The sequence below is a fragment of the Rana temporaria genome, chromosome 3 (genome assembly GCF_905171775.1).
Source record: "Rana temporaria chromosome 3, aRanTem1.1, whole genome shotgun sequence".
Lineage (NCBI taxonomy): Eukaryota > Metazoa > Chordata > Amphibia > Anura > Ranidae > Rana > Rana temporaria.
The window spans coordinates 185,500,864-185,789,221 of record NC_053491.1 but is presented as its reverse complement, the minus strand read 5'-3'; the positions used below and the strand labels follow the sequence as shown (position 1 = coordinate 185,789,221).

The following is a 288,358-nucleotide window of genomic DNA, read 5'->3' as shown; positions in this document are numbered from 1 at the left end:
GAGGGAGGGCATGTGATAACACCAAACAGTACTAAAAACACAAGTGTAAGTAAACCCTCCTATCGTTTTCAGCCAAGGAAGCTGCCATCTTTGCCTGTGTATAATCTACAACTGCCATGAGCAGCACATGTGATCAGTTATGACACCAGTCATTGGATGGTTTGACAGTTTGGTTGAGAGCACAACCAATGGGAGTGTTACATTTCCAGCACGTGCTGGAAATGAAACTGTTTTATGGAGGGGGTTTACTTCCGCTTTAAAGGTTGTGAAAAAAGCTTAAATAAGGGATGGGGTGCATCTCAAACCCAAGGTGGGCTATAAAGAAAATCTCCCTCTCCCACATACGGCACCTACATGTTTATAAGTAAAACCGGCTGTACACAGAGTAGGGCTGCGGAAAAAATTGATTTGAATCGAGTTGCAAGGGGAAATCAATTCAGATTTTGACCATCGTTTTTTTTTTTCCTTTCGATTTTTTTTTATTTCTCCAAAGGACCGGCGCTCCGCGGACTAGGCCGAAGCCTCGCCTACAAAAATCCTGCCCACCGCGATCCTGGGAAAAGACCACAAGGTTGGACGCTGCTCGCAGCCTTTTGCCAGGATCGTGGCGAGCTGCGGGCAGGATTTTTGAGGCGAGGCCGCGGCTTTGGCCTAGTCTGCTGCCTTTACCCAGGATCGCAGCGGACTAGGCAGAAGCCACGGCCTCGCCTAAAAACTTAGGACCGGGGCGGTGTCCATCAGGGAAAATAAATAAATAACTAAAAAAAACAACACTTAATTTGAATCGTGAATTGAGGTTTTTTTTGTTTTTTTTATCTCAGATTTTTTGGGGGGCCAAAAATGCCCGGCTCTAACACAGAGCAAATTTCTTCCCTGCAACCACAAAGTTGCAGGAAAGAAATGAGCTTGATTCCCCCACCAGAGTGTGTTGATGCCGGAATCCCTCCTGCCGGCCATTGTCCTCTCCAGGTGGGGGAAGCCATCCCCGCCGGGAGAAGACGGCGATTATTGCTAGTGGCTATAACAGCCGCTAGCTATAACCACAAGAGAATCCGACAGGCTGGTTGTACCAAAGTTGATCAACTTGGTACATTCAGCCTGCACATTAACAGTTCAAATCTCATCCATTTCCTGCTGAACCGGACGAGATTTGAACCGTGTATGGCCGACCTACTGTTCTAAAATGCCAAACAATACAATTACAATTATTTCTAAATTGTACATTGAAAAACGTATCTACACAGAAATCGGTCACTTACCTGGCAAGACCTACATGCAGTAGATGGAGTACGGGAAAGAAAGCTTTCCCTTTCGTATGTCATGAGTCATACATTCCTGTACCTGCAACAAAAAAGGGAACATATAATGTTCACAACACTAATAATTAATTTTCCTTTAATCCACAAGCAATAAATAAATGCAATATTATAAGCAATTTCCTCTAAGGTGTTAAAACTTCACATAAAAAGGGTACATTCAGGCAGGCACTGAATGCAGAAGACCACCCAATGATGAGCACAAATGAAGTCAAAGATTTAGCATGGTCCTGACTTGGCATACAAATTTAAGATTGCTGTAAAATAGATTTTTCTTACTGTAAAATATTTTTCTAGGAGGGACACCAAGGTACGCAGGGTCAGAAAAAAATCAGAGATGTATGGATTATACTGCTGCCTAAAAGGCAGATACATGGGATCTGTGTCTCCTACTGAAATCCAAGTAAAGGATTTTATGGTAAGTCAAACCTATGGTCTTAAAAGTGGTTGTAAACCCTTACAGACCACTTTTATCTACAGGTAAGCCTAGATTAAGGCTTACCTGTAGATACAAGAAATGTCTCCTAAACCTACACGGTTTAGGAAATATTTGCAGAAAAGAATGCACAGATGTCTACGGCGCATGCGCGCCATAGACAATGGCACAGGCGCACTGAGCGCGGGTTAGTGAAGGCAATCATGCAGTTGCTGATGGCTCCTACGCACATGCGCGGGAGTGAAGTCATCGCGACTCCGGCTAATCACAGCACCGGAGCCGCGATACCCAGAAGTAACTCTGGGAGTAATGGCGGCTACAGAGGAGGCGAACGAGGTCCGCTGAGGGGGCTTCGATCTCAGGTAAGGTAAGCCTTGGTCTTGCAGGGTTTATTTATTTGTATTTCTTTCAGGAGGCTTTACTTTCTCTTTAATCCTCATTAAGGGACACAAGCGGAAAAAAAAAAAAAAAAACATTCTAAGATGTTTAAGAGCTCCAAACACAGTCTAACAAGACAAAGAAAAAAGTTAAAAGCCACCACACCAACCAAGTGAAATAAATTGGAAGCATTTTAGTGTATTAAGTAGGGCCGAAACAACTAATCGATTAATCGACAACCAATCGATTATGAAAATAAAAGATTACAATTTTTCATAATCGATTAATCGGCCAGTAACATAATGGGGTTAAAAAAACTAAAATTAGTCCTTTATAGTACAAAAAAAGCAAATGGCTACTGTAAATATTACTTTCACTGTCCCAAAAGTAAAAAAATGAACCCCTTACAGTAGCGATTATTTGCTCTTTTTGTACTTATTTTTGTTTTTTTAACCCCATTATGTTACTAAACATCTCAGGCCTGGGTCACACCTTTGTTTTTTGGTGCTTTTTGCAGAAACACACTACAGTTCATTTACATGGTTTCCTATGGGACACGTTCATATCCATGATTTTTTTTCAGCTGCTGCGAATTTGGAAAGGGTCAAGGACTTTTTAAACGCAAAAGGTGCTATTTTTTTTTTTTTTTTCAATATACTTCAATGGAGAAGCTGCAGAAAAGCATGTAATGTGTTTTTGCGGCAATTTGCGTTTTGTAATCTGCCCAACAACAAATCGGCCCAAAAAAAATTAAAAATGCAATTTTTTTTTTTTTAAGGCGATTATCTGATTAATCGAAACAATAAAATCGGCCAACTAATGGATTATGAAAATAATCGTTAGTTGCAGCCCTAGTATTAGGCGTAGTCAACCCTTCCCGGTGTCCTGCGAAACTACTCAACCACCCCCCCCCCCCCCCCTCTCTCTCAGATCTTCACAACATAATGCCTAATGATTCTGTAGTCCAAGATAAAAAATTTGAAGGGCTCTTTGAGATAACATAGGAAGTATGCAGCGCACACGTGATAGCTCTGAATTTCTGACAAGATAAACATTATTTAGCTCTTGTCAAACAAATAAAAGAAATGCATTTTAAAGCCGGCCATACATTATACAAAATTCTCTTATTCAATTTGTTTTAGATTTACCTTTAACAATGTCGTGGAATGGCCTGTCTGATTGCATACAAATTGAAAGTGCTTAGGTATGACCTCATGTATACGGTTTTGGTAAAACGAAAAAAAAAAAAAATGTATAATGTATGGCCAGCTTTACTATTTTCTCCATGTACACTGGGCGATTAACCCGATTCGTGGGGCTCAGGTATTTAGCTTTGGGTGAAGGGCACAGGTGTCGTGTCCAGTCCAGCCCTGCTGCCAGCAACCTGTCGGCTCCGAGTCCGACAGCTGGTGTGGCTGGAAAGTGCACTTAGCTGTACTTACATTTAGGACCGTATGTGCTCAGGGATGAAAAACAAAAAATGCAGCCTTCACCCTGTGCCAAACGCTAGAGCCCCATGTACAGGGTTCAATGCCCAATGTGCATGATGTCTAAGAATAGCTGTGGGGGAGAAAAAAAATGGGTCAAAACCAATTTACCGTACTTTAATAATTAAACACAGATTTCACATAAAATTATGGTAGCTAAATCGATTTCCAGAAAACTGCAGAAGAACCACAAACCATTTCTAAATATAAGACCTGATGTTCATATTTTTTACCTTGTGCATTTGTTGAACTCAGTTTTTTTTTTTTATAAAATACTAAAGCAAGTAAATTCTTTATTTTAGACCACAAGAAACAAATTGGAACTTTTAAGGTGCTAGTAAACCGACTTACAAACTAGAACATTATATATTAAAAAAAATAAATAAAAAAAGGGGAGTACAAATAGTTTATTGGGTTAGACAACTAAAAAAAAAAATCCTTGCTAAAAACATAACATGGTCTTGTAATCCTCATTTATTGCAGCAGTGGTAAAGTTGGTACTCGCAGCATGTTTCACCCATTGGGCTACTTCACAGGGAACAGCCGCTAGTACTTTAGAACTGTATTAAAGTGGTTGTTAACCCACTTTTGTTACATGCTGCCATCCTTTCTGCACCATAATAGTTGCCCCTGTGTTCTGTAAAAAACCTGCAGGATTGTACCTGTATGAGCTCCGCTCTCGGCACGCAGCTGATTTCTCTCCTGCCTTGTCTCTCCATATGCAGCTGTAGTGGGCAGGGCCAAGCCCTCCCGCTCATGTCAGCTGGGGAGAGAGGAGAGGCAGAGCTCAGAGCCGCCAATAATGAGCTTAGCGACGGGAGCAGAGCTTATACAGGTACAAACCGTGCAGTTTTTACAGAACCCAGGCACCATTATTATAAAAGGTGCAGAGAGGATGGGAGCATGCAATATGTGAAATGAGAGCAGGAGGAGCAGGGGGGGGGGGGGGGGGGGGGGGGGGGTTTGGGGTGCACTGGTAGAACAGAGAGAGGCGGGGAGGGAAGGACACAGGAGATAAATGGCTGGCTGCGGCCGAAGGAGTCACACTCACAGACCACAATGTCAGGGCTCAGCAGCCATGATTATACATTGCACAGCCTTTCACTGGGAAGCTCAGTGTGCTGCTGCTGCCCCCCCCCCCCAGCTCTTATGCAGCTAGGAATCGAGGAAACAAAGGGAATGTACTCACTTAAAAAAACATCATCATCTTTTTTTATTTTTTTCCTTTTTTATAACATCTATACACAAATATGTTGCCTTTTATTTCTATTAAACTGAATGGTTTTACAAGGTGATGGTTTACAATCACTTTAATACCGATTGGTAAATATTGGGGTAAGCGTGGTCTGGCCAAGACGGCAAACTTTGATTTCTAAAAATGTATGATTATTATACTGATATTTGTTATCATTCTGGTTTAGAATTTGTTTACCTCAAAACAATTTAAAAATTACCAATGGCTGTTCTCCCTGAAAAAGCCCAAAGGGCAAAACATGTTGGCAGTACCAACTTTAGCACAGCTGCAATAAATGAGGATAACAAGACTATTTTATTACAATGTATTTAGCATGGATTTGTTAAATTGTGTAACCCAATAAACGTTGTACTTTTTTAACCAAGTTCTAATTTGTAAGTTCCTTTACTAGCACCTTTAAAAGTGCCAATTTATTTATTTGTGGGCTAAAATGCTTTACATGGGGATGTGGTGCTATTAGTTTCTTAGAAATTACCCACACCATTGGCTAAAACAAGATAAAGCAAGTGAATGTCTGGGCAAATCATTGACAATGGCTGCATATAAATCTTATGTGAATACTGATCCATCTAGATCTACAAGCAAACGCCAAGCAGGTAACCTTCAGACAGCAGCAGAAATAGCGCGTTGGCAGATAGGTGGTCTATTGTAATACTGTACTTGTAAAAAGGAGACCAAAATAATCCTGTTCATTTAGAGAATATTCAGGACAATGACTCAGAGCGACAGTATTTACACACATAATCTCAAGAGCCGCTCCAAATGTGAGAAAGAAAAAAAAAAAAAAAAAAGATTTTTGGATGAACACCAGATAAAATATATTTCAGCAATGTTTGCAGACTTTCCAGTGCTGCCAGGATTCATAAAAGGAAGTATAAAAAGCGAAAAAGCATAAAAAAAAAAAAAAAAAAAGCCTGATACAAAACCAGAGTTACAAAGAGATAAAAATCACATTATCACAGTTGGCCTAAAGTGGAACTCTAGGCAGATATAAAAGACACAAATGACTGCAGCTTTGTAATTAAGGCTCCATTCACACGTAGGCGATTTGACCCGCGGCAAAACGTGGGGCACGTTTGCAATGCCATTATTTCTCAATGCACCCTAAATGCGTTGCGATTTTGCCTCGATTGTCACTGTTACTTTTCCTTTCACAGTCCAGTCCCAAGCTAACACGTGTCCAGGATAGTCTTGGCTCAGAGGAAGTGAGAAGAATGATGCTGGTAATCAAATTGGATACATCTTGTGGTGGAAAAGAAGTACTGTGGGGGGATGTTCTAATCCAAGTGTCAAGTCCCTTTGTCAAAAAAAAAAGGAACAAATCTAGGAAATCCAAGGGCAAAATGCAGAGAATGCATTAAAGTTGTGGTAAAATCATATTAAAAAAACCCTACAAGACAAAAAAGACATAATGAGCTAGTGTGCATCACATACTAGCTCATTATGAAATACTTACCTTAGATCGAAGCTGTTACAGCGGTCACTGTACACCACTGTGACTGGTAACATGTCTCACAGTTATGTCTGGGTTCGCGGACTCCAGCGCTGTGATTGGCCAGAGCCGCAATGATGTCAGTCCCACGCATGCACAGGGTAGCCCCCGGTCACGACAGATGCACTTTAGAAACGGCACAATCGAGCCGTTTCTTCAGTACGCATGCGCTGATGACGTCGGCCAAGTGTACAGTGGGGATCGAAAGTTTGGGCACCCCAGGTAAAAATGTGTATTAATGTGCATAACGAAGCCAAGGAAAGATGGAAAAATCTCCAAAAGGCATCAAATTACAGATTAGACATTCTTATAATATGTCAAAAAAAGTTTGATTTCCATCATTTACACTTTCAAAATTACAGAAAACAAAAAAATGGCGTCTGCAAAAGTTTGGGCACCCTGCAGAGTTAATATCTTGTACTGCCATTATGCCGCGTACACACGATCAAAAATTCTGACAACAAATTAAATGTTGTCGGAAATTCTGATCGTCAAGAACACCACTACGACACGCCGAAAAAAAAATTAAGTTTAATGATTCCGAGCATGTGTCAAATTGATTCAGAGCATGCATACAGACGATCGGAATTACCGACAAGAACTTTTGCCGTCTGAAAATTTGAGAACCAGCTCTCCAGAAAATGTCCGATGGGGACTACACATGGTCGGAATTTCCAACTAAAAGCTCACATCGAACTTTTCTTGCCGGAAACTGCGATCGTGTGTACGCGGCATTGGATTGATCTTCCCAGTGAACGGCTGTACAGGGGGGCGTGTCAGCACAGGTCGGACTATTGGAGGACAGGCAAGCTGTTCTCCCAGCACAGCCAGAAAAATGACCACACTGGGATGGGTGTGTTCTCATGTCTAGCCTGGTCAGATTAAAATAGGAAAACAAGGGGACCGGCAGGATGACTGGCAGTATTTCAGACAATGAAACAAAATACAGAGAAATGAGGATACTTTTTAACACTAAAACATGGTACAACATACACAGATTAGAATATGAAATGCTGGGGTAACACAAGTTTTAAAGTTTTATGAATTCATAAAAAATAGAGTAGTTTAGAAGTTTAAAATCACAGTATATAAATATTTATTTCCTATGATCATCTGCTCATTTTAGTAGCCGTAATGCAGTATTTTCCTGCCTCACTCTATTCCAGTGGTTCTCAACCTTTCTAATGCAGTGACCACTTAATAAAATTTCCCAAGTTGTGGGGACCCTTAACAGTAAAAAAAAAAAAAAATTTTGGGTACCTGGAGTCGGAGTCGTCAAACAATGCACCGACTCCGACTCCTACTAAATTTAGATTGGAATAAAAAAAAAAAAAAAGCAAGTTTATATGTCCCAATTCACAAAAAGTTATAATTAATGACTTCTCTATGTAAGAATAAAGACCAATGCATGCAGTGCCTCACGTAACCGCAAAACGAACACGTTAAATGACCATGAAGAAGCATGCTTTTCATGTGCTTCACTATATGGCACGCAACGCACAGTTAGGAGCTGCAATACTTATACTTTCCATAGTGTTGTGTTCTGCTTTTACAGGGATCGCATGTTAGAGAACCAGTAAGTGTCCAAATAAAAAAATTCCAACAGGAGTTTTATAAAGCACTAAAAGAAGTTGAAAAGTATGATCGCTCATCAAAACTTACTGTTGAAGAAGCCATCCTTGTTTATCCAGAGATCGTTAGTGATGTGGCCAGAATAGTTACTGCAATGCCACCCACCCAAGTCAGTGTCGAAAGATTATTTTCAGCCCTAAAAATAATAAAGTCTGACTTAAGAGCCTCTATGAAAGAGGATCTGGCAGAGGCAATTCTCTTCCTTAGAACTCTACATTGAATTGATTTGCATTTGCTAAGCCTATAACTACATTTCAAGATTAATATAAACCATTTCTAGGTTTTACAGATTTTGTTTTTGGTTCATTATAGATAAGCTTTGTTTTTGTTCCAAAAACAACCAAATAATGTGGTTTGTATTTTTGAACTGGTAAAGATCCTGTTCCTGATGTTTATGCCTGCTGCTTCTATCCAGCCACTTGATTGTTCTCATTGTGTTTGTCTTTTGCTTAAACTGTGCAATACAGTAGACTGTTGGCTTCCCAGCCAGTAGTCCTGTGGTATGTTGCGTTTCTTTCCCTCAAGGAATGTATAAAATACATTCGCATATTAATACAGAGGAGTCGGAGAGTCGGAAGTACATAAAACTGAGGAGTCGGAACATTTATCAACCGACTCCACAGCCCTGAAGGAAAGACAGGTAATTTGCACCCCTAACCCCCGAATATTTGGCGCTCCCCGAGTCCCTTCCACTCATACAGTATAAAAAAAAAACCTTATGGTACATTTTAGGATGTACCACTCTTTCTCTTTGTTCTCCTTTCTTTGCATTTTATCTCTCTCTATTCGAATTGTTCTCCCCATCCATCTCTCTAGCCTTTTTTCTTGTTCTTTCTTATTCTCTCTCTCCCTTTTTCTTTCATCCCCCTCTTTTCCTCTCCCTTCCATGTATTCTCTATATTTATTCCTCATCTTACTCCTTGGTTGGGGGAGTTGGAATGAGTGGCAGTGCTGGTGGGGGCGTGGGATGAGTGGCAGTGCTGGTGGGTGTTCTGATCAGTCAACTTAGGTGCTCTTGATGAAGGTCAGCTGCCCATCTGAGAACTGTAGTGGGGACTTTTAATGGCAACTCTAATCACAGGTTGTGTTACTCACTGTGTCTCTGACTTTGTGGTGTCTTATAGCAGTGACAACTATGCCGAAATCAGGAGATAGGGTCTCTTCCAACCCCTCCCACTTAACATTCCTCACCAGTCAGCTGACCTCTAGTCTCTGCCCCCCCACCTATGCTGTGATTTGAATGGTCGGCTGAGTGGGCGGCCGGGGGCTTTAGAAACAGCCCAGCTGGGCAGCCACAGGCTCCAGGGACAGACCTGCTGGGTGACCACGAAAAGGCTGGGGGAGTGATGTGGGATTCAGGAACAGCCCAGGATTTGGGGACCCCTGGCAAATCGTCATTCGACCCCCAGGTTGAGAACCACTGCTCTATTCTGAATTAATGCCATTCAACCAAGAGAGAAAATAACCTAATAACATTAATTTTGGCCCCATTTACACAAGGCAAATGTGCATGCAGTAATAAACGAGTGATCTTGCGCAGTAATACATTTTCACAACGAATATAAAATGTGTAAAACATGTGTGCTAAATCAAGTCCAAAAACATCAAATCCACCTGGTTCTTCATGCTGGTGGTGTCTCCAATATATATTTGTTTTGTGCCTTCACACAACTGCTATGTGCTCTCAGAACTCTCACCTTAAATGTGAATATCCAGCTTTCAAATATAACACTCCGGGATCCTCTCACTGATATATACACGGCTACCAAATCTCTATAAGCTCCAGTTGAATAGGAATCAAAAAGAAAAAAAATGCCCTCCATAGTGTAGTCAATTTAAATAGAGGGATATTTATTGTAAACAAATGGACCCTTACATAAAATAAGCTTTAAAATGTGCATTGAAAAAAAAAAAAAGTGTTTGAGCACCTTCTCAGGTCACTTCTGGTCCGCGTCTGTTTCCGGCCAAGCCCTACGCGTTACGTCACGACACGCGACTTCATCAGGGTAACCAGATTGGCCGTTAGATGATTGTATTTATATGTTACTGACAGGAGGTGATATTGCGGCCATTTTCTTGTAGCCTTTACCTACAATGAGGCATCGTGGACATTTTCTTGGTTATGTGTCTGTGTGATCAAAGTGCCTAAATGGACATTTTCTTATGGCCGGTTTCCACGCGTATTACCACGGCCATTTATTACAAGATTTGGTGATCAGTCTAAGACACCAAAGCAGAGAATTAAAAAACAGAGAAGAAATTGAGAAAGGATTGAAATGCTGGTATAATCTCAGGAAGGCGTGTACCAGTTAAAAGGAACTCGGAGTGTTATATTTAAAGGCTGGATATTCCTTTAAATTTTGAATCTGGCTAATCACTGTTTTAGGGCGAGCGTTCTGAGAGCACATAGCAGTTGTGTGAAGGCACGAAACGAATATACATTGGATACACCACCAGTACGAAAAATCAGGTGGATTTGACATTTTTGGACTTGATTTAGCACACTTGTTTTACACATTTATATTGGTTGTGATCATTTATTACTGCGCAAGATCACTCGTTTATTATTTCTATGATTTGTATACGGTGAACATTATAAGTTTTGCAGCTAGTTTGATTCACATTTAGTAGTAATTTTTTTGTTAGCGCGAATGACTTTCACTTGTAATGTGAATGCAGTATCACAAGACAATTAGCTCTTCAAAATTTAAAAAGAAAAGACCTCCCCTAGCGTATTTAAAGTTAAAATCTATCGCACACTTGGAGTCTAGAATGTAGAGCAAGGTCAGAAGCTCATAGCTTTACAACAAATTCCTTGGTTTCCAAATCATCTCAGCTAAAGAAGACTAGGGGAATGAAATTCATGTCTCATTTAAAACGGACATACTTGTACACTCGTGTTCGTCATGGGGGCACAAAGGTATACCATGCATCTGTAGCAGGCAGTTTCATACATGTCAACTGGGACATAGCAGCTGCTCCCAAGCTGACATCCGTATGGGTCCCCAAACACACACTGCCTGCTTTCAGGGACCAGTCCTTTGCCCACATGACTGTCAAACTGGGATACAGACGATGCATCCGAATTGACACAACTAAGGCTGGGTTCACACTACGGTTTTCCCGTCCGTCAGCCGCATACGATTTATATGAAAAAACGTATGCGGCTGAAACGGACGGGAACATATGGCACCGCACATATGTGCGTTTTCCATTAACATTAATGTTAAAGGAAAACGTATGCGGTTGCCATACTGTTTTAAAAACGACCGCAAAACCGTGGTTGAACACGGTTTTGCGTACGTTTAAAAAACGTTTTGCCAGCAAATCGTACGTACCCGGATGCATCCGAGTGCATACGATTTGCAATGCATTGTCTATCTCTACGTTTTCCCGTCCGGGCCCGTACGTTTTCAATACTGAAATCGTATGCGGCTGACGGACGGGAAAACCGTAGTGTGAACCCAGCCTAAGACTGCCTGCAGACAAGCAAATGCTTAAGTATGCCCATGTGAACGAGACCAAAGTTATAAGTGATACTGAAGTCTTATTTTTTGTAACCACATGTTACACTTACCTGCTATGTAATGGTTTTGCACAGAGCAGCCCAGATCCTTCTCTTCACGGGTCCCTTGCCGGCACTCCTAGCCCCTCTCTTCTACAGAGTGCCCCCCCGCAAGCAGCTTGCTATAGGGGCACTTGAGCCGAGCCACTGCTCTGTTTTTTCAATTAGACACAGAGCAGTGGCTCGGTCACATCGCTCTCTCTCTGCTCATTGGCTCACTGACTTTGACTGACAGCAGCGGGCGCCGTGTCTCAACCAATCAAGAGGGAGAGTCTCCGGACTTTGTGGCTCTTGTGCAACATGACTGGATCGAGAGGGAGCTCAGATAAGTATTAGGGTGGCTGCTACACACAAAAGGTGCTTTATATATGCATAGAATGCATTAAGATTAAAAAAAAAAAACACCTTTCCGGCTTTAGAACCACTTTAAGGGAAAGCCGTTTTTCATAAAAAAAATTTAATAAAAAAAAGCGACGTATGGAAATGCTTGTTTATTCAATAATCATACTTGCGTAGGTGGATGCTGCATCTGTCCCCGCCGGCTCCAAGGCCGAGAACCGAGCGATCAGTCAGCGATGATCGCTTGGTTCTTAGGGCTCCCTGAGCAGAGAGTGGCGACAGTCAGTCATTGCTGTCTGCTCTGCCCTTCCAGCGCTCACTGAAGTGCTGGAAGCGGCCAGCTCAGGCTCTCACTGGCTCGCTGAGAGGCTGAGCTGGGTGCAGGTCCAGGGATATGGGCGGATCCAAAGCATATGGTCATGATCTTTCCCGGCTCTGTGATGTCAGCCCACTGTCAGCTGAAAATGGGTCACAGGATTGCAGAACGAACTGCACTCCTGTGATCCACAGGAGTAGTACAGCCAAACAAGCTTTGGCTGTACTTCCCCATTAAACCACTTGCCGGCCGTCAAATGACTGGACGGTGCGGCGCTTGTTCTGGGCAGGCGTCATATGACGTCTGCGCTTTCCCGGCCCACTAAAAGGGTGCGTACGCTGCATCACCGGGGACCCGATGCATGTGCCCGGCCGCCGCAATGTCCGCCGGGCACCCGCGATTGCCCAGTAACAGAGCAGAACCGTGGATCTGTGTGAGTAAACACAAAGATCCTGTCAGGTGAGAGGAGACCGATGGTGTGTTCCTTGTACAGGAGAACAGCGATCAGTCTCCTCCCCTTGCGAGTCCCCTCCCCCTACAGTTAGAATCACTCCCTAGGTAATATATTTAATCCCTTGATCGCCCCCTAGTGTTAACTGTATAAATGTGACTGGCAGAGAAGGGGTTATCAGTGCATTTTTATAGCACGGATCGCTGTATAAAATGTGAATGGTCCCAAAAAAATGTGTCAAAAGTGTCCGAAATGTCCGCCGCAATATCGCAGTCAAGATAAAAAAAAAAAAATATAATAGAATGTTATAAATCTATCTGCCTATTTTGTAGATGCTATAACTTTTGCGCAAACCAATCAATATACGCTTATTGCGATTTTTTTAACCAAAAATATGTAGAATAGTACAGAGCGGCCTAAACTGAGAAAAATAAATTGCTTTAAAAAAAATTCATATGGGTACAGTGTTGCATGACCGCGCAATTCTCAAAGTATGACAGCGCGGAAAGCTAAAAAATGGCCTGGGCAGGAAGGGGGTGAAAGTGCCCGGTATTGAGGTGGTTAAGAAGATTATAACCTGTCATTGTTCTATGTCTCACTGGGGAGATTTAGGACTTCTCCATTGCCAAAACAGGAAGGGAGGAAAAAATGCCTCCAAAGTGCGGGAATCCCTGGTTGTTACATAAGTCACCAACACGATTGTCCCCATTGGATTTTTTTACTTCTAATGCCGTTCTGGTGAAAACCCCAAATCTGGGATTTTCTTTCAATTTTCAATTTTGGGGATTACATTAATCAGGACAACTAGAGAGGATGAACCGCCCTGATGGGGACACGGGTACCAATTTATTTATTTTATCTTGTATGGGGGTGGATAGGATGGTTAAAGCGGGGGTTCATCCGAAAATCTAATTTTTAACATTAGATTGAGGCTAATTACTGGAGGCAGAATCGGGTGTTTTTTTTTAAATCAATGCAGTACTTACCGTTTTAGAGATAGATGTTCTCCGCCACTTCCGGGTATGGTCTTCGGGACTGGATGTTCCTATTTGATTAACAGCCTTCCGACGGTCGCATACAGCGCGCCACGAGTTGCTGAAAGAAGCCGAACGTCGGTGCGGCTCTATACAGGGCCTGCGCACCGACGTTCGGCTACTTTCGGCAACTCGTGACGAGCTGTATGCGACAGTCGGAAGGCTGTCAATCAAATAGGAACGCCCAGTCGGTAAGTACTGCATTGATTTAAAATAAAAAAAAAACGATTGTGCTTCCCGTAATTAGCCTCAATCTAATGTTAAAACATTTTTTTGGGGTGAACCCCCGCTTTAAGCATTTTTGTACTTATCAAGTTACTTAAATCATGTTCAAGTGAAAAAAGTGTAAATTCCGCGCCAAAATCAATATAGAGAAATAGAAATACCTCTATATAACAAACTAAGATAAACAACAACAGCTGCTCCTCAAGACAGTAATCACCATAAATCATGTTCACCAACTATTCATTTTCTCCTTTAACAGCAGAACATGAACTTGTGATCCATTTTGGGTTCATGGAGGAAATACGCACAAGGTTACTGAACTGTCAGCTGGAGTATACAGCGCACTACTATTACACGCAGGCTGAATGAATGCTTTATGATTTGTAGAATGCTTCAACTGATTGTGGCTGCCAAAACTGATCAGAAATCACACACATGCCAGACATAAAAGCTCTGCATGCCTGTTTACCCTTAGTAAATGGAATGAATAGAATATGTTTAAACGTTAACAGAGCCATTGTCTGCTGCAGCTCCAGGTAATGTATCTTTTGTCATTTTTAATGAATGTACCACATTTGTCCAGTGAAGCAACAGCTTGTAAGGTAGCTAATAGTATACCTTAGGCTGCAATATACGATATGCTTGCACACCACAACAATAGGCAATAAAACACTTTTGAGAACTATTTAATCAGCAGCAGATAAACCACACATTTTGTTTAAAGGGTTTTCATACTGTACAAATATCATGGATGTAAAAATGATGCGCCATGTCCTTAAAGCGGGAGTTCACCCATAAAAAATGTTTTACCCTTAGATTTATGCTCATTTTGTCTAGGGGAATCGGCTAGTTATTTTAAAATCGAAGCAGTACTTACCGTTGTAGAGATCGATCTTCTCCGTCGCTTCCGGGTAGGGTCTTCGGGACTGGGCGTTCCTATTTGATTGACAGGCTTCCGAAAGGCTTCCGACGGTTGCATCCATCGCGTCACGAGTAGTTGAAAGAAGCCGAACGTCGGCGCGGCTCTATACGGCGCCTGCGCACCGACGTTCGGCTACTTTTGGAAAATCGTGACGCGATACATGCGACCGTCGGAAGTCTGTCAATCAAGAAGGAACGCCCAGTGCCGAAGACCATACCCGGAAGCGGCGGAGAAGATGTATCTCTAAAACGGTAAGTACTGCTTCGTTTTTAAAAAAACTAGCCGATTCCCCTTGACAAAATGAGCATGAATCTAATCTTAAATTTTTTTTTGAGGGTGAATTACCGCTTTAAGACCAGGATCTGATAATAAAAATAAATAAAAAAAATGTATGCATGTATGTGTGTGTATGTATACACATACATATACACACACACACACACACACACACACACACACACACACACACACACACACGGGACCCCAGAAGAGAATCAGGGCTGCTCTGTGCAAAACCAATCACACAGAGCAGGCAAGTATAAGGCCCCTTTCACACGGGGCGGATCAGCATTCCGCCCTGTGAATCTCCGCTTGCTCAGCAGGGATCGCTCCGTTGTGCCCCGCTGAGCCGGCGGATGACAGGGTGGTCCCCGCACACTGTGCATGGACCGCTCTGTCTTTTCTCCCCTATGGGGGGGATCGGATGAACATGGACCGTCTGTCCGTGTTCACCCGATCCGATAGACGGATGGAAAAGTAGGTTTTTGCTCCGTCACACTTTGGCGGATCGAATGTCAGTGGGCATGTCACCGCTGACATCAGCGGCTCCATAGACCTGCACGGAGTGCCCGTTCAGGTCCACCAAAAAAACTGTCAGGCGGACCTGAAAGACCATGTGATAGAGCCCCAACACTTTTTTTTTTTTTTTTTTTTAAACAACACACTTTAAAAAGACTATAGACTGTGCAGGGACAATCGGCATCTGAACCCAGAGAGGGTAGAGGCCGATAGACTGGAGGTAATAAAAGACATAACAATTACATTTAAAGTAAACTTTTACCAGTATTGTGCATTATATTTAAAATGATCATACCCATGAAGAAAAAAAAAAAAAAAAAAAAAAGTCTCAGCTTTTAGTACTACATTAATATAAACCCCATTTCACACTGGAGCGGTTTGCAGGCGCTATTAATGGCGCCTGCAAACCGACCCTAAACAGCCGCTGCTGTCTCTCTAGTGTGAAAGCCCTCGAGCTTTCACACTGGAGCGATGCGTTAGCAGGACGGTAAAAAAAAACTCCTGCTAGCCGCATCTTTGGAGCGGTGAAGGAGCGGTGTGTATACCGCTCCTGCCCATTGAAATCAATGGGACACTGCGGCTATACCGCCGGCAATGCGCCTCTGCAGAAGCGCATTGCAGGTGGTTTTAACCCTTTCTCGGCCGCTAGCGGGGGCAAAACTGCCCCGCTAGCGGCCGAATAGCATCGCAAATTTGGCGATTAAGCACCGCCAAAAATAGCGGCACTTTACCGCCAACTCTGCTCCCGCCCCAGAGTGAAAGGGGCCTAAAAGATTCCACCCTTCATATAGCTTCATGTCTGACTCCTAGCTAAAAATGACAATATATCCTACTTCTGGGTGCAATATCTATCTATCTATTACAATATATTATTATTTTCACAGTCTGAGTCTGATGATATTTACCAGATTCAGCCTCTATTATATACAGTACATCCCTTCTGTCTGTTATTCCGAGTTGATTAGATATTTTGCTCCCCAACTATATAGTTGGTTATTTATATTTACCATTGCATAGAGATAAAAAAAAAAAAAAAAGAAGGAAACTTGACATATTAACTACAAATTGTACACCACACTTTTAAGGTTATTATCTGATTAATCAAAACAATAAAATAGGTCAACTAATCGATTATTAAATAATCATTAGTTTTAGCCCGACATCAATCCTTTCCCTTTCCTATGCAGTTCCACACTATCTCTTTGGTGTCCTCTGCTGGCCTTTGCTGAAACAGCAACAAAATGCCATCCCCAGGCTATAATAATACCACATGTATTGCACCACCATATAAAAATATATAGGGGGCATCTACTAAGCTGCTGGGAAAAAAAAAAAAAAAAAAAGCTCTCTTTTTTTTTTCTTTCTTAATATTGGTATATTCAGGCAATATGTGCAGAGTTCCTGTCCCACTTCCTCCTTCCGCCGAGAGGCTGGTTAGGCGATTAAGCTTAATCGCCTACAGCAGCCCCTCCCTGTAGGCGATCGCCTAGGACACGTCACAGGTCGTAGGCGATCTCCTGTCCAATCAGACGGCGCAGCGCCGGGCCGCGCTGCATGCGCAGTGGGTGCCCGGCCGTGAAGCCGAAAGCTGTCACGGCCGGGTGCCCACAGTTGAAATGAAGACGCCGGCCGGGGAGGGGGGGGGGGGGAAGAGGAGCGGAGCCCCGGCCGGCGCGTCGCTGGAGCAGGTAAGTGTATGTTTATTAAAAGCCAGCAGCTACACTTTTTGTAGCTGCTGACTTTTAATAAACATAAAAATTGTCTGGAACACCCCTTTAAATAATGCGTTCCAACAATTTAAAACTAAACCCATTACTACTACCAACTAAATGTCCTAGAGACTTTTAGTCGACTAAAAAAAATTTAGATTACTAAAATAGGACTAAAAACTGCAAAATTTCGTCAGAAACCTAAATCAAAATTTGACATCAAAAGTAAACACTGATTAGTAGGAAAACTAATCTAAGCCACCATTTCTAAGGCCCCTTTCAGACTGGGGCGGGAGCCGCGGTGGCGGTATAACGGCGCTATACCGCCGGGATTGCCGCGGGAATCAGCCGCTAGCGGTGCGGTATTAACCCCCGCTAGCGGCCGATAAAGGGTTAATACCGCCCGCAATGCGCCTATAGAGGCGCATTGCGGGCGGTATTGCCACGGTTTCCCATTGTTTTCAATGGGAAGGAGCGGTGAAGGAGCGGTATACATGCCGCTCCTCTCACCGCTCCAAAGATGCTGCTGACAGGAGATTTTTTTGTCTCCCGCCAGCGCATCGCCTCAGTGTGAAAGCCCTCGGGCTTTCACATTGAGTCTGCAGTGAAGGAGTTTTTCAGGCGGGATAGCAGCGCTAAATTTAGCGCTGTACCGCCTGAAAAACTCCTCAACGTGAAAGGGGCCTTACTCACACCCAGATGGACTAGGGGATTATGGTACTTGTAGTATGCATAGTGGCAGTGCAGAGCAAATAATTGCAACTAATGTAAACTGCTCATTCCAAACTAATGAAATTGTGGGGGAAAGGGAGAATTCAGGAGCTCAAGGAGGATGTTACAAGTAGGCAAAAAAACAAAAACAAAAAACACACATGAAGAAGCAAATTTCATGAAAAATAGATTACAGGGCCATTAAGTAACAGAAGTGTATGGATTATATATGGAGAATAAGGCTATTGTTTAATGTCACTTTAAAGTGATACTAAAAAGATATATTTTTTTTGTTAAAAAAATAATAATATATTTGCGGGCTTTAAGCAACAAGATTGCGCAGAAAGTTCCCTTACCTGCAGTTCTGAAAGTCCCCCGCTAAGGCTGTCTGCTTCTCCCACCTCTGGGTGCCTCTTTAGCAAGTCGGGTGTTAAGAAGACACACATGCTCCCGAGCCAGGCTGTGTGCATCCATAGGACACACAGAGCGCCGGAGCAGGAAGACAGCAGAGACCATTCAGATCGCGCAGCGCGACTCACGAATGCGCAGTAGGGAACCAGGAAGTGAATGACTTGCCAATTCCCGTACCGAAGATGGTGGTGGCAGCACCCGAGAGCAGAGGAAAAGATCGGCTGTGGGCGCCCTGGACAGGTAATTGTCCATATTTTAAAATGCAGTATTTGTAGCTGCTGACTTTTAAAAAAAAAAAAAAAAAACATAAATATTTTCGGCGGGATTTCGCTTTAAGTACGTTAACGCTTTTTCCTCCCCTTGAGCATAGATCCCCCAGAAGAAGAAAAAAAAAAGTCCTGTGTGTAGGAGGCCTAAATGGAGTTCACTTGAGGGGAAGATAAATAATCATTTGTGCTGGTCAGTTCATAATCATATTCCCCAACACTTCTGATGACCTGCAGCATTTGACGGTCTAGTTAGCCAAATAACAATGCAAATTACTGTGAATTGAAATCATTGTGTAAATATTCATCTAAGGAAAGCATTTAAGAAGATTACCCTCTCATATAAACATTTTTTTAGTAGAACCAAGAAGACCGTCCGCGTTTCCCTAGCAGCATCTATCCACAGACAACATTTTCATATCTTAGAATTACTGAAGCATTCCCGTTCTTTGAAAATGGCACTGCAAATTCTAATCTGATAGATATGTAAAACTGCTAAACAAAAAATAGGAGAAGAATCAAAAACCACAACCCGACTGAGACAAATGTCAACAGAAGTACGTCTAATGCGCATCCAAGTACAAAATACCAAAGTGCTAAGGAAAAAAGCGAAGATTACTTTGAAAGGGTAATTGTTCATATAAACAAGTCTTAAAATAGAAAGAACAAAACCATTAGCAAAAACCTACAATTACACAAAAGAATAAATTAGGAACTTAAAGCCGAAAAGTAATGTGTGCATAAAATCAATCCCCCCCCCCTCCCCCAAATCAATATGCAATCAAATCACTTTAATCCTGAGTGTGGCTCTGGGTTAATTCTCAGTACCAAAAGCGGTAACCCCAAACCACACTCGGGATTACACTGCAATATCCACGTACAGGTACTTACCTTGTCCCTAAGATCCTGCAATGTACCCCCGCTGTGTCTTCCGGCTGGATCCTCCGCCCGATGCCTCTGTGTTCAGAGTTCCGTTCCCTGCGAGTGTTGCAATGCATGGGGGCAGAACCGGTGGCAAATTCAAAAAGTAAAAAACATAACACACACACACACACACACACACACAATACATTGTAATCTGTTTGTGGGAAATAGTAATCTGCACATTACTGTATCTAATCATTTGACCTCAGTTTGTCACTAATGCTTTGTCCAGTTCCCCACCTACAACTTTTACCATGTTTTCTGCCTGGAAACTTGAGAACATCCATGGCATCCAAAAAGCATCCCTCTACATCAAAAGCGGTTTTAGACCAGCTAGAAAACAGAATTTTCTTTTTTTTTTTAAGTGTATTTTGTGCGTGTACTCGAGAGAGGAGCCGGACTGCAGGAGTTGGGAGTAGGCAGGCCTCCCCCAGAGGCAATCTGCCATCTTTCTCCATGCCTCGGGTGGCAATGGTGGGTGTGTGAGGGGGTCCTCCCACACAGCCCGCCCTACCTGCTCCACTTTGAAGCCCAACGGGGCAGAGGGACTCCCTATAAGGGAGTGAGAGGATCTAGCCCGCTCAACCAGCCCCGTTAGTCCTTCGCCTCTCTTTTTAGAGACCGCGTGGTCAAAGTGCGTGCATGTTAACCCAATTTCGAGTGCGTGTAAGTGTGGTGGTTTTTGTGGGAGGGGGGTGGACGTACTAAGCGCAGGCTTACCTCGCATAGCACACCCACCGGGAGCCGGGCTGAGACCACCAAACTCAGCTCAGATGTAGCCAAGACCGGGATCCGAACCCCTAGCTGCAGAGGTGAATGACTTGTCAGCGCAGTGCCAATCGCGTTGAGCCACCGCAGCTCTAGAAAACAGAATTGAGCGATGATTCGTGGGGGAAATTTGTCATCAGACCCTGAAAGTGACGACAGCGACTAGACTCTGATGTGCAAACTTGGTGCTCTATTGACCGCAGTACGGATCACACAGCGCCCCCAAGATTCCCATTTACTGGAGAATCTGGTATGAAAGTAGACGTTGAAGACAACAACCCCTTGGCATACTTACAACTATTTCTGACCGATGTGGTTATTGAAAAAATAGTTACGGAGACCAAGAGCAACAATTAGCTACTACACATTGGAACTTTCCGTGAAGCAGAAAGTGGGAACCAGTGACCAAAGATGACATGTGGACCTTTCTGGGTGTAATACTTCAGGGAGTGGTGGAGAAACCCCTGCAGAAGTGGTATTGGACAACTAATAAAATACTTGCCCCTCCATTATTTGGCACAGTCATGTACAGATTTTCCCTGATCATTAAATATTTACACTTTGAAAACAATGAAGAATTTGAGGAAATTACTCATCCTGCACCAAAACTAAATAAAATTTGGGAAGTATCCCAAACGGATTCTAAAGAACTTCCAACAGAGCTATGTGCCAGAAAGAGATATCAGCATAGATGAAAGTCTAACGGCCCACAAGGGAAGACTTAGCTGGGTACAATACATTGCATCAAAGAGCACAATTTGGTGTCAAATCCTACATACTATGCGAATCGTCAACTGGCTACATTTGGAATTCAGTCCTATATACAGGAAAATGAACAAAATTCAATCCAAAATACAGCAAATATGGAATGGCAACATCTTCTGTTCTTTCACTCATTGAGTCGTTGCTAAATCAGGGCTATTGCGCAACAACTGACAAGTTTTATACGTCTCCTGAACTTTGAGTTTCTTCTGCAAAACAAAACAGATGCCCATGGAACCGTTAAGGCTAGCTGGTGCGACATGTCGCCAATGTCTGGCAATAAGAAGCTGAGGACTGGAGAAATGGTTGCCTGGCAGGAAGGCAAAAATGATGGCACTGCAATTGCGTGACAAAAAAAAAGGGGGGCCCGACGAGTATAGTTCAGAATACCTCCACTGTCATAGTACGCACAAAAGGTGGGAAAGACATCATGAAGCCACAAGTTATTATAGACAAAAACACCATGGGAGCTGACCAAGCAATGACATTCTACACAGCAATGAGGAAACGGCAAAAGAAGTACTACCAGAAAATCTACAGGCATCTTCTTGAGCAATGCTTGTGGAATGCCTACATTCTGCTTATAAAAAAAAAAAAAAAAAGAAAGAGAAAAAGAGACAAGCCTGCGATTCATTCATTCCGACTTAATTTGAAAAGTTGCCGAAACAGATCTTTGTGAACCACCAAACAACATCAATGGCTGTGAATAGAGCTCGACGTCGTGCTGTTAGCATTGTCAACCCAGAACGCCTGGACTTCATGGACTACATGCCACCAAGCGAGAAAGTCAGCACCCACAAGAACGTGTGTGGTTTGTTACTCGAAGTGTGATGACAGAAAAAAAAATTGAAAGGAAACCAGGTTCCATTGTTCCGATTGTGACGTCGGACTCTGTGCATTCCCACGTTTCAAAATGCATCATACCCGGGATTATTACTAAATCGATATGCAGCGTCTAGTAATATTGCACCCGTTTGGACAAATGTCAGCGTTTTTTAATTTGATTACATTATTGAATAAAATGTATTACAGTATTTTATTATAATTTTGCTTTTCAAACTTTATCATACACGGGATGTCTACTAGACTCTTGTTTGGACAGATTTAAAAGTGAGTTATTCCTAAAAATTACAGGCCTACAATAAATAAATAAATATATATATATATATATATATATATATATATATATATATATATATATATATATATATATAATTTTTATTTTTTTTTATTAAAACACACATTTCCATGCAAGACAATGTACAGCTTTGACATTCAAAAATCAGACCGCCAGGGAGGTTAAAGAGCGTCATATGAAAAAACACATCAATGGGATAGCTTTAGACTTGCATGCTACTCTCAGCTGGCAACCAGAAGGTGCTACAGTCACAAGATGTGCAACCTGCAGATCAGATCTCCAAATAATGGGCCACACGCTGAACATTCAACACCAGGTAACGCCGCTAAATTTTAAATCTATGATTTCCGGGCTGATTATAATATACTATGCATCCTTGAATGCTTTTAAGGGTTAATTTTAGGATGTGGTATTACTATGTCTAATTAAGCACTTACAGTACTTTTCCCCCCTTCGGTAGCCGCTATTCCCATGATTAAGCCCTGCTGTGGGTGAACACACATTGGGGGGTGGCTTTGAATGGGAGTAAGTGGTGTGCCGTCGTTGTGTCCCATTATTTGGATGGCGGAATGCAGTTAGGATAGAGTTGATGCCAAGGCCTTGGCTACTGGCCGACTGGAATTATACAGGATTTATATAGCACCAACAGTTTGCGTTACAAACAATAACCCATAATGACAACGTAAAATAAGTTTGTTTGAAATCTTTGCAAATTTATTACAAAAATAAAATAAAAAAAAAGTCACATGTACATAAGTATTGACAGCCTTTGTCGTGACACTCAAAATTGAGGTACATCTGGTTTCCACTGATCATCCTTGAGTTTCTACAAATAGATTGGAGTCCACCTGTGCTAAATTCAGTGGACACGATTTAAAAAAGGCACACGCCTGTAAGGTCCCAGTTAACAGTGCATGTCAGCTGTCCTGGATGTCCTCGATTCCAGTGGCGCGTCAGGAGGAATCGTCATATGCTTGAGAACAGGGGGTGCAGCTTGATCAGATTCAGAAGGAAATGGACTAGGCTTCCAAACAATAACTGGACTCTTACTATTATTATTATCATCGTTTACTTATCTCATCATTAGCCCCTGCCAACGCTCCATTCAACCCTCCTTATTGCATCGAGGATCTGGGGAAGGGTAAAGAAAAATGTCTGCAGCATTGAAGGTCCCCAATGAGTACAGTTGCCTTAATCATCCGTAAATAGAAGAAATTTGGAACCACCAGGGTTCTTCCTAGAGCGGGCCGCCCGGCCAAAACTGAGCGAACAGGGGAGAAGGGCCTTAGTCAGGGAGGTGACCAAGAACCAGATGTTCACTCTGACAGAGCTCTATCGTTTCTGTGGAGACAGAACCTTCCAGAAAAACCATCTCTGCAGCACTCCACCAATCAGGCCTGTATGGTAGAGTGGCCAGACAAAAGCCACTCCTTAGTAAAAGGCACATAACAGCCCGACAGGAGTTTGCCAAAAGGCACCCAAAGGACTCTCAGACCATGAGAAACAAAATTCTCTGGTCTGATGAAACACAGATTGAACTCTTTGGCCTAAATGGCAAGCGTCATGTCTGGAGGAAACCAGGCACCGCTGATCACTTGGCCAATACCATCCCTACAGTGAAGCATGGTGGTGGCAGAATCATGCTATGGGGATGTTTTGCAGCGGCGGGAACTGTGAGACCAGTCAGGATCCAAGAAAAGATGAATGCAGCAATGTACAGAGACATCCTTGATGAAAACATGTTCCACAGCACTTTGAACCTCAGACTGGAGCAAAGGTTCATTTTCTAACAGGACAACGACCCTAAGCCATGGGACAACTTCGTGAATGTCCTTGAGTGGCCCAGCCAGATCCCAGACTTGAATCTGAGATCTGAAAACCGATGCTCCGCATCCAACCTCATGGAGCTTGAGATGCCCTGCAAAGAAGACTGTGAGAAACTGCCCAAAAATAGGTGTGCCAAGCCTGTAGCATCATACTCAAAAAGACTTGAGGCTGCAATTGGTGCCAAAGGTGCTTCAACAAAGTATTGAGTTTTATTGAGCAAAGGCTGTGAATACTTTATGTACATGGGATCTTTTTCATTTTATTTTTAATAAGTTTGCAAAGATCTCAAAACAACCTTATTTCACGTTGTCATTATGGAGTATTGTTTGTAGAATTTTGAGGAAAATAATGAATTTATTCCATTTTGGAATAAGGCTGTAACATAACAAAATGTGAAAAAAGTTTAGCGCTGTAAATACATTTTTGGATGCACTGTATAAATATACATATAAGACTGCGGTTAGTGTTATAGTGACACATGTCACTATATCTCTGTTCCTATGGCAGGAGATGATCACCAGCTTCTTTGGTATTATTTACACTTGCAAGGCCATTTGTAAAAACTAGCCATTTGCTGTTGGTCAGTAGAAATACTGAGCTATATTTAGGATAATGAGGAGCTGCAGGAAGGTGGTGGAAATAGGCCAAGGGTCTTTTTTTCAAAAGGGATTTAGTGAGTGCCAAGAGCCTATAGCCCTGTACACAAGAGCTGAATGCAGGCCGACATCAGCCAGTTCAATAAAAAAAAAAAATCAAACATTGGGGCCGTGTGTATGCCAGCCGGACTGGCTTCTATTGGATGTCCATGCTGAAAAACCAGCAGTCGTCCAGCTCCCGATCAGCGCTCTCAGCCAATGGCTAAGCGTGTGACTAGAGTGTACTGGCATGGGGGCCACCCCCATGTCAGAACAATAGCTCAGAGGGGGAAGATCGTTGTTCACTGTCAGATTGACCATGGAATGTTTGGTGAATGTTACATTCATTACTTTATAATTCCCCATAGGGTTTTTCAAATTAAAAAGTAAAGATCAAATATTTTTATGTTACTTTCCAAGTCTTGGAGCCCTTCAGATGGTCTCGGAGCGAAAACAAAAGCCTTAGAAACTGCTGTTTATGTTGTTGTAAATGCTGAAGATTTTTTTTATCTTCATGCATTCTATGCATGAAGGTAAATAACCTTCTGTATGCAGCTTCCCCCACAGCTCGCCCAATACATACCTGAGCCTCTTCTCGATCCAGCAATGTGCATGAGAGCAGCGGGTCTCTGCCTCATTGGCTGAGACACAGCAGAGGCAACCATTGTCAATCACAGCCAGTGAGGAGGGAGCTGAGGTGAGCCACGTTCTGTGTGTCCTATGAACACACAGCGGCAGCTCGGGAGCAGGCATACACGAGTGTTCCCATAGCAAGCGGCTTGCTCTCAGGCACTCAGCTGGGGGGTGGGGCAGGAGCACCGGCAAGGGACCCAAGAAGAGGCGGATCGGGGCTGCTCTATGCTAAACAACTGCACAGAACAGGCAAGTAAATGATTATAACTACTATCCCCATCTCGGGTCCTTTAAAGGAGGGTTCCACTGGCATTGTTTTTTTTTTTTGTTTTTTTTTTAAGTCAGCAGCTACAAAACACTCTAGCTGCTGACTTTTAATAAGGACACTTGCCTGTCCTACTCGCCCGTGATGTCAGCCACCCCCCCGTCGGCCGATCCCCCCCCCCCCCCAGCGAGGCCAATCCCTCGATCCTAGCAGCTCCCGGCGCCACCATCCTCAGTAAGGAAAACAGGCAGTGAAGCCGTGCTTCACTGCGCATGCGCGAGCCGCGCGGCTCTTTGTGAATGGGCCGGCTGCTCTCTGGGATACACACAGTTCCCAGAAGGCAGCGTGCCCCATTCACCAGAAGACACCGTGACTAGGACAGAGAAAGAAGACCCAGCGCGGACGATGAAGAGGCAGATTATGGACTTCCGCATAGCAACCGCTATACCTGGTAAGTATAAAAAAAAAAAAAAAAATTCAGGGTGGAACTCCACTTTAACTGGGTCTTAAAATGGAGTTCCACTCAAAAGTGGAAGCTCTGCTCACCAGTCTCCTCCTCCCCTCTGGTGTACATTTGGCACCTTTTGGGGGGAGGGGGGACCTGTATCCAGTTTTAACAGGTACCCGTCCCCACTCCCGAGAGATCTCGCCATGCCAAGATCCCCAAAAGTTCAGCCCCGCTCCTCCTTCCCCCACCGTCGGGCCATTCAGAAAGTGCAGCGCGCTTCTAAGATGCGCAATAGGGAACCGGCTGTGAAGGGTTTCACTGCCGGGGGTTCCCTTACTACAAATGGCGGTGGTGGCACCCAAGATCCGATCGAAACATTGGCTGGGGTGCCGACATCGCTGGATTCCAGGACAGGCAAGTGTCCTAATATTAAAAAAGACAGCAGCTACAGTATTTGTAGCTGCTGTCTTTTAGATTTTGGAGGGGGGGAGCTCCACTTTAATAAAATGATGGTCCTTTATACACAGTATATAATATTTTCTGCTTGAGTATATTAGTAAGTGAGAATAAAAATAAAAATAAAAAGGCAGACACATTTCATTCCTTTAAAATATATATATTACCCCATGTCATCTTATTATCAGAGTAATCGTAAGCATGCACTTTAAAATATATATATATATATATATATATATATATATATATATATATTTTTTTTTTTTAACTATCGCATGGTCAGCTTTATTCATCAACTATATACGTCCGGTCTTAAAAAAGTTTCCAAACTTTTATCGGAAACAGCGAAGGCAGGAGAAGTAGTAATTGGTCTTGTCTGAGTGTCATGTGACTAGTTTATCTGGCAAGCCTGACCTTGCAATTTATTGTCATGCTGTGGTAAAGATGGTTGCATGTCTTATAAAGAAAAAAAAAAAAAAGGAAGAAGAAGTGCGTAAACTTTTTGAAGAACCCTCGTAAAACTGTACCATCTGCATTACAAGATCGAGCCAAATAGCAGTAATTTATTAGGCAATGTATCCAATGTTGCTGCACTTGCATCATTCTTCTATGTAAAAATACCATTATTACTTTCACTTTCATCACTCCTGCCAGTAAATACAATGTAAACAGTTGCAGACCAACTCAACCCAAATGTTATCTTTTAGCTTTGTATGGCTGATGGCAAGTTAAATGGAAAACTGGCTTCTTCATTCTGAAGCTCCAATAATGAACTATTCCCAGCTCCATGCTACTGGCACAGTCCCTGCAGAACCAAAGGATCATGTCATAGTTCCCAGATGGATTATCTGTAATGTGTAATAGAAGACTGTGGAATCCTGCTGGAAGAGAGCAGCACAAATACCCCTGTGGGTAAAGCAGAGCCATATAGTCTCTAACAAGCATGAATTGTGTGATGATTATTCAACCTACTGGTGCCCATTCAAGACTAAAATGTCAGATCTGAGTGGAGTTTCAAACAATAGCTTAAAAAAAAAAAAAAATTATATATTTTTTTTTTTTCCATGCAAAGTCTTCTGCCCGAAAAAAACGTCCTCTTTCCCCCTAGAACAACCTTTCTCAACATTTTTACCCCAAAGTAACCCTTGCAATAATTTTCAGGTCTCAGGGAACACCTGCTAAAAGTAGTCCATTAGTGGTGTTTAGGAATGTGCCCCCTCCGTTGGTGGTGGACAGTGGGAAGAATACTCCCTTTACAGACATGGCTCTGGCTCTGTCAAATGGTGTTGGACCTGGAACTAAGCAGGCACCATCACATGATAGGTCAGTTAGCCGCAGCTCAAGGAACCCTTAGCCACCTCTGGAGGAACCCTGGCCGAGAATGGCTGCCCTAGAATTTGTATTTTCTGCATACACTGTACGATGCATATGCAGCACAGTGTACCCCTATGTGTTCATTTCGGCTATCCGTCAGATACAGAGAATAGAGCCAGGTTCTAGGGATGATGCAACGCCAATGTGCATGTGAACAAGTTACATTATCAGAAGTAGTGGTGGTGAAGATGGCAGCAGGGTACAAAGTGGTGACAGAGCCTGGACCAGTCAGTGCTGGAGAAGGTCATTATCCTAGGTAAGCATGAAAGTATATTATTATTATATAGTAAGAGCTGTGCCATCCAGTGGACTGTACTTCTGATTTAAAGTGTTACTAAACCCAGTACCCTACGTTCCCTATATATGGTCTCCCACAATACACAGAACATGGAAATGCAATTAGTTTAGTAAATATAAACTGCTGAACCCCTTTTCTCATAAGCAGTCTTGTGACTTCTATCAGTGTCTGGTTGAAGCTTGTAGGAGGGAGTTTTCATTATCCCATGATTATCCTATGAGGCTGCAGGTACCCTGACCCCATGTCTGGACAGTGCTGATTGGCCCTGTGCTAATCACATGCATTCTTTAAAGAAAAAAAAACAACACACTCTATAATTACACACCGAACTAAGCATGTGCAGTTTTCCCCCCAAGGCTCTGTTCTACCAGCAGATGGATTGGGAACAGTGGAAGAAGGGGAGGATCACAGAGGACTTGATCAAACTGCCTTTTTTTTTTTTTTTTTACAAAATGCAGAGAATAAACCCCTTAATTTCCACAGGGAGTATACCAAGCATGCTTTACTGCATATACATGTATGTAAGCTGTGTGTATGGCTGTGGTGGCCACCCGTCCTTGTTTAGACTAACGTCTAATTTTACCAGTGCTGTGGAGATACTGGCACTTTTTGTGTTATTTAATGTGTTTTTATGTGGATAATTAATAAATTGCAGTCATATTTATCCGTATTCCTTTCTGACCAATTCTTTCTCTCCCAGGTTTTGATATGCAGTATTAATTCAGAGGAATGCAGAGTAGTATTTAATATTATATCTAGGACTACCATCAAATCGGATAAGATGATTTGGTTAGTGTGACTAATGCAGGATTGCTTTTTGTCACCTACCTCTGACTGCCTTGGATGAGTCACTAATGCCTATATTTTCGTGAATTATTTTGTTTACTGCATACACAGACTGGTATTACTGTTGAGTTTAGTAACACTTTAAGTTTAGAACGTTTGTTACGGAATGTATCAGACAATGATATATGCATTCTAGTTCTGTCGTCCCAGTACTGCAAAGAAATCTCATATATAGCCTGCTGCAGCGGATATATAAAAAAAAGGGTTAAAAAAAGAAAAAAAAAAGAAGAAGAAGTTTGGGATTTGGAAAAAAATAAATCGAATTATACTCACCTAGGTGGATGCAGCAGCGATCCCATGCTGCATCTGTCCCCGCCCCCCCCCCCCCCCCACCATCTACAGTGAGAACTGAGTAATCAAAGACCACTGATCGCTCAGTCCTCTGCATTCTGTGAGCAGAGATCTGGGGAGCTGTCAGTCGGCAACTCTCTGCTCTGTCGCCGCCTCCCCCACCCCCCGGCGGGGAGCAGCTGGCTCAGGCTCCTAGCAGCTCGCTGGGAGACTGAGCCAGATGCCGGTACAGGGTTCTGGGTTGACTTGGCCATATAGTCGGGGTCTCCTCAGAGTCTGGACTGCTCTGTGACTTCAGCCGCACTGGTCATAGGAGTGCGGAACGAACTGCACTCCTATGACCCATAAGAGAAGTACAGACATAGCTACTTTTTTTTTGAAGGGTTCTTTCAATCAGTCTTTCTGATCAGGACTTCATTTTTGTAGACCTAAACATGATGACATATGAGAGGTAGTTTGATATAAATGGATGCAAAAACATTTTCATCCAGTCGCCCATAGATCTAATACCATGCCAGAAAAGTCCACTGCCAAAATGGGAAAAAACTGAATGGGCATGCAGGTAACGTTCATCCTATTCTGCTCTGATTCCGTAGCATTTGTTTACTGGACAGAACTCATGTGAAAGGACCCTGAAGCTTGACAGACAAATTATAAAAACATTGGGGTAGATTCACTAAGGCTCCATTCACATCTAGGCGGACGAAATCGCCGCGTTTTGTCGCCGCAAATCGCGGTACAAATAGCGGCGTTTTGTACCGCGATGTGCGGCGACAAAACGCCGGTATTGTCCGCCTAGATGTGCCCCAGATTGACCCTCTATGGAGATGCTTCCCATCTCCTAGCCGAACGCCGAAAGACGCCTGAAAAAAAGGTCCGGGACCTTTTTTCAGGCGGCAGGCGTCAGGTGTGGAGATGTGAACCATCTCCATAGAGGGAAATGTGTTTCCAGCCCTCTGGCGGCAGGGGCTTAGACTTACGACGGGCGTATCAGTAGATACGCCATCGTAAGTCCGAATCCCTGCCGTTGTATATTTAAGCGTATTCTCAAACTGCTTAAATATACGCTTAAATATTGCTAAGATACGACCGGCGTAAGTCTCCTATGCCGTCGTATCTTAACTGCATATTTACTCTGGCCGCTAGGGGCCTGTACGCCAATTTAAGCCTAGAATATGTAAATCGGCTAGATACGCCTATTCACGAACGTACGCTCGGCCGTCGCAGTAAAGATATGCCGTTTACGTAAGGGGTATTCAGGTGTAAAGATAAACCACCAAAAACATGGCGCAGCCAATGTTAGGTATGGACGTCAGAACCGCGTCAAATTTTTCAAATTTTACGTCGTTTGCGCAACTCGTCCGTGAATGGGGCTGGCCGTAATTCACGTTCACGTCGAAAGCATGACGATTTGCCGACGTCATTTGGAGCATGCGCACTGGGATACGTCCACGGACGGCGCATGCGCCGTTCGATCGAAACGTCATTTACGTGGGGTCACAGTTAATATACATAAAACACGCCCACAGCTTTAACATTTGAATTAGGCGGGCTTACGCCGGCCCTAATACGCTACGCCGCCGTAACTTCGGCCGCAAAATCTTTGAAAATACCAAACTCGCCTCTCAAAGTTACGGCGGCGTAGCGTATAGGAGATACGCTACGCCCGCCTAAAGGTACGTGAATCTACCCCATTGAGTGTGAATAACTAAAAGAACGTGCAAAAACTAATACAGCAAAAAAAAAAAAAAAAAAAGTTACTCAAAGTTACAGCAAAGTACGCGGCGCGGCGCGGAGGTGTGAATGGAGCCTAAGGAGTCGTAAAGGCAGAAGGTTTTTTTATCCTTGTGCATTATAATAAAAAAAAAAAAAAAACTTGTGTGTAGCGCCCCCCTAATTACCTACCAGAGCCCCATCTCTCTCTACAGATGTCCACGATCCCCTCAGCCATCCAGGAAACGCCTCCTGATTGGCTAAGCCAGAGCAGCTGCGCCATTGGCTCCAGCAGCTGTCAAAGTCAGTCAGCCAGCCAATCAGGGGGAGAGAGGAGGCGAGGCCAGGTCGGGGGGTTATGTGTCAGAATGTATAGGGGCTAGGAGCAGCGAAGAGGGACCTGAGAAGAGGAGGATCCGGGCTGCTCTGTGCAAATCCACTGCAAAGAGGTGGAAAGTATAACATGTTTGTTTGTTTTTTTAAATAAAAGAGCCTTTACAAATCACTTTAATGCAGTGTTTCTCAATTCCAGTCCTCAGGCCCCCCCAACAGGTCAGGTTTTCAGGACTTCCCTCAGATGAAAAGGCTGTGGTGATTACTAAGGCAGTGATACTGATCAAATCACCTGTGCAAAATAATGGAAATGCTGAAAACCTGACCTGTTGGGGGGGCCTGAGGACTGGAATTGAGAAACACTGCTTTAATGCGACATACAGAATTTGACAGGTAGAAGGACCACCACAGACACCGGAAGGGACTTTTATTTTTTACACAGAGATCAGCAAACAGATGATCCAGCAGTCACGAAAGCCGGTGTGTAGAACCCTCTGCTGCTATGGCAGCAAAAGGGTTAAGGGCTTCAAGAAAACTTCAAGAAAACTGCTGGTCAAATGCTGTGCAGCTTCTTGCTGAAATGCTTCAGTCATAGGGTAAAATAAGGTAAAAATGAAGGCAAACTGCTAAATTCGGAACCTAAATATGCAAGGATAGTGGATCGTTTTTCAGAGGGTGCCAACAGATGGCGAGGAAGTGATATGTCGCCTCCTCGTGACTTGTTTCAACACCAAAAAGGCAGAAGCCTCCTCCAGTCTCCATTGGGCAGGAAGCTCATACGAAGACAGAATGAGGTATTATTTCATTTAAATATACATTGAAGAATGTTTTGATGCGGACATAACTGGGTGTTTTCCATGTGTACTGTTGCTTTAAACAATAGCCATGTACATGAGGGCCGGGCTCCTGAGCTATTTGTCGGCCTACACTTCTCTATGACAGGGATTTGTTTATGTACACATCCTCTTGTTTATATTAAACAGCACACAGGAAAATGAGGAAATGCAAGGTCCTAGCGTCCTTCTACAAAGCATAGATCACCGACACGCTAGGAGGCTGACGTTTATTTTGCTGCAATTATAAGCAAGAGAAAACATCGATCATCTTTATGAAGGATGAACACCCAGAACACATTACAACTATCGGCAGAAACACAAGCAAAAGCGCCTTAAAGTGCATCTTTACCTAGATGACCGACATTGACGCCGAACTTATGTGCTTACAACATTTTAGAATTTTTATTTTTTTTAATAATGAACATATTATATTGAAACACACAGTGCGGCTCAGCCACAACCCCCCCCCCCCCCCGCTCCCTACTCACAGGAGTAGATTGACAGCAGCAGGAGCCAATGGATCAGTGCCTGTGAGGAGGGGGGGAGGGAGTGTAGTACCGCTGCACCAGGCACAGCGCTAGATTAAGATTGAGCTCAGGAACATATTTAGGCAAGGCTTGACAAATTTGCTTGGAATCTAGGAGCCAGCTAAAAAAGTTAGGAGCCAGAAAATGCGCCACGTCCCGACGAGTTTGCGCGCAGAAGCGAACACATACGTTAGTAGCGCCCGCATATGTAAAACGGTATTCAAACCACAAGTGAGGTATCACCGCTATCGTTAGAGCGAGAGCAATAATTCTAGCCCTAGACCTCCTCGAACTCAAAACATGCAACCTGTAGATTTTTTTCAACGTCGCCTATGGAGATTTTAAAGGGTAAAAGTTTGACGCCATTCCACGAGCGGACGCAATTTTGAAGCATGACATGTTGGGTATCAATTTACTCGGAGTTACATCTTTCACAATATAAAAAAAAAAAATTGGGATAACTTTACTGTTTTATTTTTTAATTAAAAAAAAAATTGTATTTTTTTCTCAAAAAAGTGCGCTTGTAAGACCGCTGCGCGACACAAAGTATTGCAACGATCGCCATTTTATTCTCTAGGGTGTTAGAATAAAAAATATATATAATGTTTGGGGGTTCTAATTATAGGGAAGGAGATGGCAGTGAAAAATTACATTACAATTGCTGTTTAACTTGTAATACCAAACGGCCACCACCAGATGGCGCCAGCTCACAGAAGGAAGAGCTTGGAACTTCACAAGGCCGCGGCCTCAATTACCGTTTGTCGCAGACCCGCGGCGGGGGAAATGGGGGCGCACGGAGACACAGGATCCTGTGCCTTCGTGCTCCCCCGCCGCTCGATCGCGGCTGGCCCGCGGCGGCCCCGCGGCGGCCCGGTAATTGAGGCTGCGGCTTCGCGGACTTGTAGGCCTCAATTACCAGCCGCTGCGGGCGCCAGGTCACAATTTCTGGTCGCAAGTGCGACCTGGCGCCCGGATATTGTCGACCCCTGTATTTAAGGAATGCGTTAAAGCAGAATTCCACCCAAAAACTCCCCCTTCCGTTTTTGACAGGTCCCCTTCCCCACCTCCGGCAGCCTGATCTCCTGGAAGTTCGGCCCCCCTCCTCCTTAGCCAGGCCAAGTAGAAAGTGTAGCACACTTCACGCATTGGCAGTAGGAAACCAGCAATGAAGCCGAAAAGGCTTCACTACCAGGTTCCCTTACCAGGAATGGTGGCGGCGGCATCAGGAATCTATCCGAAGATAGGCTGGGGTGCCGACATTGCGGGCTCCTGTTTATACTGTGATTGGACACAGCTGATCACATAGTAAAGAGCCTCTGTCAGAGGCTCTTTACCTAGTTCAGAGATGCGGTGTTAGACTGACACCCCATTGATCGCCACGGGATCACGGCTTATCCTGCTAGACGTCATATAATGCCCAATAAAGATAACTGAACCACTTCCCGGCCGTCATTCTGCTATAGGCTGGGCGGGAAGTGGTTAAAGTGTTACTAAACCCAGGACCCTGCATTCACTATATCTGGTCTCCCACAGTACACAGAAATGCAATTATTTTACTTCATATAAACCGCTAAAAACCTTTTCTCATCAGCAGTATATACTAGGTTTCCCCAAAAATAAGCCCGGGTCTTATATTAATTTTGGCAACAAAAGGCACAGTAGGGCTTATTTTCAGGGTAGGTCTTACCATGTAATGTGCTGTCCTCTCTCCCTGCCCAACAGAAATCCCCAGTGTGAACCGAGTTAAAATGCTTGTAAAATCCTATAATCTACTCTATTACAGTAGTATATAATGTATAACGTGTGTGCTTCTGTAATAAAATTGTGCCAAATACTTTTATTATAGTTTTGCTTTGTGCTTCTGCGACCCGCCGGAGCTCTCTTCCCTTCATTTATATTACAGAAACACAATGTACAATATATACTACTGTAATAAATTATAGGATTTTACAAGCATTTTAAACTAGGGCTTATTTTTGGGGTAGGGCTTATATTGCAGCCCTCCTGAAAAATAGCACTAGGTCTTATTTTCGGGGGAAGGTCTTATTTTCGGGGAAACACAGTAGCAGTCTTAGAACTTCTATGAGTGTCTAGTTAAAGCTTGTAGGAGGAGTTTTCATTCTCCCCTGATTATCCTACGAGGCTGCAAGACACCTGACCATCTGCCTGGACAGTACAGATTGGCCCTGTGCTGATCACATGCACCCTCCTAAAAGGCTCTGTACTATCAGGAGATAGATTGGGGACATTAAAAGAAGGGAAAAATAATTGATCCTTTCTTCGAACAGCCTTTTTACACAATGCACAGCGTTAACTCCTTAGGTTTCACAGTGAGTATAACAGACATGCTTTACTGCATATACAAACTGATTTTACTAGAGATGTACCGAAACATATTTGCCGAAAATTGTGTTTTCGGGTATTTTGTTAATAGAGAAAAAGGTGCCGATGAATGTGCGATTTTACCGCGATTTAACGGTGCGTTTTGCATAGATCGTGTGACTCGAAACCAGCATCCACAACACAGGTGTATGAATGATGCGTTCTAGCTACATTTTCAATGCATTTTTCTTGCACAAAAAAAAAGTGCAAAAAATAGCCGACAATTAATATTCATTAAAAATTTATGATAGTGATGGCGGGGCTCTGACCTCCCCACTGTGTCCTCCTGGCTGGCCACGATCAACAGAGTGCTCCCACTATATAGGTTGACGTACGAGAGCAGGAATTGTCCAGCAAAATTTGAAAAAATCTGGTCAAAATGGATTGACTCATCTGGTGACTCCTGATAATTCCCTTTATAATGCGTCCTGATCACTGAGGTGCTGTGGGCGGCTGGGGTTTCCCTTCCCCCCCCCCTTTTTTTTCCCCCTTTCTTCCCTCCCCTCCCGCCTTCCATCATGTGGTTTTCCCCCCTCCCTCCCCCCCCCGTTGGGGGGGGGGGGGCCGTGACGGTGCGGGAATGACGACCGAGTGACGCCCTTGTGGTGTCCGCCCCTTGACTGGCGATTTTCTTGTCCGTATTGTGTGTCCCATTGTAGGTATTGCTGACCTAACACCCCACCAGGACTGTGCTATGTCTATGCTGTTTAAGTATGATTCTATGCATTAGTTTTGTCATCTTTGCACTGTCATTATTGTGTGTATGTTGTTGTCGTCTGTCTTCAAAAACTAAAAAACTTTTACTGTAAAAAAAAAAAAAAAAATTTATGATAGTAAAAAGACAAATACACATACGAAAATGTGTAAATAAATATAAAATATAAAATATAAAATAATATATATATATATTATATATATATATATATATATATATATATATATATATATATATATATATATATATATATATATATATTTTTTTAGAAATGCATCCTGAATTTTTGGTTTCGGCACCAAAATTTCAATTGGATTGTGCCTCTAGATTTTACAGTTGCGGATTTAGTAACACTTTATTTCTAAGACATACCTGTAGGTCTTAAGCAGCCTCTCCCCAGTGCGTCTGCAAATCATCTAGAGAAGACCCCCGACACTCCATCAGAGCAATGTACGACAGAGGCAGAGAGCGGCGTTATTGAACGAGCTAGAGTACTTGTTCTTGCTCTTATGGGGACAAACGGACACTAGCACAGGCGTCTATAGTTTATTCATAGACCCAGGAGAAGTAGGATACAGATGAATGTCTAAGAACCACCACCAGGGTAATTACATCAAAGCAACAGCATGACAGCCAGACAACCAATTAAATGGAAGCCCACATATTTCTCTTATGACGGACAAAAGTAATATGGGACAGTCATTCCTCTGCTAAGATTAGTCTATTCACCAATATTCCAATAAGCAGCACTAGTCAGGCTGATGGGCATAGTGCTTTGCCAGGAGATATGTACATTAACATACGAAGCGACATTATGAATTAGTCATTCCGTCTACATAAAGAAAAGCAATCAGAGATAAAAATATTTAAAAGGCTGAGTATAGGAGACCCTTTATAATAAAAAAAGTGCTAAGAGCAGAAAGTTTGGAGGTAAAGTGGTACCCTTTATTGGCTAAACGCAAGTTATTAACCCTTTCACTCTGCCCAATTATTTATTTATTTATTTTTGCACACAATGCAAGTTTTATGCCTAATAATCAGTTTAAAGTGGTGGCAAAAGTAAAACGTTCATTACCTTAAAGTGGAGATGCACTCACCCCCAGCAAAATATTAATACTGCAGCTGACTTTAGATATTAGGACACTTACCAGTCCAGGAATCCAGCAATGTCGGCACCCCAGCTGATGTTTCCATTGGCTCTCGGGTGCCGACGCCACCATTCGTGGCACGGGAAACCGACAGTGAAGCTGACCAGTTCTTTACTGCGCATGAACGAAGCACTTTCTGAATGGTCCGGCAGTGGGAAAAGGAGGAGGGGGCGGAACTTTCGAGTGACTCTCCATCCTCATTGGTGGAGACAGCAGTGCAGTGCAATTGGCTCCCACCGCTCTCAAAGTCAGTAAGCCAATGAACAAAAAGGAGGTGGGGCCAAACTACAGCTCCGTATTTGAGTGGACACATGGCTCGGGTATCCCCATAGCAAACTACTTGCTGTGGGGGCACATAGCAGAAGGAACGCCGGCGAGGGACCCAAGAAGAGAAGGATCTGGGCTGCTCTGTGCAAAACCATTACACAGAGCAGGCAAGTCTAACATGTTTGTTATTTTCAATAGTTGCAGCCACAACCTGTACAAAGCAATGACAGACTGACAGCAGAAAAAGCTGTCTGGAGGTGTTCATCATATTCATTCCAGGTGTGAGAACATCTGAACACCACGGGATGCAAACTACTTGTGTCCAGGGGCAATTACAAAGTATATGTAAACTTTCACCTTGTAAAAGAACCCAATATGAAACAGAAATGAAAAACACACACACACACACACACACACACACTATAAAAAAAAATGTTTCCAGTGATTGCCTCAGTTCTCAGATGCATAAAAGCTGAAAATGAGAACCAGCAGAACATTGATCTTCCCAGTGAATAGCTGTGTAAGAGAACTGTGTCAGGACAAGTCTGGCCATTGGGAGATCAGGCTGAGTTCCCAGTACAGTAAGAAAACTGACCATGCTGAGTTCTCATGCTTAGTGTGGTCAAACAACACAAAAAGAACAGAATACACTCTAAAGAAGTTAGCTGATGGCAGACGAAATCGGTCAGCGTGATGTCACCACGCAACTCTGATGACTAGAGGTCGAACGATATGGGGTTTTCTCTGGCCAATGCCGATATTTAGAAATCGGGGCGGCCGATACATGAGGCCAATGGTACTAATTGGAGGGAGAGGGAGAAAATTCAGCATCATGTCGGAGGTGGGCGGGACCCAGCAGCTATCCAGCCAATGATTGGGCTGTTTAAGAAAGGGGTGGAGACACACATACACGTAGCAGCCAACCCAGATCCCATTGGCTGGTGTTAGATAGCTGGGTCCCGCCCCCGACATCCAACCTCAATTTTGACAGCTCCTCTCTCTCTCTCTCTCTCTCTCTCTCTATACAGTTTCACACACCGCAGCGCTGCGCTGCTCCTCCCTTCTCCAGACTGCTGGCAGATGTGCGTTGTTTGACAACGTTGTCATATTTTTGCATCAGTGGTCGATTTTTTGCACCAATTCTTTTTAACCATATTCAATAAAGTTGATTTATAAGTCCATGGTGTTCCTTTATAAGGTTTCTTGGTGATCTCTAATCCACATTTTTTTCCATTTCCATTTCCATGCAAGTACACGGTACAGCAGTCACATATGGGAAATATGAAGTGTTTGTTTACATATACTTTAAAATACAAGTAAATTGCAATTAAATGCAAGAACCTGCTGACAGCTACAGCCACTGTCAGCCTGTCATTAATTTATATAGGCTAAAATTGGCCATACATTATACAATTTTCCTTTAGATTTACTAAAACCTAATGAGGTAGAGCTGCACGATTCTGGATAAAATGAGATGGGCTAGCTTTACCGTGCTTTAGGAAATACTACTGGGCGGCAGTGCTGGTCACTGTTCGCTGGTGGTTCAAGCAGACCAGATCCAATCCCGCGGTAAACCTTGAAGCTGCCATTATGGGCTCCTACTCTGCTTTTACCAATTTAGTTTACTGAGGAACTAAAGGTGCCCGGCAGATAACTCTTCCAATGCGTACTATGGTCCAGGTTTGGGAGAAAGTCACTGCGGCGGTAAAGGAAGCAACACAAACAGAACAGGATACTTTCTCACACAAGTACATGGTACAGCAGGGACATATCAGGAATATAAAGTGTTGGGGTGACAAAAGCTTTAAGTGGCTACAACTATATGCATTCACCTGTGAACCCAGCCACAGAAATACTCCAGCTTCTTGTCACAGCTGTGAGTCAAAGCCTGTGTGAATGAGGCCTTAATGTTTATACCTCCCAAATCACTTCTGCAGTTTGAAAAGTTACCGTATATACTCGAGTATAAGGCAACCCCAATATAAGCCGAGGCATCTAATTTTACCACAAAAAACTGGGAAAACGTATGGACTCGAGTATAAGCCTAAGGTGTCCATCTGCATGCCTCACTGTGTAACTGACTAGACTGACGTTTAACATGGGAGTCTATGGAAAGGGTGCTCGGCTTTGAAAAAAATAAATAAAAATCGGTGCTCCCCAGCCGTAGGTCCCCCAGACAACACACTTTGCACACTTGTAGACGACCAGCCAGTACCAGGTCCCCAAAAGAGAGAAATTACAGTTTAAAATCTAAGTCTATGGAAGGGGTGCCTGGGTTTAAAAAATTGGTACTCCCTGGCCGTAGGTCCCTTAGACAAAAAAACTTTTGCACACTTGTACAGGAAGAGTGGGGCTACATGTGTGCCAAGTTTGGGTGACTCGAGTATAAGCCGAGAAGGGCATTTTAAGAACACAAATAATTTGCTGAAAAACTCAGCTTATACTCGAGTATATACGGTAAATGTGACAAGGTGAGTGGTGCCTAGGAGATAGGGATCAGTTTAAAAGTGTTAATGGGGCAATTTACTTAAAGATAAGAAGTCAAGAAATAATCGTCACTATCAAGAGGAACTTCACCCTACCTAGGTTTAAAGTGGCAGTAAACTCTGTACTACCACTTTCACTTATAGGTAAGCCTATAATAAGGCTTACCTGTTAGTATAAAGAATATCTCCTAACCCTGTACAGTTTAAGAGATATTCCCCTCGCAATGCGCCGCTGACTGCATCGGCGCATGCGCAGCGGGGATCTTCGGCTAAAGGCCCGGCAGCAGCCAGACAGAAGTCTCCAGCGCGCATGCATGGGAGTGACGTCATCGCCGCTCCAGCCAATCACAGCGCTGGAGCGGCGATACCCGGAAGGCACGCTGAGGCAAGATGACATCTCCCTCGGCGTGGACCAGGTAAGTTCCCCTAACCTCGTTCCAAGTTAAGTATTTCATTATGGATTTTGCTTTACAGGTATGGGGGTGCAGGTCTCTACCCAGTCCCTAATACTTGGAGACCAGTGACATTTTTGTGCATGCACAGAATCTCACGAAAAGTATAAGCCCCTTACTAAAACGGCCTCCTTGGATGTGTGACTTAGACATCAGAGGAGGCAGTGGGGGAGTTGCTACCATATCCTCACCTAAACGAGGAATCAGGAAATGGAGGTCCACAAAAAAATAAAAAAAGGGGAGGAAGAAGAAATGCTTCATAACCACTTGACCACAAGAAGATTTACCCCCCTTCATGACCAGGCCATTTGTTTGCTATACGGCACTGCGTTATTGTACTGACAATTGCGCGGTCGTGCATCTGCTCCAGCCACCGTCTCTCTCCTCATTAACTCCCGCTGCTGTCAATCAAATCCGGTGATGCGGGGTCGAGTCCCTCTGTCTGCGTCAATGGATGCAGCAGCAGGGCTTGGGAGCGAGCCTGCACAGGTGCCCCCAGGGTAATCGGCTTTCTGTGGGGGCAACCAATGAAAAGGAGGGGCCTGGAGCATCGTCAGGAGACCCCAGAAGGAGAGGATTGGGGGTGCTCTGTGAAAAACAATTGCACAGAGCAGGTAAGTACAGGCATGTTTGTTATTCAAAAAAAGAAGAAAAAAAGAAAGGGGGGGGGGGATAAGAGGTGCCTTGCTATTCTATGCTATGGGGTCTGTGTCTTTCTATTTCGTGCAAGAGTGACTCCATAGGATGCTACAGAGAATGGAGCCACCCTGAAATCGGAACCCTCGGGCATTGAGTAATACTAAACCCTCCGTTTTTTAAGCACTTTCAACATCCGATTTAGTCACTAACCTGTATCTTTTAATCCTTGCCCATGTTACAGTTTATACTGGCGTTATGATCAATGCCCGAGGGTTCCGATTTCAGGGTGGCTCCATTCTCTGTAGCACCCTTTGGAGTCACTCTTGCAAGAAATAGAAAGACACAGACCCCATAGCATAGAATAGCAAGGCACCTCCTATCCCCTCTCTCCTCCAAACTTACAGACCGGCTGGCTGTAGACTGCGCTGTCCACTGTTAACTCTTTCCTTTGAAGACAGGAATTTCAGGGAAGGAGCACTAAAGAGAAGGTGTCACCAGCACTGTAAACTGCAAGTGCTGGGGTGAACATTTTAATAAATGATTTACCGAGCTTTGTTTATGATAGTACTCTGTGTGTAAAACTATAAACAGCTGAAGGTTTACTATAACGGAAGTGGTTGTAAGGCATTCTCTGCAATAAGGTAAAAAAAAAAAAAAAACGTTTCTGTGCAGCTCTCCACCCAATATACTTACCCGATGCCTATCTTATTGTGCCACTGCTCTCTCACCTCACTGGATCCAGGGAGAGCAGTGGGAGCTCCTGCTGCTGTCAATCAAATCCAGTGATGACGGAGCAGGGGCGGGGCCATGCTGCACTGTGTGTTTTAATAGACACACACACAGTGTAGCTCGGGACCAAATCTGCATGTGTGCCCCCACAGGAAGCAGCTTTCTATGGTGGTACACAATGAAGAGGAGGGGCGCTGGCGGAGGGACCCCAAAACAGGAGGATCGAGGCTGCTCTGTGCAAAACCATTCAGGTCAATATGAACACGTTTATTTCTTTTTTTAAAAAACCTACACAATCACTTTAAAATGTTACATGCCTGTTAGAATACTGACCCGTGTATACATCAGGTACAATCATTGTGCCCAACATGACTTCCTATTATAACACATGATGTATTAACACTAAAAATTCCTAAATGTATAATAATAATAATACACCTGTTCTTTCTAGTAGCTTCAGCTAACCCAGGGTTCGACAAATCCCAGGTGACTACAAATGGCATCCTGGCACCTGGGCTTTTGTCAGGCCATTCACTGTTGCAGGAATGCACAATTTCTATGGCTGGACATGCAGTTCTGAGCAGGTTGTTTTTTTTTTTTTTTTTTTTTTTTATACACTCGGACCTGAAACGGTGAATGGGCACGCACCGGACCTCCTGCTGCGAACCGCTCCGCACACAGTGTGAACCCAGCCTTAAAGGAGTTGTAAAGTCTTATGGTTTTTCACCTGGGTAAAAAAAAAAAAAAAAAAAAACACTTTTGCTACCGCTGCCCCCAGAGTCCCCCCCCCCTTTTTTTCTTACCTGAACCCATCCGTCCCAGCGATATGCACGAGCTGCTGTCTCTGTCCTCATTGGATAGATTGATAGTAGCAGGAGCTATTGAGCTGTTAGTCAAATCCAGTGACACAAAAGCAGGGGGCAGGAGCCGGAGTCCTGCTGTCTGTGTCAGTAGATGCAGCAGCGGGACTCGGGAGCACGTCCGCACAGGTGCCCCCAGGGTAAGCGGCTTCCCAGGTGCCCCCAGGGTAAGCGGCTCCCCAGGTGCCCCCAGGGTAAGCGGCTCCCCAGGTGCCCCCAGGGTAAGCGGCTCCCCAGGTGCCCCCAGGGTAAGCGGCTCCCCAGGTGCCCCCAGGGTAAGCGGCTCCCCAGGTGCCCCCAGGGTAAGAGGAGGATCGGTGCCGCTCTATGAAAAACATTTGCACAGAGCAGGTCAATATAACATGTTTGTTATTTCTATTTTTAAAAAATGCAAACCTTTACAACCACTATAAAGCGATTGTAAACCCTTACAACACACTTTTTGCTACAGGTAAGCCTATAATAAGGGTTACCTGTAGCTACTCTGGATATCTCCTAAACCTAAACTGTTTAGGAGATATCCCCTGTATTTGCATGTTCAGTGCCGGTGCTTTCAGCGAATGTTGCCGTTACCGATGGCTTCCACGTGCATGCACGTGACGTCATCGCGTCTCCGGCCAATCACAGCCACGATACCCGGAAGTAACTCCGGGACAACATGTCGCCGGCCATGTCGGGCATCGATCCCAGGTGAGCATTACATAGTGAGCTAGTATGCTGTGCGTACTAGCTCATTATGCCTTTGTCTAGCAGGAGTTATTTTTTTTTATTTTTTTTCAAAAAGTGGGTTTACAACCACTTTAAGCCTGGGTTCACACTGCTGCGATCTCAGAGATTGCATGCGATTCAGACCCGCACCGCAGGTGGTGATCACATGCGATCACTGAGTAAGGATGAGCTCTGGCGTGTTCGCATAGAACACGTGCAGAGCCCGCCAGGAAGTGTGCACGGCGCTGTGCTAATAACAGCCAGGGAGACATTTCAGGATCCCTGCAGCCGAGCATCGGGACAATGTCTCCCTGGCTGTGATTAGCACAGCGCCGTGCTCACTTCCTGGCGGGTTCTGCACGTGTTCTATGCGAACACGCCAGAGCTCATCCTTATCACTGAGCAATGCAAGTTCAGCCACACAGTTGTATAGCTGAACTTGCATTTGATTCGCACATAAAATAGTGCAGGGACTTGTTTTTTTTTCCCCCCCAGAATCGGATCGCATGGGAGTTCTCACCTATGCGATTTGGTCCCTATGCAAGTTCGCACTGTGATCGGTGAACAAAACTGGGGGCGTCATTAACTTTGTTAATGACACTCGCAGCCCTGTAATGGCGCTGGTTCCCGCATCGCATCAGTGTGAACCCAGGGTAAGAGAACCTGTCACCTAAAATTATTTAATTGTAAAAAGTAAAGTTACACCCAAGTACATAACCCCCCTCACCATATACAGACGTACAAATGAAAATGTTGGGGCACCTATGAAATAAAACGTCAATTGCGATACACATGTTACAGATCACCACGCAAGCGCACAAACTGGCTTTTAACTTTGTTAGCTGGCTCCTAGAGGCAAAGGAAATTCTTCCGCCCTGAGCCAACTAAATGATGGCACATACACTGCTGTATATTCCTATTAGGAGGAATGCATGTGAATGTGTAATCAGTGGCACGGTGATCATCTGCGGGCACCTCTCTATCCCAGGCAGACAGTATAGATTATTTAATGAGCACTTACTAATCAGACAGCCTGCAATCACAGCTAGTCCATCATCACAAGAAAGCTGCTTGCTGGATGGAGACATTTATTGCTGGATTATTACATATACAGAACACACATCACATGACTGCTCATCCACAATACCAATATAGATGAGATGGTGTGTAGTATACAGTGTAGCCTCTCCTGTCAGTGATGTAAACAAAGCAGTGACAGCTCTGATAGGAGCCCAGATGGATGACAGCCCTATACGATGTACAGGATGTGGAGGACAGCCATGTGATGGTATTAGGAGTCTCACGGTGATGGCTCTTCCCCGATCACACCGTACAGCTCACATTCTATCAGAGGCGCTCTCTTACCGTGCTCCCAGCAAGGATCCTCTGCGCCGTCACACCGGAGGGTACCGGACACACAACATGAGCTCCAACCCCAACAGACACCGCTCTACTCTGCAGCGCGATGTGATAGTGTCATCGCCGCCACGCCCACCGCATCTCACCACTGCCACCTAGCGCCCACTGCGCACTGCGCACAGCAAGCCTGCCACACAGCGCCATCTGGCGATCGGAATATGTAAATGCGAGGGTTTTTACAGTAGTTTTTCCCCCCCGCAGATTGAGGAAGTACTGCTAGTTTATTTTATGCTCACGTGATTCCTACCTAGTTTTTTTAACCACTTAAGACCCGGAGAATTTTGCTGGTCACTTTTTGCGATTCGGCACTGCGTTGCTTCAACTGACAATTGCGCGTGCGTCGTGCGACGTGGCTCCCAAACACAAATAGAGCTTTCTTTTGGTGGTATTTAATCACCTCTGCAGTTTTTATTTTTTGCGCTATAAATAAAAATAGAGCGACAATTTTATATTTCAATATTTTTATTAAAGAAAAGAAGTCCAAAAAAGGACAAAAGTAGTTAGTATACATAGGCCAATATTCAAGCATCGACAATAAGGGCTCTTTCACACGGAGCGGACCGTTTCCGGGTCCGCTCTGTGTGTCCGCCAAAGCTCAGCGGGGATCCCCTGTCTCTGCTCCGCTGTCCCCGTCTGATGCAGACGGACCATCTGTCCGTCTGCATCAGTTCCGCTCCGCCGAACGGAAGAAAAATAGGGTTTCTTCCGTTCAGAAAAGCGGATCCCGACTGACGCGAACGCTAGCGGATGCTCCATCCGCTAACGGACGCGTTCCCATAGGGATTCATTACAAGTCCGTTAACGGACTTGTAATGAGCGGACGAACGGTCCGCTAGTGTGAAAGGACCCTAACAAGGGAATAAAAACAACAAAATATAAAAAATAAAAAAAAAACACCTGTATAGTCTATGAGTACTAGAGAATAATTACAAGTCCCAGGAAACTTTCAGGTAGACTTGTTGAGGATACAACATCAATCAGATAAAATCAAGAAGTAGAATATGTAGATCCGATCCAACAAAAAGCATAGAGCGACAATTTTGAGAAAAAAATCTATATTTTTTACTTTTTGCTATAATAAATATCCCCAAAAAATATCTAAAAAAAATTTTTTTTCCTCAGTTTAGGCCGATACGTATTCTTCTACTTATTTTTGGAAAAAAAAAAAAATCCCAATAAGCGTTTATTGATTTGTTTGCGCAAACGTTATAGCATTTACAAAATAGGGGATAGAATTATGCCATTTTTTATTATTATTATTTTTTTACAAGTAATGGCGGCGATCTGCGATTTTTAACGTTACTGTGACTGTATGGAGGACTCATCGGACACTTTTCACACGTTTTTGGGACCATTGTCATTTTTACAGCGATCAATGCTATAAAAATGCACTGATTACTGTGAAAATGACACTGCCAGTGAAGGGGTTAACCATTAGGTGGCGCTGAAGGGTTAAGGGATGTGTTCTAACTGTAGGGGGGGTGGGCTATGTGTGACACGACAGTGATCACAGCTTCCGATTACAGGAAGCTGTGTACCCTGTCCTGTCACTAGGAAGTCTGGGGAAATGCTTGTTTACATCAGCATTTCCCCCTTCTTCCTTACCGAGACACGATCGCGGGGGCATCGAGTCCGCGGTACCCGCGGTCGGAGTCACGGAGCTTCCGGCGGGCATGCGCGCCCACAATGCCGGCTTCCTAAAGGGGATGTACATATACGTCCTTCTGCCTGTCCGTGCCATGCTGTGGACCTATATAGTCGTGCGCTGGTCGGCAAGCAGTTAATGGTGACATAGGGAAAGATTTAGACAATACAGGTCAGCGCTGTGTGTCTCCATAGACATACACAGCACCTGGAAAGCCAAACCTCTTCTCCACAGCTTCCTTCTCATCCTCCAATAAATATTACCAAGGACAACTGGAGCCTATCGCTCTACTGGCCTCAGTGTCTCCTGTACAAGAGGGAAGTTTGGAGAACAGAGTTGATCGTTCTCAGAGCCGGTGTATTAAGGTGTTTTTTTACCTTACGGATATGAATGCATTAAGATAAACTCTTCCATATACCCAGTGAAGTGACTGGTCTCAAGCGATACATAGAGATGAAACAAATCTCCCTACATAAATGGTATCTGTTAATCTCTAATCTTCTTTTCTCTACATCCATCCATGCTGAAAAAAACAAAAAAAACATTAAAATCAATGTGTCCCGCGCTCTGCATGTAGATTAGGGGCTGGGCGCATGGATTAAGGGGGCTGCACCCCTGCACCCCTCATGGAGCGGCTACCACTGATCTGAAGCCAAGTGGGAGGCCCTCCACTGTCAGAAAAGGCAGTTAGGGAGCTCTGTTGCTTAAGGCTCCATTCACACCTGATCGCGGGCAGAATCACGACAATTTGGCCTGCGATTTCAAATCGCTGTAAAAAGCGGGATGCATTTGCGATGCCATTACTTCTAATGGCACCTTAAAGCGGTTGTAAACCCGCGATTCATTTTTTTTTTTTACACCTGAAAGGCAAAAGCCATAATGAGCTAGTATGCACCGCATATTAGCTCATTATGAAATACTTACCTCGGAACGAGGTGAGAGGAACTTACCTGGTCCACGCCGAGCGAGATGTCATCTTGCTCCGGCGTGTCTTCCGGGTATCGCCGCTCAAGCGCTGTGATTGGCTGGAGCGGCGATGACATCACTCCCGCGCATGCGCGCGGTAGACTTCAATTCGGCAAGGTCCGGCGGCTGCCGGTCCTTTACCCGAGGACCCCCGCTGCGCATGCGCCGCTGCAACGGGGCATTGCGGGGGGAATATCTCCTAAACCGTACAGGTTTAGGAGATATTCTTTATACCTACAGGTAAGCCTTATTATAGGCTTACCTGTAGGTAAAAGTCATAAAGTGGGGTTTACAACCACTTTAATTGTGCCTTGGTAAATCACCCTGCAGTTGCAGCAAATCGCAATGCGTGCTGCTGTCGCCCAAAAGAAGCTCATGTTCTTTTTTGAGCAACAAGCGCCACGAGTTTGCAGAAGGAGCCCAAAGGGTGGTGCTTGAGAAATTAACTTCCTCTTTATACTCTCTTAGTATGTCACTACGTTCGTGTTTGGCAAATGACAATTTGCGGATAGTTAGTATGCCAGACAAAATCCTGGCACACGCCCCTTTTGACTAAAATCAGACGCTTGGTCATCCAACAATCAAACTGTGTGTATGAGGCCTTAGTCTAAAGGCCCGTACACACGATCGGATTTTCCGACGGGAATTGTGTGATGGCAGGCTGTTGTCGGAATGTTGGATAGCATGCTGTGTACAGAAGTTCTTCGGACAAATATCCACAGTACAAACACGCATGCGCAGAAGCAATGCTAACCATAACACAACATTAGCAGAAGTTGCCCAAAGGGTGGTGCTAAAGAGCGAAAAAAACACGTAGTTTTGTGTTTGTTGGCCAACAATTCTTTGCCGTTTGTATGCAAGACAAGTTCATGGCCAACGCCCTTCGGACAAAAGTCCGATCGTGTGTACCAGACTTTATAGTGACTTTGCTGTGCAGGCACATGTTACCCTGACTGAGTTACAGAGAAATTGCTGTAAAGAGTCTATGGGCCAGATTATCGTACATCGGCACATCTTTATGCGGGCGTAGCGCATCTCTGATGCGCTACGCCGTCGTAACTTAGAGAGGCAAGCTCCGTATTCTCGAATCAGAAGCGTTCATTTTTGCGCCAGCGCAGCGCAAATTCGTCGGCGTAAGTGGACGTAAGTGAAAGTAGGAAGGAAGTGGGCGTGATCCATTTAAATGAACCGTGACCTCATGCAAATGAAGGTCTGAACAGACGGCGCATGCGCCGTCACGTGATCGTGTGTCCCCCGCCCCTATGCGCATGCGCAAAACGTGATTGCTGAGTTGCGCCAACCAATTGCTTACGCCCAGTGCATAAATACGCCCAGACATGCGCCCGTCGAGTGCAAAAATACACCTGTTAGTTTTGGTTTGGTGATCTTACTTTTGCTGAGCTTTGAGACATGTCTGCTGAGCGTTCTCGGAGCCGAAAAAAACATTTCTCTGCTGATGAGAGGGCCATCATTCTTGCTGGCATGGAGAGGCACTATATGACCGCCTCCATGGGTCCCGCAGCAAAAACACAAGCAAGGGGAAAAGGGACGAGATCCTTCAGAGGGATCACAGATGAGGTGAATGCTGTGGGCAATGAGGCCCAAAGATATAGCCAAAAAGATCAATGATCTTTGCCGGAGGGTCAAGGACAAGATGGCTCTCATGGCGAGGCATGTCAGGGGCACTGGTGGGGGACCTGCCTCAAGGGTCCGTCTGACACCTGATGAGGAGGTTGTTGCCCGGTGCCTTACCAGGGTGCAAGTGGAGGGAATGCCGGGCTATGATTCTGTTCACCCGCCCTTGAGGACAGGTAAGTGTTTATTTCTACTATCTGGTGTGTAGCATGTGAGGGGGGGAAGGGAATATGTGACAAGTGTGTGGGTCCACCAACATGTGAATGTTTTGTGTCATCCACAGATGTCCAGGATGTAGCTGGTCCGCCTCGTGCCCCTGCCCGTCCCACACCATCCCCTGATGATGATGCCCCTGCCCCGTCCCACACCATCCCCTGATGATGATGCCCCTGCCCGTCCCACACCATCCCCTGATGATGATGCCCCTGCCCGTCCCACACCCTCTTCATCTGATGAAGATGCCCCTGACCCCCAGGGAAGGCAAACGGCATTGGTGGAGGAGAGTGGTGGCCACACCTCCATTGAGGAGGTTCTTCAAGATGCAGAGCATTTGGGGGAGGAGGTGTCACTGACAATCTTCCAGGAGGATTTGTTGACCTTGGCTGGTCCATCCCGGACATCAAGCCCACGATCCACAATTTCCTCTGACTCTATCTTCAACCCACCCACTCCCTCTGTCTCCATCCCCAACCCACCCACTCCCTCTAATCCCTCCCCCTATGCCAGGCCTGAAGCCTCTCGTGGGCCCAGGAAGGCAACGAGGAAAAACAGTGGGGTTTCCGATTTTCTGCCTGTGACCCTGACCACTGCACAGGACAACCAGACCCGCCTTATGGGTGCGATGGCCCAGGACATAAGTCGAGTGGCTGACAGCCTTGGGGAGAGGGGACATGTCACCGATGTTCTGCAGGACGTTGCAGGCAACACCACTGCAACAATATCGTGTTTGCGGGATCTACAAACCACCACAGCAACCCTTGTGGCAGAGGTGTGGAACCTAAATGAGGCAGTCCAGGGCCACACAGCTGCCATTGTGGGAGTACCGACAGAGACCAATAACCTCCTGAGGAGGATAGCGGTGGCATTAGAGGGCAGGCCTCCAGCCCCGGTGGATGCTCCTCCGCCTGATGCAACCCCCCCCCCCCCTCAACCAGGCAGTTGAGGAGCCGCGGCCGTGGCCGTGGCAGCAGCCAGGGCAATTATTTTTTTTTTTTCTTATTGCTCTGGTAAAGAGTGTTTTTTTTATTTTCTTATTGCTCTGGTAAAGAGTGTTTTTTTTATTTTCTTATTGCTCTGGTAAAGAGTGTTTTTTTTATTTTCTTATTGCTCTGGTAAGGAGTGTTTTTTTATTTTCTTATTGCTCTGGTGAAGAGTTTCTTATTATTTTTGCTTCAAAATGCACACAGTGAGGCGTGCAGATTAGTGTGACTGGTGTGTGAATGGGGGGGGGGGGGGTGACACTCCTGCCAGCAAAGGGGTGTCACCCTCTGCCGTGTGAAAGGTGTATGAATGTACAGTGACATAATTGGAGCCTTGGCGTGGCGTTGCTGCTCCCTAGTACCGTGCGGTGTACTTCGGTCTAATCCAATTTGATTAGGATGTGGGGTGTGTGTGCTAGGGACCACAGTGGTGTGCATGCATACATTCTACTTGTGCCATGATTAATGTGTGTGTTTAACGTTCAAAGATACGTTCAACAAACATTTCCTGATTGCTGATCCCTCAGCAGACGGGGTATCCTCGGTCAGGGGGGGATTGTGTGGTTGGGGGGTCAGGTCATCACGTAGCTCAATCTGCAGGCCCCTTCTCTCGGCGAAGTTGTGCAGAATGCAACATGCACCGATGATCTGGCACACAAAGTTTGGGGAATACAACAGAGTACCCCCGGACTTATCCAGGCATCGGAAACGGGACTTCAGGAGGCCAAAGGTGCGTTCCACCACTCCACGGGTACTTATGTGTGCAGCATTGTATCTTTCCTCTCCTGGGGTTTGGGGATTCCGGAATGGAGTCATGAGATGGGGTCCAAGTGCATATGCAGAGTCACCTGGAAGGGAAAAGACAGGAGGATGTTAGTCGTGCATGTGCCCCTCGTGATGTCTGCATCATGGGGGCGGACAGTCATGCCTGACACCCATGTCACTCACCAACCAGCCAGCTGTCCCCATACACGTTCTGTTCGAATTCTGTTGGGATGGTGCTTTGACAGTATATGTAGCTGTCATGGCTGGACCCTGGGTGTTTGGCACGGACGTGCCATATGAGGCCTTGGGCATCGACTATCACCTGTACATTGATTGAATGCCAGTGCTTCCGATTGCGGTATATGTGCTCTGTCTCACGGGGGGGCTGTATTGCCACATGTGTGCAATCAATGGTCCCCACAGTGCGTGGGAATCCTGCAATTCTGACAAAATCTGCCCTTGCCTTATTCCGCTGATGCTCCTGGGTGGGTCTGATGATTTGGTTGGACATGCATCTGAGGATTGCGGGGACAACCTGGTGCACACATCTGCTCATGCTGGTTTGTGACATCCCAGCCACAGATCCACTTGTCCGCTGAAAAGATCCACTGGCGAGGAAATGCAGTGTTGCCAGGACCTTGATCAGTGGCTGCACTGCATGTGAGCGGTGTGTTGGGCTGGTGATGTCATCCTGCAGGATTGTGGTTATTTCCTGGATGGCTTCAGTGTTGAATCTGAAGAGGCGATACACCTCTGATTCCCCGATGGCAAAGACATTTAGTGGCGTTCGGTAAATCCGCTCCCGTGCCCTCCTCCTTCTCCTTCTCCTTCTAAGCGCCTGGGCGCACACTAGTTGTGCTATGACCATGCCTGCCCCTGGCATGTTGGCATACAGAAGTCTTGTCCTGAAAGTGTGGTTGCTCAGCTCGTCCGTAACGGTGCTGCTAAAGCTGCTCTCCAGCTGACCTGCACACGTCTGGTGCAAAGTTGCCCCTGCTTTTATGAGGGGCAAGTTTAAACCGGAAGTACAGCTTACGCGCACCGCACGTAGCCTGCGTCGGGCGGTCGTACGTTCGGGAATCGGCGTATCTCCCTCATTTGCATATTTGATTAGGAAATCAATGGGAGCGCTGGGTGCTCTCGGCGTAAATATGCGCCTACGCTACGCCGGCGTACAAAAGTTGCGCCGATCAGAAGAAGCCTATTTTCAGGCGTATCTGGTTCTGTGGGTACGGCGCATAGATACGACGGCGCATCTGTACACTTACGCCGCGCATCTCCAGATGCGCCGACATAACTCCTTTGAGAATCTGGCCCTATGTTCTTGCAGTTTTCATAATTGCACTATTCTGCCGTGTAGGCATTCTCTTTTCCACCCTGAACCTATTTTGCATTATTGCTTTAAACTTTGTAACACTTGTTTAGCAAACTGCAAGTTACAGTTACCCACTGTCTAATCATTTTGTCAATTATATATCCTGTTAAATTTTGTGGCTACAAACAGAATTGGCCTTGTTGAACAATGGTGATGGGGGTGGCGTGATAGAGGTGTCCAGCAGTACTACTACCACCCCTAAAGAATGACCCCGTTATTCCTGGCAGGTTTTCTGCTGCAAAAATTACCAAGTATACAGGACCAGGTCTGAACTTAGGTGATTGGGCCAAGAGATTGTGGTGCCTGATTTGCATACCTCCCAACTTTTTTAGATAGGAATGAGGGACACCTATCAGCAAAAGTATGCAGGCATAGGACACACCCCTTGCCACGCCCCCTTAAAGGAGAATTGTGCAAAAAAAAAAACAAGATTGGTTAGACCCACAAGTGCTTTTTTTTTTTTTTACCACTGCTATTCCTTTATATTGGCTTTTGGAATTTACAAATGCGGCAATTTAGAAATCAGATGAAAGGTTTAGCACTGGGAAACACTTTTTAATAGATAAAAAGTGCATTTTATATACAACTATATGGATCAGACCAAAATGAGGGACAAATGAGGAGGAATGAGGGACAGAGGGACATTGTTCCAAATCAGGGACAGTCCCTCGAAATCAGGGACAGTTGGGAGCTATGGATTTGGTTATATGGGATCCTACTTTCTCAGAAGCAAGAACTAATGCTAGAAGGGGAAAAAAGCTAATTAATCCTGCCCCTGCCAGGAAAAACAGGATTTCCTTGACAAGATAGTTAACCACTTAGAAGCTGTGTATAGCCAAGTAGTACCATAGTTGACCTAATGCGCACTTCATCAGCAGAAACCGTTAGAATCCATTTTGTAATATGCACTGGAACTGCAAGAAATAGCAGCAGGAATATGTCGTACGGTAAGAGGCTAAGAAGGGCAGTCGAACTGGGGTGATGGCTGAAGGGACAATTTGTAGACAGACTTCTGTTCAATAAGGTCAGAGAAACCTTGCAGGAGAAAGATAGAAGCATCCAGGATTTGAACTTCCACAAACTTTGGAAGTGGCTAGACACTTACAAGCTTGGACGCACCCATGGCCAACATAGGTGGAAAATCAATAGACTCACCTTCAACCGAACAGACAGCTCCATGGGAAGTGACCATCAGGAATTTGACCGATGGGGTGGCTCAGCTCTAGGCAAAGTTAGGCCTCGTACACACAACCGTTTTCCTCGACAGAATCCATCAAGAAACTTGGTGGCAGAGCTTTTTTGCTGAGGAAAACAATCGTGTGTACGTTTTTCATCGAGGAAACTGTCGAGGAACTCGACGAGAAAAAAGAGAACAAGTTCTCTTTTTCCTCGACGGGAGTCTCAATTTCCTCGTCGTGTTCCTCGTCGGGCTGGTTTTCGACGAGATACACGATCGTGTATATGCTAAGAAACCCGCGCATGCTCAGAATAAAGTATGAGACGGGAGCGCACCTTCGGTAAAAGTAGCGTTTGTAATGGAGATAACACATTTTTCACGCTGTAACAGACTGAAAAGCGCGAATCGTCTCTTACCAAACAAGGAACTCGTCGAGGAAAACGATGTGTCTTTTCCTACGAGTTCCTCGGTCGTGTATACGAGGCCTTAGCTGTGTTGAAGCACATACAGGAATACTCTTCTAAAGGCCCATACACACGGTCGGCCAACAAACTTCAAAATGAGCAAGTTTTCAAAATAGTCTGACCGTGTGTACGCTCCATCGGACAAACTTTTTTGGATTTCATCGGACAAAAAGTTTGGTCTGCAAACGGACAAATTTTATGTCAACAAGAGTCCGATGGTGCCTAGTGCGACCGTGTGTACAGCAAGCAATCGGACTTTTGTACAAAGTACAAACGCCAATGCTCAGAAGCAAAGACCATCAGGAAGCGTTCGGTCTGGTAAAACTAGCGTTCGTATTTGAAAGAGCACATTCGTGACGCGGCAAGTTCTGAAATCAAGAAAAGCAGCGCCGCTGTAACCCTGTTTTGTTTTCTCAATAAAACATCTGTGTTAAAAAAAAAAAAAAAAGCAGCGCACATTGGCCCAGATTCAGAAAGGACTTACGATGGCGCAGCGCCATGTACGCCGTAGTAAGTCCTAATCCGAGCCATCGTATCTATGCGCCTGATTCTTAGAATCAGTTATGCATAGATATCCATTAGATCCGACAGGCGTAAGTCTCTTACACCGTCGGATCGTAACTGCATATTTTTTCTGACTGCTAGGTGGCGCTTCCGTCGAATTCCGCGTTGAGTATGCAAATTAGCTAGATACGCAAATTCACGAACGTACGCCCGACCGACGCAGTAAAGTTACGACGTTTACGTTAGGCTTTTTCAGGCGTATAGTTGCCCCTGCTATATGAGGCATAAGTTCGGCGTACAAATGTTAAGTATGGCCGTCTTTCCCGCGTCGAAATTTGAAAAAGTTACGTAGTTTGCGTAAGTCGTCCGTGAATGGGGCTGGACGTCATTTACGTTCACGTCGAAACCAATGACGTTCTTGCGGCGTACTTTGGAGCAATGCACACTGGAAAATTCCACGGACGGCGCATGCGCCGTTCGGCAAAAACGTCAATCACGTCGGGTCACAGTAGATTTACATAAAACACGCCCCCCTGATCCAAATTTGAATTAGGCGGGCTTACGCCGGCCGATTTACGCTATGCCGGCGCAACTTACGGAGTAAGTGCTTTGAGAATACAGCACTTGCCCGTCTAAGTTGCGGAGGCGTAACGTAAAGCGGAATACGTTACGCCCACACAAAATTACGCCGCTGACTGTGAATCTGGCCCATGCTCTTCTTCTTTATAATGTGATAATACTAAAAGCTGCTTTGCTGGTGATACTGACGGAGTAAAAACAAATGTCTTTACTTTGGATTAGTGTATTTTGGTTATATGAATCAAACATATTTCTATATTTTTTTTCTGGGGCAAGTTAGCACAACCCCATTGCGCAACATGTCTGCTTGACGAACAAAATTGCACGAAACTGAAAATCGCGAATGCACACAGACGAAACCTCTACTAACTCTCGATTAGCAGAAGGAGCCCAAAGGGTGACGCCGGAGAATTGAACTTCCTCTTTTAAACTCTCGTCAGTACGTTAAAACGTCACTACGTTCGTGTTTGTTGTCGAAAAAGTCAGAGCGTATGTATGCTATGGGTGTGACCGGACAACTCCCTTCGGACAAAAATCCAAGGGAAAGTTTGTTTGATGTCCGATCGTGTGTATGAGGCTTAAGGGACAAGGAGGGGCTGACCTCATATGAAGAAGGCAAAAACCACTTCAAAGGCAGCCAAGGTGGGCACAGTCATCATCCCTGTGCTGGTCCTGCATCCCTGGGCATGTCATATTATGCCATCTCCAGGGAGACTTCCCCAACCATATACAGAGGAAGCTGTTTAACTAGAATGTTCCACTGCCAGAACTCAAGCAGAGGAGTTGCAAAATAGAAAGACACCCCGTCCAAGAACCAAGGATGTAGTAGTGAACTGTTCTGCTGTGCTTTACATATGTAAATACTCACATTGGGCTCACCTACGCCCCAAAAAAATACAACTTTGGGTATCAACATTTTTCTCCGATGCATGTAATGTTAAAGTATAACTAAAGGCAAAACGTTTTGTTTTTTTGGTTTTAGAGTACAGAGGGATTAGAATGTCTGGCAGTTTTTATTGCTGTCTGTTCCCCCATTAGGGAGATTCACCTTCTCTATTTGTCCTGTTTACCATTATCATTGAAAGTAAAAGTAAAAAAAAGTGTCTCCAGAAAACCTGGGGGTTCCCAAGGGATTCCCTTAATTTTCAGGGATTTCCACTCACTTCCTGTTTGACTATGAAACAGGAAGTGATGGAAAATCTCTGCAATGGGACACAGATGGTGTGTTCTATCCAAAATAAAATGTTGCCTATAGTTCTACTTTAAGGCTTGATGCAACCTTATCTTTTATATTTGACCTACAAATTGTGTAATATATTGTGTTTCTGTGTACTAAAATTACCTATAGTGTATTTTTACTAAAAATATTGGTTTGATAAACCATTACGCGAATATGTAACTTAAAAAAAATACCACATTTTTTTCTCCAGGGTCTATGATTTCAGGAATTACAGTATATACTGTTTGGGGGTTTTAACTAATTTCTAGGCCCAACGTGTGCATTTTAACTCAGCAATGGGGTTTTTTGGCTTTCTTTAAAGCAAGTCATTTTAAGGATTTGTATTTTTTGCCTTGTTAAAAGGACACTCTCCCCCACTGTACAATGTTTTTACATTTTTTATTTTGCTTTATCAAATGTCCCCAAATTTCCCCTACAACTCCTTCCTCCATACCCTGGGTCCCTGGCCAGCCAATAATCAGTAGTAAGCACCACAGGGCTGAGCGGCGAACATATCTTCTGCTCTAGTACATGTTGCTGCTGACACATGATCCACATGCCAACACTGGGACATAAATGAGCTGTAAATGATCCAAGGCCTACATGGCAACCTGCAATAATGACACCAGTTTTCCTTGGTGATTGCAGCAGCTGCCGCTCTGTCATATCCTAGCTGCTCACCTGATTGCTTACTCATTGCTATAAGTATAAATGGAGGACTGGGAGCTACACATAATATGGTACAACATATGGCACCTCCAAACAACAACCATGGATAAGTCCTCAGTCACCCCTATTTTGGGAACAGAATCTTTGAGGATTACTTTGTTGTAACAAAATAGCTGGATACATTCAATGGACAGCAGTGCGTGGGTTGTAATGGATAAATGCCCTATGGCACTTGTAACGCACAAGCAAATTAGATATGTAGCGCCCCTTTGCTTTCAGCATGGGCACTACGCTAAAGTTAGTGGGGAATGGGAGAGAGTTTTTTTGCTCCCATTCACAATTTGTTTAAATTGTGACTTCTGTCATTTCAGAAATGTCCACTGGGTCAGTCTGTATTCCAGGGATGTGATACCATCCCTGGCCGGCAGTTGGCGCCAGAGGGGTTCTGGCAGAGCAAGTTCTCCCCAGCAGCCAATCTTTTCCTCATGCTGGGGAGGGGTATATCTGTGACAGGGGTCATGTGTTCTAAAATCTTCACAGGGTCCCCGTTCCAGGTGCGGCATCCACCTTCAGGGTGCGCGCATCCATGGACCACCTGGCCAAAGTGGCAGACTACTTGGAACCTCATCTGGAGGTACAAGGGGACCCCAGTGACTTACTGGGTTCCCGGTTCTATTAAAAGGATCCCAGTCTGGGTGCCGTTCGATTGGGGAGTCGGTTTGAGGAGGACCCGGAGGCAGGTTGTCCAACAGAGCCTGAACAAACCAATTGGGGATCCGGTGACCAGAGTACTGACAGGTATGCCTGCTGTCATCTGGTAACCAATGCAGAAAACTACTGGGAGGATTCGCTCCATTTATCCATCTAGCTCCGTTATTGTAATTAGCCTGTGGCAGAGGCCCTAGAGCCAGGTCTGTGAGAGAGGCCTGTTCCTCCCAGAAATCCTAAGTGACATCTCAGCTGCCAGGCTCTTGAGAGGGGTCTGTCTGGGGGCACTTTACCCACTCTATTTGGAGTGGCGACGAGTTACAACTTGGTACTATACAGAGCAGTACTGACTGCTACATTCAATATCCAGGCCTGATACTGCAAGGTTCTTTCTCTCTCTCTTCATCAACCTTGTCCTTCCCAATTTATGTTGATGTTGGCCATGTTGGCCTGGAGAATAAAGCATTGGAAAAAAACCTTTATTCACTGTCTGGACATTCGCTCACTGTTCTGACTCACTGCTATCACCCCTAGACATACTGCAGGGTAACTTAATACGCCGATCCCAAAACAAATCAATGGCTCCTGCGGGGGTAGCGCTACAGATACTTTTGAAGAAGTGCCTTTTTTCCAAATACCACTGTTGCTGTTGTATTTGCTTTGTATGTATACCCGGCTTATGTGTACCTGTATAATGATTACAGGCTTTAATGCACTTTGAGATGTGAGTTAGTGCATCTCTTTAGGAACAAAACACAAGAGTTGATAGCATAGATCAGTGGTCTCCGAATTGTGGCCCACATGTGGCTCTTTGATTGCCTTTATGTGGTCCAGTGGCTCCCGCTGCTGTCTCAGCCAATGAGGAAGAAGAGACCTGGAAAAGCCATTGCTCTTGTGCACATCGCTGAATCGAGATGGAGCCCAGGCAAGTATTGGGGGAGGCTGCTACACACACATCGTATCTTAGATCCGTTACGCCGCTGTAACTTTGGGCGCAAGTTCCGTATTCAGAAAGAACTTGCGCCCTAAGTTATGGCGGCGTAACGTATGTGGGCCGACGTAAGCCCGCCTAATTCAATTGGGGATGTTGGGGGCGTGTTTTATATAAATTTGTCTTGACCCGGCGTATTTTACGTTTTTTTTAACGGCGCATGCGCCGTTCGTGAAAACATCCCAGTGCGCATGCTCGAAAATCTGCCGCAAAACGTCATTGCTTTTGACGTGAACGTAAATTACGTCCAGCCATATTCGCGAACGACTTACGCAAACGATGTAAAAATTTCAAAACTTAACATAGGATACGCCACACATACCCCTCATATAGCAGGGGTAACTTTACGCCGGAAAAAGGCGAACGCAGTCGTTCGTTTCTGAATCGACGTAAATAGTAATTTGCATATTCCTCGCGTAAACAAACGGAAGCGCCACCTAGCGGCCAGCCTGAAATTGCAGCAAAAGATACGACGATGTAAGACACTTACACCTGTCGGATCTTAGGGATATCAATGCGTAACTGATTCTCTGAATCAGGCGCATAGATACGACCGAGCGCACTCAGAGATACGCCGTCATATCTCTTTCTGAATCTGGCCCACAAGGTTTTTTACCTTCATGCATAGAATGCTTGAAGGTAAAAAAAACTTGAGCCTTTACAACCAGTTTAAGGCATGACAGTGTAACTAACAAGGCAGTTGAAAGGTGGGGTGCCAATACAGCTGACTTGCCAATATTGGGGAAATTGTAGAGAAAACAACATTGAACCTTAAAGTAGAGCACAATCCTTTTTAATGAACTTTAATGCTATAAAGATAATAAGGATAATTCAACAAATCATAAATTTTACTTTTTTGGCGTCATGGCCCCTTAAACATGGCTTTGCCCTGATTTACTAAAAAACCCTACACCAGTGTTTGTGCAAGTACCAACGCGTTCGCTAGATTCAGGTGGTTCCTAGTACCACCAGTGTTAGAATCTGTCTCTATGGCTATAATTCTAATGCCCCGTACACACGATCGGAAATTCCGACAGCAAGAGTCTGATGTGAGCTTTTGAATGGAAATTACGACCGTGTGTATGCTCCATCGGACTTTTGCTGTCAGAATTTCCGCTAACAAAAGATTGAGAGCTGGTTCTCAAATTTTCGGACGGAAAAAATTCCTATTGGAAAATCCAATCGTCTGTAGCAATTCTGACGCGCAAAATTCTGACGCATGCTTGGAAACAATTCGACGCATGTTCAGAAGCATTGAACTTCATTTTCTCAGCTCGTCAAAGTGTTGTACGTCACTTTTGTGTGACTGTGTGTATGCAAGCCAAGCTTGAGCGGAAGCTTGGATGGTTTTTCCGACTGAAAATTCGATCGTGTGTACGGGGCATTAAGGAATTACTACAAGATCACAGATAAGCAAACTGGAGGGAATTAAAACCAACTCAAAGTTGTGATGTGCATGGAGCAGTTATGTGCTGGGTAAGATCTGAAATAAGACAAATAACAACCAACTGTCATATGCAGTTAACTGACAAGGTCTGCAGGGATGACATATTCTCAGTACAGTTTGTATCTCATTCATTTAAGCTAGCATTAGGCCAGAAATGCGCTGAATTTCAATGGCAACTTGAGTGCCGCACTTTTTATATAATCTTTTAGCTTATTCATCCTCTCACTTCAACAGTTTTTCACATTAAAGCACTGCACTGCCTACTAGATAATAGCCTCCAGTGGATTCTGAGTTTAATTGCTTCTAAAGCATAATTCCTATATTAATTATGTTGATAAGACCATGTAGTGCAAACTGGGGGCTTAAGGCCTCCTCAAAAAGAACATGCTATAAACTAAATGATTCGCTTACTTCTCAAGGATAAAGCGAATACAGCCAGAAGATCACCATTGTATAATAAATGATAAATTCCTGTTATCATGCTAATGTTTGGAACAGGGTTCTACTGAGGAGATGAGCATGCTATAATAACTAAGGTTGTCATTGCTCCTCTGCTATTTCTGTGTATACTAAGGGAACAAAGCACCCACAATGCCCATTAACTTTGTTTTGGGTGGAGTATAAAAAGTTATTTATTATAGTCACATTAAACATTATTAACCTCTTGACCACCGCCCCATGTCCAAAAGACGTCCTGTTTTTAAAGATGGATATCTCGGTAACGGCAGCAGCTGCTGCCACAACCGAGGTATCCATCTTTTCAGTGGGCGGTGGTGTACACGATAACGGCGGTCTCCGCGGCGGATTCGCCGCAAGATCGCTGTTATCGGTGGCGGGAGAGGGCCCCCCCCTCCCGACGCTCTCCCGCGCCCTCCGCCGCTTACCGGAGCCGTCGGTAGCGGCGGAGGCGATCGGGACTGTTCGGCAAGTGACTGGGGTTGCGAGTGAAGGAAAAATTTCCTTCACCCGTCCCCATAGCTCTGCTGGGCGGAAGTGACGTCAAAACGTCAGTCCCGCCCAGCGTCTTAAAGCAACATTTTTTTTTTTGTCATTTGAAAAAATGACAGTTTCAATTTTTTTTTCTTTTTTTGCATTTAAGTCTAAATATGAGATCTGAGGTCTTTTTGACCCCATATCTTATATTTAAGAGGACCTGTCATGCTTTTTTCTATTACAAGGGATGTTTACATTCCTTGTAATAGAAATAAAAGTGATCAATTTTTTTATTTTGTTTTATTTCAGTGTAAAAAATTATTAACTAAATAAAAATAAATAAGAAAACAAAAAATTTTTTTTTTTTAAAGCGCCCCGTCCCGACGAGCTTGCGCACAGAAGCGAACGCATACGTGAGTAGCGCCCGCATATGAAAACGGTGTTCAAACCACACAAGTGAGGTATCGCCGCGATCGTTAGAGCGAGAGCAATAATTCTAGCCCTACAACTTCTCTGTAACTCAAAAAATGCAACCTGTAGAATTTTCTAAACGTCGCCTATCGAGATTTTTAAGGGTAAAAGTTTGACGTCATGCCACGAGCGGGCGCAATTTTTAAGCGTGACATGTTGGGTATCATTTTACTCGGCGTAACATTATCTTGCACAATATGTAAAAAAATTGGGCTAAATGTATTGTTGTCTTATTTTTTAATTCAAAAAAGTGATTTTTTTTTCAAAAAAAGCGCGCAAATACGGTGTGACAAAAAGTATTGCAATGACTGCCATTTTATTCTCTAGGGTGTTAGAAATATATATATATATATATATATATATATATATATATATATATATATATATATATATAATGTTTGGGGGTTTTAAGTAATTTTCTAGCAAAAAAAAATGTTTTAGTCTCGTAAACATCGAATCTGAAAAACAACCCCGGTGGTAAAGAGGTTAAATATGGGATTGTGTACCCTCTGCTTTGGATTATAACGAAATAAGGATTTTCTGGTTTCAGTGGCCATGTTAAGTGCCCATTATCACAGACTATAAATAATAGGCACAGATGAGGACAAATGTAGATTGGAGAAAACTCTCTGGATGCGCCCCAATATAATAAAGTGATAGTAAAGGCTACAATTTTTTTTCATTAATAAAAATATGTAAAACCTGCTCTGTGCAACAATATTGCACATAAAGGTTGCTGTCCTCCTTTTCTGGCAGTCCCTCCACTGGCACTGTCATTTTATTCTCCCTCTGGGTTCCTCCCTAAGGAGGCACCTGTGCGTATATGCTCCTGTGCCAGCATGTGTGCTTCCACAGACACACACAGCGCCGGTAAGCCATGTCCTCACTCCCTCCTCACAGGAGTTTGACTGATGGCAACAGGAGCCTATGGCTCCACTGTCCTCAGTTTCTCCTGTGAAAGCTTGAAGTGAAGGGAGCAGTGTTGGAGCCAGGTAAGTATTTAGGGATGGAAGGACCGGTAGAGTGCTGTTTTTTACCTTAATGCAGAGAACGCATTCAGGTAAAAAAATATTTAGACTTTAGTACCACTTTAGGGCACACCAGGTGCGGTAGCACTGCATGACTAGCTGGGCAGCTATTGCAGCACAGTCTCACCTCCAAACAAAGCAAAATGCCTTGCCTCCTACCTGCCCAGTTTAGACTACTGCGTTGTGGTGGCGTGTGCGCTAAAAAAAGTACAGTATGCAGTCATTTTTTTAAGCACAGTGTAATGCAATCCAAAGTTTTACATTATGTTGCAGCCAATAGAACTTAATGAAATGTCACTTTGTTGACAATAACGCCCACCTAGCATACATATACGTTGCGTCTAGCAAGTGGTATACCAGGATGATAACTGCAGCTACAGGCATCATCCCAGTACTGTTTTTTTTTTAGGAGGCGATCAGCTTTTTTGTAAAAGCCATCCTAGCAGCTAAGTAGCCACTGGATTGCTTTTACAGGCACTGGTCCAAACTATTTTGGTGAAGGGGGGATTATTGTGTGGGGTTGTTTTTCAGGGGTTGGTCTTGGCCGCTTAGTTCCAGGGAAGGTGACAGCATTCCAAGACATTTTGGACACTTTCATGCTCCCAACTTTGTGGGAACAGTTTGGGGATGGCCCCTTCCTGTTCCAACATGACTGCGCACCAGTGCACAAAGCAAGGTTTATAAAGAATGGATGAGCAAGTTTTGGGTGGAGAAACTTGAGTGGCATGCAAAGAGTCCTAACCTAAACTCAATAGAACATCTTTTGGATGAATTAGAGCGGAAACTGTGAGCCAAGCCTTCTTGTCAAACATTCCCATAGGCACACTCCTAAACCTTGTGGACAGCCTTGCCAGAAGAGTTGAAGCTGTTATAGCTGCAAAGGATGGGCCAACTCAATATTGAACCCTACGGACTAAGTCTGGCATGCCATTAAAGTTCACGTGTGTGTAAAGGCGGGCGTCACAATATAGTGTATATATAAAATGTTTGGGGGTTCTAAGTAATTTTATAGCTAAAATATCATATTTTTACATGTGTAGCACTACCCCCGAAGGAGCCGCTGGTTTAATTTGGGCGGCACGTTACCTCTATCTTTCCGCTGTCTAGGATACTGGATGAGAGCTGTAATAAAGGTAATGTCCACATGACAGATGTCTTTTCTGTACTTTATTACCCAGCAGGGTAAAACGGTAAAAGTAGTAATAGGTGAATGGATAGAAGAAATGGAAAATGGCGGATTCAGGGTTAACCGGTTACTGGAAACAGTCCTGCTTCCAACGACAACTTTCTTCGCCACTCCAGCCAGAGTGGGTATGGTGCACCTGAATAGGCCTCTCTCACCACCCTAGTAGCCAGAATGTCACTCGGAAACTTTTGGGTGAAGTCTCTGCCACAGACCCTCCTAAAGGTGGAGATAGTTTCGGTCCAAAATCTGTCTCAACTGGATTCAGCACCCAGATCACCTTCAAACAGCTTTAGTTATGTCAGGAACTGATAGGCGACCATCGTCCAGCCTCGCAGATACGAAGTGTCCTCCGATGAGCAAGTAGTCCTCTCCTGAGACACCAGCCTCGTGCTCGGTATCCCCCAGACAGGTTCTTCATCGGTCGGCTTCCGCCCATGGGACGGACAGCCCAGAACCACTTGCAAATTGCAGACCCAGTCTACCCACCGGGTCTACAGGTAGTTTAGTTGCTCCGGACCAACGTGGTCCCGGAGCCAGGAACACTGCAACACACACATACACCCTGGCCAGGAGGGCCACACACGGGGGTGGTGGGACGATTGCCCAGGCGGATGGCACGGAAACGATGACGCCTCCTAAATACCTCCTCCCAGCATGCACAGCGAGGCGATCAACCCTCCTGATTGGCTGCCAAGGAGAAGCATCCACACTACCCTGACCCCACTGCTGCCACTTGCCATCTGGGGGAGAGAGGTTCCCCAGACAACAGCCATGGGTGCACAGTACAGCCAGAGCTGGAACAGAGGCCCTTAAATTTTGCCAAATAAACATGGTCAGAGGCAACCAACTTTCTGACCCCCTCTAAATTTACAGCAGCACCTGCTATGAAAGTACACATGTAAACAAAAAGTGTCAGAAAAGGCCTGGTCTTAAAGTGGTTAAATAAAAAAAAAACGAGGTAAATAGTGTGATGCGCCATGATCAGCACCACTTTCATCCTACAGGACACCAATGACTGCATTCTAGCACAGCCACTGGTATGAACGAGTCTTAAAGGAAAGAAATACCTGATTGAATACTTAGGTTCTATTATCAGTAAAGAAACTTTAAAAGTAAAAGTAAATGATTGCCCAAAAGCAAATGGTATATTGATTGACATTCTGGAGATTACTGCAACTCTGAATGGAGTTTGAAGTAGTGATGAATGGGACCTGTGTTAACAGTCTGACAGAATTGTTCAGACTGCATAAACTGCACATTCTGACATCAAATATGCTGTTTATACACTTCTAATTTACAGGATCTGTCACATGCAATTCACAGAAGGATGTCACCTATTATAGAAAGAACAGAATATGTACACTGGTACCTAAAGCAGACCTATGGACTTTCCAGTCATATGAGTGATGGGTGTGTGATACGTGTAAAATGAAGACATATGTCCGTTTACATTTGCTTAAATCTGAGTCAGTTTGTGTTCATAGAAAAAAGTGGAATAGGCCTGTGTCCTTTCCTATTTTTGTGGACATAAACAGATGGAAACTCATGGGCCCGGATTCAGATACAAGATACGGCGGCGTATCTCCTGATACGCCGTCGTATCTCTGAGTCCGGCCGTCGTATCTATGCGCCTGATTCATAGAATCAGGTTACGCATAGATATCCCTAAGATCCGACAGGTGTAAGTGACTTACACCGTCGGATCTTAGGCTGCAATTTCACGCTGGCCGCTAGGTGGCGCTTCCGTTTGTTTACGCAAGGAATATGCAAATTAGTATTTACGTCGATTCAGAAACGAACGACCGCCCGGCGCTTTTTTTTTACGTCGTTTGCGTTCAGCTTTTTCCGGCGTAAAGTTACCCCTGCTATATGAGAGGTATGTGCGGCGTATCCTATGTTAAGTATGGCCGTCGTTCCCGCGCCAAGTTTTGACATTTTTACGTCGTTTGCGTAAGTCGTTCGTGAATACAGCTGGACGTAATTTACGTTTACGTCGAAAGCATGACGATTTGCCGACGTCATTTGGAGCATGCACACTGGGATTCAGTCGCGGCCGGCACATGCACAGTTCGTTCGACGCGGGGACGCGCATCATTTAAATGATACACGCCCCCTACCCGCCAAATTTGAATTCCGCTGGGGGATTTACACTACGCCGCCGCAACTTTACAGGCAAGTGCTTTGTGAATAAAGCACTTGCCTAAAAAACTTGCGGCGGCGTAGTGTAAATGAGATACGTTACGCCAGCAGAAAGATCCGCTGATCTTTCTGAATCTGGCCCATGGAAACTAAAGTGAAATGAACTGAAGAAGGATATGCAAAACAGATGAACCTGGATTCAATGGTCTTTTCTTAAAAATAAACGTAACTGAACATCATGATGATGATACCCTTGAAGTGAAACTTTACTCAGAAAATTAAAGGGGTTCTAAAGGTTTTTTTTTTATTTCCTAAATAGGTTCCTATTAAGTTAGTGAATTGTTGGTTCACTTACCTTTTCCTTCGATTTCCCTTCTAAATTTCTCACTTCCTGTTGCTCCTCAGTAAGCTGTTCTGGCTGACTAACCACCGCTCGTATGATGGTGGCAAGCTTACTGAGGAGAAACCGGAAGTGAGAAATTCAGACAAAGAAAAAAACATTTAAAGGGGAAATGGAAGGAAAGGGTAAGTGAACCAACAATGCACTAGCTTAAAGGAACCTATTTAGAAAATAATCTTTACTTAAGTCCTGCTAGATCACTTCAGGCTGGCCCCTTTTGCAGGTATAGCTATGTAAAACATTCAAAATAAGTGCTTATACTGTTTAAAATCCAGTAATAAGCCCTGCACTGCAAATGCTCAGTTTCTCTCTATTCACGACACTGTGCCTAAGACCCCTTTCACACTGAGGAGTTTTTCAGGCAGTACAGCGCCGAGGGCTTTCACATTGAGGCGATGCGCTGGCGGGAGAGAAAAAAATCTCCTGCCAGCAGAATCATTGGAGCGGTGAGAGGAGCGGCGTGTATACCGCTCCTTCACCGCTCCTTCCCATTTAAAACAATGGGAAACCGCTGTAATACCGCCCGCAATGCGCCTCTGCAGAGGCGCATTGCGGGCTATATTAACCCTTTATCGGCCGCTAGCGGGGGTTAAGACCGCACTGCTAGCAGCCCAATCCCGCGGCAATTCCGGTATAGGTACGGTATAGCGCCGCTATTTTCAGCTATACCGCCACCGCGCCTGCCGCCCCAGTGTGAAAGGGGCCTAAATTATTATTTTTTTTTTTTCAATAAATTTTTATTGGGTTATAATAAAACATTTACAATAAGCACATGTATCGATGGAAGTAAGTAGAGATAAGAAACATGTATAAAATTATACAAGATTTTAGCCTGGACAGTAGAGATAAGCTTATAAAAGGATTTGCAAGCGATTAATTAAAAACAAAACTGTCAAGATAAAGAAATACACAACATCACTTCAATTATAACAGGCCCCAAATGTATGTAGTATGAGGCTGGAAAGGAATACAATAAAAATACATTAAACTATCTTAGGTTGCACCTGAGTCGAAAGAGAGATTTAGGGCCTCAGGGTTCTTAAAATAAAGCATAAGCAATAGTGGTATTAAGAAAAGGACAAGTGTCAAAGTTCATATGTTGTTTTCGTACCAATTTTTCCAAGGTGCCCATGACAAAGTATGTGTAGGTAGAGTAAGCAAGGGTACTGCCATCATTCTCTCATATGTGTAGTGTAAATTAGTTAAATCAATAACATCCAGAATACAAGGTGGAAACGGATCTTTCCACTTTCTGGTAATTGAAAGCCTCGCAGCCATAAGGAGATGGACAATGGAATTTCTGAGGTTCAATACAAAGTTTTCAATGCCCAAAGAGAGCAAAGCTAAGGCTGGGTTGGGGGTAATCTGAGTGCCCAATAAAACAGAAATAATTTTAAATACCTCTTTCCAATATTTTGTAAGCAAAGGGCAGCCCCACATAGTATGGAGCAAGTCTCCCTTAAGTCCACACAACCTCCAGCATTTGTCCGAGTGTTTGTCACTAAATTTAGAAACGACATCTGGTGTATAATACCACCGTAAAGTGATTTTAATTGCTAATTCCCATAAGGAAGAACACTTAGTAGATGATTGATTGAATCTGCATGCTGTACGCCATTGGTCATCTGTATATGACTGTTTTAGATCTGTTTCCCACTGTATATGAGATGAGGTTTTTGTAAATTTCTGCTTTCCTTGTAATAAATTATAGAATATGGTGATACCTTTTTTCCTAGGTTCAGGCGAAGAAAGATAAGACCACATTGAAGATTGTATATGCATATTTTCTACGGTCAATTTTTGCAAACAGTTTGTTATGAGAGGGAAGTGATCCAGATAGGATAGCGGCAAATTAAATTCAGATTGTATGGATTGGAACGATTTAATCGCACCCTTATCATCATACAGGTCGTGGATGTACTCAATACCGTGATTTCCCCAAAGATCTAGTGGAACATGTTTTAAAACAAGTCGTAATACATTCAGGGGTATATTAGCTATATGATTGGAGACGGAAGAGTCCACTGATTGTAAAACTGTGAGCCAGGTGGTAATGGATACCTTCATCGTGGGAGGAAGTTGTGCAGGGATTTTGATCCCCAAGTGTGCGCCAAACAACCAAAGATTGGCAGGGCCATGACAGCAATAGGAGGACTCAATTTGACCCCAAGATGTAGTTGGAGAGTGTTGGAACCATTCCTTCATTTGGGATAATATAGAGGAATGAAAGTAATCGCGGAAGTCAACGTAACCCACTCCCCCCCACAACTTATGTTTGATTAACTTATGGTGGGCACATCTTGACTTTTTTCCTTTCCAAATGAACTTAGAAAGGATAGATTGTAGAGATTTGAAGAAGTAGACGGGGATAGGTATAGGCAGACATCTAAACAAGTATAGTACCTGGGGTAAATGCATCATTTTGAAAGCAGACATTCTACCCCACCAGGAAAACTCGTGTTTGTCCAAATTTGATAAATCGATTTGCAATCTTTTTTTAAGGGGAATGTAATTGTGTGTAAAAAGAGATTTAGTGTATCTGGTCAGTTGAATGCCAAGATATGGAATACTGTGTTCCGCCCAAGAATAAGGGAATTGGTGCTGAAGCAGATTGTTCGTCACAGCATCAATACCTATGTCCATGGCGTGGGATTTCTTGTCATTGATTTTATAGAATGAAACTGCTAAACCAGTTCAGAATTTTTCGAACTTCCAAAAGGGAAGAGAAAGGGGATGATAGTAACAATATTATATCGTCTGCAAACAGGCTGATCTTGTGAGTGCGGTTGCCAATAGAAATACCTGAAACTTCCGAACTAGACCTAATATGTTCCGCCAGAGGTTCGATCATTAGGTTAAATACTAAAGGGGATAATGGGCAGCCCTGTCTAGTACCATTGGAGATACGGAAAGGTCTAGATAGCATGTTAGAGTTGAAGACACGTGCTGTAGGGTTTGAGTAAAGGGCTAGAATTGCTTTAAGTATAAATCCATTAAAGCCAAATTTCTGCAAAGTCAGTGATAGGTATGACCAATTGATCCTATCAAACGCCTTCTCCGCGTCTAATGATAGGAGCAGAGAAGGTGTTTTAGATGTATTTGCATGGTGGATGACGTCTATTAATCTTCTAGTCGCGTCAGATGTTTGACGACCTTTGGTGAAGCCTGTCTGATCTATATTGATAAGATTGGGGAGTAAATCAACAATTCTATTAGCTAGGGTTTTAGCATAGATTTTTAAATCAGTGTTTAGGAGAGAGATGGGGCGAAAGTTCTGAGGGCAAGTTGGTTCCTTGCCTGGTTTAGGCAATGTTACTACTATTGCAGATAGCATTTCCTCGGGGAATGAAGATTGAGAAGCAGAGTGGTTAAACATTTCCTGCATGTGAGGTACAAGTAATCGTTTAAAAATTTTAAAATATTCATTGGAGTATCCATCAGGGCCTGGTGTTTTGGCTTTGGGTAAAGAGTCTATAGCTAAAAGAATTTCAGAATTATTAAAAGGACTGTTTAATTTTGTAAGTTGGTCGCGTGTCAAACAAGGCAAATTAACATGTGAAAGAAAAGTCTGAATTTCATTAGTGGTTGGTTGGTGAGTGGTACTGTCGTTTGAGAGATTATATAATCCGTCGTAGTAAGAACTGAAAGAGTCCGCAATGAGTTGGGGATTAATAATTTTGTCTCGTGTAATAGGGTCATATAAATGAGGTATTCTAGTTTTCTGTCTATAGCCCTTAATACGATTAGCTAATAGTTTACCAGCTTTATTATTAGCGATATATGAGCGCGCTTTTAATTTTTTAATTTTGACATCGTAAGATTCCATTAGAATAGATCTCAAGTCGTGTCTCAGTTTATATATTTGGGATTTAAGTGTGGAGGAGGGGTTAATTTTATTTTTTGAATCAGCATCATTTAATTCCTTAGTTAATTCCTCTATCCTAGAATTTTTCAATTTCTTTGCTTTAAAACCAAGCTGTATAAATAGTCCACGTATAACAGCCTTGTGTGCATTCCATACTACATTTGGATCAGTCACTGATCCTTTATTGTCTGAAAAGAAGTCGATCAATTTTTGAGAAATGTATTTTATATTTTCAGGTAGCTGCAATAAAAAATTATTAGTACGCCACAGATAAGATTTGTTGTTGGAGTTCACATTTTTCAATCTAACACTGATAGGGGCATGATCCGACCATGTAGCAGTATGAATTTGAGAGTCTAATACATTCTGTAACAACCACTTGTCAGAAACAAATAGGTCAATACGGGTGTATGTGTTGTGACGGGAGGAATGGAACGTGTAGTCTCTTTCAGATGCGTGGTGACATCTCCATATGTCATATAACCCATTGTCTGACAAAAATGTAGATAGAGGAGAAGCAAACCTTTTGGCACTAGATGATGAATCAATGACAACATCAGGTATTAGATTGAAGTCTCCGCAAATTAATAAATGACCCTTTTGTATGCTTTTAATTATGTTCATTGTAGCTTTATGAAATTTCATTTGTCTGAAATTGGGTGCATATATATTAACCAGTGTGTATATGATATTATCCAGTGAGCACACTAAAATAATATATCTACCTTCTGGGTCTATGCACTTGTCTATAAGTACAAAGTCTATAGTATCGCGAATGGCTATCAACACCCCTCTTTGTTTGCGAATGTAATCCGCCCTAAAGATATGAGGGTAGGAATTGTGGAGACATTGTGGAGCATTATCACAGGTGAAATGTGTTTCTTGTAGGCAAAGAACATCGCATTTAGAGGATAGAGCAGTCTTCCACATTGAGGATCTTTTGGCTGGATGATTTAAACCATTAGTATTGATGGAGAGGATATTGATAGACATGTTTAGGTAGTATATAAATGCGTCACGTATGATACTCACAGATCTGTAGTACCTTCGGGTAGCGTAATATGATACGAAATCGTTGTATGTCCAGAGTATGCACTGTCAGGGAACAAGGAGTCAACCAATCGTTCTTTGACAGCTGCAATTTGAAACTAAAATAAAAACAAAATCAAAACAATAAACAAAACAAAAGAAAACCAAACCGAAACATTTGAAGACAAAACAAAATAAAACTAAGTATCTTAAGTGGTTGGGATGATAACAAACCGTAAATAAGTTCTTATTAGTATCAATAAAGAGAAACTAAATACTATGTAACTGTGGTGAAAAATAAATTCAGCACCAGCAATAAAATGTCATAAAAGTCGGGTGAAGTATTTAACCGACTGAAAGTAGAGGCAATGTTCAACAGATATATAGGTAAAATTAATCAGGATAATATATCAGATACTAGGGGGATGTATAGATAATTAAATATTTCCATAGCAATATATAAGAGGGAGAGAGAGATGGTAAATAATAGATGAAGGAAAAGCATATTAGCAATTCATTTTCCTCTATACATAAGATGATCTGCATGGCGTTGACCGTCAAAGTAAGGTCCTGTTGTTGTGTTTCTTCTGCCTTCAGGAGAGTCAGTCGGGACAATACCCCACGATTGAAGTAGGCGAAGTCCATCTTGAGGATTGAAAATAGTAGTGGTTGTACCATTATTTGTAATCACCAACGTAGCTGGGTGTTTCCATTTATATGGAATCTTATGGTCATAAAGGGCTTTAGTTGTGGTTTTTAGTTGTCTCCTTAAGTTCAAGGTATACTGCGATAAATCTGCATACAGGTGAATGTCATTAAATGGACCAGGGAGCACTGACAGGACTCTAGCTTTAGCCATTAGCTTTTCCTTTGTGGGATAAAAATGAATCTTCATAAGGACATCTCTGGGAATAGAAGCAGCCAGGCTTTTAGGTTTGGGGATACGATGAATCCTGTCAATCATTCTTTCAATCTGTGGCGCATTTGGTAACAGAGCAACAATTAGGTCATCTGCGTATTTTAATAGGCCATCAGGGGGTACAGATTCAGGGACCCCCCTCAATTTAATATTGTTCCTTCTTGAACGGTCCTCAAGGTCCGCGAGTTTGGCTTTTATTTTCAGGTTATCATCAGATAGGTCTTTATATGCGTCCACTAGGTCAGTGACAGTTTCTGTCTGGTCATCCATTTTGTTTTCAATTGTAATCACTTTGTCACCTAGGCCTTTCAATTCACTAGAAAATGAGTTCATCATCGATGAAAAGTTAGACATAAGCGATGTATGCAGCGAAACTAGCATATTTTTCATCGTGGTATCCAGTACTGGCTGACCCATTGTAGGGTAATTATTAATGAGTGATGCGTCACAGGAGTTATTCATGGTGTGCAGCACAGGTGACATACCTTGGATCAAATTACTAGCTGCGTCATCAACCCTCCTTTTAGATTTAGCGGGGCTCTGTGATGAAGGGCTGCGTGAAGGAGAGTTTTCATCGGTGCCGGGAGGTTGATCATCACTCCATAGGACGCAGGTATCATCAGGTAAATCTGAATATGACGTCTGCTGTAACGTTTCGTTACCGGAACCCATGTTAATCGGCATATCCACTATGGCCGGTGTTTCCAAGAATTCATTGAGCTTTTTGATTGGCATCTTGTCTTTTTTCTTCCTCGGCAGCATCTCTCAAGATCCGCGGTTAATTGACGATATTTACCGTCTCTCACTGACAGCTCAAAACGATAATATGTCGCTTTATCCCCGGTTCTCTGACGGAGCTCTGTGCTCAAGCGGCCATTCCGATCGCGTGCAAGCCACGCCCCCCGGGGCCTAAATTATTGATAACGTCCATTAGTGACGAAACGCGTCTGGGAGGCTGCGTCAGTGACGTCACCACGCCAAGGAGGAGGGCTCCTCAAGCCGGCCGGCTTTTACCGATTTGTTTGCTACACGCTGTTTTTATCTGTATCTGTGTAAGTACACTATTGTTTTAATAAATCTTTATACCCTGCGGTATCACACTATTGCGTCCCTCTCTATCTCCCGATATATGTATTGTGGACCGCTTGACTGCTGCCGTTTTGCTGATGGGTTGTAATTACGGGTGAACCGCAATCCTTTTCCACTAACACCTGAGCCTGGGATCCTGCCGTTATTAACGAAGTGTCTTAACCAAGTGTCCAGGGGATTGAAAGGCCGTGGCTGGGCTATAGCCAACTGTGTTAAAGGCTTGCCATCTGGTAAGCTGCTTATGCTTAAGGTGGAGGGATTGCACAGATCGCATGCATGTCACCTGGTGGTTTGAAGTTTTGACCAGCCATTGTCTCAACATATAAATCAACTCTGAATGCTCCACTTGAAATATTTGATTGATGCTACACAGGATCTAATCAGTCCTCCATCTGCTGAATATTATAGACTTTAATTTTGGGCGCGGCTTTTTCTATATTGTAAATTAGGGGCGATAGAGGTGAATCAGCTTAAAGGGTAAGTTCACCTTTACAGAAAAGTCTGTAAGGTGAACTTACACAGGAGCCCCTCCTCACCTGTAACCCCCCCCCCAACCTATACTTGTCTGCTTTGTACAATGGTTTTGCATAGAAAAGCCCCAATCCTCTTTTTTTGGGGTCCCCCGTTTGTGCTGAGGAGGGGCTCCTGTGTAAGTTCACCTTACAGACTTTTCTGTAAGAACTGTTACTGGATCAGGGGTCAAGTCCTGGGGAAAAAAGTGTGGGAACTCCCACCCACTCCCCCACCAGAAAAAAAGAAATGATACGCTCATATGCATAATTACTAAACCGCATTTTTTTTTTAAGGAAGTTCTTTCTAAATCTTGCGATAACTCGCGGCAGACCTCCACAATGTCTCCTGGGAACAATGACAAAAGCTCCCAGGAGACATTGCGGGATTGAGGAAGTGACGGAATACCCGCACACTACCCGATGAATCCATATACAGGAAGCGGCCAGTAACATAAAGGATTACTAAGGTTCGCCTGCCCCTGACAGTGACTCGAGCTGGGCATCGCCGCTTAGTGAAGGATTGGCTCGGGCGGCTCGACTTCTCTCGGCTGCTCTAGTCCTGCAAAGGGAACTGCGTTCCTGCTGTGAAAAAAGTGCAGGAACTCCGTTCCCACGCGTTCCCGCAGGACTTGAGCCCTATACTGGATGGACTTGTGTCTTTTTTCAACCTGACTAACTATGTAACTATGATACTCTGTTACCCTGCTGGACTATTTCCCTCAACATAATAATGTGATTTCAGAGGCTTTATTGAGACCAGGTTATTGAAAGATAGATCCTTCTCTTTTTCCATTAAAGTGGTTGTAAACCAGAAACACCATTCTTTTGTACATTTTAGTAGCTAATGTTGTAATAACCCAATTCATATTGTGTGTACCTCTCAAAAAAAGTCATCCTCAATTGGTTGTAGCCCTCAGAAATCTGCCAATATGTGGGCATCGCATAGCATTAAAGCTAATCGCAGAGTCTCCCTATGTATTCTCTGATGTCTCTCTCCTGCTTTATTCTCTTATGTCTCTCTCCCCCTATCAGAACACAATAGCACAGAAGGGGAGATCGTTGTACTAACATTGAATAGTTGGTACAGTGTCTTCTCCTGAGCTGGGTTGAACGAAAAAATAAAATAGTAGTGTGTACTAGGCTTTACTCTTCCTACTTCCTATTGACATAATATTCCTACTGTTTTTTTTACTAGGATTTCTAATACTACTCCCCTGTGGAGGATTCTTCTCTTTACAGGGCTAAATTTTATGATTTTTACAATCATATTTTTGTAAATGGTTAGGTGGGACCACCTTGCTGATATCACAACCTTACATCATCTTTATGTGTGACTCAGCAGGCCTCTTCCCATGCCTTTTGTCCTGATATCCATGTGTGCTAGTTGCGTTTTGTTGTTCCTTTTCCTTTAACCACCACTCTTTTCCAACAGTTTTCAAGGTTACTACAATTTTATCTTCTTTTCACGCTCATTTACTGCTGTGAGAGTTTTTTAATTTATGCACATCTCCTTCTGGCCTTATGTAATGCTTCCCACAAACCAGTATGAGGGTTGAAGGTGGTGTTACACAGGGGCTGGTGTCATTTTTTTGTTTGCCCCACCCTCATAAAGGCAACTGTATAACCCACATGTCTAAGAATATACACCCATTCCTGTGTCCCTCAATAGACTTCAAGAAAAAGATATTATCACAAGTACAACAAAATCCTATTTTCCTCTTGGTGAGTTTACTGTAAGGGGTTTACCAATCCAGTAGGAGTCTATAAGGTTTGTATTTTACCATGGCAAGGACTATAGATTAGTCTGGGGAAAGGTGAGTTAGGTATCACGGGCCTAATTTAACTAATAATACTAAAGATTGTCATTATTGTCTTAATTTATCTCACTCCGCCACATACAAAAGTCATTATGACCACATTAAGCAAGCCTAATTATTCCAAATGAAAATAATGTGCCAATTTCAGCAGACATACTGCAGTTCCACAGCTTTCCTTGACAATTCATCAGTGGCGGCTGGTGCTCAAAATTTTGGGGGGGGGGGGGGGGTTTGCCACACAAACTAACATCATCCCCTGCTTAGTAGACAGACAGGGGCTTAAGTCTCCCTGGCCAATAGGGGCTTCCTGATTGGCCAGGAGGAGAATGAGGGAGACGATATCGATCATTCATTTGCGATCGTCAAACAAGTGGGTGTGCTTACTACGCCCGAGCCCACACTTTTTGAAGCCTATTAGAGCCTTGGAATCCATGGCCCAGATTCACAAAGCACTTACGCGGACGTATAACACGTTACGCCGACGTAAGTGCCAATATGCGCCGGCGTATGTGTGCGGCAGACCCACGAACCAACATGCGTACGTTATGTTCACGGCGTACGCGGTAATCTGACGTAGCTTAGGCAGTTGTGACGGCGTCCTTGTGAGCAGGCGCATGGGGGTGCTGTGTATGCATCCACGTCATGGCGCATGCGCAGTTCGTCATACGTACCTGTCTGGCACTCGGCCCATCATTTACATGGGGTCACCCCCACTTCCACCTACGCCGGCGTGCGCCTTCGAAACCTACGCCACGCTGGCGCAGCGTTGGGAGCACTGGCTTGCTGAATGGAATGCTTTCCTCTCCGCGCTGCGTTGGCATGGCGTATGGTGTGTGCTCTACGGCGGCATAATGTGCGCTTTGCTCTCTGAATCTGGGCCCATGTGTCTGGCCCCCTGCATGTAGATTAGGGGCCGGACGCATGGATGGAAGGGGGGGTGCCCCTAATGTACGGGCCACCACTGCAATCCTTGTTCACCTTCCTGATATGGAAAAGAAATTGGGAGCAACTGCGCTAATAAAGACCTAATACAATATGGTAGTACTCCTAAAGAATACTAATGTGAAAAAAAGCTGCACCTTACTGTGTACGGTGTAACAGTGATAGCATAGAGAAAAATAACAAGATGCGCTAAATACATACAAAATATAATACCAAAACAACATGTAATAAATCAATATCCATAAGTGAAAGTGAAAAAAATTTGTGAAAAAAGTCCTTAGAGGGACGGCAAAACTTCTATCCACCCGTAGAGTGAAAAAAAGGAGATGAGCCAAATAATCCACAAATAAGTCCAGGGTTAAGAGGTGACTATCCCGAAGCAGTGATCCACCACCAAGAGCAAATATAGCCTCTTACCAGATATCCGGCGGTCTCTTAACTAAAAGAAGACCCCAGAAAGCATATCAAAGATGAACCGTTGAAAATCAAATTGCAGGTGGGCTGAGCTGGAAACCAATCTTTATCTCATTCCAGTGCTTGCGAACTCGATCAACAGGTAACATGAAAAGACATATGGGAACCGCAATAGTGTAATACCATAGGCGTATTTATTTTAAAAGAAGTCAAAAACACACTTACATTAAAACAATGGTAAAAAGGGCATGTCAATTGGAGCTCCGGCCGGAAGCTGACCAAAAAAACCCGTTCAGATGGTGAAGAAGTCGTGCAAGTATGCGGGGGGTAATCCGATGCAGCACTCGTTCCGCCCGACCGGTTTCGCGATAAATCGCTTCCTCTGGGGCACGGGTGACACACCGGATCAACCCCCCTTAAATAACAAACCCAATTATGGGATAGAACAGCGCCACGGGCGCGCATGCGCACTGACAGCGCAGACCAAGCCTCGATCTGGGCCATCAGTGAGACGCAATGATAATTAATACCCCGCGGGCGGATCTTAACAAAAAACCCATGAATACATATGCAGAGCGCCACAGGGTTGGTGGACCAACCGAGAGGCAACACGGGGAATCAATTATGAATCCCCGTGTGCCATCATCCAGGTCTAATGTGTCTCGCCCTGGAACGCACATGCGATACTTCCGCATGACGTCATCGCGCGCGTCGGCGTCACACGTCGGCGCGAGACCACGCCTGCTGGAAGCCAGTAAAATTATGGGCCAATAAAATGCAGACCAGTGCGGGCCAAGCCTCTGTTTGAAATAGAGAGGACATAACCACACACTGGGTGCAAGGATTGGACGAGAGCGCCTCACTACAGGAGGCGCAGAGGCCCAAAAGAAACCAAAAAGAAAAACGTAAAAAATAAATCATATCTGTGTGACATTAAGGGGTGAAACCAGGTGTGAATCCCGGGTCAACCCCCTAAGTCCCCACACTACAGAAATTATTTTAATCTTAAAACAGATGAAGAAAAAAAGATTTGTTATAAAAACAATTCTGCATTAAAAATTCCTTACTGTACGGGCTTATACGTATTTACAACATATAAATTACATTAAGTAACTTAGACTGCACCCTATATTCCCTTTCAAGTTGACATTATATAAATAGATATACATCAAAACTCCTCCTAGTGCAGAAACACTACAATAACTAAATATAGCAGTATATGACTGCAGCATAAAAAGAGTAAAACATAACCGTAAATATTATTGAAATCATATGAATATTTAAATACAAGGAAATGGCGTTTCTTATATTATAAAATATCTTACTCTATCAGAAAAAAGGGGGCAGGGGGCAAAAATTATTAAGAGTTGTTAATAAAAGCATTAATGTCTGTATCGATATTAAGCCCGAACGGCGTGTATGTTTTGACACGGTGAATCCACGCCATTTCTTGTCTGGAGATTTCCCGGACAAGATTACTGCCCCTCCAATGGGGGCGATATTTGTCGATCCCTACAAATAGGGTCTTGGAAGGATCCCTATTGTGCTTCAAATCGAAGTGTCTTGATACCGAGTGCTTATCATACCCACTCCTAATCTTGGAAATGTGTTCATTGAGCCTGACCGATAGTGCCCTCTTAGTGCGGCCAATGTACTGAAGCCCGCAAGGGCACTGGATGAGGTATATAACCCCTTTTGTGGAGCAGGTGATAAGGGGCTCAATGTCAAACCGTTGTTGGGTTGCTGTGGACTGGAAGGAACATAATCTCCTATCCCTACAGCTATTCAGAGAACAGACCTGACAGCGTTTGCACCTATAATAACCTGTCAAATTTTCCAAAAAGGTCCTAGCGGCCTTTGGTGGATCCTGTACACTGGGTGCAATGCGGCTGCCAATCGTGGAAGCACCCTTAAAAATCACACTTGGTTGTGTTGGAAGAATAGGCGCTAAAACTTGGTCTGTTGTTAAAATGTGCCAGTGTTTCTGTATGAGTTTCTTCACACTAAAATGTTGTGCAGAAAAGGTTGTAATGAAAGGTAAGGAGAATCTCTCATTTTGAGCCGCTGGAGTTTTTTCAGCTAATAGGGAGGCCCTTGCGGTATTCCTAGTTCTATCCATGGATTGAGACAAGGAGACCGTATCATAACCCTTCTCCTCAAATCTTTTAGAGAGCACTAAAGCTTGACTCTCAAAGACTTGATTTTTAGTGCAATTCCGTTTGAGACGCATAAATTGACCTAGGGGTACAGATTTTAGCCAAACTGGAAGGTGACAGCTGTCCAAAGGTATAAATGAGTTACGATCCGTAGGTTTGAAAAAGGTGGATGTAACAAATTCCCCATTCTCAATGGTAATCTGAAGGTCCAAGAAATGTATGGAATGTTGACTGGACTCAAAGTTAAATTTGATGCCCCTGGTGTTCAGATTCAACTCGGCCATAAACTTGGCAAGTTCATCGCCACAGCCATCCCATAGGAGGAGGACGTCATCGATATACCTACGCCAGAGGAGAACCTCGGGACGGCGGTGGCAATCGATGACATCCTCCTCCCACTTAGCCATAAAAAGATTGGCCAAGCTTGGAGCGTATTTGGCCCCCATCGCCACGCCCCTGTCTTGTCTGTAAAAGACATTGTCAAATAGGAAATAATTGTGGGTGGCCGCGTACCTCAGCAGATCCATGATGAATTCAATTTGGGGTTTCGGAAGACCAGAATCCCTGTCCAGACATAGCGAGACTGCCTCTAATCCCAATTGATGTGGGATAATCGTGTACAAGGAGGTCACATCAGCTGTGACCATCCATGTACCTGATTTAGGGGAGATACCAGCAAGTGTATTAATCACCTGTTTTGTGTCTCTAATATATGATGGAATTTTCTGGACGAGGGGCTGCAGAAAGAAATCTATAAACTTGCCCACCTGGGACGTGATAGAATCGATACCACTGACGATGGGTCGTCCCGGGGGGCAAGTCAAGCTCTTGTGTATTTTTGGCAAGTAGTAAATGACAGGCGTCCGTGGGGCACTAGGCACCAAGAACAAAGTCTCCTTACTGTTCAAAATGCCACGTTGAGACCCCCGCTTCACTATTACCTCAAGATCCTTTTTGTACCCACTTAGAGGGTCCCTGTTTAAAGGGGTATAGGTGTCAGTGTCATCAACCAGCCGGTGCAGTTCCTTCAGGTAGTCGCACTGGTCAAGGACGACAATCCCCCCACCCTTATCTGCGGGTCTAATGACCAAAGATTTGTTTTGACACAATGACTCTAGTCCTTTTTTCAAATCGTTATTCATGTTAGCCTTGTTAATTTTGAGACGATCAAGGTCTTTCAAAACCACATCCCTAAACACCTTAATGCTGGGGGCTAAGGATCCTGGGGGGTTGAATAGAGAGGCATTAGCCAATGATGTATGCTTAAACTCACTAGTGGTCTGATGACTGGGAGTAGGGTTGGAAAGAAAATGTCGTTTGATACTGAGCCTTCTGGTAAATTTATGAACATCCATGTATGTTTGGAATTTACTCAGGTTTCTGGGTGGGGCATATTTCAGTCCCTTATCCAAAATTTGTTTCTCTGTATCCGACAGCTTTTGTTGGCTGAGATTATAGATGCCAATACCTAAGTTCTCTTTCGTTTTGGCCGACTGGGCCCTCCTCCCCCCTCGGGTGCCTCTCCTCGTTTTATATTGCCGCTCTGGCCAAGGCGGGCCCTGCGAAAATCCCAATTCTGATTGTATGCGTTACCAGGTGGATTAAAATAATTTTGGGTAGGGCCGTATTGGCTACTCGATGCCTCAGGATAACCCAAAGGGTAAACGGGTGGGTTCCTAGATTGGTGAATGAATCCAGAAGCCCCCCTATTAGATAAAGGTCCATTACCATTATCATAGTCAGAAATGGGCATGAACCGATTATGGGTAGGGATGTTGAACCCAAAAGCACTATGGCCAACATCCTGTGGTGGCCCATAGTTGTGGCCCGAGAACCCCATATTGGGGGGTGGAAAGTTACAGTAATCAGGGCCCCTATTCCACATACGGGGAGGTGGGGCCTGCTCATAGCCTGTCTCACCCCTCCCTGAATTGCTAACATAAGGTCGTCCTTTGGAAGAGGTTGCCTTCTGGTTAGGTCCCTTTGTGGGGCCCCTCCCCTTCCTAGTAGTGTTTTTAAACACATAAGTTGGGACGCCTTGATGGGGTGGATGTGATGTTAATACCCGTGGTTGTGAGGTAAAGGGAATAGTTGAGGGGGTGGAACCAACAGGTAGCTGCGATGTGGTATCCATCCCTAGATCACCTTCATTATTAGGGGAAAGCTTTTTTTGCCATAGAAAAACAAGATCAGACTTGTAGTCATCACTATCTCGGATGAATTTCTTTTTCTTTTTGGCCTTCTGTTCCCTTTCCTCTTTGTCAAGAGTTTTAAGTAAGCTAGTGGAATGGTTATTATATTCATCACTGTCTTTGAAGGGAGTAAGTAATTCTTTAACAGATTTAATTTCATCGTCCAGGGTAGCCAACTTATCAATCCTCCTTTGACCGAGGAATCGCAAAAAGGCAACACCTGAATCATTGAAATATTTGTACCACCCAGCTAAATCAGTGTCTCCTTGCTGGGGGGACACTTCCCATCTCAAACTCCTAGGTACCATGGAAGCCTTGACGTAGGTTTCCAAAAATGCGATATCCCATTGGGTATGTATTTCAGCGACCATTAGGTTTTTCAACCGCATGAACAAACCTCCCACATCAGACCCTGGTACACTGGGGGTGGTGTCAAAAACCCCTTCTAGATTAACAACTCGTTTAGAGCGGAAATCAAATATATCCATAATGAAATGGAAAAAAAAAAAGCTGCAATTGTGAACGTAAAAAAAGATATGGAAAAGAAATTGGGAGCAACTGCGCTAATAAAGACCTAATACAATATGGTAGTACTCCTAAAGAATACTAATGTGAAAAAAAGCTGCACCTTACTGTGTACGGTGTAACAGTGATAGCATAGAGAAAAATAACAAGATGCGCTAAATACATACAAAATATAATACCAAAACAACATGTAATAAATCAATATCCATAAGTGAAAGTGAAAAAAATTTGTGAAAAAAGTCCTTAGAGGGACGGCAAAACTTCTATCCACCCGTAGAGTGAAAAAAAGGAGATGAGCCAAATAATCCACAAATAAGTCCAGGGTTAAGAGGTGACTATCCCGAAGCAGTGATCCACCACCAAGAGCAAATATAGCCTCTTACCAGATATCCGGCGGTCTCTTAACTAAAAGAAGACCCCAGAAAGCATATCAAAGATGAACCGTTGAAAATCAAATTGCAGGTGGGCTGAGCTGGAAACCAATCTTTATCTCATTCCAGTGCTTGCGAACTCGATCAACAGGTAACATGAAAAGACATATGGGAACCGCAATAGTGTAATACCATAGGCGTATTTATTTTAAAAGAAGTCAAAAACACACTTACATTAAAACAATGGTAAAAAGGGCATGTCAATTGGAGCTCCGGCCGGAAGCTGACCAAAAAAACCCGTTCAGATGGTGAAGAAGTCGTGCAAGTTATTGTAGTGTTTCTGCACTAGGAGGAGTTTTGATGTATATCTATTTATATAATGTCAACTTGAAAGGGAATATAGGGTGCAGTCTAAGTTACTTAATGTAATTTATATGTTGTAAATACGTATAAGCCCGTACAGTAAGGAATTTTTAATGCAGAATTGTTTTTATAACAAATCTTTTTTTCTTCATCTGTTTTAAGTTTAAAATAATTTCTGTAGTGTGGGGACTTAGGGGGTTGACCCGGGATTCACACCTGGTTTCACCCCTTAATGTCACACAGATATGATTTATTTTTTACGTTTTTCTTTTTGGTTTCTTTTGGGCCTCTGCGCCTCCTGTAGTGAGGCGCTCTCGTCCAATCCTTGCACCCAGTGTGTGGTTATGTCCTCTCTATTTCAAACAGAGGCTTGGCCCGCACTGGTCTGCATTTTATTGGCCCATAATTTTACTGGCTTCCAGCAGGCGTGGTCTCGCGCCGACGCGTGACGCCGACGCGCGCGATGACGTCATGCGGAAGTATCGCATGTGCGTTCCAGGGCGAGACACATTAGACCTGGATGATGGCACACGGGGATTCATAATTGATTCCCCGTGTTGCCTCTCGGTTGGTCCACCAACCCTGTGGCGCTCTGCATATGTATTCATGGGTTTTTTGTTAAGATCCGCCCGCGGGGTATTAATTATCATTGCGTCTCACTGATGGCCCAGATCGAGGCTTGGTCTGCGCTGTCAGTGCGCATGCACGCCCGTGGCGCTGTTCTATCCCATAATTAGGTTTGTTATTTAAGGGGGGTTGATCCGGTGTGTCACCCGTGCCCCAGAGGAAGCGATTTATCGCGAAACCGGTCGGGCGGAACGAGTGCTGCATCGGATTACCCCCCGCATACTTGCACGACTTCTTCACCATCTGAACGGGTTTTTTTTGGTCAGCTTCCGGCCGGAGCTCCAATTGACATGCCCTTTTTACCATTGTTTTAATGTAAGTGTGTTTTTGACTTCTTTTAAAATAAATACGCCTATGGTATTACACTATTGCGGTTCCCATATGTCTTTTCATGTTACCTGTTGATCGGGTTCGCAAGCACTGGAATGAGATAAAGATTGGTTTCCAGCTCAGCCCACCTGCAATTTGATTTTCAACGGTTCATCTTTGATATGCTTTCTGGGGTCTTCTTTTAGTTAAGAGACCGCCGGATATCCGGTAAGAGGCTATATTTGCTCTTGGTGGTGGATCACTGCTTCGGGATAGTCACCTCTTAACCCTGGACTTATTTGTGGATTATTTGGCTCATCTCCTTTTTTTCACTCTACGGGTGGATAGAAGTTTTGCCGTCCCTCTAAGGACTTTTTTCACAATTTTTTTTCACTTTCACTTATGGATATTGATTTATTACATGTTGTTTTGGTATTATATTTTGTATGTATTTAGCGCATCTTGTTATTTTTCTCTACACCTTCCTGATAACCAGCTACGGAGGCACAAAGATCCAAATTCCAACTTTCTAAAGGTTTCCTTCAAGAAGATCAGGCTTACTTGATATATTACTGCAATGAAATAAAAAAGAAGGTCCACGCCCCATCTGTATACAATTTTATTGCAGTGGTAAAAGGAACATCATTCTGTAGCATTATTACATGCTCTTTTCTAAGAAATCACAAAGACAGGAATGACCCATAAATACCTGCAGCAAAGTTGTTTCCACTAAACTCGGGCTGGACTATAAAATTTCAACATGTGACTACAAAGCTAATAAAGATATACTGTATAGTTATTTTGACTTGATAAACAAGCGATGTCTTCATAGAAGAGTAGCGTCACGTCACAACCGAGTATAAAAGAGAAGAGAGGTGCCTCCAAGTGTAGCAATATGGTTATATTTATGAAAGTACAACATTTAGAAACTCACATGGTTGATGAATAAAAGAGGCGCCCCAGCCAGGGGTGAGGAAGACGGTCTATGTAAATCGCTTTACCCCAGATCCCTGCATATTTAGATGTGCCTCATTGACCAGGTGAGTTGCTAAATGTTGTACCTTCATTAAATGTTGCTACACTTAGAGGCGCCTCTCTTCTCTTTTATACTCTGTAGCTCCTGCTGGATTTTGCTTCTAATCCCCTTGTGGAGGCTTCCATTTGTGGATGGACATTTTATGGTTACACAACTTATCACATTACTATAATCTTTTTATATGGACTATAAACTGAAGGACTTATGAATAAATGGTTGTGGAACGAATCATTTGAGTTTCCATTATTTCCTATGGGAAAATTTGCTTTTACAGTGCCCTCATCCACATCCATGTGTGTTTTGTATCACTTTAATCTCTGTCCCCCTGGCAGCAACCCTTGCTCCAGCAGTAAAGTGTCACTTGATGGCCTCACATCCAATGCATGACTATGGACCCTGCATTAGTCTTACTGGCATCAGAGGACCTAAGACAGACAGTGTAAGGGTAGAAGACACTACTGGGACTGGGCTGGCAGCATTGAGGAGCCTGCAGCAGCAGCAGAAGAAGATCAGGTAAGTAAGGGCACTTTTCTTGTTCCCCTAGAACTAAAGGAGCAGTTAAACCTTATAGTTTGAGTGCATCACCACTATATGAAAGGGTTTTCAGCTATAATATCCCACTTGAAATGTAGCCCCCTTGGCAAACACGTATACATGGTCAATATTCACAACACTTCTTATTTTAATGATTTTCTCCTAGAACAATGCCCCCCGTAAACTCTCCAAGTGTCCTGAAGAACAAAATCCTAGGTATTTCCCCCATGAATTGATAAAAAATGCCTGTACACATTTGATGGGTGTGTGTGGTGTCCAGATTGTCAAAGCCATGCAAATACTCTGAAAACTTTTTCTTCAACCAGCAAGTGGTACACTAGGGTTGCCACCTGTACGGGATTCACCCGGACAGTCTAGGTTCTGAATCATCTGTCTGGTTTTCAGACTGCCTGAAACCCGGACAGACCATTCTGGCAGAGGGGGAACTTCATTAGCATACTTGCCACTGTGGTGACAGACAGTCACAGCAGCAATGTAAATTCTTCTCACTAAATACACACACAGTGCTGGTGTGTGTGTTATGAATCTGAAGCTCCTTTCTGTCTCCCCCTCCAGGCTCCTGCAGTCTCTGTTATCTCTGACCCCCCTCTCCAATCACTAGTGCCGTGTTCTGAGAGAAGGGGGGGGGGGGGCGGAGCTGAAGAGATCACTGTAGCTGCTGTCGGGCTGGCCGCTGCTCACTAGGAGGTGAGCTGACTTTTTTGTTTACTAAGGAAAGTTTCCATGGGTGCAAAGTTCCAGGAGGATTTCTTTTGCATTGAAAAGTTAAGATAAGCAGAATCGGAAGAGACAGCGAGCAAGTGTGTGTAGGGAAGAGAGGGGAGTCTGGAGCCCGATCACAGCCGTATCTCCCAAGCAGCACACTTATCTATCTATACAAACATTCCCCTTTCCAGATTATGTGAAGTTCATTTATGACCATTCACTTAAAGCGGATGTCCGCCGAAATTTTTTTTTTTAAAAGCCAGCAGATACTGCAGCTGCTGACTTTTAATATCAGCACACTTACCTGTCCTGGAGTCCAGCGCCGTCCGAAGCAGAGGATGAGCAATCGCTCGTCACTCTGCTGCCCCCACCGCCATCCTCGGTGAGGGAACCAGGAAGTGAAGCGCTCCGGCTTTACTGCCTGCTTCCCTATGGCGCATGCGTGAGTCGCGCTGCGCCGTGCTGACTGGTTCCCGCTGTATTCTCGTGTTTCCCAGAACACAACGGGGGAGGGGGGGACGGGGGGATCTGACGTCCTGCCCGCAGTCTCCCCGCAGACTGTGTTGCCGGAATTGAGTGCAAATACCTGTCTTTAGATAGGTATCTGCACCCCCCTCCCCCCTGAAAGGTGTCAAATGTGACACCGGAGGGGGGAGGGTTAACACCTCTGATTGTCCAGACTCAGAGCCTAGATTACACAGGGTTATATGAATGGTCATCAATTACCTTCACATCATCTGTACATACAGATGCTGGGGGCTGGCATCTTTTAACAGATTGTTTTCATTGAGTAGTATTGTATATTTTAGTAGATGACCACAATAGCTTTTTTTTAATTATAGACATTACTATCTGGCCACTTCTCAGCCCCCAACTCCCCCCAGCTTACACCACCCCCATTCAGACATCGCTCAGAGCTGCTTCCTTACCCCCCCCCCCCCCAGCTGTGGGACATCATTCCATGATCACCCCACAAACACTGCAAGAAATCCCTCCCCACACTGCCCCCATCACACCCTCTGCACTCCTGTTCTGTACATACTTCCCCCATTATACCCTCCACACCCCTCTCCCATACATACTGCCCCCATCATACCCTCCGCACACCCCACAGGGCGAGATCCAGGAAGGTGGTGTGGTTAGCTGTGCCTCACCCCCCCCCCCCCCCCCAGAATTCAGTCATGCCCCCCATTAATGTTGGTATCCAGGGCCGTCTTTACCATAGGGCAAACAGGGGCAGCTGCCCAGGGCCCTGTCACTGTTGGGGGCCCAAAGCAGAGCCGCCCGTTAAGCCCCTGTGCTGCCCACAAATCAGGCTGAAAATCATCAGCGGCACGCAGCCAGTGCCACATCTGCTTCCCTTCCCAGTGTTTTAAAATGTACAGCACCTTCGTACCCCATAGACAGGCCCCAGATCAGACTAGAAGAATTATTGACATCATATCTGCGCTAAACTCGGGCTGGGATGGGGGAGGACAGAGAGGAGCTTTACTACTAGGGCTAGATCTGCAAAAGGCGTTCGACTCCCTATCCTGGGATTACCTTTTTTTTATATTAGAGAGATATGGGTTTGGGTCACATTTCCTGACGACACTTAGAACAATATACAACGCTCCCATGGCCAACTTGGTGGTCAAGGGCTATAAATCTCAAGACATTCCTATACACAGAGGCACCCGACAAGGCTTCCCACTGTCTCCAGTGTTGTTTATCTTGGCTTTGGAGCCCTTGGCGACCAAAATTAGAGAACATCCGGACATACTGGGGGTCAGCTGTGGGGGACGGGAGCATAAATGTGCGCTGTTCGCGGACGATATTTTGTTGCTCCTCTCCTCTCCGGTTACCTCCTTGCCAATTCTGAAGGGGGTACTGGGACATTTTGCGACGTTTACGGGTTTGCGGGTAAATCATTCTAAATCCCAGGCTCTCGGCGTCTCCCTAAAGCCCCACATAGTTCGAGCCTTGCGTGGTCAGTACAATGGTTGTTCTACAATGTACAGTATTTTAAATTAAGGGGGGGTGCTCCCTCTAGTGGCCATATTGCAGATTGCGGGAAAGCTTTATAAATGTTCTGATAAGTGAAAAAATGTTTATTTAAATGTTCATAGAAATTTAAATTTCACTTGTACATGAAAAAAAAATTAACATTTTAAACAATTTAGTCATTACTGTTCTTATTCAAGAATCTGAATATTCACTCACAAATGTTTACAATTATACAGACCTATATGGATAAGATTTATTTTGGCTTACATTTTTAAAGTTGAATTTTTTTTTAGTTTTTTGGATACAGCGGTAGTAAATTGTGCCATTTAGACTGAATAACAAGAGTTGTTTTTATTGATAGCAATGCAGCATAATACTTACATATCAATTCGGTATTACCCTGAGATAAAAAATAAAAAAAAAGTTTATCTAAAGGAATTTGTATAATTGACATCATATCAGTCTTAAATGGACTAATAGCTGCATGTCAGAGCTGGCATTAGTATAGAAGTTTGGTATGAGGGATTGCAAACTTTGTCTGTAGAGTATTAAAATCCAAAAGCTTATGTACAAATCTGAGATCCAACGAGGACCATCATTCTGCACTAGGAACCAAAAGAAGAAGCTCAGGGAAACATGGGTTACCTCAAATTGGATTATTGGGAAAGGTCCACCAAGGTACCCTACATATCGTAGTAGTCATAGGTGTGCGCAGCCTATTGCATTAGGGTGTCCACCCCAAAGCTCCAACACTTATGCATTTGAAATATTTAATGCTCTCCATCCTGAAAGGATGAAGTGGGAGCAAGGGAGCACATGGGGGACCCGGGCAACAGAAGGAAGAGTAACAGGGAAAGGAGGGCTGGCATATATTAGTACCGATCCCCTATATTTTCCTCCTGTAGCAGCTGAATGTTGACAAAAGGGAGGAGAAGCCTACTTTCAGCTGCTCCAGGAGGAAAATACAGATGGGTTCCACTAAATTCTACCCCCCGCCACCTCTCCTGTCCAGGTTCTGAGGGTCAGCAAGGAAGGATTGCAGTATACATGTCACCTGCCCACCATTGACAGGTTGGCAATCCCAGGATTAGGGTGTGCCCAGGCACACCTGGCACACCCCTTGCGCACGCCTATGGTAGTAGTAACATAGCTGACATGTATTCGTCTAGGTTCTGTTTTTATAAGGATAGTTTCTTGAGAATTATCTACCTTATGACAATATGCAGAATTATGTCAGGACTGAAATTAAGTTATAATACAAGGTAACTTCCATTGCTATATAGACATTGTGGAGTTGATTTACTAAAGGCAAATCCACTTTGCACTGCAAGTGCACTTGGAAGTGCAGTCACTGTATATCTGAGGGGAAGATCTGAAATGAGATCTGAAATGAGGGGAAGCTCTGCTGATTTTATCATCCAATCATGATTAAGCTAAAATGCTATTTTTTATTTTCCTTGCATGTCCCCCTCTACAGCGACTGGACTTCCAAGTGCACTTGCAGCGCACTTGTGGTGCAAAGTGGATTTGCCTTTAGTAAATAACCCCCTATCTCCTGTAGGTCTTAGTGAATCATGTATCGTTCTTAGTAAATCTTGTGTAGGGATTAGTTGCACAGCTAACTAATAAAGGTGGAAGTTGTGAAATGTCAATCTAGTGAGCTCAGATGGCATTTGAAAGGTATTGAGAGATGTTTTGGGAGTACCTTGATTCTGTATAAAGGAAGTACAGATTACATTTATTTGTCTAAAGTATTTCTGAGGGATAGCAGCATGGGAGTTGGCTAGAGTAAACAATGGCTTAGATAGGAAATGGGGCCATAGATTTATTTTTTGTCCTGGGGGAGAGGCTTGGCCTCCCAAAGGAGAATAACTAAGAAGCCTGCATGCCATGTTGAACATATTCACTGTATACTCGGCAACATATACTATATTCCTTGCACCTAAAAAAATATGCATTAATCGCTTTGCCACAAGCGAGAATCAAAGAGACCCGTCCAAACCTCAGCACATTCATTTGTAAAATACGAAACTTTACAATTACATAGGCCTTTCTGCTCACAGTCTACGTAGAAGAAAAACTTCTTTAACAGTGACCACTAAGCAACCAGCATCTCTTGTACAATATGGAATACAGTAACTAGTACAGGGGTCAGGTTTATGTCATATACAGTGTAGTGTATGCAGTCCCCTTTAGACCCCTTTCACACTGGGGTGCTTTTCAGGTGTTTTAGCGCTAAAAATAGCGCCTGTAAAGCACCTGAAAAGCGCCTCTCATGCCTCCCCAGTATGGAAGTCTGAGCACTTTCACACTGGGGTAGTGGACTTGTAGGACGGGAAAAAAAGTCCTGCAAGCAGCATGACTAGGGCAGTCAGATAACTAACTATCCCCAACCACACATGCATTTAATCTTACCATTATTATTAAATAATAACACTGACACCTGATGGATTTAAATTGCCTGTTCGGACTTTATTAACAAACCATAATAAAATATAACCATTATTTAACTATTTACATATTCCTGATCAAACTAAATATTTGGTTGTCGGCCCCTGACGACCCCATCTTCAATGATTTGAGTCTGTGATACCTTCTAGTTAGCATCTGTCTCCAGCCGCCAAAAACGCCTTGAGGACACTAACTGACCACAGACCCACCAACTTATTACCCTGTGGTCCAGACTGACACCAGACCAACCGGGAGGACTCCATACCTGAGATGGGTCCCACCGTTTTCTCACATATCTAATTTTTTCATACCCATCGTCAGGGACCCTACCGCAATGACCTACTCCAGCAATCCACCTCCCCAAGAAGGAAACGCCTACATTAGGGCGGGAGGAAGGGACTTTCCACCACGATTCTTCTCCCAGACTGCTTGTCCTCCTCTATCCTGGATTATCTATGTAGCGCTACCCCCGAAGGAGCCGCTGTTTGATTTGGGATCAGCCTATTAAGTTACCCTGGCGTTGTCTAGGGGTGTAATTGTAGAGACAAACAGTGAGCGAAGGTCCAGACAGTGAATAAAGGTTTTTTTCCAATGCTTTATTTTCCAGGTCAACACAGCCAACATCAACATCAATTGGGAAGGACAAAGTTGATGAATAAAGAGAGAGGAAGAACCTTGCAGTATCAGGCCTGGATATTAAATAGAGCAGTCAGTACTGCTCTGCATAGTACCAATTTGTAACTCGTCGCCACTCCAACTGAGTGGGTAAAGTGCCCCCGGACAGACCCCTTTTTACAGGCCTGGCAGCCGAGATGTCACTTAGGATTTCTGGGAGGAACAGGCCTCCCTCACAGACCTGGCTCGGGCCTCTGCCACAGGCCAATTACAATAACTGAGCTAGATAGATAGATGGAGCGAATCCTCCCAGTAGATTTCTGCATCGGTCACCAGATGACAGCGAACATACCTGTCAGTACTCTGGTCACTGGGATCCCCAATTGGTTTGTCCAGGCTCTGTTGGACGACCTGCCTCCGGGTCCTCCTCAAACTGACTCCCCAATCGAACGGCACCCAGCCTGGGATCCTTTCAATAGAATCGGGAACCCGGTCACTGGGGTCCCCTTGTACCTCCGGATGAGGTTCCAAGTAGAGGGGGGCCCAAAAGGTTCCAAGTAGTCTGCAATTATGGCCAGGTGGGCCACGCCGGCGGGGTCCATGGATGCGCGCACCCTGAATGTGGATGCCGCACCTGGAATGGGGACCCCGCAAAGATTTTAGAACACATGACACCTGTCACAGATATACTCCTCTCCAGCACGCCCCGCGAGGGAAAAAGCTCCTCTGATTGGCTGCTGGAGAAACTTACTCTGCCAGAACCCCTCTGGCGCCAACTGCTGGCCAGGGATGACATTGCTTCCCTGGACCACAGACTGACCCAGTGGACATTTCTGGGATGACAGAAGTCCCAAAATTTAGACAAATAGTGAATGGGAGCAAGGTAACTCTCCCATTCCCCACTAACTTTAGCGGAGTGCCCATACTGAAAGTAAGGGGGCGCTACATCTATACCACCCCTCCTTGTCTAATCTTGTACTCCAATCAGGTAAGAACCAGTTCTTTCCTTGATCAACCCCCCTTTTCCTTTACCTATTCCTTCCTGTAAACTCCTTTTCACCCTGTCATGTCTGTCCTGCGCCTCCATTTTACTACGGCTGCATACATGTCTTTACCTCTAACGCTGGCACCACCCCAGTGTGAAAGGGGGTTTAAGCAGAACTCTACTGCCAGCAGCAAATCTCTGTGACAGCACACAAGTTTGGAACAACTAAGGATAGCTGAAGGCCTCCATGGTGATGTCCACTGATGCTGAAGATGTCCTCTTGATATTGATAAATCTCACATACTCTTTTCTAACCAGGTAAGAGGTAGCTAGTAATGCTCTGTGCCACATGCTCAAACCTGGCATGTGCATGTTACTCTGGCTCAGCAGTCCATCCCCTGATAGCCAATCCTGTGGGCTGGATGGAGGTGAAATAGCAGGCCGCCCTACCCCTAAAGCACAGTGAAGAGATTAAAGCCTAACTCCAAGTTTTTGGTGACTTTAACTAGTTAATTTGGATCAAACTGATGCTAATAGGTGTGCTTACTGTCAGCACTGTATAAACAGTATGTAGCATCAGCTACATATAGTACGGTATATATTGCTTTGTTCCAGCAGCGGGACAGAGGTTTTCGATCTGCCACCAGAACAAAATTGAACTGAAGTGATGGTCCAGTAGAGAATGGGTAAATAACATGAATGCGGTAATTCTTAAGGAAAAATCGGTTTGTTTAAAGCAAGGGGCCTTAAAAAAATTATTTAATATCTGGAAACCCTGGTGGGAAGCAAGCAGGATTAACATCTGAATACTAACAGAGTAGAAAGCATTCAAATGATGAGAAGTGACCTAATAGAACCTAGATCAAGAAAAATGAGAATGTAGTAGATTGGAGTGAGTAAATGGGAGGATGAAGAGAGGGAGTACTAAGTGTGAAGTAATGAAGACTTAGGCCCTGTACACACGGCCGGGAATCCCATCAGGAAAAAAACGTAGGTTTTCCTGACGGGATTCCTGGCAAGCTTGTCTTGCAAAGCCGTGCATACAGACGGCCATTCAAAAGAACCTCCATTCTTTTAAATGGCAAGAATGCGGTGACGCCATCGACTACGACTAACCGGCGCTCGTCACATCCGATGCCGTCGCCGCCATCTTGCTACACCCCACACTAAACTTGTATGCTACCGTGCATGCGTCGAACTCTTATCGAGCATGCGTGGGTTTACCTGGGACAGGTAAGCATACAGACGACCGGTTTTCTCGGCAGGAAACACTCTGCTGGGAATCCCGACGGGAAAATAGAGAGCAGGGTTCTCTATTTTCCCGTCGGGATTCTCGGCTGTTTTCCTGACGGGAAAACTGCTAGGGAGCATACATACACGGCCGGGATTTCCCAGCCAAATGCTCTCTTGGCAGTTTTCCTGCTGGGAAAACCAGACGTGAGTACGAGGCTTTAGTTGGAACAATGGACAAGTCCACCTGCATGACTGGGAGATGGGAGGTGGTTTATGCGGGGATGACTGTTGTGTTGTATTTTGTAAAAATAAGAGAAAAAAAAACGAATAAAAATAAAAAGTAAAAATAAAAAGAAGTGATGCTCATTCATTCACAGGAAGCATTGCATTTTATCGGGGAATACAAGGTTTCCTCTGATTTGCTGAGGCAGAGATAAAGATGCTATCCACCCGCCTTAGCAGTGCAGTGTTCATATTCAGAATGCCCCTTCAGTTGTCAAAAAACAAACAAGTATTTAGAAGATGGCAAGTATGTCAGCCACGCTGGCAACAGCCTCTAAAAAAGAATCCACTGCAGATCCCTCTTTAAAAGATGTGGGCTCTTTCACGCGGGCTCCACTTTGCTCATCGGGGCATCGCTCCGCTCTGCTGATCCCTGCTGAGCAGGTGGATGACAGGTCCATCTCCACTCACTGTGCAGAGACGGACCTCTATGGGGAGATCAGATGAAAACGGACCGCCTGTCTGTTTTAATCCAATCCGATCCACCAAACTGACGGAAAATAGGGTCTCCATATGTCTGGTTTGGAACGTCTAGCATCGGATGTTAGCGGTAGGGTTGCCACCTTTTCTTCAAGTCAAACCCGAACACTTTAGCGGCGCACAGCAATCTTTTTTTTATAGTATGAACTATACATATATTTTGCAATTAAATAACATTTCTAATCAAATGAAGGTAATCACAAGAGTCCCCATTTACATCAGAGTCCACAGATTTCCCCTTTTACTTCTGAACTTGCAGAGTTCCTTTACACTGTAAGGGGGGACTCTGCAGACTCTGATGTAACGGAAAACTCTGGGGACTCTAACATAAGGGGTCCTCTTGGAACCCTGATCCAAGGGGGAACTCTGATGTACAGAGAGTACTCTGATGTAAGGGGGTACACTGTGGCCTCTGGTGTAAAGGGGAACTCTGATGTAAGGGGTGCTCTGAGAATCCTGATTTATCTTAATGTACTCACTCAGAGGCAGGAGAGAGAAGGGGGGAGACTTCAGTCACAGACAGGGATGATGGATGGTGAGCTCACTCACCCCTTGGCAGTCAGCACCTCTTATCCAGATGTAGCTGAGGCTGCTGGAGTGTGGGCAGACACAGAGTTGTAGGGACGAGAGGAAGAGAAGTAGATTAAGCCCTTTCTCCTCTCCCATCTGTGTAGGGGAGGGGTAATTGTTAGCGCTGGCTTTGGGCAGTGTGAAAGAGAGTGTAATAGACACAATTAGCTTAGACAACTGCAGCCAGCAACCCTGCTGGGAAGCCATAGCCTGGTCTGAATAATGCGTCCGGGTTTCAGGTGGTCTGAAACCCGAACGCATCATTCCAAACCCAAACTGTCCGGATAAATCCCGGACAGGTGGCAACCCTAGTCAGTGGACATGTCACTGCTGACATTCGCTGCCCCATAGGGGTGAATAGAGTGTCTGATCAGGTCCGCCTGAAAAACTAACAGACAGACCTGATCGCAAAGCCCGTGTGAAAGGGGCCTAAGAGTGCTATAGAAAAAGAAAAACAATAAAACACCAGTAGTAAAAGTAAACAAGTAAACACTTATCCTGACATTTTAACCACTTGACCTCTGGAAAGTTTTACCCCCTTCTTTGTATACGCCGCGTAAGTGCACAGATGCGCTGTCGTATCTACGCCGTTGGAGCCTGGGCGCATATTTACGCTGGCCGCAAGGGGCGCTTCCATTGATTTACGGGTTGAATATGCAAATGAGCGAGATACGCCGATTCATGAACGTACTTACGCCCGTCGCAGAAATCTACGCCGTTTACGTAAGGCGTACGTCCGGCGTAAAGTTACTCCACATAAAGCAGGTGTAAGTCATGTTAGGGTATGGACCAGGGAACAGCCGACATATTTTACGTCGTTTACGTAAGTCGTACGTGAATGGGGCTGGGCGTAGGTTAGGTTCACGTCGTAGGCATTGAGCCGTCGTATCTTAGGGAGTAAATTCGACGTGATTGTAAGCATGCGCGCGCATGCGCCGTTCGTTCGGCCCATCATTTGCATGGGGTCAAGCTTCATTTAAATGGATCACACCCACTTCCTTCCTACTTTGAATTAGGCGGGCTTACGCCGGACAATTGACGTTACGCTGGCGCAACGTTGGGAGCGAGTGCTTTGTGAATACTGTTCTTGTCTCTCAATGTTACGTCGGCGTAGCGCATTTGAGATGCGCTATGCCCGCACAAATATACGCTGATTTACGTGAATCCGGGCCTAAATGTGTACATTTATGCTCCTAGAATGGTGCTACTTGGATTTTGGGCCTCTGTATGTGGCCAGGCTGTGTAAAAGTCTCACACATGTGGTATCGCCATACTCAGGAGGAGTAGCAGAATGTATTTGGGGTGTAATGTTTGCTATGTACATGCTATGTGTTGGAAATATCTTATAAATTGACAACTTTGTGTAAAAAAAAATGAGTTTTAATTTTTTTTCCACATTTTTAAAAAACTTCTGGAAAAAATGAACCATTCAAAAGACTCATTATGCCTCATAGATTATACGTTGGGGTGTTTGCTTTTCAAAATGGGGTCATTTTGTGGGCAATTCCATTGTCCTGGCCAGGGCCTTCAAGGTGGTTGAGAAATGAGGGGCCAGATCCACAAAAGAGATACGACGGAGTAACTGCTGTTACTCCATCGTATCCCTTGTCCTAACTTTGGAACTGATCCACAGAAGCAGTTTTCCAAAGTTAGGCAGAAGATCCGGCATGTGTAATTGAATTACACTGCCGGATCTTAGGATGCAGTACCGCATCCGCCGCTGGGGGCATTTCGAGTCGAAATGCCGCTTCTAGTATGCAAATTAGCACTTAGGGCGATCCACAAAGCTTTTCAGCTTCGTTTTTTCGCCGTAAGTTTTAGTTTGCAAGTGTAAAATTAGGGCTGGTTTTACAAAATGTAAAGTTAGTAACACCTTGTAAAAGCACATTCAAGCGACGGCATTTGGTATGCATTCCTGAGGGAGAACTCCACGGCAATTTGTAAAATCTAAACCGGCATGGGTTCCCCCCCCAGGAGCATACCAGGCCCTTAGGTCTGGTATGGGTTGTAAGGAGACCCCCCCTACGCCGAAAAATCGACGTAGGGGGTCCCCCTACAATCCATACCAGACCCGTATCCAAAGCACGCTACCCGGCCGGCCAGGAATGGGAGTGGGGACGAGCGAGCGCCCCCCCCCCCTCCGGAGCCGTACCAGGCCGCATGCCCTCAACATGGGGGGGTTGGGTGCTCTGGGGCAGGGGGGCGCACTGCGGGCCCTCCCACCCCAGAGCACCCTGTCCCCATGTTGATGAGGACAGGACCTCTTCCCGACAACCTTGGCCGTTGGTTGTCGGGGTCTGCGGGCGGGGGGCTAGATACCGGCCCCCCACCCTAAGTGAATGGATATGGGGTACATCGTACCCCTACCCATTCACCTGGAGGCAAAGTGATAGTTATTAAACACACAACACAAGGGTTTTTAAAATCATTTATTAGTCTGCTCCGGAGGCCCCCCCTGTCTTCTTTAGCTCTAATACCAGGGAGGGCTTCTTCTTCCGCTCTCCGGGGGTCTTCTCCGCTCTCCGGGGGGGGGGGTTTCTTCTTCCGCTCTCGGGGGGGTCTTCTCCGCTCTCCGGGGGTCTTCTTCTATCTTCGCCGCTCTCCGCTGTTGACTCGGCGCACCCCGGTTCTTCTGCAGCTGTCCGGTGCCTTCTCCTTCAGCGCTGGCTGCCTGCTATCTTCGTGTGTTAGCTCAATTACTAGCAGGCAGCCAGTGCGGTCTTCTGTGACGTCATCTTCTTCTCTTCTCTTCTTCTCCCTTCTTCCGATGTTGACACGACGCCTCTTCTTACTGCAATGATGGAAGCGCGCCTTGCATCCCATTTATATAGGCATCGCCGTCCCATCATGCTCCGGTAGGTACCCACGTGGTGGGTGCCTACCCACGTGGGTACCTAACGGAGCATGATGGGACGGTGATGCCTATATAAATGGGATGCAAGGCGCGCTTCCATCATTGCAGTGAGAAGAGGCGTCGTGTCAACATCGGAAGAAGGTAGAAGAAGAGAAGAGAAGAAGATGACGTCACAGAAGACCGCGCTGGCTGCCTGCTAGTAATTGAGCTAACACACGAAGATAGCAGGCAGCCAGCGCTGAAGGAGAAGGCACCGGACAGCTGCAGAAGAACCGGGGTGCGCCGAGTCAACAGCGGAGAGCGGCGAAGATAGAAGAAGACCCCCGGAGAGCGGAGAAGACCCCCCCCCGGAGAGCGGAAGAAGAAACCCCCCCCGGAGAGCGGAGAAGACCCCCGGAGAGCGGAAGAAGAAGCCCTCCCTGGTATTAGAGCTAAAGAAGACAGGGGGGGCCTCCGGAGCAGACTAATAAATGATTTTAAAAACCCTTGTCCATTCACTTAGGGTGGGGGGCTGGTATCTGGGGGCCTCCTTATTTGAGGGGACTCCCAGATTCCGATAAGCCCCCGCCCGCAGACCCCGACAACCAACGGCCAGGGTTGTCGGGAAGAGGTCCTGTCCTCATCAACATGAGGACAGGGTGCTCTGGGGTGGGGGGGCCCGCAGTGCAACTTTTTTAAGCCGGCGTGATCCACAAAACTCGGCGTAACGTAACTTCGCGCATGCGCAGTACGGCCGGCGCGGGAGCGCGCCTCATTTAAATGGGACTCGCCCCATTTGAATAGGAACGCCTTGCGCCGGCCGGATTTAAGTTACACAGCCTGAAATTTCTAGGTAAGTGCTTTGTGGATCGGGCACTTAGGTAGAAATTTTAAGGCAGTGTAACTTAAATGGGATTTTTTTAAGTTGCGCCCGGTTTTTGTGGATCTGGCCCGAGAAGTCTAATTTATGCTCCTAGAACGCCTGAAGGTGCTACTTCAATGTTGGGCCTCTGTATGTGGCCAGGCTGTGTAAAAGTCTCACACATGTGGTATCGCAATACTCAGGAGGAGTAACATAATGTATTTTGGGGTATAATTTTTGCTATGTACATGCTGCACCAGATTTGCACCCGTTTTAGTAAATCAACCCCAATGTGTACGGGACAGACTGAGAATCTGAGATGCCCAATGTTCCCTCTACAGTGAGCAGTGATGTAATTACTTTACAATGTTACAAAGGGATGTTACACAACTGTGTTGCACAGGGGATGTTGCACAACTGGTAACCACCAGAAAAGGAGCATGCATAGTGACTACACAGGAACTAAGGGACACTAATGCAGCGTACACACGATCAGTTCTTTAAACAGGAAAACCGTGTTTTTTTTTTTCCAGCAGGAAAATGGCTCAAACTTGTGTTGCATACACACGGTCACACAAATCTTGTCTGAAATTCCGAACGCCAAGAACGGGGTGACGTACAACACGTAGGACGAGCTGAGATCAATGAAGTTCAATAGGCAGTTTGGCTCTTCTGCTTGATTCTGAGCATGCACGTTTTTTTTGTATCGTAATTGCATACAGACGACCGTAATTCCCGATTGGAGTTTTTCCTGTCACGAAAATTTAGATCCTGCTCTCAATCTTTTCTTTGCGGGAAAGTGTCGGGAAAACTGATCGTGTGTACAAGGCAATAGGCTCTGTTCACACCAATGCGTTTTTTCATGCTTTTTGCAGAAACACAGGACATTATTTTTAATATGGGTTCCTATGGAAAACGTTCACAATTATGCATTTTTGTGCCTTTTTTAAATGCAAAACTGTAATTTTTTTGCTTTTTTGGTTCAATAGATTTCATTTCAGAAGCTGCAGAGTAAAGTGTGTAACAGTGTAGTGAATTTTTACTGCAATTTAGCCGTGATTTGCACTTTGCGTTTTTTAATCTGCCTAACAACAAATTTTCTAAAAAAATTATAAAAAAAGGTGTAAAAAAAGCAAAAATCGCTGCAAAAAAAAGCACTGCAGAAACGCTCAAAAGCAAACTGCATAGGTGTCAGTGGAGCCTTAAAGGGTCACTAAAGGAATTATTTTTTTTAGCTAAATAGCTTCCTTTACCTTACTGCAGTCCTGGTTTCATGTCCTCATTGCTCGTTTTTGCTCTGATGTTGCTGTAATACTACTCTGTTCTGGACACTTTCTGGTTGTCTGGCTCCATATAAAAAAAGTGATGGGAGAGTTTAGTTTCGTTTTCCTAGCCATGACTCTCTATGGCACTGTCCAGCACAGAGGCATAAAATAACATGCAAAGACTAAACTAGTTTCAGTTTCGTTTTTGCATCTAAGAGGCACATTATATGATTGATTTTTATCTATTTTTAATCGTTTTTAAAAGGAATCAGTTAACTATTATGTCTCTATACCCTGTAAACAGTCATTTCAGCAAAAACATTTTTTTCCTTTAGTGATCATGTAACCATTTCAGCACCAGACCATTTTGCTGCCCAAAGACCAGAGCACTTTTTGCAATTTGGCACTGCGTCGCTTTAACTGACAATTGCGTGGTCATGAAACTTGGCTCCCAAACAAAATTGACGTCCTTTTTTTCCCCACAAATAGAGCTTTCTTTTGGTGGTATTTGATCACCTTTGCGGTTTTTATTTTTCGCGCTGTAAACAGAAAACAAGCGACAATTTTGAAAAAAAAAAATTTTTTTTACTTGTTGCTATAATAAATACCCCCCAAAAATATATATTAAAAAAAAAAAACATATTTTTTTCTCAGTTTAGGCCGAAATGAATTCTTCTACATATGTTTGGTAAAAAAAAATTTATGGCATAGTGGCGACAATTGATGGCACAGTGGTGACAATTGGTGGCACAGTGGCTGCGTATGATGGCATGGCACAGTGGTGACAATTGATGGGCACAGTGGCGATAAATGATGGCGCAGTGGCTGCGTTTGATGGCATGGCAAAGTGGCTGCATTTGATGGCATGGCACAGTGACGACAATTGATGGCACAGTGGTGACAATTGATGGCATGGCACAGTGGCGACAATTGATGGCACAGTGGCGACAATTGATTTCATGGCAAAGTGGCAACAATTGATGGCACAGTGGCGACAATTGATGGCATGGCACAGTGGCGACAATTGATGGCACAGTGGCTGCCTTTGATGGCACAGTGGCTGCATTTGATGGCACAGTGGCTGCGTTTGATGGGCTGTGTTTGCGCCCTCCCAAAAATTTTGAGCACCAGCCGCCATGGCTATAAATATTCACTTATTACAGTGTAAATGTGACTGGCAGTGAAGGGGTAACGGGGGGAGCTGAAGGGGTTAAGTATGTCCCAGGGATGTGTTCTAACTGTAGGGGGGATGGGCTATGTGTGACACGACACTGATCACCGCTCCCGATTACAGGGAGCTGTGATCAGTGTCCTGTCACTAGGAAGAATGGGAAAATGCTTGTTTATGTTAGCATTTCCCAGTTCTTCCTCTCCGTGAGACGATCGTGGGTATCCCCGCAGACATCGAGTCTGCAGGAAACACTCCCGGAGCTTGCGGCGTGCGCGCCGCACACAATGCTGCATCTTAAAGGCGACGTATATATACGTCAATCTGCCCAGCCGTGCCATTCTGCCGACGTATATCGGCGTGAGCCGGTCGACAATCGGTTAACAAAGCCTGTCCAAAGCCTTATTTTGAAGCAAGTGTAAACTAGCCGTTAAAGTTAAACCCAACCACACAACTTGCACCTACAGGTAAGCCTAGATTAAGGTTTATCTGTAGGTGCAAGAAATATCTCCTAAACCTGCACGGTTTAGGAGACATTTACAATAATGAGAGGCGCAGGCGCACTGAGCGTGCCGTTTTTCTGAATGGCATAATTTGGGTTAATGCCGTATTCCCGCGCATGCGGCGGCGGGGAATGGGGAGCACTTTGGGGGCTTCGATTTCAGGTAAGTGCCACAGAATGAGCTAGTATGCTATGCATACTAGCTCATTATGCCTTTCTATTGCAGGATTTGTTTTTCCCCGTTTTTCGGGGGGGGGGGGGGGTTTACTTCCTCTTTAATGCGTTTTGAAGCTGAAGCAAGTATAAATGAGCCCTTACTCCCAACTTTTCTTCAGGGTGCATTGCGGTAGTAAATACAGAGGGATTGAAATGTTGAGGTGTGTTATAGCTCATGTATAGGCTGCCTAACTCAATGCTATGAACCTCAACACATGGAAACGAGCTGCTATTGTGTGGCCCTCTGAAAGGGTCATGATGGGGCCCTCTTTAATTTCCACAACTGTAATATATGATGTCCTGCCAACTCTTGTCCTATCCCAGGAAAGTGGCATTCCATCCTACATTAGTAATGGCAGCTGTGGCACATTATTATCATTATACATAATTTATAAGGCTTTACAACATGAGGGCAAACAGTACAGTTACAATACAATTCAATACAGGAGGGATCAGAAGGCCCTGCTCATTAGAGCTTAAAGTCATGAAGGGAGGGTCAAGTGGAACAATGAGTAACAGCTGTGGGGAATGATCAGATGGTGAAAATGAAAATACAGTTGTTAGGTGTGGGGAGGATAGGCTTCTCTGAAGAGGGGGGTTTTCAAAGATTGTCTAAAAGCTAATAGAGGAGGAGATATTTGGACCGTTTGGGGTAAGGAGTTCCAAAGGATTGGAGAGGCTCTGGAAAAGTCCTGGAGGAAAGCATGAGAGAAGGTGATGAGGCAGCTAGAGAGCAGGGGGTCTTGAGAAGAACAAAGAACGATTAGGTTGGTATTTTGAGACTAGGTCAGTGATGTAGCTGGGGGCAGACTTGTGGATGGCTTTTGATGTATTTTGAATTCAATGTGTTGGGTGAGCGGAAGTCAGTGGAGGGATTGACAGAGAGGAGTAGCAGACACGGAGCGATTGGTAAGGTAGATGAGTCTGGAAACAACATTCATGATGGATTGAAGGGGGGGGGGGATAAACTATGTAAAGGTAAGCCAATGAGGAGGGAGTTGCAGTAGTTGAGGCAAGGGATGACCAGAGAGTGAATTAAGAGCGTTGTTTTGTCATTGGTTAGAAAGGGGAGTATTTTGGAGATGTTGCGGTGGTTGAGGCGGCAAGATTTGGACAGTGATTGGACGTAGGGCTTAAAAGGAGAGTTCAGAGTCCAGGATTACACCTTGGCATGCAGGGATGGGCTTTTAGTTGTGCCATTGATTTTGACCGAAAGATCAGGGGAAGAGGTACATGGGTGAGGTTTTGGATAAATTAAATGTGAGGAAGTGGTGTGACATCCAGACTGATATATCGGATAGAAAACGAGTGATACGTGAGGAGACTGAAGTAGTGAGTTGAGGGGCAGAGAAATAGATTTGAGTGTCGTCAGCGTAGAGGTGGTATTGGAAGCCGTGGGAGGCTATCAGCTGACCCAGGGAGGAGGTGTAGATTGAAAATAGGAGAGGTCCAAGAACAGAACCTTGGGGGACCCCAACAGAGAAAGGAAGAGGAGAGGAGGAAGTAGAATTGTAAGTAACGCTTAAGGTGCAGTTGGATAAGTAGGAACCAGCGAAGACTACAGTCACGGAGACCAAAGACGTGGAGATTTTGTGGAGGAGGTGGTGGTCAACTGTATCAAAGGCAGCAGAGAGGTCCAGGAGTAGAAGTACAGAATAGTGTACATTGGTTTGGTCGTTAGTAGATTCTTTGTTTCTATGGAGTGTTGAGGACAAAATCCAGACTGAAGGGGATCAAGAAGGCTATTATCAGCAAGATGGTCGCTCAGTCGGCTGTAGACCAGACATTCAAGGAGTTTGGATAAAAAGGGAAGCAAGGAGATGGGGGGTAGGTTGTTAGGATTGGATGGGTCCAGTGAGGACTTTTTAAGTATAGGGCTGACAAGTGCATGTTTTAGAGAGTTGCGGAAGATGCTAGAAGAGAGGAAGAGATTGGGTTAAAGAGTGTAGACTAGAGCCAGGGGGTGAACGTAACATTTGCGAGTAAACAGGATCCAGGGGGCAGGTGGAAAGATGGGCATTAGCAAGTAGTTCAGCAACCTTGTCTATAGTGGTGGGGTTGATAGAGGGAAGAAATGATTGTACCCATGGGCATGAAGTGTAAAGCGTGGAGGGTATATGAACAATAGAGATCTCCTCACGAATTGTATCAATCTTCTGTTTGAAGTGATTTGCAATCTCCTGGGCAGTGAGTGAGTTGGTGAGTGGAGGACTAAGTAGAGAGTAAGGATGAGCTCCGGAGCCCGCCAGGAAGTCGGCACCCACGCTGCGCTAATCACAGCCAGGCAGACATTTCCCGATCTCTGCAGCCGAGCATCGGGAAATGTCTGCCTGGCTGTGATTAGCGCAGCGCGGGTGCCGACTTCCTGGCGGGATCCACAAGTGTTCTATGCGAACACGCCGGAGCTCATCCTTAGTAGAGAGTTGAAGGTAGAGAAGAGTTGATGGGGACGGGATGATAATACAGAGGGATTGAAATTTTGAGGTGCGTTATATTATAGCTCATATACTCAATGCTATGAACCTCAATGCATGGAAATGATCTGCTATTGTGTGGCCCTCTGGAAGCGCCATGTTGGGGACCTCTCTAATTTCCACAAATGTCACATATGATGTTCTGCCAAGTCTTGTCCTATCCCAGGAAAGTGGCCTTCCATCCTCCATTAGTAATGGCAGCTGTGAGGCACATCGGTGAACGGTTTCACCAAACTTTTTGTCTATTTTCTGCATAAAGTTGGTGAATTGATGTGTGTGTCACCCTCAGGTCACTGTGTACAGCCCAGGCTGCTCTAGTAATGAATGGGAGGATAGTTCAGGCTTCATTCAGACATGTGAGCCGAGCTCAGCACCATCCTGCCCTGTGTGTGTCAGCCTCTCCCTCTGGCTCCTCATTACCCAGCATGCAGTGGGGGATTTAACACCAAGATGGCTGACACTATGGAGGAGTATGAGAAAGACGCTAGCTGCGTCCCGATCCTGCACCCGGAGGTGAGTTGTCTGTCATCGGCGGGCCGGGCACCGAGGTGGCGGGGTGCTGGAAGTCGGGGACAGGGGCCCCCAATAATGGACGGACTGGAGGCGGGGGGCGGTGTGTCCGCTGCTATAGAAGATGCTCAGGGAGGTGCAGGGGAGCATCGCGGCCTGTGTGTATCCCGGGGACACCGGGCATGTTATCAGCCAGTCCCGGGTCACCATAGCTGGCCTCCCATCACTGCATGATCGGGGGTTGTCACTGACTCCCCCGGATGTGTCATGTCCGAACCCCGGGGTCACCGATCTGCCTGACAGCCAGGGGACAGAGACAGGTGTAATCAGAGCATTGTGGTCCCATAGAAGGTGCTGATCACCCCCATCCCATCATGTCCCATCAGCTGACCATCTGTCCCCTCAGAGGAGGGAGAACCAGGAGCACTGTAAATACCGGACAGCTGGGAATGGACTCTGGAGGCCTGAGCATGATCATAGATCTGATTGTATTCTGGAATCTTGTATACATAGATCTGATTGTATACACATTGGAGATCTGTGAGTGTATTCGGGAATCTTGTATACAGTCTGATCTGGATGATGTATACTTAGATCTGATTGTATACACAGCCGAGATCTGTGAGTGTATTCTGGAATCTTGTATACAGTCTGATCTGGATCATATATACATAGATCTGATTGTATACACATTGGAGATGTGTGAGTGTATTCGGGAATCTTGTATACAGTCTGATCTGGATGATGTATACTTAGATCTGATTGTATACACAGCCGAGATCTGTGAGTGTATTCTGGAATCTTGTATACAGTCTGATCTGGATCATATATACATAGATCTGATTGTATACACATTGGAGATGTGTGAGTGTATTCGGGAATCTTGTATACAGTCTGATCTGGATGATGTATACTGTATGTTTGTGTGATAGAGATTATATATATATATGATTGTAGACACACTGGACATCTGAATTCTGTGTACAGGCTAATCTGGATGAAATCTATTTATTTCCATAGATCTGATTGTACACACACAGTGGAGATCTGTGATTGGACTCTGGAGTCCTGGGTACAGTCTGACCTGTCTGCTGACAGCTGATCTATAGATATGGCTGTCCGGGGTCCAAGGTCCCATGCTGCCTATCCATTCTTCAATTTTTGTTATGCTTAATTCTTCTTTATGAAAAACAAAACTGTCACAAGTAAACGTGCCTGGGCCTACGTGTGTTCAGCCCAATTTTTACATGACCTGACCCCTGGAGAAAAGGGGCCACAGGAGGTTAAAGGGATTGTAAACCTCAGACATGAAATATGAACAAAGCATATCGCTCCATAGTGTGTGCTTGTCTCAGTTAAGTGCACAGAGAGTCATTTTTGTCTGCTGCTTTGTTACTCTGCTATCAGCATAATTCACTTCTGACAAGTTTTCTTGACACCAAGAGAAAAAAGGTGACAGGGGAGGGAACTCCAGCAGACTGACATCCTCATCTATCTTCCTGTGTGGGGGTGTCTCTTCTCTCCAATCAGCTCTTAGTTAGAATGCTCCTCACTAAGCTCTGCAGAGTGTAACTTCACCCTTTTTTCTAAACTCTGACAAGCTTTAAAGGCTAAGTTCACCTTCCTTTTCTTTCTAAATTCCAGCTCCCCTATGTACCATTAATGTATCTATTTTTGAAAAATAGAACCGCTTTCCATTAATCCTACACGGGCTTACCTAACTCTTCCCATGGTTGTTTAAACACACTGCTCGATTACTTCCTGGTCATGACACAGGAAGGAGTTGACCAGCTGATCTCATTAGCACACACCCTGCATCATTCACGCACAGCTGGTTAACTCCTTCCTGTGTCATGACCTAAAGTCTGACCAGGAAGTAAGGCAGAACTAATCAAGCAGTGTTTTTGAACAGTTATGAAGAGAGTTGGGTAAGCCTGTGTAGAATTAATAAAAAAATGTTTTTATTTTTGCAAAATAAGTACATTAATGATATATTGGTACATAGGGATTTTTTTTTTAACTTGGCCTTTAAAATTCAACACTTTGAAAGGATGTAGCGAAGACTGCAGTTATACAGGTACAACCTATGTAGGAGGATTTGTTTAATCTCTGTGTATAAGCTGAAGCCAGTCTCTTCACTGGATACATGTAAGGGTTTACAACCACTTTAAATGCTCGGTGCTGTTTTTCAAAATGTTGCTCAGGGTTTGTTCCCGCTCTCCTGCACAATCCAGCTTCCTGTGTGAGTAGTGACTTCTGTTTTTCCATAACGTGATACTTAAGGATTACTTTTTTTTCTTTTTTACGGTAAAAAGAAGATATTATACTTGCCTGCTCTGTGTAACTACATTGCATAGAAAGGTCCCTTTCCTCCTCTTTGGCACTCCCCTGCCTGCGCTGTCGTCTTCTCCCTCCTCCACGTAACTTCCTAACAAGTCGGCACTAAGGAGGCACCCATGCCCGAGCTCCTGAGCCAGACTGTGTGCATCCAAAGACACACACAGCACTGGAAATTAACACCCCACTACTTCCTGACAGGAGTTTGACTGACAGCAGTAGGAGCCTATGACTTCTCTGTCTCATTTGAGACCAGGAAGTGGAGGAGCAGTGCTGCAGCCAGGACGGCCCTGAAGGGGGTGACAGGTAAGTGTTTAGGGAGCCAGGGTCTTGGAGAGATAGTGGAGTGTTTTTCACCTCAAAGCAGAGAATGCATTAAGGTAAAAAACAAACAAAAAAATGTAGACTTAAAACTACTTTAACATTATTAAAGGGACATTCTATGTACGGCAGCTCATCATGGATGTAGAAGCACATGCAGAGATCTGAGGGTCCCATTGTAGTGTGGACAGGGCATGTAGAAAATAAAGCACAGGTATCCACTAAGGTTTAGCTCCGGCGTGTCCGCAAACCCCAGGTGCAGAGCCCGCTAGGAAGTCGGCGCTGCGCTAATCACAGGCAGTGAGACATTGTCCCGATGCGCGGCTACAGAGATGGGGAAATGTCTCGCTGCCTGTGATCAGCGCAGTGCCGACTTCCTGGCGCGCTCTGCACGTGGGGTTTGCGGACACGCCGGAGCTCATCCTTAGTCTCCACACAAGTGTGAATGAGCCCTAAGGGCTGGTTCCCACCAGAGCCTTTGTGCTAGGCAGCGCCACACAATATCAAGGGAAATAACATTGGTGGCAATTAGTGTTGTTCACACCTATGCGCTGCGTTGCCTTGCACTGTGGTAAAATGTTGCACGCATCATTTTTTGCACAACAAATCGCTGTAGCAATGCTATGCAGCGCCTCCCACTGCAATGGAACATGACCAAATGTGATTGCACAATACAAATAAAGTTTAATAAGAAAAATGTGTTTCCCCTTTCTTCACCATCTTATAATGTAAGTGAGCACTTTACCATTAGACCCCTTTCACACTGAGGAGTTTTTTTAGGCAGTATAGCGCCTAAATACCGCCTGGAAAACTCCTGCCCTGCAGTCTCAGTGTGAAAGCCTGTGGGCTTCGTTCTGAGGTAAGTATTTCATAATGAGCTAGTGTGTGCAGCACACTAGTTCATTATGCATTGCAGTTTTTTTTTTTGTGTGCTGGTTTACTTCCGCTTTAACCAAGCCATATAGTCCTATGAGCTCAAGGATACACCAAGGGATGCATTTCACCTTCCAAAGGATCTGAGCATATGAAGTCTCCCATGGTTTGGCCATCTGGCGAGTCTTTATTTCTCCCACACGAGTGAAGGTGAAGCACGGCTCATGAAGAGCACCTGTTATCACAGACTTTTTCTTTGGCGCTTGGTTCCTTTTTGAGGAGTTTTCTTCATTTCATTTTGTATTTGTGTGGTTATTGTTTATGCACTAAATAACTAAGTTATATTTATATAAAAAAAAAAACTAAAAACTGCTCTGTGTATGGGCACCTTCAAACTCCTGTGTTTTCCTATGCCCAGAGAGCGGCAGGTGGCCCATGCAGCATATGTAAACGCTGATATTCCTTGGCACCTAGCACAATGCTGATGCTTTTTTTGCATACAACCACACACATTTGAATAGAGCCATCAAATGAAATGACCTGATAAGTGTGCTAAGAAGTTTAGAATATAACAAGCCCCTAGGTTGCTTTATTGCTGGTTTAAACCATATTTGTGTTTTATGTATTGAGAGTGGTGCACTGCGGGTCAGCGCTGCCCAGTGCACTCCTATGCATGTGGTGTGAATGGACCCTAAAGCCCCTTTCACACTTATACGACTTGTCCCACGATTGGGACTGCAAAGTAGCATGACAAGTCGCCCCCCCCCCCCCCCATGATTTCTATTTACAACCATTCATATAAGTACGACTTGAGTTGGTTAAACTTTTATGTGAGTTACACAGGCATTCCCTGAAATTGCGGTAAAATCGCGCGACTTTGAAGTCCTCAGTAGTGTGAAGGAGACCTAAATGACACCAGAATAAATGTGCGGGGTTGATTTCATTTTCTAATCTCGCACCTAGGGTGGGTCTGATGATTTCTGTGACCTGTGTGTGGAAACGTTTGGTTGTAAATCCAAGGTGTGCTGGTCACTATATACTTATCTGTGTAGTTGAATGCTTGTTGTTGTTGATCTCTTTTGTAGCTGTCTCTTTCTGAACCAGCAGGGTATGTAGATTTAAGGGGCAGATGTCTTCTTTGTTATAGTTGTTGCTATTGATTTCAAGTAAACCTGTCCTATTCAGGAATACGAACACCCATGCTTAAGAGCAAACACCATAAGGCACCCCCCCCCCCCCCGCTTCCCTAATAACCCTCTTTACAAAAAACAACCGCTATTGATTACAGATGCACCTCCTCCCTGACCACTCGCCACAATGCAGGGCTTTAGCATGTTTTGCACGTATGTTTTATTTTGCCAACATTGTGAACTGTAAACCTCTCGCAAACCGAATATGAGATGGTGGAACACAACATTAAAAAGAACTAAAGGCAAGCTTTTTTTGGAGAGAATAAGGGGTGGTGGTATAACACCTATTAGTGTCTGTGGATTTTTTTTTTCTGTGACACCCCCCCTCATTGGGTAAATTTCCTTTCATCTCCTGCCCCATAACCAAAACAGGAAGTTAGAGGGAATCCTTGGTTTTCGCCAGAACGAGTGTCCCCATTGGATCATAAAGCAAATGATTCTGAATGGCTGCACTTCAAAAATCCTCTTTATTGAAGTTTCATGTGACAGGTGGAGCAGGGGACAAAGAGGTAGGCGCGTTTTGCGCAAATGTTAGCGCTTGGGTAACAACTAAGCACTAACATGCACAAAATGCGTCTACCTCTTTGTCCCCTGCTCCATCTGTTATCTGTTAAGAGGATTTTTGGGAGTGCAGACGTCCGGAATCATTTGCTTTGTGACACACATCATGCAAGGTGGGCTAGCACCCGACGTGTGTGTGTGTGTATGTATTAACCAGAGACTCGCTCACCTGGAGCGGCTTTCTTTGTTTCATTGAGGACTGTCCCTATTGGATGTTTTCCCCTCTATTTCTGTTCTGGTGACAACTACACACAAATAGGGGTGTATCTCCCTAATGAAGACGATCTCTGGAAATGAATAGATTTTCGGTTCCATGCACACTTGCTTAAAAATCACAGCTTCTACAGTTTTGTGTTCTGCCTGTAGAAGCTGCTCAGTGTTATCATATGTGTCCATACACATTAGGACGATTTACAGGCATATTTCGAGCTTAGTGTATAGGCTGCATTCGAACTTCAGCATTTTGAATTGCGGGCAGATTTGCAGCGAATCTGCCTGCGATTTGAAAGCACTGATGTGTGAATGATAAATAGCGGTACTCTCATTTAAGATGCCATTCATTTAATTGACACCTCCAATCATGACGCAGGTCTTCCGCAATTGTTTCGCGATAAATGGCACTGCAGTCGCAGCAACACGCATCGCGGGGTCACGGAAAAATTCAATAGCTGCATTCGGGCGACATGCTTCCTGATTTGCAGCTCAATTTATTGCAGAAGGCCAGCGCCACGATTTGAGGTGTCGTTCAAATTAATTGCATCTTAAATGTGAGTCCCACAATTTGCCATTCACACATTAGTGATTTTCATATCGCGGGCAGATTTGCGACGAATCTGCCCGTGATTCAAAACGCTGAAGTGTGAATGCAGCCTTATGCGGGGTACACACAATGAGATTATCGGACGAATGATCGCCTGTTTTTTTTTTTTTTTTTTTTTTTGCACGCTAAGCTTAGATCGAATCTGATGAGTATACTAAAGTCACGAAAATTCACGTATGACAGAATAAATTTAAGGTGATGTCATGTGTTGTATGGCATTTGTATTGCATTTTCGAATGGCAGCTGTACTGATTAAACGAAAATCGAATGATCTGGCTAGTGCCGAAGCAACTAATCGATTATAATTTTCATGATCGATTAATCGGCCAGTAACATAATGGGGTTAAACTAAAATGAGCCCTTTATAGTACAAAAAGGCAAATGGCTACTGTAAATATTACTTTCACTGTCCCACAGTAAAAAAATAAACCCTTACAGTAGCGATTATTTGCTCTTTTTGTATTTATTTTTGTTTTTTTTAACCCCATTATGTTACTAAACATCTCAGGCCTGGGTCACACCTCTGTTTTTTGGTGCTTTTTGCAGAAACACACTACAGTTCATTTACATGTTTTCCTATGGGAAACGTTCACATCCATGATTTTTTTTTAGCTGCTGCATATTTGGAAAGGGACGAGGACTTTTTAACGCAAAACGGTGCTTTTTTTTTTTTTTGGTTCAATATACTTCAATGGAGAAGCTGCAGAAAAGCATTTAATTTGTTTTTGCGGCAATTTGTGTTTTGTAATCTGCCCAACAACAAATTGACCCAAAAAAAAATTAAAAATGCTATATCTTTTTTTTAAGGCTATTATCCAGTTAATCGATTATGAAAATAATCGTTAGTTGCAGCCTGGCATCATATGAAAAAAAAATTGTGCATGTCCGAACAAATAATATCAGATGAACTGTCCTGATTGGCTCTCAAACTCTGTACCAACAATCAAATTATCGTCCGATTGCTTCGAAATCTGTATTTCTCTTTCGTTCATTGACGGACACAATCTTGACCTTAGGGTTATATCGCCACCTTCAGGAGAGGACTAGGCAGAACATGTAAAAACAAAACCAGGGGGCGGTCCTACTGGTTATAACCCCTCACACTGCATCCAGCAGTTTTTTTTCTTCCTAGTGTAGGAGAAGGACCTGGCTTCCGGTGGGGACCATTGGTCCTGGAGATTTTTTATTTATTTTTTTTCTGCTTTTTGATTCCTGTGATCTACTATCAACAGCCAGGCTGGGTGAAAAAAAAACCTTCTGGTTTGCGTTTCTGAGCTTTCTGCCAGAAAAAGCACGAAACTCGCCTAAACTGTACAAAAATGCTCTATATGAGTGTTTTGTTTTTTTTCTACTAGGGGACCTGGCATTTTTTTTTTTTATAAGCCCAGTATGCATGGAGCCTTGGTAAGAAGAGCTGTAATATTGTAACAATTCTAGAAAATGCTGGAGGGTGTTGGTGAATAAATGTAACCATTGTTACTTTGCGATCCCAGTTTATGCAACTTTCCTCCAGAGTTCTTTAGAATGGTTACATAACTCTTCTTACTAAAGTGTATTTATTTCCTATGATCTTGGTTCCTGTAGTGGCCATAATGCCTGCAGGAGGTGGCAGATGAGGAAAGGATTCTGGCTGTGTGGATCAGCACTGTGTTTAACCCTTAAATTACTGCAATGGGGTAAAGCAGCACTGCTTGTAACATGCCCGGTGGGTAGACTTTTTCCCTGACTGTAAGCTCTTGTTTACATTACCGACCCTGAGTCTGCAGACATACAGGGACTCTCCTCATTTCATGATTGGTGTAATCCAGGGATATGCAATTAGCGGACCTCCAGCTGTTGCTGAACTACAATTCCCATGAGGCATAGCAAGACTCTGACAGCCACAAGCATGACACCCAGAGGCAGAGGCATGATGGGACTTGTAGTTTTGCAACAGCTGGAGGTCTGCTAATTGCATATCCCTGGTGTAATCGGTGGCTGACAGGCCACTGATCACCTTCTTTCATGCTGCTGTGGCCACGCTTGCTCTCCCGCCAGTGCTGCTGCTAAGTTGTTTACTTTGCTGGTGGCGAGACCAGCGTTGTCTCTAATTCCTGGTCTCATCGCCAAAGTTTTTTTCTTCAGGGTGGAGAGCGATGAGATTGGTGAACAACAACTTTGATGTTCAGGGATCTCATTCTGAGTGTAACCAAATAGAAGTGTTCATTGGCACGTCCTGAATCAGTGGCAGTCCCAGTGTTAGCTGGCACAGGAGAAAGAGATTGAGGACTCCACATCCTTGATTTATTTAAAAAAAAATTCCAGCAGAATATGGAGACATCAGGGGTTTATTTCCACTTTAAGTGTGGTAAAAAAAAATATTTTTAATATATAATAGTACAGGGCTCGACAAATCCCGGTCGCCATGGCGACTAGAAATGGGGTCCTGGTGACTTGGAAGGGGCTGGCGCCATCTGGTGGCGAGCCATTGGTATTACAAGTTATTACCACCAGATGTGTAAGCTGGCGCCATCTGGTGGTGGCCGTTGGTATTACAAGTTAAGCATTACAAGTTAAACAGCAATTCTAATGTAATTTTTCACTGCCATCTTCTTCCCTCTAATTAGAACCCCCAAACATTATATATCTTTTTTATCCCAACACCCTAGAGAATAAAATGGCGATCGTTGCAATACTTTCTGTCACGCTGTAATTGCGCAGCGGTCTTACAAGCGCAATTTTTTGGGAAAAAATTACACTTTTTTTAATGAAAAAATAAGACAACGGTAAAGTTATCCCCATTTTTTTTAATATTATGAAAGATAATGTTACGCCGAGTAAATTGATACCCAACATGTCACGCTTCAAAATTACATCCACTCGTGGAATGGCGACAAACTTTTACCCTTTAAAATCTCCATAGGCGTTTTTTAAAAAATTCTACTGGTTGCATTTTTTTAGTTACAGCGGCGGTCTAGGGCTATAATTATTGCTCTCGCTCTACCAATCGCGGCGATACCTCACATGTGTGGTTTGAACACCGTTTACATATGCGGGCGCTGCTCACGTATGTATTCGCTTCTGCTCGCAAGCTCGTCGGGACGGGGCGCGTTTTCTGGCTCCTAACTTTTTTAGCTGGCTCCTAGATTCCAAGCAAATTTGTCAACCCCTGTAAAATAGTAAAACCTTGGATTGCGAGCATAATTCGTTCCAGAAACATGCTTGTAATCCAAAGCACTTGTATATCAAAGCAAATTTCCCCATAAAAAAGAATGCAAACTCAAATGATTCATCCACAACTATTTATTCATCTTTCATTTTATAGTCCATATACAAAGTTTACAGTAATGTGATAGGTTGTGTAACCATAAAATGTCCATCCACAAATGGAAGCCTCCACAAGGGGATTAGAAGCAAAATCCAGCAGGAGCTACAGAGTATAAAAGAGAAGAGAGGCGTCGCTAAGTGTAGTAATATGGTTAAATTTAATGAAGGTACAACATTTAGCAACTCGCATGGTTGATGATTAAAAAAGTCAAATCTAAGTATGCAAGGATCCGGGGTAAAGCGATCCACATAGACCATCCTCCTCACTGCCGGCTCTCACTGATGTCAGTCTGCAATCGTGATCTGGAAGACTACCCTGCAGTAGAGCTTTCTGAAAGCCATGCTTGAACCGCTCGTGGAGCGCATTGTGGAAGGGATGACGTAAATGGCGGCGAGAAGGATTGTCTATGTGGACAGCTTTACCCCGGTTGCCTGCATACTAATATGTGCCCATTTTAATCATTAACCATGTGAGTTGCTAAATGTCCTACCTTCATTTAATGTAACCATATTGCTACACTTAGAGGCGCCTCTCTTCTCTTTTGTACTAAGTTGTGACATGACATTCTACTCTTATATCAAGTCAAAATGTATTTAAAAATGTTGCTTGTCTTGCAAACCGCTCTCAAACCAAGGTTTGTGTGTGTATGTAATATAATATTATGTATTGCTCCATTATGATGCACATGTATATACACCCCCCCCCCCTTTTTTATTTTTTTTACTGCACAAATTAAAGCCTTGTATAAAAAATAAAAATACACAGCCTGGATGCTCCTTTTCTCAGGTCCCACATTGGTGCTCCTGGCCCCTCCCTCCTGCTGGGTGCCCCCACAGCAAGCAGCTTTCTAGGGGGGCACCCAAGCATAGGTGCTCCCGAGCCACAGCTTTGTATGTCTTTTCACACACTGAGCCAATCTCCTGATTGGCTCACTGGCTGTGATTGACAGCAGCAACCATGCCAAAAAACAATCGGGAGTGCGAGTCCTTGGAGAGGCAAGGCTCTCATGGACATTGCTGTGCTGGATCGAGAGAGGTTTCAGTTAAGTATTTGGGGGGGCTGCCACACAAGGTTTTTTACTTTTAATGCATAGAATGCATGAAGGTAAAAAAACTTGTGCCTTTTTAAAATCCTTTTAAGGCCCATTCATACAAGAACACACTGTGCTGCAATGTATGTGTTTTCTTCATACATTATAGCATGTTGCAACATGGGCTCAAATTGATTGTGCTGTTTTAGTTTACACAGTGGGAAAGCATTGAAGCGCCAGTTGAGTTTTTACAGCTATTTGGGCCTCTGAGTGATTTAAAGGGGTTGTAAACCCTCAAGTTTTTTCACCTTCATTCATTCTATGCATTAAGGCGAAAGAACTTCTGCGCTGCAGCTGCCCCCCAGAGTCCCCCTTTTTCTTCTTACCTGAACCCAATCGTTCCAGCAACCAGCCCAGCAACTCCAGCTGCAGTCTTCGGTCCTCATAGGGTAGATTTATAGTTGCAGGAGCCATTGGCTCCCGCTGCTGTCAATCAAATCCAGCGACACAGGGGGCGGGGCCGAGTCCTGCAGTCTGTGTCAATGGACACAGCCGCAGGACTCGGGAGCATGCCCACATGGCTGCCCTCATGCAAAGCGTCTTTCCGTGGGGGCATCTGATGAAGAGGAGGGGTCAGGAGCGCCGCCGGGACACCCTAGAAAAGGAGGATCGGCGCCGCTTTGTGCAAAAACCCTTTGCACAGAGCAGGTAAGTACTGTATTTGCCAGCGTATAAGACGACCCCCTAATTTTCCAGCAAAAAAAATGGTTTTGGGATATACTCGCCATAAAAGATGACCCCCTTCCGACACACCTCACTGTGCCCATTGCCTACTTCACTGTGCCGATCTCCAGATCTCCATGCCTTATCCCTGTATGCAGAGTCAGTCAGATTGCAGGCGTCCATTGTTCAAAAGCCGTGCCGCCTCCTCGTCCTGTTCCGTGATAGGTGGAACACTCGGTTTCCCAGCAGAGCCTGTGTTCTGCCTATCACGGAGATCTTCTTGTCCGAGGCCGAGGATGAGAGGACATCCGTGATAGGCGGAACACCGAACACAGGCTCTGCTGGGAAACTGAGTGTTCCGCCTATAACGGAACAGGACGAGGAGGCGGCGTAGCCTTTAAACAATGGACGCCCGCAATCTGACTGACTCTGCATTGCAGGTACCGGGGTATAAGACGACCCCCAACTCTTGGGATATTTTTAAGTACAAAAGGTCGTCTTATCCCGGAAAATACAGTATAACCTTTACAATCACTTGAACCTCACTTTCTGTCCTGCTGACAATGGTTTCCCAAGACAGGAAGTGAGGGAAAATCTGCAATAACGCAGACCAAAACGAAAATCTGACCAGAGTTCTCTTCTACTAAAGATAAACTTTTTCTGGATATGCTACATACATATATAGTTAGTTTGAGTGAAAAATAGACACAAGTTCAACCAAGATGAACTATCCAAACCTCAGCGTTACACCCACTTCCTGTCAGGTAAAATGTTGGTGGCAGGACAAGAAGTGAGGTTATATCTCTCTAGAAAAGCTCTGGATGAATGAACATTTCATGATTATATATATATATATATATATATATATATATATATATATATATATATATATATATATATATATACACATACATACATACATACAGTACAGACCAAAAGTTTGGACACACCTTCTCATTCAAAGAGTTTTCTTTATTTTCATGACTATGAAAATTGTAGATTCACACTGAAGGCATCAAAACTATAAATTAACACATGTGGAATTATATATAACAAAAAAGTGTAAAACAACTGAAAATATATTTCATATTCTAGGTTCTTCAAAGTAGCCACCTTTTGCAGCAGACACATCTCTAGAACTGTTAAGAGGAGACTGTGTGAATCAGGCCTTCATGGTAGAATATCTGCTACCGTGTTTCCCCGAAAATAAGACACCGTCTTATATTTATTTTTCCTCCAGAAATCACACTATGGCTTATTTTCGGGGGACGTCTTTTTTTTTTTACCAGCAAGTATGGTACAACAGTATGGAGCCGACCTTACCGTATTTATGGGGCTGCCGACACCTCTCCGGTCACTTAGAGATACCGTGGAGCAGATAAGAAGGGCTGCACGACTTCTTTACAGCTCCTGAGCTCCGCACCAGTACAGTACGCCCATCACGTCTTGTTTTCCCGCCCGCGCCACTACGCATACGACACACCATCGCTACGTCTTATTTTCGGGGATTCGACACGCCATCGCTACGTCTTATTTTCGGGGGGATGAAATCCCGCTATGGCTTATTTTCGGAGTACGTCTTATTTTCGGGGAAACACGGTAGGAAACCACTGCTAAAGAAAAGCAACAAGCAGAAGAGACTTGTTTGGGCTAAAGAACACAAGGAATGGACATTAGACCAGTGGAAATCTGTGCTTTGGTCTGATGAGTCCAAACTTGAGATCTTTGGTTCCAACCCCCGTGTCTTTGTGCGACGCAGAAAAGGTGAACGGATGGACTCTACATGCCTGGTTCCCACTGTGAAGCATGGAGGAGGAGGTGTGATGGTGTGGGGGTGCTTTGCTGGTGACACTGTTGGGGATTTCATCAAAATTGAAGGCATACTGAACCAGCATGGCTACCACAGCATCTTGCAGCGGCATGCTATTCCATCCGGTTTGCGTTTAGTTGGACCATCATTTATTTTTCAACAGGACAATGACCCCAAACACACCTCCAGGCTGTGTAAGGGCTATTTGACCAAGAAGGAGAGTGATGGGGTGCTACCTCTTGAAGCTCATCAAGAGAATGCCAAGAGTGTGCAAAGCAGTAATCAAAGCAAAAGGTGGCTACTTTGAAGAACCTAGAATATGAAATATATTTTCAGTTGTTTCACACTTTTTTGTTATGTATAATTCCATATGTGTTAATTCATAGTTTTGATGCCTTCAGTGTAAATCTACAATTTTCATAGTCATGAAAATAATGAAAACTCTTTGAATGAGAAGGTGTGTCCAAACTTTTGCTCTGTACTGTGTATATGTATGTATAATAAATATATATATATATATATATATATATATATATATATATATATATATATATATATATATATATATATATATATATATATATATATATATATATATATATATATATATATATATATATATATATATATATTAAAAAAAAATCTAAACCACGTCTCCACAGGGAAAAGGCAAAAAGTTGCTTTCTTTGAGCTACGATTTAAATAAAAAAAAATGTTTTTGCCCGAAGTTCCGCTTTAAACGCCTGTATGTTCCATATAATATTAGGAGCGAGCCTGCATTTTGTTTCGGTGACACCGCGCATACAATATGGTACTGTGTTGGTGGAATATCCATGAAAATAAAAGCTGAATGAATCGGATCACTCGTATGAAATCAAAGTGACCCACATTCTGAAGGCACAGCTCGGGCTAATGCTTTTTGTATAAGCCCTGCTCTTTATTTTATTTCCTCTCTAATCATGTTTGTGCCTGTAAACTGTAACTGTTCATCTCTTTTCTTTTTTTCCACTCTCAAATACAAGGTTTTGCTTCCTATTTTTTTTGGGGGTTAAAGGAGAAAATACCTGGTTTATATTGTGACTAACAAAATCGAGGTCTAGGTAATACACATCCCATGTAATTAGGAAAGGTGAGAGTGATAAAAATGCTTTGTACAGCTATTCATCCAGGAAAAATGTTATCTGCAGATTCCTCATGCACACTGGACGTTAAAATAACGTTATAAAAACGCCAGTAGCTTTGCAGTGAGTTGTTCAGCTTTTTTTCAAAGTTTTTTTCAATAGCGTTTTTAGCGTTTATTAGCGTTTTTGTTGAAGAAAAACTTTTATTTTTTTCAATTGATCAAAAACGTTAAACGCTGGTGAGTGACGTTTATCAGCGTTTATCAGCGTTTATCAGCGTTTATCATCATTAAAGCGTTTTTACAGCTGAAAAACGTCTCTCAGAACCCACTAGTTTTGGGGTTTTTTTTTTACTGCTCAAAAACGCCACTGCACAAAACTGCTAACAGCCTATGTGTGCATGGACACATAGGATAACACGATGGAGAGTTTATTGACTGTAGAGAAAAAACGTCTACTGCCAAAAACGGCTGCTGTAAAAACGTCCAGTGTGCATGAGGCCTGAATGTTATGCTATTGTTAAAAAAAACAAGCCAGCACAAATCGGGGAAAAATACTGCATTATGGCCACTAGATGGATCCTAGCGGCTGGTAGAATTTCTGGACAAGCCTCTCTCACAGACTTGGCAGGCAGGAGCTAGTTACATTGATTTTTGCTTGGTAGAATAGGATTTAGCTTCACAGTGTCAGAACCTTTAAGCCATCCGCTGGCAACACTGTTTGAGTAGTTTAGACAGCCCTCAAAATTTACACTCGCCTGCTCGCAAAATGCGAGTACATTTTGAGGGCAGGCGAGTGTGGGCTGCCTGGGAGCAGGGGGGGGCGAGCAAGGAGAGGAGAGTCCCTGCTGCCGCCGCCATCTGGTCTCCCCCACACTATTGTAGACGACCTTTGCTGGGTAGGAGAGGAACCGCTGCGTTGTTCAAACTGCGGGGAACATGACAGCTTTCAATTCAATAGCTGCGTTCCCCGCTGTGCGCGTCATATACAGCCCCTCCCCCCTTGTCTGGGAAACTTTGATAGACAAATCACCCCATCGATATCAAGAATATTCATTACAGCTCAACTTACCGTAGTTGTAATTCTCACACTGTCCTGTGGTACCAATGACGCCTACTGGCAACAGTGAGAAATGCACAACTCAGTCAAGTTTAGAACAGAACCAAATATACAATCAAATCTACAGCTCAGCCAAAAACACATTTTACACTATAGCCCCATTTTTAGGAACAGGGGGCTACACAATATATTTAATGTATTTATTATTTTGTGTATTTTGCACAAATGGTAGTAGGATATATTTTATGAAGGTTTGCACACATCGTGTAAGATTTGGCAAATTTGCGCTATCCTTTTCCTCATTGTACTACATATTTTGACGCATTCGAAAGTAGGACAGCAGCTCTTTCTGTTTTTTAGTTATTTTCGTAATTTTTGATATTCAGGGGTTTGCATAGAGGGTATAGTCAATTGTTTGAGATTTGTGGTACAGTTTTCAATCTCTTTAATAAAACTGGACATGCATGGTTCAGATTTGTCTCCTTCAGCCAGTGGGCTGATAGAAAAGACAAAAACTGAACTAATTTCCCCATCCATACATTCAAGGTGGATGGAAGGGAATCTTACTCGCTGCGCTATTGTATTCTGATAGTGGGGAGAATTTTCTGCTTTCAGAATACACAGATCAGAGCTGCAGCTTTTATTTGACAGGATGGTTGAATGTAAGCCGATCTGTAGATCAACTGCAGTGCCCACACATGGATGGAAATTCAGTTGGTCCCTGGTGAACTGGCTGAATTTCAATCCATGTATGGGCAGCTTTGCATGGGCAATGCTCTTTATCTTTCTGCACAGGAGTATGCCTATGCATGGTAAAAAAAAAAGCAGTAGTAAACCACAAAAAATAAAATAAAAAGTTGGACCCCTGCAGAGTAATGTCATAATGGGCTAGTATGCACCATATACTAGCACATTATGACAGACTCCAGCGGCATGCTCTGCAGCTCCATGCTGTCACCACTGACAGGGCTTCCATCTTTACCTGGTCTTCCTTCTAGGTTTGCAAGCTCTGACTGTTTGGCTGAGCAGCAGTGCTGTTGCTCCCATGCATGCGTGTGGTGGTCACTGCCATGGCAACGCTGTCACCAGCTACTGCACACGTAAATATATCCTGTACGTTGCACATTTAGGAATATTTACTGTACCTACAGGTAAGCTTACCTATAGGTACAAATAAACAAGCAAACTTTACTACCGCTCTAACTGCAAGGACTGCTGGAACAAGTCAGTCAGGAAATGCAATAGACCCGGAACATGTACACGTTTCTGTCCTTCCCTTTTATTTTTTTTATGCTTTGTTCATATATGAATGCATTGTAATGATAAATAATATATGTTTTTTTTCTTTCATAGGAAATCAAGTCTCAGGGTCATTATAATCATGGATATAGCAGTGAATCCATGGGTCGGAAAAGTCACGTAGATGACTACAGTACATGGGATATTGTTAAAGCTACACAGTAAGTCTTTAGTGGATAACATTTTTGTGTCTGTTTTTCTTTGTTCAAGTCAAGCAGGGGGTGCTTGACTCTATTCTCTAGTTCAGGGATCCTCAAACTACGGCCCTCCAGCTGTTGTGGAACTACACATCCCATGAGGCATTGTAAAACTCCTGACATTCACAGACATGACTAGGCATGATGGGAATTGTAGTTCCTGAACAACTGGAGGGCCATAGTTTGAAGACCCATGCTCTAGTTCATCACCAAGAAAAGGTACTGGTATGCCCTGGTATATTGCCGTCTCCTTGTCTGCTAAAACATATGGACACCTATGGGATTACAAATAAAAATAAGCCGTCAACAAGTGAGCAGGGAGTGCTGGGATATCTCAATAGAAAGTCTAGCATGCTCTGAAAACCTAGAAATAGCCTATAAAAAAAGGTTTATTTGTAGATTCTATATTACTGGTGCTGTACAACCAGTCTATCCCATCCAGCCATGGTATATATCAAAAAGTCCAATCCGAAAAAATAGATACAAAGGTGTTTGCAAAAACTGATAAACATTTGCAATTGTTTAATAACACTTTTACGTTCTAATAAAGTATTGTGGAATGCTACAACCCTTGGACCTGTATGATAAATTAAAATATATACTGTATATATTTTGTATGTATAATATAGCTGTACTATAGGAAATTAAAACATTTACTACAGCAGCCCATATTAAAGGTTTATTTATAAAGGATCTATGAGAGGAAAACAAATCTATAAAACTATTTTAAAAAGTACACCCCTCACATTTTTGTAAATCTTTTATTATATCTTTTCATGTGACAACACTGAAGAAATATCACTTTTCTACAACAATGTAAATTTGCTGTCCCCTCACAATAACTCAACACACAGCTATTAATGTCTAAACCGCTGGCAACAAAAGTCAGTGCACCCCTAAGGGTCCTTTCACACTAGCGGTCCGTTAACGGACTTGTAATGAATCCCTATGGGATCGCGTCCGTTAGCGGTTGGAGCGTCCGCGTCAGTCGGGATCCGCTTTCCCGAACGGAAGAAACCCTATTTTTCTTCCGTTAGGCAGGATGGACCGGATGCAGACGGACAGACGGTCTGTCTGCATCCGGTCCCCCATAGGGGACAGCGGAGCAGAGACAGGGTGGTCCCTGCACTGTGTGCGGGGAACGCCCTATCCGCCGACAGATCCCCGCTGAGCTTTGGCGGACACACGGAGCGGACCCAGAAACGGTCCGCTCCGTGTGAAAGAACCCTAAGTGAAAATGGGGCCAATTAGCCATTTTCCCTCCCCGGTTTTGTGTGACTCATTAGTGTTACAAGGTCTCAGGTGTGAATGGGGAGCAGGTGTGTTAATTTTGATGTTGTAGCTCTCTCTCTCTCATACTTGTCACTGGAAGTTCAACATGGCACCTCATGGCAAATAACTCCTGAGATTCTGAAAAAAAAAAAAAAAATATATATATATATATATATGCACACACACACACACACGCAGTATCTCACAAATGTGAGTACACCCCTCACATTTTTATAAATATTTTAGATTGCCAAGGCCCTGAACCTGGCCAAGATCATGGATCAGACAACCTCTGGATATGACGCTGAGCACATGAACTCAACTTCTTTGTTCGCCCATGGCGAGGCCAGTTCTGAGTAGAACCCATCTCGTTAAACTGCTGTATCATCATGGCCACCATGCTGCAGCTCAGTTTCAGGGTCTTGGAAATATTCTCATAGCCTAGGGCCCTAGGCCATCTTTATTTACAGCAAAAAAAAAGTGTATGTGTATGTGTGTGTGTGTATATATATATATATATATATATATATATATATATATATCTCTCATCAAACTTTTTTTTATTTTTTTATTGACCAGTATCTGTTGTAAAAAATAAAAGCAATATAGTTTTCCTATTATTACTCTGCTCTTTCTATCTTTGGTCTTCCAAGCTTTTTGTCATTTCTAATAACCTGTGTGCCCTTGGATGCAGAAATAATGCTGTGTACAGCTCTGTCCAGCTCAGAGCACATTAAGTGAACAGAACATTGTACTACCTCTTGTTCATTCGAAAAATCACCTTTGACACCAAAGGATACAGTAAATGATTTATTTGCTAACCTTTTCATTTTCTGCTTGCCTACTGTAAATTTTAAATCATATTTGCAAATGTGTTTGAAGAGTTTTTTTTTTTTTTTCGCTGCCAGGGCCATTTTTGTGTTTTTTTCCCGCATGTTTAAAAAATTATTTTAGGCGGGAAGATTACACAAAACCCCAAATTTATATATTTTCTAAAAGCAGACACACTGGAGAATAAAATGGGGGTGTTCTTGAATCTACCACTATTTTACATTTCCCTTACAATAAAATTATTAAAAACCAGCATTTGATTATATATAATATATATATTATATATATATTATATATTGATAATATAAAAGACCCTCTGCTGTACAATCTCTCTCACCGATCCTTAGAAATCCCATCCGCTGTGTTTCCCGGGTAGAGTTCCTAGCAGTCTCACAAGCTGTGTGGTCACGTCCGCTCAAAATGGGTCACAAGGGTGCAAAACAAATTGCACTCCTGTGATCCATAGAAGAAGTACAGCCATTTTAAGGTAAGAGAAATTTTTGACTTACCAGTAAATTCCATATCTTGGGAATAAATGACACGCTCCACCCTTCCTTCCATTCCTTAGTTTACTCCCTATTGCATGCTACTAACCCGAGGCCTTACAGAGTGGGCTAGTGTTATAGGGGAGGCCCTGGAGAGAGAGGGGGGTCCCCCATCTCCATTCACCTAAAGATACACACTTATAACCCATGGTCTATAAATATTCTGCCTGTGTCCTGTACTATATTCCTCCAACTAATACTTGTGAACTCATCGCATTGAAAAACTATGTCTGTTGACTGCATGTTTCTGTTTTGTTGGTGTTCCAAGTTAAACTGAACTATAAGCATTTACGTTGGGAAAGGTTGAAAAAAAGTATGTAGTGTATGGAGTGCATGCTTGGCACTGTTTTGATCTTAGAGCAACAACTAATACTTGTGAACTCGTCGCATTGAAAAGTCCTGTGAGCAGCGCTCCCCTTTTATGCATTGCAAATGTATGATCCCTTAACCCCCTCTATGCTGCATCCAAACATCATATCATTTTGTGAAGGATAACCCAGATGATTTGAAGTGAAGCACAGGAACTTGTCTGTCTTGAGGACAAATCTGTCCCCCTTTTTTCTTCTTCCATCCCCTATTGTTTTTATTTTTTATGTAATTTTTGCACAATAAACCTAAAAACAAAAAATGTATACAGTATTTTAAGTGCCTTTTTTGTTGTTGTTTTTGTTCTTCATTTTTTTTCTTTTTCATTTAAGGTATGGAATCTATGAGCGCTGTAGAGAGCTAGTGGAAGCAGGCTATGATGTGCGACAGCCTGACAAAGAGAATGTTACTCTGCTTCACTGGGCTGCCATCAATAATAGGATAGATCTGGTGAAGTAAGTATCACATCATGAAAATGGCATCCTTGTTACTATCTCACAGCTAGGAAAGTGCCCAGGTCATGTCCACACTGAACATGGTTTGTCTGCAGACTGTATGGCGACAGCTATGTAGACATCTGACGTCTCTGTAGAATCTGCGATAAGCTATTTACAAGCAGCTAAGCTTGGAACCTGATTGACTGTAAAGGGCAGTTTTGTAAAATTATTAATATCTAGCAATTGAATGCATTAAATCTGAGATTAATTGTATGCTAGTGGCTATGTCATTAAAAGTGATTAGTGGCATAAACAGAGGAGAACAGCTGCAGCAACCAAATTATATTAATGAAATGAAGCAGCCTGGTTATAGCAAATCCACTTGAGTCAAATATTTTACATTGCGTATTAAAAACTGTATATGTTTTCATTCATTTAACTAGATTTATGCCATCTCGGCTAAGGGAAACTGGCAGTGAAAGCTTGCCGCTTCACAGCCGGATCCCTACTGCGCATGCACGCTGCGCTTTGTGAATGGTCAGGGGGAAGGAGGAGCGGGTACTTGTCAAATGTGGCAGCGGAGAGAGGGAGGAGGCAGACAAGTGGAGCTTCCCCTTTTGGGTGACCATACACTATGCAGTCTAATGCCGCAAACACACGGTCGGGAATTTCCGACAACAAAAATTTTTGATTTGAGCTTTTGGTCGGCAATTCCGACTGTGTGTAGGCTCCATCTGACTTTTTTTGTCGGATATTCCAACAACAAAAATTTGAGAGCTGGTTTTCAGTTTTTCCGACCAAGAAAAGTTCTTGTCGGAAATTCCAATCGTCTTTATGCAATTCCGATGAAAAAAAAAAAACACTCAAAATCAAATCGACACATGCTCGGAATCATTGAACTTAATTTTTCTCGGCTCGTCGTAGTGTTGTACGCCGCCGCGTTCTTGACGGTCGGAATTTTGTGTGAACGTGAATACGCAAGTTTGAGACAACAGTTCCATCGGAAAAAAATCCACGGTTTTCTTGTTGGAATTTTCCAATCGTGTGTACAATTATGCTGCGTACAATTATGCTGCGTACAATCTCCTTTTGGCTCTACCTACAACTATGTAGTACAAGTAACCTGCTTGATTTTAAATAAATTAAAGTGTTTGGTTAAGCGTGCATGTGGTAGATATAAAGAAATTGTACAGATTATATCTAATGCCTCGTACGCAAGATCAGGCTTTTGCCCGACCAAACTCGCATCGGAATTTCGCCGGAATTCCATCGGAGGAAAAGAGAACATGTTCTCTATGTAAACTCCAATGGAATGTTTTGTCCCTGTCTGCCAGTTGTGCTGCCATGCTGTTTCTTGCGTTTCCAGAGGAGATTATAAGTGGCTGTCCTGACATTCGTTGAACAGGTGTGCTCGACCTTTGTCTCCATCAGGAAGCCCACACACTCATTACATATTCAGCCCCTTTAATAAAGCAACTTCTGCTTTCTAGCCCCTGTTGTAGGTGACCTTATATAATGTACGTTATGTCTTGTATTCATTTATTACTTTACCCCTCAGTTGTGTATAAATATTTTCCCTTATGTATGTCATTTATTATAAGCAGATGTTTAAAGCCCAATTCCAGGTAAAAAAAAGTTTTCCCATGCAGTTGGGCTGTGCCCATACTGCCCGGGTCAACCGCTTGTTTTGTCCTGGGGAGAGGAGAATGCCTCATACTCGACAGATCCTCCGCTGTACCAGCAAACAGTGCACCCCCCGATCCGGCAGTGGACTGTTCCTGGTGTCAAAACCAGAGCAGGTCTATGGACTTGATGACATCAGGATCCCTAGCGTGTGGGGGTGCAGGAACTGCAAGGACTTGTCTTGTGCGGGGTGGATCAGGTAAGTATATCTTTCTTTCACCTAGACAGAAACTCACAATTGACCTTTGCAATGCGGGCATAGCCCCACTGCAAGGGTTTTTTTTTGCCCGGAGTTTAACTTCAAAGCATAACTAAAGGCAAAGCTTTCTGTGTCCCCATTGACAAGTTTTAGGCCTCTGCATTTTCCCTGGTGACTGTTATCCCTGAAAGGTAAAAAAAAATCCCAAATTTTAAGTTAGAAGTACAAGGGCAGCCATTGCTGAACTACTTCTAAAGATTCCAGAAAAACACGTTTAAAAGATGCTGTGATTTTAGTGCTTATCACTTCGGTACAAACACAATGAAAACCTCAAATTAGGTCACTGGCTCAGGCGAGGCTGCTCTCAGACACGGGCCTTCTTCAATGGGTACCTGGAAGCAACTCAGAATTTAAACATGCAATTGGGTGCCAAACAACAAAGTCGGAGTCCAAACCGGTTTTCATTGTTCCTAATTACTACTTACTTTTGAATTGTTAGCATTCCAATCCAAAAGGAGGCTTTGCACCAGATCAAGTATGCAGTAGATCCATTTAGTTATAGTTTCTTTTGAGCTACTGAAGTGCTTATTCTTATCTCCCAAGCCCTGATGAAGGAGTTTTGTTGTCACCATGGTTTTTATTTGATAGTGTTTTGAACAGCTAAAGACCCATTGAGCTCTTTGACATTGTGGTTTAGTGCACGTTTTTATGTCTATACTATAAGCTACAGTAATGTGCAAAAGTGTTAGGCAGGTGTGGAGAAATGCTGTGAAGGTAAGATTTCTATCAAAAATATATATTTTTTTAATTGGTTATGTTAAGTGAGTTAACAGGAGAAAAATCTAAATCGTATCAATATTTGGTGTGACTACCATTTGGCTTCAAACCAACATCAATTCTTAATCTTGCACAAATTCGGCAAACGTTGAGGATCATAGACGCAGTGGTTCGCCAAATAAGCTTAATGCAGCAGATAGAAAGACGCAACATGCTTGCTTCCCTTTGACATCGGAAGAGGTCCAGCAGTGCCATCAGCACAGAACTGGCGGAAACCAGTGGGACTCAGGTACAGCCATCTACTGTCTGGGGTCTGACCACAAGTGGTCTTCATGGAAGATTTGCGGCCAAAGATGATACCCCATTTTTTACATTAACCAGGGATGGAGATGCGATTCCAGGAGTGTCACACATTGCCTCCACAGATCTACCACCAACAAGTTAATTCATGCATTGTCGTTTTTTGACTAGCTGACCCAGTTTGATGTGGTCCGCACCCAGTTTGGTGGTATTTTGGTTTGGTAGGCATGTTTTTGGTTTCACCCCTGTTTTTTGTATTTTGTTTTTTCAGTGCTCTCATTTGCCAGACCAACCATAGACAGGGGCGGTTCTATGTTGCTTTCTGCTCCCTGTCTAATAATTAGCACACCTGGGTTCCTCCTGTGGAGGCCTTAAAAATCACAGTTAGGACTGCAGTTACACAGAGTGCCGTGACGTGGCCTGCAGCTTCCCAGACATTTGCAAATGACTGCAACTGAACCTCTGTTTTAATTACATACAGTTAGACAGACTAATTTGGTTTTGTGCTTCTTTGGTTTGGTATTTTTGAGCCTGGTCTTTATGGTAAGAATTTTTACATTTGCCATTATATATATATATTTATACTTAATCGCATATTGCTAATCGCATCTCATTTAAAGTCCCAACCGTCCATATTTTAAGATGATACCTCTGACATGGAAACAGGGCTAAGTAATTAAACGATGTACAAAAACATAGGAACTGGGGTGCACAAAAATGGCAGAAGGTGCTCTGAATTGATGAGTCAAACGATTTGTGATGGCAAAGTAGCATGACCAGTTGTTTCCCATGATTTCCAATGACAACCATTCATATTAGTATGACTTTAAAGCAGAGTTCCGGCCACAATTTCACTTTTTAAATATAAATATCCCTGTAATACACAAGCTTAATGTATTCTAGTAAAGTTAGTCTGTAAACTAAGGTCCGTTTTGTTAGGTTGTTACAGCATTTAGACACTTTATAAAATAGAAATTGACTGGGGCCATCTTAAGTGTGGGCATCATGAAGCAAGACTGTATGACTTCCTGGATTTCAGCCTTGCAGATCTCGCACATGCTCAGTGCTGCACAAGCAGTGTAATAGGTTTCAGATCAGGTTTCAGCACCTGTACTGTCCAAGTCACATGATTCTTCGGAACTGGGGAGTGCACAGACTCCTGGAAAGTTACACCCACTACATTCCCAGGAGTCTGTGCGGTGTAGGTTAGGAAGCTTAAGCACCTAGGTGCAGGAAGAGGGAAGATTAACTATTCTGCCTAGCAACAACACTTTGAAGGCATCTAAAAAGAACATTTTTTTCTTAAAGGACTAATGACATTTTTTTAAAACTACTGATGTAATAATATATTTATGGGCCAAACTCCACTTTAAGTCGTTCCAACTTCTAAGTAGTCCCTGCACTACTTTGGTCCGATTTTGATGGCATTTACACAGGCATTCCCTGAAATCGCAGCAAAATTGTGCGAATACGAAGTCGCAGTAGTGTGAAAGGGGCATTTAGGCTTCATTTCTGCAAATGAGATTGGTCAGGGTCAATGATGTCCTCAATGCTGAGAATTGCAGACAAAATACTTGCCCATAATGCCATACCATCAAGGGGGTGTGATTGGCCCCAAATATATTCTGCAGCAGGACAACGACGCCAAACATACAGCCAGTGTCATTAAGAATTAAGGTTAACATAACAACAAGGAGTCCTAGAAGTGATGGTTTGGCCCCCACTGAGCCCTGAGTCTGTCTGGGAGTACATGAAGAGAAAGAAGGATTTGAGGCAGCTTACATTCACAGAAGATCTGTGCTTAGTTCTGCAAGATGTTTGGAACAAAGAGTGGTCACACCAAATATTGATCTGGATTCATCTTCCGTTCATTTACTTTGCATTCGTTTTGTTAATTGATAAAAATAAACTATTAACACTTTATTTCTGAAACCATTCCTAATTTACAGCATTTATTTTCACACCTGCCTAAACTTTTGCACAGTACTGTATCTCCTGAAAATATTAGGTAGCTGGCTGTTTTGACATACTAACTTTGGTTCTTGCTGGCTACTATTGGATTCGTGCCTATGCTCTTTTTTTTTTTTTTTTTTTTTTTTTTTTTTTACTCCTTGGTGTGTTTTTCCTTTTGAAAAGGATATTTATTAACCTTTGTTTCAATGCACATTTCATTGTTTATCAAAGCATGGGTGGTAATGCCTCTCCGCTGATTTCAATGGAAAAAAAAAAAATCGCCCAGAGGCGATTTAGTTCGCATGTGCTGCGCTATATAAGTTTTTCATATATATATATATATATATATATATATATATATATATATATATATATATATATATATATATATATATAGAAAGTTCTTCAAAATGTATGCCTGGCTCCTTTGTATTAGTCCAGCCAAGTGCATATAATGTTTCTTGTGTAATCCTTTTATATTGTACTTCATGTTCTTTTGATTTCAGTTATTTGTCCTGGAACCATTCTTTGTATATTCACAAAAAATAGCAACTACATAATCTCTTTGTTATATCCGAAGATAATTTTTGTGGTTTTTTTTTGCTCATAGGTTCTACATATCGAAAGGTGCTGTAGTAGACCAACTTGGTGGGGATTTAAATTCTACTCCTCTGCACTGGGCAACAAGGTAACATTCTAGCTTATGGAAATGAACAGAATCTTTTATCCGCTTACACATCTTAAAATCATTTGCTCAAAGCATTTAATGTGCCAGGTTGAATTCTGTTTTGCTGAATGGATAGAATGTGCTTCACAAATACATGGAAAATATAACCTGTTTGATTTCTGAAATCGCCAGTGAAGTGTTGAAAGTGCCCTACACACAGTGGTGTGAATTACAATGTCATTGGCAGCTCTATTTTTAGTGTGTGCTTCATGCATAAACTGCTCCATGCAATGTGCGAACAAGCACTCAAAAGGATATTAAAATGATCCACAGTTTGTTTCTAACGGTGTTCACACTATTTAATAACTACATTTTAATCCTTTCACTGCCCAAAGCTATTTTCTGCACACAAAACAATTCTTGGAAGATCTCTTAAAACCCCCAAAACGTTGTGTGGGTGGAGGCCTTGCAGCCGCCCCCGTTACCTGATTATTTCATTCCTTAAGCCTTTGGCGGCTGATTTACCCGTTTTCATGCTGTAAATGTTTGTCGTGTGTGTTTTCAGGTCTTTTTCTTTTTAAGGAATTACAAAAAAAAAGGAAGGACTGGTGCATTACTTAAAGCGGGAGTTCACCCAATGATTTTTTTTTTCTCTTTTCCCCTTAGATGGATGCTCGTTTTGTCTAGGGGAATCGGCTAGTTGTTTTAAAATATGAGCCGTACTTACCGTTTTCGAGATGCATCTTCTCCGTCGCTTCCGGGTATGGGTCTTCGGGAGCGGGCGTTCCTTCTTGATTGACAGTCTTCCGAGAGGCTTCCGACGGTCGCATCCATCGCGTCACTAGTAGCCGAAAGAAGCCGAACGTCGATACTGCGCCTGCGCACCGACGTTCGGCTTCTTTCGGAAAATCGTGACGCGATGGATGCGACCGTCGGAAGCCTCTCGGAAGACTGTCAATCAAAATAGGAACGCCCAGTCCCACAGCCCATACCCAGAAGCGGCGGAGAAGATGCATCTCGTAAACGGTAAGTACAGCTCATATTTTAAAACAACTAGCCGATTCCCCTAGACAAAACGAGCAGTAATCTAAGGGGAAAAAGTGTTATGTGCGGGTGAACCCCCGCTTTAATGTTTTTATCTCTAGCAAATGTAATCTGAGTTGTATTGCCCTGTTTTTATAAATAAAGATTTAAAAAAAATATATATTTTTTTCTAAAAATGGAGACCCTGTAGAATAAAATGTTAACAGTTGCAATTTTTTTTATATCCCACATTAATTTTGCTACTGTTTATCAACTCTTGTAAAATACACACAAATACATTTTAGTCCATACAGACACAATATATTGAATAGCCACATATTTGTAAAATTTGAGTTTGCGTTGAGTAAATGGATACCAAATATGTCAAGTCTTAAAATTTGTTCACCTGTGAAACAGCAAAGTACTGCGGTACTCAAAGTTGTCCATAGGCAATGCTTTTAAAGCATTTACAGCTTTGCAGACCAATTTTAAATGAATTGGTAAATGGTGACCTAGAATTATTACTATGTGTGGTGCAATAATAATTTTTGGTGGGGTTTGGGAGCTCTTTGAAAAAATGTTTTTAGTTTTTATTTATATTTACTAAACCTTCACCCACCCCCCCCCTCGCAAAAGTATCCTTGTAGCTCTCACACAGTGGGAGCTATTAAACCCTCATAGTGATTGTGTAGCACATGTGGGTCAGGGTCTCTTTAGGAAGTAAGGAGTCATCAGGAGTTATGTCTGCACTCTTTTGAAGCTAATTAAGCACTGACTGTGCTCACACAGCTTATACCCTAGCTGAAAAAATGTCAGGCTTTGCCAGCTCTGAACCCAGAAGTGCACAGAGTGAGTGTTTCTGGGTTCACATTTTAACAGGGGGTGATCAGCAAATATTAGCTGACCTCCTGCCACTCTACATCCTGACATTCACCATGGAGGTCTCAAGCACGCAGGAAGGACTGATAAGCCTGGGACACATGGTGGGGGCTTCATATGTAGAATTAAATCAATTCTGTTGCATAGTCAGTAACCAGGAGTGACAATGTAACCTTAATATAGTGCCTAGGAGTTTAGTACATTGGCGGTGGTGCCAGCATGTAAAAATGCTCTAACGTTAAACGCTCAAAAACATGGCTCCCTGTTTTTTTTGGACGTTTTTGATCCATTCGGGGAAAAAACGCTATTGCAAAAAACTTTGAAATACTCACTGCAAAGCTACTGGCGTTTTTTTAAATGTTATTTTAACATCCAGTGTGCATGAGGACTTATAGATTCTTTCTTATGCAAAGCTACTTGTGTGTATTCTTAGAGATCAAAGGGCCGTACACACTGACTAAATGTTGTGCTGGCATTCGGCCCGTGTGAAAGTCAGCTGGTTCAACAGAAGTGAACGGCATCACTGAAAAGGGTCTGCCCCTCTGCACCCGATCAGCAGCAATGAGAGCGCTGAGCGGAGTGTTCTGGCTGTCAACCCAATAGCTCAAGGGGGAGATCGCTGTACCAACATCGGATTCTTAGCACACTGCCTCCTTCCAAGCTTTTTCCTATTTTCTTTGTCATTCAACCCACTGGGTTGAACGAAAAGTAACGGTTAGTGTGTGCCAGGCTTTACCCAAAAGGTTGAAAGGGCATTGTCTGTCCATCCAGTCAATGTTTAGGAAAACAATGAATTGCATTATATCTAAACTCATGGCAATTTTTTTTTATTTCTTTTTTTCAAATAAAGTGGGGACGTATTAGACCAGCATTGTCTTATGTGGTCAGTATTAGACTCCAAGGGTCTCTGTAGCTGCACGCCAATCACTATTCTTGAAAATGAGGTGGCTAACATTGAGACAGTGTTACCCAAAGTTGGATGATAAACCTCTAGCGAGTGTTTCTCTGTCCTGAGTTGCCTCTATCGGCTGCTTGTCACTGGCCTTGTTTACCAGTCTGGTTTGTGTCTTTATTTTCCACCATTCCCCTTCTGGGGAAGAATGAGTACATACTCACTTTTTCCATCTAGGTGTATTTTCTCACCTCAAACTCTGAGAGCCAGTGAGTAGGCTCCTAGGGTGATGGGAATGGTGCCAAAGCACTAATTGCTATTTATTTAGTAAAGATGCAGCTTTGTAACAACCATGATTTCACCTGCTGATTCCAAGAGGAAATATTGACTGTATTCACAAGAATATAATTTATTTTGTCTTCACATCTATGCTATTCATACTACTATTATTTTAAGTAGAATATGTTAAATGAGTTTCATATGTTAAATGTTTGGGATCAATCCTAAAATTTTCCTGAAGATGCCAATGAGCTGACGAGTTTGTGGACCCCAGGAATGAATAGATCATTTTTGCCTGTGTCCCCACTGGGGTGTTTTTTCACTTCCTGAAAGGGTAACTACACAGATAACGAGAAGGAAACCTAATCAACAAGAAAAAAAGATTGTTTGATTATAATTCACCTTCATTCTACTTGGGTGCTTTTTGTTGGAGAGAGATCCCATGTTTAGTTCATTTCCCTCACAGAACATTAAGGTAAACATGCCTAAGGCGCACACAAACTGCCAGAGAAACTTGTATGCTTCATCTTACAACACCATTTTTAAGAATGGAAAACAAAAAGCCCTCTGTGAACCTGTCATACAGCATACTGGTTTTCCATTGAAGTGAATCGAGGCCATTTCATGCTAGCTCAAACACGGAAAAGCAAGATTCCAACCAGGATGGCAGGTACTATGCCTGGTTGGGGGTGTAAATAAGTATGTAGTAGGTTGCTAAACGTTTAGGGCCTCCCTACTAGGTCAGCCAACTAGCGATTAAATGAAGAAAAAACCAGCAGTCTTGGCTGTGATATACTTTGTGCCTAATGAAGAATGTATAACTCACCATTGTATTGTTTTTTTTGTCTCTGTAGACAGGGGCATTTGTCTATGGTTGTACAGCTGATGAAGTATGGTGCCGACCCCTCATTGATTGATGGAGAAGGTTGTAGTTGTATTCACCTAGCCGCTCAGTTCGGACATACCTCGATTGTTGCATATCTCATAGCTAAGGGACAGGTAAGAAAAATGATTTCTAATCCGGTTTGCTCCCTATATTTTTTTGTTCAATACATTTTATTGAGAAGACAAGAAAAAGAGAGTGTATCCACATACAATATATCACTGAAACATGGAGGTACATCGATCATCCAAAAACAGAGTGTATTGCAATCGAGTATAAACGCCCTGCACGTTAAACCGTTCACAGGGATAACCAACATATCCTAAGAGTAACATACCAGGGATAACAACCCATTTTGCCTCACGAGCGTACATATTATGTATGTAACTTAAACAAGCAGTGGGGCCCCTACATCAATTCCGACTCTCACAGGAGAGACCTACCTCTGTATAAAAACAATTGGTAAAGTAAAGTATGTAGACTCTCAAAGATAGAGAAAGGGAGAAAAAAGAAAAGGGGGGATCAGTGGGAAGTTAGGGGATGGGAGGGGGGGGTTTGACCAGCCACAAGAGGATGACCAACACTATAGAAATACATGTCTATTATCCAATCACTAATCAGTTTATGCCACAGCTTCCGCATATGCGGAGAAAAATTTAAAGGCGAACCAGCAGGACCATATCTTATGGGCCAATTCAGATTTATTTCTTGGTGTCAGCGTGCTAATTTCCATATGATAGATATGATCTACCTCCAACAGCCATTGTCGCAAAGTAGGGACTTTCTGTTGCTTCCAAAACCTAGGAATGAGTGCTTTGGCCGCATTAAGAAGATGTGGGGCAATGGACTTGGAATATGATCCTACTGGCTCATTTGTGCAATGAAACAAAACTACCCAGGGATCCTCAAGGATCTTGACCCCCTGAATTTTCTCAATACAATACAAAAGACCAAAATGGTTTAATTAAGGGACAAAACCACCAAATATGTGCATGCGAGCCCTGTTCCCCACATTCTCTCCAACAACGGTCAGAGGTCGATGGCAAAGTCTTGTGTAAAACTTCCGGAGTGTAATGCCACCTCATTAATAATTTGTAGTTAATCTCTGCCGTCTTTGAGGATATGGCTGAGACATGGGATAATTGAAACCGTGTTAAACGTTGAGACTCCGACAGTTGGCTCTGGAGATCCCGCTCCCATTTAGTGAGGAACGCATGTTGAGCAATAGGCGGAAGGGCCAACGGGGCTTGGTAGAAACTGGATACTGGCCTCTCTGGTGGTTGTGTGCCCACAAATAGCCCTTCAACCAGGGTCAGTTCTGACTCCGACCTCAGTGGCTGTGGGAGGGACCTCACAAATTGTGAATGCTGGTGGTGTTTCCACTGATCCATGAAGGAAACTGGCGTTGACGAGAATAAGTCCGATACTGACAGGACCCCTGTTTCGGAGGTCACATGATGTAGCAACAATGGCGTGGTGGAGAACCGGTTCCCAAAAGCGGAGTCAATGTTCCCAGGAGTAAAAAAGTCATGGCCAGTAATATGCGTTAGTGGCGAGTTATAGGGCCACTATTGCGCCTTGCAGAGCGAGTCCCAAATGGCTAACGATGACTTGGACACATTCGGGGACATTTTGCGAAATTTGGGGGGTATACAGATGGAGGGGAACAGGTCAAAACCATACAGGTCTATTTCCAGTTGAACCCAAAGTTTCGTGTCCCTATGGTATTTCCAATCAGACAACCTAGACAGTATAATAGCAAGAAAATATTTCCTAAAGTCCGGAAGCGCAAGGCCCCCGTCTCGCTTTGGCTTAATCAACCAGTTGTATGCGATCCTGGGACGCTTGCGGTTCCACACAAATCTTCTAACTAAAGATTGTACCAACTTAAAAAACCCCAGGGGGACCCCATATGGGATCATCTGGAATAAGAAAAGCAGTCTGGGCAATATATTCATCTTTACAATGCTAATGCGTCCCAACCACGAGTGAGCCAACTGAGTCCACCTTTGTAAGTCAGTTCTAATTGAATTCAGCAATGGGATATAATTACTACGAAATGGGGAATCTAAATTAGGGGTCAAAAATATACCCAAGTACTTCAGTGAGTGGGGCTGCCAGGCAAATCAAAGGGAGGGTATCAATTGGGCTACTAATTTATGAGGGACAGATATATTCAATATTTCCGATTTTAGTAAGATTAATTTTAAAATTGGAAAGGGTTCAGAATTTAGTAAAGGCCGACATAAGGATAGGGAGAGTGAGGAGGGGCTGTTGGACATAGAAGAGAGAATCATCTGCATAAGCAGCGTACTTATGTTCCACTTGACCTACCCTGATACCATGGACATTAGGATCATTACGTATCGTGGACAAAGGTTCCAGGGAGAGGGCGAATAGAATCGGGGAGAGGGGACAGCCCTGGCAAGTGCCATTGTGTAAGGAAAAGGATTCGCTCAGAGTACCATTGATTCGCAGTTGAGCAGTTGGGGTGCGGTACAAAGCCGAGATTCTAGACAGCATATTAGGACCCAAACCCAGATGTGCCTCAGGTACTCCCAGTCTACCCTGTCAAATGCTTTTTCAGCGTTAGTTGATAATAAGAGGGTGGGATGGGAGCACCCACGTACAAAGGAGATCAGAGACGGCGTCCTGAGCAAATTATCCTTCGCCTCCCGACCAGGTATAAATGCTGTCTGGTCACTAGAGACCCATTGAGGGATAAATGGCAACAGCCTCAATGCCACTGCCTTTGCATACAGCTTAGCATCGATATTTAATAGACTAATTGGGCGATAGGGACCCCAGCCTTTGTAGTAACTATCGGGCTTGGGAAGTACTGTGATATGGGTAGGGTCTCTGGGCGGAAGTCACCACCTGCTGAAATCGAATTGGCATAAGAGGATAAAAACTGAAGAAGAGTGTTGGCAAAAGCTCGATAATAGGCCACGGAGAATCCGTCAGGCCCTGGAGCCTTGCCGGATGCCATGGATTTAAGCGCCACTTCGTTCCTCGTGGTGAACTCACCCTCCAGAGCCTCCAAGGCCGCAACGGGAAGCTTCGGTAACTTAGCCTGCTCTAAATTATTCTTTTATGAGAGTGATTCTACACCCCCTATCCTGCGTCTGCCGACTCACATTGTAAAGCTGTTGATAAAAGGAGCGAAACTCCTTGGCAATGTCACTAGTGTCAGTGTTGGGTTCCAGTGGAACATTAAAATCGCCCGCTAGTAGGACACAGCCCTGTGCAAAGTCTCCTAACTTAGTCAGTGTGGAGGCCAGAAAGCTCACCTGTCCGTGATTCGGGGCTTAAAAATTAGCAAGGGCGCATTTCAACCTGCCCAGAGTACCCCTCAAAAACAAATATCTACCATAAGAGTCCACCAAAGAATCCTCTAAAATAAAAGGAGTTCCTCTCCGGAACCCAATAGCCACTCCCTTTGCTTTAAATACGTCAGACTATAATGCCATGTAGGATAATGGTGTGCAAAAAGTTTCACAGAGGTGGTGTGCGTTAGATGCGTCTCCTGCAGGAAGATAATATCCCCCTGCATACGTTTAAGCTCTCTATAGAGGGTATGCCTCTTACCTGGAGCATGGAGACCTCTCACGTTAAGAGAAAGCAGTTTCACAGTGGCCATGGGTTCCGGCGGAGAAGTACTTCATAACGGCATTCCGTGAGGCTGGTGGAAAAGAAGGGGGAGGGGAGAGGAGAGAAGAGGGGGGGGGAGAAAAAGAGGAGAGGAAGAAAAGCACAAACAAAAGATACACGAAAATAGAAATGGGGAATAAACCCCAAGCTGCACGCAAAGCCTTGCCGTGCAACGCCCAGAGCAATGCGACGCCCGGCCCCCCATCACAAGCCGCCCCCAAGAGAGCGGCCGTAACAGAGACCAGGGCTCTACATCGACCCGCGCAGGGGGACAGGGCCGCACCCAAGACCAAACCACGCACGTCCACAGCGGGCACACGTAGTCTGCAGGGCCCGACACCGTAAAAATGAACACTAGAAGTTAACACCAGATACCCTTAAAACATTCTAGAAAGCGCAACCAACATCATACCCTATCTGCGTGACCCACGTGTCCCATTCACATACCCACCCACTACGAACCAATGATAACCCATAATAGAAACTAGGTGAAGCAAATGCAGACACAGTAAATCACGCAGTTCGAATGCAAAAAGATTAAGCAATGCGGAGAATTAAAATGAAAAAAAGAAAAGTCCTGAACAAAAATAAAAAGGGGTCAAACCAAACAGTTCTCCGATAAAATTCTCATCTCAGTTATACTTGCGTGAACGAGCAGGGCCGTCAGTCGAACACTTTAATGTGAACCGGGAAATAGAACAATGATCTCAATCCGCTTTAGGAGTAGAAGTCGGGGTAGTAGAACGGCGTCTGCGGGAGACTTTCTGCCACTGCACGTCAGGCACATGTGAAAGAGTTGGAACGCCATCTTGCCAACCTGGAAGCTCCGGGGGTTCAATGTTCATATCCATGCAAAACCCCTCCAAATCTTCAGGAAAATGCAGAATTGCGGTCTTCCCATCTCTGTTAGCAATCGGGGCTGCAGGGAACCCCCACCTGTAATTGATAGAGGCCTCTCGAAGCTTCTCCGTGAGCGGTTTGAGCGCTCTCCTGCGCTCCAGAGTTTCTCTAGCCAGGTCAGGGAAGAACGATAGAGCTGCACCATCAAAATCTAGCGTGGCGGCTTCCCTGGCTTTCTGCATTATGAGTTCCTTTTCCTCAAAGTAATGTACCCGACAGATCACGTCTCTTGGGACATCCGAGGACAGGTTGCGAGGACAGAGGGCCCGATGCACCCTGTCCAGCTTCAAAGGGTGATCTGCTGCATTGCTCAGGAGTTGGTTAAAAATACCGCGGATGGAGGCTGCTAAGTCATCGTCGCCTCAGGGAGCCCCCTGATGCGGATGTTATTCCTCCGATTTCAGTTCTCCTGGTCCTCAATTTTGTACATTGCCATTCTATGAGCTATGGCGAGAGAACGTGCGGTGGTTTGCACATCTCTTATCGCCGTGGCTGTCCAGGCGGTGTTCCGTTTCCTCCACGCGCTCCAAGACCTGGCTCAGATCAGATCGCACACCCGAGAGTTCCTTCTTAATGGCTTTCTCCAAGCCCAGGAGCATAGATGCAATGTCTGACTTAGTCGGGAGGCTGCTCACTATATGCGCAACCCCAGAGTGTCTGCTCGGGCTCCTTTTACCATCCGATCTGCAGAAGGAGATAGGAGAGGGATGTCTGGTTTCAGGCCTATGTCGAGAGGCGGAGTTCGCGCTCGGCCCAAGTAGCGAGCGGCCTAGTCCGTCTGTCTCCGGGAAATCTTCCAGCTCCATGGCGAGAAAACGCTTGATAGAGCCCGCGGATGTTCCCTTTTTGGTCGGGGTCTTTCCCGATTTCCTGACCATGTTGGCCATGAGGTGATTACCAAGCTAGGTTAATCCGTAAATGAATATTCAAGGTGCCGGCACCGGAGCTCACAAGAGATGCGTCCTCACAGTCTCATGTCCAGGCCATGCTCCTGTTTTCTCCCTATATATGGATACTGCAGGAGATTACACATTCCAAGAGCCAGGAAACCAATGCACCAGAAATATAATGGCATTTTTGTAGAGCAATGTAATTGTCAAGATAATGAATTTCCTTTCATTTGCAGTTCTCTGCGTTATTGTGACTTTTCAATAAATCTGTGCAGCTGATGTAAATTATTTATTTTGGTTCCTGAATAATTTCTTTGCCTATTTAAAAAGATTTTTAGTCCACAAGCCATATCCTTCTCTAAAACCAGCTTTTAGGTAACATTAATATCCCTTTTAGTCCCCTTTCACACTTATACGACTTGTTGGACGGCAAAATCGTGTGACAAGTCATTCTTCATGATTCTCAATGACTTCCATTCAGACTGGCACAACTTTAAGTCGTGCCGACTTCAAAGTAGTTCCTGCATTACTTTTTTCTGAAGTTGGATCAAAGTCGTATTCCGTATTAACAGATCCGACTTTGGCATGCAACTTTTTAGCGTTAAAATAGGGCTATTAAAACGCTCTCCATGCATCTCAATGGGCCCTTTCACACTGAGTCCTGCAAGCAGCATCTTTGGAGCAGCTTTTGGGCGCTGAAAAACTCTCCAAAAACGCCCCTCTCCATTGAAATGAATTGAAAGCGCTGTAAAAACGCCTTGCCCTTTCACACTGAGGCACTGCAAACATGCCCTAAAACGCCTTTCGGGTCTTGGCGGTGCTTTACCAGCGTTTTTCGGGTGCTGGCAGTGTGAAAGGGCTCTGAAAGCACTCAGGCTTTCATATTGGGATTGCAGATGAGGCTTTTTTCAGGCACTTTACAGGCTTTTTTTTTTTACGCCAAAGCGCCTGAAAAACGCCCCAGTGTGAAAGGGGCATAATTCTGCCATTTAGGAGGGAAGGCATTTGTACAGCACCAAGAACATGGTGGTGCTTACTGTGCTAATGCTACTATAGTATACTATTATAAAAAATATATATATATATATATAAATTATATTCCAGCATACCCCCGCAACCGTTTGTTTTTGACACTGCAAGCAATTTACGTTTTCTTGTCAGATTTCTCTTTTTAAACCCAATTTAAATTATGTTAAATCAGTTAAATACAAGCCAGAACCTCAGCATGATCCCCTGCCAGCCTGCTGTAGAGAATGACCCTTGATTTTGTGTGAAAGTAGGTCTCTCTTTCCAGAAGTCTGGCATGCCCCCTGCTAACTCAGATCTGGAGCCTTCCAATCAGCAGCGGGCAAAAGCTTTACTGATTGTAGAGCTATATAGGTCCGACTCAGCAGTGGGCTGTGTTGGACATTTGCATGGAGACCTCTGCTTCCACGCAGAGACCAAAAGTCTTTCTCTGCATCGAAAGACTTTTTTTTGCACCTGAAATGTATTTAGCCAATTGCAATTGAAAGATCTTTTGGGCCTGAGGCCGGGTTCACACTAGTCCGACATATGCTCCGACATTGGGAGCTCATGTCGCTTGACGTGTGAAAAGCAATGTTTCCCTATGGGAGCCGTCTTAACTGATCCGACACATGTCGGTCCGACTTTGAAGACGCTCCTTGTACTACTTTGGTCCGACTTTGATCCTACTTCACTCCATTGAACATCATTGAAGTAGGATCAAAGTCGGAACGCAGTCTTGCATGCTCCGACTTTGGCATGCGACATGTATTCTACTGATCTTGAGAAGGAACTCCACACCAAATTTTAACAAAAAAAACGGCATGGGTTCCCCCTACAGGAGCATACCAGGCCCATGGGTCTGGTGCGGATTTAAAGGGGAACACCCCTACGCCGAAAAAACTTCGGGGGTCCCCCCAAAATCCATGCCAGACCCGTATCCGAGCAGCAGCCCGGCCGGTCAGGAAAGGGGGTGGGGACGAGCGAGCACCCCCCCCCCTCCTTAACCGAGCCAGGCCGCATGCCCTCAACATGGGGAGGTAGGTGCTATGGGGCAGGGGGGTGCACTGCGGCACCCCACAGCTCCCTGCCCCCATGTTGATGAGGACAGGGCCTCTTCCCGACAACCCTGGCCGTTGGTTGTCGGGGTCTGCGGGCGGGGGGCTTATCGGAATCTGGGAGCCCCTATAACAAGGGGGCCCCTAGATACCGGCCCCCCACCCTAGGTGAATGAGTATGGGGTACATCGTACCCCTACCCATTCACCTGGAAGTAAAGTGTTAAAAATGAATAAACACGCTACACAGGTTTTTAAAATATTTTATTAGTCAGCTCCGGGGCCTCCCCTCTCTTCTTTAACTTTTTCACGAGGGGGGGGCTTCTTCCGACGTCTTCTTGGGGGGGGGGGGCCCAGTCTTCACCGCTGTCTGGTTCTCTTCCGCCGGGTGGGGGCTGCTTTCTTCTTTAGCTCTTTCACAGCGGCCACCTCCCGGTCTTCCTCCGATGTCTTCAGCGGGCGGGGGGGGGGGGGAGCTTTGGTGTTGCCCGGGCTTCTGTCGCCTTCTCCTTCTGCCTTCTCCGTCTGCCTTCTCCGTCTGCCTTCTTCTTCGCTGTTGACACGTCGCTTCCTCCCGCTGTAATGCCATGTGCGGCGGCTCGCACTGACTTTTATAGGTCTCTCATGACGTCACAGTCCCATCATGCTCCGGGTGCACGGAGCATGATGGGACTGTGACGTCATGAGAGACCTATAAAAGTCAGTGCGAGCCGCGGAACACGGCATTACAGCAGGAGGAAGCGACGTGTAAACAGCGAAGAAGGCAGAAGGAGAAGGCAGAAGGCGACAGAAGCCCAGGCAACAAAAGCCACCCCCCCCGCCCGCCAAAGACATCGGAGGAAGACCGGGAGGGGGGCCGCTGTGAAAGAGCTAAAGAAGAAATCGGCCCCCACCCGGCGGAAGAGAACCAGATGGCGGTGAAGACTGGGACCCCCCCCCCCCCCAAGAAGACGTCGGAAGAAGCAAGCCCCCCCCCGGAGCTGACTAATAAAATATTTTAAAAACCTGTGTAGCGTGTTTTTTTTTTTAACACTTTACTTCCAGGTGAATGGTACCCCATACTCATTCACCTAGGGTGGGGGGCCGGTATCTAGGGGCCCCCTTGTTATAGGGGGCTCCCAGATTCCGATAAGCCCCCCGCCCGCAGACCCCGACAACCAACAGGGTCCGCAGTGCGCCCCCCTGCCCCATAGCACCTACCTCCCCATGTTGAGGGCATGCGGCCTGGCACGGTTAAGGAGGGGGGGCGCTCGCTCGTCCCCACCCCCTTTCCTGACCGGCCGGGCTGCTGCTCGAATACGGGTCTGGTATGGATTTTGGGGGGGGCGTTTTTTCGGCATGGGGGTTCCCCTTTAAATCCGCACCAGACCCATGGGCCTGGTATGCTCCTGTAGGGGGAACCCATGCCGTTTTTTTTGTTGAAATTTGGTGTGGAGTTCCCCCTCAAGATTCATATCAAACACAGTTCCTGATATTGGCAGGGTTCCAAGTCGGATCCCTGCTCATTAAAAGTTGGACTTCAAGTCCAGGGCAAAGTAGGATCAAAGTAGTATCCTGTTCATGAAAGTAGGATGGATGTAGGACCAATGTAGGATCAGTGTAGGACCAATGTAGCAGAGTAAAGTAGGATGAAAGTCGTGTAGTATAGTGTGAACCCAGCCTTAATGCTGCTCCTACTGATTACAAAGCAAAATATGTAAACCTGACAGCACTGACTGTATGTCCAGTGAGAGTATGAGCAGAGAATGGTCAACAAAAGATGGATAAACTGATTTCCTACTCTACCATTAGATTCCATATCACTAAATATTCTTTGCCCTAGCTAATGATTCCCATTTCTGGTAAAACTTGTAACTGTTTAACTTAAGATACATAAATTAGGTTAAAAGTTCAGGTATGGGCTAATAGGAGGTAAACAGAGAAATTCTACTGCAATAAGCGAGGGGGGGGGGGGGGGGGAGCATGTACACTGCCTTGAAAAAGTATTCATACCCCTTAACATTTTCCACATTTTTATGCTACAACCAAAAACTTAATTGTAAATGTATTGTATTGGGATTTTATGTGATAGACCAACACAAAGTGGCACATAAAAGTGGAAGGAAAATGATAAATGCTTTTCCAAATGTTTTACAAATGTGTGAAAAGTGTGGGGTGCATTTGTATTCAGCCCCCTGAGTCAATACTTTGTAGAACCACCTTTTACTGCAATTACAGCTGCAAGTCTTTTTGGGGTATGTCTCTACCAGCTTTGCACATCTAGAGAGTCACATTTTTTCCCGTTCTTTGCAAAAAAGCTCAAGCTCTGTCAGATTGGATGGAGAGCGTCCTGTGAACAGCAATTTTCAAGTCTTGTCTTAAGCCCCATACACACTATCAGTTTTCCTGCAGGTTTTCTCTTCAGATTTACCAAAACCATCTAATATAAGGTCAAACCTTTAAGAGTTTCAATTTGAATGCAATCAGGCAGGCCCTTCCACTACATGGTTTTGGTAAACCTGAAGAGAAAACCTGCAGGAAAACTGATAGTGTGTATGGGGCTTCAGATTCTCATTTGGATTTAGGTCTGGACTTTGGGTCATTCTAACACATGAATATGCTTTGATCTAAACCAGCCTTTCTTAACCTTTTCAATACAGAGGAACCCTTGAAATAACTTTCCCGTTTCAGGGATCCCCCATGCTAATCTACAACACATGATATTTTAGTGGGAAGAATGCTCCTTACACTTGTGGTCATTGGCAAGAATTTCCCTCTTGCAGACAGCTAAAAAGATCAATGGTGTCATTGGTAACTTATCTGAAAGGCAGAAATTACTAATTGCTCAAGGAATCCCTAGCATCCTCTGGAGGAACCCTGGTTGAGAAACCATTCCATTGTAGCTCTATGTTTAGGGTCGTTGTCCTGCTGGAAGGTGAACTTCTGCTCCAGTCTCAAGTCTTTTGCAGATTCCAACAAGTTTTCTTCTTAGATTTCCATGTATTTGGCTCCATCCATCTTTCTATCATTTCTGACCAGCTTCCCTGTGCCTGTTGAAGAAAAGCATCCTCATGACATGATCCTGCCACCACTATGTTTCACGGTGGGGATGTGGTGTTCAGGGTGATGTACTGTTTTCCGCCACACATAGCTTTTAGGCCAAAAAGTAAAATTTTGGCCTCATCTGTACAGCTCCCCTTCTTGCACATGCTTGCTGTGTCCCTCGCATGGCTTCTCGCAAACGAGATTTCTTATGGAATTCTTTCAACAATGGCTTTCTTCTTGCCACCATTCCAGAAAGGCCATATTTATGGAGTGCATGACTAATGGTTGTCCTGTGGACAGATTCTCCCACTTGAGCTGTTGATCTTTGCAGCTCCTCCAGAGTTCCCATGGGCCTCTTGGCTGCTTCTCTGATTAATGCTCTCCTTGCTCAGCCTGCCAGTTTAGATGGAGGGCCATGTCTTGATAGGTTTGCAGTTGTGCCATACTCTTTCCTCCGCTGTCCCAATTGGCTGTCGCACAGTGTATGCCAAGACTCCACATCCTGTGGTGGAGTCTTTCTACAGTGTTGAAAGCTGAAGACAGTAGATATGTGTATCATCTGAGGCAGTTCACTTCACAGGGTATAGGTGAGGGTTTACATCAACTTTTTAAAGAAGGGGTGAGCCAACACATTTGGGCTCAGATGGAAGTCTAGATGATGCTGGATGTCTTCCAGCCAGGAAAAGAGGTAGGCTCTGTCTGACTTGCTGCAGCTTCCAATGCAGGAAGCTCACAGTGTGCAGGGAAATCCAAGTAAGCGATTTTTGTACAGGAGAGGAGCATGTACATCTGTATATGACTGAAGGTAAGGCTGGAGTTTAGCCTTTAGTTCACTAGCAAACTACAACTATGTATGTCACTGTCATGGTATCTCGTATTCCAACCTTTGTTTAGTTATATTATCCATTTTTTACTTTATTTGGTTCCCCTCTACTCCCGAGTGCTCCCCACCTTGTGTTATTTGCTTCAGCCCCAATCCAGAAATCTTCACTGTGCATCTCCGTTTTGAGCTGCACAACCCTCATAAACAGCTGCTTGATACAGCTCATTCCTATTGGAAAGCTGTACTAGTGGCATGCCCACGAGAAAATAAAGGGCAGTAGCAAACATCCTTCTTCATCCACACTATGTTGTTCTGGCATCACAGAGCATCCAGAGGCTTAAAGTAGGAATACTGTGTTTTCTGCTGTATATTCTCTGGAGGTGAATACATTTGATGGCTTGTCACAAACTAAAGGCTTATTTGAGAAAAACAAACTTCCATTTGCATTTAGGAAAAAAAAAGCCTAGAATCTCACTTTGCTTCAGTTTTTACACATAAGCATCGTCCTTTACTTTTTGTAATTCCACTTGTGATGCAGAAATGATTTCTGCCAGCAGGTGGCACTACTACTTTAGCAATTTAGGGACCACATGCCATTGCAGTCAGGGTGATTTAAGGAAAATTTGACATGCTGCAGATTCTTCTTCTTGTTTAATAACAATTTTATTTAGTGATCTTTTCCATTTAAGTGTGTGCCATTCATTTTGTTCAGGTTTCCTGCCTTCCCCCAGGATAATGGGCGATTAGCCTGTGTTTACTACATTTCTTGTCTGCCAGATTAATTTTGTTTATTATCCTTGGAACAATGGCTCAGTTGAAAGTTAATTTCACAGCTCGTATATTGGTTACCTTTGTATATTGTTACAGCATCAGCTGAAATTGGAGTTTAAATTTTGTCTGAAAAGACTATAATGTCATTTGAAGAAGTAGAACATTCTTTACAGTGTACTTTTTTGTTTAGGCAGGTATTGTTATTGTGTTTCTTTATCTGAAATCCATTGACTGCCGTAATGCTTTTCAAATTCTACAGCATTCCCTTATTGGGAATCTTCAGGTAGTTGGGTCCCTTTCACACATAGCATAGCGGGAATGCGTATTTTTACTCTTTTTTTTCTTCTTCCGCGCATAGGGCCGCTCATTCACTTGACTGAGTGGCCCTACATGTGACCATAAAGCCTGTACCTTTTTCAGTCGTAGCATGGTTTTAATGCACGTTGTTTATCGCATGTCTTGCAGCATGCAAAAATGTGCATCTGTTGGCCGCATTTGGGGTGCCATTAAACATTAATGGCACTGCAAACGCAACATACATTTTTCAAGCGTTCTGGAATGAACATTTGTGCGCGCTTTTCCGAGGTGTAAATGCGTTATAGGAAGAGGAAATAAAATAAGTGACTGCTTTAATTTCTGCTAAAATCTTCATAGACCCATTTTTCAGTTAGTGTTTATAAAGGTTCAGTTTTTTTTTTTTTTAAATAACAAACATGTCATACTTGCCTCCACTGTGCAGCTAGTTTTGCCCCGATCGCCCCCTTCTGGGGTCCCTCGTCGGCTCCTCCTGGAATAGCTAACCCCCTCTAGGAAGCTCTCTTCCGAGTGGGTTTCCTTGTGGGTGTGCTCCCGTGTCATACACTAGGTGTACATAGCCGCAGAGTGTATGACTCTGTCCCGCCCTCCGCGTCATTGGATTTGATTGACAGCAGTCCGAGCCAATGGCTGCGCTGCTATCAATTTATCCAACGATAAAGATCGAGCGCGTTCGTGACGTGGGACTTTCCATTGCTCAGGTAAGTAAAACATGGGGCTGGGGAGCCGGTAATCAACAGATGCATTAAGGTGAAAAAACATGAACCGTTAGAACCCCATTAATGATATTTTTGGCATATAAATTCTCTTTTTTATGTGTGGAATACTATGTTCAATATTTGTGTTCTAGGATGTCGATATGATGGATCAAAATGGAATGACTCCGTTAATGTGGGCAGCTTACAGGACACACAGGTAACCGCTACACATTCATCATAGAAACTAGTTGTTCACAATGTCCCCAAGTCCCATATAGATCTGCACCCATTTTTAGATGCTGCTGTCATGCTTATACATGTTTGGCTGACTTTCAAGTTTTGGTGTGTATTTTCATTCAATTGTTGAAGTTTAAGGCCTCGTTAGCATGGACTTCCTTAAACATACAACAGTGTTAGGTCTGTGTTTTGCCCGCGTGGGATGCACAGGTATTCCATGCAGGCAGCCCTTTTAATGTCAGTTGGAATGCAGCTGCAATGTCTGCTTTCAGGGGCATTCAGTGTCTGTGCAGCCTCCGCTTCCCAATTGACATGAATGGGACTGCCTGCATGTGGATTTACAGAACACCTCTGAATCCCATTTGGGTAAACATAACGTACACTAAGAAAGCATAGTGGTAGTAAACCACCTTGGTGTGTGTGTGTTATTTTTATTTTTTCGCAACATGCAAGGTAAAGCCATAATTTGAAACTTGCCGTATTTATCTTCATATAACGCGCCCCGGCGTATAGTGCGGACCCCCAACCTGGAAGGGAAATTTCGGGAAAAAAATAAAATGCTTACAGTTTGAATGCCCCTCGTCGGTGTCTTGCCCGGCGTCCATCGGCGGCCTTGTCTGGTCCGGCATCTCTTATTTTAAGGGGAAAAAAGTGCGCGGTATACGCCGATAAATACAGTAACTTGGAACAAAGCCTTCCAGTGGCACACTGTCACGTTGACAAGGCTTCCGTCTTCCTCCATTTTTCCTTCCGGGTTCGCGGACTCTGGCTGTGTGAGTGGCCAGAGTCGCAATGACATCACTCCTGAGGGAGCCGTCGTTTACGGCACAGGACTCTGAACAATAATTTTACTTAATATAAACTCCTAAATACTTTTTTACATCTGCAGTATATAGCATTCTTATGACTTTCATCAGTGTCCAAGCACTCGTTTAAAGCTTGTAGGAGGAGTTTAAAGTTGTATGAGATGTTTTCATTCTCCCCTGACTGACCTATGAGGCTCCGTGACTTCTGACCCTCTGTCTGGACCGTGCTGATTGGCCCTGTACTTATCAAAAATTTTTCACTTTTCAAAAAATAAAAAATACACACCAAACCGAGCTTGTGCAGCGCGCCTCCTAGGGCTCTGTACTATCAGCAGATGGATTAGGGACAGTAAAACAAGGGGGGATTAGAGAAGACCGGATCAAACAGCGCAGATCAATGCGCAGGATTAACCCCTTCGGTTTCACAATAAATCTAATAACTGGGCATGCTGGGATTTGGAGGGGTATACTGGGCACTTGTTTTGCCTGTCTCTGAATTTATGTGTCACAAAATGAACTCCAGGATATATTGTTTTCACCGTAAAGTATAAACATCTTTAATATTGGTCCTTGGTTGAAAATGTTTTTTTCTTTTGCCTTTAAAAATATATAGAAGATATTACCATGAAAAAAAAGAGTCTTTGCGCCTCACCGCCACACAGAAAATGATGTATAAAACATAGTGGTGCACTGAGATTCCGGTCGCCGAAACATTTTGGCTGCAAATTGTGTTTTCGGCAGACAGACGAAAGAAAAGTGCCGATGATGGAGCCGAAAAGGGGGCGCCTGATGTGTCATCCTGGCTCGCCCCTGTCGGTGTACTCTCTCCTCCCCTCCTCGCGAGTGTCATGAAATGCAGCCTCACTAGTGCCTGGTAGCTTGATCTCACGCTGGATCTGAATCGCTGTGCAGCCTCCTAGACCACCTCTTGTGATAGACAACACACTGATCCAATGCCAGGAATCATTGCGCCGTGTGTCATAGGAGGTAGGACATCATTACAGTGGCTGCACGGTGATTCAGATCCAGCTCTGTAAAAAAACAGCATGAGATTGCGCTACCAGGCACTGGCAAGGCTGTATCTCATGGGCACTGGTGGGCTGCAGCTCATGGACATTGATGAATCTGCATTGATCTTTTGTATTATGTCTTCAGCCTCTGACCATCTCCTGTACCATGTCTTCAGCCTCTGACCATCTCCTGTATCATGTCTTCAGCCTCTGACCATCTCCTGTATCATGTCTTCAGCCTCTGACCATCTCCTGTATCATGTCTTCAGCCTCTGACCATCTCCTGTATCATGTCTTCAGCCTCTGACCATCTGCTGTATCATGTCTGCAGCCTCTGACCATCTGCTGTATCATGTCTGCAGCCCCTGACCATCTCCTGTATCATGTCTTCAGCCTCTGACCATCTCCTGTATCATGTCTTCAGCCTCTGACCATCTCCTGTATCATGTCTTCAGCCTCTGACCATCTGCTGTATCATGTCTGCAGCCTCTGACCATCTGCTGTATCATGTCTGCAGCCCCTGACCATCTCCTGTATCATGTCTTCAGCCTCTGACCATCTCCTGTATCATGTCTTCAGCCTCTGACCATCTCCTGTATCATGTCTTCAGCCTCTGACCATCTCCTGTATCATGTCTTCAGCCTCTGACCATCTGCTCTATCATGTCTGCAGCCTCTGACCATCTGCTGTATCATGTCTGCAGCCCCTGACCATCTGCTGTATCATGTCTTCAGCCTCTGACCATCTCCTGTATCATGTCTTCAGCCTCTGACCATCTCCTGTATCATGTCTTCAGCCTCTGACCATCTCCTGTATCATGTCTTCAGCCTCTGACCATCTCCTGTATCATGTCTTCAGCCTCTGACCGTCTCCTGTATCATGTCTTCAGCCTCTGACCATCTCCTGTATCATGTCTTCAGCCTCTGACCATCTCCTGTATCATGTCTTCAGCCTCTGACCATCTCCTGTATCATGTCTTCAGCCTCTGACCATCTCCTGTATCATGTCTGCAGCCTCTGACCATCTCCTGTATCAATGTCTGCAGCCTCTGACCATCTCCTGTATCATGTCTGCAGCCTCTGACCATCTCCTGTATCATGTCTGCAGCCTCTGACCATCTCCTGTATCATGTCTGCAGCCTCTGACCATCTCCTGTATCATGTCTGCAGCCTCTGACCATCTCCTGTATCAATGTCTGCAGCCTCTGACCATCTCCTGTATCATGTCTGCAGCCTCTGACCATCTCCTGTATCATGTCTGCAGCCTCTGACCATCTCCTGTATCATGTCTTCTAGAGGTGCACCGAAAAATTTCCCAGTACTATTAGCAATGTGTTTTTAAGTTTAAGTAAGCGACTGCAGACACGATACAAGAGATGTACAGAGACCGCGGACTGCATTTTTCTTGAGCTTTTCTTGCACTAACGTTGCCAATAATCACCAACAATAAACAATACATGCATATTAATTTAAATTGATGATATTAATTAAAAGTGGAATATAATACAATTTTTATATATACATTTTTTTTTTTTTTTAAACTGTAATTTTTGGCAAAGTGCTTCCTGCATTTTTGGTTTCGGCATCAAAATTTCCATTTGGCGCACCCCTAGTTAAAATGTGTAAATGGCTCTTGAAGTTTAATATAAGTATATTTAGTAGGTCTTCATTCTTCACTAATGCTCAACAGCCATTAGAAGTGTAATCTACAGATTTTGTAAATCTCTCTTCAAAATGTGGAAAATAATACCTATAAAACAAGCCTAAAATACTGACGTTATAAGATACCCACAGAAAACAACTATGGCTTGCCTCTAAAATTGTTTTTTAACTCCTTCTTCTTCTTTTTTTTATAATTAATTATTTATTTTTGTTTTGCAGTGTGGATCCCACTAGATTGCTCCTTACCTTTAACGTGTCCGTAAATCTTGGGGATAAATACCATAAAAACACTGCATTACACTGGGCTGTTTTAGCTGGAAACACTACAGTCATAAGTTTGCTTCTAGATGCTGGTGCCAATGTGGATGCTCAGAATATTAAGGTAATGTTTTTGTGTGCAGAAAAACATAAATTCCTATGTATGTTTTTGTTGTTTTTAGAAAAAGCCTTGGCTTACAGTATAGAACGAATTGCTTAAGAGAAAATCTTCTATCGTTTAAGTAGATTAGACGTGTCTGTGCGACATTGAATCATCCTCTAGTTACATAATAAATACGCATAAAACAAAAAATGTGACCTGTATTCTTACAGTATTATACATGGCATAAAAGGAAGGAAGAAATGTGTTGTATTAAACCGGTTTCAGTGAGCGCAATAATAACCCCCCGCATTGATGTCAGTGGATGCAGTAATAGCTTCTTGCTTTAATGTTGGTGGCTACAATAACCTCCAGCATTGGTGTCGGTGGCATTGGCAATAATAGCCCCAAGCATTGGTGTCAGTGAGTGCAGTAATAACCCCCAGCATTGATGTTGGTGGATGCAGTAACTGCTCCCTGTATTTGTGTCAGTACCTAAACAAACAAACAAAAAAACACACACACTTCCCTTTTATTGGTAGTCAGTGGCAGGGAAATTCAGCCCCCGCTTGCATTGGTGGTCAGTGGCAGTGAACATTACCTCCATTCACCTGCTTCGGTGGTCATGGCGTGGTGAAAGTACCCCAACTATATTTTACCCTCTCCTGCCATAATCGGGTTAGTTTGACTAAATTAAACCAGAAGGAAGGTAAGACATTCCTTTTAGTGTGGTGAACTGTTTAATAGTACATATTACACTAAAACCTTGGTTTGCAAGCATAATTCGTTCCAGAAACATGCTTGTAATCCAAAGCATTTGTATATCAAAGCATTTTTTTTTTACAGGGTATAAAAGAGGAGAGGCATCTCTAAGTGTAGCAATAAGTTGCTAAATGTTGTACCTTCATTAAATGTAACCATATTGCTACACTTAGAGGCTCCTCTCTCCTTTTTTATACTCCGTTGTGACATGACGCTACTCTTATATCAAGACATCGCTTGTATATCAAGGCAAAATGTATTAAAAATTTTGCTTGTCTTGCAAAATGCTCTCAAACCAAGTTACTCTCAAACCAAGGTTTTACTGTATACATATAGGTGCACAAACTTTACTACACTATAAATATCTAAGCTATCTCTTAAAAAAATGCATAATAAAAGTTATTTTTTGTTCAAGCCATTTTAATTTACTGTATAAAGAAGACAAAAAGTAAGTTATGGCACCTCTTTAAAACACTACAATACAACCATAACAGAATGTGTGTGCTAAACAAATTGCTTGTTTTAACCCAACAGTGTTTCTTGTGTTTATTGCAGGGAGAGTCACCACTTGATTTAGCAAAGCAAAGAAAAAATGTTTGGATGATCAACCATTTACAAGAGGCAAGGCAAGCCAAGGGCTATGACAATCCTTCATTCCTCAAAAAACTAAAGGCGGATAAGGTAAGGGGAGGCTTTTGTATTGGTGGAAAAAAAACTTTAGTTATAACTTGGGCTTTCTAGTCATGAGCTAAAGATAATACCTACTGTATGCTTGGTGTCTAAATTCCAAAGGACGACAACCTGCGATCTTGTCGACTTTAAAATATTTACACTTTAAGACATGTTGAGCATTACCTTAAAAGCCTGTTATTACTTTAATCTGTCATAAAATCTCCTTTGGGCACCTGTGATTTAGCGTCACTTTTTTTACAGGTTTCTTTTTTCCCATGAGTGTTCATTTTATTGACTACTTTTACTTTTATCTTGTTCTAACAAGACAACGTTTTCTATGTACAGTGCCTTGAAAAAGTATTCGCACCTCTTGAAATTGTCCACATTTTGTCATGTTGCAACCAAAAACAGTAGTATTTTTATTGGAATTGTATGAGATAGACCAACACAAAGTAGAACATAATTGTGAAGCGGAAGCAAAATGATAAATTGTTTTCAAAATGTTTTACAAACCTCTGAAAAGTGTGTTGTGCATTTGTATTCAGCCCCCTTTACTCTGATACCACTAAGTAAAATCTAGGGTATCCAAAATTCAGAAGTTGCCTAATTAGTAAATAGAGTCCACCTGTGTGTAATTTAATCTCAGTATAAATACAGAAGTTCTGTGAAGCCCTCAGAGGTTTGTTAGAGAACCTTAGAGAACACGCAGCATCATGAAGGCCAATGAACACGCCAGACAGGTCAGAGATAAAGTTGTGGATTCGTTTAAAGCAGGATTAGGTTATTAAAAAAAGTATCCCAAGGTTTGAACATCTCGCAGAACACTGTTCAATCCATCATCCAAAAATGCAACAACTGCAATCCTACCAAGACATGGCCGTCCACCTAAACTGACCAGCCGGGCAATGAGAGCTTTAATCAGAGAAGAAGTCAAAGGGACCATGGTAACTCTGAATCCACAGCTCAGGTGGGTTGAGTTGAGAGGTATCTTATTATAGCGTGGTCTTACCCTGAAGGGTCCCGACGCGCATAGCAGAGTTCCCGGGAAGAGAGGACCCAGGAACCAAAAGCAGCACATAGCGGGAGTAAAGGTGGAAAAGAGAGGCTACGCAGGGAAGGCTTGCGTGAAAAGCCAAGTCTTCGGTAACCTGCGGAAGACCGGAATAGTAGGGGCCTCCTGGAGCTCGACAGGGAGGCTATTCCATAATACGGCACCCTTGTGGGAGAAGGACTGACCACCACGCCGTGTCGTCTTGGGCATCGAGATGTAGAGGAGATTTCTGCTGGTAGATCTGAGTGATCTGACAAGAGCTTGTTTATGAAAACGAGAGCAGAGATATCTTGAGGCTAGGCTTCTCAAAATCTTAAACCTAATACACCCTGCCTTGTATAAGGTGCGATAGTGGACCGACAGATCCAAGAGACCCAGAGCTACTGAGCCACCCCTGTCCAAGCTGTGAAGGACATTATCATAAACACAGATGAGGCTCGTCTCTGTTCCATGTCCAGGTCGAAATCCGGACTGGAATTTGTCCAAAAGATAGAAAGACTCAAGGTAAGCCTGGGTGGGAGGATCTGTCCACAGGAAAACTATTAGTCGTGCACTCCACAAATGTGGCCTCTATGGAAAAGAGGCATAAAGAAATCCATAAGAAGTCTCGTTTGCGAAAAGCCATCTGGGGGACACGCCAGACATGTGGAAGAAAGTGCTCTGGTCAGATGAGACTAAAATTTTACTTCTTTTGCCTAAATGCAAAACGCTGTGTGGCGAAAATAATAACACAGCACATCACCCTGAATGCACCATCCCCACCGTGAGACGTGGTGGCAGCATCATGTTGTGGGGATGCTTTTCTCCAGCAGGGACAGGGGACCTGGTCAGAGTTGATAAGATGGATGGGCAATCTTAGAAGAAAACCTGTTAGTTTGCAAAACAAATTGAGACTGCAGCGGAGTTTCACCTTCCAGCAGGACAATGACCATAAATATGGTTCGGATTCATGTGTTTAGTATGGCCCAGTAAAAGTTCAGACCTAAATCTAGTTGAGAATCTGTGGCAAGGCTTGAAAATTACTGTTCACAGACAATCCAATCTGACTGAGCTTGAACTATTTTGCATAGAAGAATGGGCAAAAAAGTTAACTATCTAGATGTGCAAACCTGGTAGACACATCCCCAAAAAGACTTCCATCTGTAATTGCAGCAAAAGGTGATTCTACAAAGTATTGACTCTGTGGGAGGTGGGGGGGGCTGTATACAAATGCACGCTTCACTCTTCAGATATTTATTTGTAAAAAAAAAAAATTAACATTTATCAAGTTCCTTCCACTTCACAATTATTTGCCACTTTGTGTGTCTATCGCATAAAACCCCAATAAAATACATTTATATTTTTGGTTGTAATATGACAAAATGTGGAAAATTTCAAGGGGTCTGACTACTTTTTCAAGGCGCTGTATTTATAAATATGTACCCATTTAAATGTACTGAAATGCGGACCTTCTAGATTTGTGATCATTGGTTTTATTTTTCAGGAGTTTCGGCAAAAGGTGATGCTTGGAACACCGTTCTTGGTGATTTGGCTGGTTGGTTTTATAGCTGATCTTGACGTTGACTCCTGGTTAATCAAAGGTCTCATGTACGGTGGAGTTTGGGCAACGGTACAATTCCTATCAAAGTAAGCAACTTTTGAAACATTTCTTCATCAAAACTAAACCCTCCTATGATTTTACAGCTGTCGATGGTGCCATCTTAAAGCGGGGGTTCACCCTAAAATTTTTTTTTTTTTTTTTTTCTAGCATGCCATCAAGCATACTAGCGCGAGCTACAGTATGCCTTTATTTTATTTTTTGGCACCGTACTCACAGTCTAATCCCGTAGTGAAGTTTCAGACTCCAGGCGGGGAATGGGCGTTCCTATGCAGAGGGAAGATGATTGACGGCCGGCTATGGCGCGTCGCGCTTCCCGGAAATAGCCGAAATAGGACTGCCTGCGCAGTCAGCTCCTAGTCTGTTCGCAGGCGCCGTGAAGCGCCGAGTCCTACTCCGGCTATTTTTGGGAAGCGTGACGCGCCATAGTACACCATGTGTACACCATCGGTTAAAGATCCGATCGTGTCCAACGCGGTGACGTAAAACTCAACGACGTGCTGAGAAAAATGAAAAGTTCAATGCTTCCGAGCATGCGTCGACTTGATTCAGAGCATGCGTGGATTTTTGACCGATGGATTTCCCCACAGACAATCATCGTCCGATGAAAACGGTCCATCGGGCCGGTTTCATCGGACAAACCGATCGTGTGTACAGGGCATAAGAGCCCAAACTGGTGAAATGAATTGCAGTGGACTAGTGACTGGATGCTTTGTGCACACTCTTGGCAGGTTGAAAGGCTGTCCGAATTGGGGCTTTATTTTCTGGGTGCCATTAGGGCAACCTAAAAAATGTTTTATTGGATTTGGCAAATAAAATGGTTTTATACTTGGTAGGTTCTCTTTGTCTGATGTATCATCTGGATGAGCATGGGAGGAAAAATCAAAGGAGTGAGCTTAATGGAGAATTCTAGCTTGAACATCATTTTAAACAATCGTTTTGGCCAAGTTGGCCCAAACTTGTTCCATTACTTAAAGTGGATGTAAACCCAAATTTTTTCTTTTGATGTCACAATGTACATTATAAGATTTCCTATCATCTGTGTCCAGTCTTGCCACACAGAGTTATCCAGCTCTGAGCAATCCTCTTTTATTGTTCAGTGAAATAAGACGAACTTGCAAAAAAAAAAAAAACTTAGTCCTTTCTGCTGAGTGACAGGTTATTTACATATCTCATGCACTAGCCTGGAGACCGGCATTATTTTTTAATTCCCACCCCCACTTCTTTTCTGAAGTCATGTGGTTACTTTTCTGGATTTTGACTGGATGTTAGTGATCATAGCAGAATTTAGTGTAAGGAATACACAGGAAAAAATGCATGTTGACAAGGGGAGTGTAGAGGAGGGTGGGGAGTCTACTGACATCACGACTCCACCCACCGGGCTCCAGACAACAGATCCACCCAAAGAATCTGCAGTTTTTCAGTTCTTATAACAGACAGAGGGGAGACATTTGACAGGTAAGGATACATTCAGGAGGCATGTATATCCTTATAGATCAGTACTATGGTAGTAGTTTAGAAAGGATGAGAGTGGGTTTACATCCACTTTAATTATGTGGCCACTGTTGTGTGTGTGCTGTAATTTACTGTAGTACAGAGGTGTCAAACTCTATTTCATTGTGGGCTGCATTAGCATTTTGTTTGCCCTCACAGGTCCAGTTCTATCTGTAAGAGCTCCCCACTGCCCCTTACATGATCAGATGTTAAGGGCCTCCCACCATCAGAAGTTGAGTCCCCCACCATCCCTTACAATCCCCCCTTACCTTTTGCTGCTGCTGAGAAGATGCTATGGGCAGAACAGGGAAGCAGAAACTGCAGGACCATTGGAGGGCTGGATTCGGCTGAATGCTGAGACCAGGGGATGCTGCAGCTGCATGGAGATGTGCACGTTCTGCAGGAGGAGTTCTGTCGTCCTCTCTACTGCCAAAACCAGGTAGGGGAGGAGACTGGGCAGGGCACCACAGATGCAGGAGAGGTGTGAGGGCCACATGAAATTGTCTGGTGGGCTGGATTCAGCCCACGGGCCTTGTGTGTGACACGTGCTGTAGTATACATACATCTATACATATAGTAAAGGGAGCTGTGTTAGGGGAGCAGTAAGGCTGACTTTCGGTCTGCTGCTGGAATTAAAGTGAGTCGGGCTGAGTGCTTCTCTACCATTCAGGAGAAGCCTTGTATTTTTATCAATGGATACCAGGTGGAGAGATGGGCAGATTACGCCACAATTTTTCACCTCAACCAATCAGAAGTTGCCTTGTATTCACTGATATAAAAATACAAGGCTTCTCCTTAATGACTGAGACGCACCAAGCCTGCACTGCTGCAAGAACACTCTTATTGTATGCAGCAAATCCTATTAGAGTATATTAGAGTGCTCACAGCAACCTGCATCATTATGTTCTGAAAATAGCCTGGACCAGCTTGGTCCAAACAATTTGGTTGGTCAAAAGAACCACCACCTACAGTGGATAGAACGTCTACACACCCCTGTTAAAATGTCAGGTTTCTGTGATGTAAAAAAATGAATCTATATATATATAAAACTCAACGTGTGTGTGTGTGTGTGTGTGTGTGTGTGTGTGTGTGTATGTATGTATGTATGTATGTATGTTCCAGCATCACGTCCAAAGGCTAAAGATATTAACATGAAACTTGGCACACATGTTACTTATATGTCAGCAACAAACATAGGATAGGTGGTTTAACCCTTACCCACCCCCATTTGCCATGGTCGGGGTTTTCCTTTAAAGTCCCATTCAACTCTATGGGAAATACATGTTACTTCATAACTTCCAAACGGCTGTAGATATTTCGATAACACTTGGTCACATGTTACTTATATGTCCACTTAAACTATAGGCTGGTTAATTTATCCCTTAACCACCCCCATTTGTGTGGGTCGGGGTTTTTGTTTAAAGTCCCATGCAAATCAATGGGAAATGTATGTTCCCACATAACTTCTGTACGCCTGGAGATATTTCAATAATACCTGGTACACATATTACTTATATGCCAAATAAAAATATATGACAGTTAAATTAACCCTTACCTACTCCCTTATATAAAAGATGGGTATATTTATATTACTATGATTTTCCTCCCCAAAAGGTTAAGATAGGAAGACCGGGCAACGCCGGGTATTCAGCTAGTATGTGTAATATATATATATATATATATATATATATATATATATATATATATATATATATATATATATATATATATATATATATATATATATATATATATATATATATATATATATATATATATATATATATATATATATATACACAGATAAATCATTTGAGAACTTTTTCCACCTTTAATGTGACATATAAACTGTACAACTCAATTGAAAAACAAACTAAGATCTTCTTTTACGGGGGTGGGGGGGCTTTTTCTATCCACTGTATATGCTTTTGTTCTCTGCTTAGTGTAGTTTGCCTTGTTCATTCAGAATATGCCCCATAGGCATTACTCAGCATTCTATGAGAAGGTATGTCATAGTCTCACATTTCTTCATATTTTTCTTCTGACATACTATCAACACATCTTGTTGTCCTGGTTGGTTACTTATTCCGAATGACAGATACCAAATTTATTTATTTTTTTACATTACAATCTCTATAGTTTTTTTTGTAGGTTCCTTTGCCGTCCTTACTGTGTTTGTCTAGTGTTTTCAATTAGCACAATGCAGAAAATCATTTTTGTTTTTTGTTTTCTTTAATCAGCTGAGCACAAAATGCTAGTGTTTTTTTAGGAGCAAATGTAATTGTTTCTAGTACAATACTTGGGAGGGAGCGTATTGTGATGCTGTTTGTGTAATGCCATCTGTGTCTGTGAAAGGGCATTTAGTACAGGTTCACTTGAGGTAACTATTAACTCCATGTGTGCTTTCATCAATCACTGCCTCCTAGTCTTGTGTGAGCGGCAGATTGTCTATTCTGTCTTTTTTATACTGGATGATTTGTTACCACTTCTGTAAATCTGACAATAACGGATATATCTTTATGGTAAACATTCGTTGGATCTTTCATGTACCGTTCTAATAGAAGTAGAACTATTTGCATGTGATGTTCCTTAGGAAGATGTGAAGGTTTTGGCTCTTACAGATGTCGCCATGATGCTGGCCACACAGTTTCTTTTAGAGCCAATTTGTTGGACGTGAGAATATCCATTAGAGCTGCACGATTAATCATTGTGATTTTTTTTTTTTTAATCTCCATTCAACGATCTTAATTCGGCATTTCCACAATTCATGTAACAAGTGCAGAGCTGTAAAAAAAAAAAAAAAGCACAACATTGCTCAGCGCTGAGAGATAAAAAGAAACATTGTATCATTTTGGTTCTTTTAGATCAAAGGGATGAACTTCGGTCTGCAAATGAGAGCAGTTTAACCCCTTAAAGACTACGCATTTTTCTTACACTTGTTGGTTACAAGTTAAAATAAGTATTTTCTGCTGGAAAATTACTTGGAACCCACAAACATATATATATATATATATATATATATATATATATATATATATATATATATATATATATATATATATATATATATATATATATATATATTGCAGTGACCCTAAAGCATAAAATGGCGGTCGTTGCAATATTTTATGTCACACTGTATTTCCGTAGTGGTCTTTCAAATGCATTGTTTTTTTTTCAGAAAAAGCACTTTAATGAATAAAATTAACCGTAAAGTTAGTTTAATTTTTTTGTGAAATGTAAAAGATGAGCAAAAAAAAAATTGATTCTCAGTTCATTCGGAATCGTGCAGCTCTAGTATCTATTAGTGGTGCACCAAATATAATTCTGGATGCAAAAAAATATATATATATATATATATATATATATATATATATATATATATATATATATATATATATATATATATCTTTTTAATTCATATCATGAATTTTAAATGAATGTGAATTTATTTTTCGGCACCCATAACCCTATTTTCAGCAGCTGTTATCGGTAACAACCCACCCCCCCCCCCTCTTTTTTTTTATTTTTTCTTGAAAAGCCGATGACCCTTTTTTCAGCCAATATATCTGTGCATTTCTAAGATTTATTCTATGGGATTGAATAGAATGGGACTGGATTTATTAGGCAGGGCCCTCGCTCAATAGCATTGCTAGTTTATCTATCTGCTTTTGCAGTTGAAATGTATTTTGTTTATGTGCAACTGACGCACAGATGGACATCCCAGAGCTCACTGTGAAATCGCGTTGTGGAGTTGAATGTGTTCAGAAATGCAAGCACACTGATTTCTATCTCACCAGAATCCTGTGTGTATGCATTTCAGTATTGGTAACCATAAAGCTTCCCATAAGCTTTATAGAGAAGGTGGCTATGCAGATACAATCCAACCGGCCTGGTAGCAAAAAATCCTCAGAGGCCTCCATACAAGTTGTAAAATAAATCAACCAAGCTGTTCCATATGATAGGACAGGGGATACAAATGTAGGAGGGGGCTGCCAGCACCTGCATATATAAAGTTATTGGATATTGGCACCCACAGACGGACCATATGCCATCAGCTATTGCCCTTGCCACAGACACTGCCGCTTTAAGTGTGGAAGTTTTATTTTGTGTTTTTTTTTTTTTTTTTCTTTTCTTTTTTTCTTTTTCTTTCTTTTTTTTTTTTTCTTTTTCCTTCTTTCCTTCCGTTATAAACCTATACATTTAAACTGACTTGTCTCTTGTTTTTCAGGGCTTTCTTTGATCACTCCATGCATAGTGCACTTCCTCTTGGAATTTACCTGGCAACCAAGTTCTGGATGTATGTCACCTGGTTCTTCTGGTTTTGGAATGATATCCTTTTACTATGTATTTTCTTTGCGCAGATAGTCGTCAAACCACAAGTCTCGCTCTCTCTTTCAATTTTATGTTTCCCATGTAAATGCATGTAAAAAAAAATTCTTAAAGTTGGTACGCTCCTTTTGACAATTGTCCAATTTTCCGACAACAAATGTTTACATGCTAGTAAATTTGTCAAGCGACGGCTCCATGTCGGATTTTTCGTATGGTCAATATACACAAATTTGTCACACAAAAGGCGAAAGTACAAACGCGAATGCTCGGAATCAATGCTCACCAAATACGAAATTGGCAGAAGGGGCCCAAAGGGTGGCGCTCAAGAGCTAAAATTCCTGTTAGTATGTCACTACGTTTTGTGGCACGACAATTTGTGTAACATTGGTATGCAAGACAAGATCCTGGCACACGTCCTTTTGATGAAAATCTGAAGTTTGGCCGTCAAACAATCAGACTGTGTGTACGAGGCTTTAGAGAGGATGACATATCGCCCAAAAATAAGTGTATCGACGGCATATAAAGCAATCTTATCCTCCCCTAAGGGTCTAGGAAACCCAACAATATTCGGTGATTGACGGATAGATGCAGCTAATGGATCCAAGGCCAAAGCAAACGATAGAGATGATAGTGGGCATCCCTGTCTTGTTCCTCTTTGCAGTGAAAAAGGCACAGATATATGTCCATTTAGTGTTTGACCATAAAACAGTTATTAACCACATATTTGTGGCAGAATATTTTTGTGATGGGGGCCGTCAAAGTAGATCTCTACAAAGAATTCCAGCCAGTGACAGTGGTCACCAGGACAGAAAAGGTTGAAGGGACTGTTCACACCAAACGCACCGCAATGCACCAAAAAACGTGTAATGTGCATTTAGAATGCTTTTTTAAGGCTGTTCGCATTTGTGTTTTATTGTCATCCTCTGTGCAACAGGTCCCTGGAAGTCGCTTTGTGTTGTGATTACATGTGTTCAAGTGCATTTCTACCATGTACTTGTATGAGAGTCTCCTGTTCTTTGTATTGCTTTCTTTTTGTGAAATCCCTGATGTTGCTGCTAGTCCCCTTGCTTTCCTATTAAAAACTGACCACATTAGGCAGGAGAGCACACTGCAGTCAGTTCTCCTAGTTATGCTGGGAACTCGGTGTGCTCTCTTCCAATGGTCAGACTTGTCCTGACATGCCCCCGCTGCACAGCCATTCACTGGGAATCTGTGTGCTGCTGCTTCTCCTCCCCCAGCTCTTATGCAGCTGAGAACAGAGGGAATGTGATCCCTTATAAAAATAAAAAAAGGGGGGGGGTATTTATAGTGTGTGTTTTGTTTTTTTGTTTTTTTATATCTATACAAATGTTTTGCGTTTCATTTCTATTTTAAACTGAGTGGGTTGTTTTACATGGTAATAGTTTATAATCACTTTAAGTCAGTACACATAGTGTGAATGGTCCTAAATCTTGTTATCAGGGAGACAAACCAGAATAAAAATTCTGGTGGAGACGCTAGCTCTTCCTTACTGTGCCCAACCTAGAAAATACATTGGCTGAAATACTTCTAATGCCTGCTTTAGCAGATCGGCTCATTTGTATTAGATGGATGGATTGGTTGACTATCTGCACGCTATGAAAATAAGCTGGCTTCTAAATTGGCTGGAAGCAAAGCTGTCTTACAAGCACACTTCATTTTTAGTTGCAAACAGTTTTCTTCCCTGCAGACGTGTTTTATATGAGCTTGGATCGGATCACGCCGAGCACATTTATGTCTGGAATATAGTCTGTAAAATGACAATTTGTTCCAGAAGCCAGACTAGCTTTGCCTTCTCATTTCCTCCACTCCACTTTCCCCTGATTTCATGCTTTTTATCCTGCTGACTCATACCTTTTTTGCTTTAGAGGCATTTGCGTTCTCGCATTACATCCATTTGTGTTCTGCTCAGATAAAGCATTACGTCGTCACATAGTTAAATGATGAGGTTTGTCTAGACTTGTGTTGCATACATGTTGCAATGTTGGTGAATGATACATGAATGTTTGTATGTACCTCTATGACTGTGACTACTCGCAAGCTTGACGTGATTTATTTAAACTGTGATGCAGTCATTTTCCATTGTCTTTATCTGAAGGCCTAGTGGAGATGAGTGATCTGTACTGGTTGATCTATAAAGCTGTTAACAGTATTCTGGAGAACAGTGGAAAATATAACAAATATACTTCGCTGTGACGAATGTGACTTCTTCTATTATAGTGTCTTGCAGAGCTATTTTATAGTATACAATGTTGACAATTGTTTTCCCTGCATCCTATGGACTAGATTTGATGTGGTGTATGTTGGCTGTGGTTGTGCGATGAGTGTTGCTTGCGCTGAAGATATTTTTTTCTTTGATGTGGTCAACAGGTAAATGCCATTCATGCATGCTGAAATTCATTTTTGTTTTTTTCTATAAATAGGAGGACAGTGTCTGCATAGAGATTTTCTGATCACACTTTTATAAGACCATCCCTGCTTTAAATATTACACATTTTTTGTGTATGTTTCAGATTTAAATATACTGTGTTTCCCCGAAAATAAGCCTGGGTCTCATATTAATTTTGTCATTCAAAAACTCACTAGGGCTTATTTTTGGGGAAGGGATTGCCATGCAATGTGCTATGTTCACAGTGGTTGCAAAATGCCAGAATCCCCTCTATCACAGGATCACATAATGCAAAAGGTGTGCGTTTCTGCAATGCAACCGTGCAATTACCTTCTTTCATGGCCTGCCTGAGCTGTCTTCCACTGCTTTAAGCACTGCAGAGGGAGGGGGGACCAGATCCCCCCACTCACACCCGGGAAAAGAGTAGAGCTGAGCCCTGCTAGGCGCTTCAATGACCGATACCAAGCATTTGCCCGAGTACTTGTACTCGGGCAAATGCTCCGATGCTTCATCCCATATCTGGACAGTCAGGGTGATCAGTGCGGTGGGGGAGTTAAAAGCACCGATCACCGCTGACTGTCCTTGTGTCCTGCTCCATTCCCCCTCCGTGCTGTGTCCCCCCCTCCTTGCTGCCGCCGTCATGCCCCCCTCCTTGCTGCCGCTGTCATGCCCCCCTCCGTCCTGCTGCCGTGTCCCTCCATGCTGCCGTTATGTCCCCCTCCATCCTGCCGCCGTGTGTCCCCCCCTCCGTGTTGCCGCTGTGTCCTCACTCCGTGCTGCCGCCGTCATGCCCCCCTCCGTGCTGCCGCCGTCATGCCCCCCTCTGTGCTGCCGCCGTCATGCCCCCCTCCATGCTGCCGCCGTCATGCCCCCCTCCGTGCTGCGCCGTCATGCCCCCCTCCGTGCTGCCGCCGTCATGCCCCCCTCCTTGCTGCCGCCGTGATGCCCCCCCGCCGTGTACCCACTCCTTGCTGCCACCGTCTTGCCCCCCTCCTTGCTGCCACCGTGTCCCCCCTCGATCTGTCAGGATGGAGAGTGGCGGTAGGAGCCGGTAAACCCGGCTCCTACCTTTTCTGAATGTACAGAGTCAGTGATCACTGACTCTGTACATTCACATAACTGAAACATTGTAACCTCCTGTGATTACGATGTTTCAGTTTATGAATGAAGAGAAGCCGCTGGCTTCTCTCCTTTCATTTTCAGCGCAGCTGAGTTTGTAGAGAAAGGGACTGGGGAATTTGTGTCCCTAGTCCCTTTCCCTGTCTCAGAGGGGAGATGTCAGAGGCCTGTTAAGACCCCTGATATCTCACCAAAGACCCCCCCCCCCCCCCAACAGGGCTGATAAAAAAAAAATGAATTGTAAAAAATAAAAATTTAAAATAAAAAACACACTGAAATTGTACATTTCCCCCCACCCCCCTTAAAAAAAAATAAAGCATTGTATAAAATAAAAAAAAATTGTAAAAATAAATAAATAATAATTAAAAAAAAACTGACACATGAGATTTAAAAAAAAGTATCGATAATCCGTATCGGCGAGTACTTGATAAAAAGTATCGGTACTTGTACTCGTACTTGTACGGTCCTAAAAAAGTGCTATCGGGACAACCCTAGTAAATGCCATGTTCCCATATAGAAAGTTAATTCATTGGTTTTACTTTGTAAAGGTTGCTGTTCTACTTAGAGTTAATACATTTGAGACAGAAATACATCCAGGTATTTCATTGCCAGTGTAGGATTTCTTCTGTGCTTTTGTGAAATGAAAGCTATGATGAAGTCCAGTCAATGTACAGCAACTCAGTCATTCATTATTCAGGAAATATTGACATGGCTTATCTGATTGGTAACTATGTCGTTTAGAACTACTGTAGAAACGAACACATTGTTATAGATGTGCTCCCTGCCATTAGCACCAGGGTGGTCTTTCATCTGCTTTATTCTAATATAATGATATCCTTATTAGAAACTAGGAGCCCCATGGAGAGGCCTAAACTATGGTTGTGGTTTATTTTTCTTTTTTTGTAAAGAGGCAGTGATGAGGAAAATTAGTTCCTGTTCCTATTTTTTTTCCATCTTGACCTATATTATGTAGCAATGAGCTGTTCAATTTTGATTTGGTTAATTGTATGTTTTTCCAGCCTTGTATCAACAGTTGTGCTCATAAGTTTACATACCCTGGCAGAAATAATGATTTATTGCCCATTTTTTAGATAATATGAAGATTAACAAAAAAACATTTCTTTCACTCACGGTTAGTGTTTGGCTGAAGCCATTTATTATCAATCAATTGTGTTTACTCTTTTTAACTCATAATAACAACAGAAACTAACCAAATGACCCTGATCAAAAGTTTACATACCCTGGTGATTTTGGATATTAAAGGTAACCATCCTCACCTGTGATCTGTTTGCTTGTAATTAGTGTATGTGTATAAAAGGTCAATACGTTTCTGGACTCCTGACAGACCCTTGCATCTTTCATCTAGTGCTGCACTGATGTTTCTGGATTCTGAGTCATGGGGAAAGCAAAAGAATTCTCAAAGGATCTGCGGGAAAAGATAGCTGAACTGTATAAAACAGGAAAGGGATATAAAAAGATCTCAAAGGAATTGAGAATGCCAATCGGCAGTGTATAAACTCTAATCAAGAAGTGCAAATGAGGGGTTCTGTTGAAACCAAACCATGGTCGGGTAGACCAACTAAGATTTTAGCCACAACTGCCAGGAAAATAGTTTGGGGTGCAAAGAAAAACCTACAAATAACTTCAGGTGAAATACAGGACTCTCTGATGTGGTGTGGTTTCAAGATGCACAATAAGAAGGCACTTAAAGAAAGATGGGCTGCATGGGCGAGTCGTCAGAAGAAAGCCATTACTACGCAAATGCCACAAAGTTTCCCACTTACAATATGCCAAACAGCACAGACAAGCCTAAAACCTTCTGGCACAACGTCATTTGGAGTGATGAAACTAAAATTGAGCTTTTTGGCCACAACCATGAACGCTTCATTTGGAGAGGAGTCAACAAGTCCTATGATGAAAGGTACATCATTCCTACTGTGAAACACGGAGGTGGATCGCTGATGTTTTGGGGATGTGAGAGTTACAAAAAGCACAGGAAATTTGGACAAAATTTATGGCAAGATGAATGCAGTATGTTATAAAAAAAATACTGGAGGAACATTTGCATTCATCATCCAGGAAGCTGCGCATTGGATGTATTTGGACATTCTAACATGATAATAATCCAAAACACAAGGCCAAGCCGACCTGTCATAGGCTACAGCAGAATAAATTGAAGGTTCTGGAGTGGCCATCTCAGTCTCCTGACCTCAATTTCATTGAGCCACTCTGGGGAGATCTCAAACATGCATGTTCATGCAAGACAGCCCAACAATTTACAGGAACTGGACCAGGCTTTTTGCCAAGAGGGATGGGCAACTTTACCACCTGAGAAGATAAAGAGCCTCATCCACAAATACCACAAAAGACTTCCAGCTGTCATTGATGTTAAAGGGGGCAATACGGTATTAAGAACTGGGGTATGTAAACTTTTGATCAGGGTCATTTGGGTAGTTTCTTTTGTCATTATGATTTTAAAAAGAGTAAACGGTGGATTGATAATTGATAACACTAACCATAAGTAAAGGATTTATTTTTTTATTTTTGTGTGTGTTATCATTCATAATCTCTGAAAAATGGGCAGGAAATCATAAATTCTGCCAGGGTGTGTAAACTTATGAGCACAACTGTATACCCATGTATTGTGCGCTTCGGTTGGCATGTAATTTCACTTAAGGGGTCAGTTCACCTTTTCTCAAAAAAATAATAGATGAACTAAGTCCTAATATTCTGGCCACCCCTCCAGACCTGGCTGCACATAGCGGCTGTGATGCCCATGTGGCTGGTGTAGCGGTTTGTACACTGTACATCGCAATAGACAGCCCTGAGTGAAATAGCCAATAAAATGCTCACAGTGACAAGTTGTCATTGGTCAGGGAGACAACCCTGTACAGGGCTCCATGACTTCTGACGGCAGCCATGCCTGTAGGTACAAGAGAAACATCTGACTTTACTACTGCTTTCACAGGGCCCAGATACCCCCATAACACTACACCTAACTCATGACCACATTTCTGCAGCCTGTTTTATGTTTGCCAATAAAAGGTATTGTAAATGATAAAGACATTCACAGAAATGTGTATCTTGTGATTCTTTTGTCTCCTGAAAACACCATAAATACCGTGATCTCCTTGGGATGCTTGTGACCGTCTCATGACTGGAAAATCGTCATTGGACTAGTTTTTGTTTTGAATACTTTGTCATTTGATGAATAGTGGTATACAAGTCTAAAAGTGTGTTTTGGTTGTGTTTTATCTTGTTCTGATTCCTGTGTACAATATTTCAGAGTTTATAGCAGGCCGTATATTTTGGCTTTCAGTGCAAGTTTATTTTACAATGCTGATAGAATGTATATGGCCACACATGCCAAGCAGACATCATTTCCTGGGTCATTGAAGTGTTTATTTTTGTCTTTCGTGTATTCCTACATTTCCTTAATTCTTAACGCACATTTAAACTTTGTGTACGTCCATCTTCCCTTCCTGGCTAATAGTGTAGCCTTGTTCTACAATTTTGGAAAATCTTGGAAATCTGATCCTGGGATTATCAAAGCCACAGAGGAACAAAAGAAAAAGGTAAGATGGTAGTTGGTTGTCTTCAAAGATATCACCATATGAAACATTGAATGTTTGCTGTTAGCCATATTACTTAGGCTAGGTTCGCACATGTCGGGTGCAAGTTTCCCTTCCATTTTCACTGAGAATTTCCTAAGCAGTGGTTCGGCTGTGAATAAGATGCAGATTTTTGGATCCGCAGTCTTTAACCACTTGTCCACCGGCCTATTCTGGCACTTCTCTCCTTCATGTAAACATCACATTTTTATTGCTAGAAAATTAATCGGAACCCCCAAACATATATTAATTTTTTAACAGACACCCTAGGGCAGGGGTGTCAAACTGGTGGCCCTCCAGCTGTTCCGAAACTACAAGTCCCATCATGCCTCTGCCTGTGAGAGTCATGCTTGTAACTGTTAGCCTTCCAGTGCCTCATGGGACTTGTAGTTTTGCAACAGCTGGAGGGCCGCCAGTTTGACACCCCTGCCCTAGGGAATAAAATGGCAGTCATTGCAACTTTTTTTTTCTCGCACGGTATTTGCGCAATCATTTTTCAAACGCTTTTTTTTGGGGGGGGAAAACGGTTTCATGAAAAATAACAAAATGGTAAAGTTAGCCCAATTTTTTTTTTATAATATGAAAGATAGATACTTAACATGTCGGTGCCAAACTTCGGTACTTAAAAATCTCCATAGGCGACGCTTTAATTTTTTTACAGCTTACTATTTTCGAGTTACAGAGGAGGTCTAATGCTAGAATTTTTGCACGCGCTCTAACGCACGACTTACATGCGTGTTCGCTTCTGAGCGCGAGCTACCGGGGACAGGGGCGTTTAAAAAGAAAAAAAAAATACTTCTGATCACTTTAATCCTATTTCAAGGAATGGAATAGGAATCACTGTGACAGGTCCTCTTTATGGAGAGATGTGGGGTCAATAAGACCCCACATCTCTCCTCCAGGCTTGAAAGCATGAGATTGTGAAAAAAAATTCACGATCTCATGCCAACAGCCACGATTGTTGCTTTGTTTACTTCCGGGTTTCCGGCGTGACCTCACGCCCGGGCCTCTGACAGTCATAGAGATGACTGGTGACCATCTGGTCACCAGTCATCTCTAGTGTCGTGTGCCGGCCGATTAGTTCTCCAAGCCCCCCGTGGCACAAGAAAGCCCGGAGAAGCACCGGATGGCGGTGGGAGGGGGGGGGGACGTCCCCTCCTGCTGCCTATAAGAACGATCAAGCGACGGAACTGCCGCTATGATCGTTCTTATCGTGCGCAGAATCGCCGGCAGAAGACGGTGATATCTGAATGATGCCTGTAGCTGAGCTGCACGTCTGGTACGTATTTTAAGTACAATTAAAAAAAAAAGGCATAGGGTCCCCCCCAATCCATGCAGTTTTTTTTGTTTTTTTAGAGAATTTTTGTATGGGGCTTCCCTTAACCAATCCGTACCAGACAATGTTATTTTTCAGAACGAGTTTATGTTCAAAACTGATCCGCTGTGCGATTCAGATGCGCTCCCATAGCAGATAATTAAGCCTGGAATGCTCAGGACTTTAATTTAAAATTCGCAGCACATTTGCGCTGCCGCTGCACTGCACATATGTAAACTGGCTACTTATAATGTCTATTTGATTAATGTGTCATGCGAATAGGAAGCGGTTCAAAACGCCTCCAATTCGAATATATGTGTTTCCTTATGATGTATGCAATATTCAATAATCAATACCTACTGCAGCTATAAAGCTGTATAAAATAATGCCTTGTTTCTCCTTACCTGAAGTGGTAGGTCCATAGTAGATGGGTGACGTGTTCATAGGAGAAGTATGGCCAAAGCTAATTTGGCTGTACCCCCCCCCCAATGCATCACAGGAGTGACTTTTTCTCTGTGCTCCTGTAACCTGTTTTCAGCTGACAGTGGACTAAAGCCTCACTGACCTCACTCAACCGGTCCTGGCTCGGGAAAGATCTCAACTTTACAGTGAGGATCTACCCAGATGCCCGGTTTGGCAGGTGGCTCAGCCTCTCAGTATGCTGCTGAGAGCCAGTCCTTCCCGCCCCCTCCACAGCCCAACCCTCCAGAGCGCTGCAAGGGAGAGAAGAGAGCTGGTGACTGAACTGAGCAATCAATAGTGCTTGATCGCTGGGGTGTAGAAGTGATGGGTGACAGGGGAGTATGTGTTTGTTTTTTGTTTTTGGGTTTTTTTTCCCTCTTAATTCCTGAACTTCCCTTTAAATTTCTGCAGTTTGCTGAACTGAAGAGGTTTCTCCTGTCTGGACTTAATATAAACATTTTAATATGCATGACAAAAACGGTGAACTGCTTTGACCAGCATATTTTGTTAAAGCTTGTTAAAGTTTTTTCTTTGCAATGGTTGTTGATTCACAAGCTCCATTGATAGACAGCTACATGACTAGGCGTTGATCATGTGATCTTAAGGTTTTTATTTTCAATATAGGTAAACATTATATCTGTTCTTTTGCCCGTCCTAATGTTGCAACATATTCTCCTGTAGGCTTTGGACTAATGTGTCTTTCATCGTGCTGTTTATTTAAGAAAATTATCTACTCTGTTTTTACATGTCATTGTTGTGTAATGCTTCTAGTGAATTAATGTGTGCTGCACTCTGTCATTTTCCTAGACAATCGTAGAGCTCGCCGAGACTGGGAGCTTGGATCTAAGCATATTCTGCAGTACTTGTTTGGTAAGTTTCCTGATTATGGTTTATGTTGTTCATGCATATGTTATGACATGAGGAAAAAACAGCATAAGATTAACCCATCCTTGTCTAGTTGTCTTATAGCTTGGTTATAAATTTGATGTATACCCATTATAATAGTTTACAGGTTTTTGGGGTTTGGAGGCCAGCATGGTATGCTGAGAGTCTAAAGGAGTGTTCCATTCCTCCTGGTGTTGCAATATCAGTTTATATCCCAGCTTGAACACTCCAGTGCTGCTCTCAAAAGAGCACCAAAGAGCCAAATTGGTTGGAAGGTAATAGGGACTTGGTGGGGTTTCTGACCGGTAGCATCCCCTGTACATTGATATTCACAATAATACGCTATCAAATGTTGCATTAATCACAGGGATTATTGTTTCATTTATACTACATGTTCCTGGGTCTTGTTTTTGGGTCAGAGTGAAAAGCAATAGCCCTGGTTCTATAGCTCGTTGAAAACCGCATCATTTTGCGTTATTGCATTTTATGTTCATTTTAGTGCACTTCCCTCCTCGTGCTAAACATTTGCGAACATACATTTACATAAACCACAGGGCTCTTTGCATTCTGCCTGTCACCAAAGAACCTTTTTCAGCAAGCCAGAGCGTTGATGTTCCTTCCATTGAAATGAATGGAGGGCAAAGCTTGCATGTGTGGAGGCGCACTAACTAGGAACATTTTGAAGATTCTGCACAGTAATGGACAAACCTCATCACTGGAATCATGTAGATTAAATAAGTACCATATGTTGTTAGCAAGTAAAAGCTTTAAAGTTTTATTTTGTTCAAGTATTGTTATGAATGTGTAAGTGGCTGGAATAGACCAGGCTATGACTAGAGGGGAATCAATTTGATGCAGCAAGCCAGCTTCAACATACATGTGGCCCATGAATCCCTGTAATTCGGAGTTCATTAGGAGGAGTATGTCATTGTGTATACCAGGAGTGTCCAACCTGTAGTCCACAGGCTGAATGGGACCCAAGACGACTGTGAATGCGACCCAACACAAAATCGTGAATTTAAAAGATTACCTGGACATATATTTTTTTTCTAACACCCTAGAGAATAAGATGGCGGTCGTTGCAATACTTTTTGTCCCACCGTATTTGCGCAGCGGTCTTACAAGTGCACTTTTTTTTTGGAAGACAACAGTAAACTTAGTCCAATTTGTATTTATTTTTTATTTATATTGTGAAAGATAATGTTACGCCGAGAAAATTGATACCCAACAAGTCATGCTTCAAAGTTGCGCCCGCTCATGGAATGGCAATGCCTCACATGTGTGGTTTGAACCTGCAGTGGTATGGAGACGGGTGGGGGCCATCTTCCACTCAATCGTCTCCAGGCCACTGAGACAGAAGGATCCACCGCCGATCAAAGTGATCTCGCTGCGTATCCGTTGCAGAGACCACTTTTATCTGAAAGAGGTCTGCCCGCTCTTGAGTAGGGTTACGGGGTTTATGATAGCTAGCTGCAACCATAACCACAGTATTCCTTTTCAAAGTAGTGACGTATAACGACGGCGGGCGGTTAAGGTTAAACTGCTTTTCACTCGTTTTTTGTTGTCCTCTTTTACTTTAATTATCAAAAATATTTAAAAAAAATGAAGTTTTATTACTTGTGTACTTTATATCAATGGTTGTTAAGATCTGCCCGAATTTTTCTGTTTATCAGATATCCTTATTGTTAGTGTATTTTATTTGTGGCCCATGACAATTCCTCTTCCAATGTGGCCCAAGAAAGCCAAAAGGTTGGGCACCCCTGGTGTATACCAATATGCAGAGAATAAATTGGAAGTGTCAGCTGTGACAAGTGGTCATGTCCCTAGCGTCTTGTATAATACATCATGTAAGCTGTAATGTAGCAAAATATCAATTTTATGTGCTGCATTTTGATAATCTACGTTTTCACTGTATTTATTTGCTCTTTAATTGGTTTATAGATAAGGAAGCCAGTGAGGTCTAAGCATTGTGGCATTTGTAATCGCTGTATAGCAAAATTTGACCATCACTGTCCTTGGGTCGGTAACTGTGTAGGTAAGTAAAACATATGTATACATACCCTTTACCCTGATGATTGCTAGGTTATGTGTTAATCCTTTATATTGGACAGGTTCTGTGGTAACCAATATAAGAACCTGCAATAAGGGGCTTTTGTTTGTGTCAAGTAGGTTTAGTATTCCCATACAAGTCTATGGGAATACATAACCTGTTTGAAGGAGGTCAGAAGGATGTCAATTGCAGGTCAGCTGTACTTGGTAGTGGATTGTACTGTAGGTGATCTCTGAAGTGTCTCAAACTGATTCACAAGCTCATCGCCCGTTTCCTTAAAAGTAAAACGAAGGAAAGCGTATATCAATATTTAAGTCTAAATTTGATATTAAAATTGATAGCACAAAACAATAATGAGCTTTGTGGCATTTGTTATCCATGTTCTCCATTTATACTTTTATTGTGTCCGTATCAAACATTTTATATTGAAGGCACAGCTGGTGCCCTCTTGGTGACTTAAAGTGGATGTAAACCTGATTCATGAAATTTGAGCTGGGCACATATATATGCAGTATTTTGTTATCTCTTTTCAATGAGCTAAGTCTTATGCCGCGTACACACGGTAAATTTTCGGCATAAAAAAATGTTCAAAAAACAACGTTTTTCTAACTTCATCATTAAAAACGATGTTGCCCACACACTATAGTTTTTGAAAAATGATGAACAAAGCGCGGTGACGTACAACACGTACGACGGCACTCTGAAGGGGAAGTTCTATTCGCCTTTGGGCTGCTTTTAGCTGATTCCGTGGTAGTAAAAGACGATTCGCGCTTTTTTGTCTGTTACAGCATGATGAATGTACTTACTCCATTATGAATGGTAGTTTTACCAGAACTAGCGCTCTCGTCTCATAACTCGCTTCTGGGCATTCGCGGGTTTAAAACGTCGTTTTAGCCCACACACGATAATTTTTTACAACCCGAAAAACAACATTTTAAAAAGCAACGTTAAAAAATGCAGCATGTTCGAATTTTTTTTTTTGGTCGTTTTTCAGAAGCCGAAAAACGATGTGAAGCCCACACACGATCATTTTAAATGACGTTTTTAAAAACGTCTTTTTTTTTTTCATGCCGAAAAACGACTGTATGTACGCAGCATAATAGCTCTCTTCTGAACGGTTCCTCTGTTATCTGCCTGAGAACTCCTGACATATTTTTTTACTTTTTAGACAAAAGCAGCCTGAATCTTTTGTCAAAGGAGGTTGATGAAATAGAGTAGCAGAGAGCAGCTCCTATTACAAAACATCTCTGAGAGTCTCTGCCTATGATGAGAGGGGGGTGTGTGCCTTTCCTCCAATCAGCAATGTTAACTATCTTGGCTGTATGCCCAGACATCACACTCTGTGTTAACCAGGAAGAGAAAATATCCTAACACGATCTCAACTTTCTAAACCGATCTCATAAATGTGAACACAGCAGATATACATGTAAAACGTATGTAGGGAGATTTGGTTAATCTCTGTGTATCATCTGAGGCTGTTCACTTCACTAGGTGTATGGAGGGTTTACATCCACTTTAAGTAAGAGAATTCACCATAGTAGTGTATTAATAATCTTCTGATACTTGGTCATAGCAGTGGGTCTAGAGGTAATTCTCACTTTTTAGAAGCAAGGACAACTGAGGATACACAAGGGTTCCAGACGCATTTCTCAACCCTTATCTCTTCACTTCCTTTGAATATTTGATTATCCCGGACCTGTAATTTAATCAAGTCTACTGTTTTGCAACTCAATTGTACCATGCCAAGATGCATAAAAATTATAAACTTATTAACAATAAAAGAATAACTGACATTCCTCCTTCATATCTAGTTGATGCGTGATTAGCGGTTTCCAGTTTTATTATCGCAATTCCTTTGGTCTAAACCATTCCTGGAAAACGACAAAAGCTGGCAGCTAAAACATAAAAGGGTAAACATACTAGAGTGGTGAAGAAAAGGCAGATAACCTGTGACCCAAGGCATCCATCTGAACCCTCTAGATGTGTTTGATCCTTGCTCATCATTGGTTTGGGCACCATGATAGGGCACATTTTATGGTTTTCAATGCTTTTTTATTTATTTTTTACTCTAACTACTCTGGTGCTTGAAGAGTTCAGATACATTTTATTTGGCTTAGGCAGATAAATGTAACTGGCAGGTTAAGTTTTTGGTACAAGTAGGCGTATGATAAAAGATTTAAGTACACAAAACTCAGAGTGCTCAGAAATTTGAAGCAGCTAGCACAAAAAAGGTGACCAACCTAGTACTGTAATCAAAATGAACAAAAAAAAGCGCAGTGCATACAATAAAGTGTATGTAAAAGTTCATAAGACCATGAACATAAGGTGCATGCAAAATTTCTACCAATTAAAAAAAATATATAAATAATAAAACATGGATAAGTCTATAATTTTATTGATTTATATATTTTATATGAAAGATCTTCTACAAGAGTCTATAAAGTGCCAGTGTGGTGTATATAATACTGTTTAGTGTGATCTTCTTCTTTTACATTGAGTATACAAGATGTTATATTTTAGTGTTTTTATATGGTTCTTTGTTTTGCTTGATCTAAAAGCCTGAGCTGTTAACATTCTCTTTCTGTGCCTTTTTTTTATAGGTGCAGGAAACCATCGTTATTTCATGGGATACCTGTTTTTTCTGCTCTGCATGATCTGCTGGATGATCTATGGTTGTATTTCCTGTAAGCATTTGTTTTGTACTCTGGCAGTACAAATAGATTAAGAGATTGAAATGTAGCCATTCTACTTTACCTATTAATATGGAAATTGCTTCCAAAAGTTTTTTTTTTTATGCAGACATTGCCATTCATTGTACCATTCAGTGACTAATGCAGATAAAAGTCGGTATTACAGTGTATCGGTACAATCTGTTAAAGTGATTGATTGTAAAGTCTCATTGAAATTTTTTTAAGGTAACAAACATGTCATACTTACCTCCTCTGTGCAGAGGATTTTCACAGGGCCGCTTGGATCCTCCACTTCTCAAGTCCCTCTTCGCTGCTCGTGGCCCCTCCCTCCTGATGAGTGCCCCCACAGCAAGCAGCTTGTTATGGGGGCACCCGAGCCAAGCTGCAGCTCCCTGTGTCCATTCAGACACAGCTGCGGTTCGGCCCGCCCCTTCTCTCTCCTGATTTACTTTGACAGCAGTGGGAGCCAATGGTGCCGCTGCTGTGTCTCAGCCAATCAGAAGGGAGAGTTCCAGACGTCCTAGGGCAGTGATGGCGAACCTTGGCACGCCAGATGTTTTGGCACTACCCAGTGGCAGCTGGAGCTCAACATTTTTGGGGGGCGCAAACGAAAAAAATAATTAATTGCAGCCTCACTGTGCCCATCAAATGCAGCCACTTTGCCATGCCATCACACGCAGCCACTGTGCCATGCCATCACACGCAGCCACTGTGCCATGCCATCACACGCAGCCACTGTGCCATGCCATCACACGCAGCCACTGTGCCATGCCATCACACGCAGCCACTGTGCCATGCCATCACACGCAGCCACTGTGCCATGCCATCACACGCAGCCACTGTGCCATGCCATCACACGCAGCCACTGTGCCATGCCATCACACGCAGCCACTGTGCCATGCCATCAAACGCAGCCACTGTGCCATGCCATCAAACGCAGCCACTGTGCCATGCCATCAAACGCAGCCACTGTGCCATGCCATCAAACGCAGCCACTGCGCCCTTTAATTGTCGCCACTGTGCCCATGGTCGCCGCTGTGCCCTGTAAAATGCCCCTCCACCCCGGAACTTATCTTTCTGGGGGTCAGCCATCCTCCTTCCACATCCCTCGATGTCTTCTCCCGCCCTCGATGACGCTTTAGCCAATCAGGTAAACGATAACCAGAACCGGTGAACCTGATTGGCTGAGATGCCTGTCAGTCGTATCCAAGGAACGCACCCCCTGTACGTCCCTTAGATAAGTTTCCGGAAGCCGACTACAGCCTGAGGGCTGTACTCGGAAAGCCTAACAGAGCCGCTGGCTCTGATAGGCACTTCCACACAGCCAACCAGCTGCCGTTATTCAGGTGGCCGTCGCTCGCCATCCGGCCATCTGAATAATCGGCGGCAGCGGCAACAATAACATAGATTCATGCAATGCATGATTCTGTTATTGTAATCAGTGGTGGTGCGAGAGCCAGAGGGGGCGGCGCTCCGGCGCCTTCTATAGACGCACCGCCACTGGAACTACATTTCCCATGACATCTGTAAAGCCACATAGCAAACCTGACATTTGGGATGTTGATTTTGGTTCCCTAGATATATGATCTTATATGTTTATTTGAAGATTTCAGTAGAATGTCTTGTTTTTCTTAGATTGGGGAATACACTGCGAAACAACGTACAGCAAGGACGGCTTCTGGACATATGTTACACAAATTGCTACCTGCTCCCCGTGGATGTTCTGGATGTTCCTTAACAGTGTGTTTCATTTAATGTGGGTGGCCGTGTTACTGATGTGTCAGATGTACCAGGTATTACATGCTTTTCTGGGTCTCCTGCTGTAAATATTTTAATATGTTTTCATAAGCCTTTTTCCTAGTTAGTTTTTCCATATTCCTTGACAGTGTTTGCTCAGAGAGATTTATAGGTCAGTAGTGATTCCTGTTTATTATAAAAGTGTTGAGTCTTTAATTGAGTCAGGTAAGCTTTAATAAAAACATATGCAAAAACCCATCTCCTTTTTTATAAAAATTCATATACTACTTGGGAACATTTTGTGACATTTATTTATATATATATATATATATATATATATATATATATATATATATATATATATATATATATATATATATATATATATATATATATATATATATATATATATATATATATATATATATATATATATATATACATTTTGTGACGTTTTATTTATATATATATATATATATATATATATATATATATATATATATATATATATATATATATATATATAGTTTTACCCAAAAATAGAAACCTTGTAGTAACCTATATCCAGTCATGGCCAACTACAGTTTTTACAAAGTCATATGATAAGGTCAATCAAACAAGGAATGTAACATTACTGAGGGAGCATTGTTACTGTGGAGAGAGCAGGGAGCTGCAGACCATTCCAGTTAAATAGTTGGAAAGATCTTAGGAAATCATTCAGGGCTCTAGGTAGAAGTAGCCGACTTGGCCTGTCGCAATTTTAGAGTACTCGTTACTGCGAGCAGCACCAATCTGTGCAGGGATTGTATGCCTAGGACTGTATAGCTCTTTAAAGTATTTGGTTACTTCTACAGATATCTTGCTTGGGTATTACAACAAATGAACGGATGAACGCCAGGAGATATAAACACTTCAAAGTCACAACCACATCCATCGAAAGCCCTTTCAAGTAAGATGTTTTCATTTGTTCTCCAGAATAATCACAGGAAAAGGAAACACATGATTTTTTTTTACTAGACAGTTTTGTATTGTAGTTTGTGCAGTTGGGGGCCCAACTTCCATTAAAGCTGAACTCTGGGCAGATGATTAAATATGCAGTTGAAATGTATATATGGGAGCTGTTGTCCAATTACAGGTTACAATTCTTTGATAGGCAAACAAAGTAACAGCGGCAAAAGCACATCACTCCCTCCTCCCTTTTCTGCAGCATGTTTTGTCAATGTGTGCTTGCAGCAAAGCCCAGTTGGTTCTAAAGTCGTGTACACGCGACCATTTTTCATGTCATGGGAAAAAAAATATGTTTTTTTCGACGTGATTCTTGTCAAGCCTGCCTTGCATACACACGATCTTAAAAAAAAAAATGCTCGAGCAAAGCGCGGTGGCGTACGACGGCACTATAAAGGGGAAGTTCCATTTGATTGGTACCACCCTTTGGGCTCATTATGCAAATTTCCCTTCTCATAACTTGCTTCTGAGCATGTGCGTTTTTTTCCCCCCGTCGTTAAAGCCTACACACGACCGTTTTTCATGTTCTAAAGTATGTTCTAAAATTTTTAAAGGCCATTTTTCTCGTCGATAAAAATGCTCTGGAGCCTACACACGATTGTTTTTAATGACCAATTTAAAAAATGCCATTTTTCTCGTCATGAAAAACGGTCGTGTGTACACGGCATAAGTATTCACTCATCATTTTCCAGTCTTAGTGCTGCTGTACTGGAGACTAAAGGAGACCATACTCTATAAATAGATTTCTTAATGAAGTTTCCAAAATTCATTCTGTGAATGGCCCTGTCCACCACCCTACTGCTGAAAGCGGAGGTCCGCCCACCCCTGCAAAAATTAAAAGCCATGAGGCTGGTGTTAATTATGGGCCAATTAAAACAAACTTTAAAAAAAAATTAAAAAATAAAACCGGTTTGTTGCAGCAACCGTCGGGATGAGTTCACAAAACACATCTATGATCTGCACCAACAGGGCTTTCAACCATGCAACTTTGTATCAGTTTCACACTGTTGAGTGCAGCTGTTGCTGTGATCATTTATTTGTAGGAGCCACTCTGGATGGCTACTGCTAGCAGACTGGGGCTTCAGCTGACAACTAGGCTCTAGTGGGGGTTCAAATGGCACAGGAAATTATTGAATATGTATTTAAAAATCCTGATGGTTTAAAGCTGAATTCCAGGAAAAACTGTAGGCATACCATGAATAAGTCTAATGGGGTGCCTGCCGACTCCTAGACTTATCTCTATTATTCACATCTGACAGGTATATTATGCTCCAGGAAGATAACTTCCACTGTGGTTCAGTTCCTTTAAGAGCAGAATCGCTAGAACTGCTATTCCCATCCCCCCCTCCCCGTTTGCCCATTCATGGAAGCCTTTGTATTATGTGAACTCATTCACAAAATACAAAGGCTTCTGTGAATGGTCAGCAGAGGGGAGGGAGTGGGCATAGCCGCTCTGTGTGCTTCTCTCTTCTCGTGGTCAGAGTATATCCTCCAGTAGTGCAGGTAGGTCCTGGAAGTGACATGCATCTAATTGGACTGAATTCGTAGTGTGCTTGCAGTTTTTGCAAAGATGCTGTATTCCTGGAATTCAGCGTTAAGTAAACTCCTTTAGGAAACTTGCGCAATAGAAAGGCTGTTCACTTCAATGCTATTGTTTCTTAACCACACACCTAATGTTGCCCACAGTAAGCATGCCTGGAAACGAATGTTTGCTCCAAGCTGCTTTGACAACTGGTGTGCTATATAGGGAAGGGTTCATATAGTTCTGCCTGTTTGACATTTGGCATTTAGCTAGCCCCACATCGGAACACATTGATACAATTCCAATGAACTAGCCAAAATTCTTTGTGGGTGGTCCTGTCGCCACCTGTCTGCCTGACATCCTTGAAAAATTAAGGGAACCAGATGGAAAACTTTTCAGATGATCATAAAAATTCAATAGGTGAAACTGAAGACTCCTTCAGCTATGCTGTATAGCGTTAATAAAGCAATCTAATTTTTTTTTTTTTTTTTCAGCCCTTGGGCTGAATGAAAAAAATCTGAGTGTATGGCAAGCCTAGGATTTCGGCTTGTGCTTAGATTGTATAAAATGATCTAGCCTCTAAAGGCAGACTTGGCTGAATTGGCAAAGATGCCTGTGATGCCTCAAATCTACATATGCGTTGAATGGTGGCTGCCTGATGCTGACTAAATCTGTAAGGAACTAGTAGTATTTATCATAGGAGCTTACATGAGTACATGAAATAGGGGTGTTCTAGGGAGTTGTATTACACCAAGCACCCTTCATCTTAACGCGTTGGATCAAGATTTAATTTACTTGTCAGTTCATGCTATTTGGTAACCCATACTTGATATTCTGATCAGGGGATTGTTATTTCTTCATTGTATACACAAGTGTACAACTTATATGTTGGTAATTATAATACAGGAAAATATAACCACTTCTAGTCTAATACCGTTTCTTAAACGATAAAAGGTTGGCTTTTGTGTATTATTTTTTTCTATTTTAATACTGTGAACTTTTATCTTGCAGCCATGGATGTATCAGAAATATCATAGACTTCTTTGAGTTCCGATGCTGTGGCCTCTTCCGCCCTGTTGCTGTGGACTGGACAAGGCAGTACACAATAGATTATGACCAAACATCAGGCTCAGGCTACCAGCTGGTGTAGTTTCCACTTAAAGCGCTACATGGCCCCATCTGGTTGGTGCCTGAAAATGTCTACTTGTCTCTCGCGAAAACTTGCCCCTTGAACTATAGCATGCTGTTTGTAGGGCTATTGAATCTTACAGTACCTTCTCTGTCAGCATTTTATCAACCACAGTGACCATGGACAGGACCTTTCTGCCCACACTGACGTAGAGGAAGAAGAAATTTTGAGAGAGGATTTTGAGGAATCCTTTGGATTATTTTTGAACAACCGTGAATCTGAGATTATAATTAATTTTTATTACGATTATTTATTTTGCACCGTTCACAACAAAGCATGGCATTGCTCTTTCAACAAGTCAGTCGTCTTCAGCTTGAACAAAACCCATTGCCATTTTTCTTTCCAAATACGCCCAGCAGAGTAATGCTTTGTAGGACACCATCATAATCCCCCAATGTGGCCTGGCTTGAGCTAAGAGTCTGTGGCATTATTATTCCTGTAATGTGATCTCCCACAGTTGTGCTCTGTTATTGTGTCGTTGATAATGTGAATTTTGATGCCAGGCTGAAGAATTGTGAATTTCTATTGGCCTTTCAGCCTGTTGGGTTAAGTTGGTGAGACGGGCACATGAGGATAACAACAACTGAATGTATGTTTCCTACATTTTATGACTGTCAGCTGTTCCTACCATCTGTTTCATCTGTGGAAATCCAACGTTACATTTCCTTTTCTGCAGTAAAAGCAGATCTCTGCAGATGCATGCAAGTAGTGTTCTCTAGGATCGCGAAGAAGCTTTCCATAATGAATCGCCAAATAATTCACTGTTTTTGAGATCTTGCACAGAACTGGTGTGATCACTGGATGCTCTCATTTCTTGGACGACTCCGCATTGTGCACTGAAGGAACGGCGCCGGACACACCTAGAATGTCAAGGAAACACAGTGGTCTTTTTTTTTTTTTTATGTTCTAACTAGAAAATGTTCCTTTGTAAGATGGTGAAAAAGAATTGAACATTTTTAAGACACACAAATGTTTTGTGATGCTTTGAAATGGTGATACCTTAAAGCAATCTGCACACCTTCATTTTATTAACTGGCTAGCTGCAAAGTTCCTACAGTGCAGTTTACTTGGATGGCTTCTCTTTGGGTACAGAACTGTTAGGAAAATATACTAGAGCTGTTTAGCTTTGGAATATCCACAATTGGCTGTAAACCAGTTCTATGCTGGCTATGCAGGGTAGCGCCGCTCTACTGTGAAAACCTCCAAATATACATGTTGGTTACTGGTACTTTTTCTCCGGGTGCCATGTTCAGACAACCTCCCACTCGTCACAAATTTGGAATATGGATATATGGACAAGCGAAGGTAGACATGTAATAGAAGGCTTTCAAAATTCCTTTCAATGTATATAGTTGGACATATGGAAAGAACTCACACTCTGGAATCCGGCCAAATTCTTTATTCGATAATCGCCAAGTACAAAGTAACTGCTAACATGTTTTGGTGAAGAGCCTTGTTCACAGTGAACAAGGCTCTTTGCCGAAACATGTTAGCAGTTACTTTGAATAAAGAATTTGGACGGATTCCAGAGTGTTCTTTCCATATGTCCAACTATATACATTGAAAGCCTTCTATTACATGTCTACCTTTTGCTTGTCCTGTAGATGTTCGGTGCTTAGCCGGTGTGTCTGCCTTCGAGAATGGCTAGTGCTGAAAAGCGACACTGTGGAGTTGATTACTAAAGGCAAATATGCTGATTACTTTGCAAGGGAATTTTCCCTTGGCTTCGTGAATGAGGTGAATCTCTGCTGACTTCTATCATCTAAACATGTACTACTTCTTTTTTTTTTTTTTTTTTGCATGTAATTGAGTATTCTTTGCAAGTGACTTTTCACCACATTCACTAAGCGAAGGCCAAAGTCCCTTGCAAAGTGAAAATTCCCTTGCTAAACAGCCTATTTGTCTTTATTAAATCAACCCGTGTGTGCCCCTCCCCCTGACATTCCCCCTTCCTATAGAAGGCATTCTTTGCAATTATCTTACCAAAGATTACATTTATTGCAAGACTTTGCAGCGTATGCCTTTTTTTTATTTTAAAAGAAAAAAAAAAATTAGAAAAGCAATGATCAGTTAAAGCATAAAAAAAATGCGGTCTTCAAATCGGGTACTATTGACATGGCTACAAAGAGAAACCTCCTGGATGTTTGGGGGTGGCCATTTAGATTGAAACGGGACATTTCAATATCTTGTTTTTTTTTAAAGCCATTTTTAAAAATGAATATTAGTTTATTTCTCTTCAGAGAAAATTGAGGATAGTGAAGATAAAGTTATTGAAGTGGGAATTTTGTATCTACTGTACATTTAAACACATATCCAGTGGCTCTGATTAACTGAGGGCCTGTGTCGATTGGCATCAGTTTGAGACACTTTAGAGATGTATTCGGAATTAATTAAGTTAAATTGACTTTCTTCTAAAATGCATTTTCCCTGCTTTTAAGCAGGTTTTGCATTCTCATAAATTTGTATGGTAATGCAAACAAAAGCTTGCAGACACCGGAACTAAAATGGATGATGACGCGAATGTTTCACGACTTGGGTTTTCCTCTCAGATTTGACAGACCTCTGTGATACTCTAATGAAGGTAGCTAATATTATCTATTGGGCTTGACAGACCTTTCAGTATTGTGAGTGCTAGTAATGACTTGCAAAGATTTTCCATCTTCCTGGACAGCCCAGCATGGCTGGGTCAGTGTTAAAGGGAAGAAAGAGTGCAGATGATTCTTGTTGCATGATATGTGATGGAAGTTGCCACCATGCTGAGATGGTCAGATTTATCCTTCGAGTCGGTTCACACTAGGGCGACACGACTTGCAGCGCGACTATCAGAGGCGACTCCGACACGACTTGAGCATGAACCACAGGACGATCTGGGGCGTTTTACAACATGACTTGAAGTCGTCTCCAGGACAGGAGACTTTCCAGTGGCCAATCAAACAACAATCAGCTCTGGGAGAGGGAGGGAGAGGTTTGCCTGAGAAATGTATGTTATCTTCCTGGAACGTCGCTTCAGTTAAGACAGGGATCAGACTTGGACGCGACTTCCATTGAAATCAATGGGTACAAATCGCCTACAAGTCGGATAGAAGTAGTACAGGAACTTCTTTTGAAGTCGGACCGACTCGAGTCATGTGTATTAACACCGCTCCCATTCACTTGCATTGTTTTTCTCGACAGCGTGACTTGAGGCGACTTCAAGTCGGATCCCAAGTCGCCCCAGTGTGAACCGGCTCTTACTCTGCAGTGTTTTGCATTTCAAGTCCTTGGCAATTTAATGGATTTTTTTGGCTGGCCATAGGAGGTTCTTCTTTTTTTGCGATCAGCTAGTGGGCTTATTTAGAAAAAAAATCCTCCATCCACACAAGGGAGGTGACTGAAAGAATCCTCCCTGCTGTGCCATTGTATTCCAACGGTGGGATTCCACTTCTGTCAGAATACACTGACCAATGACTGCAAGCTGCTGAGCAACAAAATTTGTCCAACAGAAGTCTATCATTGGCCAGTTTAATAGGGATCTATCCAAATTTCAATCCAGCTTAAGTTTGCTGAACAAATTCTACAAATTTCTTCTCCTGTAGATGCCTTCAAGAGTAGATGTTAATGCAAACCTGTACTGGATCTCTAAAATTCAAAGAATGAGTAGTGATTAATAGAACCATAAGGTGCCTCGCCATATCTTCTGTGCCATCCATAGTGTGTCATTGGGGCTCCCAAATGTATAGACTTGGGTGCATGTTTCATCTGGCAGTCCTTAGACAATAAGTACTACCTTGTGGGACTTGCAGACTTTGGGGAAGTTTTGTTGGTGCTCTGTTAAGGATGATCAGCCAAAACATCAGTATGGTGAGATATCCATTGTGTCTTCATAGTGAGGGTAGGGATGAATGAAGGAATCGTAAAGCCACTAGTATTATATTAGTCACTGTAGATATGGAAAGTCAAAATGAATTCCTAATCTGCATACTTGTTCCAGGTCAGTGAAAACACTTGAACAGTTAGAGAAATGTTTTATCATTTCTCAATACAACTTTCTTTTAATAATCGAATGCCATTTCATATTTTGTGGAAGCCATACAGACATATTTTGGCACTTTCACCCCAAATTCTAGATTGCAGCCAAGAAGTGGTCATGCATTGCCACCGATAACAAGCGTCAGGTTTGCTCCCTTATTAATTGCAAACGTACTCGCATCCTAAGGATGAATACCAGAGCTACTGACCTAAGCTCAGAGGAGCTAGAGTAAAAAAAAACCTCAAGTAAATCCTGATTTGGCCTAACTTATTAAAGCACATCATTATAAAAAAAAAAGTCAAATTACAAAAGTAGTAAGGAACATTTCAGAAACGATCCGTCTTCCTCACCACTCTTCTAGCTTACCTTTTCTGTAAGGTGCCATTAGAATATATTTGGCTTGGTGCTTTTTCAAAGCATAATAGTATTTTTAGTGATAAAACATACTAGATCATCCTAGGATTGCATATTTTTTAAATGCCTTACATTTACTATATATTTTTGTTCCAGCACCCCCTTCAAGTCAGAATCTTGGAGATGAGGACTGCTGCTCTCCATTTGTAGCATGATAACGGCATGACAAAGCTAGAAGTAATAGCTGAACACGATATGCTTTAGCAATTGGGGGATGTTGTTATAGTAGAAGCAACTATCACTATTGAAACCAATGCTCATAGCCATTAATCAGGTTTTATCTTTTCATCACTAGCTGAACAAATCAATAAATGTGGTTTCCATAGGCAGCTATTCTGTTTTTCCCCAGATTTCCTTGCCTTATGCTTTATACATCAGTGAGGCCCTGGGTAACATTTTAATCCAAACAGTAAGTGGTGGAGGATAGCGATTAGTGTTTCAAGTGAAATCCCATAGAACAGTTTCCATTAGTTAGATAGAATACTCGAGGGTTGTAATGGTTTGCATAATATAATATGCAAGGTCGTATAACTTGTTGCCTTTTCTGTTATTTAAAAAATTATAAGTACAAAGAATAGATTGTGGTGGTGATGTAAACTCTTGATGCTGATACCAATGCCTTTTCTTTGGATAATCTTCAGGTTGCAACGCACTTTTCTAAGGGTGACAGCATAGCCTTTTTGTCTTTATTTTAACTTGTACCGTTATTCACACACACATGTGATGTGTGCTTCATTATTTCTTGACATTGCCACTATAGTCTGACATTGCAGAGACTGGCATTTTGACTGTTGCTTGTAAGCACTGTATGTAGGCACATTAAAAGAGAAGTACGTTTGTTTTTTCCCCAATTATACTTACCTAGGTGGATGCAGCATCCGTCCCCCTGCGCCTCTTCACTGAGAACCGAGCGATCAAACATCGCAGATGGCTCGGTTCTCTCAGCTCCCCGAGCAGAGAGTTGCTGACTGTTAATCAGCAGCTCTCCTCTCTGCTCCTCCCACGCCACCGGAGTGCTGAGCTGCGGGGAGCGGCTGTCTCAGGCTCTCAGCGGCTGCATGAGACGTGTGTCAGTCCAGGCACCTTTGCAGATCCAGACTTTGTCACGATGACGCGCTGCCTGGATTGATTCCTGTGACAGCAGTGGTTCTTAAACCAAGAAGTTTTTTTTACCTTTATTGCATTTTATACCATTAAGGTAAAAAAAAATCTCCAAGTAGTTTATTCTCTGCATTATGGTAAAGAACCACCTGTGTTCTGCTCTCCCATCCCTCTAAATACTTTTCTGAGCCTGATTTTGATCCAGTGCTGTGCCCAAGCAGAGTGTCTCGCTCCCGCCACAGGCATCCTGCCATTGGCTCCTCCTGCTATTAATCACAGTCTGAAAGCAGAGAGCGAGGGGGTGGGGTTGAATTGCGCCGTGTATGTCAATGAACACACAACCTGGCTCAGTATCGAGCCTGCACCAGTGCCTAGCATGTGACTTTCTATGGGGGCACTTGGAAGGGGGAGGAGCATGGGAGCGTCAGCAGAGCCCCCAGAAGAGGGTGTTGCTTTATGCATAACCATTGCACAGAGCAGGCAAGCATGACGTGTTTGTAAAGGTAAAAAAAAAATTCTTAAACAACAATCACTTTAAGATGGTTGGATTCTTTAATTTATTACTGTATTAATATATTTTTTTGATCCCTGTGTATAGATTATGGCTGCTACTAACCAAGTAAAGTGTAATGAGGTTGACTGTAAACATCATATGGCTGCCAGACGGGCATCGGCCTTCCAACTGCCAAGCAATCGTTCCTACATCAGATTATTACGTATAAATTCATGTTCATATACAGCAAATGCCATGCACTCAGCAGACACCCACAATTTTAGTGTTCTCTCTGGGCAAATGTATTGGATAGAAAAAAAATCCATCTTGGCGGATAGTACCTCGCCTCTAAATCTGTTGGCCAAGGGTCTCTGCTGACCGCGAAAGAAAATCGGGACATTTACAATGTTCTAGATCAGCCTTTCTCAACCTTTTTAATATAGAGGTGCCCCTAAAATAACTGTCAGGTCTTGGGAAACCCCTACTACTAAATCTTAAGTTTATGGTACATTAGTGCACACAACAGCTTGATATAAAAGAATAAGGAATGTGGTGTACTTGGCGTATTTGACACCCAGGGCTGCTTAGTACCAACAAAATAATTTTAAGTAATAAGAATAAAATGGAAATAAATGATAGTGGCCAGAAATAGACAGTGAAAGTTCCCTCTCATACATTGGTGGTCAGTGGAGAAGGGTCCCCTTTACATGGGTGGTTAGTGTGAGAAAGACCCCTTTTTATATTGATGATTCCATGGAATATGCGCATCACATTGGATGTCAGTGGAAACAAAGCCCCTCATACAGATGGCTGAAAAGATGCTTCATGGTCATTGCTTATCTGAAAAGAAAAAAATAATTGCTCAAGGAACCCCTAGCAACTTGTGGAGGGTTTCACTGAAGCATGGTTGGTAAAGGCTGTTCTAGACAGTAACTATAAAACAAGCAAAAAAGGGCGCAACCCACCTAGTGCATTATCCCATGTACCATTTATTATTATTCCACGTTAATATATACTCACCATCCATGTGCATAAAACAGCCTAGCAAGCTACACAGCCGTAGCACAGTTGTACAATAAGGTGCAGCATACTACAACACTCAGGAGAACTTCACTGGGATCCTATTTGGTTTATGTGTTTCGGGGGCTTTATCCTCTTCTTCAAAGTCAAGGTTTGGCTCTGAAGAAGAGGGTTTAGCCCTCGAAACGCGTAAACCAGCTAGGTTCGGGATCAAGATCTACTGAGAGTAGTAGTAGGCTGAGCCTTATATACAACTGTGCTTACGGATGTGTAGTTTGCTAGGCTGTTTTATTTACGTGGCTTGTGAGTATATTGTAATGTAGATGAATAATGTTTCATAGGATAATGCGCCCTCTTTTGCTTGTGTTTTAGAACAGGACTGCCCCTCTCAAAGCTTGAAGGACTCTCCCCCCTGATTGGCTGAGATACAGCAGTGGGCATCATTGGCTCCTGCTGCTGTCAAAGGCAGCGAGCCAATGAGGAGGGGGGGTGCGGGACACACTGAGCAGCGGCTTGGCTCTGATGCTGTGGAGGCACTCTGTAGGAGGAAAGGACCAGGAGAGCCTTACGAGGGATCTGGGAAGAGGAGGATTTGGGCTGCTCTGTGCACAACCATTGCACAGAGCAGGTAAGTATAATATATTTGTTAATTTTAAACCAAAAAGTGACTTTAGTATAACTTTGTTTTGGAATGTTTGTTGACGGCCAGTCTATGCTGATATCAATTGGTCATACGTTTTTTATTATTACTAGGTAGACAAGGCATGTTGCCACCACTATGGGTAATGGTCCGCTTTGTAAACTGCAGTGTTTGGAATTTTGCAGCTATGCATTATTCAGGATTAGTAATCCCTGTGACGACCCAAATACTTACCTGCTACACATGCACCATGGATATAGTGCTAATGAATGATCCCTATGAAACCCGTAAGATATCTGGAGCTATTTTAATATTTACAGATCAGAAGAAGGGTGTGCAGAGAGTCACCAGTGTGTAAAACTTTGGTTTCATTCACACCTTTCTGCACTATACTTTTATTTGTAGTCCTGTTTTATTTTTTTTCATTTGTCTAAATTGATGTATATTTTTTTAAATATGTCAGAGTTTTTGCACATAAATGCCATCTTACGTTTTGTTTTGTTACGAGATGGAACTACAGACCAGCCTAGACTGTATAACAATATGCACTGATGATCTGTGGTTACACTGATTGGCTGCCTGGACTCGAGCAGTACTTCACACACAAAAGCACGATTGGAAAAAGGGCAGTGATATCTGTGGAAAAATCATATCTGGAAACTAAAGAATAAATAAAAGTTTTGTATAGTGAAACCTAATTTTAGGTAAATGTGTGTCCTTGTTTATTCCTCTTAATGCTTTTTTTTTTATTTTATTCCTTTTTGGCGAGTCCACAACAATACTGCAATACATTTTTTTTTTTTTTTAAGCTATTGAATTGTATGTATATTTCATTTTGTATTTATTTAATTGTGCCAAGTATTATTTTACTACTGTCTGTCTTGATGTACTACATTGTGAGCAACAGAAATTGTACATTTCATAATTTAGCTCTCCTTCCATAAGTTAATTTAATCATTTTTGTAAGTTATTAATCAAATAAATATTGACAATTCTGTTTCGTGTTTGTTCTTTATAGGGATTGACAAATTTTCTACACATAGGGCTTTGTTCATAATATAAAAAAAAAATGCATAGCTGTTCATGCAGCAAAGTGCATGTACACCGCCAACTGAGGAACACTCAGTTGTGACGCCTGAGCAAATGCTTAGAGACATACGAGATTTAAACTAAATAGCTTATCTTCATACTGCATCTGTCCCACACCAGCCCCATGACCACTGATTGTGCAGTTCTCCCATCAGCTCCAAGCTGAGGACTGTGACAGATTCATCATTCCCTGGGGAGGGGGTCAGGAGGGGCTGTGTGCTTAAAGGCAAAAGGATGGATCCTGACAATATTGTCAGGATGCTCCCCGAGCCTCTAGTGCAGTGATGGCGAACCTTGGCACCCCAGATGTTTTGGAACTACATTTCCCATGATGCTCCGCTACACTGCAAAGTGCATGAGCATCATGGGAAATGTAGTTCCAAAACATCTGGAGTGCCAAGGTTCGCCATCACTGCTCTAGTGGCTGTAGCCAGCTGACTCGGTCACAGGAGGACAAAAGTAATTGTACTCCTGTCACCCACAGAAGTACAGCCAAAAAAGCTTTGGCCATTCCACTTTTAGGCCCCATGTACACTGCTGCTGGTAAACAGATGTTTAGGAGCAGTTGGGCATTTTTTTTTCAGCTGCCCCTGAACTCTTATCAGTACATGTACACAGGGTCGTTTCTAGGCAGTTGAGTTTAGAATATTTCTTTTTTTGTAAAGCAAAAAAATACGTTCAGGATGTATGTTCAGAGGCATTTGAAACGCCAAATTCCTTTCACAGCTTGTAAAGGTGGTAACGCGCAATTAGCCGCGTTTCGGTTACAGACGTTTTTAATTTTTGACTTTAAAAAAAAAAAAATTCTAAAAAACGCAAATGTGACAAAACAGAAGTTTTTAAATGTCGGTTACCATCCGTCAAGTTTAATCGTTCAGGAAAGTTTGTAAAATGTCCTGTGTTCATTAACTGCTTGAGGACCAGCTTCCGCAGTTATACTGTGGCAGGTTGGCTTCTCTGGATAAGCCATTGCAGCTGTATGTTGGCCGCTTTTAAAAGCAGTAGGGGGCATACGCCAACGGTGAGCCGATGTGCGTGCCCGCAGGTCACGATGTCCACCGGGCATCTGTGATTGCTCCCGAGAGACAGAACGGAGTCTGTCAATGTAAACAGACAAATCTCTGTTCTGTGAGGAGACTGATCTGTTGTTCCTACTGTGTAGGAACAACAATGGGTCTCCTCCACCAGGCAGTCCAATCCCCCACAGTTAGAAACACTCCCTAGGTAACCCTTCCCTGCCAGTGACATTTACACAGTAAATCGGTAGCTATTTTAGTACTGATCGCTGTATAAATGTCAATGGTCCCAAAAAATGTCAAATGTGTTCGATCTGTCAGCCGCAATGTTGCAGTCCCGATTAATAAAAAAATATCGCTGATCACCACCATTATGTAAACAAAATAATAATAAAAATGCCATAAATATATCCCCTATTTTGTAGCTGCTGTAACATTTGTGTAAACAAATATACACTTATTGCGATTTTATAAAAAAAAAAAATTACCAAAAATATGTATTATACATATTGGCCTAAACTGAGGAAGAAATAATATTTATTTTTTGGATATTTATTAAAAGGAAATAAGTGTTTTCTGTTTATAATGCAAAAAATAAAAAGCCGCAGAGATGATCAAATGCCACAAAAAGAAAGCTCTATTTGTGGGGAGAAAAGGACGTCAATTTTGTTTGTTACTACGCTCTACACATAATAAGCCAAAGCAAAGTGTAAACAGGTCTGTAAGCTAATCATTTTATTTAGTGACAGGAGCTTCAACTAGAATTCAGAGAGCTTTAACAAAGCTTGGCCTGCTGCGGATACGCCGCAAGATCACTTATCGGTGGCGGGAGAGGGGGACCCACCCCTTCCGGTGCCCTCCTCCGCTTACCGGAGCCGCTGGTAGCGGCGGAGGCAATCGTGTTCTGTCCCGTTAGGCATGGAGACAAGTGAGGGGGAAGATGACCCCCACCCATCTCCATATTATTGCAGGGCGGAAGCAATGTCAAAACTTCACTTCCGCCCATCGCTCTTAAAAGGGCCTTTTTTTCCAAATGACAATAAAAAAAAATTAAAAAAAAGTAATTGCATTTTAGTGTAAATATGAGTCCTCAGGTCTTTTTGACATACTTATTTTTTTTATTACAAAGGGATGTTTACATTCCTTGTAATAGGAATAAAGTGAATTTTTTTTTTTTTTTTAATGGTAGTGTAAAAATTTGAAATCAGAACTTTTTTTCTTTTAAACACACCCCGTCTGTGCAGAAGTGAACGCATACGTGAGTAGTGCCTGCATATGAAAATGGTGTTTAACCACTTAAGGACCGGACCAATATGCTGCTAAATGACCCAAGGGGTTTTTTACAATTCGGCACTGCGTCGCTTTAACAGACAATTGCGCGGTCGTGCGACGTGTCTCCCAAACAAAATTGGCGTCATTTTTTCCCCACAAATAGAGCTTTCTTTTGGTGGTATTTGATCACCTCTGCGGTTTTTATTTTTTGTGCTATAAACAAAAATAGGAGCGACAATTTAGAAAAAAGCTCTATTTTTTACTTTTTGCTGTAATAAATGTCCCCCAAAAACATATATAAAAAATTTCTCAGTTTAGGCCGATACGTATGTTTCTACCTATTTTTGGTAAAAAAAAATAAATAAAAAAAAAAAAAAAAATCGCAATAAGCGTTTATCGATTGGTTTGCGCAAAATTTATAGCGTTTACAAAATAGGGGATAGTTTTATTATTTTTATTTATTTTTTTACTACTAATGGCAGCGATCAGTGATTTTTTTCGTGACTGCGACATTATGGCGGACACTTCGGACAATTTTGACACATTTTTGGGACCATTTTCACAGCAAAAAATGCATTTAAATTGCATTGTTTATTGTGAAAATGACAGTTGCAGTTTGGGAGTTAACCACAGGGGGCGCTGTAGGAGTTAGGGTTCACCTAGTGTGTGTTTACAACTGTAGGGGGGGTGTGGCTGTAGGTCTGACGTCATCGATTGTGGTTCCCTATAAAAGGGATCACTCGATCGATGCAGCCGCCACAGTGAAGCACGGGGAAGCCGTGTTTACATACGGCTCTCCCTGTTCTTCAGCTCCGGGGAGCGATTGCGACGGAGCGGCTATAAACGAATAGCCGCGCCATCGTCCCGGATCGCTCCACGCGGGAATCCGACCGCCGCATGTACTGGGGAGGTCCCGATCGGACCCCCCGACCCACGTCTAGGCAGGGACGTACAGGTACGCCAATGTGCCATTCTGCCGACATACATCTACATGCGGCGGTCGGGAAGTGGTTAAGGACCCATTCACGCCGATATACGTCGGCAGAATGGCACATCCATGTACGTGGCCCTTTAAGCCCAGCCGTGGGGTCGCGTGCACGCGACCCGCTCAGTGGCCATGGGACTCGCGGACCCGATCGCCGCTGGAGTCCCGTGATCGGTCCCCGGAGCTGAAGAACAGAGAGAGCTGTATGTAAACACAGCTTCCCCGTTCTTCACTGTGGCGCCGACATCGATCGTGTGATCCCTTTTATAGGGAACCACAATCGATGACGTCAGACCTACAGCCACACCCCCCTACAGTTAGAAACACAAATGAGGTCATACATAACCCCATCAGCGCCCCCTTGTGCATTTTTTGCTGAGAAAATGACAATGGTCCCAAAAATGTGTCAAAATTGTCCAAAGTCCTTTAGGAGAAAGATCAAAACCCACCTCTTCTGAGCTCAAAAAGGAGAAATGGTCAAACAAGCGTCCAGAGGCGATTCATTTCGCATGTGTAGCGCTATATACGTTTTTCACTCAAGTGTCCGCCATAATGTCAGTCACGAAAAAAAAAAAAGCTGATCGCCGCCATTAGTAGTAAAAAAAATAAAAATAAAAAATAATAAAAATTCAATAAAACTATCCCCTTTTTTTGTAAACGCTATAAATTTTGCGCAAACCAATCGATAAACGCTTATTGCAATTTGATTTTTTTTACCAAAAATGGATAGAATACGTATCGGCCTAAACTAAGGGAAAAAAATAATGTTTTATATATTTTTGGGGGATATTTATTATAGAAAAAAGTCGCTCTATTTTTGTTTATAGCGCTAAAAATAAAAACCGCAGAGGTGATCAAATACCACCAAAAGAAAGCTATTCGTGAAAAAAAAAAAAAAAAATAAAAATGGGCCGCCAATTTTGTTTGGGAGCCACGTCGCACGAGCTCGCAATTGTCAGTTAAAGCGACGCAGTGCCGAATTGCAAAAACTGTCCGGGTCCTTTAGCTGCCTAAAGGTCTGGGTCTTAAGTGGTTAAACCACAAATGTGAGGTATTGCCGCAATCGTTGGAGCAAGAGCAATAATTCTAGCCCTAGACCTCCTCTAACGCAAAATATGCGACCTGTAGATTTTTTTTTTTTTTTTTTTTTTTTTTAAACGTGTCCTATGGAGATTAAGGGTAAAAGTTTGTCGCCATTCCACGAGCAGGCACAACTTTGAATTGTGACATGTTGGGTATCAAATTTACTTAGCGCAACATCTTTTACATTATATGAAAAAAATAAAAAAGCTAATTTTACTGTTGTCTTTAATTCAAAAAAGTTAATTTAAAAAAATGTGCTTGTAAGAATGCTGCGCTAATACGGTGTGACAAAGTATTGCAATGACCACCATTTTATTCTCTAGGGCAGTGATGGCGAACCTTGGCACCCCAGATGTTTTGGAACTACATTTTCCATGATGCTTAACTACACTGCAGAGTGCATTAGCATCATGGGAAATGTAGTTCCAAAACATCTGGGGTGCCAATGTTCGCCATCACTGCTCTAGGGTGTTAGAAAAAAAATATATAATGTTTGGGGGTTCCAAGTAATTTTCTAGCAAAAAAATGTTAACTTGTAAAACACCAAATCTCAGAAAGAGGCTATGTCCTTAAGTGGTTAAAACAGCAATTAATTCTCAGCATTATTTTTACCCCCCCCCCCCCACCAAAAAAAAAAAAAAAAAAAAAAAAAAAAAAACACCCCATTACCCAAGTCTGCAGATTTCTCACTCGAATGTAAGTTTGTCACTTACAGAGAAACCACATTCAAGGGTTGTTCCAATAGCACAGAAGTTCACACGCGATGCACAGAAAAAAGGAAAGAAAATAGAAATTAAAGCAAAAAATTACCACATATGTACATCCTACTCTATTGCAGTTGTTGTCTAGAGTGCCACTCCATATTGAGTCTTTCAGTTAATGTTCTACAGTTTCCTGTGGACAGAGCAGGAAGGACCTCCCGTCCAGTGAGTGACAGCAGACAAGCGTTTCTATAGTGCATAGGGCAATAAAGTACGTGACGGTACCCGTTTGCAGCGTATACCACTTCTTCCTATATAATTCAGTCATTCCTTCCTCCTGTAAGAGGAAGGTTGGGGAACTAGAAAGCAGTACAGTACATCCTATGATACTTTCCTTAGATTTCTACTATACTTGTATGCACATTGCATGTGATCTTTTGTGTGTGCTGTTGGCGTAGTATAGCTGCAGACCTAGGTAATGTTTCATTGTGTTTTCAGAGGATAATAAATTGTACTGGGAAAAATAATGCTGAGAAATGACATACGCAATGAGGATAGATTAAAAACAGTCCAAAAGATCCATACAAATCACTCTTTAAGGTAACACCACTGTGCCAATAGTACCCTAAATGTGCAGAAGCTGCTACTTTAAAATGAGATATATATATATATATATATATATATAAATGTACAATATGAATTAAAAGTAAACAGCAGCGCTGACTTGTTAAAGCGGGATTCCAACCACAATGAGCATTTTTTCCAAAGTATGTTCTTTCATGATTCATTTTTATGTTATAAATCAGGTCACTTACCATTTGAAAATCGGCCACCACTCCGCAGAGTTTTTCGAACGTTATCAACTGGTTGCCGTGCAGCCAACGTTCGTCACTATGACTTACTCATGACATTCCAAGGAGCATGATTTATTGTTGGTGAGGTTTAGTTCACCTATGCTGTGTCTGCACTACAACAGTACTTGCTGCTGCAAGTGGATGTCTCTATGCTTTATTGATCTTATCTCACCCGAGTTCAATGTTTGAAGATTTTTAATAGAAATAAAATTTTCACAACGATACTGCACTATTGGAGCACTTTCCACTATATATATATATATATATATATATATATATATATATATATATATATATATAATCAGGTCTGGATATCGTTGGATGTTTAGCCCTTTTAAAAAAAAAAAAAAAAAAAAAAATGCGGTTTGTCGAGCATGACAATGCAAGGCATCACTATTTGGCGAGTGCATAACCAAAGGGGAGTGGAAACGCCGATTACACGCAGTGTGGTGAAAGTTCTGAAGATTTCACATCAGAAGGTCTCAAACGGAAGATGAAATTATCCTGGTCTCATTTATGGACTGTGTAATCACGGACTTAATTATTATCTTTCATTTGCTCACTAATGTATCACTTATTAGATCGCTATCGCCTTTAACTGGGCTTTTTGATATATAGTGTTTATTAAAGTGGTTGTAAACCCTTACAGGCCACTTTTACCTACAGGCAAGCCTAGATTAAGGCTTACCTGTAGGTACAAGAACTCTCCTAAACCTACACAGTTTAGGAGATATTTGCAATAGACAGCGCACTGAGCGTGCCGCTTCTACAGGCGATCATGCAGTTAGTGGCGGCATGCGCGGAGTGAAGTCAGCGCGGTTTTGGCCAATCACAGCGCCGGAGCCGCGATAGCCGGAAGTCACTCTGGGAGACATGGTGGCGACTGAGAAGGCGAACGAGGGTGGCTGCGGGGGCTACGATCTCAGGTAAGCAATTCATAATGAGCTAGTATGCTATGCACAATAGCCAGTTATCGGGACATGTGGCTTGGTGTTCCCTATGGCTATTCCAGGCCTGGTTATGAGGAATGACTGCACATTAAACGTATACTCCCTGGGGAAGAGACGCTTAAGAAGAGATGACTGCAATATACAAATGTCTAAATTGTGATTCTAGCATAGGGACACTATTCAGTGTCAGGTCCCTAAAGACGTGCACAAGAAGTGGTTTAAGCTTCAACTGCGACATTGGGGATTCCTTACTCTTAGTTGTTGAATGGAGTTCCGTATCATTACTACTCTGTTAGTTTCAGCAGGGAGCGTCACGAATTAAAAAATAAAATAAAATAGGATAGGATAAGCATATTTGCAAACGCAATATACAGGGATTTGGGAAATGATAGAGACATGAACACCCACACAGGTTGAACTGGATGGACTGATGTCTTTTCAACCTCATCAACTATGCAACTTCAAAAAAGCTTTCAAATGTCTCTCTCAGAACGCATAAAATATACGGGGCTTTGGAAAATGTTAGATACTACAAATACATAAGTTGCACTGGACGTGACTTTTTTCCAGCCCTTTATAAAACGATGTAACTGCTAAATAGTTGCTTTTTGTGTCATTTAAGCTGTTGCAACTGAGCAATCATTGATGGGGGTTGCACACTGCAAAATTTCTTGCCATTTATTTTTAAACTTGAATCAATAGCTTTAGAACATTCAACCAGAAGAGAAAATTCACCAAGAACATTTGATTTTTTAAATTGCACCAGACTTATTGTATGTGTAGATTTGCAGGCCAAGCAGCTCTGTTTTTATCAGTTATTTTTTTGTCATTGCATTGAGACTGCTAGCTTTCTTAAGAAAGAACACAGAACTCCAGCCAAAAAAACATGAAAACAGCCCATTAAAAGATAAAACAGAACCAGCTTTTCCTGTAATATATTGCATCTTTAATTCAGAGATTTCCTCTTTCCTGCTTCCAGATGTCCTCTACTCAGTCTAATAGCCAGCAACATTCAACTTACTTGTTCCAACACAAATACTGTAGCTGCTGACTTTAAATATTAGGGCACTTACCTGTCCAGGGATCCATCAATGTCGCTGCCATCTTCACTAAGGGAAACCAACAAAGAAGCCTTGTGGCTTCACAGCTCCCTACTGTGCATGTGAAGTGCGCTGAGCTCTGAATGGGCCGCCTGCTGGGGAAGGAGCCAAAATTCTGGCTCAGTTTGCCGTAGCAAACTGAGCCAGGAGTGGTAGTGGGTGCCTGCCAAGACTAGGTACCCCTCTCTCCTCTCACTGCCATCTATGGATCCCTGATGTGGCAACCTGCTTAAAGTACTGCCTGCTAGATATATCCATCAAATGTCAGCCCCTGTGATTCTTTAGTATCTTCAGCATACTGTAAGTTTCCTTTGCTTCTCTATTATGGGAGAATAAATGTACCGACAAAAAAAAGCAATTTCCCACAAAGGTAATGTTTTGGAAGCCTGGCGATGGACAGAGCTGAGTCACTGTTCCATGTGTTATGAATAGTTTAGGATTTCCTTCAGCCAGCACAGCTGAAGAAATACATGGGCAATACAGGACTTTACAAAGAAGCATTAGTGTGGGAGACTACAACATTAATCATCAGACCATATGGCTTTTAGACAGAAGTTTACAGATTGAAACAGACTGCAGTCTGGAGGCCAACAAGTCCAACAACTGAAAAGATTATCAATCCAAACGCCTAAGGTACGGGTGCTCAACCTGTGGCCCTCCAGCTGTTGCAGAACTACACGTCCCAGCATGCCTCTGCCTTTGGGAGAGTCATGCTTCTGTCAGCCCTGCAATGGCTCATGGGTTTTGTAGTTCTGCAATAGCAGGAGGGCCACAGGTCAAACACCCGTGGCCTAAGGCATAAAATATGATTGTGCCACCAATGCCAGGAGCCCTTAAATTGATGGTCCCCACACAGCTATAGTTTCCTATGGTCACAGCAAATCATTCATCCTTGTAGAAAACATTCCTTCAGTATAGTCATATCTGACAATATTTAACTTTCAACTGTTTTTTTATTGTACTTAGCCAATTCCATAACATACAATCCAACCTCACTTAATTTTTTAATATACAGCCATTTAATAGAAAACACATTCTTATTAAGCACAGATTTGTTCTATTAGAAAGAAAATACAAACTATAAAAGTCAGATAATCCTCCAGTCAGAAATATGTTACAGTAAAACATACAAAGCACAGTTATCCTACTCCATTTTATGAAGTAGACATCACATGGACTTCACAGTGATTAGTATTAGCTTAGACTATCATTCCGCTTAGTAACAAAGGGGTCACGGTCAAATGTTCTAGAATCATCCCTTCTCTGCCGTTTTCTCCTCACTGTGCATGTACAAGGGCACCGGCTCCTTGGCCATAGCCAAACCCTTTAGGTCCAAAATTCTTTGCATAGCAAGCTAGCAGAAAAAAAAAGAAAAAATAATAATGTAGATATAATTACTTTGGATAAATACTTTGTTTACATAATTCATATATGTAGTCAGGGAATACGGTACCCGTCACATTTTAAAAATTTGTCCCACCATACACTTAGGAACCACTTAACTGAGGGTATGCATATGTTCACTAGAATCACAGATACTTGGAACAGACGAACAGGTAATGAATCAAATGGTAAATTCATTAGAAAGGGGGAGAGGGAACAATATGGCCTTTCATGCCATAACTTTTAGGTTCCCCCTAAAAACCGATCAAAAGCCTAGTTGGGGAATGAAAGCTTGTGTGGGTAGAAAAATTACTGTCACTGGCAAGGAGGGCATGCAAGATGTTACACCCTAAATGTGGACATTTCTGCCATGGACCTGTTTATTCAGCGATATTTTCATTACTATTTATAGTACACACACACACACACACACACACACACACACGTTTCTTCTTGGCCAGTTGATTTAACTGAGGTTATCTGCAAATCAAAACTAATTCCTTTGATCTGCAGGTGAACAAACAAAACAATACAAAAAGTAACATTATGTTACTTTGTAGGTTTCTATATTGGTGTCTGGAGCAGTGTTGTTTATAAACACGGATTCCAACTGTTTTTATTTTGGACAGCTGCCGACACCTTTTCTGAGTACACAGCAATCCAATATTTAATTTAAATTAATCAAAACCGGCAGCAGGGCAGAGACACGGGACAAGCTGCACATGTCCTATGTACAATGATAAAGAAAAGAAAATTGGGTCCGCCTAGCATGCCCAAAGTCTGGAACTAGTTAAAGCTAAAGTTCCGTTTTTTTTGGGGGGGGGTTCTCGGGAACAGCACCGAGCACCTTCGATATGTGCGATTGTGTGCATATTCCATTACCTGTAGGCAACTGCTTCTGCTAAAAATATTTTTTATTCAGTGCCTCCTTTGGAGCCGCCAGATATAGTCCTGACTGGCTGCTAAAAAAAATCTTAATTTCCTCTTTTAGAGCCATCAGAAACTTTCAAGAGCTGATCATGACAGCTCATCCGATGGGACAAGCACAACATTTTTTTCTCGTACGATACCAGATTGTACGATTCGTTTAACCAGTACAGTTGTCATTCCATAATACAATACAAATACATTACAACACATCACTTCTGAATTTTTATTCTGTTGTACGAGAATTTTCAGAACTATAGTAAACTCTTACATTTTTAATATGAGACTAGCATGCAAAAAATACAGAAAATCATGTGATGCTGTATGCAATGTGAACCATATTCACTGCAATAATCACAGCGAGTTGCAAACTGACAACTAAAGATGGAGACTTTTAAACGTAAAGCTACAGAAGGGTTCAGTTCCTGCAGAGTTTAGTAAATGTTCATTTGTGTAATTCTTGGAGACTGAACAGTCTATTTTATGGGATTCTGTCCTTCATAGAAGAGCAGGCTGCTTTGAACAGCTGATAATACAAAGTAAGGATGAATTTCTGTGTATTTCACACGTCTTCCAAGAAGTTCCCTTTCTTTTAATATTCCTGGTTTTCCCCCTGTCTAGGAGTATCCTGCTGTGTTTCAATCGTTCCATGTTGTAAATAGAACAGGAGAATACCTTTTAGGAAGCTGGGCATGATATTTATTACATTTACCTCTAACTAGCATATATTTTGTCCTTCACTTTTATATGCTGCAATGTGTTACCCTAATAAAACATTTTCCTTCACTAGAGCATACATTTATTGTCCGCATATCAATAAATCACAGCGACCATATTCTCCAGACATACATTTCCCGATATTGGCCCTGGCCTGTCTTTACCTTGTTATTTTCCAATTTCCTGCATTTTCCAGCTGGCTCCCTTTCTATTTAAAGGCTACATTACATCAGGAACATTCTGGAATACACCAGGCAGTAGTTGTAGTTCCTTACCTTTGCAGTATATTTCTCCATCTTTTTCAGTCTGAGTGGTGGATTCCAGACTCTTACCACACTTAGCACATCTGAAGCAATTCTTATGCCAAGGCTGCAGAAAGAAGACCATGTTTAATACATTCTGAGGGTAGTCATAAACATGCATATTCGTTGTCCCCACATTGAAAATGCCCAGTAGATACCGCATGAAAAAGGTGTTAAATTCCTTTTACAGAAGAAAATGGGATTTTTTTCTACAGCTTACCTGTAAAATCATTTTCTTGGAGTAAATCACGGGACACAGAGCAGCCATAATAACTGGGATGTCCCCAAGCAGTGCTTTGAGGGGAGGGAACCCATTATGACCAAAGAAAAACCATCAATAGACCAGCAGGATCTATATTGCATACACTGCTCCCAAGCCACCCCAAAGATGCTGCTTGCAGGACTTTTCAGATCGTCCCGCAAGCGCATCAACCCCAGTGTGATGGTCACCGATGTTGCACGGATAAGGCACAGATGATGCATGAATGAAGCAGGAATTGGTACAGATGAGTGCTGTGGGCACTTAAGATCCAGCCCACAGCGCTGCTGCTCTCGCCCTTCTCCTCGCACACTGTACCGTTCAGTACGGAAGGGGGGGGGGGGAGCTGAACTGGGCATGCGCCAGCTTATTGACAACTGATTGGACGGAGCGATCACGTGGTAAAGGGCCACGGTCATTGGCCTTTTACAGTGATGCTCCGGAGTGCGCTCTACAGCGGGCACGATTCTGGGAGGACATAATAGTTTGCCCTCCCAGAGTTATACGATCATGCTGTAGCCCTTATTTGGCTATGGTCTGGTCGTTAAGTGGTTAAGTAGTGGTCCAGGCATGCAGCACTTGGGGAATGTGTACTGGTTAAGGAGCCTTTGGGTCTGGTATAGATTTTAAAAAAGGGAACAAGGGTGAACCCACCGCTTAGTTATTTACGAACTGTCAGATAGTGGACGCAGGCTACCCCCCCCTTTATTTTGGGTCGGTGGTGGACGTTGCGATTGCCTACTCATTCACATGAAGTGGGGCCAGGATACAGTGGCTCCCCTTGTTAAAGGGTGCTTCCTGATCCTGATAAGCCCCCCGTGCCCCAAAGCTCCCCCCTCATGTTGAGATCATGTGGCTTGGTACTGGGGGGGGGGGGGGTGTGCATGCTCAGATAAGGGCCTGGTATGGATGCCGCCTTTTTTTGGGCATGGGGTTCCCCTCAAAATTCCTACCAGACCAGAAGCTCCTTGCCTGACATGGAGTACCAGAGGTGCATTAGCCACACAATGTGGTGATAACAGTCTGCCAACTGAATTTTTAGATCTGTACACACATCACGGGGCCAGTTTAGACAAGAGCAAATTAACCTACCAACACTTGATATTGGTCTGATAAACTCATTTGCAATCAAATTTTACCTTCCCGGCTCCCATTATTTTCTCAGCAGCATAGACCGATTCTCCACATCTAGGACACTTTTCAGCCCCTCCAAACTTCTGGGCAAACTTTGATGGATTTGAATTGGTACTTGGACGTGCGTGTTGTGTTCTGTAATGAAACAGATAAAGCCTGTTTGATCTTGCAGATACATTTTAGAGAAATACCAGGAGCATAGACAATTTTTCATTAGAAACCATTTACAACTGTAAAATGGGTTTATACTTTCAATATTATTAAATCACAAGGCACAGTTAAAATATATTCTAGTGTGGCACTTTGTTTTGCAAATCCGGCTTTCTGTAACTTTCATGCAATATTTCTCAAGCATCTTGCATAGGGCAGAAACACATGACATTACTTAAATAACAGAGCTGTAAATGCACCCCAAGTATAAACCTATAACATAGGGGTGAACTTGATAAGAATCGGAAACGGGATAAACAGAGCTATTTAATGCTTTATTTAGTAACCCATGCTGTTCACAAATCAGGTCTCATTACTATGTGCAAAAAGTCCTTCTATATTGCCAATGCCTGCAACTGGGATCACAGGTGTTCCAATCATTGACAGATGCCAAGCCTGTACATTTGAAGGATAGGCTGTATCCACACATCCAGTGGTTACCCTGCTATTAGAGACAGATGTCTGCTCCTTTGATCTATAAATATCCAGCCGGTGTCTTGTACTGCATGATAGACATTACATTTAGGCCTAACCTGGTTAGGCTTATTCTCCCTGATTAAAATGGCCCTCCTTCTGGCCAATTTTACATGGTTGTATATTCTGTAACGCATTACGGACATTTACATACTCTTGAATCTTATAACCCAAAATGTTTGGCACTTTTTTTGTGCCTGGGGAGCCTAATTGTTGCCTACAGTTTCCCATACAAGTGAATGGCTGGAAATGGCCAGCTGCTTGTAAATCGACATTCTATACTAAAAGATTTGAAAATGTGTAAAAATGTCCCATGTGCATGAGTCCTTATTCAGCAGCAGCCTAAAACACATTAAGCTGTATAAAAAATAAAAAAAAATGAGGAATGCTGATTTACCTTTGGTAGACAGTGAGGAGTTAACTGAAGAATCCAAAAATAAAGCTAGTTAGGATATTAGCACAGAGAAGCCCAGACACTTTTTCTCAGGTCCCCGGCCGGCGCTCTGGGCCCCTCCCCCTTGCCAAGTGCCCCCATAGCAAGTCACTTGCAGTGTGGGCACTTGTGCATGCTCGCTGCTGAGCCGGGTCTCTCTATGTCCATAAGACAGAGTTCTGCCCTGCCTCCCTGGCTGTGATTGGCAGCATCGGAAGCCAATGGCTCCTGCATCTCAGCCAATAAACAGGGAGAGACCCTTATGTCTCCTGCAAATTGCTGGATCGAGATCCAGCTTAGACAAGTAATTGGGGGGGGGGGGCGCTGAGGGAGGAGCTGCACAATAAAGTTTTTTTTTTTTACCTTCATGCATGAAGGTAAAAACACCTTCTGCCTTTATCACCACTTTAAGTAATTAACTGAAGAATTTAGAGTTTGCTGAATACTGTCTAAAAATAGGTCTTAGTCTACCATGTCTGTGGAAGCCTGGATGATTTCCCGTGTCAAATGACACACACACACACACACACACACACACACACACACACACACACAATATTGATCTGCTCTGAACGCACACTATTGGCCCTGGACACAGACGGCCATGTATGCCTTACGCAACAGTATTTTTCCTGCAGTATTGTGCTACTGTGAGGTCACAAAACTCCTTATATTCACTGAACGTGCGCCATTATCTTTTCCACATAAATTAATGATTGTTTGCATAACTTTTTATATTACTGGAATGTGTCCATTTGCTTCAGTACAATGTTGGGCTAAACTCCTGGACATGTGAATACAAAGCTTTGTCACATTATACAATATAATAGCTGTGGAGGAGCAAGTCAGGAAAGATTATTAAGCAATTATGCTTACTCTTCTGGTTTAATGCCCAGTCTCTCTCCTCGGTCCATGTTCAGGGTGCCTGCGCCTTGTCCATAGCCATAGCCTTTGGGTCCATATTTTTTCCCATAGCAGGATCGGCAGTAAATCTCATCATCATGAATAGCCACTGTTGTACTATCCAGGTTTTTTCTGCATACCACTAGAAACAAAGTAGATAAATATTAATTGCATAAAGCCACAGTATCGTTAACGGTAAATTAAACCGTTGTAGCCCTGATGAAGGAAAAGTCTGACCCCTGAAACACGTTGGCTGCCTTAGTACAAAAACAAATTAATTTGGACTCCTATTGATTTGGTTGAACTGGGCTCCTGGCTAGGCTTTGTTCTTGGAAGTTGAAGCTAGGGAGTAATGACAGGAACTCTTCTTGGCTTCATAGGAATTTCCCCTAGGCTTCTTTAGCTGAAGAAAAGGATGTGTATTCTTACCCCCTGTAAGGCCTGTTTCACACAGGATTCAGCTTGTATAAGAGCAGAGTGAATGGCAAGCTTTTGCATAGCTTTCTGCAAACTTCAAACAACTTTCTCTAAACATTAAAAGTGCTCTTCAGTTTGTGTTTGAAAATGTTCTACACAGATGTTAACAGGAGTGCTGGTTGTAACCTTTAACAAGCTGCTAGAAGGTTCCCACCAAGTCTCTAGTACTAAAGAGTGCCATCAGCTTGCTTAAAGTGAAAAATCAGCACTCCCTTTGTAAATGTTGAACACAGACCTAACTGAAGCTAAAGGGTACTTTAAAGCTTCAAAGCTCTGCAAATGCTTGCCGTTCACACTGCTCTAATACAAGCTGAAGCCCATATGAAAAAACGGACCTAACATCTTTCATGAGGGTGTCTCAAGCTACAAAAGAGATGTTCACATTTGGGGCATGCACAGCAGATGCTTACTGCTCAACTGACCTTTTTAACCAAACCCTTCTATGCATAGTCACGGATATAAGATTTATTTAACTGCTTCCCGTCTTCCAACGGCCTATAAAAACGGCAGACAGGAAGCAGCGCGATACAGGTTAACATTCCTTTACGTCAGCCAGCATCGGCCACTCCTGCATGGCTCACAGAGCATGCACTCAGGAACTCAGTGATCTGTGTGCGCCCCTCCTCCCTGGACACAGCGGATCACACTAACACTGTGTCCAGGTGATCACATTTTTTTTACCATGTGATTGCTGTGTCCAATCACATAGTACTCAATTGAAACAAAGTAAACATCCGCTCTCTCTACGTTCCACATATCTGCTGTGAGAGTAGAGTGAACCGATGCTGCAGTCTGAGTGTATCGCTGCATGTCACACTGCATGTACACTCAAGACTGCAGCCTACCCCAGTGTCCCAGATCACTGACCCAAGTGTCAGAACAATTAACAGTGTAGCCAGCCACTGTCACCTGTCCCAGTGCTCATGCTATACACCATATCAGCATCTTGATAATTGCCATACCAGCACCCTGATCACCGCCATCTCAGTGTCAGAGCCAATGTCCAATTGTTTCCACTGGCCCGATTCTTCAGGGCCTCCAAATATGCGATAGTCAAGAAAATTAGATGGGCAATTTATACCCCTAGAATACATTAATCGCTTCCTGTCCAGCGATGTACTAGTACCAGCGATGCCGCTAAAAAGCCACACAAAGCCCATTAAGGAAACGACCGGCAGCATCTGGCTCTGGGCACACAGTGAGGAACTGATGTTGTTCCTCCCACTGTGCAATGTCCACAAAGACGCAAGAAGTTTCCGACATCTTCCCACCCCTCAAACAATGTATGCCATAAGCCTTTTGTAACAAAGCTAAAGCTTCACTCTTGCCAATTTTCCTACAAAATTCATTAACCGAGCCAAACTCACATAAAAAGGCTTTACTGTAGGGAAAGCAATATGGCACTTATCTGGCTGATGCAATGTCTTCTTCCAATACTCGATTAGGCTGTGACAAGGCTGAGTGAAATTAGAGGTGGCCTGATCAAGCAAAAAAGGTGCGCACACACTTTCAAAAATATTTAATACACATTACAGCCATAATTAAAAAATTACGGAGCACCATGCATTTCCAAAATGAGACCACAGCATGTTCAAACAATTAAAATACAACTTTAGCCTTGCCAGAAGGAGGATGGGTCACAGCTCTGACTCCAACAGTGATAAGTCGTGTGTTTGTAAATTTCAGCTATTGGAGTTCTGTATGGAGGTTCCTTTCAGAAGGATGCGAAGAACAACTCTTAATCCCATGTACACAGAAGGTAGCAGAAATAGTTTAGCACTTATTTTAGTACATAAAATAACTGAGTACTAAGATTTGTAGGTAAAGTTGATCCAGGGTAAATCCGATTGCCTCTCGGGGGATCAGAAAGGAATTTTTTCCCCTGCTGTAGCAAATTGGATCATGCTCTGCTGGGGTTTTTTGCCTTCCTCTTGATCAACTGTGGGTATGAAGTTGGGTGTATGGGATTGTACTGTGTTTTTTTATTTTGTTTGTTTATTTTTTGTGGTTGAACTGGATGGACTTGTGTCTTTTTTCAACCTGACTATGTAACTCTTAATTTCATAACCCTGCGTCTTGGATTTGCCTCCCACTATATACTGGTAGGTTAACTGGCTTTAGCAAGCATTACTGTAACTTACCTACAAGTTTCTTCTGGGACATGGCTTAAAAAGGTGCCGTTAGAAGCACTACAGAAAATGTGTAATATATAAATGAGTAAAGTAAATACTATAAAAACAGTGAATGTTTAACTTTTTACTTCTCAAACAAATAAAAGTGCAACACATTTGGAAACTTACTGCAAAGGAAGCAACACTTATGAAAGCTCTTTCCATCACACTGCACCTCTTCAGCATGGTAAACCGTCCTTCCACATGCGCCGCACTTGTTTCCACCTCCCCAGTTAGGCATGTTGTAGCTAGAAAATAAACGGATGCATCAGTATCGGAAGCAACAAAAAAAAAAAAAAGGGTATGCACTAGATCCACCCTCAAGCGATCTGTAAAGCAGAATAATAAAACGCATTCCTTTGTAGAAAAAATAAATAAAAAATCTGTAAGTCTTTCCCAACAGCCAATGGAAAGAATTAGTGGTAAATGGAGACAAACTTGGTGCTGAAATCATTGATTGATTTGAATCCACATCTGCTTCCTATTTTATAAAGCACTTTTTGCCAGAGATATTCCTGCTCCATCACAGGTTTCCACCACCTGTAACAGTTCATAAAGCCATTCAAATATTTAGCAGGTTGGGTCTACTGTGTTAACTCTTTGCCCGCTTTGCAATCCATGCCTATATGCTGCTAATAGCCAATTGTAACATTTTATATTGGTTATATTTTTTTAGACCAAACATTTTTTTGGAGCATTCTACCTAAACAAAATTACTGTAACTATCAAAGAGAGCCTTATTAATGGTTTAAAGAAGAATGGCCCAGCCAGTCCTGAAGTGCTCAGCATTGCTAGTTATCAAAAATCAGAGACCTTTCTTTTCTTTACTGCTGGTAAGTAATACAGCCAACTCACCAATTCACATCCCTGCCTGCGGACCTTACAATGAAGGAACAGGACTGCTTTAATGAGGCCATCAGTATGCACAGTGATATTCACCAAAACCAAATTTGCTCTCAGTTCTGCCCCTCCTCTTGTAGAGGGGATTACAGCAAGCCAGTATAAGGCTTGGTTCACATCTATGCATGTGCAGTATGTTTTCCGGAATATTTAGTGTTTTTCTTCATCTGCATTTTAATGCACTTTTGTTTTGACCAATGGCAAGCTGTGCGATGTTAAGAGGAAGTGTCTTATGCAGGGAAAAAAAAAAAGTCAAAGGCATGTATATGCAATTTTGTGCAAACCCATTGAAGTGTATAAAAAAAAAAAAAAAAAAAAAAATCACTGTAAGTGCCCGCTCACACTACCGCGACTTGGAATCCGACATGACGCGCGACATGAGAAATTAAAGTGAATGAGAGCCCTCTTAATGCACACTACTGAAGTCGCTCTGACTTCAGAAAAGGTTCCTGTACTACTTCAAGGCGACTTGTACCTATTGATACACATACACACACCCACCCTGCAATCCTATTGACCAATGGTGGCTGGTTCTCGATATTTTGTATAAACCAATGCCACAAGGATGCCCCCCTCCACACTGGGAACAACCTCTCCCCCTGCAGGAGACAGATGGCCTCCTTACCTTAGGAGGCAGAGGTTCTGCCAGGGATGACTCTGTTCTCCCCTCCTCCTCCCCTGTCTGAGCCAGGGAGTGCTGGATGGCTGAGCGGCTACAGCTGAGCCATCCCTGGGGTCACAGTGTCGGCTGGTGGGTCAGTCTTCCCCTGCTTCTACTCCCTCCTCCCCCTTGGCCAATAAGATCGCCTCTCCTTTCGGCCAATCGGGAAACTGGTCTCATGTTACTCATTCACTATTGTCGCAAATGGGTGGGCTCAGGGGGCAGTGCTGAACGGGCCGCCACTGCTATCAACCAATCACTATGATGAACAGCCTAGCTTTACTTGCCAATAGGAATGTGCAGAAGACAGGAAAACTTCAGAATCAGGAAGTGTTGGACTTTTGCTTGTCAGAAGAGCCCAGCGCACCAGGTATAGTGATGTAAAAAATCAAGTACACCCAATAAATTTTTTTTAAAAAAAAGTGACTTTTTCCCCCCCAACATATTTGAACAAACATGTTGGGTGATATACCAGCTTCTGAGATCAAGAGTACCTTTTCCACAGTACAGAATTATATCAACAAATTTTGTTGAATAAAATCAGTGAATTTTTTTTTTTTTTTTTTTTTAATAGAGATTTTTAAAGTGAATACATAATTAAAATAAAATTGTGATTTCTCTCATCTGTATGGAGTTATGTCATTAAAATGGAAGTAAACCCTCCTATCGTTTTCAGCCAAGGAAGCGGCCATCTTGACCTTTGTTTAATCGGCAACTGCCATGATGCTGTACATGTGACCTGGTATGAAACCAGCCATTGGATGGTTTGGCAGTTTGGTTGAGAGCACAAACAAATGTAACAGCTAGCATTTCCAGCATGCCTGGAATGTTAACTGTTTTTGTAACTATCAAATTGAAGGGTTTACTTCCACTTTAAATCAGAACAAAGTGACATGGCTGTATATTAAGTACAGTTTGCTCAAGTCTTTTATAGCCCATCTGCAAATATATATTTATTACCTTTGGCTCTAAATTGCATTTACAACCACTTCAGTGATGAAGTCACAGCTTATCAGTACCTTCCAGATTTTTATTGCTGTCTGTCAATGTTACAAAGATTCCCCCCCCCCCCCAACTTCCTGCCTTGGTGAAGTCAGTTACTAGAAGTGGAATCTTTCCAATGGAAGAATGAACAGCAATTTAAATATGACTCTCTGAATCTTCCAAATTCAAAGTTAAAAAAGGTTTTCACTGGAGATGAACATTATTATAGTTGTAGGTTTCATCTACCTACGTGTCCGTTAATCTGTCAGCTATATCTATTGATGGCTAACAAAATGCAATCCTATGAGTGCCAGTTCACACTGGGGCAGCACGACTTACAGCGCGACTCTGCAAGGCGATCTGCACACGACTTCAGAGGCGACTTGCAAAATTATGTCTGTATTGAAGTCAATGCAAGTCGCACTGAAGTCGTACAGGAACCTTTTTCTAAGTCGGAGCGACTTGAGTACAATAGTACAGAACAAGTGCGGGAAAAGACTCGCTAGATTGTTAAGAGAACAGAAAATGAGCAATTATATCCCACAGATTAAGCCACCAAAGAAACCAAAGGTTACGAAGCCAAATGATATAGCAAAAGAGTTTCAAAAATATTACTGCTCTCTTTACAATATACAGAGTAAATTCCCGACCCAAGACCAAATTGATCAATACCTCACGGAATCAGATATCCCAAGACTATCAGAATTAGACAAAGAGAGGTTAGATGCCCCCATAGTAGAAGAAGAATTAAAAGTGGCAGTAAGCTCAATAAAAATGGGGAAAGCCCCGGGACCCGATGGGTACACGGGTCAATACTATAAAACTCTGTTCCCCTCGTTATCAAAATACATGATTAAATTATTTAATGCATTGGGGACAGCGGCAAATTTAACTAAACAAACCTTATTGGCCTATATATCGGTGATACCCAAAGAAGGGAAAGATTTGAGCTTATGTGGAAGTTACCGGCCGATCTCCTTACTAAATCTAGATGTTAAGATTTTCGCTAAAGTTTTGGCAAACAGGATACAACAATACATCCCAGATCTGATACACTTGGACCAGGTGGGATTTGTCCCCACGCGGGAGGCACGTGATAATACTATTAAAGCCATCAACTTAGTACAGATAGCAAATACAACCCAGACGCAATGCGTGTTCTTGAATACGGACGCGGAGAAGGCCTTTGACAGGGTGAATTGGAGTTTTATGAGGGCAGTCTTACAACATGGTGGATTTGGAAATAAAATAATAAAATGGATATTCTCCATGTACTCAGGATTAACGGCTCAGGTACGGGCTAATGGAATATTGTCAGACCCACTACAGATTTCGAACGGGACTAGACAGGGCTGCCCTCTGTCCCCACTCCTCTTCGCCCTGTCATTAGAGCCTTTTCTGAGTAAGGTACGCAAAAACCGGGATGTCTCAGGAATACAAATAGGGAAGAACCACTGCAAAATTACAGCATATGCAGATGACATGTTGTTTACCCTCACTAACCCGCTGACTTCAATCCCGAACTTGATGAGGGAATTTGACAAATATGGATCTCTATCGAACTTGAGTATCAATTTTAATAAATCAGAAGCAATGGGAGTTAATGTCCCACAAACATCTATAACACACCTAAAACAAACATTTAAGTTCAAGTGGACAGATAGAGCACTGACATATCTTGGTATACAATTATCAGGGAAAGTGGATAAGATCTTTGACTTAAACTTCCCACCATTACTGCAAAAGGTGAAGTCGTTACTTGACAAATGGAACCAGGGGTTCCATACTTGGTTGGGTCGATGCAACATCATTAAGATGAATATACTCCCGAAAATCCTCTATTTACTACAAACACTACCAATACATATCCCAGTGCAATATCTCAAACAATGTCAAAGAGTTATCTTTGAATTTGTGTGGGCACATAAAAATCCAAGGATACAAAGAAAACAACTAATGTATACTAAGCAACAGGGAGGACTTGGAGTCCCAGATATAAGGAAATACTACTACGCTGTACACCTAAATAGATTAGTAGATTGGAATAGACACTCAAATACAAAGTTATGGGTACAAATTGAACAGTCACAATCTAAAATACCATTAGAAAGAGCATCATGGTGGTTTGCCGCAGCTCCTAAAGAAATAAATAAGAACCCGATATGGGGGAATACAGTTAAGATATGTGCAGCAGCATTTTCTATGATTGGTATTGATCCAAGGACTTCCCCATTATACCCAGTGATAGGCAACCCCCTGTTTCCGATGGGATACCAAGAGGGTGCTTTCCGACATTTAAGAGATCAAGAATGCACACAGGTAGTTAATTATATTCGAATGGGAAAATGGGTTACAATAGCTGACTTGATGGAACAAGGGAAAGAATTCCGTTTAAAGTTTTGGAATGCACTTCAGATGGTTCACTTCCTGAACACACTACCAAATCCAGAGGTTTTTGAGAGGCCACTTAAAGCGGTCCTCCACCCTAAAGTGGAGTCCCGCTGATCGGAACCCTCCCCCCCTCCGGTGTCACATTTGACACCTTTCAGGGGGGAGGGGGGTGCAGACACCTGTCTAAAGACAGGTATTTGCACCCACTTCCGGCCACACGCTACGGGCGAAAGACGGGCATTCCGTCACATCCCGTCTGTCGCCCGTTGTGTGCTGGGAACACTTGGCTCCCAGCACACAGCGTGTGAGCCAATCGGCGGGCGCAGCGCGACTCGCGCATGCGCCGTAGGGAACCGGGCAGTGAAGCCGCAGCGCTTCACTTCCTGGTTCCCTCACCGTGGATGGAGGGGGGAGCAGCAGGGTGACGAGCGATCGGCTCATCCTCTGCTGCGATCACCGCTGGACTCCAGGACAGGTAAGTGTCCTTATATTAAAAGTCAGCAGCTGCAGTATTTGTAGCTGCTAGCTTTTAATATATTGTTTTAGTGGCACATCCGCTTTAAGAGATTTGAGAAAATGTGCAGTGAGAAGGGAATATTGACACACACCCTATCAATGAGCTATGAAATACTAGCGCAATCAGGGAGCAGTCCTCCGAAGTGTGTCCAGGACTGGGAACAGGAATTAAAAAAGACATTTAATATGGAACAACGACAACGACTATATAAACGAACACATGAAACATCAATCTGTGCGAGAACCCAAGAGACAAACTACAAGATCTTTGCAAGGTGGTATAGGACACCAGAAAAATTAAACAAAATCTTTCCAGAAATGACAGAGAAATGCTTGAGGTGTCAGGCAAGCAAAGGGACGATGCTCCATATATTTTGGGATTGTCCCCTGCTAAAATTCTATTGGTCAGAGATTAAAAGGATACTCCAGCTATGCTCAAAATATGAGATACCAGAAAATCCAGAATTTTATCTCTTACACATGAATCCAATCCCCGAGAAAGCATATAAGGAAACAAGTATATGTCATCTATTAGATGCAGCCAAAGCATGTATTACAAAGAAATGGAAGTCACCGGCCCCACCAACTATAGAGATGTGGATAAATAAAGTGAAGGAAATTAGTAAGCTAGAAGAACTAGTACTGACAGCACGACATCAACAGGAAAGATATCCAAGAACATGGAACTCCTGGAAATCCTTCTTGGACTCCAGGGTAGAGTCTATGGAGGTGGCTGCGGGTGAGGGGGGGGGGGGAGGGAGGGTACGGGGAGAGATTAGCTTTTTTTTTTTTTTTTTTTTCTGTTTGTTATAATCTTATTTTTATTTTTTATTTTTCCTACATACCGCGATGGGTGGCATTGTTGTCTCCCCCGGACAACCAGGAGGAGGGACGAAAGCAAGGTTGTGACTAAGGTTAAAGGGGGATGCTCCATAGTATAGTGCGTGATATATTATCTTATACTGAAATGCCCAGTTGTATCATTTGTTTATGTATTATTTGTTTATGTATTATAATTCTTAAATAAAAAATAAAAAAATAAAAAAACAATAGTACAGAACAGAGCGCGACTTGTCAGGCAGCTAAGTCGCCCCTGTGTGAACTGGCACAGATGTGTTGTACTAGAAATAATGCAATAATGCAATATTTTCAAAACAGGAACTCTAAAAAAATGTAATCTGGGACAAATTTTATTTTCAAAACACTAGAACAGCTCATACAAGTATAAAACTGCAACATTAATAAAATGTGCTACATTTTATATTTCTGTGTCTGATGCAAGCGTGTATGCGGCCGGGTTCACACCTATGTGAATTGGTTGTGGTTAAACTGCATCCAATTCGCATAACATTATAAAAATACATTGATTTCAATGTGGCTGGTTCACATATGTGCAATGCATTCGCACTGCCGAAAAAACGTATGCCTTTTCTTAGGCATTGTGGTGCGGCTCAGTTGCGAATTCAGGCCCATTGTCTTCTATAGGCACGCATCTGATTCGCAGATGTGTTCATTTCTCATTCACCTCAATACACTTCCCCCTCCCCTCTCCCAGGTCTCCAAATTCGCAGCTAAAAATGGAGATGATCTGCTGAACAGTTCTCTTAGCTCTCTGAAGAGATAGAGAGCTGAAATTCGCACCGCACAAGTGTGAATCCAGCCTGCACGTTTTTTGTTTATATTTTGTTTTTTGTAAAACATTTGTACACATGTATGCAAGTCCTGAGTGAGAGGAGAGGAAGAAACAAACATACGTCTGACCCTTGAAAACTGCAATACACACTCCTGACCCCAATGCATTCGGGTGAAAATGACAAACTGCTAACCCTTACACATTGCACACACCAGCCCCTGCACTCTGTACAGTCGGCTATGACATACTCCTGGTCCCATGCACCCTATTCGATTTTCACTCTGGGATATATTTGTATGGCCAACTATTGTACACTGGGCTGTATGACATACTTTCCAACCATGGCGCACTGGGCTATATGGCATACGTCCGACCCCGCAGCCTGTGCAATACGCACTCCTGAACACTGGGCTGTGTAACACTCCTGAGCCTTGCACTATATACACCATGTTGTACATTACTCATGACCACCGAACTCTACGCTGGACTATATGAGACATATTCCTAACCACTGCACTTCAAGTAAATGATATCCTCCTATCCCTACACTGTCTGTACGATTAACAGCAAATAGGCCTAAAATGTTATTTACCTAAAACTCCTAAAGCCACACCCACCATATGGCACCGCACACCACCATTTCTCTCCTCTGGGTGCCCCAGGCCTTTTACGATCCTAGCAACTCCGCTGCAAACTTGTGGTTATTTTATGCTCCTTTTATTCTGAATGAAAAACTTCAAACCTGTAGTTCTCTAAGCTACACCTGAGAGAATAAAAAAATATATACACCCACACACATACTACTGGGAGCTCAGGCACGCAAAGGGTAAAAAACACAAACACCACCAAGAACAACAAACATTATTGAATAGTAAAGCATGTTTTGTGACCAAGGTAACTGGTGTGACCTCTACCACTACAGGAGGCTGCAACAGTGCAAAGTACAAACTCAAGTACACTTGTATATGGTCAATAACTAATAGGAACCAATACACAGAAACCTTCTCCACAGCAGAAAAGGAACCTTGCCATGTAAAACAGGAAATGTTCCTTTCAGAGGACGAGAGAGGTAGACACTAGCAGATGTGAGGATTTCCTTACATTCAGTCTAGCCCTTGAATTAGTGGGCCATTATCTTATATTTATGAGTGGACACCGTCACATTTATCATAGACCACCCTTTACACATTTCACTCGCTCTAGAACATTACGCGACAAACCGATACAAACCTTACATTTTTGATGGACCTGTACATAAAAATAATGTTGTTAACTTTTCCCTAAAGAGACTGGCAAAGAATGAGTGGAAAGAACTTAAAAAAAAAAAAATATGAATGGTTGTGGCAATTACTCAGGATTTACAGGCAGCAGCTATTATACCAATTGAACCTGTCAGACATGTGAAAGGACTTTGCATGTTAAATCTGACAAACAACAATGTATAAACAGCACACTGAAGTTACTTTGTAACTGCTGCCTCCACCTTGCACACCCCTTCATACCATCCCACATGTTTTTCTTACCTTGTGAAGCAAGATATACTGACTTCTAGGTCCCTCACTGGTGACATTGCTGGGTGTGGGGAGAAGCACTTTATCCAGTGCTGTAGACCCGGGACTAGAGCTATATTATAATTTATGTAGCGCCAACAGTTTACACAGCGCTTTACAATATAAAAAAGGGAGACAATACAGTTTTAATACAATAAAATACAAGAGGATTAAGAGGGCTCTGCTCAGAAGAGCTTACAATCTAATATGGTGGGGCAGGTGGTACAAAAGTTTGTAACTGTGGGGAATGAGCTGGTAAAAGATTAATCAGGCACAGATTTACTCCCTTTGCCGCCCCAAGGCTGGGTCCTTCAATGCCGTGCCCACACACAAATTCTCGTCGACTGCTACAATAGATCAATTAAAAACATATTTCCACACACGAGAACACTGAAAATAACTGTGCCCACCAATTGCAGGCAGCCTCAGCATTTCCTGGATGGATAACACGCATCCCTCCCCTCCCTCTGTCCACCGGCGCTCGGATGTCAAGGAGCTAGGTCTGTGTCTGTGTGCAAGATCCCGCCCCCCTAGAACAGCTTGTGCGATAGGCGGAACACTAATTCAATCTACTTTCACACAAGCTGGTCGGGACCTTGCACACAGACCTAGCTCCGTGACATCTGAGCGTCGGAGGACAGAGGGAGGGGAGCGCGCCGCCCCGAGGCCTGGTCTTGGTGGCCTTGTGAGGAATCCAGCCCTGAGATTAATGCAACTGCAGCTTTAGCTGAGCAAAAAAGGGTATTTTTTTCTGTAATACTAGCAATCAGAGGGGTGGGGAGCCCAAAGATCACCTTTAAAAAGTTTTTTTTTCGTGAAAAAAATATTTGCAATCTGAAAACTGCTTTTTTAAATTTAGAGTTAAACAGTGATTCAATAATTTCTCACAACAAGCCCAACACATGCTCGTATTGTTACTAAACAGTCCTTAGATGTGGTGGCTGAATTTGTTTTATTTATTATTTATTTTTAACAATAGATTTTTATTGAAAGTATTTTTGTTTTATTTATTTTTAACATTGGATAGGTGTTGTGTAGTCTACAGATAGCTTGGAACAATGCCAAGTATGCAGCAGAAGCCAAATGCCCTGGACGTTGCCAGCTGAGATGACTTCCGGCAGGATCAACAGGTATCTTTTTTGCACTTACTAAACAATTACAACATGTTCAATTGTATGCAATAACCCAATAGTGCCGCACTACCCACTATGAAAAAAGTACAAATAATAAAATAATTACAAAACACATGTGTCCAAGATACATTATAAAATCCAAATCAAACCCAACATGTGCTGCTGGTGTTCATGTCAAAAGATGAAAATAAAGTCAAAACATGACTCAAATAAATATGGCAAAGAGCACTCTTGTATTCACATAGAAAGGTACGTGATCTTTCATCCGCTTCGTCAGGACCAGTAGCGATGGGCACATTGAGGTGTACGTTTAATAAACCGTGATAAGCGGAGATCATGATGATCATGGCTGATCACTGCTTATCACAGAGCATTGCTGGTTTAATAAACTGTGATAAGGAGCAGAGAACACATTCTTCACATCACATGGATGTTTTGTCACAAACGGCCAGTTTAATAAACCGTGATCTGAAGATTTCACAGCTCTTCACCTGAAATATCTCCCTTCCAGATTCACCAGCTCAGAGGTGGAGAATCTGGGAGAGAAGCTGGTGTGATAAGAGGAAGAAGGCTTATTTCTTCCTAATTTCAACACCAGTGGGTTAAAAATGAATATTAACAACAATATACGTGTGTGTATATATATATATATATATATATATATATATATATATATATATATATATATATATATATATATGTGTATGTGTATGTGTATGTGTATGTGTATGTGTATGTATAATATACATATACACACACACACACACACACAGTATCTATATAACACGTGTGTATATATATATATATATATATATATATATATATATATATATATATATATATATATATATATATACACATATATACACATATATACATATATACACACACACACACACACACATATACACACACACACACACATACATATACACACACACACACACACATACACACACACATACATATACACACAGTATTTATCGGCGTATACGCGCACTTTTTTCCCCTCAAAATCAGGGCAAAATTGTCTGTGCGCGATATACGCCGATACTTGCTTCCCGCACTGTGTTTGAACTTTGCCGCCGATCCCTGCTTCCCGCGCTGTTTGAACGCTGCCGCAGACATATACCGAGCGCAGTATACTCGGGTATAGTCGGCCAGGCTCGGCTACCTTCTAGGTTATGCGAGAGGAGCCGTAATCTCACAAAGCCATAATCTCACAATATCTCACGAGATTACAGGCAGTCCACCCAGTTTTACACAGATCTCGGCTGTTTTCAGAGAAAAAACTTCACCTCTGTTCACCATCTGAGAACTGAAGTTCTCAGTTTATTAAACCGGCTGCAGAGGAGATAATTCTCCTCATGAGAACTGCTGTGAACTGAACGGAGAAAAAACTTCAGTTTATTAAACGGACACCTGAGATTGATAAATCAGACAATTTAACAGATCCAAAATGGATGTAGGTTGGGCTGAAACTACTAATCGGTTAATCGACAACTAAAAGATTATGAAATTAGTTGACAACTATTTTCATAATCTATTAATCGGCCAGTTGGTTAGTTGGCCTGCATTTAGAATACATTATTAGTTTACATATTAGGAAATACAGTGCAACACACATACAGCTCAGTATACCATCCATACATGTCACTAAGTGCCTGATAATTTGTGAATGTGCAAGTATGAGGAGCAATGCCTCATGGGATATGTAGTCCTGGGCAGGAAGTGAGTGGTTCTAAAAAGGCAGAAGTTTTTTTTTTTTTTTTTTTTTTAACCTTGCTATAGCGGGCGCTCTATACTATACTTTGCAGCTTGCTATTGAGGCACTCTGAAGGCAGGAGGAGCCAGAAGCCTCGGTGAGGGACCCCCAGAAGTGGAGGATCTGGCTGCTCTGTACAAAATCATTACACAGAGCAGGTAAGTATAACAAGTTTTATTTTTAAACAAAACACTTTAAATACTCTGTGCAGGGAAGATCAGCATCTGAACCCAGAGAAAGTGGAGGTAATAGAAGGCATTACAATTACTGTAGTTGGTTATTTATATTTACCACTGCATATGGATATTTAAGAATAAATTGCCTCTCTTTTTTACATATTTAACCAAATTGTACACCACACTTTAAGATTATTCGATTAATCGAAACAATAAATCGGCCAACCAATCGATTATGAAGATAATCGTTCGTTGCAGCCCTAGATGTAGGATAATATACTAGGTGTCCACAGAAGGTTAAAGCATCAAGGCCAATTAAACCAAGATCTAAAGATTATATAGATATGATATTGTAGTGAATTAACCTCTTCCATACCGGGCAGTTATACACACTTCCATACCAGGCCTATTCTGGCACTTCTCTCCTACATGTACAAATCATAATTTTTTTGCTAGAAAATTACGCAGAACCCCCAAACATTATATATGTTTTTTTAGCAGACACCCTAGGGAATAAAACGACGGTCATTGAAACCTTTTATCTTGCACGGTATTTGCGCAATAATTTTTCAAACGCCTTTTTTTGGGAAAAAAATTGTTTCATGAATTAAAAATTTTTTTAAAACAGTAAAGTTAGCCCAATTTTTCTGTAAAATATGAAATATGATGTTACACCGAGTAAATAGATACCTAACATGTCACGCTTTAAAATTGCGCACACTCACGGAATGGCGCCAAACTTCGGTACTTAAAAATCTCCATAGGCAACGATTTGAAATTTTTTACAGGTTACCAGTTTAGATTTACAGAGGAGATCTAGTGCTAGAATTGTTGCTGGCACTCTAACGCACGCGGCGATACCTCACATATGTGGTTTAAACGGCGTTTAGATATGTCGGCGGGACTTGCGTGTGCGTTCGCTTCTGCGCGCAAGCTACCGGGGACAGGGGCGTTAAAAAAATAAATTTGTATTTCTTTTTTTTTTATATATATTTATTTCTTTGTTTACACTTTTTTTTTTAATTTTTTTTTTTTTTTTTTATCACTTTTATTCCTATTACAAGGAATGTAAACATCCCTTGTAATAGGAATGTGTGTGACAGGTACTCTTTATGGAGAGATGCGGGGTCAATAAGACCCCACATCTCTCCTCCAGGCTGGAAAGCATGAAATCGGTGAAAAAAAATTCACCGATCTCATGCTTGTGGTTGCTTAGCAGCCGCAATCGCGGCTTTGTTTACTTACGGGGACCCGGGCGTGACGTCATCACATCGCGCCCGGGTCCTCCGACGGTCATAGAGATGACTGGTGACCATCTGGTCACCAGTCATCTCTATGCTTCCTGCGAGCGCCGGACGATTCGTTCTCCGGGCCCCCGATGGCACGGGAGAGCCCGGAGAAGCACCGGATGGCGGCGGGAGGGGGGGGGATGTCCCCTCCCGCCGCCTGTAAGAACGATCTAGCGGCGGAACCGCCGCTATGATCGTTCTTACGTTGTGCAGAATCGCCGGCAGTTTAGAAGGATATCTGAATGATGCCTCTTAGCTGCAGGCATCATTCAGATATCCACCCGGAAAGCCCAGGACGTCATATGACGTCCACTCTGAACGGCAGAAGTTCTTTGTGGACGTCATTTTACTATGGGCCGGTAGGGAAGTGGTTAAAGATGAAGTCCAAGTAGATTGTAATGCATATTAGGGTTGTCCCGATACCAGTATCGGTATCGGGACCGATATCGGTATCGGGACCGATACCGAGTATTTGCGGGAGTACTTGTACTCGCGCAAATACCCCCAATACCTAAATAGAATACTTCCCCCCCCCGCATCGAAAGCCGCAGCATGGGTTAAACGGCGTGGGGGAACATCACAGCTTTCATTTGAATAGCTGTAGTGTTCCCGCGCGTATAGACACTCCCCCTTGCTCGGGATTGGATGGGTGATCTGTCCAATCCCGAGCAAGGGGGAGTGTCTATACACGCGGGCAAAACAATGCTGTGATTTTTCTCCATGCGGCGGCAAAGGTATGGGGGAAATGGCTGGAGGGACATGGCTGCATATGTGAGGGACATGGCTAGAGGGACATGGCTGCATATGTGAGGGACATGGCTAGAGGGACATGGCTGCATATGTGAGGGACATGGCTAGAGGGACATGGCTGCATATGTGGGGGACATGGCTGCATTTGGGGACACATTTAAAAAAAGTATCGGTATTCGGTATCGGCGACTACTTGAAAAAAAGTGTCGGTACTTGTACTCGGTCCTAAAAAAGTGGTATCGGGACAACCCTAATGCATAAACTGTGATTAAGGGCTTCACCACACTACACCTCAGGTGCGAAAGATTGACGAATGATGCATAAAGCAGCAATAATTCTAAATCTCAAATAGGGCCCAATTGGCTCAGACAAATAGGTGCAAACCACAATCAAATTAAAGTAATCTTCTCCGAGGGATAACAGTACACATAATCTTGTATAGAGATCATATGTTTCACCCCTCCTTTCAGGATAGCAGCACCTGGAAGGAGGGATGAAACATTATCTAAAAAAGTGTACTAAAATTTATCATATTAAAAAAAAAAAAAAAAAAAAAAAACTTTAAAATGCAGGTTTCTTAAGCACAAAACGCGATTGGTTGCTCCCTTGTTTATTATGAATGAGATTTCTGTGACCAGCATGTCTCTGTATGTCAGAAAGACTTAAAACTAGAGTAGATGGAAAATCTTGTCTACAACTTCTAGTAAAGTGACTCAATGTTCTATCATTTTTGGCAAGCAAGCGCTTACAACTCAAAGATTAACATTCTTTTTCGGTTAAGCAAGCGTTTGGCTGAACTACCAACAGCAGCTGAAATAGATCATAGAAAAAAAAATAGATTTACTTAGAAAAACACACTTTCTCAATTAATCCTCTCGAGTCTTTCATTATATATTAACTATCCCAAGGCAAGACTATAGAGGTTCTAAACACTCCATTGACTTCCATTAAAGTTGAGAGCCAGCAGTTTATGGCAACATAAAAGCTGATAGTAGCCAAGACATGACTGACCTAGTAGATTCCAAGCATCATTTTTGCACTCAAAAGAAGACACAAAGTACGTTAGATCCAGAATGAGATGCATGCCCCTTTGGCTCTGGGAATCATAGGTTGGAGCAGAAACTGGCAAACCTTCACCTTCTCTAGAACGCACCAACAATTATATGCGAGAGTTGTGCCAGAGCAGCAGTAGAGATTAAAATTTTAAACTTGTAGACACTGAAAACCATGTCTTACTCATGCATTCAAGATTATTGGAGTCCAGATGGGCACATAAAACTGACATCCTGACACTTTGAGAAGTAATGGGGGGGGGGGGTCCCCAGTCTACACATTGCAGTGAAGATAAGAATCTGTAGTCCAAAATTGCAATGCAACGTGTTACTGAACCTTATCTGGAGGTCTGGCAGTGATAGATGGATACATAAAAAATCTTTCCAGGTTGAGGGTTTTGACTTCTTGTACTGGGGCAAAAGTGACAACCTTGATATAAAAAAAATAAAATAAAAAAAATGTCCAAGAAAGTCTCCAAAAGGGATGTCCTCCCTCAGAGGGCATACGCGATAGGAGTTCTTTGTACTGCTGTTCAGCAGACCAGCATTTAAGCCAACAAAAAGTCCTTCACATACACACAGAATGAAGACTCCTGAAAATGAGTTGATCAAAATCCACCAACAGTTCTCGGAGCAATGTAGAGCAACAGGCAAGCATTCCAGCTGTTAAAAAAAATAAAATAATAATATATAAAAAAAAAAAAAAAAAAAAAAAAAGAAGGATCGGTTGTAATCAATGCAGGTACATCATATCCCAGTTCCAAATGGCAAATAAAACATGACAGCAACACAATGCTGCAGAACCTGCCAGGGAACAAAAGGACACGGAAAGGGTGTCCTTGGTCCTATGGATCCTTAAACATTGGAAGATTTTCTACAGGAACGATCAGCGTTTTGCAAAGGCAAACATTTTTTTTTTTTTTTTAAAGATCACAGTGGCAGTAGTAAGTGTGTTAGGGAGGTATGAAGGGCTGGGATCTTTAAGGGAGCCCATACTGGTGACCCTTGAGAATGCAGATGCACACTGCTTTAGAGTGCTAAACATGTATTCACTGCATTGGTAAAGATAGTTTTCTTAAAGTAGAAGTCCAGTCGTGGATAGAGCACAGGATACCTGCAGATTCTACTCAAAAACAGCCCTTGGTCTTCAGATCTACGATGGCTGGACTCAACACTGTAAAAATGTCTCATTGACAACCAAGGTTTAAGCGATTTAAGGTTAGGCTGGCCATACAATGTTCCTTTAGATTTACCAAAAACATAATCTGGAGGTCAAACCTAAACACTTTTAATTTGTATGCAATCAGGCAGGCCATTGCACTACATAGTTGAAGGTAAAATTCAATAAGAACATTTTATAAATGTATGGCCAGCCTTAGAATTTAAGACAATGTAAAGGGTTCCAGTGTCTTCAATGATGCCTTCTTGCAACACTCCAGATTCCTAGGCTTAAATACCTAGGATGAGACTGGTGTTGCAGCTGCAAACGCCTTGGAGGATCACACATGCCTCATTAAAGTGGAGTTCCAACCACAATTAGCATTTTTTAAATGTACATCCTTTCATCCTGCGTTTTTATAATATAAATCTGGTCACTTACTATTTTACAATCCGCCGCCGATCCGCATAGATATTCAAAAAAGATAGTTTATAAAACTAGATCTACACAGTTGTCATTTTGCTTGTGGGCATTGTGAAGCCTACAGGCACTTACTTCCTGGAAGTCTTGGATGGGGAGTGATAATTGGACAGCGCACTGCATCCTGGGAAATGACGACACATTTCCCAGGAGCATTAGAGGGAGATGTCAGAATCCTAGGTGGTTTCAAAGGCAGATTTCGTGGGACCGCATAGCAACAGGCATTTCCAGATGAGTAAAAAAAAAAAAAAAAGTTTTTTTCCTTTTTTAGTCGTAAGCTACAGTTTAAAGCAAAATTGTTTTTTTGATGGAACCTCCACTTTAAGTACCTCTGATGACTACTATATCTCCCAGCATGCACCATCATGCTCCACAAGCCTGCTGATTGACCTGGTATTTACATCATTAAAAGTATAATTCCAGCCTAAACCCAACTAGTCTTAAAGTGTCCCTTCCCTCTTCTGACGCCTATGCTAACTGGGGTTTAAAAAAAATAAAAAATAAAAGGGGGGGATGAAGAAGGTGTATATACATACCAATATTTAGCCCAGTCTGATCACATGATACCAGTGTCCGCAGGGGAGTGGAGAGAGCACGCAACAGCTGGGAATTCCAGAAGCCGTGATGTCACCCAGAAGCTTCCATGTCTCAGCTGTTTTCAGCACATCCTCTTCCCTGCAGCTGACACTGGTTTACATAGAATCACAAGAACAGACTGGAGCAGGCTGAAAAAGGTCAAATTTTTTTTTTTTTAATATTCGTTTTTAAAGGATAAAGTTCACCTTTTCAGAAAAAATAAATTCACATTTTTTTGCAGGTAAAACAAAATGTGCATTGTTTTTTTGATAAAGGAGCCTGTAAAGCAGTGGTTCTCAACCTGGGGGTCGGGACCTCCTTGGGGGGGGGGGGTCGAATGACGATATTCCAGGGGTCACGAATCCTGGGCTGTTCTCTAAGGCCGCACCGCTCTCCCAGCTTTTTCGTGGCCGTCTAGCAGGGCTGTTCCTGGAGCCCACGGCCACCCTCCAAGACTCTTCGCAGGCATCCATTAAGTTCACGGGATGGTTGGGGGACAGAGACAGTCAGCTGACTGGTGAGGAATGTGAAGTGGGAGGGGCTGTAGGAGACCCCATCTCTTGATTTCGGCATAGGTGTCAATGCTACGAGACACCACAAATTCTAAGAAACAGTGAAGCTGGGAAAGAGAAAGATAAGAGAAATAAGGTGAACAATGTGAAGGAGTGGTACATCCTAAAAAGTACCAGAAGGGGTTTTAATATTGTACGAGTGGAAGGGACTCAGGGAGCGATAAATGTCCGTGGGTTAGGGGCGCAAAATACTTATCTTGTCTGAATATGGGTGTAACATTTTATGAAAGGTGAACTTATCCATTAAAGCGGGAGTTCACCCAATTATGTTTTTTTTTATGTTTTCCCCTTAGATTCCTGCTCGTTTTGTCTAGGGGAATCTGCTAGTTGTTTTAAAATATGAGCCGTACTTACCGTTTTCGAGATGCATCTCCTCCGTCGCTTCCGGGTATGGGTCTTCGGGAGCGGGCGTTCCTTCTTGATTGACAGTCTTCTGAGAGGCTTCCGACGGTCGCATCCATCGCGTCACTAGTAGCCACTAGTGCGGCTCTATACTGCGCACCGACGTTCGGCTTCTTTCGGAAAATCGTGACGCGATGGATGCGACCGTCGGAAGCCTCTCGGAAGACTGTCAATCAAAATAGGAACGCCCAGTCCCGCAGCCCATACCCGGAAGCGGCGGAGAAGATGCATCTTGTAAACGGTAAGTACGGATCATATTTTATAACAAAAAGTCGATTCCCCTAGACAAAACGAGCATCCATCAAGGGGGAAATGGTGTCATGTGCGGGTGAACCTCCGCTTTAAGACTAGTTAGGTTTAGGCTGGAATTCTACTATAACATAGAATGTTATGTCTAGCTCACCCTGCTGGAGAGCACTTGCACTACATGTGACAAAGAGGATACACTATACTACAGAACATGAGACGCCACACAGCTAAACTGAAAACTCACTACAAGATCAAAGTACAAAAATTATTTGGAAAGATATAAATATTGTACCAACACTGATTCATAACCTGCATTTTAAGAGGGCCCTATGTGTTCTCTTCATATTGTCCTGGAGGCCCATTTAAAATGACACAATATAAATATATAGATATATAGTAAATTCTACCAGTGTATTTAAACTGTGTGCATCTATATACATATAGTTTAAATACACTGGCAGAATTTACACCAATATATATTTCTATACACTGTAGTGGTATGAGTAATGGAAAATGCCATACCTGTTAAATAACAAAATCCAGAGCTTTAAGATATAGAGCCCTTTTTCAATGTCTCTGCAGTAAAAGAAGCCATGCCATGCATACTAAATAACGACTTTGTTTTCTAAAACTCCAGGCAGTCGGAAATGTTCTGCCTGAGCTCTGAAGATTTAAAACAGCAGCCACAGTGAGCAGACTAAGAAAATACCCCTTTTTATTGGGACAAAATTAACAAACGTGGTTAGCAAAACAGCACAATGACTGGCCCTAGAAAAAAAAAAAAAAAAAAAAATTCCACATACATTTCCATAATTCAGATGCCTTGGATAGTAACTACTGTACAAGTAGCCAATAAATTCTGAACATGTCGTGTACAGCCACCCACAACATTGAAAAATCAGACTGTTACCGCAAAGGTCCCGATATACTGTATAATTGAATTTTGTAAAAGATTTGACAAATATGATGGGAGATGTAGTAGTAGTATGAAGATCACATAATGTGAAAGTTGTTGACAGTCAATCACTTATCCTCTGGCGCTAAAGCTCAGACAAGACTTTTTCTCCCCTTTTGGATAGTGTAAGGCAGGGTTTGAGCAATTTGCTTGGAATCTAGGAGCCAGCTAAAAAAAAGTTATGAGCCAAAAGACGCACCCTGTCCCGCCAAGCTCGCGCGCAGAAGCATACGCGAGTAGCGCCCGCATATGTAAACGTTATTCAAACCGCATATGTGAGGTATCACTACAATTGGTAGAGCGAGAGCAATAATTCTAGCCCTAGACCTCCTCTAACTCAAAAACATACAACCTGTAGAATTTTTTTAAAGTCACATATGGAGATTTTAAAGGGTAAAAGTTTGTCGCCATTCCACGAGCGGACGCAATTTTGAAGCGTGACATGTTGGGTATCAATTTACTCTGCGTATTTATCTTTCACAATAAAAAAAATAAAATAAAATTTGGGCTAACTTTGCTGCTGTCTTATTTTTTAATTAAAATGTGTATTTTTTTCCCCCAAAAAAGGTGCGCTTGTAAGACCGCTGCGCAAATACGGTGTGACAAAGTATTGCAACGACATTTTATTCTCTAGGGTGTTAAAATAAAAAATATACATAATGTTTGGGGGTTCCAATTAGAGGAAAGGAAATGGCAGTGAAAAAACACATTAGAACTGCTGTTTTTTTGCTACTTGCAATGTAATGTAATCTGTAATGCCAACGGCCACCACAAGATGGCCACTCCTAGATTCCTTCTGCAGGCCTCAGCTTCCTTCTGTGAAGGCCGCAAAGCCGCCGCCTCAATTACCGGTCGGCTAGCGCCGGCCAGTAATTGAGGCCGTGGCTTTGCGGCCTTCTGCTGGCCTCAGCTTCCTTCTGTGAAGGCCGCGGCCTCAATTACCGGCAGGTGGGCCGTGATCGCACCCCACGCCGGCAATTGAGGCCGCATCTTTGCGGCCTTCTGCAGCCCTAAGTTTCCCCAGGCGCCAGGTCACAATTTCTTGTCGCAATTGCGACCTGGCGCCCGGATTTTGTCGAGACCTGGTGTAAGGAATGATTAAAAATCTTTGATACGTTTTTATTTACATCAGTTTCCCCACTGGGGAGATTCACCTTCTGTATTTGTCAGACAGAAAATAAGGGGGAATTCAAATTTTTTCGTGTTATAACCAGAATAGAGGAAGGTATATCTTGCATCGATTTTTCTACTGAGTCTACTGAACAGAAAGAAAATCATTCCAGTGGAACAAAGCAAAAATCAGCTCATAAAGATATTAAAAAAAATAAAAAAAAATAAATAAAAGTTTAGGCTATGCATAGACTTACATACAAGGTTTTGGCACACCTGTGAAGTGGTTTGCAGTATTCTTTACATTGGGAATTGCATTTTCAATTCTAGGGAGTGCACTACTTTTGGTTCCTGGAATAAAACTTTTTGCTGTATTTTATACACTAGGAAATATTGCGGCCCTAACCAGATACCTTGTGGTCTTTGGATGCCTGGAACGTTTGATGGTATATCCATGACCCCCGAGGGGTACAATGCTTTACTAGCCGAACATGAGAATGTGAGGCAATTAGGGTTGGCGAGTTTACATCTAACTGGGGAGTGGAGACACGGTTTTGATCATGTGGTGTGGTGTCAGATCATTCAAGCAACTGAATACTTATCAACAGATTTATTACCCAGAATTGGATGTTATAGCTCATGGACTTTTTTGCATCCTTTGCTTTTCCATACACTTATTCACTCAGTGTGTTATACACACACACACACACACACACACACACACACACACACATTTTTTATGTTACTGCATGTCTAATGCTACTATTTACCTTAAATTTTATGTCTGGTAGATGTTTTTATATGCATACATTGATTTTTGTGGTCATAGGTTATATAGGGAGTGACTGAGCCTGCACCTACTGACAAAGTACAACCATTACAGGCATCCGATTATGTAAACAATATAACCTTTAGGACTGTGCTTCTCCATAATAACAAACTACATGGGGCAGAGAGAAGTCATAGTTAAAAAAATAGAGGCATATTACAGCCATGCACCAGTAACTGACCACCTCTTATACACCTACAATTTACAGCCTATGGTTACCAATTCCTCCTTCAGGGCAGAGGCTCACACCAAGAATTGCACAGGAATGTGCTGTGCGATATATATTGGAAGTGCAGTCAATTTTGAATGCGGTGAGGGAAGTGTGCATGGAGAGTGAGTTTTCCCGCACGGCATTCTGGTGTGAGCTAGCCCTTAGAACTCAATGTAGAAACATGGAATTTCGGTGATCAAGCAAGGCTTCCAGTGTTAAATACCAACATGTTTGTTTACATGTTTATTAGTGCTCCAAAGATTCAAAAGGCATATACAGGCATGTCCAAAGTCTGGCGTGCGTTCGAGAGAGCGAGAGAGTGAGATTTTGTGGCTTCCAATGAATTCCCGAGAGCCGCAGGGGCCACAAAAGATATATACCCGTATTTATTGATGCCTCGGAGGGGAGGGACGAGTGACGTCAGATTACATACAGGAGAATCTCCCGTTTACTCAGCAGCCTCTTATAGGAAGTCCCATCTCCTAGGCTGCCATTGGACAACTGTTCTGTCCATCATAGGAGGCAGGACTTTGTATTAAAGAGGCCGCTGAGTAAACAGGAGATTCTCCTGTATGTAATCTGTCAGCGCTCATCCTGCCCCCTCCGAGGCTACAGATGGGCATCGATCAGCTTGTACTAGTGAGGCTGCATTCATGGTAATGGTGAGGCTGCAGATGGGCACCAACCCTTATTTTGCTTTGCAGTTGTTAATAAAAAAATCCTGAAACTTCCCTCTTAAAGTGAAGGTGCGTGTTATACGCCAATAAATACGGTATATCCAATAACACACCCAAGTTCATCCTTTAGACTCTTCACCACACACAGTCACAAAGGCAAGAAAATTCTTGTTGGGCAGCGAATAATGCTCGGACGAACACTTAGAATTTTAAAGGTTCAAAGAACGTCAGGCAAAATGGTCAGCCCTCGTGCATGTTCACTTCATCAAATCTGGCCCTCTGAAACAAAATTGGACACCCAAATGCTCCTAATTCAAATCAGAATCCCACCTAACAAAAAGGAAGATAAATTGCATGCATAACACTCAGGCTTGTGCCATCCTCCACCTAAAAGGAATAGTCACTTAAAAGCCATCTCAAGATGGCAAGAGTGCACTTTTGGAGCAAGGGAAGAATATCTGTATTCATCCATTTTACTCTTAAAATATTATATATTGGAGTAAAATATAATTAAGGTTTTAATTTTCTAGCAAAAACAATTGCCTGGTAGGCAAGCGGTTACCATACAAATGCACACTTTTCGGGGACCATCTACAAACTTGGTATTTTAAGTAATGAAAGTATTTTGAAAATGTTCAGGCCCATAGCTGAACTGTAGGGAGTATACAGGAGAAAGAGCTCAAGTAGTCACCTCAAGTTTGGTCCTAGGCATTCCTAAAATCAAAAGGCTGAAGGCACAATCACATCAGCTATGTATGTATGTATGTATGTATGTATGTATGTATGTATGTAATAGGACTCAAACTATCTCATCAAATTGTTTTTATATTCGTTACCTTTTTTCAAACTAGTATACGCAGTCATCAGTATAACTATAGACTCCCGTCCTTTGGCCCTGACTTTAAGAAATATTTTAACTGCATTTGTCATTTTGTTAGTCACAGTAAGATCCTAAATGTTCTCCTTAAAAAGTAGAATTACAGGTTTCAATGAAATTCAAATGGTTTTCTGCCCAAATTTACCTTTTTCATTACAGAATAATGAGGTCCCTGTGTGTACTGTAACATAGTGTAGTACTATTAGCTACATATAGTAAGAGGCACTGTTTTGGCAAGGCATGGACTGCTGCTGGAATTAAAGAGTTGGGTTAAGCGCTTCCTTGGATTGGCAAAAGTGGAGCGGTGGGTGGATGACATCATAAGTTCCATCTCAGCCAATCACAGGAAGTTTTATATTCACTAATAAAAATACAAGATGTCAACTCCTGCAGTGTGGACCAGGCTGCGATACAGGCACCTCATACTAGCTCATTATGCCTTTACCTTACAAGAATCCCCCCCCCCCCTTTTAAAGCAAAAAATTTCTGCGAGTATACAATCGCTTTAAGGACCAGAAGAATTTGCCCCCTTAATGACCAGGCCATTTTTTGCCATACGGCACTGCGTTGTTTTAACTGACAATTGCACAGTCGTGCAACACTGTACCCAATCAAAATGAACAGCCTTTTTTTTCCCCCCTCCCAAATAGAAATTTTTTTTTGGTCGTATTTGATCACCACTGCAGTATTTATTTTTTGCGCTATAAACAAAGAGCGACGAATATATATATATATATATATATATATATATATATATATATATATATATATATATATATATATATATATATATATATATATATATATATATATATATATATATATATATATATATATATATTTTATTACCCATAATAGCCATATATTGATTGGTTTGCGCAAAAGTTATCCTGTCTACAAACTATGGGATAGATTTAGGGACTTTTTTGTTTTACTAGTAATGGGGGCGATTTTTCTTAACGGGACTGTGGGGGACGAATCTGACACCAAATGACACTTTTTGGGGACCAGTGACATATCAGTGCTATACAAATGCACTGATCAATGTAAAAATTACACTGGCAGAGAACGGGTTAACACTAGGGGCAATCAAGGGGTTAACGCTAGGGGCAATCAAGGGGTTAAGTGTGTTCCCTCAGTGTAAGGGGGCAGATTTGCACTGCAGTCCATTTAGCATGGTTTCCTATGGAACACGTTCTGTAGTGCAGATCTGCAAAATTCAAAAAGCACCAAAACTGCATAGGTGTGACTCCAGCCTTATATAGTTGCAGGCTTCAAGCAGAAAATCACTGAGACGTGAACAGGGGGCGAAGTCGTGCCCTCCTGACCAAGTGATAATTGCTCCCCCCCCAATTTTGGAACGAAACGAAGTTTCCCATTTTTTCTTACTCTTCCTTTAACCACTTCAGCCCCGGACCATTTTGTGGCTAAAGGACCTGGCCAATTTTTTGCGATTCGGCACTGCGTCGCTTTAACTGACAATTGCGTGGTCGTGCAACGTGGCTCCCAAACAAATTTTTTCACACAAATAGAGCTTTCTTTTGGTGGTATTTGAGTTTGAGTGTGTGTGTGTGTGTGTGTGTGTGTGTGTGTGTGTGTGTGTGTGTGTGTGTGTGTGTGTGTGTGTGTGTGTGTGTGTGTGTGTGTGTGTGTGTGTGTGTGTGTGTGTGTGTGTGTGTGTGTGTGTGTGTGTGTGTGTGTGTGTGTGTGTGTGTGTGTGTGTGTATATATATATATATATATATATATATATATATATATATATATATATATATATATATATATATATATATATTTTTTATTAATTTTTTTACAAGTAATGGCGGTGATCAACGATTTTTAATCGTGACTGCAACATTATGGTGGACACTTAACACATTTTTGGGACCATTGTCATTTTTACAGTGATCAGTGCTATAAAAATGCACCGATTACTGTGAAAATGACACTGGCAGTGAATGTGTTAACCACTAGGTGGCGCTGTAGGGGTTAAGTGCGCCCTGGTGAGTGATTCTTACTGTAGGGGGGTGTGGCCTGGCGTGAGACGTCACTGATCGTTATTTTCTATGACAGGGAACAGACGATCACTGCCACTAGGAAGCACGGGGGAGAAGTTTGTGTACACTTACCTCTCCCCATTCTTCAGCTCTGTGACCCCGATCGCGGGACACCAGCGGCGATCGGGTCCTGCGGGCACAGAGCTCAGGACCGCTGCGCCGCCCGCGAGTGTGTGACCCACGGCTGGGCTCTTTAACTTGACATACCTGTACGTGCTTATGCCCAGCCGTGCCGCTCTCCCGACGTATATATGGGCATTAGGCGGTCTTTAAGTGCTTAACTTGTTAACGACCGCCCACCACACATACTACGGCAGGACGGCTGCTCCAAGCCAGATCACATACCTAGTACGTGATCTGACACTTCCGGGTCTGGGGTGCTCCACTGGTGAGCCGCTACCGCTGCAATGTAAACAGGGCTCAAAATTTCAAGTCCTGAGCTATTAGCCAGGCCTCAAGGCGTACTCGCCACCAGTTGCCCCGCCCAACCCCTCCCATGCCCCGCCCCTAGACACACCCTCATAAATCTCATGAAATTACACTTAAATGTTTTATGCAGAATTAACCTATAAAAATAAATATTAAACAACAACTATCCGTGCCCAAAAATGCAGCCTGCGTCCCCAGGGCAGCAAAATGTCCCCCACTTTGCAGCCAGAGTCCCTCCCCCCACACTATTGCAGCCAGAGTCCCCCCCCCCCACACTATTGCAGCAGCAGCCAGAGTCATCCCGCCCCCCCCCACACTATTGCAGCAGCCAGAGTCGTCGTCCCCACCCACACTATAACAGCAGCCAGAGTCCCCCCCACACCACTATTGCAGCAGCCAGAGTCGTCCCCTTCCCCCCACTATTGCAGCAGCAGCCAGAGTCCCCCCACACCACTATTGTAGCCAACCTTTGCTGGGTAGGAGAGGAGCCGCCGCATTGTTCAAACCGCTGGGAACTTGACAGCTTTCAATTCAATAGCTGCGTTTCCCGCCGACGCCGTGCGCGTCATACAGCCCCTCCCCCTTGTCCGGGAAACTTTGATAGACAGACCACCCATCCAATGGATGGGATAGGCGATTTGTCTATCAAAGTTTGCCGGACAAGGGGGGAGGGGCTGTATATGACACGCACAGCGGGGAACGCAGCAATTGAATTGAAAGCTGTCATGTTCCCCGCGGTATGAACAACGCGGCGGCTCCTCTCCCACCCAGCAAAGGTTGGCTACAATAGTGTGGGGGGGGGGGGGGAACAGGCGGCGACTGCGGCAACAGCAGCTGCAGTGGAAGCAGGGACTCTCCTCTCCCTGCTCGCCCCCCCCTGCTCCCAGGCAGCCCACACTCGCCTGCCCTCAAAATGTACTCGCATTTTGCGAGCAGATTTTGAGGGCTGAGTGTAAACAAGGCAGATTGTCGTTCTGTCAGAAGGGAAGGCACAGATCCTGTATTTCTGCTAAGCAGATATGCTGATCTTTGTCTTCCCCCTAGTTAAAGCACCTACCCCATAGTGAGTAAGCACAACTTAGGCATACATTTAACCCTTTGATTGCTCCCTGTTAACCTTCTCAGCCAGTGTCATTAGTACAGCGACAGAGCATATTTGTTAGCAGTGATCACTGTATTAGCGTCACTGGTCCCCAAAAAGTGTCTGTTAGGTGTCTGTTGGTCTGCCGCAAAATATCAGAACACACACACAACTTTTGAGCAAAGCAATAAAAAAAAAAAAAAAAAAAAAGTAGCAGAATACATATTGACCTAAATTCATGAAGAAATTCAATAATTTTTTTTACATTTTTGTATGTTATTGCAGAAAGTAAAAAAATTTTTTTTCTCACAATGGTCTGTCTTTTTGTTTATAGCACAAAAGGTAAAAAACGGCAGAGGTGATCAAACACCACTAAAAGAAAGCTTTATATTTGTTAAAAAAAAAAAAATTGGGTAGAGTGTCACACGACCGCTCAATCGTCAGTTAAGCCCCATACACAAGATTAAATTTTCTGCAGATTTTTGTTTTTATCTAAACCATGTAGTGAAAGGGCCCACCTGATTGCATACAAATTGAAACTTAAGGTTTGACCTCATATTAGATGGGTTTGGCAAGACAAAAATCTGCAGAAAATCCAATAGTGTGTATGGGGTCTTAAGGGGGTTGTAAAGGTTTTTTTTTTCTAAATAGGTTCCTTTAAGCTAGTGCATTGTTGGTTCACTTACCTTTTCCTTCAATTTTCCTCCTAAATGTTTTTTTTTTGTCTGAATTTCTCACTTCCTGTTTCTCCTCGGTAAGCTGTTCTGGCTGACTAACCCCCATGGATGGTGGAAAGCTTACTGAGGAGAAACAGGAAGTGAGAAATTCAGACAAAGGAAAAAAAAAAACATTTAGAAGGGAAATCGAAGGAAAAGGCAAGTGAAAAAAAAAATAAACACACCCCCCCCCCCTTTACAACCCCTTTAAGACCCCATACACACCATTAGATTTTCTGCAGATTTTTCGTCTTACCAAAGCCATATAATATATGAGGTCAAACCTTAAGTTTCAATTTGTATGCAATCAGATGGGCCCTTTCACTACATGGTTTTGGTAAATCTGAAGACAAAAATCTGCAGAAAATCTAATTGTGTATGGGGCTTAACTGACAATTGAGCGGTTGTGTGACACTCTACCCAAATAAAATTTGTGCTTTTTTTTTAAATAACCGTTGCTGTATTCCCAAAAAATGGCCTGGTCATGAAGGACGGGGGGCATAAACCTTCCCGAAGCTGAAGTGGAAAAGTGGTTATAAAGGCTGAGTGTATAGCAGTTCCCCGCCACCTCTCTCCCCCCAGCCCCCCAATACTTACCGGAGCTCCCTCTTGATCCAGCAATGTGCACAAGTGCCTTGGCTGTCTGGGGACTCTCTCCTCATTGGCTGAGACAGTACTGCTCCTAGTCACAACAAGACAGCCTATAAGGAGGGGGGGCCCAAAGCCGTGGCTGAATGGACATGCAGAGCAGTGGCTTGGGAGCATGCCTGCTTGGGTGCCCCCCCATTTCACACCACTTGCTCTGGGGCCACAACAGGACAGAGGGGCCAGGAGCACTGGCAGGGGACCCGAGAAGAGAAGGATCGAGGCTGCCCTGTGCAAAACCGTTTTACAGAGCAGTATGACATGTTTGTCATTTATTTTAATGTTTGTCGTTAGGATAAACTTTATCTGGCTTTGGGAATGGCACAAAACAAACGTGGTGCCTTTATTTACAATTGAAGCACCAATTGTCAGAATACTGACAAGAACCAACACGAGCCGCAATCTAAAACAATGAGCACATAACCAAACCTCTATAAACTGGAAGAAGTTGAAAGCCGTAATGTGAGGTGATGCGGGAAGGATTTGCCTTAGCCATGCACACCCATTCAGAGTTTAATCTTACCTCTAATTTTCAGATCCCACCACTCAGAGGGCTGTGGGAAAGGGATTTGTCTAAGTCCTTCAGAACTAAATGGATTAGGAGGAGTGAAGGGCCCTCTGATAGTTGGAGACTTTTGAACACACTTTTCTACAAAGCTTTCTCCTCCAGGAACAGAGGTTAGTCATTCTGGAGAGCTCATGTACACTTTGTATAGTGAATGGTAGCAATTAAGATGACTCTGTACACCCAATCACATGATAGTGCATTTACCTAATTGGCTTTGCAATGTGAATGGTGGTCTTGCTGAGTGAACAGCCTCTATTCCATTAAGTTACACATAATTCATATATGAAGCTGTGATGGGGAATCCAAGTTTGAAATCTTCAGTGTTCATTAACCACTTAAGCCCCGGACCTTTAGGCAGCTAAATGACCAGGCCAGGTTTTGCGATTCAGCACTGCGTCGCTTTAACAGACAATTGCGCGGTCGTGCGACGTGGTTCCCAAACAAAATTGGCGTCCTTTTTCCCCCACAAATAGAGCTTTCTTTTGGTGGCATTTGATCACCTCTGCGGTTTTTATTTTTTGCGCTATAAACAAAAATAGAGCGACAATTTTGAAAAAAAAAATGCAATATTTTTTACTTTTTGCTGTAATAAATATCCCCCAAAAACATATATTAAAAAATAAATTTTCCTCAGTTTAGGCCGATACGTATTCTTCTACCTATTTTTGGTAGAAAAAAAAAAAAAAAAAAAAAACGCAATAAGTGTTTATCGATTGGTTTGCGCAAAATTTATAGCGTTTACAAAATAGGGTATAGTTTTATTGCATTTTTACTAATTTTTTCTCTTTTACTACTATTGGCGGCAATCAGCGTTTTTTTTCGTGACTGCGACATTATGGCGGACACATCGGACAATTTTGACACATTTTTGGGACCATTGTCATTTTCACAGCAAAACATGCATTTAAATTGCATTGTTTATTGTGAAAATGACAGTTGCAGTTTGGGAGTTAACCACAGGGGGCGCTGTAGGAGTTAGGGTTCACCTAGTGTGTGTTTACAACAGTAGGGGGGTGTGGCTGTAGGACTGACGTCATCGATCGAGTCTCCCTTATAAAAAGGATCACTCGATCGATACGCCGCCACAGTGAAGCACGGGGAAGCCGTGTTTACATACGGCTCTCCCCGTTCTTCAGGTCCGGGGAGCAATCACGAGGGGGCGGCTAGAAACAAATAGTTGCGCCGTCGTCCCGGATCGCTCCCCGAGGTAAGCCGCCCGCCGCGAGGGGGGGTCCCCCCACCCGCTAGAAGGCAAGGACGTATATATACGCCCATCTGCCTGTATGTGCCATTCTGTAGACGTAAATAGGCGTGCGGCGGGCGTTAAGTGGTTAAATGCCCCTCTTTCTCCTCATTGGCTGGCTGCGCTGCTGTCTCAGCCAATGAGGGGAATCCCAGTCAGCCAAGTGTCTCGTGCAACATTGCTGGATCAAAATGGGGCTCAGGCAAGTATTAGATTTTTTTTTTTTTTTAAAGATAGTATTCCATTTAACCACTTCAGCCCCGGACCATATTGCTGGTCAACAATCGGGCACTTTTTGCGATTTGGCACTGCGTCGCTTTAACTGACAATTGCGCGGTCGTGCGTTGTGGCTCCCAAACAAAATTGGCGTATTTTTTTACCACAAATGGAGCTTTCTTTAGAAGTCGTTTCCATTGACTTCTATGGGGAAACTCGCTTTCATATGTGAGTGCTTTGGATTACAAGCATTCTCCTTGAGAAAACATGCCATAAATCATAGATTAATTAACAAAAAGGGCATAATACAGGGGAGGTTAGGAGGGCACGTTACAGGTTCCTGGGACAGCTTAGTAAAATGCAAGTATGTCATGCAAGATCATCATGGTGCCCCCATGCATCTGGGGTCCCTGAGCAGTGCCCATGCATTAAGATGACCATGTATCCCATGTGCCATTATGCCCCTGAATACTAGTCAAGAGTGCTGATCTTCTGGGGCTGCGACTACAAAAGCTTGCCCCACTTCTCCACCAGTCACAGAACTTTTATCTGTATTCTCCCACATGCCACCTATGGGCAGAGGAGGAGCGATGAATGACAGGATCCTCTTCTGCCCATTCACTGAACATATAATAATACCAGTTCTGTGAATGGTGGAGGGGGTGGGCGAGTGGCACAAGTCCTTCACAGTCGCTGGCACTGCCGTTAACCCCTGCAGCCCCAGATCACCCCTCTGACCAGTACAAGGGCACAGCTGTAAACTCAGATTTGATAAAATAAAGAGCAGCCATTCCTAAACAGAAGAAATCCATTCCAAGCCTGCAATACATTCAGACACTTCCCTTCCATAGTCCAATGACTGAGCGCACTCCTAATGATACGGAGAGATCAATGAGCAGACAACCTAGGTGTACAGGAATCAGCCCCTCTCAGGTCAGCCCAATGACTCCAGTAGTAATAGAACAAAGAGCAGACACACTACAATCCTCCACAATGAAGGTCATCACTAGGGAGAGCCTCTACCCCCCTCATACACACACACCGACCGGCCGTACACTACTTACCACACACAGGCGCAGCAGCCGGTCCGAACAGTCAGCAGTGAAGAGTGCGAGCGCAGCCACAGCTCACTCCGTACAATGCCTGGGTGGGCGGAGTCTGAGAGCAATGTACTGGCTGTGATGGGAGGGGCGGAGCCTGCGATCCAATGTCATTTGGTTGGTGTAGAAGAGGCGGGGTGAGAAGACAGATCTCCAGGTTCTGCCACATACTCTCAGTCCCAGCCCTCGGTGTGACGTCACATCTTCCCACACACACACACTGTAACCTCTTGTGTGCTGGCCGAGGCTTCTGTCCAACCTGTGTGCGGGAGGATGATAGATCGGGCTGTACAGCATTCCTCTATATCAGGGGTCTCCGAACTGCGGCTCATTGCTTGCCTTTATGTGGCCCTTGGGGCTCTATTTTATTCACTGACACCAATGAAGGGGACATTTCCTCCCAATGACACCAATCATTTACTCCCCACTGGTGCTGGGACATTTTCTACTCCTGAGTACAGTCCCCCTGAAGTCTGAAAACTGCTCCTTTGTTCAGAAAGTTTGGAGACTCGTGCTGTAGGGCAGTGGTCTCACCTTTGCTTGCTATTAATCAGCCCCTGGGGCACTATTCCCTCCACTGTCATCAACAGTGGGGCATCGTTCCTGCCATTGATGGGGCACTATTCCTCCCATTGAGACCAAAATAAGGGCACTATTCCCTCCACTGTCATCAACAGTGGGACATAGTTCCTGCCATTGATGGGGCACTATTCCTCCCATTGACACCAATAATAGGGCACTATTCCCTCCACTGTCAGCAACAGTGGGGCATAGTTCCTGCCACTGACGAGGTACTATTTCTCCCACCTACACCCAGGGCCGTTTGAAGGAATTTGGGGGCCCCAATCAAAATGGGGGCCCCCAAGCACACCACCCCCCCCCCCCCCGCATGCGAAGCCTACACTAATTTTTTTTTCTATTCTTACCTCCCGTTCTTCCCTGTAGGCTGCCGCTGTAGCGTGGCCGAGCTCCTCTTCCCCAGTCCCCTATCAGATAGTGCCGGGTACCGCGCGTGGTACAGCAGATTCAGTTTCCTGTCTTCCCTGCCGGACTGAAAGGAAGTGAGCACTCAGTGTGCACTTCCTGTCAGTCCAGCCGGGAACAGGAAACTGAATCTCCTGTACCACGCGCGTTACCCAGTCAGACTGACAGGACTCCAGGTGGAAGGAAGAGGAGCTCGGCCACACTACAGCCTGGGAAGGGGAAGTTGGGGGCCCCAGGCCAGCTCGGGGCCCCAAGCAATTGTTTGTTTTGCCTGTCCTGTAGCGACGGATCTGCCTACACCACTGATGGGGCACTATTCCTCCCACCTACACCAATGATGGGCACTATTCCTCCCACCTACACCAATGATGGGGCACTATTCCTTTCACTGACAATATTGATGGGGCATTATTCCTCCTATTGGCACCAATGATGGGGGCACTATTCCTCCCACTGATTCCATTGGTGGGCCACTATTTCTCCCACCTACACCAATGATAGGGCACTATTCCTCCCACCTACACCAATGATGGGACACTATTCCTCCCACTGATATCATACCATTGATGGAGCACTATTCCTCACACCTACACCAATGACAGGGCACTATTCCTCCCACCTACACCAATGATGGGACACTATTCCTCCCACTGATATCATACCATTGATGGAGCACTATTCCTCACACCTACACCAATGACAGGGCACTATTCCTCCCACCTACACCAATGATGGGGCACTATTCCTCCCACCTACACCAATGATGGGGCACTATTCCTCCCACCTACATCAATGATGGGGCACTATTCCTCCCACCTACACCAATGACAGGGCACTATTCCTCCCACCTACACCAATGATGGGGCACTATTCCTCCCACCTACACCAATGATGGGGCACTATTCCTCCCACCTACACCAATGATGGGGCACTATTTCTCCCACTGATACCATTGATGGGGCACAATTCCTCCCACTGATACCATTGACGGGCACTATTCCTCCCACGATACCATTAATGGGGCACTATTCTTCCCACTTATACCATTAATGGGGCACTATTCCTCCCACCTACACCAATGATAGGGCACTATTCCTCCCACCTACGCCAATGATGGGGCACTATTCTTCCCATTGATATTAATGATGGAGCATTACTACTCCCCCTAATACCATGATGGGGCATTGTTTTCTCCTTCTGATGCCAGGACATTTTCTACTCTCACTGGCCACAGTGCAGCCCCCCTAAAGTCTGAAAGACAACAAACTGGCCCTTTGTTTAGGAAGTCTGCTCTAGAGCCTATAGCCTACAAGTAAGACTGTGATCTGAATTAGCTAGACTAGCATGCTTTTATAGGTTTCTGAATGAGCTGGGAGTTGGATCAGTCTTACAGACATGGGGCATGTTAAAGTCATGCTGAACCCAAAAAGTGTTATATGAGAACATTTAGGCCTCATGCACAAAGAGCTTAAAGTGGGGTTCCACCCGCAATTTTTTTTTTAAAGTCAGCAGCTACAAACACTGTAGCTGCTGACTTTTAATAAGGACACTTACCCGTCCTAGGCCCCCGCGATGTCGGCCCCCCCGGGGCCGATCGCTCAATCCTGGCAGCTCCTGGCGCCGCCATCCTTACTGAGGGAAACAGGCAGTGGAGCCTTGCGGCTTCACTGCCCGTTTTGTACTGCGCATGCGCGAGTCTCGCGGCGCTTTTGTGAATGGGCGGCTTCTTTCTGGGATGCACACAGTTCCCAGAAGGCAGCGCGCCCCATTCCCTAGAAGACAACGCTGGGAGGACGAGGAAGAAGACCCGCCGCTGTATTTTCCTGCCCGGATTTCTGGTGTTTAGAGAGACCTAACCAGATGCCCCATATGCAAATTGCCGTAGTTTCCTCTACCTCCGCAGTGTGTTATTATGTGTTGGGCAGCGGGCTGCCAACACATCCTAACATGCCTTATAAAGGACATGAACCTTCTTTTCTTATTCATTGCAACTATACTGTGGCACACCCAGTGTTAAATTTGACGTCTCCCCAATCCACTGCCTGTAGTGACATCGAGCTGGGGATCTTCTCCCCGATCTCGCTGTCACAATTTTATCACAGAATTCTGTAAATGGGAGAACTACAAGTACCGGCAGCCTTTGCAGCTATCGGCTTGTAGTCCTCAATTAGTTACCAGGGCTCTGAGAGCGCTCTGGTAGTTCATAGATTCTTCCTGTCAGTATATAACTGCCTGCCTGTACAAGGTACAAGCAGACAGATACGCCGACAGTCTGCAGGAATCTTGCCATGCAAGAAATGCATTCCAATGCTTTGCAGGCTCCTAGTTAAACATAAATAAATATTGATTGCACATTTTTTTTACCTGTAACCACTTCAGTACCGTGGGTGTTTTTCAGATTTGGTGTTTACAAGACTAAAACATTTTTTTTTGCTAGAAAATTACTTAAAACCCACAAACATTATATATTTATTTTTTTCTAATACCCTAGAGAATAAAATGGCTAATCATTGCAATACTTTTTGTCACACCATATTTGCGTAGCGGTCCTACAAGCGCACTTTTTTTGGAAAAAAATCACTTTTTTGAATAAAAAAATAAGACAGCAATAAATTTGGCCCAATTTTTTTATATATTATGAAAGATAATGTTACGCCGAGTAAAATGTTACCCAACATGTCACGCTTACAAATTGCGCCCGCTCGTGGCATGGCGTCAAACTTTTACCCTTAAAAATCTCGATAGGCGACGTTTAAAAAATTCTATAGGTTGCATTTTTTGTTACAGAGGAGGTCTAGGGCTATAATTATTGCTCTCGCTCTAACGATCGTGGCGATACCTCACTTGTGTGGTTTGAACACAGTTTTCATATGCGGGCGCTGCTCACGTATGCGTTCGCTTCTGCGCACGAGCTCGTCGGGACGGGGCGCTTTAAAAAAAATGGTTTTCTTATTTATTTTTATTTATTTTATTATTTTTTATACTGGGAAAAAAAAAATGATCACTTTTATTCCTGTTACAAGGAATGTAAACATCCCTTGTAATAGAAAAAAGCAGGGCAGGTCCTCTTAAATATGAGATCTGGGGTCAAAAAGACCTCAGATCTCATATTTAGACTAAAATGCAAAAAAATAAAAATTAAAATGTTTCTTTAAGACGCTGGGCGGGACTGACGTTTTGACGTCACTTCTGCCCAGCAGAGCTATGGGGACGGGTGGGGGCGATTTTTCCCTCACTCGCATTCCCACACAGCAGCCGAGCGGACCCGATTGCCTCCGCCGCTACCGACGGCTCCGGTAAGCGGCGGAGGGGGGCCCCTCTCCCGCCGCCGATAACGGCGATCTCGCGGCGAATCCGCCGCGGAGACCGCCGTTATCGTTAACAGGACCGCTCACACTAAAGATGGATACCTCGGTTGTGGCAGCAGCTGCTGCCGTTACCGAGATATCCATCTTTAAAGTGTGGCCGTATATAGTCGTACATCGGTCTGGAAGTGAACTTTTCGTTTAAATGAAAGTTGAGGATTTGTGTGTAAATACAGCATCTGTAGAACCTCCTGCTGTCAGAAACGATACCATCTGATACAATATCTATCAACACTGTTCAGATCCAAAATAGAGAGATACAAAGTAACATTGTTATTTCATTCATCTGCAGATCAAAGAACCGAGCTTCATCTACATATCATGTTAGGTAAAACAACCTGACAGTTAAAAAAGTATTTTTATATACAATTTTTCTCTATTTAACCCATTATTAACCCTTAGTTTACCCTTATCAGTCCTAAGCAGCATTAAACCCAAAAACAAAAATGAAACATATTGCATCTCACTAATTATTAGATGTGTTGGCTGCATTAGATCTCTTTCTGTCGTTTTTTCCTTCTGTATTAGGCTGCATTCACACCTAAGCGACAAAACGCCCGACGCGGGACGCTTCTGTCACTAGAGGGGAGAATTCCCATTGCCGTCTATGGAGATGGTTCACATCTCATAGACGCGCAACGCCTGTCGCCTGAAAAAAAGTCCCGGACCCTTTTTTTCACGCGACAGGCGCGTTTTCCCATAGACAGCAATGGGAATACTTTAGAAAAAAAAAAAAAGAAACATTTGTAATCGCGGCAAATCTGCCGCTACACGCGTACGCGGCTGTCGCTTAGGTGTGAATGCAGCCTTAGAGTGCCCCCCCACTCTGGATGGAGGGGGACAGGGGGCCCCAGTGGACAGCAGCATTGTCAGTCAGGAGAGAGAAAAGTGTTAGATGAACAAGCATATTTAAAAACACTAACAAATTGAAGTCAAACTCCAGCTCACACTTCAGTTACGCAAGCAATTACAGCAACAGATTTTTTTTTTTTTTTTTTGAGATAAAGGCTTTAGATGAAAAATGAAAATGCTAATCATTGTAAGCACACTGTCGCAGTAAATGTTTTTTCTCAAAACTCTACATTTGCAGGAGAGCTTGTTCTGTTGAAAAACAACAGACTTACTGGCTTGATAACAAGGTGAAAATAAAAGAAAGAAAGCCTAAAAAAGAAAAGGAATGTAGCCAAGAATTGGTAAGCTGCAATATAATAAATGTTTGTTTTTGGGTTTAATACTGTTTCAAATAACGCCCCCCCCCCCCTATTTTTGTTTTAAGGCTATTATTTTTAACCGTTAATATTTAAACTTACTTTTTTTTCATCTTCACACCTTATGTTTATTTGTAAATAAATTTGCAATACTTTCTGTCAGATTAAGGGCATGGTGGAAAGCTTTTGCGAGCGCGCTCCCGTGATACAGCGGATGCATTAAGGTGAAAAAAACATTTACCTTTACAACCCCTTTAATAAAAATATTTTTATGCTGATTTTTTTTCTCGATTTTGTCTCAATAAGGGTACTTTCACACTAAGGCGTCGCGGGTGTTGGCGGTAAAGTGCCGCTATTTTTAGCGGTGCTTTACCGTAGTTTTTTTCCACGATTTTTGACCGCTAGCGGGGGTGGTTTTAACTCCCACTAGCAGCCGAAAAAGGGTCAAACCCGCCCGCAAAAACGCTACTTTGCGCCGCTTTTCGGGCGGTTTGGATGCGCTGCCCCATTGAGTTCATTGGGCAGGGGCGCTGTAGGAGCTATATATTTACCGCTCCTACAACGCCTCAAAGATGCGGCTGGCAGGACTTTTTTTACCGTCCTGCCAGCACAACGCTCCAGTGTGAAAGCCCTCAGGCTTTTACACTGGATATAAAGGAGCGGCTCTTTCAGGGCACTTTGCAGGCACTCTTTGTAGCGCAACAGCGCCTGCAAAGCACCCCAGTTTGAAGGCAGCCTCATTATTAATATTCTTTTTTTATACATTTTTATTTGTGATTTTTTTTTTTTTGTGTTGCATACACTATTTGTTTAAAGAGTAACTATCCTTTTGTTGAGAAAAAAAACCATTCCCCTCTGGGTGTTCAATGTACGTTGCAGGGATTTTAACAAAATGTGTTGCAGATTCATTCCTTTTGTTATTCTGAAGAAATCCCTGTGTGTTTGTCTGTGTCCATGCGGAAAGTGAATCTAATGGGAGTGGTTTCATAATTATCAATCTGCTGCTGCAACTGCAGGGCTCTAATGAGGAAAACTGCAGGGTCTGCATCCCTTTAGACATGATTTTCTACTGAGAGTGTTTCAAGGGGTTGTAAAGGTTCATTTTTTATTTTCTAAATATGTTCCTTTAAAGTGGTTGTAGGTTTGTTTTTAATTTTCTAAATAGGTTCCTTTAAGCTAGTGCATTGTTGGTTCACTTACCTTTACCTTCGATTTCTCTTCTTAATGTTTTTTTTCTTTGTCTGAATTTCTCACTTCCTGTTCCTCCTTAGTAAGCTGTTTTGGCTGACTAACCCCCAGCCAGATGATGGGGGCAAGCTTACTGAGGAGAAATAGGAAGTGAGAAATTCAGACAAAGAAAAAAAACATTTAGAAGGGAAATCGAAGGAAAAGGTAAGTGAACCACCAATGCACTAGCTTAAAGGAACCTATTTAGAAAATAAAAAACGAACCTTTGCAACCCCTTTGGCCTCGTCAGGGGCGTACCTAGAACATTTGGCACCCGGGGCGGATCCAAAATCTGGCACCCCCCCCATGGTAAAATGTAAAAACACCCCACTGTGCCCCCTGCATCCTTCAATATCTCTTCGACACTACTGTGTACCCCCTCTCCACAACTGCACCACTGGACCCCTTTACATTACACAGCACCCTGCATCTCTGGACCCCTTTACATTAAACAGCCCCCTGCACCTCTGGACCCCTTACATTACACAGCACCCTGCACCTCTGGACCCCTTTACATTACACAGCACCCTGCACCTCTGGACCCCCTACATTACACAGCACCCTGCACCTCTGGACCCCTTTACATTACACAGCCCCCTGCACCTCTGGACCCCTTACATTACACAGCACCCTGCACCTCTGGACCCCTTTACATTACACAGCACCCTGCACCTCTAGACCCCTTTACATTACACAGCACCCTGCATCTCTGGACCCCTTTACATTACACAGCACCCTGCACCCTTTACATTACACAGCACCATGCACCTCTGGACCCCTTTACATTACACTGCACTTCTGGACCCCTTTACATTAAACAGCACCCTGCATCTCTGGACCCCTTTACATTACACAGCACCCTGCATCTCTGGACCCCATTACATTAAACAGCCCCCTGCACCTCTGGACCTCTTACATTACACAGCACCCTGCACCTCTGGACCCCTTTACATTACACAGCCCCCTGCACCTCTGGACCCCTTACATTACACAGCACCCTGCACCTCTGGACCCCTTTACATTACACAGCACCCTGCATCTCTGGACCCCTTTACATTACACAGCCCCCTGCACACCTTTACATTACACAGCCCCCTGCACCCCTTTACATTACACAGCACCATGCACCTCTGGACCCCTTTACATTACACTGCACTTCTGGACCCCTTTACATTACACAGCACACTGCATCTCTGGACCCCTGTAAATTACACAGCACCCTGCATCTCTGGACCCCTTACATTACACAGAACCCTGCACCTCTGGACCCCTTTACATTACACAGCACCCTGCACCTCTGGACCCCTTTACATTAAACAGCACCCTGCATCTCTGGACCCCTTTACATTAAACAGCACCCTGCATCTCTGGACCCCTTACATTATACAGCACCATGCACCTCTGGACCCCTTTACATTACACTGCACTTCTGGACCCCTTTACATTAAACAGCACCCTGCATCTCTGGACCCCTTACATTACACAGCACCCTGCACCTCTGGACCCCTTTACATTACACAGCACCCTGCATCTCTGGACCCCTTTACATTACACAGCACCCTGCACCCTTTACATTACACAGCACCATGCACCTCTGGACCCCTTTACATTACACTGCACTTCTGGACCCCTTTACATTACACAGCACCCTGCATCTCTGGACCCCTTACATTACACAGCACCCTGCATCACTGGACCCCTTTACATTACACAGCACCCTGCATCACTGCACCCCTTTACATTACAAAGCCCCCGCACCTCTGGACCCCTTACATTACACACCACCCTGCACCTCTGGATCCCTTTAGATTACACAGCACCCTACACCTCTGGACCCCTTTACATTACACAGCACCCTGCATCACTGCACCCTTTACATTACACAGCACCCTGCATCTCTGGACCCCTTTACATTACACAGCACCCTGCATCTCTGGACCCCTTTACAATACACAGCACCCTGCACCTCTGTACCCCTTTATATTACACAGCACCCTGCATCTCTGGACCCCATTACATTACACTACACAGCACCCTGCATCTCTGGACCCCATTACATTACACTACACAGCACCCTGCATCTCTGGACCCCTTTACATTACACACCACCCTGCACCTCTGGATCCCTTTACATTACACAACACCTTTGGACCCCTTTACATTACACAGCACCCTGCACCACTGGTCCCCTTTACATTACACAGCACCCTGCATCTCTGGACCCCTTTACGTTACACAGCACCCTGCACCACGTGTCCCCTTTACATTACACAGCACCCTGCATCACTGGACCCCTTTACATTACACAGCACCCTGCACCTCTGGACCCCTTTACATTACACAGCACCCTGCATCTCTGGACCCCTTTACGTTACACAGCACCCTGCACCACGTGTCCCCTTTACATTACACAGCACCCTGCATCACTGGACCCCTTTACATTACACAGCACCCTGCACCTCTGGACCCCTTTACATTACACAGCACCCTGCATCACTGGACCCCTTTACATTACACTGCACCCCTTTACATTAGACTGCACCTCTGGACAGTGCAGACCCCTCCCTACAATACAGACCCCCTACAGAACCCCCTTACAATACAGACCCACCCCTACAGTTCAGACCCCCCCTACAATACAGAACACCCCCACAATACAGAACACCCCCACAATACAGAACCCCCCCACAATACAGAACCCCCCCACAATACAGAACACCCCCCCCACAATACAGAACCCCCCCACAATACAGAACACCCCCCCCCACAATACAGAACCCCCACAATACAGAACACCCCCCCACAATACAGAACCCCCCCACAATACAGAACACCCCCCCCCACAATACAGAACCCCCCACAATACAGAACACCCCCCCACAATACAGAACCCCCCCCACAATACAGAACACCCCCCCCACAATACAGAACACTCCCCCACAATACAGAACACCCCCACAATACAGAACACCCCCCCACAATACAGAACCCCCCCACAATACAGAACCCCCCCACAATACAGAACACCCCCACAATACAGAACACCCCCCCACAATACAGAACCCCCCCACAATACAGAACCCCCCACAATACAGAACACCCCCCCCCGACAATACAGAACCCCCCCACAATACAGAACACCCCCCCACAATACAGAACACCCCTCATATACAGAACACCCCCCCTTACAATAGTGCACACACCCCCCTTGCCTTCAGACCCATGATCATCAGCGCGCCGCGTGTTACACTACACACATAGGCAGCACAGCACAGGGGGAGGCGGCTGCAGCTTCACGCTCCTAGGCTGTGTGACTGTCAGTGTCAGACAGTCACAGCCGTATCTATCAGAGCCGCGGGCGCTGCGCTGCCACAGAGAAGGGGATAATTGCAGTCCCGGGTATGGGTACGGGCGGCTCGCACGAGTCACCCCCCCTGAAAAGCCACGCTTCAGCTGTGCCTTACCTAGACTGCCGCTAGCGCTGCCTCCCTGTTACCGCGCTACGATCATGCCGCACGCTACAGTCCTCTTCATTCGCGGAGGGGGGGGTCGTCGGCCTGACACCCCTCCAGGGTGTGGCACCCGGTGCGGCCCGCCCCCTCCGCCCCATGCTTAGTACGCCTCTGGGCCTCGTACACACGACTGAGAAACTCGACGGCGAAACACATTGTTTTGCTCGTCGAGTTCCTTGTGAAGCCGTCGACAAGCCAATTTTCTCCATTCCCGTCGAGGAAACGGAGAACATGCTCTCTTTTTGGCTCGTTGAGTTTCTCGACAGTTTCCTACATCCCTGCGGGGAGACGCTGTGCTCACTGTAACCAGTGGGGTTATATTTACTCTGTTGGGTAAATGTAGCTGTGCTCACTGTAACCAGTGGGGTTATATTTACTCCGTTAGGTAAATGTAGCTGTGCTCACTGTAACCAGTGCAGCTGATTAATTAGGTCAGTTCAATGTTCTCAGCTGCTACCAGTCTGATAGCTTCCTCTGCTTTCCAGAGAGCTGTGAGAATTCTCTGGAACATACTGTAGGTGTGGAGCTATGTAGATGGCAGTATGAATATATATGCAGCCCTGTTAATCCCAGGGAGCAGGGCCCTGAAGGCTGCTGGGAAACTGCATAAATACTCTGAGAGACTGAGCTTTGGGGTCTTTTCCTGCAGAGGATCAGTCCAGCCTGTAGGACAACGCTGCCATGTGCTTTCTGTTCGTGAGGTCTCAGGTGGGTGATCTGGGGGCCTGGATGCTGAAGTTACAGAGCTCTGTCTGCTGAAGATTTAGTCTGGTATTACTGGAGAAAGGTGTCGATTGGAAGTTCGGAGGCAAAAGTATTCACTCTAACAGGCTTTTCTGAAGCAGCAGGAATTATTGGCTCCCGCTGCTGTCAGTCAAATCCTGTGACCGGGGAGCTGGGGGTGGGGAAAAGACATGCTTTCTGTGTCTATGGACACAGGCAACGCAGCCTGGGATCGAGCCTGTAGGTGTGCCAGCATAGGAAGAGGCTTCTTATGGTGGCACACCGAGAAGAGGAGGAGCCTGAAGTGCTGGTAGAACACCTGAGAAGAGATGGTTCAGAGCCGCTCTGTGTAATTCCATTTGCATTCCCTTTAAGGCTTGACATATTTGGTATCTGTTTACTCAACACAATCCATCTTTTATATTTTACCAAAATTTGGTAATATACAAAGCTTGTGTGCACTAAAACAAATTAAGTGTATTCTTTCCTGAAAATGTAGATCTGATCAACAGTTCTGCAAATATCGCAAGGGCCTCTGCGCTCACAAAATATATAACCCTCCCTTCTAGATTGTAAGCTCTAACGAGCAGGGCCCTCTGATCCCCCCTATATTGAATTGTGTGGTAACTGTACTGTTTGCCCCCATGTTGTAAAGCGCTGCGCAAACTGTTGGCAATATATGAATCCTGTATAATAATAATAATAACTGTTTGGTTTTTAAACATATCTTCACCCCCCCCAGACCACCTATAGCTCCCTGCACTCCTGACCTCCTCCACAGGAGGCACTGTTTAAACCTTTTTTTGTTTTGATTTTTGCTTTTTTTCACACGTTATTCCTTGACCCACTATCCCTGGTTGCTTTTCTTGCCTAGATGAGAATTACGTGTCCCTGCTGCCTCAGTCTCCTGGGATTCCACATCACATACTGTATCCCAGACGATTGCAGGTGTAGAAAGTGACATTGGCCAGTGGACGGGAAAAGGGGTGAACAGGAGGGTTCGGTCTTTATCCCTCTCTGGTTGTGTGGGTACAGCTGGGCTCTCTCTCTGGTGGTGCGGGTACAGCATGACTCCCTCTCTGATTGGTGCGGGTACAGCGTGGCTCTCTGGTTGGTGCGGGTACAGCGTGGCTCTCTGGTTGGTGCAGGTACAGCGTGGCTCTCTCTCTGGCTTCACCCAGCATGAGCACAGTATTCTCTTTTTTTCTCTTGTAACCCCCCCCCCAGCAGAGTGCTTGCATGCTGGGGGCTTTAGCATGGCGTCTGTGGACACGCTGGGGCCACCACTCTTAAGGAACTACATTTCCCATGATGCCCCCAGTCCCCAGAGTCTTCTGATTGGCCCTCTGTTGAGAGAGAGAGCGTCTCTAATTGGATTCGCCGTGCCGCCGCCTTGCTTCCTGCCCGCTGTTTTTCTCCCCAAGGATCATGGCACTGGTTTCTAGGGGGGGGGCAAGCGCCCTCCCTTGCCCTATGGAGCGGATGCCCATGTCTACGGTATGTAATAACAGTGAGAGCCGGAGGTGCAATTCTGGATCCTTGCCCTGGGCACTGGACCACCCTGTCCCAGTACTGGGCAGAACTGCATGCGTAATTGGAGGCCATTTACTTCTGGAGGCAGCTAACCTTCGATGACTGAGGGAGTACCAAGATGGCAATGCGGGATCTGTATGCCCATACAAAGGGCCGTCTTCAGCTGCATGAGATGCACAGGTGTTTCATGCGAGGGCATGCAGGCAACTGTGGAAATCAATGACAGGCAGTCGGGAGTATGGACCTCCACACGCATCCTGGAGTGCCCATCCATGCAGGTCTGATGCCCCAATCAGGATGCAGACAGACTGTGTTTGGATCTGTGCATCAGACCTGCATTGATGTGTGTGGAGGTCTGTTCAGCCAGCTACCTGTCACTGATTTCTACGGGCTGCCTGCATGCCCTGCTTGGAACACCTGTGCATTCCAGGCGGCTAAAGACGGCCCTTTGTATGGGTACAGATCGGTATGCCCGTGTGAATAAGGCCTAAGGGAGACAGAATGAATGAAGAAAGCACTCAGCATGAGTCACTGTAGAAATTCCTGTATACACAGCAGGTACCTTTGATTTGGTGCTCTCCCTATTCAATTTATTTCTATCTGAATTATCTGAAAAAGTGGGATATTTGCTATCAGCTTATCGCTATTTACTGCCTAACAGTCCTTACTTATCTGGCGTTCATTAAAGGGGTTGTAAAGGTTTGTTTTTTATTTTCTAAATAGGTTCCTATTAAGCTAGTGCATTGTTGGTTCACTTACCTTCTCCTTCCATTTCCCTTCTAAATGTTTTTTTTTCTTTGTCTGAATTTCTCACTTCCTGTTCCTCCTCAGTAAGCCGTTCTGGCTGACTAACCCCCAGCCAGAACGGCTCGGATGATGGTGGAAAGCTTACTGAGGAGGAACAGGAAGTGAGAAATTCAGACAAAAGAAAGAAAACATTTAGAAGGGAAATCGAAGGAAAAGGTAAGTGAACCAACCATGCACTAGCTTAACCACTTCCCGACGGCCGTACGACTATATACAGCCGCAGGGTGGTTCTACTTCTCTGGGGCGCCGTCATTTGACGTCCGCCCCTTTCCACGTTCCCCGCGCGCGCTCCCGAGCGCGCAGCGGGGAACTTCTGTGCTGGCCGTGTCCCTTGGACACAGCCAATCACAGATCGCCGTGAACGGCCAATCGGAGTGGCCGTTTGCTAGGCGATCTGTGCGGCCAATGAGAGATGATCTCATATGTTTATATATGAGATCATTTCTCATTGCCGGCCCTCACAATGACAGCGTGCTGTCAGGGAGAGAGGAGACCGATCTGTGTCTCTTGTACATAGGGACACAGATCGGTCACCTCCCCCAGTCACCCCCCTTCCCCCACAGTTAGAACACTATATAGGGAATACATTTAACCCCTTCCTCACCCCCTAGTGTTAACCCCTTCCCTGCCATTCACATTTTACAGTAATTAGTGCATATTTATAGCACTGATGGCAGTATAAATGTGAATGGTGCCAAAAATGTGTCAAAAGTGTCCGATGTGTCCGCCATAATGTCGCAGTCGCAATAAAAATCGCAGATCGCCGCCATTACTAGTAAAAAAAATAATAAAAAATAATAATTCTGTCCCTTATTTTGTAGGCGCTATAACTTTTGCGCAAACCAGTCGCTTATTGCGTTTTTTTTTTTTTTTACTAAAAATATGTAGAATACGCATCGGCCTAGACTGAGGATAAAAAAAAAATAAAAAAAAAAATTGAGCTATTTATTATAGCAACAAGTAAAAAATATTTTTTCAAAATTGTCGCTCTATTTTTGTTTATAGCGCAAAAAATAAAAAACGCAGAGGTGATCAAATACCACCAAAAGAAAGCTCTATTTGTGGGCAAAAAAGGACGTCAATTTTGTTTGGGAGCCACGTCGCACGACCGCGCAATTGTCAGTTAAAGCAACGCAGTGCCGAATCGCAAAAAGTCCTCTGGTCAGGAAGGGGGTTTAAGTGCCCAGTAAGGAAGTGGTTAAAGGAACCAATTTAGAAAATGAAAAACAAACCTTTACAACCCCTTTAATTCCACGAAACTGCACAAGCTGTTTTTTTTTCAAAAGATAAGGAATAGCCTTATAACCTTTAAGTAGAGATTTATTATGCCTCTGCAGACAGTCTTTAGAGAAATTATGTGGTGGACGCACATAGCTGATTATATGACATTTACAGCTAATGAAGAATTTATAAAAAAAAATGTCCAGTCGCTGTGCTGATTGGAAAAATAAATGCCAACTCTGCCCTAAACTGATATTTTACTTTTATGTGTGCGTTGGTGCAGCCCGTAGCTGCAGACTTTTTGTAATGCTCAAGTACTGTAATGGCAAATAATTTATGTCTGTAACTCCCCCGCAGGGCCATAAAGAGATGCAATGCTCTCACAACTGGACATTTATCTGGACATTTTTACATTATGAAGAATTTGTTAACACCGTCATATGGAGTTTTAATGCAGCACAAAACTTTAAATCTTAAGCCTCATACACACGATCGGATTTCCTGCGGACAAAGCGTAGGACTTTTGTCCGAAGGGCGTTGCCCAGGAACTTGTATTGCATACAAACGGGAAAGAATTGTCGGCCCACAAACAGGAAACTATGTGGTTTTTCAGCTCTTTAGCGCCACCCTTTGGGCAACTTCTGCTAATGTTGTGTTATGGTGAGCATTGCTTCTGAGCATGCGTGTTTGTACTTTGGAATTTTGTAAGACGGACTTGTGTACACACGATCGGAAAATCCTGCAACGCACAATTGTTGGCAGACAATTTTAAAGCATGCTATTCCACATTTGTCCATGGAAAATCTGACAACAATTGTCCGATGGAGTGTACAAACGGTCAGATTTTCTGACAACAACCTGTCATCACACAATTCCTGTCGTATAATGCGATCATGTGTATGAGGCCTCGTACACACGACCGAGGATCTCGACGGGCGAAACACATCGTTTTGCTCGTCCAGTTCCTTGTTAGGCTGTTGAGGAACTCGACATGCCAATTTTCTCCATTCCCGTCGAGGAAAAAGAGAACATGCTCTCTTTTTGGCTCGTCGAATTCCTCGGCAGTTTCCTCGTCGAAAAATGTACACACGACCGGTTTCCTCGGCAAAAAAAACAAAACAGCAAGTTTCTTGCTGGTTTTTGCCGAAAAACTCGGTCGTGTGTACGAGGCCTGAGGCTTTAGGGTGATAGCTCTTACCCAGCATGCCAAACATTGGGGGTAATAGGCTGTTCACTTTGCAAGGGAAGTTGCACTTGCTAAGGGATTTGCTCCAAAGTTTAGTGAATGTGGTGAAATTTGACTTTGCAAAGATCACTTAAAGTGATACTACAGGCTTGTTTTGTTTTTTTGCCTAAAAATAACAAACGTGTCATACTTACTGTACCTGCTCTGTGCAGTGGTTTTGCACAGAACAGTCCAAATCCTTCTTTTCTCAGGGCCAGTGGCTTATCCTGCTAGCCAATCAGGATAGGAAGCGGGTCCTGAGACTGTATTGGCCGGGAGGAAAAGTTACCAGATTTTGTGGGAGGAGAAGCAGCCAAAGCCGCTGGATGGGGTAAGTGCGGGGCTGGCGGGCTTGGGAGCAGGTCTAGCGAGCGGACAAGCCACCCCACCAAAAAATGGAGCACCAGTGGCCATTGCTCAGGTCCCTCTAGCCCCTCCCCATGATGAGTGCCCCCACAGCAAGCAGTTTGCTATGGGGGCACCCAAGCCATGACACAGCTTTGTGTGTACATTCAGACATGGAACCCCAACAAGGCCCTGCCTCCTCTCTCCTCTCATTGGCTCACTGACTGATTGACAGCATGGCGCTCCGCTGTTGTCTCAGCCAATAAGGAGGAGAATTGGGAAGGGGCTTAGGTAATTATTACAAGGCCTGAGGGGGGCTGCTGCACAGCAGAATGCATTAAGATAAAAAAACTTCTGACTTTACAATCACTTTAATCATTTGCAAGGAAAATTAAAAAAACAGGATTTTTGTTTGCATTTGATTGGATGGTGGAAGTCAGCAGAGTGTCACCTCATTTACAAAGCTAGAGAAAGGAGTGGAGCTGAAGCTGTCAAACTGTTAAGGTCAGTATAGCAGCAAAATATGCTTTTTTTTTTTTTTTTTATTAAAAAGGCGACATATTCAACCACTTCCCACCCTTAGGACATACCCGTACATCCTAGGGTTTGCAGGGGACATTCTAGGGTTGGCAGGGGGCAGGCCCCCTCAAATACTCTGGGTTGGCCTAGGTGAGGCAGTGGAATTTGGGTGGAAGTTGATGATGGAGTGTTAAGAGGCTGTCAGAGACCCTTGACGGTAGCCCCCTTGTTTGGGGGGGGGGGGGGGGTGATCTCAGGTCTGGGAGCTCCTGTGCGGGAAGGGACCCTCTTCACGTCACACAGGGGTGTCCTCACTGGAGGCACAGGACAGCAGAAGGAGAGCACTACTGGGAAAATCTCCAGGGAGGAAGACAGCAAGGTGAGCTGGTAAATGTTAAAGGGGTTGTAAAGGAATTTTTTTCTCCCCGAAATAGCTTCCTTTACCTTAGTGCAGTCCTCCTTCACTTACCTCATCCTTCGATTTTGCTTTTAAATGTCCTTATTTCTTTTAAGAAATCCTCACTTCCTGTTCTTCTGTCTGTAACTCAACACCGTAATGCAAGGCTTTCTCCTTGGTGTGGAGAAAGCCTCTTAAGGGGGCGAGCAGGAGTGTCAGGACGCCCACTAACACACATCTCCTTTCTCTATCTGCAAAGTAGAGAGCGTCCTGGCCCTCCTGCTCCTTTTACTAAGGTAAAGGAAGCTATTTAGGGAAAACATTTATTACCTTTATGTGACGGATCTCAGATATCCCAGGATGACACCTCCGCCAGACCTGTGTCTCCTGTCCTCCAAACGCACCGGCAGCCTGCAGATTCCCCATAACCAGCCCTTAACCCCTCAATCACGAGACAAGCCACACAAGTGTTAAGGGTTAAACATGCAGAGCATTAACTGTTTATTAAATACAAAACATACACTTTTACACACAGTTAGGGACACTCCCCTTAGCCTTGTCATAGAGGGGAGGGGGTAGGGGACAAGGAAGAACCAATGGGAACGGAACACTTGTACATTGAAACAGAAACTACAGATAAACATAAAGGGATTATGGTAAGCAGGCAGCCTCTCAATACACATCCCCTGCGGAGAGATGTCTCCAGTCATTTACCAACACATTTACCAACACAATTAGACACAGCAACAAGAGGGGGGGGGGGGATGTAGCATTACATTACATTATCTCAATGCCAGCTTGTCCCCAGGTCTCCAGTCTCTTCTGGGCCATAATCTGTGGGTAAGAGGCCCGCCCACAGCCAGGGAGGACTGGGTATGTTCAGCCAAGAGGGCAGGAGAAAGGGGCAGCTGTAGCCAGGTGGGCTGGCAGTGCCCAAAGAGGTTGTGCTGGGATCAGTAGCTACAGAAGGACAGCTGGGCACTAGGACCTTGCTACACAAACAATGGACCGACGGCTCCTGCCTGTAAAGGGCATTTGCTACCTATCCATCAGTGCCAGCTGGTCCTGAGAGTTGTAGTGCTCCAAGCATGAGTTGTGTTGGAGGAAGCTGAGGAGTGTAAATAGCTGTACAGAGGAAGTTTGTCCCTGAATGTTCTGCTAAAGTCAAGTGGGCATCCCATGTTAAAAATACAAAACAAAGCACTAGACTGTTCCTTGCCTCAAAGTGTGCTGTGGAAATGTGGTGTGCCTGGCTGTGCAGAGTGGGGGGATCCCTTTCTACTTGCGGCTCCTTAGGGGGTGCACTTCAAATGTATGAGAGAAGGAGGGTCAGAATTGGCTTGGGCAGCTAGTGGTTAAAAAATACACTTCTAGTTGATACCATTTGATAATTTCTTTTATCTGTTGAGGACTGGATTGGTTAGATTTATGCACACGAGTTCCTGAGTCAGCACACCTTCTTCTACCATTAGTACAGGTTCCTATTCTACCTGTTTCCATTTATATATTTTTTTATATTATGGAGAAAGCAACAGGAGTTGATAAAACCTGCAAAGGCAAACAGAGACACAAATAGACAGAAACAGATTAGAAACCGATGGCAAGGAGATCTCACTATTGGTATTTCAAGGACATAAAAAAGCCCAACAAGCCGTGTGGTCGCGCATCACGCCGCCGTTGCGCGACCCTGCTGCTTTCTCCGTGAGCCGACTGTGGGTCCTGTGGACTCGATCGCCGCGGGGACACCCACGATCGTCTCACGGAGAGATAGAGCGGGGAGATGCTTGTGTAAACAAGCATCACCCCGCTCTGCCTAGTGACAATGACACTGATCGCCGCTCCGTGTAGTTGGAGCAGACATCAGTGTCATTTGACACACAGCCCATCTCCCCTACAGTAAGAAGCACTCCCTAGGAAACACTTAACCCCTTACAGCGCCACCTACTGGTTAACCCCTTCACTGCCAGTATAATTTTCACAGTAATCAGTGCATTTTTATAGCACTGATCGCTGTAAAAATGACAATGGTCCCAAAAATGTGTCAAAAGTGTCCGATGTGTCCGCCATAATGTCGCAGTCACGATAAAAATCGCTGCTTGCTGCCATTACTAGTAAAAAAAAAAATATTAATAAAAATGCCATAAAACTACCCCCTATTTTGTAGACGCTATAACTTTTGCGCAAACCAATCAATAAACGCTTATTTTGATTAAACAAAAACATGTAGAAGAATACGTATCGGCCTAAACCAGCGGTCTCCAAACTGCGGCCCGAGGGCCCAGATGTGGCCCTTTACTAGCCTTTATGCGGCCCTTGGGGCACTATTCCTCCAACTGATATGAGGCACTATTCCTTGCACTGACACCAACAAGGGGGCACTATTTATTCTATTGATATCAATGATGGGATACTATTCCTCCTACTAATAGGGGCCCTACTCCTCCTCCTACTGACCACCAACCCTGAGGACACATTTATTCTCACCGGTGCTGGGCCCGGGACATTTTCTGCCCCCGCTCGCCACAATCCGGCCCTCCTAAGGTCTGAAGGACAATAAAGTGGCCCTTTGTTTGAAAAGTTTGGAGACCCCTGGTCTAAACTGAGGGATATTTTTTTATATATATTTTTATATGTTTGAAAAGTTTGGAGACCCCTGGCCTAAACTGAGGGATATTTTTTTTATATATATTTTTAGGGATATTTATTATAGCAAAAAAGACAAAATATTGTTTTTTTTTCAAAATTGTCACTCTATTTTTGTTTATAGCACAAAAAAAATAAAACGCAGAGGTGATCAAATACCACCAAAAGAAAGCTCTATTTGTGGGAAAAGAAGGACGTTAAATTTGTTTGGGAGCAACGTCGCACGACCGTGAAATTGTCAGTTAAAGCGCGCAGTGCCGAATCGCAAAAAGGGACCTGGTCCTTTAGCAACAAAATGGTCTGGGGCTGAAGTGGTTAAAACATCCCTTTTGAGTGACATTTTTATGAACACTACTTCTTCTGAATCTATTTTCTTGGAATTTTCATCGCTACTCCCTTTTTCCTTTCATGTACACGTTACATTTTTACCTAATCTGGCTGGATGTATGTGTCATAATTGCTGGAATTCCATACAATAACGTTTCCATGAGTCATGTTCCATTATCCGTATGTCACTGAGCAGCCAAACCACAAGCAGCTCCTGGTTCTTTCAGTATTGTGCTACTGGACATTGTAGAAGAATGATGACACATTTCTTAGCTATGACTTTTTCCACCGATTGACATTTCTGCAATTCTCCCTTTCTGCAGCTGTTTTTTTTACATGGAATGGCTATTATAAACACACAGGTTTTTATCTGTGTGTGTGTTTCTGTAAGGGAGAGTCTCACGCTTTCCATACCAGTGACTGCGTTCACCAGTGCATGAAAGGAGAACTCCCCAGCTGTGAAAAAAAACAAAGCAGGCAGATGATCTAACCCTTCCCCACACTATCAAAACAAAAAAGTTAAGCTTGAAATTACAATGTAACATTTTTTTAAAGTAATTTTTTTTTTTGTTAAATATTTATTCTATTGCAGATCCTAGAAATAACCTCAGTATGATTTCAAATATACTTTTTATAGGTTATGCATGTCAAACACATTTTTAAAGTACATCAATGGTCAAATGTTTAAATCATACATTCATTTCAGCATTAAGATTCAAGTAATTCTAGCCAACTTAAATAAATCTGAATGATCTTGAAGTTTGAAAATGTACTTTTTGAAGAATCTCGCATATTTACTTCTTCAAGTCCAGTAAGCAGATCCCCTGCGAATGGGACAGTGGGCTAGATTCAGAAAGATGAGCGCATCTTTCTGCGGGTGTAACGTATCTCCGATACGTTACGCCGCTGTAACTTTGGGCGCAAGTTCTGTATTCATAAAGAACTTGCGCCCTTAGTTACGGTGGCGTAACGTATGTGTGGTGGCGTAAGCCCGCCTAATTCAAATGGGGATGTTGGGGGCGTGTTTTATTTAAATTTCACTTGACCCCGCGTTTTTGAAGTTTTTTTTGAACGGCGCATGCGCCGTCCGTAAAATATCCCAGTGTGCATTGCTTCAAAGTACGCCGCAAGGACGTATTGGATTCGACGTGAACGTAAATGACTCGGCGCGTGAACAACGGCCATACTTAACATTAGCTATGCCTCATATAGCAGGGGTAACTATACGCTGAAAAAAGCCTAACGTAAACAACGTAAAAAAATGCGCCGGCGGGACGTACGTTTCTGAATCGGCGTAAATACCTAATTAGCATATTCCTTACGTAACTATACGGAAGCGCCACCTAGCGGCCAGCGTGAATATGCAGCCTAAGATACGACGGTGTAAGACACTTACACCAGTCGGATCTTAGGGAAATCTATGCGTAACTGATTCTCTGAATCAGGCGCATAGATACGACGGCCCGCACTCAGAGATACGACGGCGTATCAGGAGATACGCCGTCGTATCTCCTATCTGAATCCGGGCCAGTGTGTTGACATACACTCACCGGCCACTTTATTAGGTACACCTGTTTGATTGCTTGGTAACACAAATTGCTAATCTGCCAATCACATGGCAGCACTTCTATGCAATTAGGTATCTAGATTTGTTGAAGACGACTTGCTGAAGGTCAAATCGAGCATCAGTATGGGGAAAAAGGGAATTTAACCATTTCAGCCCCTTCCTGACCAGAGCACTTTTTGCGATTCGGCACTGCGTCGCTTTAACTGACAATTGCGTGGTTGTGCGACGTTGCACCCAAACAAAATTGATTTTTTCCCACAAGTAGAGCTTTCTTTTTGTGGTATTTGATCATCTAATTTTAAAGACTAATATGCAAGTTATTGTCCTAAAACGGGTCTGGGGACCTGGGTATTGCCCCAGGGAACATGTATCAATGCAAAAAATACGTTTTAAAAACAGACGTTTTTTTCTGGAGCAGTGATTTTAATGACGCTTAAAGTAAGCTATACAGTGTATAAATATATATACAACACCTGGGATGCATATATATCCTCTATACACTGTAACTCTAACTAACTAGCCTGCCTGACTGCTTGCTCTATCTAACTCAAAAAAATGACTCTCTCTCTCTCTCTCTGCCTTTAACCGCCAACACACTACACAAGGCCACTACGGAGGCGGCCTTATATAGTCTGGGGCGTGTACTAAACACCCTGAGCCTTTGGCCAATTATGTCTCTCCGTTTTTTGCAAGCTGTGATAAGCCAAGCATGCGGGTTATAGTGCATGCTTGGCCAATCATCAGCCAGCAGTGCACTGTGATGCCGCAGTGAATTATGGGCCGTGACACGCCACTCGAATTTGGCACGAATGGCCCATAAAATTTGTTATTTGGCGAACGGTTGAACATACGATGTTCGAGTCGATCATGAGTTTGACTCTAAAACAAAGCTCATCCCTAATAAAGACAGAGACCCTTTAAGATGGTTAAGACCTGTGTGTGGTCATTCTTAAGAATGTCAAGACTTAGAAAAAAAAAAAAGCTTTGCTCCCATGAATTAGCGGCGCCAGTACCGTTTTTTTCCTGTACCTCTTGTATCTGAAACAATGCAGTGGTGGTAGTCACCCCAGACACACTGTTTCAATCTGGTCTATCTAGCAGGGAGACTTACAGGTGTATTGAAGTTTGTGTAAAATGATTTATTTTTACAAACTGTGGGGGTACTGTGCACAGGGCCGCCATCAGGGGGGTACAGGCATTACACCTGTAAGGGGCCCGATGGTCCCCAGGGGCCCGGCAGCCCCCCATTTTTTTGTTTGTTTGACCCCCCCACCTTTAGAAACTCGCGGCATGGCCCCCCCGTTTTTTATTAAATTTTTAAACATTTTATTTATTTATTTTCGTCTGACCCCCCCACCTTTAGCAACTCGTGGCAGTGCCCCCTCCATTTTTGTATTTTGTTTTTATTATTTTTTTCATCCAGCCGTGCCCTTCTGCCTACGTATATCGGCGTGAAGGGGTCCTCAAGTGGTTGAAAGGTTTGGGTATGCATGAATATATGAACAATTGTGTTTGACGTACCCCTTTAGATATTTTTGCTGTCCTAAAATATACACATGCCTTCTATAGTCTGCTACTAGGAGGATGTAATGTTGCCTTTCATTTACCTTTTTAATTTATTGTCTATTTTCAAAATACGCAGTATACAGTGTATATTTTCAACACATCTATGATATTAATATGCTTAAAGTACATTCAGTTTCTGTATTCATGGCATTTATTCCTTGTAGAAAGAGCTCACAAGCCTTGATGACCCCTGCAGGATATGTAGTCCCAGGACAGGTCTTGTATGTGAACTAGCAAGCCCATTATTATCCTTGCCTAGAGGAGCATGATTTAATAGCAGCAACAGAGCCCCAAGGGACTCAATCTTTTTCTTACTAACCAATATAAAATCTTGTTTTGAGAATAACTTTTTGTGGAATTAAATAGTTACTTAGCATCTGTGTCAGGGGTTAGGTGTACGTCGCACGCGGTGAGTAAAGGTCAGGTGTAAGTAATGCTAAGTGGGCAGAGGCCAGGTGTATGTAACGCACAGAGAGCAGAGATCCGGTGTAAGTAATGCTAGGAGAGCAGGGGTAAGGTGTATACAACACTAGGAGACCAGAAGTCAGGTGAAAATAACCCTAGGAGAGCATAGGTCAGGTGTAAGTAATACAAGGAGAGAAGAGATCAGGTGTAAGTAATGCAAGGAGATAACAGGTCAGGTGTAAGTAACACATGGAGAGCAAAGGTTAGGTGTAAGTAATGCAAGGAGATAACAGGTCAGGTGTAAGTAACACATGGAGAGCAAAGGTTAGGTGTAAGTAATGCAAGGAGAGCAAAGGTCAGGTGTAAGTAATGCAAGGAGATAACAGATCAGGTATAAGTAACACATGGAGAGCAAAGGTTAGGTGTAAGTAATGCAAGGAGAGCAAAGGTCAGGTGTAAGTAATGCAAGGAGAGCAGAGATCAGATGTAAGTAACGCAAGGAGAGAACAGGTCAGGTGTAGATAACACATGGAGAGCAAAGGTCAGGTATAAGTAATGCACAGAAAGCAGAGGTCAGATGTTTTCTAGTCATGATATCTCTTGTTTCTCTCTTCTGGATTAAGATGTGGTTAGGGATGAATGATGATCAATTTTCAAACAATTTGGCATCTAGATTTATGAGGTAGATTGCTCGGTAGCTCCCACACTTTCCCTGGCTTGGGAATTAGGTGATGTGGACCGCAAGAGTTTTAGGTTAGAAGGAGCAAGTCGTAGATATGCCACTAAACCTTTTAATGTATATTAGACCTAGAATTATAAACACTTTGGGCCAGATTCACAGACAGCGGCGTATGTTTGAGCCGGCGTAGCGCATCTCATATGCGCTACGCCGACGTAACATAGAGAGGCAAGACCAGTATTCACAAAGCACTTGCTCCCTAAGTTACGTCGGCGTAGCGCAAATGGGCCGGCGTACGCCCGCCTAATTCAAATTAGGAAGGTAGTGGGCGTGTTGTATTAAAATTAACCGTGACCCCATGTAAATGAATGGCCGAACGAACGGCGCATGCCCGCGCATGCTCAGAATCACGTCGCATATACTCCCTAAGATACGACGGCTTAATGCGTACGACGTGAACGTAACCTACACCCAGCCCCATTCACGTACGACTTACGTAAACGACGTAAAATACAACGGCTGTTCCGACGTCCATACCCTAACATGACTTACCCCTGCTTTAGGTGGGATAACTTTACGCCGGACGTACGCCTTACGTAAACGGCGTAGCTTACTGCGACGGGCGCAAGTACGTTCGTGAATCGGCGTATCTAGGTAATTTACATATTTGACGCGTAAATCAATGGAAGCGCCCCTAGCGGCCAGCGTAAATATGCACTCAAGATACGACGGCGTAAGAGACTTACGTCGGTCAGATGGAGCCAGAATTCAGGCGTATCTGGTTTCAAAAATACGGCGCATAGATACGACGGCGCATCCGTGGACTTACGCGGCGTATAAGAAGATATGTCGGCGTAAGTCCTACCTGAATCTGGCCCTTTGTAAATTGAGCTGTATTATTATCAGAGCCAAAGCATTTACCTGTTGGAAGGTTGTTGATTGTGGCCTTGAGTTCCTAGAGTGAAGGGGGAATAGAGACTTTGACTAATGTAATGTGGTGTGATAGTCTTATGTATGCATTTCTTTTTTTTTTAAGTTCCTTAGTATTTAAACCAGAATATTTTGCTGTAGTGTGGTAGAAGGACATGTAAATGTCTTTAAAAACCTGGGAAATCTCCTTAGGTTTATATACTAATTTCTTTCTTTGGGTGAGAATGGAAAGGATGTAGGTGGCAATGGAGGGTATGGCCCGGCGTAACGTGGGCGCACATTTAGGCTGGACGCATGTGGCACTCCCATTAATTTTGTATTCAAATGAGGGAAATACGGCGATTCACGAACGTACGTGCGCCCGGCGCATGCTACGCGGGGCGCACGTAAGTTGTACGTCTGGCGCAAAGCTATTCCCCATAAAGGAGGTGAAACCCGGCAACAGATGTGCACAGGTCAGCTGGAGAGCAGCTGCAGCAGCACCGTTACGGACGAGCTGAGCAACCACACTTGTAGGACAACACATCTGTATGCCAACATGCCAGGGGTAGCCATGGTCATAGCACAACTGCGTCCACAGGCACGGAGGAGGGCACAGGAGAGGATATACCGAACGCGCATGAACGTCTTTGGCATGGGGGAATCGGAGGTGTATCGCATCTTCAGATTCAGCCCTGATGCCATCCTGGAATTAGCCACAGCCCTGTATGATGAAATCACCAGCCAGACAGAACGCTCACATGCAGTGCAGCCACTGGTCAAGGTACTGGCAACACTCCATTTCCTTGTCAGTGGATCTTTCCAATGTACAAGTGGAGTCGTGTCTGGGATGTCACAATCCACCATGAGCAGATGTGTGCACCAGGTTGTCCCCGCAATCCTCACACGCATGTCCCACCACATCATCAAACCCACCCATGAGCACCTGCGGCAGAAGGCAATGCAGGATTTCTACAGAATTGCCTGGATCTTGAGGGACTTGGGAGCAGCAACGCCACGCCAAGGCCCCAAAGATGTTGCTGTCCATTCATACCACATTCACACAGTCGTGGGGATAACCTCTCCCCGACAAATCAAGGTGACACGCCTTGATGGCAGGAATGTCACACATACACACACTCACACACCAGTCACACTGTAGCAGCACCGGGCAAATCCTGCCCCTGCAAACTGGTATCCAGTCACCACTTCTGCACTCCTGACCGTGTGCAGTGACAAAAAAAAAAATAGGGATCATGCCCTTACAGGAGGACGGCACATACATCTGTGCATGTCCAAAAAAAATATATAAAGCTCATACTCTGAGCTCTAAACATCCAGAGGACAGTCAGTTGCCCTCTCGTGGGCCAGGTCTCGTGCCAAGGGTTCGGCTCCTCAATTGTCTGGGCGACGACTCGGGTGAGGGGGGTGGGGCATCATGAGGAGGTTCATCACCTGGTCTGTCGCTCCTGGATCTGATGGCAGATGTTGCCTGCATCCCCTCCAATGCAACGGCAATGCGTGTCAGAATGCTGTTGGTATCTGCCTGCATCCGCAGCTGGCGGGCATTGGTCTGGCGCTGTAGGCGCCTGTTCTGCCGACCCTCTGTCTGGATGGCGGCTTTGCTGGTCTGCACAACCTCCCCCAGGCTCTTCACCTCTGCCAGGATCCCTGATGCTGTGGCCTGCAGCTCCACAATAGCCGGTCCTGGGTGGCTTGCACGTCCCCAGATCCCTGGTCCACAGATGACGAGGGACCCCCTGCTAACATGTGGTGATGCATGGCATCGAGGGTCTGGCTTTGGTCGCAGAGGCTTGTGGCCATGGCTGCGCACTTCGCATTCACGTCCTGCAGGCAATCCGATATGGCCTGGGTATGTGCAGCCTGTTGGGTGAGGCACTGCTGCATATCTGAGAACCCAACAAAGGAGGCCAGGCTGTCAGCCACTCTGTGCAGGTCGCAGGCAATATCTGCCATGTGGCGCGTCTGCCGTGCCTGCTCCCTCTCAAGCCCTTCTTGGAGGAATCCGGCTACACCCCTAGTCTTGGCCAGAGCCTTCCTAGGGTAAGTAGCCGGTTGTGTCCGTCTGGACGGGGTAGCCCTTGAGGGGGTTCCCCTGGATGGGGTAGCCCTTGAGGGCGTTCCCCTGGATGGGGTAGCCTTTGAGCGCGTTCCCCTGATGGGCGTGGAGGTCTCAGAGGGTCCGGGGAAGATGGAAGCCTCCTTAAGGTAGAGGCATTCCTCCAGATGGAGATCCACCTGCTCCTCAAGAACTACCTCTAGAGCAGAGGTGTGGGCACTCCCCTCCACCGATCTTTCATGGCTTCCCAGGGGGTCAGGCTGAGGCTGATGTTTCGGGGATGGCGTGGGTCGGACACAGGCAGACGATGGCCCAGATCCCTCCAGCACATCTGTGGATGACACAAAGCATTCACATGTTGGTGGACCCACACACTTGTCAGATGTTCCCTTCCACCCCCTCACATGCTCCACACCGGATGGGGGATAAAACACACTTACCTCTCCTCAAGTCCTGGTCACTGGAGTCAAAGCCCTCCAGGCCCTCCACCTGCTCCTGCTCCAGACAGCTGGCAATCACCTCCTCCTCAGGTGTCAACTGAGAGAAGAAGCTGGTCCGCCTCCCGTGCCCCTGAGGTGCCTTCTCACCTTGACCAGCTTCTCCCTGACCCGCCGTCTCATGTCATTGATCTTTTTCTGTATATCTTTGCAGGTCCTGGTTTCATGCCCAAGGGCATTGATCTCCAGGGTGATCTTCTGGAAGATCTCCTGCTTCCTGGCCTTGCTGGTCCTGGCGCTGTGTGCCCCATGAAGGATAGGCATCATACTTGGATATTGCTGAGGTCGGGATCGCCCTCTGTTCCGCTGAGAAATGTTTATTTTTCTTTCTCCTCTCCCTGTCCACCTCAGTATCTGACATGGCTCAGACCGCAAAAGTACTCTGCCCTAGGGAAGACAAGCTGGTGTACTTTTACGGGGTGGGCCGGCGTATCTTAGGGGGTTACGCCGGTGTAGTTGTGAGCATGCGCAGAGGGGTGCTGAACATGCGTCCACGTCACGGCGCATGCGCCGTTCATGATACGCCGGGCGTAAAACACTGCACCACGCTCGGACCATCATTTGCATTGGGTGACACCCACTTCCACCTACGCCGGCCTGCGCCTTCGAAATCTACGCCACGCCGACGCAGCGTTGGGAGCAATAGCTTGCTGAATGCAGTGCTTGCCTCTCTGCGCTGCGTCGGCGTAGCGCACAGGGGGATGCGCTGTGTCGGCGTAATGTGCGCCTACTGTCTGTGAATCCGGGCCTATGTCTTCTCACCAGTAGGTGTGTACATTTATTGCCAAATTCAGAACAGTGGTTACACACCCTATATTTCTGCTTGGCAGTAGATGTCCATATTTATTGACAAATTCATAACAGTGGTGACAAACCCTATAGGTCTGCTTGCCAGCAGATGTCCACATTTATTGAAAAATTTGAGTTTGCACTAGAAACATCTGTAAGGGTGTCTGAGGAGAGTCTTGTTTTGTGCGCGAATGACCCGAAAATGAAAAACACAGATATGAGCCAATGATACATTAACCAGTGCTAAGGGTACTCATGTTGCCAAAGATAAGCTTAGTTGCAAGAAAAACCGTACATACTTATACCTCTATATAGAAACAATGTTCTAGTGATATAGATCAATTCTACATATCCAGTACAGTTAAATACATTCTTGTCTTATCATTTCAAATATTATGTAATTATATATTGTTTCATTTGAAAATGTAGGCCATTTGTGGGTTACAATTTATATTTTTGGAGCCCACAAATTCTCCAATGAACTATACCTTACAATTTTATACTGATTAGAGAAAGTATATCAAAATGTATAAAAAGCATGTTCATGAGTTATAACAGTTATAGCCAACACTGGAATAGCACCACTGGAGAAAACTAAGGCCCCGTACACACGGTCAGACCAAACCGATGAGACTGGCCCGTCGGACCATTTTCATCGGTTCACCGCTGAAGTGGCCGTACGGCCTGATATGTGTACACACCATCAGTCCAAAATCTGATCGGGTCAGAACGCGGTGACGTCAAACACACGTCGTGCTGAATAAAACGAAGTTCAATGCTTCCAAGCATGCGTCGACTTGATTCTGAGCATGCGCGGGTTTTGAACCGATGCTTTTCTGTACTAACCATCGGTTTGGTCCGATGGGGCAGCGGTCCATCGGTTCGGTTTTGAAGCATGTCTAGAAATTTTGGACCAGAAGGAAACCAGACCGATAGCCTATACACACTGTCGGTTTGTTCCGATGAAAATAAACTTTGGTTCATTCTCATCGGACCAACTGACCGTGTGTACGGGGCCTTAGAGTGATGGAAAGTTCAGCCAGAACTTTATTACTGGGCCCTCTCAGTTTAGATTATGTGACTCACAGGTCAAACGTATTGACAAATGCGCTCATATCTGTCTTTCAGTATGCAAATGGTTGTTGTGGGAGTAAAACATGTTGGCAGTCATACTGCTTTAGTCTTCGGTCTGACACACAGGTGCCAATCTTTTGACAGCTGCCTTTTCCTGTAACAATGCCAAAGCTGTGAATTCACAGCTCAACCTGAACAGTTCTTTTTACAATCGTTATGTTCCCAGCAGATCAACTTTATGCACATTGTTGGAATGTTTGTACGTTTTGTAATAAATACTTTTTATTAACCCAAATGCTCTTTTTAACACGTGTTACACTTGTTACTTAACCCATAATTGACCTGATTGTTTGAATCTGGCTTATTTCGCATGAAAATTTCATAGGATACAGCTAGGGGCTGTGAAAAAGTAATCATAACTGTAGAACAGCAGCGGAATCTTTTGGAATATGTGGCATTGGTCTTTTTCTATTTTAAAAAACAGTGAGTGACAATAAGAATTCATTCTTTCAAGCCAGAAGAATAAAACTTTCCATGTTGTGGGTTTACTCCCAAACAAGCAACAATAGCCTTCATTTATAACTAGAAAAAGTGTGCCCATTTGAGCACATGAGGGACCGTGGCAATGAAAGCAATCCAGTGTCTGAGAAGTCAAAGAAGGGACAATGGACAGTGGAACAACCTATTCTATACTGTAGGTCTACAAACAGAAAGGACAGCAACCCCTCCCTTATAACAAATCTCTTCCCCACCAACCAATGTCCTCAGGAGTAAAATAATAACTGGACCAAAAGTGGTCAACAATCAGGAACTGTTCCCATGAAACTTTACTTTTATTCAATGGCCACAAAAGCACAAAATTAATGTATGCATTTAATTAATTATAGTAGTCATACAAATAAACATTTCCTTTAGGACAGTAGTCACCAACCCTGTCCTCAGGGCCCACTAACAGGCCAGGTTTGCAAGATAACTGAACAGTGGCGGCTGGTGCTCAGAATTTTTTTTGGGGGGGGGGAGCAAACGAAAAAAAAAAAAAAACAATTGCAGCCTCACTGTAACTATCAATTGTCACCACTGTGCCATGCCATCAAATGCAGTCACTGTGCCATCAAAACGCAACCACTGTGCCATCAAAACGCAGCCACTGTGCCATGCCATCAAAACGCAGCCATCGTGCCATCAAAACGCAGCCACTGTGCCATGCCATCAAAACGCAGCCACCGTGCCATGCCATCAAAACGCAGCCACCGTGCCATGCCATCAAAACGCAGCCACCGTGCCATGCCATCAAAACACAGCCACTGTGCCATACCATCAAACGCAGCTACTGTGCCATCAATTGTCACCACTATGCCATCAAACAGCCACTGTGCCCCCAATTGTCGCCACTGTGCCCCCAATTGTTGCCACTGTGCCCCCAATTGTTGCCACTGTGCCCCCAATTGTAGCCACTGTGCCCCCAATTGTCACCACTGTGCCCCCAATTGTTGCCACTGTGCCCCCAATTGTAGCCACTGTGCCCCCAATTGTTGCCACTGTGCCCCCACTTGTAGCCACTATGCCCCCACTTGTAGCCACTGTGCCCCCACTTGTAGCCACCATGCCCAGTACCCCCCTGGCACTTACCTTTATGGCTTCTACGTCCCTTGATGTCCCTCGTCCCGCCCTCGATGACGCTTCAGCCAATCAGGTTACCTGATTGGCTGAGACGCCTGTCAGTCTTATCCTCGGACGTACGGCCGGTACGTCCCGAGGATGAGCTTCAGGAAGCCGACTACAGCCTCAGGGCTGTACTCGGACAGCCTATCAGGGCCACTGGCCATGAAAGGCACTTCCACACAGCCAGTCAGCTGCCGCTATTCAGCTGACCAGCGCTCAACTTACGGCCAGCTGAATAGTGTGCAGCAGCGGCGAAAATATACAGATTCATACAGTGTATGAATCTGTATATTTTACTGGCTGTGAGCGAGCCAGAGGGGGCGGCGCTCCTGCGTCCCTATGGACGCACCGCCACTGTAACTGAAATACATCACAGGTGATATCATTTGCTGCTCAGTGATTGCAATATTCTCCCCAAGGTAATACATACAATCTGGCCTGTTAGTGGGCCCTGAGGACAGGGTTGATGACCACTGATTTAGGACATTATCACCTTGCAAATGCAGGGCAAAGGAACAGTGTCTGGGCAAAGGACCTAATTTTGCCTCTTCATACTCACCTTACCTGCCCTCCCTTAACGCTCCCTTCTGTATCACAGCTAGTAACACTACCTGGCACATATAGCTATAGTGAAGCATGTGACTTGCTCCCTTATCAACAATGCTTGGGCCAAGCAGCCAATCGACAGTGTTCAATGTCACATGACCAAAGGAGGCCCCCAGGTCGCCAACACTGATTTCAGCCCCGGCTTCTATGGAGGTGGCGACGACCGCAGACAAGGTAAGTATAAGGGGTTTTGGAGGCCCCTGTATGTCTTTAGGGCTGAAAGTTTGAGTGGTTATGGATTCCATTGGCCAGAATAATAATTTATCCTGGCCATTGGAAAGGAATGAACGCTCAAGCACTAAATGTGTCTAGTGTTTAGGTGCATTTAGACACATTCATGTGCGTCAATGTTTTTTTCAGCCTGTAAATGCTCTTCATCTAATAAGCTTGTAAGCGCCTATGTGTGCACAGAGTCTATGCAAACTAACATGTGCTTTTTCATAATGATGAAAAAAGTAAATCGCCTGTAAAAGAGGCTTTTTTTAAGCCTTGTGTGCATGAGGCTTATAATTTGCAGCATAATACTCAGTGGAGGGTAAGCATGCCATAGGTAGAATGGAGATGTGCAGTATAGAACATATAGCACAATGTCCAAGGGAAACAATTGGGTTGATTTACTAAACCTGGAGAGTGCAAAATCTGGTGCAGCTAATATAGCCAATCAGCTTCTAACTTCAACTTGTTCAATTAGGCTTTGGCGAAAAAAACTGGAAGCTGATTTGTTTCTATGCAGAGCTGCACCAGATTTTGCATTCTTTAGAAAATAAACCCCTATGTAAGAATGCAATTGCATTATCTATATGCAAAGGCAAACCCCCCCCCCCCCCTTCTCCATCTCCATAGGTCAGTGTGCCATCTTTTCTATACTATGTTAAAGTGACACCATGTTTATATGGTCTAAGTCATTTTACAGAGGTAACATGTTACACAAAATGCTCTATTGATGTATAATATGGGGTTGATTTACTAAAACTGTAAAGTGCAAAATATGGTGCAGCTCTGCATAGAAACCAATCAGCTTTAATTTTTTTTTTGTCAAAGCTTAATTGAACAACGTGAAGTTAGAAGCTGGTTGGCTACCATGCACAGCTGCACCAGATTTTGCACTCTCCAGTTTTAATACAGACAGTCCCCGGGTTACAAACAAGATAGGGTCTGTAGGCTTGTTCTTAAAGGGGTTGTAAAGACAAAAATATTTTCCTCTTAAATTAAAGTCTGACAGTAGCTGATTAAGTAAAAAGTAATGTTTTGCATTATAACTAGTTTGATACCTGTTGAAATCGAGCTGTTTTATTCACCTCCGTCACTCCTGAATCGTTATTCTCACTGACTTCCTGGTTTGCGGTGCGCATTCATTCTTGCTACATCACGGCCTAATGGGAACTACAGTTCCCATTAGACTTAGCCTCCATGCCTGTTTTTAAGCTTTTTGGATAGCATAGGGAAGGATTATTACCCCTGTAACATTTGTTTTGCTGTCTATGCCCCTGTTCAGAAGATTTCACCTCACTTTCTGTCCCAATGACAATTAGATTTAGAAGATTTTGGCTTAGTAGGGAAACATGGACTGGTGATAAAGCATCAGTGGAGAGGAGGCATCTTTTTCCCATATTAACTCTTAGGCCCCGTACACATGCCCTCGCATGCGTCTAAGTGATTAGACGCATGCGTGGAAGCATTGACCTTCCAGGGCCGCGCACGTCGCCGCGTCATCGTCGCGGCGACGGCGCGGCCACGTCACCGCGTATCGTGTCCGCGCGGATTTCTGTTTGATGGTGTGTACAACCATCAGACAGAAATCTCTGAGCGGACATGTCCGATGAAAACGGTCTGGCGGACCGTTTTCATCGAACAGTCCGTCCGTGTGTACGAGGCCTTATGCCTTGTACACACGATCGGTTTTACCCGGTGGTAAAAAGTCAGTTGGGAAAACCGAGGGGAAAACTGAGAACCTGCTTGGTAGCCTTTTCCCCCTACTCACAGCCGGGTTTCCAGACAGGAAAACTTCCATGAGAGCTTTGGCCGGGAAACCTGGCCGTGTGTATGCTCCACCGCAGGTTTTCCTCCCATAGGGAAACTGTCGGCTTTTTTCCCACCGGGATTCCCGGCGGTTTTCCTGTCGGGAAAACTGAAATCGAGCATACACACAGCCGGGATTTCCAGCTAAAAGCTCTCATGACAGTTTTCCTGCCCGGCCGTGTCTACGAGGCATTACAGGAGTGAATTTCCCTTCCTAGGGGTAGATTTCCTCTCACTTCCTGTTGTCTCCCTCTGTTTGTAAGTAGGAGTCATCTGTAAGTCGGATGTTTGTAAGTAGGGGACCGCCTGTAAACCAGTTCCTATGAGTACTGTGTCACATGTACACAACCACCCGCAGGTAAGAATTTTAACAATTTGCCCCAAGGCAACAATTAAACATAACCTCGCAATTTTAGTAGGGCCCCCTAAAAAAGCCATCAGGTTTAATCACAACAACACTCAAAACATCAATTAATCATCCTACTCCCCCAAATATAAATTATAATAATTACCCATGAATAAACTAATTATAATATGGCAGTAAGTAATTAGAATATTGTAGCAATAATGTAAATATTCCCAGGTTGGTAGTAGTATCTTCTGTGTTTCTGACCCATAGGGCTGCCAAATAAGTAAGTTAGTGTGTACACCTGTACCAGTGGCAATGTTTACCAGGGTTACTGAGCAAAAGAAAAGAGATGGAGCCAGAATCTCTGTGCCCAACCAGGTATAGCTGGGAGCCAGGATCTCTGTGCCCAGCCAGGTGCAGCTGGGTCTGGAGTAATATGTTTAGGGATGGCTATGACCAGTGCCAAAATTATAAGGGGCACAGAAGCTATGTTTAAGGGTGCCGATGTGGAGGAGGTGTCGGCTCCAGAGGCTTTAACCCGTTTCACCGCACCCATTTCAACCCATCTTTGTCCATCTTGGACCCTGATTGGCTTTTGTGGTTATTAGAAGGCTTATCTTTCTTACCTGTACCCTCTGGCATGATACAGGAAAATAACATTTAACTGAATGTGAGATAAAAGTTTTTTTTCTCAGATACTTTAATAAAAAATGGCACTCAGGAAGTTGGGTCTGCAAATGAAATAATTAAAGTGGTTGTAAAGCTTTTTTTTTCCATTAAAATAAAAATGCCATACTTACCTGCTCTATGCAATGGTTTTGCACAAAGTAGCCCCAATCCTTCTGTTCTTGGTTCCCCCACTGGCGCTCCTGGCCCCTTCAAGCTGCTTGCTTCAGGGGGCACATGTGCACGCTCACTCCCGAGCCGGCCCTGGATGTCCAAAAGACATACAGAGTGTGGCTTCGCCCTGCCCCCACTCCCTCCTCACTGGGTGTGATTGACAGCAGCAGGAGCCAAAGGCTGCGTGTCAGCCAGTGAGGAGAGAGAGATGCAGGAGAGCCGAGGCCCTCCTGCACATCGCTGAATCGCAATCAGGCTCAGGTAAGTATTAGGGGGCTGAAGGGGGTGCTTCACATTGAAGGGTTTTTAACTTCGTGCATAGAATGCATGAAGGTAAAAAAAAAAAAACTTCAACCTTTAGAAACCACTTTAAATGTATTTTTAAGTGCAAATATAAATAACTGATTATTTCTGGATATCAGCCTCCTGTAAAGCTGGCCACACACATATAGATTTTTGTCATACAGCCTGTGAGCTGCAGGCTATTGTATTCTGACAGCTAGCACCACCAACTCTCAGAATAGCTGAACATTGCCTTGATCTGATTGAAACCATCAGAACAAACAATTTTGCCACCCGAATGCTGTAATGTACAGCAGGGGTCAAGTCCTGGGGAAAAAAGTGTGGGAACTCCCACCCAAGATCCACTCCGCCACAAAAAAAAAAGAAAAAATGATACGCTCATATGCATAATTACTAAACCGCATGTTTTTTTTTTCTTTTGATCCACTGTACCTTAGTAATCCTTTATGTTACTGGGTGCTTCCGGTATATGGATTCATCGGGTAGTGTGTGGGTATTCCATCACTTCCTCGATGCCGCAATGTCTGACACTACCCGATGAATCCATATACATGAAGCTGCCAGTAACATAAAGGATTACTAAGGTTCGCCTGCCTCTGACAGTGACTCGAGCTGGGCATCGCTGCTTAGTGAAGCATTGGCTCGGCCACTCTCGGCTGCTCTAGTCTTGCAAAGGGAACTGCGTTCCTGCTGTGAAAAAAGTGCAGGAACTCCGTTCCCACGCGTTCCTGCAGGACTTGAGCCCTGATGTACAGTACAAAAAAAAAAAAATGGCAATACAGAATTACAAAACATTTGGCAGGTAAAACAGTTACCATTTAAACATTTCCACTGACCGGTCTTGTATCCGCCCCCTCTGTTTTCTGCAGGCAGGCTGTAGTGGGAGGTCCTGCTGGGTCCCACCAACACTTCTGCTCTCTGTGCAGGTACAGTGATGATGTCACTGATACTTTTACATGGTAATATCCAGGTTTATAAAAGTAATTATTGAGCACGATGTGGGTTTATATCCTTTTGTGACTGAGGAATATATTTGAATAAAAGTTTTAGCTGCTCAGAGTTCAGCTTTAAATAATGTTAGCTAACTGAGAAAGTTAACGCCTTATTGTCAGATATCCTGGCATATCGCTGGAAATTGTATGATGATCACAGAAATAATTACAGCTTGCTGAGAAAAAAAAAGGTAAATTCGCCTTTTGGCAACATTCACAGGGATGCTTTCAGGCATCTGAAGTAAATTGCAGTTTGGAGAGACAGCGTCAGCGGCAGCCCATAATAATGAATGTGGCTATATATCATGCTTGTGTAAACTCACCCACCTGAGTGCTGCTTTTGTGCATCACTGTAAGGGGTATCAATATAATTCCTTTAGGGGTACAATAATTTACCAAACACCTCTGAGCATCAGTTAAAGATGGGTGTATCTGCCCGGGTTTGAGTTGTTGGGGGTTTGTTGAATCCTGTATTAGGGAGGCATCGCAGGATCCAGGGACAAGGTAAGTAATTCCCTGCCTGTGGATGCTGCGAGGCGATCCCGAGTCTGGCTCGGGGTTACCGCTTTTGGTTCTGAAATTCCACCCCCAGCCAGACTCGGTAATACCGCCAGGGGGGTTAAAGAGGAACTGCAGTCTGCTCACATAATTTGTAATGAAAACATCTTTGCCATTCTGAAGCTTCCCCCCAACCACTTTGCATATTATTTTATATATACTGTGATTCTGTACTTGCTTAATAAACTGCAGAAATCTCCCTCCACTGAGTCTGCTGGCTGCAACCATTTTAACTTTGGGCAGCAGAAGCTGATCCCTGTTCACTTCCTGGATTTACACAGACACACAGGTCTCATTGGTCCTCTTATGACTCGGCCCCCCTCCCTTCTGGGCAAACTCTGACAAGAGTGAAATAGAGAGCTGTGCATGATGTCATAAGCCTAGGCTAATAAACAGGAATTGTGCTGTATAAGGTATTTACAGGTAGAAAAAAATGTTTTACTATCCAAAGTTAAAACAACAAGGGCAGAAGATTTGATAAATGGAAAGTTGAAAAAATGACTGAAGATTTGGCAGGGGGGAACAGATACCTGATTAATACAGGTATTTTTCTCCCACTTCTGGGCATAGAAACCCAAGCCACCTGTGGGTATCTATGCCACTTCCGGCGCCTTCACCCCCCCCCCCGCTGTCTTCTGGGAGACACACAGGTCCAAGAAAACAGCATTGACCAGTGTGATTGTCGCTTATGCGCACTAGGGAACCAGGACGTGAAGCCACAAGGCTTCCTAAATTACCCCCATGAGAGGTAATTTTCAGTAAATTTCCCCATACCCAGCATCTCAATGTCGGCCTGAAAAAGCTGTTGGTTTTGTGGCTGCTCCCAATAAAGTTCATAGAAGCAGCCCCTCTCGCAAGTTTATGACCTGTGCTACACAAAAGTAGCAGGTAATCCGGCTACCATCATTTTGTCTAAAAGGCCCTCCCTGCCCAGCATGGTGCTCTGGTGCTATAAAGGTGTCACACAAATTTTCAATGGAAAAAACAACAGGCAGACATATAGGAAAATGTAACCCAGTACTGCAATTCAAAGAACTCTGAAATCCCTATGAAGAAGTCCCCTCTCAGGGACGTAACGCGTAAGGGCAGGGCCTATGGATTGACATCATCTTGCATTGTGTATTGCAAAGTGATGGTTCTCTTATCTGGTGTCCTTGTTTACTGGTCCCAATCACCGGGGAATCGGATGTATTCTTTCTGGTTTGCATTATATGCCGGCTGACATGTTTTTTTGTGTGCGTATGTGTATTTGTCACTTGAGGAATAAAAGTTTATATGGAGAGCTTTGTTGTTTTGGGTACCTTTTATAATTTAAATGGAGCGGACATGGAAGAGAGTTGGAGCGGCAATCCATGTCACCATTGAAGGCGGAAGTGTGAAGTGTTGACTAATTTATATATTCATGGTGCTGGTATGTGTGTGGTAGTGTTGGAGGAGATACTCACCTGTTCACAAACAGAAGATTTGTAAAAGTGCATAAGTCTATAAAGAATGAACTTTTACGTCACTTTGGGATTTATTTACTAAAACTGCAAATTTTGTATATATTTGTGAGGGGAGTGGTCACATTTGCGGTGATGTGAACACTGGGCTGCGATTTCAATCCGGTCCTATAGAAGTCTATGGAGCTGAAACTCATCACACCGCACTAAACTCGCAGAAGACCCTTTTTTGAAACGGATCAAATTTGCAACGCATATATATAAACAGCCTTTATTGGAAATGTTGCTTTTTTAGGTGACATGCAAATCTATTCTTTTCGGATTGCATGTGATCCTCATAGAATTCACATAAGCGTGAACCAACACTTCATGTGATTGGTTTATTCTGAACACAGCCACAAACATAATACAAATAGTGAGTACACATTATTTTATTAATTTTTATTTTCCCCTCTAAACAATTTCAGTTTGTTTTTTAATTGAATTATACGGACACATTAAGGGCTCTTTCACACAGGACGGATCCATGATGATCCGCTCCGTGAACCTCCGTATGCTCAGCGGGGATCGCTCCACTGATCCCCGCTGAGCCGGTGGATGACAGCGCGGTCCCCGCACACTGTGCAGGGACCGTCCTGTCTTTTCTGCGCTTTCCCCTATGGGGGGATTGGATGAACACGGACCATCTGTCTGTGTTCACCCGATCCGATCCGCAGACGGAAGGAAAAATAGGGTTTTCCTCCGTCTGCAGAATCGTAGGATTGCGGACCCGGGTGAGATCGGGTGTCAGCGGATGTTCATCCGCTGACACCCGCAATCTCATAGGGATCAATGTATGTCCCTTTTTCATCCGTACACGGATAGATGAAAAAGCAGACATACGGTCCGCCCGTGTGAAAAAAAAGTGGGAAAAAAAAATCGGAATTGATTTATTTTGGTCAGATTTTTTTCACCATTCATAAACCTGCCATTTTTACAGGGGTATGTAGACTTTTTACATCCACTGTAAATTCTAAATTCTTGTTTGTTAGGTAAATCCAATGTTATATTAATCTAAGTACATTAAAATATAATGATAATGTATTTTCTGTGTACATTTAAAATTATAATTTGCGACATTAAAAAAAGTAAATCTAAATACAAAACGAGATTGGATTACCTCCCTTTATCTTTCTTATATCCAGAACCTCATAGTTAATAACGGGGTGTCGGGGATTAGGCAAACGTGTACAATTCTTTTACTAGTTAATATCAGTAATCAATTTCAGTTTGGTATTTATATTGTCATGCAAAAGTTTACAGTACTTTACCACTAACTATAAAGGAAAGCAATGCTGCCATCATGTGGCGTAAGAAGAAATAACATGTAAGACAAAAGAGTGGTGGTTAACTTGTCATGTGTGGATCCTGGCATCACCAAAGGCCTGGACATCATTTTAACCTCCCTGGCGGTATGATTCTGTCTGGAATTACGTACCAAAAGCGGTACAATTATTTTGCAAGGAAATTTGGCGTTTTATACTGTAGGCCTGTAATTTTTAGGAATAACTCATTTAAATCTGACCAAACAAGAATCTAATAGGCATCCTGGGTATGATTTTTTTTTTAAAACAAAATTATAAATTATAATATAATAAATAATTATAAATAATTATAACAAATAATAATATAATTATAATAAAAATTATTCAATAATGTAATCAACTCAAAATCACTGAAATTTGCTCAGTTGCAGAATTGTCGCTGTCATTACTTTTATTTTTTTATGACGTATTTCCCCAGAAATCGCTATCGCACATTTCTGCAAGTGATTATAATTTATGATCGCTGTTTTCTAGCTGCTCTAAAACCATTTTTGACATAAAGGGACACTGTTGGACAATCTACAGTTTTCAGGCAGAAAGAACAGTTTTTATTATACAAAAGTACATGTAGGGCACTGGGCAGACCACTAGGGACACGGGGGGTGTGTATTTTTTTACATACAGTACTGTAATCTATAAGATTACAGTATACTGTATATAATGTGTTTGTTTACTTTTTTGAATTTGGCGCCGTTCTCCGCCCCCGTGCGTCGTAACGTCGCAGGGAACGGAGATCGGCGGCACACGGGGAGACTGTGAATCGAGCGAGCACCCGCTCGCTCACACAGCGGGGTGGCATCGCTGGATCCAGGGACAAGGTAAGTAACTTTGCCTGTGGATCCAGCGAGAAGGTAAGCCGCTGCACGCCGCTGCACATCCACCCCGAGCATGACTCGGGGATACCGATAATAGCATAAAAAATCCACCCCGAGTCACGCTCGGGTTTACCGCCAGGGAGGTTAATAAAACTACACAAAAGTTTTTGAGATCAAAGACATGCAACAGGAGGTGGTCAGACATGAAACATGCTATAGAAGTAGCTGAAGACATGTTACATGAGACTGTTAAGGCTCGTACACACGATAGGTTAAACCGATGAAAACGGTCCATCAGACCGTTTTCATCGGTCCAAACCGATCGTGTGTGGGCGCCATAGGTTATTTAACCTTTGATTAAAAAAAAGCAAACTTGCTTTAAAATTTAACCGATAGGTCAAAACCGATCGTTAGTATGCAAAACCATCGGTTAAAAACCCGCGCATGCTCAGAATCAAGTCGACGCATGCTTGGAAGCATTGAACTTCGTTTTTTTCAGAACGTCGTTGTGTTTTACATCACCGCGTTCTGACACGATCGTTTTTTTAACTGATGGTGTGTGGGCGCGATGGACCATCAGTCAGCTTCATCGGTTAACCTATGACAACTGTCCATCAGACCGTTCTCATCGGATGGACTGATCGTGTGTACGAGGCTTTAGTGATCACTGCTATTACTGCCTCTTTACAAGTTAACTATTCCACCTTTGTGCTCCCTATAGCCCCCCTAAAAATGTACTTGTGCAAGATTTGATATGTTTTAGCAAAATCTATTATAAAAGATCAAACAAAACAAAAAAGGTTGGACAGTACAGGAAAAAAAGTAATAGAGTAAAAAAAATAAACCAAAATGAAATACTAGAGTCTACTTTTTCATCAGTGAAGCTGGCAAGGACCAGGCGAATTTCAATCCATATATGGTTGTTCCCGCTCAAGAGAAGTTAATCTCACGATCGGCTTCTTTCGAACAGGAAACTTTTCCTTCGATCAGCGATGCAGCTGATTGGCTGATCAGTGTATCCTAACAGCAGAGGAGTCCCCGCTGTCAGAAGAATACAAAAGAACAGTGGGGAGGATTCCTCTTTCCACCTTAAATGTGGGAATGTTTCTTTATTGATCAACTGATCAAAAAAAAATCCATCTATGGCCAGCTTTAGTACCAAAACAGACCATTGTTTCCAGGGAGCTCTTGAAGGCCAAACAATAGAGCGGAAGAGAAGCAGGTTGGGCACCAGGGCAATAAACTGTATACTTAGATTCATACTACAGTGGAACCTTGGTTTACAAGTAACGCGGTCAATGAGCGTTTTGAAAGACAAGCATCTTTTTTTTTTAAATCCTGACTCGGTTTGCGAGTGTTGTCTCGCAAAACTAGCAGAATTCAATCGAATTGGGTGTGCATTACCACATTTGGCCAGACGTGCGGGGCGCCGATGACACTCGGAACGGTTCAGAGCCATTTGGAAATTCTCCATTCCCAAGATCAGCCAAGGTGTCCCCGAGTATTTCCAAGGCTCTCTGCCCCCCCCCCCCCGGCCACATGCAGTATTGCATGCCATAGAAGTCAATGCGGAACAAATTATCTTTGTTTCCATCGACTTCTATGGGGAAACTCGCTATGATATGCAAGTGCTTTTTTTGGTCTTTTCTTTTCTACGACAGAATTTTCAACCTTTTTTTCCCCTCAATTGAAATTAAATATAAAATTTGAATAGGATTCAGGGTACTTTTGAGAAATTGCTGTACTGTATGTGTGTTTCACAATCATTGATAATAAGATACATTCCAGTAGCAAGAGACTGTAGTAGATGGCAGTGCAGGGTGTTGCATTTTGTGTGTAGTCAAACCTCTGATTTGCCCATGCACAGTATAGCAATAGATTTACATAAACACTAAACTACATACTACCTATACTTCCTTACTCTTTTTCCACAGCAGTGAAAAGAAGCCCCACACAAGCCGCTCCATGTTTTCCCTGTCAGGACTTAGGCTCCATTCAAACTTGTGCGTCTTGTCATGCAACTTTGGACACCGAAGTTGCACCCCGTGTTTTTCAATGACAACCGTTCAAATATGTGTGACTTTAAAAAGGATTCTGCACTACTTTGGTCTGATTTCATGGGACTTGAGTGCCATAGACTGCAATGTAAACTTTCAGCCTGGGGATCAGACAAGTCCTGTCTGGTAGCGCTACAAGGTTGGTAAAAATGAAAAAGCTCTGTTTGTGGAAGCTGACAAGTGGTAGGCTTGTTCAGCCTGATAGTTAGAATTGGTAATATTGGTGTAGTTAGTGCCGTGATACGGCTGAGCTTTTGTTTTGTTATTATTTTCCTGTTTACTTTTTGGAACACTGTACAGCACCTGTGAATAAGGCCCCTTTCACACATGTGGATCAACTAAAATTTCAGCCACAACTGCCAGAAAATTCTTTGGGTGCAAAGAAAAACCCACAAATAACTTTAGGTGAAATACAGGACTCTCTGAAAACACGTGGTGTGGCTGTTTTAAGCACAATAAGGAGGCACTTGAAGAAAGATGGGCTGCATGGGCGAGTCGCCAGAAGAAAGCCATTACTACACAAATGCCACAAAGTTTCCTGCTTACAATACGCCAAAGAGCAGAGAAACAAGCCTCAAACCTTCTGGCACAGAGTCATTCGGAGTGATGAGACTAAAATTTAGCTTTTTGGCCACAACCATAAACACTAAATTTGGAGAGGAGTCAACAAGTCCTATGATGAAAGGTATACCATTCCTACTGTGAAACACGGAGGGGGATCGCTGATGTTTTGGGGATGTGCGAGCTACAAAAGCACAGGTAATTTGGTCAAAATTGATGGCAAGGTGAATGCAGTATGTTATCAAAAAATACTAGAGGAACATTTGCATTTATCAGCCAGGAAGCTGCGCATGGGACGTACTTGGAGATTCCGACATGAGAATGATCCAAAACACAAGGCCAAGTTGACCTGTCATTGGCTACATCAGAATAAATTGAAGGTTCTGGAGTGGCCATCTCAGTCTCCTGACCTCAATATCATTGAGCCACTCTGGGGAGTTCTCAAACGTGCATGTTCATGCAAGACAGCCCAACAATTTACAGGAATTGGACGCTTTTTGCTGAGAGGAATGTGGGCAGCTTTACCATCTGAGGCCTCGTACACATGACCGATTTCCTCGACAGAATCCATCAAGAAACTTGATGGGAGAGCTTTTTTGCCGAGGAAAACGGTCGTGTGTATGTTTTTCATCGAGAAAACTGTAGAGGAACTCGACGAGAAAAAAAGAGAACAAGTCCTCGACGCTAGTCTCAATTTCCTTGTCGGGCTGGTTTTCGACGAGAAACACGTTCGTGTGTATGCTTAGAAACCTGAGCATGCTCAGAATAAAGTATGTAATGGAGATAGCTCATTTCCCAGTTCCTCGGTCGTGTGTACGAGGCCTGAGACGATAAAGAGCCTCATCCACAAAAGACTTTAAGCTGTCATTAATGTTAAAAGAGGGCAATACACTGTATTAAGAACTGGGGTATGTAAACTTTTGATCAGGGTCATTTGGGTAGTTTCTGTTGTCATTATGATTTAAAAAGAGTAAACACAGTTGATTGATAGTAAATGGCTTCCGCCAAACACTAACCATAAGTGAAAGAAAAGTTTGTGTTATCATTCATATTCTCTGAAAAATGGCCAATAAATCATAAATTCTGCCAGGGTATGTAAACTTATGAGCACAACTGTGTGTGTGTGTGTGTATATATATATCATATATACTCAAGTATAAGCCAAGTTTTTCAGCACATTTTTTTGTACTGAAAATGCCCGGCTCGGCTTATACCCGAGTGAGGTGCCACTTACTGGTCTCCAATGGCGTGTGTTCAGTCAATCTGGATCTGTCCTGTAGAGCAGGGGGTCTCTGTATCCTGGCCCACAGGTCACATCCGGCCCACTCGTATCCGGTAGACAAAGCGGCTCCCGCCCATGCTGTGACACTGTCTGAATTGGCTGCTGGGACTGCCGATGTCCTAGTAGCCAGTGACTTCATTGGCGCAGAACCTCCCGACTATCCGCCCGCTGTTTGTATTAAAGATCCTTCTGCAGTGGGCTGGGACGGGAGATGAAGGAGAACTGAATTCAGCTCTAGTATGTGCAAGTGATGTATATATACCGTACAGTACCGGTACATGTGGAAACTAATGGGACACTCTGATTGGACTACTGATGGGGACACTCTGATTGAACTACAGATGGGACCACTTTGATAGGACTACTGATGGGGACACTTATTTTTGAAATTTACCGTACCAGTAGCTGCTGCATTTCCCACCATAGGCTTAAGCCCTGTACACACGGCCCAGAATTGCATCAGAAAAAAACGTTGTTTTTCCTTGCCGGCCGAGTGTACAGACTCTCCTTTCAAAAGAACGACGTGGTGACGTCATCGACTACGACGAGCATGCGCTCGTCACATTCGATGCCGTCGCCGCCATCTTGCTACACTCTAACTATGCCTTGGAAGCTACCGTGCATGCGTCAAAGTCATTTCAAGCATGCACGGGTTTCCACAGCGACAGGTAAGTATACAGATGCTCAGGTTTCTCGGCAGCAAAACACTGCAGTGAATCAAGACGAGGAAATAGAGAGCAGGTTCTCTATTTTTCTCGTCGAGATTCTGGGCAGTTTTCTTGACGAGAAACCTCAAAGCCTTGTACACATGCTCGGCAGCTATGCCAGCAGTTTTCTTGCTGGTAAAATTAGGTGCCTCTGCTTATACTCGAGTATATATATATATATATATATATATTTATATTATACACACAGTAGTGTATTTAGGTTTTGTGCTGCCCTAGGCCTGACTAAACTCATGACCCCCTTACCCCTTATTTAAATATGTCCACTACTTCCGGTCAAAGTCACACCCTTGCTGTTTAGGACCCGCCCTGAAATTTTCAGGTGGGGGACACTAGTTCTGAGGGCCGGGTGGGGGCAATGGATCCACCTGATTTGCATAGATTTCCTCTCACTTCCTGTTTGGCTATGGGGCAAGAAGTGAAATCTCCACAATGGGACAGGGATGGTAAAAAATAAACCCTCCCTTACTCTATCCAAAATAAAAAGTGTTGCTAATAGTTCTACTTTAAGCACACATTTCTGATAATTTCATGGAGAGGACTGAGAAGATATAACCATGCCATTGGTGCAGCAGAAACATATAGCACAGTGAGGAAGGTTTGTGGTTCAGGATGATAGGACAGTCAAAATTAGAAGCGCCCCCCCCCCCCCCGGTGCGGAATGCCGGCTGCCCGCATACCGGAAGCAGTGTGGCTGCTTTATGGGGGCACTAGATTAATTTGCCTAACAGTGTAGTGCAAGCTGGCAGTGACTCTTTTTGTGCAGCCCCCCTGAAAAGTGTTTGCCTAGGCCAGGATACAGCGTTGCATACACACACACAAATGTTAATGAAGATCAACCAAATGTAGTCTTATACAGGTGTGGTATGAATAAGAAATGTTTCCGTTCTCTATCACCTCTATGCTTTAGAGGGTGTAAGGGGGTTGGTTCTATGATTCACACATGGTGGGAATGCCCAAAGATACGTGGATTCTGGAATAAAGTTTTTCAAATTATAAGACGAGTCACTGGTTGTAATATACATCAGTCTCCAGCAATTGCCTTGCTAAATAGACTTATACCACAAGCTCATAAATCTACCAGGAAATTAATATTGTTTATCCTAATAGGAGCCAGGATTTCTATAGCAGCGGCGTGGAAAAAAACGACGGTTTCGATATTGTATATGAAAAGGAAGGTCACTTGGATAATGGAACAAGAAAAAAGGATTGGCTTAATGATAGATACGGATAATCAGTTTAATGAGATTTGGGAACCATGGCTGGAGTACTTAGGCATCTCACATACTGTATGATTTTGGAAATACAATTCGCTACTTAATACTATATACATTTGGCAGGTAGGCTGTCTATCCTTCTTTCTCTTTCATCCTCTCCTTCTTTTCCTTTTTTCTATTTCCTTTCCTGAATCTTCCTCTCTTTTGATTTACTTTCTTTAATTTTTTTGTTATATAAATAACACACAGAACTTTCTGTTTGTGATTGTGTTATTTTTAGGTTGGTTCTTTTTTTTCTTCATATATTATTTTGTCTTATCCTTATGGATACATTCTTTAGTCAGTGTCGGTCCACTGAAATTTCTGATAGAAGTGTTTTTTGATTCATGAATTCTGAGGAAGTAATGGTGGTGGTGGAGTCAACTCCTCAAATACTTTTTAAAATTGATTCTTTAAAAATATTTTATATTACTGATATATTCTTTCCCAGAATTAATAGTATGAATGCATTATGCATTCTTTTTTTGTTCATTTTTTCCATCTGATTCGCCGGGAGAGATTGTTTTGGAATTGGAGGGAAAAATGGATGGAGGGGATGATACGCATCCCTGGAAACGACTTGACCAAGATATGGTTTGGGGAAAATTGACAATTTATTTGTGAATTTACCATATTCTTAGAATTGAAAGATAGGACTTTTGGTATAATTCATTAAATTAGTTAATGTGAATTTAAATATGAGTTAAAAGATGACTGGGGTTGGAAAAGTCCGAGTGATTACTCAATTTTAGTTGGGTTGGTTTACAGAAATTTGTGAATTTTTGTTGTATTCTTCATCACAGACTACTGAATGTTTTTTTTTATTTGGACCAAGGTATTATTAGACGGAATGTACTACTTGATGTGTCATTGTGTGATGTAATATAATGACTTTTTGTTCTTTTATGTCAAATGTACTGTCTATATTTTGAAAATAAACTTAAACTTGAATGAGAAAAAAAAAAAAGAAATGTTTCCGTATATAGTTTGTAATGATCTCTTTGGACAAAATAAATGGGATAGGATATTTATATAAAATATATCATATTTTTTTCTTCTCTCCATCCATCCATGTATGATGATGTTTTGTAACTAGTGCAGTGGCTCACAAAATAAGCATTAGTCATTATGCAGACTGTATTGTAAGACATTGTACAAATATACAGAACGCGTAAGCGATCATAAAATCTATTTCAACATAATTCAGTTGTTCGAAAAACATGCATTCCTTTGTTTCCACAGAACCCCAATTGTAATGTTCGCACAATACCAAAACAAATAATTTAGTACCAAGTGTTTTATTGGTCTTTTAACATTATAATACACCGTGTACATTCAAATTAATTTGTTTAGAGCTATGACAAACATAGCTAAAAAGCACATATAATAATAATAATAATAATAATGATAAGACCTAAAATGATAAGAAGGTTACAAGCAGCAGAAATACATAAAACTAGCAGTGCAATAATATATTACACTAAGCAGCGCTGAATATGGAAAAAAATAGCACCATGAGATTTGTGTAAACATGGTAAAAAACACATTCAAGTATTTAGATAGCCCATTTACATTTAACAGATAAAGAACTGGTAAATCATATAACCTGTCACATTAGGAATATGCAACTCAGTCAGTGCAAATAAGCATCAGCTTATTACAGAAACAGTATTACCGCTACAAAAACAGTGACCACAGTAAAACTGGGAAATACAGGCAAAAGAGATTTTCAGCATTAAGAATTCCTTCAAAAATGGAATAATTAACAATACCTAAAATGAACATATAAAGGAAAAACAAAAATTAGAAATACTATTCAAGTCTATTACGAAAAGTCATAACTACTACTGTAGTGTTAATAGCTATGAAACATAGTATATTCTGTTCATTGTGCCCATTTTAACGTGAAGACACGAGAGGACTCTGGGCCATGGAGACCTTAAGCGTTGGACATACAAAAACATATGTTAAATAATGATAGAGGATATTTGATCCACCCTGCTCTTGTGACACTAACTGATTATAAATATTTATCATTACTGAACCCCTAAAATTTAAACAAATTAAATATATCCAATAACAAGGTTACCATGTGAACATGGCACTGTAGAAGTGTTATGCATGCTCTGTAAGGCTGTACACCGATACGTCCAGGATTACAAAAAAATAATATATATCACATTTTATTTGGTGTGAAAATACAATTGTGTAGTTTTTCCTTTAACTTCAGATACTGAAGTTTCTTATATAACAAATAAGCTACAATCAATTCATTTTCAAGTAGCAAAGCAACTGCTCTTTAGAGCATCTGGGACTTGTAACTGTCTCACCCAAACCATTTAAGTTAGTGTGTTGCTATGGCGACAGGAGGAATTTACAGCTTTTTAACATATGCTCCCATTCACACTATTTGAATAAGACAGCGATTTGAACATGTAAACTCAGTGACCCTTACACAATTACTTGTTGACATCCAGTAATCAAGACAACTGGTCAAGTCAGTGCTGGTTAAGTGCTGGTTGGTGTTTCCAGGCGTCTCAAAACCCACCAAAATGTTCACTTATTATCCTACTGGTGTATGATAAATAGTGGAAGTTCTACCTAATTCCTAGGTAAAAAAGGAAGAGATTTTCTGGCACCTATACAATTATGGAATGTAGAGGACAGTGTTCCAAAGGCCACACGGTTCTAGAGAAAGAAAGTCTGAGGACATCAATCATCTGAGCTGCTGCAGATGTCTAATCTCCTCTGGGCAGAGCTGGAGTTCCTGGCTAGGGACCTCTCATTCTTCTGAAGAGCTGGAGAAACTCCTAAACTGCCAGGCGTCTTGAAGAACGTGTCTTTATGAACTGGACGTATACTCTTTGGAGTTAATGGAGGCTGATTTAAGAGAAGAGAGAGAGAAAAAAAAAAATTATGAATACAACTGAAAAAAGACCTACGGTTTAAACAATATTAAACACAACTAAAGCTGGCCATAATTCAACAAACAATAGTCACTGCCCCTACCTATGAATGGTATAATAAGGAGCGCTGGAATGGGCGTATAAACATACAGAAACATAGAATATCCAGGCTCAAACTTACCGACCAATCAGCAACCAACCAAATTCCCCTGTCTAACTGGTGCGTTAAAAACAGAGGCTTAGTTGCACACATCTGCAAATGCATGTGTAAGCTGCAGGCCCCGTCAAGGCGCTCTGTGTAAACTGCAGTCCTAACTGCAACATTGCATTTTATGTCTCCTCAGTGGGAGCACATGACTGCTGATGGATAGATAAGGGGCAGGTGACTGGAGGAGCCCAGCCCTCAATAAAGGGGCAGGAACACACTGCACACTAAGCACATGGAAGCAAAGGTGCTAGTGCGTTGCCTGACCACAATGACAAAAATTCAACAAACAATAGTCACTGCCCCTACCTATGAATGGTATAATAAGGAGCGCTGGAATGGGCGTATAAACATACAGAAACATAGAATATCCAGGCTCAAACTTACCGACCAATCAGCAACCAACCAAATTCCCCTGTCTAACTGGTGCGTTAAAAACAGAGGCTTAGTTGCACACATCTGCAAATGCATGTGTAAGCTGCAGGCCCCGTCAAGGCGCTCTGTGTAAACTGCAGTCCTAACTGCAACATTGCATTTTATGTCTCCTCAGTGGGAGCACATGACTGCTGATGGATAGCACCTTTGCTTCCATGTGCTTAGTGTGCAGTGTGTTCCTGCCCCTTTATTGAGGGCTGGGCTCCTCCAGTCACCTGCCCCTTATCTATCCATCAGCAGTCATGTGCTCCCACTGAGGAGACATAAAATGCAATGTTGCAGTTAGGACTGCAGTTTACACAGAGCGCCTTGACGGGGCCTGCAGCTTACACATGCATTTGCAGATGTGTGCAACTAAGCCTCTGTTTTTAACGCACCAGTTAGACAGGGGAATTTGGTTGGTTGCTGATTGGTCGGTAAGTTTGAGCCTGGATATTCTATGTTTCTGTATGTTTATACGCCCATTCCAGCGCTCCTTATTATACCATTCATAGGTAGGGGCAGTGACTATTGTTTGTTGAATTTTTGTCATTGTGGTCAGGCAACGCACTAGCACCTTTGCTTCCATGTGCTTAGTGTGCAGTGTGTTC

At 43.4% G+C, this 288,358-nt stretch overlaps 4 protein-coding genes across 7 annotated transcripts in view; 1 reads left to right on the top strand and 3 right to left on the bottom strand.

The window, feature by feature from the left end:
* The window catches only part of OSBPL8 (oxysterol binding protein like 8), a 356,358-nt gene extending 311,676 nt beyond the window's left edge, over positions 1-44,682 (bottom strand). The window contains exons 1-2 of one of the 2 annotated variants that reach the window (XM_040343960.1): positions 44,569-44,682; positions 1,260-1,341 (exon numbers count right to left, since the gene is read on the bottom strand). The gene's annotated coding sequence lies outside the window, so the exon portion shown is untranslated. The remainder of the gene's footprint in view (positions 1-1,259; positions 1,342-44,568) is intronic. The other variant, XM_040343961.1, reaches the window with a different exon arrangement.
* A 59,109-nt stretch (positions 44,683-103,791) lies between these two features.
* Positions 103,792-182,508, top strand: ZDHHC17 (zinc finger DHHC-type palmitoyltransferase 17). Its single transcript, XM_040343959.1, has 17 exons — positions 103,792-103,983; positions 120,486-120,592; positions 123,975-124,097; positions 129,602-129,679; positions 133,586-133,730; positions 146,901-146,965; positions 150,682-150,844; positions 152,138-152,263; positions 154,789-154,931; positions 160,628-160,728; positions 167,705-167,829; positions 170,450-170,512; positions 172,469-172,562; positions 175,178-175,261; positions 176,903-177,060; positions 177,859-177,953; positions 180,543-182,508. Exons 1-17 carry the CDS (start codon positions 103,921-103,923, stop codon positions 180,679-180,681), a joined length of 1,872 nt encoding a protein of 623 aa, XP_040199893.1. The 5' UTR covers positions 103,792-103,920; the 3' UTR covers positions 180,682-182,508.
* A 15,872-nt stretch (positions 182,509-198,380) lies between these two features.
* CSRP2 (cysteine and glycine rich protein 2) lies at positions 198,381-237,852 on the bottom strand. The gene is made up of 6 exons (XM_040343958.1): positions 237,754-237,852; positions 206,967-207,085; positions 204,163-204,331; positions 202,175-202,304; positions 200,750-200,843; positions 198,381-198,801 (listed from the first exon to the last, which is right to left on the bottom strand). Exons 2-6 carry the CDS (start codon positions 207,076-207,078, stop codon positions 198,725-198,727), a joined length of 582 nt encoding a protein of 193 aa, XP_040199892.1. The 5' UTR covers positions 207,079-207,085; positions 237,754-237,852; the 3' UTR covers positions 198,381-198,724.
* A 47,652-nt stretch (positions 237,853-285,504) lies between these two features.
* The window catches only part of E2F7 (E2F transcription factor 7), a 23,297-nt gene continuing 20,443 nt past the window's right edge, over positions 285,505-288,358 (bottom strand). For all 3 annotated transcript variants that reach the window (XM_040343955.1, XM_040343957.1, XM_040343956.1), the window contains exon 13: positions 285,505-287,102. In XM_040343955.1, the coding sequence (XP_040199889.1) occupies positions 286,935-287,102 (168 nt within the window). In that variant the 3' untranslated portion in view covers positions 285,505-286,934. The remainder of the gene's footprint in view (positions 287,103-288,358) is intronic.

Bases quoted from the DNA above. Each gene is read 5' to 3' on its own strand.
- ZDHHC17 (XM_040343959.1), top strand. From the start codon at position 103,921: ATGGCTGACACTATGGAGGAGTATGAGAAAGACGCTAGCTGCGTCCCG. The intron at 146,966-150,681 runs GTAACCGCTACA...TTTGTTTTGCAG, and splicing joins GCAGCTTACAGGACACACAG to TGTGGATCCCACTAGATTGC. The intron at 177,954-180,542 runs GTAAGATGTTTT...TTTATCTTGCAG, and splicing joins TCCATCGAAAGCCCTTTCAA to CCATGGATGTATCAGAAATA.
- CSRP2 (XM_040343958.1), bottom strand. From the start codon at position 207,078: ATGCCTAACTGGGGAGGTGGAAACAAGTGCGGCGCATGTGGAAGGACG. The intron at 204,332-206,966 runs GTAAGTTTCCAA...CTTTGTTTCTAG, and splicing joins TAAGTGTTGCTTCCTTTGCA to TGGTATGCAGAAAAAACCTG. The intron at 200,844-202,174 runs GTAAAATTTGAT...TTCTTTCTGCAG, and splicing joins AAATAATGGGAGCCGGGAAG to CCTTGGCATAAGAATTGCTT.